We start from the raw sequence: 242,632 nt of genomic DNA, 5'->3' as shown, positions 1-242,632 counted from the left end.
CTCCCTATTTGTAGTAAAAATTATAAATGAAAATTATCAATGTCAATAAAAACAAGAGAAACTTGGTGAATTCAATGGAAACCACCACTGACGAGCCTTAGCTCAAAACTCTGAGAGGGATCTCTTTTGAGAAGGCAGACGGCACCTCCAGGCAGGACCTCTATGACAGAATGGCATTCCAACAGTGCATCGGAGGAAGCAGGACTCTTAATCTGGCCATTTGAAACAGTTCTCAATATCAAAATAGACAGTTGGCAGTTTTACAATAAACTCTTCTAAAAAATAGCTTTGAGTTAGTAAGAGGATATTCATTTCCTTAGATAATGTGATATTTTGCTAAAACTGATATCCATTCACTTGCAAATTTTTTTTATTGAAAAGGCACAATTAGCTTATTTAATCTTACCTAAAAGAAGCTAACAAAATTCTATTCCCAACACTATCACATGCATCATTTACGTCTCAGGATCCAGGAAAAAGTTGAAATTCAGAAGTACAGATACAAAGCCTAGGAAGGAAACATAACTAAGGTGCAAAGAATGTACCTCCAAAAGGATTCTGTCTGACCACATTTATCACAAGGTCCCCAAAGCTTCCAAATATTTACTTAAGTCAAGTGTATTTATTTGTTCAAAAGCTAAAACAAGATCCCCTTGGTAATGCTTGGATTAAGTGTTTCATTCAAAATACTTGGAAATGATAAGATGTGTGCTGCCTCTCTCATATGGCAAAGGTAATCAGTTTATACAGACAAATTCGCTGTCTACCAGCAATTACCAAGACGAGATGGCCCACAGGTGATTTCTCCAGCTTCAGCCATGAATACTGCAGAAGCTGATATTACCTCTTGGATTTTCCAAACTCTGGAGTGCTCTAGCCAAAGCAAACTAAGGATAGGACATTTTAGTCTCAGCTTCTTGGCTTCTCTACTGGCCGCACATGCCCCTGCTATGGCTCTGCAATTCTGGATGTTGATCATAACCAGAAACGCTACCCTTTTCATAGAAATATCCACCAACAGGAAATTAGTGTCTTGAGGAATCCTTACTGCCATTGTAGAAGCATCAACATTCTTGCCTAGATTCTCAACATCATTATTTTCTTATAGGCCATGTTGTTTGGCATAGGGGAAGGGATGGAAACAAACATGAACCTTTATCAGTGCCTTGGTCTGACTACTATATTTTCGCTGGTGTGAGATGCTTCAGGAGTCATAGTCACAGAATACAGCACCCAGATTATCTTTAAGACCACTGCCATTAGGACCATAGGGCCTTAAGTGACAAGTCAATCAAAGGGTCTAACTTTGGGACAACCAGCCAAGAGACAGTTGCATTTAATTATAAATAATTTCAACCCATAGTCACGTTTTTCACTGAGACCAAAATACTAAAACTGCAGGAAGGTATGTACATTACTAACTGTTCAAAATTAAGCAAAACCAAATACCAAAAGCTTAGTGTGTTACAGTGTGTGGCAAATATTCAAGCTCTTATCATGTAATGCCGTGACATTTCTTAAAAGAGTCAGCAAATGGATCAAGTTCAATTAACTCAACCAACCTTATTGTGTCCTAGGCACTTGGGCTCCAAACATAAGAACCACTGAGGCTGAGGTTTTAGGATTATGAAAAGCGGACTGAGGGTGAATTGGAAGTGCATCCTGTATCAACAAGAGACCTTTTCAAATAACATTGAATAGCAGCATATGCTTTTCAAAAGAATTTTAAGAACTCAGAAATTATTAAAATTAAACATATCAATCTTTGAAAGCATCTCTTGACTCAAATATGTGATGATTCGAGACTCTAGGCACGTGTTCAAAGTAAGATCAATTTTCTGGAGTTGTTCCTGTCATACATTTAATACAATTTTAATAATTTATTTATTCAACTCACTTTGTATTACCTATAAGCTTGTAGTAAGTGAGAACTCCATTAAAATCTGCACTTGGAGTTGCACTTAAACTTTACAAAGTTAGGAAATTAGGAGAGTTATTTCTTCCTCTGCATTTTGAGAGAGATTCAGGTTTGCATTTCACAGCCAACCCACCTGGAAACTAATGCTTAGAGCTCAAATATCCCCATGTCCCAGACCCCAAATCTAGAAAAAAACAGTCCCATGATCTCTTCTGATACGAGAGGTGAGCTCCTTCCTTCTCCCCCAAGTTCCAGAAACTTAGTAAATCTCTGATCCATTCATGTCCACGAGTTCCTCATACGCCTGAAGACAACATAAAACTCTATGGCAATAGATTAAAATATTCCTAGAGTGTATTACTAGGTCTGAGATAATGCAAAAGGTTTATTATTTACCTGGAAAAAGTAAGTTAAGAGTCAAATGGAACCAATATGAAGTAAGGAAGGTAGAAGAGAGCTTACTCATTTTTATCATTCTACCATTTGAATTATTTGGCACCACACTTTGCTGACACTCAGAGGAAATGGTTGGCATTACTGTGCTTTATACAAAGAGATTATCTCTAAAAAGTGCTCGGATGTTTTGTAGAGCAGATAGTAATCTATTCAAACTTGCAAAGGTTCTATATACTATCAGACTACAAACAGGACCTACCAAAACCACAGTTGAGTGCAAGCAGCCACACTAGATAGTTTTCCAGCTGTTTCAGGTAAACCTCTGCAATTGTGGAAACAACACAGAACAGTCCTATGTTAATATAAAAATTGTCTAATACTAATCATAACAGCCCGCAACATTTCAATGTAAGCACAGATATGTTTATATTTTTCAGATGGTGTTGTCTTCAGTTTTGGTTTTGAAAGAACGGCAATATTAAGTATATCTCATGAGAGGGGAAGCTCACAATTTTTGCAGTAACTGAATTTACCTCTGTCTGAACACCTCAATGGTTGCACTTCTCAACGATTTGTTGTCATTCAAAGCTACTTATGAATCAAATATAGTTTTCTTCTCATGCCACAATCACATGCATGAAATCTAAATCAGTATAGTTGAAATAAAAAGGTTTATTACTTCACTTCCAACTAATAGCATCGCATTCTTAGTGATATATACATTGCCTATAAAGAAAAATGTGTATTTGTTTTATGATTTCAGAAAAGGAGCACAGAGTTTCTTTTGGAAACTGAGGAAAATTCATCTTAGTATTGTAACATGCCCAGTACTAAGAAGGCTTAGCAACAAAAATCTTCCAGGAAAAGATGATTTTAACCATTGCCTACAACCTCCTTCTTCTTACCTTGCAATTTGACTTTTGAAAGAACCTAAGTCTTGATAACAGGCTACCATATTTGCTTTCAAGTCTCTTAAAAGAAATTTCTGTGGCTTTGCTTCAAATACATAAATGTTTTACTTAATTAGCATTTACCCACTGATGTCATAAAATGTTCAGTGAATACGCAGGATTAAAAAGTACCAAATGAAAATGAGAAGAGAAGTGGTACAAACTGAGGGAGACACAAGAAGATAAAGGGAAGAAATAAAGGAAACAACTATTTTCCTAAGAGTCTGGGTAAAACTGAACATAGTCACGTCTAAGATGCAGAGATACTTTTCACATGCCGTGTCCGGTTATGGACATAATGTCACCACCCCACACTGCTATGACACCAAAACAACCAAGCCTAGAGACCAGTCGGTGCCTCTTTTGGTCTGCAAGTGACTGGACAGACTTGGCTTCCCCAGATGTCCCCAGTTCTGAGATAAGAAGGCCCAGGTACAGTTGTAGACAGGCACATGGACCCCTCAAAGGAGCTCCCATCAGAGGTATACCTGTGGATCCCACTGGTTTTTGAGTGACATTTTAGAGCTCTGACTCTCTCAAAATAAGAAAATGCAATTTGCATGAAGTTCCCATTATACAGCATAGTATTGAGATGCAGTATTAATTTCTATCGTTTTCCTAGCAGAATAGTACATACGACTTTCTCTTGCTATGGTCAAGACAGCAGGCTTTGAAATCAGTGGACACTATAGTCCAAGGAGTCTGACTACCAGAGACTTCCAAAGGAGAAGAGTTCCCGTTTATAAGCTGAATTTGGATGAAATGCTCAGTCTGGTGTTTCAGAATGCCTATTCCTTATCTGCCGACACTTTGAGGTGTTTTTGTTGGTTGGTTGGTTGGTTACTTGGTTAGTTTGGGGATTTTTGTGGTTGTTGTTGGCTTATTTGTTGTTGCTGTTCAAAATTTTTTACTTTTCCATGGGATATTTGTCATCACACAGGTGCATGTTCCTCTGTTTTCTCTCCGGAATGGATTTCTCCTTGTAATGTCCAGTGTAGGAGGTTGTCATCTCCAGAATAAAGTGGAAAATTGAGACATATCTTTGTTCATAGCTTGACATCATGATGGGCCACCTACCTTCCCCATTTCTCCGAAAAATAGTCCCCTTCTCTGCATCATTTTGACTTTAGAACCAGTCAGAATCCAATCTCCAGTGTCCTGACTAGCACAAGAAACCTATCAGCTGATTCTTGTTCAGCTCTGCAGGTGGTAAACCTGATTCCTATTGCCTGCTCCTGCCTCCTCAGGGGTTCATTCAGAAAACAGAAAAATAACAAGGCCCTCCAGTTACTCTCTTTGGCTGTGAGACAATTTGTTCCCATCTGCCCCCAGGCTCACCCTGCGCTCTGACACAGGGGGAAGCTGCTACTGATCATTGCTGTATTAACTCAAAACTCATTAGGTTTATGGAAATTCATGGCCCTTATTTCTCAAGGGAACGGAGAAAACCAATAGGCCTCCTACCCAGCCAAGCACTTTCCATGCAAGCTGCTGCATCTATATAAATTAGGTCCAAATCACATCAGGCTATTTTCAGGGTTTGTAAACTCAATATTGCAAATAGTAGAACCTGGCAAGTGTTCAGCAAGTGGTCCCCTTGCTGCCTGTGAATCAATCACATAACTTCTCCATGGATTGGGGAAAAATAAGGACAGTAAGAAAAGCTTGCGTTTACAGGAACAACTGCCCAATGATTTTTGTTTGTTTGTTTTAATAAACTTCGACCATTTACTAGGGAGAGAGTGGGGGTGGAGTCAATCCTGATTACGTGATTCTTTTTTCACTTTTATTATTAAATCCTTCCTTCTTTAAGAATGAACGAAATCTTATCATAACCAAATTCATGAACCAAATTGTACAATACAATTCCTAATAATGGTTCTGATCCATTTATTTTTAAGTAATGTTCACTACAATAAAATTCCAGTGAAATCTAAGAATTGGGACAGTCCACTGAAGTTACTTGCACCAGGAGGTAGCTTGGCCGGTATGTATGGATATGCACATAAAAATATGAGGATCTCTTTTAAAGTATCATTTTCTCATAACAAGTCTGAAGCTTCCAGTAGGAAATTGGGAGATCAATTTGATTAGTTCTCTTATTGATCCTGAAGCAATCATGTTGATTGTTCTCTGACTGGCTGGTTTCTCACTTAGAGACAGCTGGCAACTGAGCGACTAAAGACACCATGAGGAAAAAGGCTGCCTTGTACTTCACGCAGAGCTCAGGGAGATGAGAGGGGAATCAGTAAATGGTGACTGCCTGGTAACAGCCCTGCTATTTCTGACATAAATTTAAAACTACGAGTGCTTCCTCTAACTCTGTTTTTGCATAGTGCACAGATATCTTTGTAAATAATAGGAAATTAATATTAGGTTGGATCTATAAACAAAGTCAATTCGACTCCATTATGTTAAAGAGAATAGTTTTGACCTACATCTGTATTTTACAATATTTTGAAGTCTAAGAAGCTCACATCAACATTACATAATATAAGAGACTCTCACATACAAAATAATTTGTATTTATACAAGTATAATTTGAGAAAATCCATAATGGAAAATCTAAAATGTCAATAATACTTTTAGGTGTGTATTTTATTTCTCATAAGAACATATATATTCATTTGAAAAATGGTTCTGTACATAGTCTCAAACATATTTATTTAGTTCATGGCCTGATAAACACGTGACTTCCCAAAGTACTGAAAGTAGCTGTATAGCCTCTCAAGGATCTGGGGACCCTGTAATTCTTAAAATGACCAGTTTGGCTGAAGTTTCTGTTATCGATCAGGTGCTTTGTCTTATATAGTATACTTTAAAATAGCTACCACCAACACACACACACACACACACACCCCATAGCAAAATGGAACCATGGATATTACATGGTAATTGTAATCAAAATAGAAAGCAACCTATAAAATAAAATTTCTCAAGAATTTAGCTCCTCATTTGAAAGTCTAGAATCAATAAATTACTTGCAAACTTTTTTATATTTATACTCTGGAAATAAACTTAAAGTAAAAATTAGAAACTGCTTCCAACTATACATTCTCTGGTTAAATCTTAATTTGAACTTCAAATTATAGTATTGTCTCCAACCAAATCATCAGTTTCACTGAGAAGTTGGAATGGTCATAAATCCTGAATCTGTAAAATTCAGTGCTACAATCTACGATTTAATACTCCCACCATAAAAATTTCTGCTATGAATATCAGAACATAAATTCCCATTAATGAAAGTTAAATTAGAAACATTAGCATATATATTCCCACTATATGGGATTCCCACTATATTGGAATATATATCAATAAAAATGAAATATATAAAGGAAATGTATATACTGATATAAGCTTACTTATATATTTATATTGATATATAAATTCCCATTAATTTAATGGGAATTAAAGAAGAATTGCCAGTTTGCACTAATTCATTCTTCCCTTGGCAATACATTTTTTGAACTTTTCATCTACTTAATAATTCAGGAAACTTAAAATGACAAGTGATTTTGTTGTTTGCATTTTGTTCTGGTAAATGAAAAAAGAAGCCATTTTGCAAGTGGGCTTTTAAAAAAAGGAAATTGAAAAATCTGCTCTATCAAATGTAGCAAGTAGGTAAGTTTTTTAAAAAAGTGTGAATCTAAACATCAGGTTCTCTGTCACTTGTCATTAAATTTTTTGTAACATTAATGACACATTTTCGCTTTTCAAAGATAATTTCCATTAGAAAGGAGAAGATATGCTCCGTGTTTTTAATTACATTTGAAATTCACTAAAAACACTTAGTCTAAAAAAATGCCCATAATGTTTCTGTGGGAAAAATCAAAATATTATAAAGAATATGTTTCATTAAATGAGATTCTCTGTGGTTGACTTAGTTCAAATATTTTTAAACAGATTCTTGCCCCAAAACTACTTTTCTCCCCAGCAACAGAAATGGCAGCAGAATTGTTACTTGTTTTTTCTGTATCTTGAAGTCAAACTTCACATAAGCAATCAGCTCCCTACGCGTTGCTCTCATTCTAGTGGTTCCGATTCAGGGGTCTAAAAGAAGAGCTGAACTCATCATTTTCTTGAAAGTGTTGGAGTTGAAAGGAAAGAAACAAATCTGCTGCTCTGTATAAGGCTTCAGCTACTATGCAGCAGGCAAGCATCTAAAGAGCACATAGAAATACCAACCGGTATCATAAAAAGAAAGTCTAGAATAGTTTATGTTTTACAGATTTTTGTATCCAAGTAAATGAAAACATAACTACCATCTTTTGAAATATACTGTGAATTTTTAAGACCGTCCCTCATACCTTCCTTTACCACAATAAGTCAAAAATATTTGCCTGATATCTGCATTTCACCTATGTGCCCCCGGAAGGGAAATAGAAACAAATGAATATATTGTTGGTTATGGTAATTCACAAAGAAGAGCGTTTAAAAATATACAACATCCTTTTCACTTTGATGATCTGATTATTTTTCTTTAGTTTTTTGGTTCTAATTAGTGTATTATTGCCATCATACTGTCTTTTTCTCTTTTGAAAAATAAATATTTTCACTTGCAGTAAAGACTAAGCTATCATTTCATACTTTATGCACATTTCCAGGTAAGACAGGATGTTCAGCCGTGGCTTTCAAAAGAATGAGCTGCCGAATCACTATGGCCTCGTGCAGATCAAAATGTTGACTCATACATTCAACAGTGGAGCGTATCACTAAATTATTTTTACGTTATTCTTATTTTACTGTTTAAGGTAGTTGTATGTAAAAATATAAACTTTTGCATTGTATTATTCTTGTTGTGTCAGAATATATAAACATTTTGGGCTATATTGTGATTTTCTTGCATGTAATGTACAATGATATATATGACTAATAAAGAAAACCTGAAGTGATACAAATGTAGATTTTGCTCTTCTCTTTCTCATTCACACATGATAACCGATCTGTTTAAAAAGAATATTCTTCAAGTAAATTTTGCAATGTAGATAAGAAGGCTAAGAATCAGTACTAAATTCAACACTTTGAAGTACTGAGTAAGTACTTCAAAATGAATGAAAAAAGTGGGTTTTTTCTCTTCATGACTTATTTCTATTTTTAGAACCAAAGTGACCTAAACCTGACTTCACAACTCCTTCAGCTAGAGCTGCCAGCCAAACTACACAGAGAAAAGAATCCTCGGCTGTAAAGTCTGTAGCTGAAAATAAACGTAGCTAGACTCACTTCCAGTCTGCTACTTAAAAGTGAACTTGGTATCTTAAGCAGTGAAATTCTTTGAAAGAAACAAGAAGTTCAATAGGGTGAAATTTAGAGCACACTTTAACTCGTTAGGTATGATTTTTTGAATATGGAAGCGGTCTTGATACCAGAACACTTTGTGAGAAGAAACGGTTATTGCAAAATAACGTTAGCTAACTCTAGATTGCATATTAAAAAGACATAAATATGAACCTTTTGAAAGGAAAAACCTACGCCCAAATTCCAATACATGCAAATATTTTCTCTGCATAACATGACTAGGAGCAACTTCCTGAAGCACAGCTTTGTTCTTCCGCTGTTCTAAACCTTTGATTGGTGTTCCATTACTTAACAATTAAAGTCCAATTCCTTCACAGGACATCCAAGGACCTTAATACTTGGTGTGAATATACCACAATTTAATCATCCATCCTGCTACTGCTGGACGGTTGGGTTGTTTCTAGTCTTAGGCTACTGGAAACAATGCTAGCATATACATATCTTCTGGTGCTCAAATACATGCATTTCTCTCCAGTAAATACCTGGGGATGGAATTACTTGGTAAATAAATACCAAATGGTTTTCTAAAGTGACTTTACAAATTTATTCTCCTGCCAGCAGTGTGTAAGAGAGTTCCAATGCTACAAATCCTTGCCAACATTTCATGGTCAGTTTTTAACAATTTTAGCCATCTTAGTGGTATACAGTGGGTATCTTATTATGGGTTTAATTGCACTTCTCTGATAGTTATTATGTTGAGCATCTTAGCATATCCTCATCAGCATTTGGAAATTCTCTTGTGAAATGATTGCATAGCTTTTTGCCTGTTCTTTATTGAGTTGTATGTCATTTTCTGTTGACTCACAACTCTTGGCTACAAGTCCTTTGTTGGATATGTATTGAAAATATCTTTTTCCACTCTATGGTTTGACTTTTTACTCGTTCACAGGCACATTTGGATCAATGAAAGTTCTAGATTTTAATGTACGATCATGCACTGCAGAACAACGTTTCAGTCAACAACGGGCCATATATATACAATGGTGGTCCCATAAGATTAGTACCATACAGCCTAGGTGTGTAGTAGGCTATACCACCTGTGTTTGCATAAGTACACTCTGTGATGTTCGCGCAACAACAAAATTGCCAAATGATGCATTTCTCAGAATGTATCTCAGTTGTTAAGCAACACACAACTGTAGTCTAATTTATCAATGACAGTGGTTTTTATGTCCTGTTTAAGACATCTTTGCCTACTACAAAGTGAAGAAGATATCCTCTCATGTTTTCTTCTAGAAGCTTTTACCTTTCGTAGTCTACAATCCATCTGAAAATTATTTATGTGTATGATATAGAGTAGGTGAAATACTCACTGCTGTCTCCCTATGGACATTCAATTGACCCACAATACTTATTGAAGACTCTCTCCCCTCTGCATTGCAGTATACCTATGCTATTATTCAGGTACCCTTACATGCAAGGGTCTGTTTCTATTCAATATGTTCCATTGGTCTAGAGACACTGCTTTGGACAATATAACCTTACAATTAGTCTTCCCTATCTAGGAGCATAAGGTCTCCATCTTCCTTCTTTGTCTTCAAGGTTGACTTTGCTATTTTTGGCCCTTTATGTTTCCATATAAATTTTAGAATCAGCTTGTTGACTTCTACAGAAAAGGCCAAAGGGATTTTGATTAATATACAGTGTTGCCTGCTGGGAATGGCCTATGACCAGGGCATAGGGTTTGAGAGTTGAATGACAGAAGAAGCTTTATGTCTGGCCAAAGCCAAAGTTTAAGGACCTTGAATGTTATTTAGGGAATGTATACTTTATTCAATGACCAATGGGGAACGTCAGAGATCTTTAAGTAGGGAAGTCAGATGACTTGATTTGTATTTTTGAAAGGTCACAAGGAAACAGCATCCATGCCCAACTCCAACCACCTAAATTCCTAGATACCTACCTTAAAAGTAGGGTTATGTTCTTACCCATGTACTGGGAAATAAGTTATTCCTTCAGGAACCTGAAAGAAGAGTTGTTTCATGCCTTGGGTGGTGGGAGAGAGGCCCCTCCATGTATTAGAGTAAACGCAGCCAGCAATGTGCTCCTTTCTGATACACCAGCATTCAATCCAAGCCTTGGTTTGAGAGGCAGTTTATGTCTGCAGGGAAGACACGGAGCTCTCTGGGATGCTGAGATGATGAGAGCAGATACAATGGCTCTGGTACTGGAGTTGTGCCCAAATTACCCATCCTCTCGCCAACATCATCCTTTCCTCTTCCTCTAACCCCCAGGCTGAGGTAGGGAACACACTCAGCACCAAAAGTGTTGCAGACATAATACATCCAGAAGACACATTATGTACAATAAAACACACAAAATAGCAACTTGTTAAAAGATATTCAAACCATGACTCAGACTTCTTCCCCTCCATTTTCTGACCCAGACAGCAGGAGCAATCAGCAGTTCAACAAAAGTACAGACAGTTCTCTTCCAGAAGCTGGCTGGCTGAGCAGCTTATTTAAAAATTCATATGCATTTTTGGGACAAGAGTCAAAGAAAAACACTCCCCAGAAGAGGAAATTGGAATAGTAATTAACCCACTTATCAAATCACGCATTTCCCATGGGGTCATGAGCCTTCCAGGGGTAGTCTGATGGCCACCTGAGCCTTGGACCATTTCCGTAGGTCAAATCTGTAGTCCACATCCTGACAAAGCTTTGTTCACTGTATGTAACATGGAATTAATTGGAGATGTCCTTTACAAAATTAAAATATACCAGAATAACCAGAAGTCTATGAGGATAGATATCTTCCACTATTAAGTCTGTATACCTATCCTAAGGAATATTGATAGACTTAATCTCTGTGCAGATCCAGGGGGAACTTTAGCTATTTTTTAAATTCTATCTTCTCCTTAGTGACAGGCTCCATGACCAGCATATGAAAGACTTGGATCAGCCGCAATAGCCAACCTCTCTGAGCTACCTAGGCCTCATATCCAGGCCTCCAGAGCCTCTCGGCCTTGGCAGGGAGACATGGAGGCTCCCAAGGAATGAAAGCAATAGTGTGGGCTCCATTCAAAATTTTCCTAGCACAGCCTGATACCGGCAGCCGTGCCCAAGATTTCCCACTGATACTAGACGTGTGTTTCCTTAGAGGAAGATCAAAGCCGACATACTGAAAACACCAAGATAGAAAATGGAAAGATTTTGATATTTAATATTCCTAGAGAAGCACCAAGATAGTCATCACAGAAAAACTCAACACCTTGCTGAACTTTCTGTAATGCTGAATAGTTTCACTATTTTGATTTGCATATGGAGGATGGGGAACCATTAGCTTTTGAGTGTTTAGGACCTATAAAGACATAATTCAGCTCTGCCCAACCAGAATGCCCTAGACATCATATCCCAGAGAGAACTGGTTGGTCACATGGAAATGGCTGAATAAATTTGTTGAGTCCTGTCTATCATAAAAGAAGGAGAAAGGATGTCAAAGGGATCACATGTACAATCCTATTTGTGTCACAACCTGTACCTAGGGCTGATTTCCTAGGCTGCCCTTTCTCCATCTCTCCCACCTCTCTCATTCCTGACTACACCAGGGCTCCATTCTGAGGATATTTAATACAAAAAATACTACACCTGGGGCTGGCCTGTGGAGTAGTGGTTAAGTTCAGCACACTCTGATCCCGGTTTGGATCCCAGACGCAGATCTACACCACTTGTCAGCCTTGCTGCGGCAGTGACCCACATATAAAGTGGAGGAAGATTGGCAAACATGTTAGCTCAAGGCTAATCTTCCTCAAGCAAAAAAAGAAGAAGATTGGCAACAGATGTTGGCTCAGAGCTAATCTTCCTCAGCAGAAAAATACTATGCCCAAGGTAGAAATAATGTAGAGATGTTAGATATAGCCAAGTGATTCTGCAGGCCGAGCTCATCTAGATCTCTCATGCCCACTTTATACTCCCTCTCTAGAATGGCTAGGGGACCTCATGGCCCACCTAAACCTTTAGACCCTCAGCCCCCTTCCTGAGCTCTCATCCCCCACTGGCCCAGCATCCCCGTAGACAGTGGCCAAGTCACATTCTGAAATGCAGGTACAACAAATATTCATAGCTCTTTAAGTTCAAATACACGGGAAGCGCAATGAAAACCAGTAGCTACTTCCCGTAATCCACCCATAAGATGTGGATGGAGCTGGGCTTTGAAGGGATTCCAACCTGTTTGCTTGCAATGGGAAGGCAAAAGAGCGAGGCAAGCTGAGTAGTAGGCAGCTGCCCACACCTACTTGCCCAGAAAAATCTCCAGCACTCATTGGGAATATAAAGTGCCTTTGAAAGACACTCACATTATAACCCTTTTAACGATAATAAAGACGTTAAGAAGGATATTGTGAATGTGCATCAAGTGCAAACTATTTGTAGATGTCCCACTAAGTGCTTTACAATTATTATCTCACTTAATCTTCACAACAACCTTGTCAGGCGGTGCTAGTGCTGTCCCATTTTACAGATGAGCAAATCAAGACAGAGAGATGACATTCCTCATAGTAAGCCAGGTACTAAGTTATTTCAAAACCATGCTCTTAATTTCCACATGATACTATGTCTTTCAAAAATTATTTCCCAAGCGTATAGGCGACGTAAAATACAAAGAAAAGTCCATGGTTGGAAAAATGAAGCTAGAGTTGGGCTTCTGATAAAGAGAAGATCACAGCTACCTACAATAATGATAAGAAAGGATAAGATAAGAGCGTAATTACAATTTAAAACATATCTGAATATGCTTTTTTCGTGTGGCGTGCCTTGTACAAGATTAACAAATTATTTTATGGGTAAACAAAGAGATAAATCTTTATATACTCAGTTCTTTATGCTGTGATTTATTTTCTAATGTTAGAAATACTTTTTCTACAATTTGGACAGAAGTTAAACAGAAATTAGTTAGCAAGTTCTCTATACGTGGAATGTTGGGGGTTATTGGAAATTTAAAGTAGAAGATTCCGGTCTGTTTAAAATCTTACTCCAATTATCTTACAGATCCAAATGGAAGTATATGGTCTTGATACACAAAAACCAGTAAATGAAACAGATTCAATCATAAGCCAAATAATATAATACATGTTTTATGTGCTGTGTGAGTTCAGAGAAAGAAAAACAATTTCTACCAAAGTTAGCTTGGAAAAGTAAGAAAGATAAAGTAAGTAAGATAAAGGAAAGAAGTATGGAATGCAGATCAGAGGATACGATAATGAAGGACATTGGAGGCAGAGGGATTTGCTGGAGCCAGGCATGAGAGAGGAATGATTCTTGTTAAAAACAAGGCAACAGGCCTAAAATGAGTCACTTATGCTAAGCCCCACATCACCAAACTGAGACTTAATTACAGTTTCTGCTCTTCTAGAAATGGAACCATCAATGCCTGATCAGCATTACTAGGTAATCTGCCTGATAAACTCCTGCCATCTCCTATAAGAAAAGTAACCTTCCAATAACCAACTCACTTTTCTGCCTAGCACAACTTCCTTGTTCCTGCTCCCTTCCACCCACAAAATCTCTCACCTAGGGGCCAGCCCCATGGTGGCCAAGTGGTTAAGTCTGTGCACTCTCCTTCAGTGGCCTAGGGTTTGCCAGTTCAGATCCAGGGTGTGGACCTACACACAGCTCATCGAGCCATGCTATGGCAGCATCCCAAAATAGTCTCTTGCCTGGTATAGCTCTTCAGAGCCTCTTTCTGTTAGACTGGATACTGCCTGATTCACAAATCACTGAATAAAGCCAATAAGATCTTTAAAATTTACTCAGTTGAATTTTATTTTTTAACACTCTGAAAACCCAGAGATCAGTGCCAAGAACCATCTCTCTGCTGAAGGGCCCTGGAGTTCACTAACAGCATTTAGTATTCATCCCTTTCCAACTAGCATCAGGCGTAATGCTAAGCACTAGAGAGAGAGAGATAAAAAGACTTAGTCTTCTCCTTCAAGGAGCTCAGAGCCCAGTGTAAAATAAAGAAAATTAAGACGGCATTTGTAATAGTGCAGTAATTAAAATTCTGAGCTTTAGAGCCACACTGACCAGGGTTAACCCCTCACCTCTTCTACTCACTAGCATATTCTTAACCTCTCTGAGCCTGTTTTTGCCACTGCAAAATCGCTAATAACTGACATGAGGATTAAATTAGACAATATACAGACAGTTTTCAGTTAAAAAAATGACTGTTATGTGGTTGACAATGTTAATAGTTTAGAATGCCTTCATATAGAAGTGATTCTCATCTCAGTTATTCATTTAAATCATCTCATTGGTTTAAAATGAAAAATGCAATGTCTGGGCCCTGCTCCAGATGAATTTTCTCAGTTGAGTTTCTGGAGGTGAGGCTTGGTCATCAAGACTTTTTAAAAGCTCCCCTGACGTTCTCTTATGCGTGCCTTCTGGTTTGAGCACACAGAAGGGATAAAGGAGCTCCACCTGTATGTTCAGAGGGAGGGGAGACAGCCAAGGTGGACATCCTGGAATTGATGATTCCTGACTTATGCAACGGGTATCAGAATCCAACGGAAAAATGGGAAGAGAATCAGACGTGCACTAGACATTGGAGATGTCAGGAGCAGGGTTATATTTCTCTCTTTGGGGACTTACAAATGCTTCCTCTTTATGGTGCGTCTCAAACTTGTTGAGTTCTCCCCTTACAACCTCTTGCCTTTAAATTTTCTTTCAACCTGAAGCAAACTTCAAACCAGAAAGGAAACACAGAGTTGAACAGCTGCAATGGAAAAGAACAGAGCAATCAATAGCAGTGGCCCTTTGAGCGGTCCCATGTCTGCATCCACTCTGTCCATGTTCACTCACTCTGATCTGGTCACTGGCATGTCAGAAAGAGCCCCTAATGTGGTGGGGGGGGGGGGGACAGACTGGGGACACTTTCTTTAGTCTAGAACTGTCCCTAAGGAAAGGAAGGTATCACTATGGTGCAGCTGGGTCTAACACAGCCGTAAATCTGTGGTAGGCTAATAGATTTTCAGAGAAACAATCAGAATATAAAACATTTAAGGACACTGGCAAGTGTGGGTAGCCACTTATATCAGCCCCTAACGCCTAGCTTCCTAGAAATTTAATCAAATGCTTTTCATCTTCTCCACTGTATATGAAACAAAGGACATGATCTACAGACCAAAATGGCCAGAAACAAGGAGCATGATCCCACTGCCCACATTTTAAATTTCCCGGTAATGCTATCTTTTGGCAAAAGTCATACTTCAACAGCCTACTCTGTAGGAAGATGAGGAAGCAAGCGTGCAGGCTCCAGTAACACATTCTAGCGTTCAACAGAAAACCAGCACAGAGGGCCTGAAACATTGATATGCAAGTCACTCTCAGGCTATGAGTCAGTTTTCTTCTCAAAGCAATTAGCAATTACCAGCATTTATTCCGTGAGCAGGACTCAGGCAGACAGATACTGACAATCTGTCATTACCACAACAAAAGAACCACAGCTTTTATCCTCCCCAGAGGAAGTAAGATTTTAAGAACTCCAACTTTCAAATTCATACTCTTCCCAGACCTATGATTTATTTCATCACCAACCTTAAAAATACTATAATGTTCAGCCATTTATTTATAAGAAGCTGCTTGCAGATGGTCCTCCCAAGAATCACATGCGGTCCTAGAAAGCTGTGAGAGACTTTGGAACATAGATTTAATAGCTCAACCCACAGGGGATGGCACCTCTGCACTCACTACCCTATTGCTTACCTTCTGGGAGAGGGCACCCTTTCTGCAAACTTCCTGCAGACCGCTTCCCCTTTTCCACACTCTAACCACTCAGCTCCTGTTTTGACTTGATTAAATCACTCATTATTTGCTATCTTCCAATTATAGGCTAATACTAGGCACTACAGAAGCAAGAATGAGCAAATGACCCATGTGTGGTCCCAGCTCTTGAGTTCTAGCCCTTGTATAGTTCTCTTGGTCAGAGCTTCAGTAACAGAGCCAAAGTCAAACTGGAATCAAATCTAACCCAACTAGCTAATCTAGCTTTCACTGGATGCACAATTTTGGACAAAACATTTACCCCTCTGAGGTTTAGTTTAGTTTCCTTTTTTACCAAAGGGGAAAACTTACCTCACATAAAAGAGATAATGTATATAAAGCACACTGCCTTACATACAATCCATGGGCAATATATATTGATATCATAAGTCAGCAGTTTGTCCCAGACTTTATCAGCTGGTAAGTATAAGTATTCTAATGGTCAGCCCTGACTGCTAATTCTCAGTGCCATATGTCCCTGGTCCATCACGTCTGAAAGTCCATTCCTTTCCGTTAAGTTCCACCTCTTAGACCCTTTGATGGGGTTAGGGATGGTAGAATTCCAGGCAGCCCTGGGACAGGGAACTTCAGACAACAGGCTGCCTGGAATTCCAGCCCTATTGTCTGAAGTTCCATATGCCAGGGCTGCAGCACTGTGAAGCTTTCCCAGTCTACAAGCCTCTGTTCCTGCTTTTCTTGGGCCTCTTGTGACCAAGTTTTACGCAAGAGTTCCCACATAGACCTACGGCACATGTAGCACCATGGATTTCTCTTTCCCAGGGTGCTTGGGCACTTGAATTGCAGAGAAGATGCAAATAGCCCAATCTTCACTCACTCTGAACCTGGAATCTGTCCCCTCCAACCCTTGGCCCTCTCTGCCACATTTCTAGCCAGACAGTCCCTTGCAGGCCCCGTTATTCCTCTCACTCTCTAGTCCCGCCTCACCTGAGTTCCCCCAATCCATCAGCTAGGTGTGACCTTACCTCAACCACAATTGTGGGCCAGTTCTTTTTCATAAGTCTCCTGTGGCTTTGAATTCCTTGAACATTCTCTCAGAGTAGAGGACGTCCAGTCAGACTAACAGAGTCTCATCTGTAGTATAGAAAACACCTGGCCACAAATATATATATATATATACATATGCACATAAATGCACAGGTATAATACGTGTTCAATAAAAAGAGTTAATGTTATTTTGATTACTTTTCTACAGGAAGCCAAACTGTTTATGTTTCACTAATACATCTCATATTCTCCTGACTTCACGCTGTCCCTTTGTGCCTCAGACTGGCATACCTAGTCCCTCTCTCACTCTTACTCCATCTATATCAATATGTCAAAATCCAGCTCAAACTTCACCTCCTCCATGAAGCCCTCTTTGACCACTCCAGTACACAGTCCTCTATTCTTCGTCTCATTGTCTGTGGTATACATTTGACAATAAACCTGTTCTTCTCCAGGATAGGAGGTAAAGAATAACAAGAACACAGAGCAATGTCTAAGAGCACAAACTACCTTAATTTGTATAAACTACTGGAAAGGGCAGTTTCAATAAACCACAGGCAGCTTCTTTTGCAGAGATAAATGAATTGCACTTGAATGGGGGGGGGGGTTGATGACCTACTAGTATGCGCTCATCAGCTGTTTCCACTTCCAGGAAGATGGACTAGATGCACTTTTTCCTATTCCTCCCACAAAATACAGCTAAAAATTGAAAACAGAAAAACTATAGAGTTAATAAAATAAAACATTCCAAGACCAAGTAAATAAAAATAAAAAGGTGTCTCTGCAAAGATCAATAAAATTGACAAATATCTAGCAAGACTGACAAAGAAAAAAGAAGAAAAGACGTGAATTACCAACATAAGGAATGAAACAGTAAGGTTATCAGTACAGACCCTGCAGACATCAAAAGGATAATATAGAGATATGATGAACAATTCAACAAAAATAAATTTGGTAACTTAGATGAAATGGACGAATTCCTCAAAGATCACCAACTACCACAACTCACCCAATATGAAATAGATAATTTGTATACTCTGTAGTATTGAGGAAATAGAATTTGTTATTTATAAACTCCCAAAAAAGATATCTCCAAGACCAAGCAGTTTCACTGGAGAATTCTACCAAACTTTTAAAAAAAGAATTAATACAATCCCTTCCAGAAAATAGAAGACAAGAGAATCCTTCCTAATTTGCCTTCTGAAACTTCTATTATAGTGAAACCAACCCAAATACAGAAAAACATAGACCAATATCTCTCATAAATATAGATCTGAAAATTCTTAATAAAATATTAATAAAGTTCAGCAGTATCTAAAAAGAAGTGTACACCATGACCAAGTGGACTTTATTCCAGGGATTCAAGGGTCATTCAACATTCAAAATCAACAAAAAAAATCTACCATATCAACAAGCCAAAGAAGAAAAATCACGGGATTATATCAATTGTTATAGAAAATTCACTTGATGAAATTCAATACCTATACTTGATAAAACTCTCAGAAAAACAAGAATAGATGGAACTTATTCACTTGATAAGGAAGATCTACCAAAACCTATAGCTAACATCATACTTAATGGTGAAAAGCTGAATGCTTTCCCCCTAAGATTGGGAAAAAGTAAAAAATTTCTACTCTCACTACTCTTATTTAACATAATGCTGGAAGTTCTAGCCAGTTCAATAAGACAAGAGAAGGAAATAAAGTCATACAAACCAGAAAGGAAAAAATTAAATTTCCCGTTTGTGAATGATATGACTGTCTGTGTAGAAAATCCCAAGGAATCTTAAAAAAAAAAAAAAAACTCCTAGAACTAACAAGGGAGTTCAGCAAGAATCACAGGATTTAGGATAAACATAACCACACACACAAAAAGCCTTTTGTATTTCTGTATACTTGCAATGGACATATGGACGCCAAAATTAAAAATACAATGCCATCTACAATCACTCAAAACAATGAAATACTTAGGTGTTAATCTAACAAAAGTGCATAAAAATTATAGGCTTAAAACTACAAAACATTGATGAAAGAAATCTAAATAACTGGAGAGACATACCTTGTTCAAAGGTTAGAAGTCTCAACCTAGTAAAGATATCAATTCTCCCCAAATTGATATACAGGTTTAAAAAGCTCCTATGAAAATCCCAGCAAGGGTGGTGACATCAGCAAGATAGTGGAATGGTGCTTCTTGCACTCATCCCCTCCAAGAAATGTTAATTTATACAATTATCCTCACTCAAAAATACCTTCATTTGAGATAAGGAATCCAGGTGAGGGATTACAGCACTTGAGTGGACCACAGAAATAAGAAATGATACTTTGAAGAAGGTAGAAAGGACAGTTTCACATTACTTGCATCACCCTTCCCCCAAACCTGGGTGGTGCAGCACAGAGAGAGCTATCCTACACATGGGGAAGGAAAGCAAAGTGAGCACCTGACCTGACTGCAGACCCAAGCATCAGGCCCGGTGAACCTTGGTACCAGGCTGGGCCCTTCTGCCCCAGGGTCCATGCCCAGAATTTCTGGACAAGGTGACTAGTGAAGGGCTCTGCCAGCTAAAGCCAGTCTGTAAAGAGGTACCTAGTTCTTCAAATGCACAAAAACTAATGCAAAGCTAAAATGATCACAAATAGGGAAACATGACATCACCACAGGAACAAATTAAGCACCAGTAATTAACCATAAAGAAAAGGAGATCTATAAGCTACTTGACAAAGAATTCAAAATAATCATCTTAAAGGGGCTCCATGAGCTACAAGGGGACACAGATAGACAATAAAATGAAATCAAGATAACAATACATGAACAAAACTAGAAGTTCAACAAAGAGAGAGAAATCATAAAAAAAAAAAAAAGAACCAAACAGAAATTCTGGAACTGAAGAACATAATGACTGAACTATAAAATTCCATAGAAAGCTTCAACAAGAGAGACAATCATTCGAAAAAAGAATCAATGAGCTCCACTTTTAACTCTGGTATAAAAGTTAAAAGACAAAAGTATTAAAAATAACTATAGTTACATTAATTTGTTAATGGATGCAAAATATACTAAAAATGTAAATTGTGACATCAATAACAAAATGTGGGAGGAGTAGAAGTTAAAGTGTACAGTTTTTGTATGTGGTCAAATTTAGGGTGTTGTCAACTTAGACTGTTTTAACTATAAGATGTTTCATGTATGCCTCATGGTAACCACACACACACAAAAAACTGTAGTAGATACACAAAAGATAAAGAGAAAGGAATCAAAGCATACTGCTACAAAAAAATCATCAATCATAAAGGAAGACAACAAGAGAGGAACAAAGGAACTACAGAAGAGTCAGAAAACAATTAACAAAATGGCAGTAATAAGCCTTTACCTAACAATAATTATGATAAATGTAAATGGACTATATTTTCCAATCACAAGACATAGAGTAGCTAATGGGGAAAAAAAAAGGTTCAACTATCCAGCGATATGCAACCAACAAGAGATTCACTTTAGTTTAAGGACACACATAGGTTGAAAGTGAAAGGATGGAAAAAGATATTCTATGCAAATGGTAGCCAATAGTGAGCATGAATGGCTATAATTATATCAGACAAAATAGACTTTAAGCCAAAAACTGTCATAAAAGACAAAGAAGGTCATTTATAATAATAAAGGTGTAAATCCATAAGAGTTTATAAAAATTATAAATATACCCAAAATTGGAGTACCTCAATTATAAAGCAAATATGAACAAAACTGAAGGGAAAAATAGACAGCAATACAATATATTATATTGCAACAAATTGAATAACCTAGAAAAAATAGATAAATTTCTAGAAACATACAACTTAACAAGACTGAATCACAAAGAAATAGAAAATCTGAACAGACCAATCACTAGTAAGGAGATTGAATTAGCAATCAAAAACCTCCCAACAAAGAAAAGCCCAGGATCGATGTCTTCACTGGTGAATTCTGCCAAACATTTAAAGAAGAATTAATGCTACTCCTTCTCAAATTCTCCCAAAATAAAGAAGAGGAGGGAAAATGTTCAAACATATTTTACAAGGCCAGCATTACTCTGATATCAAAGCTAAACAAAGACACTACAAGAAATTAGATGATGTCAGCATCATGGTAGAGTGAGTTGTTTCCTCAGTCTCTCCTCTTTAAGTTAGAACTAAATAGACATTCATTAACCAGAAGAGGACTGCCTGCAAAGCACAACAGGACTTCTGAGAGATCCACGCAGCTATACACCTGCAGGTGAGTGGACTGGATCTCCAGGAGTCAGTGGAACTAAGTAAGGTGCACCCATTCTCCTCCCCAGTGTCAGGGAGCTAGTTCATGAATCCTCACACAGGAGCCATGTGACTGTAAGAGGAGGCAGGGACAGCCTGGCCTGAGCAAATACTTTCAGAGTTGCAGCCTGGCCCATGAGAGTTCCCAACGTGCTGCAGTGGTCCCCCTGTGGGAATGCTGTACACTGAGTGGTGGTAGCTTAGCAACCACACAGGCAAGCCTCCTCCCTACAACAGCACAGGCGAAAAGGTGTCCCACCTACACAGAAGGCACCCTCTCCCAGGAGAACAACAGCCCAAGAGATCCACTGAGTGGCAGCTCAGCCCCCACGTGGGTGCCCTAACTCAGCACAGGTGGGAAGGTGCCCTACTAACTCAGAAGGCACCCCATCCACAGAGCACAGCAGGCCACAGGACCCATGGAGTGGTAGCCGAGCTCCTACCTAGGTGAACCTCCCACCCAGAATGCGTCAGATCAGTTGGTCCCCTGCCAAGTACAGAGGCCCTGCCTACAGTGCCAAACCAGCCCACCCACCTCAGAGGCCCTGCCCAAGTGAGCACAATCTGCAGAGCCGCTTTGGCCAGCCCAGGTGAACACAGAGTAGCCCCTACCCACACAACTACCAGCAGATGGAGCACAATCAGAAAACTCAGCTCCTGTCTGCCGCCCAGTGGAGGCAAGTGGAATCTGTGACTTGACACTATAAAAATTGCACCAGCAAAGGATCACTTCATCAAACACTGTGAAGAACTACATTAACACTTCAGAGCAGAAGGAAAATGACAAGTATCCAAAAATAATCCTGAAGTCAGAAATTTACAATCTAAATGACAGCAAATTCAAAATAGTTTTCATAAAGAAACTCAAGAAGTTACAAGAAAACTCAGAAAGAGAGATCAATGAACTCAAAAATAAAACTAACAAGCAGAAGGAATACTTCACCAAAGAGACTGAAACTCTAAAAAGATCCAAACAGAAATTCTGATAAAAAGAGCACAATTAATAAGATAGAAAATAATCTAGAATCCATAAAAAATAGAGCTGATATTGTGGAGGACAGAATTAGTGATCTAGAGGACAGAAAAATAGAAATGCTTCAGGTGGAAGAGAAGAGAAAACTAAGACTTTTTAAAAATGAAGAAATTCTTCAAGAAATATCTGACTCAATTAAGAAAAACATAAGGATTATGGATATTCCAGAGGGAGAAGAGAGGAAGAAAGGAACAGAGAGCTTGTTCAAAGAGTAATAGCTGAGAACTTCCCAAATCTGGGAAAAGAACTGGACTTACAAATACATGAAGCCAATAGACGTCCTAATTACATCAATGCCAAAAGACCTTCTCCAGGCATTTAAGGTAGTAAAACTGGCAAAAGTCAATGACAAAGAAAAAATATTTAGAGCAGCAAGGCAGAAGAAAATAACCTATGAAGGAACCCCTATCAGGCTTTCAGTGGATTTCTCAGCAGAAAACTTACAGGCTAGGAGAAATTGAAATGATATATTCAAAATACAGAAAGACAAAAATTTGCCGCCATGAATACTCTAACCAGTGAAACTATCCTTCACATATGATGGAGAAATAAACTCTCCTGTATAAACAAAAGCTGAAGGAGTTCATTGCCACTAGACCACCCTTGCAAGAAATGATGAAGGAAGTCATCCTACCTGTAACAGAAAGGCAAAAGTTTACAAAACATTGAGCAAAAGATCAATAGATGGATAGAACCAGCAAATTTCAGCTCTATACCAGAATAGGTCAGTAAACAAATAAACACTTAATTATAACATGAAAGACAAAGGAAAGGAAAGCATCTAGAATAACTATAAACACTTCAATTTAGTCACAAACTCGTGACTCAGAAAAGAACAATTTGTGACAATAGCTCAGATGGGGAACAGAAAAGGGATGGAACCTGCTTAGGCTAATGAAGATAAGAGGCTATAGGAAAATGGACTATCTCATCTATGAGATCTTCTATGCAAAATTCATTGTAACCACTAAACAAAAAATCAGAGCAGAGCCATAAATCATAAATAAAGAGAAAATCATCACAAAAAAAAAACATGAAATTGAAATTGCAATCAGAAATACAAGGGACGAGAAAAAATAGAAATATAGAACAACCAGAAAACAAGAGATAAAATGAGAGTACTAAGCCTTCATATATCAATAATCACTCCAAATGGAAATGGACTGAATTCTCCAATCAAAAGACACAGAGTGGCTGGCTGGACTAAAAAACAAGACCCAACAATATGCTACCTCCAGGAAATACATCTCAACTCTAAAGACATAGGCTCAGAGCGAAGGGATGGAAGAAAATACTCCAAGCAAATGGCGAGCAAAAGAAAGTAGGTGTTGCCATACTTGTATCATACAAAGCAGACTTCAAGACAAGATAGACAATGAGAGACAATGGGGGGCAGTATATAATGACAAAAGGCACATTCCACCAAGAGGATATAACACTTATGAATACATATGCACCTAACACAGGAGCACCAAGGTATATAAAGCAACCATTAACAAACCTAAAGGGAGAAATTGGCAGCAACACAATAATAGTAGGGGACCTCAACACTCCACCTACATCAATGGATAGATCACCCAGACAAAAAGTCAACCGGGAAACAGTGGCCTTAAATAAAATACTAGACCACTTGGACTTACTAGATATATATAGACCATTCCATCCAAAAACAGGAGAATACACATTCTTCTCAAGTGTACATGGAACATTCTCAAAGATAGACCATATGTTGGGAAACAAGGTAGCCCTCAATAAATTCAAGAAGATTGAAATAACATCAAGCAGCTTTTCCCACCATAATGCTATGAAACTAGAAATCAATGGCAAGAAAAAAGCCAGGAAAGCCACAAATATGTGGAGACTAAACAACATACTACTGAACAACCATTGGATCAATGAAGAAATCAAAAGAGAAATCAAAAAAACCTGAAGACAAGTGAAAATGAAAACACAACATACCAACTCTTCTTGGATGCGGTGAAAGTGGTGCTAAGAGTGAAATTTATAGCAATACAGGTCTACCTCAACAAAGAAGAAAAATCTCAAATATGTAATCTTAAATTACACCTAACAGATTTAGAAAGAGAAGAACAAACAAAGCCCAAAGTCAGCAGAAGGAGGGAAATAATAAAAATTAGAGCAGAAATGAATGAAATAAAGACTTAAAAAAAAATAGAAAGTATCAATGAAACTAAGAGCTGGTTCTTTGAGAAGATAAACAAAGTTGACACACCCTTAGGCAGACTTACTAAGAAAAACATAGAGAAGTTTCAAAGAAATAAAATTAGAAGTGAAAGAGGAGAAATTACAATGGATACCACAGAAATACAAAAGATTATAAGAGAATATTCTGAAAAACTACATGCCAACACATTGGACAACCCAGAAGAAACAGATAAATTCTTAGACTCATACAACCTCCCAAACTGAATCAAGAAGAAATAGAGAGTCTGAATAGACCAATAACAAGTAAACAGATTGAAAGAGTAATCAAAAACCTCCTATAAAATAAAAGTCCAGGATCAGGTGGCTTCTCTGGAGAATTCTACCAAACATTCAAAGAAGATTTAATACCTATCCTTCTCAAACTATTCCAAAAAACTGAAGAAGACAGAATGCTTCCTAAATCCTTCTATGAGGCCAAAATTACCCTGATACCAAAACCAGACAAAGACAACACAAAGAAGAATAATTGCAGGCCAATGTCACTGATGAACATAAATGCAAAAATCCTCAAAAAAGATATTGGCAAATCAAATACAGCAATAGTTTGAAAGAATCATACACTAAAATCAAGTGAGATTTATACAAGGGATGCAGGGATGGCTCAACATCTTCAAATCAATCAATGTGATACACATTAACAAAATGAGGGAAGAAAATCACATGATCATCTCAATAGATGCAGAGAAAGCATCTAACAAGCTCTAACTTCCATTTATGATTAAAAACTCTAAATAAAATGGGTATAGAAGGAAAGCATCTCAACATAACAAAGGCCATATGTGACAAACCCACAGCCAACATCATACTTAATGGTGAAAAATTGAAGGCCATCCTTTTGAGAACAGGAACAAGACAAGGGTGCCCACTATCATCACTCCTATTCAACATAGTATTGGAGGTTTTGGCTAGAACAAATAGTCAAGAAAAAGAAATAAAAGATATCCAAATTGAACAGGAAGAAGTGAAACTCTCATTGTTTGCAGATGACATGATTCTCTACATACAAAATCCTAAACAATCCACCAGAAAGCTATTAAAAATAAGCAACAACTACCACAATGTAGCAGGGTACAAAATTAACTTACAAAAATAAGTTGCATTTCTATATGCTAATAATGAAGTAGCAGAAAGAGAAGTCAAGAATGCAATCCCATTTACAATTCCAACATAAAGAATAAAATATCTAGGAATAAATTTAATCATGAAAGTAAAAGACCTATACACTGAAAACTGTAAGACATTATTGAAAGAAATTGAAGAATACATAAAGAAATGGAAAGATATTCCATGCACATGGATTATAAGAATAACCATAGTTAAAATGTCCATAATATATAAAGCAATCTACGAATTCAATGCAATCCCAATCAGAATCCCAATGACATTCTTCACAGAAATAGAACAAAGACTCTCAAAATGTATATGGAACAACAAAACACCCTGAATAGCTGAGCAATCCAGAGAAAAAAAAACAAAGCTAGAGACATCACAATCCTTGACTTCAAAATATACTACAAAGCTATAGTAATCAAAGGAGCATTATATTGGTACAAAAACAGACACACAGGTCAATGGAACAGAATTGAAAGCCCAGAAATAAAACCACACATCTATGGACAGCTAATCTTCAACAAAGGAGTGAAGAACATACAATGGAGAAAGGAAAGTCTCTTCAATAAATAGTATTTGGAAAACTGGATAGCCACATGCAAACAAATGAAAGTAGACCATTATCTTACACTATACACAAAAATTAATTCAAAATGGATTAAAGACTTGAATATAAGACCTGAAACCATAAAACTTCTGGAAAACATAGGCAGTACACTCTTTGACACTGGTCTTAGCAGCATCTTTTTTAATACCATGTCTACTTAGGCAAAAGAAATAAAAGAAAAAGTAAACACATGAGATTACAACACTGAAAAGCTTCAGCAAGTTAAAGCTTGAAATCATGAAAAAAATGAAAAGACAACCCAGCAACTGGGATAAATTATTTATAAATCATATATCTGATAAGGGGTTCATTTCCAAAATATATAAAGAACTCATACAACTCAACAACAAAAAGACAAACAACCCAATCAAAAAATGGGCAGAACATATGAACAGATATTTTCCCAAAGAAGATATACAGATGGCCGATAGGAACATGAAAAGATGTTCAATGTCACTAATTATCAGGGAAATGCAAATCAAAACTACAATGAGGTATCTCCTCACACCCATCAGAATGGCTATAATTATGAAGATGAGAAGTAATATGTGTTGGAGAAGATGAGAAGAAAAGGTAACTCTCATACACTGCTTGTAGGAATGCAAACTGGTGCAGCCACTATGGAAAACAGTATGGAGATTTCTCAAAAAATTAAAAATAGAAATACTATATGATCTATCTACCCCACTACTGGGTATTTATCCAAAGAACATGAAATCAACAATACAAAGAGATCTATGCACCCCTATGTTCATTGCAGCATTATTCACAATAGCCAAGATGTGGAAGCAGCCCAATTGCCCATTAACTGATGAATAGATAAAGAAGATGTGGTACATATATACAATAGAATACTACTCAGCCATGAGAAAAAGACAAAATTGCCCCATTTGCAACAACATGGATGGACCTTGAGAGTATTATGATAAGCCAAATAAACGAGACAAACACCATATGATTTCACTCGTATGTGGAAGATCAACAAACACATGGGCAAAAAGTGGTTACCAGAGGGGATGGGAGTAGGGGATGGGTGAAAGGGGTAAAGGGTCATATATGTATGGTGAAAGACAAAAAGTAGACTATTGGTGGTAAGCACTATGCAGTCTATACAGAAACTGATACATGATAATGTACATTTGAAATTACATAATTTTATAAACCAATACAAGCTCAACAAAATTTTTAAAAATTAAGGAATTTTAAAAAATAAAATAAAAGTATAGGCTAATATTCCTGATTAATATAGATGGAAATATGCTCGATATAATATGAGCAAAACAAATACAACAGCAAGTTAAAAGGGTCATACATGATAATTAAGTGTGATTTATCCCTGGGATGCAAGTTTGGTTCAATATACACAAATCAAAAATGTGATACACCACTTTAACAGAATGAAAGTTAAAAAGCATATGATCATCTCAACAGATGCAGAGAAAGGATCTGACAAAATACAAAATCCTTTTATGATAAAAGCTCTTGGAGCCAGCTCCATGGCCAAGTGATCAAGTTTGCATGCTCTGCTTCAGCAGCCCAGGGTTTCACTGTTTCAGATCCTGGGCGTGGACATGGTACCGCTCATCAGGCCATGTTGAGGCGGCGTCCTATATGTGACAACTAGAAGGGCCCACAACTAAAATATACAACTATGTACTGGGGGGATTTGGGGAGAAAAGGCAGAAAAAACAAACAACAAATTAGATACAGAAGGAATGTACCTCAACATAATAAAGGCAATATATGGCAAATCCACAGCTAACATCATACCCGATGGTGGAAAACTGGAAGCTTTTCTTCTAAGATCAAGAACAAGACAAGGATGCTCAGTTCTGGTCACTTCTATTCAAATGGTACTGGAAGTCCTAGCCAGAGAAATTAGGCAAGAAAAAGAAATAAAAAGCATTCAGATGAGAAAGAAAGAAGTAAGATTGTCTCTGTTTGCAGGTTACATGATTTATATTCAGAAAATACTAAAGACTCCACCAAAACACTGTTAGAACTAACAAATGAATTCAGTAAAATTGCAGGATAAAAAATCAACATAGAAAAATCAGTCGCATTTCCATACACACTATCTGAAAAAGAAATTAAAGAAACAGTCCTATTTACAATAGCATCAAAAACAATAAAACACTTAGGAATGAATTTAACCAAGGATGTGAAAAACCTGTATGTTGAAAACTATAAAACATTGATGACATTGAAGAAGGTACAAATAAATAGAAGATATCCCATGTTCATGGATTGGAAGAATTGCTTTACTAAAATGTCCAGACTACCTAAAACAATCTACAGATTCATAGCACTCCCTATCAAGATTCCAGTGAGATTTTTCACAGGAATAGGAAAAATAATCATAAAATTCATATGGAACCAAAAAAGATCCTAAATAGCAAAAGCAATCTTGAGCAAAAAAGAACAAAACTGGAGGCATCACACTACTCGATTTCAAAATATACTACAAAGCTGTAGTGATCAAACCAGCAAGGTACTGGCATAAGAATAGACATATAGACCAATGGAACAAAGGAAAGATCCCAGAAATAAATCCATGCATTTATAGTCAATTGATCTTTGAGAAAGGTGCCGTGAATACACAATAGGAAGAGGACCATCTTTTCAACAATGGTATTAGGAAATCTACATGAGGAAGAATGACCATTATCTAATCCCACACACAAAAATCAACTCAAAATGGATTAAATATTTCACATAAGAGTGAAACTATAAAATTATTAGAAAAAAACATAGGGAAAAAGCCTCTTGACATTAGTCTGGGCAATGATTTTCTGAATACGACACCAAAAGCACAGGCAACAAAAGCAAAAGTAGACAAATGGAATTGTATAAAAATAAAAAGCTTCTGTACAGCAAAGGAATCAACCAATATAGTGAAAAGACAACATATGGAATGGGAGAAAATATTTGCAAATCATACATCTGATAAGAGGTTAATATCTGAAATATATCTGGAATTCAAACAACTCAATAGCAAGAAAACAAATAACCCTGATTTTAAAATGGGCAAGAACCCCAACAGAGATTTCTCAAAAGACAACCTAGAAATGACCAGTAAGTATATGAAAATATGGTCAATATCACTAATCATCAGAGAAATGCAAATCAAAACCACAGTAAAATATCACCTCACACCTGTTAGAATGGCTATTATCAAAAAGACAAAAGATAACAAGCGCTAGTGAGCATGTAGATCAAAGGGAACCTTTGTACACTGTTGGTGGGAATGTAAATTGGTACAGCCATCATGGAAAACAGCATGGATGTTCCTCAAAAAATTAAAAATAGGGGCCGGCCAGGTGGCTTATTGGTTAAATTCATGTGCTCGGCTTTAGCAGCCTGGGGTTCACGGGTTTGGATCCCATGCGTGGACCTAGCACCACTCATCAGGCCATGCTGTAGTGGCATCCCACATAAAATAAAGGAAGATTGCCACAGATGTTAGCTAGTGACAATCTTCCTCAAGCAAAAAGGAGGAAGATTGGCAACAGATGTTAGCACAGGGTCAATCTTCCTCACACCCACGCACAAAAATTAAAAATAGAATTACTACGTGATCCAGTAATCTCACTTCTGGGAATATACGCAAAAGAAATGAATTCATCTCAAAAAAAGTATCTCGAAAAAATGTCTGCATTCCCATGTTCATTGCAGCCTTATTCACAATAGCCAAGATATGGAATCAACCTAAGAGTCCACTGATGGATGAATGGATAAAAAAATGTGATTATATGTATAATATATATTATGATTATATATTGTATGTAGTATATATTAAAATATATGAATATGGTTAAACATATGATGGAATAATATTCAGTCTTAAAAAAGAAGGAAATCCTGTCATTTGTGACGACATGGATGAATCTGGAGGGCATTATGCTAAGTGAAATAAGGCAGGCACAGAAGGACAAATACTGCATGATTTCACTCATATTTAGAATCTAAAAAAATTGAACACATAGAAGCAGAGATTATAACGGTGGTTTCTAGGGGCTGGGGGTGGGCAAATGAGGAGGTATTAGTCAAAGGGCACAAACTTTTAGTTATAAGATGAGTAAGCTCTAGCGATCTAATGTACAGCATGGTAACTATAGTTAACAAAACTGTATTGCATGCTTAAAATTTGCTAAGAGAGTAGATCTTAAATGTTCTTACCACCATAAAATAACTGTGTGAGATGATGGATACGTTAATTACTTGATTGTGGTAATCATTTCACAATGTATACTTATGTCAAAATACCACACTGTGCACCATTAAGATACACAATTTTTGTCAATTATACTTTAATAAAGCTGGGAAAAAATCCCAGCAAGGCTTTTTGTAGATATGTACAAGATTATTCTAAAGTTTACATGAAAGGGCAAGGAACTAGAGTAGCTAATACAATTTTGAAAAAGAAGAATAAAGTGGGAGGAAGCAATCTGTCCAATTTCAATACTTATTTATATAGCTACAGTAATCAAGACTGTGTGATACTGGCAGAGGGATGGACACAGATCAAACGAACAGATTAGAAAACCCAGAAATGGACCCACACAAAAATGCCAAACTGATTTTTGACAAAGGTGCAACAGCAATTCAATGGAGGAAAGATAGCATTTTCAACAAATGGTTCTGGAGTAATTAGCCATCCACAGGCAAGAAATAAACCTGAATTCACAAGGTTCATGGGCATCACATCTTATACAAAAAGTATCACGTTGTCCTTGATAAAATGGCCTCATAATAAGACAGTATTGGGCTGAGTCATCTCCTCAAGGCAATGCATTTTTGGAGACACATTTGCTTAACTTGGATGTTTAGGTAAAGGAAGAAAGTGGGAGAGAAAAATCTCATACAATCTACTCTGATCAATAATTCGTAATGGCGGGTGATTACGAGAGTAAACACTTAAATTCCAACCAAAGTTTTGGAGATGTGAAATGGAGCATTTTGTGCATAATGTATAAAATCATGATGTGTTTTGTGACTGCTAATGAATGATTCTGACATTCACTCATAGATTGGATGATACTTACATTAAGATGATGGGTTAGGAGTCTGAAGAAAAGAGTATTTGCATTCTGGGCTCATTCTCAGGGCTGACAAACTATTGAGCAAGGAGAATAAAATGTCATCCCTAATATGCTATGCTTTCTAGGATGTCCTTATGGAGCACAAAACAAAAAGATCTCCCTACATGGAAGAGCCATGCAGAGAGGCGGATAACTGTCTTAGATCAGGTTCCATAGACGCATTGCCAAAGATGGAGATTTTTGTTGAAGCGATGTATTGAGGAGTACCCTCAGGAGAGGGGGCATGGATGAGCAGAGGAAGAAAGCTAATTAACAGAGTGGTCTGGATAGAAACTAGTTTTAGTCTGATCTCAAGGGCCGCTCTGAAGTACACATGGCACCACAGAGTTGGTCCTATCTTAAGACAAGAGAAATGGACTTTTGTACCCTGTGTAAATCATTTATTGGTCACTGGCTGTTGGGGAAGAATGGGGAAAGGGAGCAGGAAGACAGCCCCTCTAGGGAGGCAGCTGCTTTCAGCCAAATGCCAATCTCTAGAGAAGGAGGTAGTTGTGAGCTGTTGGCAGCCAACGTTCATTGGGTTTTGTCCATCTGTCTGAATAAGAAATCTGAACAGGGTACTATCAGCATCCAAGGGAGTCCACCTCTTGTGCTATTCAGATCCTCTAGATTTTCACATTAAGTTCACTATATATAGGCATGGTCACAACTTCTGAGCAAACTTCCAAGAGGCAAGTTAGGGTGATGAACTATAGCCCCACCATGCAATAGCTCTTAAGGCCAATGACACATTATTTCCCTCCTCCACCACACATTCTAGATCCTCCTTGCCTCACACTTCTGTTATCTGATATCCCAGGCCCCCATCTCTGAGCCGTCTGAGCTCCCGGTTAGTGTACAATTATCAGGCCTGTTACCGTACCTGCTCTTTTACTGGGCAAGTTATAACTGGGCATGGGAGAATCAAGAGACAGCCCATTGGATTGTCTGAGTTCCAAACATATTCTTCTCTCTTGCATGATGTAGCAGTGATCCTACCTTTTCATGATTATCATAGTCAATAATCCCAGTATGATAGATCCTTTCAGTGCCTGCTGGGCTCCTAGCATAAGGAACCCAAAGTAACTAGGTAGCAGCCACAGTTTTGGATTTATTGGGATTCTTATGGTGTCCCCTGGTAGAAACATGTCCTCTAGACCCACAGCATCTAATTTGGAGGAATGGGAAACACAAATTCCCCAAGTGGGTCATTTGCAATGATGGTGAGATGGGCCAGTCATATTTCTGCCCCTTGATTCTCTGACATGTATAATTAAGTCTATTTTGGACAGGGTATAATATGACATCCACTGGTCTTTTAAAAGTATACTACCCCTCACAGGGTGTCTTCTACCAGGAGCTGCCTCAACTGCACCTCCAAGAGACCTTCCCAAAGCTCTTTCAGGCCAGCAGCTGCTGAAAGTACAACATGTGATAGAACCACTGGATCCCATGGCCATGTGCCCATTGCCTAACTTCCTTGGCCATACAGCCGGCCGCTGAAAATCTGAGATCAGGTGCCAGCAAGCTTGTGTTTGGGTGAGAGCCCTTTTCTGGATTGCAGACTCCTGACTTCTCATTGTGTTGTCACGTGGTGGAAAGAGAATGAGCTAGCTATCTGGCCTCTTCTCAGAAAAGCACTAATCTCATACATCAGGGCTCGACAATCATGGCTTAATTACCTCTCAAACATACCACCTCAAAATATCATCACATTGGAGATTAGATTTCAACATATGAATTTGGGAGGGACACAAACAGTCTGTAATAGTGATATTATGTGGGATTCCATGCATGGATCAGACACTCGATAATCCCTTGAATGGTACTGTTGGCTGAGGCACTATAGAAAGGCAAGTCCATATGTGGATCCTTGTCAATCCTAGTCAGGTGACACATTGCCTTTTCCCCGATGGAAGGAGTCTAACCGAATCAACTTGCCAACAAGCATCTGCTTGGGTTTCCTCAAATCATGATACCTTCTTGAGACTCAGCATTGGTCTTTGTTATTAGCAGGGCAAGACATTCAGCAGCAGCAGTAGCTTTCGGCCTTGGTGAGGAAGCACATGTTTTTGGGCCCATGGTTAGCCACCATGGTTTCTCTGTTCATGAGCCCATGGCATGAGCCATGGGGTGGTCAATGACAGAGGCTGATGGACATCAGTTGGCTGACCCATTCTGTCCACTGGTTGCTTAGTGCTTCTTCTGAAATTAAGGCTCTCTCATGGGTATTAACACTCAATACAAGTATCAGATCCTGACATATTGTGGCCACTCCCACAGGTACTTTCTCAAGCCTTTCCCCCAGACCTCCTTGTCTTCGACGTTCCTTGGACCCCACCTCTCTCTCCACACAAAGTGGATAACCAGATGCATTGCCTGAAGCTCTGACTCCTGGGGGTTTTTCCATTCACCACTGGCTTCAGAGTCCCCCACAGGTGAGGCTATAGGGCAGTCACAACTCATTTTTGACTTGAACTCACATATCAAGTCAACCCCTTACTGAACTAAGTTCAGGCATTTTCCTCCTTGGTCTGACAATGAGAACTCCCTCATGAGGTCAAATGTGTGAACTGAGGGAGAGACGGCTACCCAATAGTGGAAAGTGGTATAGGTGTCTGAGCCTCCTGTTCATGCAATTTTCTTATGCCCTCTGGAACAGCTTAAGCCCAGTCTTGGATGTGCCACTTCCATTTTACAATGAATTGCTTCTGGACTGCCCTAAACTTATGTCTTGGTTTAGTTCACAAGAATTCAGTATAATTTGCCATGATCCCTCTTGGTGTTTCAGGAGCCAAACTGGTAAATTGAATAGGTATGAGTGGGGACCACTACCCTTCTACCTTAAAGTCTTTTAGGGTGGTACTAATCTCTGCCGTTCCCCTTGGATACAATATTGGCTTTTATTTATTATCTTTCCTGAAGGGGGGACCTTCAGGAACTTTCATCCGGCCTCTCTTACTGCCATAGGTATTACTGGTCAAAGAATCCACATGAGAGTTCTTCCAGCTAAGTATGGCCACTCCAATTATACATTTAGAAACCAGAGGACATGTGCCATTTGTTACTTGACCCATATATGCTCCTATCCTACCCTAACACAGTGGCCATAATATTTGGGGGTAGTTCTTGGGAATCAGCAACATTAGACCCCGTATCCAATTTCCCTTGGAAAAACGTATATATTATTGGCTTCCAACATATCTGTCTCTAGGAAAACCATTTTCTATTAGCATTCTCTAAAGAACCATGCGGTCAGCACCAGCCCCAGGCTGTCATTCCAACCTTGCTGCCCATTACAGTAATTCTGACTGCTTTGCTCATGACTGTTAAGTGCTGCCATCTGGCCTCAGGCACTCATTGGCTGCAGCCACCCTGGTTGGGAATGGGGAGCATAACCTCCTGGCCTAAGGGGCTCTGGTTTAGTTGAGGACAATTTGCTGGAAAAAGGGGATGCTGTTAGCTGTAAAACCTCATAGGAATAGGGGAATGAAAACTCTGGCCAGATGAAGGATATGGTCAGGCATTCACAGCATTCATAGCATCCAAAACAATAACCTTGGCACTAGGATAACAGCTGGATAAATATCCAGGCATCCCATCTGCCTGGGAATTTTATCCCTTCCCTATACCTCTCCCTCCGGACAGAACTGTCAAGACATGCTCAGCAGACTTCAGTGTTAGTAGAGTGTTTATGACTTCCTAAAACATGTGACTGGAAAAGCCAACAGACCAGCATCAGGGAATTACATACAAATACAGGTTTGTTTGGTTTTTTAAAGAGAAAAGACAAATCAGATTGTGATTTACGAGGGCCAGCACCTATGGAAATTCTGTGCTTATCGGTACATTTGAAATCAACACACAGTCACAAGAGTCCCCTCTCTTTTTGTGGTAGAGGAAGCTGTGACTTGGCCAAAACCCTCAGTCATTCTGACGTGGTTCAGAGCAGCTCATAAACCTAAGATTTTGAGGTCCAAATTATCCTCTATTTTACAACACTTGATTCTCAAAATTGACCTTCTAATACTTTGTCTTTAAATGTAGGTATTGTTAAAACCTGATCTGATTGTTTAAATGCCCTACCTGTTACACCTGTGTATATGTGATTTTAAAAGCTGGGAATTTTTTCACTTTTCTTATCAAGATGGAATTACTTTCTTCTGGTGATCCATATTTTGATGAAATCAAATTCAAGTCACATGGTACGACAAGGGACTTTCATGCTTGTAGTCAAAACTTGGAAATGCTGGAATTTCTGGGAGAAATTGGTGGTTCTGAGGCACTAAGCAGAATATTTGAAATGGAGGTTCGCAGTAGGCAGAACAGTGGCCGTGTCCAAATCACTGGAACCTGTGTATATGTGCCAGAGAGGAATTAAGGTTGCAGATTGAGTACAGGTTGCTAACCAGCTGCCCTTAAAACAGAATGTCTCCTGATTACCCAGGTGGGCTCAATGTAATCACAAGGGTCTTTAAAAGTCAGTCTGAGGAAGGTGAGACTAGAGAAGAAAGATGTGGAGAGATACAATGTTGCTAAATTTGAAGATGGAAGAAGGGAGCCAAACTAAAGAATGTGGGTGCCCTGGAGAGGACTAGGAAAGTATTCTCTCCTGGAGCTTCCAGGAGAAACACCACCCAAGGAAATTTTAGCCCAAGTAAACTGTGTCAAACTTCTGACCTCCAGAACCGTAAGAAAACACTTTTTTTAAGCTGCTAAATTTATAGTAATTTGTTATAGCAGCAAGAGGAAACTGATACAAGGTTGTTCTAGAAATCGGGAATACACTGTACCTATGCCTTTTGTTAATTCCTTTGGTCTAGAATAATTTTTTATTGCTTCCATGGGGGAGCCTAGATGTATTTGGTGGTGGCCAGATGAAGAAATAAAGAGGATGGAGCTCAGCGTGTAAGTTAGAATGGAGAGAGAGAGGAAAAAAACGAAAACACTTTGTGTAGACAGCAAAATGGAGGTATGAATCAGGTTCAAATGCAGGCTAACTTCCTCTGATCTGTGGATCCAAAATAAAAGTAACTTCCACTATTTCAACATATTCCTTGTTCATTTTTCACAGAAATATCTTATGTGTTTTAAGGAACTTATGTGCCACGGGTTGTAACTTTTATAATCTGCAACGTCAGAAAATTCTCGAAACAAATTGTGGGGGCCTGGTCATGACAAGGGGACTATAACACGCAAGTTGAATTTTGTGGACCAACGACAATTTTGAAAAATATAAATATCTTTCTACTAATTAACATGTAAAGTGAGGGCCATTTGAGAAGAATGCATCATTTTTTGTGAAACTAGATTTCCCAACATAATTAGATCTTTTATTTAAAAATAGAAATAGCTATAGTCTAGAATTGCTTATTTTTGTGAATGCCACCAGAGGGCACCATAACCTTTGCAGAAGATAAAAGCTCAGCCGTCAAACACTTCCCAGGGAGTTTTTTCTTTGAGGAAGAAAAATTGCAGGGCAGAAAATGAACACCACCAGCACATTTCCAGTATTTTCCATGTCACTTTACTAGATATATTCTCTCTTGTTTTTAATTTTTTTCTTACAAGTCAATCTTGAAAACATACAGCAAAAAAAATGAGCCTCTTTTTTCAGTTTAGTCAAAGAAGATAGGTGACAGATAATGAAAGAACGATGAAATTGAAGGTATCATTTCCACATTAACATCTTGCCCCAAACACCATGCAGTGCTAAAAGTCACATCCCCATCATGCAAGGACATTAAAATGTGCGGTGATTTAAAATCTGGTTTTTATTATGGGATGCTAAACATCTCCATCGGGCATGCTTCCCCTTTAGACTAAAGGTAAAAAAATATCAATACAGAGCAAGTTAAGTCTCCTCATAAAGAGAAATGGAAGAAGTATTTTTTTTAATGTAGAATCCATTTTAATGTTTTCTGTGTGATCTGTGGTGTATGGGAAAGAGTAAAGATGTGCAGAAGAGGCAAGGAAATTGCTTCCTGCTCACAACATAACCATGTAGCAGTTCAATATCTTGTTCGCTGAGATGGGTGCTTTTCCCTCCCCAAGCCATTTCATAGGGGTTGTTAAAATCTAGTTTCAGGGGCTTTTCTTTTTAATTGAAAATTACAAAACCCTAGGCTGGGAAGGCACCTCATGTTTCTAGGACTCGATTTTTCTTGCAAGATAAGCATACAAAAAATTAGAAGGGAGATAAATTGGAAAATCCCAATCAGATATCATATTCTGTTAAACTGAAGAAGAGATGCACCCTAAAACTTCATTTGAATATGGTGGCTCTTCAATGAGTAGTGACTGTTGGATGGTCATCGTCTGTACCTAAATTACTAAATCTTCTGTGTGACTATATCAAAATACCACCTTTCAATGTCACTTCTCTTCAAAAGACTTAAAAGTATATTTCTCTTTATGTTTCATCTCTATGATATCGTCTGTGATTTAAAGGCTATCTGAGGAAATTATTATAATTACATGAGAAGAAATTGAATGGAAGTTAAAAGCCTAACCCCTAGTCACTAAGCTCTGTCTGACATCTCCTGACACATTTTGAAAGGAAAACAAAATAAAGGCACTCCATTTCTTTAAATATCTCTCTTTCGTCCAAGGATCTCACAGCGCCTAACAAGCAGTGTGCTTTACAGAAGGAAGGAAAGAAAACATAGAACTGATTAGGTTAGACTCCAACTCACAGTCAGCCCAGCCGCAGGTCACTGCAGGAGGGACCGTAACCTCTCAGGCCATGAGGAAGACCGTGCTCAAGGAAAAGAGGCCCCTCAGGTTTCCAATGGATGACTTCACAAAAGCCACATGGCATGTGCCCATTTCAGTGCAAAGGCATGCACACACCAAGTCAAACTGCTGGGTCCCAACAGCCACTGTGCAAGGTAAAGGGAGAGGGAAGAGCAAGACTTGGATTCAAGTCCTGGCTGCACCACTTAGGGCTCTCCCCAGGCACCTTGCTTCTCAGAGCTTGTTTCTTCCCTGCTCAAAAGGAGTAAGGATAATCCGCAATCATCCCACACAGACCACTGGGGAGTTGGAGGTGGGAGCCTGAAGCACACCGATTTACAAACTGGAAAGTGCTATGTAAATATAAGGCATTGGTTTCACATTGAAATCTGATTCCCAAAACAATCTCTTTCTTAGGCTTCCTGGAGTCTTTGTAATAGTATGCGTTAGATTCTTTCTAGGCCTTTGATGCAATGCTGGGATTCAGGCGGAGCTAGGAATTCTTAAAGGCAACAGATACTCTTCACGTGCTGGACACAATTCAGCATGTACTGCAACGTACCAGCCGGTGAGGGTATGATACCACGCACCAGTCTGGGTCTACAGGCTAGCAATAGGGAGAAGCAGGCCTCCCCAAAACCCCAAAGAAGAGTCCAATCGGGATCTGAATCCATAGCAGGTTTGGACCTGGCTGTGCTCAGAGATTCTCCACTTCCTTCCTGAGTGGCCGCGGTTCTGCGTCATTCCACAGCCACCAGATCCTGTGCTTACAGCAGCGGGCATGGAAGACTAAGAAACCACCCCAAGACTATTTCAGAGATGGCCCAATCCCCAGGAATAAATTAGAACTAATCCAGTTTTCTCAATCTCCTTTGGGGCAGAAAAATGGCGTGAGGCCAAGAGAGACTGAGCATCACGGAAACTGTCTCCCAGTCTTCCCTCACCCACCTCTTACAGTGAAGGTGGGAAAACATCATAGAGAGCGAAAGCGTTTCCAGAGGGGAAACACTAACGAGCCGGCAAGTGTGCTCTAGAACAGCAGGGCACAAAATCACACGCAGTTCAGTTTAACTTTCATTTCTGGAGCTTCGGCAAAGTAACTGCTTTAGCTAACAAAGCAAAAACTTCTAGACTAACTTCTCCGAACAATAACTGAAAGGCTTGAGTAAATAATCTCATGGACCCATTTTGCCTTTACATTTGAGTGGTACTAAAGGATTTTACTGTAAAAGCTCAGTGAAATAGGGACTAATGAAAAGCCAAAGTAAAGCACTAAAATGTATTTGCAAGCCCTGGTCAAAAGCTTTTGGAGTGCTTCAATTTAGGAAAAGCTGCTTCGGAGTTTGTAGGTTGGTGTTGCAAACCAAAGAGGAAGGTGGAAGAATGTTTTACGTCGTGCTATTATTTGTTCCACTGTTACTCCTCCTTCCGTCAACACTTTGTTTACATTCGAATCCCAAACAGTCAACGCTCTGATAGAGGCCAATTTCAGAAAGAATCAATGATAATTTCCAGAGTAAAGAGATTAAAGCATTGGCCTCTCAAACCAGAAGCTTCAGGGTCCATGCTGAGGACCTGAGTGGTTCCTTCTCTCTGGTGCAGAGTCAACAGGAAACTCACCAAGGTTCAGGTCCCCTTTGCTTCACGCTCTGTGGCCTCACCCGGCACATTCCACTTAGTGCGGGAACACACAACTGTTTCCTGGGCCACACTGGCTGACACGGCCTCTTATGTTACAGAAGCTTCTAGTACTACAACTTGCTTCCTGTTTTTCTTTTTCTCAATGCTGAGGTTGTTTTTTGTTGACAACGTTTTAGGACTTCTTAATAAAGGTTGGGAAAATACTCAACAACTATTTCCATTTAGTTTGCAGATAAAATTCAGGGGGTTCTTTCCATTTGAATGTCAAGCCACACACTTTGATGCTATAAAGCAAACTGTGTCAATTTGCTAGAGGTCAAGCCAAAATGGGTTTTTGATGGGTTGTGGTTATTCTCGTGGTGAGAAATATTCACAGTGATAAGCAAGTGAAGTCTTTCATATTGTTTCTCTAATAAAATTAGTTCTTTTTAACAACAAACCCTTGAATTTCTATTAGTCTTTAGTCAAAAGACTACATTAGTTGTGCTTCATTTGGTTTGAGTTTGTGGGCATAAATGGTATAGAGCTTAAAGTGTATTTACTAGAAGGGATAACCTGAAAAAGTCTTTTTCTGGTTAAGAGAGTGACTTACGACAGACAGAGAAGTCTACACACTCTGGGTTGAGAGAAGAAAGAGAGAAGAGGGAGAAAGAGAGAGAAGCCAGAAAATGAAAGATTGTCAATGCATGCCCCACATTCATCCCACAAGATTTCCTGAGCATTCCTCATACATCATAGTGCAACAGAACTCCAACGAATCAATAGTATTCCTATTATTCTCAAGCAAAAAGTATATACTTTGAAATGTACACTGAGAAAAACATATAATAGTATATCATCTTTTAAAACACTAGCAATTTGAACCTCTATAAATAGACTTAAATACCAAACATTTTATATACAGCTATTCACGTAGGACGCAAAATAACACATAGACATACAAAAAGAAAACAGTCATGCTTTAACTCTTTTGTCATTTTTGTTGGGGGTTTTTTTGGAGTAAAGATATTTAAACAATTCAGACACCAGAATCATCTTGTCAATCATCTTGATCCCAGGAAACCTGGATATAAATTTATACTGTGCATAGGCACCACACCCAAATCCAAAGGCAGCAAACCTTCTTTGCTGGACTCATTACTATCTCCTACAGAAAAGCTAGGAGGAAGTAGAGGTTCCCAAGTGTAATGAGATAATTTTCTTTAGCTGTTCTACGGAAAGAAATTAATCAGACCTTTCCCCCAACCTGGGTAAAGCGTGACAATATCAAGCTGTCCTTTGAGTGAGTGGAACATAGAACACGTCTCCTCCTTGGGCTCTCCCACATGCTCCTCGCTATGAAGTATTTCTCAACATGGGGAAAAGGCACCACCATTCTGGACCAAAGGCAAGGGATTTGGGTCCCATAATACCACATTTGTCCTGCTCCAGTTGATGCTACAGAAACCATTCCTCCACCCAAAACATGATTTGGAGAACTCAGCTACCCAACCAGGTGGAATTGGACATTCTTCTTTAGGAAAACAGACTATTTCTATGTAGAGATGTCCCTGGTCAAAAGTGATCTTTTGTCCATGGAATATTCTATTTCTCTTGAGAGCAAGAAACAGAAGATGCCTTTCTCACATGCCACCTAGAGCCTAGCATAACCAAGAGCTCCCAGCAGGCACACAAAAACTGTTCAACTGGTCTCAACCACTCCAATCTCAGCGGCAGGTCTACAACTGAAACAAGAAGTTCTGCCGCTGTGGAAGTTGGTCCTCACCTAAGATGCATCTTTAGAGGGGGAACTGATGCTTGAGGAGGAACTGGGTTTCAGTTTTCCTTTACAAGGAAAAATAGAAGTTCTTGCAACATCTTGAAGAGTTGCTTGGTGTACGATATAAGAGGAGAGAATCCTGGCTTGTCAAATAGAATGTTCAACACGGGCAGAGGCAGGTGGCTTCTCAAGTCCCTCGGGGGTGCCTTCAGGGGCAGACAGAGGTGTCCGCTGCTGATAGATGTCCTGGATCAGTAGGGTGTTCATGACCTTCCATTCCCTGTATTTTCTGGCTGTCAGCTTCGGATCATCCAGCAACTGGTTAATCATGGCCAGGTCATGTTCTTTACACTGTCCAAGTAGAAAAAACAATGAGAGAATTGGATATAGTGAGTATCTTAATTTTGATAAACCATCTTCAGCCCTTTTAAAAATAAATGCACATATACATTGATCATAAAATTATCAACGTGTTTTTACATATTAATATTCTAATTCCTACACCAGTCCTAAGAGATACGCAGGACATCTGTTTCTAGGTTCTAGCCAAACAGAAGTTAAGTATCCTACCCAAGAGTTAGTGGAAGAACTAGACAGCCAAGGTCTCCTATGTTGCTCTTCCCTGATCAATCCTTTATTCTACACCATGGTACTATTTCCATCTCAGTGTGGGAATTATTCCTCTTATAACTGTGTAATTACAATTGGACCATCCAAACTTGACTAAGTAAAATTGGGACATAGTACTTTACCTAAGACATAAGGTAATACAAAAATATTTTTTTATGTTTTATTCATTAAATTATCTTAATTTTCAAATAAATCACACCTGTTTATTCAATGAATGTATGCACAATAAATATACAGGCTATCTTTTTGTTCAAAGAAGAGATTACTGACCTTCCATCAAAACAGTATGTATTCCAAAGATATGTATTCCAAAGATGCTAATAGATCAACAATCTACTCATATTATTGACTCTGCCTCCTCTATAACCACTGATACGCATTTCTGAAATGTCTGGCTCAGGTTGGGGAAATTTTCTGTAGTCGAGGAATGAGATGCATCAGCGTTCAAAAAAATCACTCAGCCCAGACAATTTTATCTCAGATCTACTCCTGTTTCCTCCATACCTATGACCATAATCCTAATTTTGGATATAAAGTCCAATATATCACATCTGCTTTTACAGCTTCCTAAGTGAGGTCCCTGACTCTAATCGCCACTGTAAACCCACCCTCCACATGGCCGTGCAGGAGATCCACCTGAAATGCTGAGTTCTCTTAATGGTTCCCCTTCACGTCCAGGGTTCCATGGACTCGAGCTCCATTTATTGATCCTCCACTTCCTTTTTACTTTCCACTGTAATAGTGTTGACGTGAATTTTCTCCCCCACTCAATGCTGGCTCACAGCGCCATGATGTTGTGCCACATGGAGAACATTTCTTATCTTTCTTCACCTGATGAACACTAATTCCTAGAATTGCTTTCACCTGGAACAATTTCCAATTTTTCTTTACCGGATTTTACTATAACTTATGAATCTATACTCAATTCAGGCATGATATTCTCCAGAAAGTCTTTTCTGAACCCCTAAATAGGACTGATAAGCTGTTTTTTATGTTCTCATGCATTCTAATACTTAGAGCCTTCTTAGAACCTACCATATTATACTGAGATGTTTGTGGATCTGTCATGCCACCTATTCTAAAGCTTCTTAAGGAAGGAGACAGGAAACATGTTATTCATCCCTGTATTCCCTGTATATAACACAATGCCAAGGGCCAGGCAGACACTCAATACATGTTCATTATTGAACCAATCTCTCTGCCTACCCCAGGACAGCCTGGGCATAGCTAGGAATTCACAACCATGCTCACTGGTTGCAGTTCAACGTCATGAGCACTGCCATTAATGGACTTTCACTACTATCCAGTAATCATATTTTCTTGACCCTTTTCTCTCCCACTCTCCCAAATGACTATTGCAAAACTTCCCATCTCTCCTCAAACCTCCTCCCCTATCCTCATTTACAGCTGATGAGAAATTTTTGAGAAAATGGTAACAATCAGAAAAGTATTTCTCCCAGGTTCCTACTGCCCACTACCTATATCAGCACAAATATTTGCTGCCTTCCTTGATGTGCATTTGGATGAAATATCCGTGCTTCCAGCAAAGGCCAATCTCTCCACTTGTGCACTATTGCCCCCTCTCTCAAACTCAAGGAACTCGCTCCAGCAATCCTTCCCCCTTTCCTGTGACTCATCGATTTCCCCTCTCTGTGTAATCATTCTCACTGGCATCCATGCATGTTCTTATTTTAAAAGCTCTCTCGACCCCACATCCCTGTTCCAGCTAATGCTCCACTTTTCTCCTTGTCTCCAATGTCCCTGTGCCCATTCTTTCACACACCCACTCTCATCAGGCTTCTTCCCCACTGTCCCACCAAAACTCTTCTTGTTAAGGCCATCAACGACCTCCATGTTGCTAACTCCAATAATCAGTTAGTCCTCTTTAACTTCTTTATGAAAAGCATCTAATTTTGACTACTCTTTCTTCAAATACTTTCATCATGTTGCTTTTGTGACACATTCTCCCCATTTTTCTCGTCCCACAATGGCTGCTTATTCTCAGTCTCCTTTGCTGGTTCACCTTGTCTCCCAATCTTTGAACATTGGAGCACCCCGGGGATTCAGCTTTTAGCCTCTCCGCTGTTCTGTCTACATTCATGCTCTTGGTAATCTCATGCAATCTCTCCCATTCTCCCTGTATACTGAGGGTCCCAAATTTATCTTGCCAGACTTACCTCTCCCCTGAACTCCATTCTTGTCTGTCTAAACTTCCTCTTCAGCAGCTCCACCTGGACACCTCATAGGCATCTCAAATGCAACATGTCCAAAACTAAGTTCCCGTTATTCTCAACACCCACACACCCCACCAACTCTCAATACACCCTGAAACCTGCTCTTACCATAGCCTTCTGCAAAGCACTTGTTGGCAACTCCATCTTTCCAGTTGTTCAAGCCAAACATTGGAGTTATCCTTGACTCCTCCTCTCACTCCCAATCCACCAGCAAACCCTGATGGTTCTCCCTTCAAAATGCATCAAACTATGGCACACCACTGTTCAGAACTGTCCAAAGTCTTCCTGACTCACTCTGAGTAGAATCTGAGGGATTTGCAATGGCAATAAGGCACTACAGGATATGATCCCCCAGTGTCCCTCTCACCCACTGCTGCTGGCCCTGTCCCCCACCCACTACTACACTCCAGCCACACACTGACCTCCTTGCTCTTCCTTAAACTTGCTAGGCATACTCCCACCCCAAGGGATTTGCATTTTTGTTCCTTTTGCCTGGAACTTTCTGTCTTAGATAGCCTCCCTTTTTCAGATTTTACTCAAATTCCATCTTTCAAAGAGGCTTTTCATGTCTATCCTAGTTAAAAATCAATCCCTCAACATTCTTTAGTCCCCTTCTCTTCTATTCCCTATCAAATCTATCATCATTTGGCATACTATAAAATTTATTTATCTTGTTTATTTCTTCCTCTACCTTAAAGGTAAGCTTCATGAGGGCAGGCATTTTTGTCTGGTATGTCCACTGCTATAACCCTAAGTGCCTGAAAGAATGGCTGACACACAGTGAACATTCACTAAATACTTGTTGAAAAACGAATATATGAAATAAGAAATGAATGAATGAATCAATTTGCTTTTTAATCTTTTTTGCATCATGAACCCCATGTAGAATCTGAGGAAATCCTCTCCATAAACAAACACACAAGAATGTTATATGTATATACATGCACAGCCATGTGCCGCATAATGATGTTTTGATCAACAACAGATCGCATATACGACAGTGGTCCCATAAGATTAGTACCATATAGCCTAGGTGCGTAGTAGGCTACCCCAACTAGGTTTATGTAAGTACACTCTATGTTGTTCAAACAACACTGAAATTGCCTAATGATACATTGCTCAGAATTGTCCCTGTTGTTAGGCAACACACGACTGTATATGTTTTATCCAAATGAGGTATCTGGTCATAGATGATTACAAACATTAGTGGCACACAAATGTGCTATTTGTTCTCTACAATTAGCTTTAACTTATGTTTTGTTTGGGTTGTGTTATTGCATTTTCGTTTTTCTTCTTTCCCTGTTTCTAAATTGGTCAGGATAATATGGATTTCAGGGGAAATGTACCACACATATAGTAGTCTGAGTGGTGAGATTTATAATTATGAATCAAGAGAGCAAGGATGTGGTGATAGATGGAAGTCACAAGGTATGTTTGCATTTCAGGAAGGGGAGAAAAATTGTGCAGTAGGAAAGTAACCAAAAAGCAATAAGAAGCAGTTGACCAGGATCCAGAAGCAGAGGAAAGGAAGGTTAAGTAAGTGGGTCACTAGCAAGGATTGCTGGTAGAAAGCCTAGCACAGCCAAGAGAGTTTTCTTTCTTCTCTCCGAGTTCTCAACATCAACACTTCAGAAAACAATCTTTCCCCAAAACACAATATGCTTTCATCCTCTGATATCACCACAGTGCCATTCATAGGAAGTTATTTAAGGAGTTCTACTTTGTTCTTAAGAAATGTTGACATCAGCTTCAGAGGGAGATCCTAATATTTTTTGAAAATATAAAATAAGATCTTTGCAGATTAATAAAATTTAGAGAACTGATTTTTGTAAAGGCAACAATGAATTAGCCACCCTCTAAATCTGATAAAATCTTTTAGGAAAGGGTCTCTTCCACTCTGCACTAACACTTCACATATGGTTTTTAGCTCTAAACAACTCAAATTTATTACTCTTTGGCTCAAGTCTCTGCTAGCTCTTTTACAGATAAAAAAAAAAAAAACCTGTAGACAAGAATAAAGAGGAAGGAAATTAACGAATCAACAGAACTTTCTGAGCTCCTTCCTAAACCCGGCACCCCAGGGGTCAGCAGCATCCCACAATGGCCCCGCTTCTCCCCACTGGAGCCTCCTAAAAGGCTCACCAAATGCTTTGAACTACTTTTACAAGATTCTCCTTGTTTTCTGGCAAGCAGGCAGGATTTGGTAGGGTTTCCAAAAATACCGTGAAACAGTGAATGGTGTACTTTCATTTTTCACTCCAAATATTCAGTACATGGTTTGACTCAAGACTTAAGCACTGGAAACACGTTCTGTCAGAGCACTTAAGGGGAAAGAGGGGTTTGTTCCTCTTTTGACACAGGCCAGAATAACCCTGGGAGAAAATTGCAGTTGGACCCAGTAATCATTCATTTAATGAAGAAAAGCTTAGCCAAAACTCAGGGGATGTTGAGCTATCAGAAATTCCTAAAAATCTACATTTAGTGAATGACATGATAGTCTGCTCCACCTCCCAGAAGGATTTCTGTAAAGAGCACTCATTCCAATACAATCCCAGTGCAAGGATTCTTCTTTATTTATGGATTGTGCCTATCACAAATATAAACATTGTTACAACAGTTTCCTTATTTCTGCATGAAACTCTATTGTCTTTGCTTGTCCACACTCCAGCTTTGAAGTATTTTTAAAATAAAAATTTATATTGCAATATACTATACATAGAGAAAAGCCCACATATAATCAGGTTTGTGCTTGATGAGTTATCACAAGATGGATACATCTGTGTAACCATCACAGAGGTCAAAAAAGAACCCTTACTTGGCTCCTCAGAAGCTGTACTATGGTCTCTCCCAGTCGTATCCTCCCCTCCTCCTTAAAGGCAACCACTAGGCTGACTGCTTTGAATTTTAAAGATAGCTAAAATAAAATTAAAGATAGTTAAAATAGGGGCCAGCTCCATGGCCAAGTGGTTAAGTTTGCGCGCTCCGCTGTGGCAGCCCAGGGTTCGGATCCTGGGCGCGGACATGGCACCACTCATCAGGCCACGTTGAGGCAGCGTCCCACATCCCATAACTAGCAGGACCAGCAACTAAGGTATACAACTGTGTACAAGGGGGGGTTGGGGAGATAAAGTAGAAAAGAAAAAAAAAAAGATTGGAAACAGTTGTTAACCCAGGTGCCAATCTTTAAAAAAAAAAGAAAAAAAAGAAAAGATAGTTAAAATAAAATAACTCTTACAGCATTTTGACTGAATAAACATACATGAGCCAAATCATCTGTCTCCAATGGGTAGGTTGATGTGATTTTTTTCTTTTTTTTTAAGAAGGCCAATTTCCACATCATCATGGCATCCTACCTCCTGATGAGGTTCATGGGACCACATAACATAGGTTACATTTCATCCACCCCAGCATTACACTTTTGTGAGACCTGAGGAATGTGTGGAAAGCGCTTCCTTCTGGGAATATACAGAAAGAGCAGTTCTTCAGCTGGGTGTGGCAGACAGCCCTGAGGTGGCCCCAATGTTTCTGCTCCCTGGTACTCATGCCCTTGTGCAATTCCCTTCCTTGAATGTAGGCTGACCTAGTGACTTGCTTCTAATGGGTAGAATACTATAAATGTAACATGGTATCACTGCTGAGATTAGGGCATGATCCACCTTGCTCACTCACTCTTGATGTCTTACTTGCCAGCTTACATTTTGGGAGCTGCCCTATGAAGAGGCTCACAGGGCAAAGAACTGGGGGTGGCCTCCAGCCAACAGACAGTGAACAACTGAGGCCCTCAGTCCAACGACCTGTGAGGACCTGAATCCTGCCAACAACCAGATGAGCAAGCTTGGAAGCATCCTCCTCCAGTGGAGGGATGAAATGCAGCCCCAGCTGACGCCTGGGTTGCAGCCCTGTGAGAGACCTGGAGGCAGAAGTATCTAACCAAGCCATGCCCAGATTCCTGACCCACAGAAACTGTGAAATAATAAGTTTTTACTGTTTGTAGTTGCTAAATTTGGGGGGGTATTTTGTTGCCTACCAATAGATAACTAACACAAGGGAGAAAAGAAAAAGAGGCTGAATTCATCAATTCCATGGCCATAGCTCACGGATAAAGCGGTCATGGAGAACCATATGGGCTGATAAAACCTTCGAATTCTTTGTACAAACCTGGCCTTCCAGTGGCCAGGTCAGGGCGTGGTCCTGTGGAGGTGTAGAGGTCTAAGATTGCTGCTCTGTGGAAATCTGAAACCACAGTCCTTCACTTTCTAGAAATGGCCTGAACTGCCCATCCCCTCCCCAGCCTCTATTTGCTGTTTCTCCCAACAGGGACTGCAACATCTCATCCACTGATATACATTTGCCTAGGCCAGTTCCTCCTCCTTGAATGCTCTTCCCTTCTGTTCCTAATATTCTTTATCTCTTACCCATGACAACTTACAGTTGTCAGCACCTCCATGACATTGTCCCTAATGGCCTCAGATAAGCAGCCACTCCCCCCTCTGGGTTACCAAAGCACTCCAAGCTTGTATCAACTACAGTACTAACTGTTCCTCTCTGTTTCCATTGTCCGGTGGGGTCCACTCAATGGTCCCAGTGCCCTAGAACAGTGCCTGGCACACAGCAAGGTTCGGGAAATAATTGTTCAATGAAAAATGTATTCACTTGGATCAGTTATAAGACAGCAAAATTCCAACATACTATGGCATATTGCATTCGATGACCAAACATATTTACCAACCCTATACATACTGTGGAATGTAACATATTTGCCTTTGAAATGAATGCTAGTGATATCTTTCATCATTAAATATTAGGGAATTTCTCTTCCTTTTATTTTCTTTGTATAATTAAAACACACCTTTGTCTGTTATTTTTCGGCCTCATTTTTGCGGCCTTTTGGGGTGCTTGGGTCTTCTATTGACTAACGGGGACACCTGATGAAGAGTCACCCAGCCATCTCTTTGTAGCTTTGTCCTTTGATTGCTGATATTTTTTTCCTGGAAAGGGACTCAAATTCTTGATGCAAAAGGACATGTACAAAACAGAATTAAATTGCAGGATCTATCAAGGCTTTTCAGAATCTATAAATCTAATTCAAGGCTAATTGTAATTCAGGCTAAGTCAGGACAATTTTACAATGTATCCTGGTATCCTCCTGTTCATACTATTATCTAAATGTGAAAGCAAGATGCTTTTGTTAGGAAGAACCATTTTAGTTACAGGAGGCCCTGAAAATAATTTCAGTATGTCCTGTACACTGTCCCTCATTTCCATTGTGAAATCATCGCTGGTCTATTATGATGAAGTGTATATTTCCCACTGCCTTGTTTTCACGGTGTTTCTTGGCTCCAGAGCATACAGCTCAGAGTCACTAAGTCTTTGCTGTATCTGAAATCTAGAAATGTTCTTCTGGATGTAATACAGAAGAAGCCACCCTTAATAAGGCAGGAGAAATCTCAAGATCTTATTAATATTACTGTCTATTCTCACGAGTTGACCATCTTAAGCTCTCATTGACGTTTACTGTGCTAGGTAAAAAGATTAAAAAGTCAAATTACACACAGTCTTTCTAGGAGCTTAACATCTGAAATTTTATCCCAGAGTGAATGTAAAAATCAAGGCCTACTGTAGAAAACTGTGTTGGATGCTATCGCTTGAATGTGCCAGTGCTTTAAGAATGCAGGGGTCATCTCATCCCATAGAGATTATATTTGCTGTTTCTGCCCTCCCCTCCACCCACCTGTGCTTAACATGAATCTCTCTGCAGAACCAGCCATTCCTCGCCATGCATCCACAGAGTTCATCCACAAGCTGAAATAATTTACCTTTAATGTGCTATTCAAGGTTCGGATTTTGTGGAGTTTCTCATTTATGGATGGATTTTTGCACCGCTTGACAAAGGACTTTCTCAACTCTTTTTTGGTGGAAGGTCGACGGTCCCCAAGAGGAGAGAGACTAGCTTGCTCTAGTGATTTGTAGAGCTTCTCCATTTCATCATCCTCAGACACTTTTGTTTCTTCTGCCAAAATGAAAAAAAAGCAATAACAATAAATCCAGTTAAAATCAAGAAGAGAACATTGAACCCTGTGGTGCTAAAAGAAGGCCCTGCTGACACCTTGATCTCAGACTTCCAGCCTCCAGAATTGTGAGACAATCAATATTTGTTGTCTAAGCCACTGAGTTGATGATGCTTTGTTGTGACAGAGCCACGTTCCCTTCGAAGACCCTAGGGAAGGGTCTGTTTCAGCCCTCTCTCCTGGCTTCTGGTGGTTCCTTGGCTTGTGGCAGCATAATTCCCATCTTCACATACTGTTTTCCCTGTGTACATGTCTCTGTATCCAAATGTCTCTCTTTATAAGGACACCAGTTACATATTGGATTAGGGCTCACCTTACTGTCCTCATCTTAACTAATTACATCTGCAACAACCCCCTTTCTAATAAGGCCACATTCTAAGGTACTGGTGGTTAGGATCTCAGCATAGGAATTTTGGAGGGACACAACTGAACCCATAATAGTCTAGCATCTAGGACCCCAAAATTCATGTCCTTCTTACATGCAGAATACATTCAGCCCATCCCAACATCTCCAAAACTCTTAACGCATTCCAACACCAATTCTAAGTCCAAAATCTAGTCCAAATATTCATCTAAATCTGTTATTGGTAAGACTCAGGGAATGAGTCATCCTGTGGCAAAATTCCTCTCCATCTGTGAACCTGTGAAACCAAACAAGTTATCTGCTTCTAAAATACAATGGTGAGAAAGGCAATCCCTAGCAAACTAATACACACCCTAAAGATCAAAAAAGTTGCTCCAGATGGCTTTCTAATGTCCTTCCTAGAACTGCCCTTTGAGAGAAGGACTCTGCCTGTGGTCTGTGGCTTTGAGCAGATAATGATCACTATTCACGCTGTCACACACCTCCACTCCCCTTCTTAATCGTGCCTTGCCAGCTTCAGCCCCAGTGCTCCTAGTGAAGCACTCCACCCAGGATTCAAGGGGGACCATATGTGCTAGGCTAAGCCAATGGCCAGTCCATTGTGCTGCCCACAGTCATTGACTCAGGGAGGAGCATGTGTTTCAGGTCAGGCCAATCTGGATCAGAGAAACTCAGTTCCAAGGCTCTGGTTTGGGGATCAGGGAAGCAATCTCTTTTTATTCCTAAACTGAGCAGTGTGATGATGTGAGCTGGAAGCTTCTTGGAATCATCCTAAGAATTATGAGAATGGAGCCAACCCACAGTACACTGAACTGAGACGTGGAAGACCATTGGAGGCCTCTCAGCTTATGGGAGCTTATACATTGCCTTTGTTAGGATACTGTGGGTATGGTTTTCAGTCATATGCAACTGAAAGGATCTCAAATGAAACAGAAAGTTACTCAAAGACAATCCACATCTCTTGAGGTTGCTTTAATTTCTTACTAAGAACTTCAGTCCTTTATTCCTTCATTCTCTGAAAATGATCTTGCAAAAGATACACAATGAGATTTCTTTTCCACCATGTACTCCTTAGCGTCTACACATTTCATTTTTTGTCCTGAGAATGAGCTTGATGGAGGACCATATAAGAAGTATGGCATTCAGAGGAACTGGAAAAAGAGGCCTCTCCAAAGAGGAGAACAAAGCACACCATAGCTATCTATGAGCATCAAAATCTAGCAAACTTCACTTACTTTGCAGTTTACTTTCGTAAAATGAGAAATCTTTAAGCAACAATTAGTTTTCCTCCATTTATGGCCAGAAAGTCACCACAGGTGTTGCCAATACTGTTTCATTAAACAGAAAGCAATGATGTTGGACTGACTTTACTACGGACTAATTACAGCATTGGTCAGTAAACCTCTTTGTTCTCTACCGAAACAGTCTCAAAAAAGGGGGAAATATTCAAAATTACATTTGAACACAATTAGACTTTTTGGTTCAAGCCATGTGCAAACATCAACAATGGGTTTCTGTCAATAAGCACATGAAAAGGTCCACAACAACATCCGTCATTAGAGAAACGCAAATCAAAACTACAGTGAGATACTACTTCTCACCGACCAGGATGGTGCAAATGAAAAAGACAGACAATAATTAAGTGTGGGGAAGAATGCGGAGAAACTGGGTCCTGTATGCATTACAGGTGGGAATGTAAAATGGAGCCGCCACTTTAGAAAACACTTTGGCGGTTCCTCGAAATGCTAAATGTAGAGTTATATGACTCAGCCATTCCATGCCTAGGTATATACTCTAAGGAATTAAAAACATACATTAACACAAAACTTGTACGTGAATGTTCATAGCAGCACTATTCATAGAGACAAAAGGTTGGAACAACCTAAAAGTTCATCAACTGAAGAATGGATAGCAATGAAAAGAAATGAAGTACTGATACATGCTACAACATGGATGAACCTTGAAAACATTCTGCCAAGTAAAATAAGCCAGCACAAAAGACCACATACTGTATGAGTCCATTTACATGAAATGTCTGGAATAGGCAAATCCATAGAGACAGAAAGTAGATTAGTGGTTGCCTGGGGACAGGAAAGGAGAATCAGAGCTAATGTGGATGAGCTTCTTTCCGTGATGTTGAAAGTGTTCTCAGATTGTGGAGAGAGCTGCACAACTGTGAGTATAGTAACCACTGAACTGTGCATTTTTATGTGTGAGTTTTATGTTGTGTGAAATATATCTCAATAAAGCTGTAAAAAACGTAGGCTTTTATGAGATTATCATGATAACTGATGATACTTGCACAGGAGAAATACTAAGCATGGTAACAGCCCAAGAGTTAAGCTGGAGACATTAGGAAATCTTAAGAAACTTAAATGAAAAGACATCTGACTCTTAGAGAGAACATCAGAATTGAGGACTCTGGAAGTGTTCAGATATACAAGAAGACGATAATTTTGTATGTCTTTTTTTAAAGGTAGGCAGGTAGGAATCAACTTTCAAGAAAGCCTAAATACACAGCATTTGGTATCACGGTGTTTTTTAAGTGATATATATTTAACAAACTTCAAGAAGCAAACCAAACAAGTATATAACAAGATAAATAGAATGGATCCTTTAAATTTCTCTGTGTTCCACAAGCAGTTCAGTTGTGCTACTAAAGGTTGTGATAGAAAATAAAATTACTTTTGACTAATATATTAATTTGTAATTATGTTAGAGTAAAATGATTATATTAAGACCACACATCTAATTCAACAGATATTAAATTGGTAAAGAGGAAAATATCTTTAGAATTTTAGAACAACATGGCATAAAATACATTCCCTAAATGAAAAATAAATAGGACTCCCATTTGGGATAATTTTATTACTATTTAATATATTTATATAGGTAGATATTATCTTTATGTTAAAGACATCAGAGGTTGTCTTCCACACACACACAAATTCCTCACCCTAGCTTAAACTTTGGTGTATTAGCCATGAGGACATGGTTATGCCTGTGTGTGTGGAGTGTGAATGCCTGTATAGTGTGTGTGTGTGTGTGTGTGTGTGCGCGTGTGTATAACTTGATCTTCCAAGAAAAAGTGGAACTTTAAAATTAACACACTTTAACAAGATAAAGTGGACTTGTTGAGACTACTGAAAGTTAGTACAGAATTCACCTAAAATATGACCAAATAACATCCAAAAAATGAACACTTTGTTTGGATTCACTTAGAAATTGGAGATAATAATAAGGAGTGAGTACGTTCAGATAAGGGTAAAGCTGTTGGAGAAATGGAGGAAAAAATGAAAGGCAAATTACCACTATGTTCTTGCCTCTCAGCCATCTATCTCTTCTCAGAGGAATCCTGAAACTGAAAGACTATAGGTCTGACCTCTAATAACCTGATTCTGGAATCGCCTGCAACCATAAGGACAATAAAATAATAAATGATGATGGTAGGAGTCAAGAAAATACCCTTATTGGCTTTTTTTGTGTCATAATCTGAGAGATGTACAACATACCACTAGATACTCAGGGGACACACCTGTGATCCAACCATGTCCACTAGCCAGGGACGTCATATTGTTTTTACGGCTGCTCATGGCTGATGCTTACGTCTTCACAGGCCTGTAAAATGAGCATCCAATAATAATGGAAGCAGATGATAAACAGAATCATAGGACAAAAGAGAACCCAAAGTGTCTAAGTGCACAATAAAACACAGCTTGCACCTGACCCCAAAGCAGAGGTGAGAGTCCTTTGCAATCACTATAGGGAAGACTAGCGCTGGCTTGTTAACTCAGCAGGGCTATCCCTGTACCTTTAAGAGGCTTCTCCATAAAGTAATATTTTTTAAATCTCCCTCTCATCTTTTTATCTAAATATTTTTCTAAATTATAATTTCATATTAGAAAGCACTAGATTATTTCTCGCATCTTACCAGATTGTAAAAAGAGCCAGAAAAAAAAGATTGGCAGGAAAGACCACTGGTCTCTCTTCCATTGGAAACAGAAGCCAAGTTAATTATTTCCACCTCCCTTGTCTTCTGGAGCAACGTAAACGAATCTTGTCTGACAGTCAAGTGTTTCTAATGCAATTGCTATCCTTCCTCTCAAGAGGATATTTTACTCTTCTAACATAAAATAGCAGGACTTTAATTCCCTTCACCACATGAGGCACTTTATAGTCTATCTCATCTAGCCTCCCTGTGTTTGCCAAGGAAGATAAAAACTATTTTTATTTTATGGATGAGAAAAAAGTGGGGATTCTTGAAAACCAGTAAGTGACCTTTCCAAGATGCAAATCAGTGATGGAAGTAAGAGTAAAAGCTCAGTTCCACACTGTGCAGGCCCGTGGGCTTCTAAGCCAGTCTTCTCAAACTCTAACAGGCAAACAATCATCTAGAGATCTTGTTAAAATGCAGATTCTGACTCAGTCCATCTGGGATAGTGCTGACATTCTAAACTTTTAACAAGCTCCTAGGTGATGCCAGAACTGCTGAGTCGCAAGGCTAGCAAACTTTCCCCAAACTTAAGTCAACAATCCAATGATTTAGACTCAAGAGAGGAATGGTGTTGTTGATTTTTTAATAAGATCTTTCTTGGTGACAATAGCAAACGAGACAAAACAAGATTTAACTAATGGTTAGAAGTTCACTCCTTTCCAAGATTATGTCAAATGAATGTGCTACTCCCTTCTCATCCTCCTACGTATCCCAGCCTATTGTCTGCTTCTGACAGGACAGGCATGCTCCAGTAGGTCCAGAATTTGGCTGTTGAGAACACTGTATGCAGATTATCTCTTTAAATGCTGTATTTTCAACTTTGCCTCCCCCGCTATCTTATTTTTGGTGTTTCCTTGTGCTTTCTAGAATGTGGTTTTTATTTTCTCTTCAGAACATAAATGCTGGCTTCAGGAGACCGGAGGGGAACTCATATACTATATTTCATATCAGAATTTGAAAGGAAACCTTTTTGAGATTGGAAAAGTCTAAATGATGTCCCAAGGAAGGTAATGTTAGTTCCCAAACATGAAACACTTGGAATAGCTTAGGTGGAAAACAGTATTCCCTGTTTCATGTACGATGTTTTAAGTGTTTGCAAAAGGAAGACGATGGAAGGCACTTGTTACAGAGAGAAGAAATAACTGCATAGTCATTTGGACATTACCTATAGCCTTTAAGACTTTACGAATGTTATTTATTATAGCACCTGATGCCAAGAGATCAAAAGTATTTTACAGGCTTCCTTTAATTAGTGATTCTGATAACTCTACATTATATTGTAGCAAAAAACAGGATCGTAATGACAAATTTAAATTATATAACAAGGATAAATCTGGACGACTCGTTTTAACAGTAAGGATAGTACTAAGCAAGAACATTAGCATAGTATAACTTTGAGGCAGAGATCACCTATTTCTGCCTCTGCTGCAGAAAGATAGCTATCAGGTACTGAGTTTTTACTATGTGACAAACACTGTGTTAACTGCTACACCAACATTATCTCATTATCTTTGTAACAACCCTATGAGGAAAGTATTATTAACCCTGATATAAAGGACAGAAGGTCAAGACATAGAAAGATAGAAACCCTTACCAAAGTCACAAGGAGAGAAACCTAGGTTATGACCAAAGCTCATAGCCTTGCACACTATGCTATACTATAATTATACTTGATGTGCTTTCTTTTGAATAATGCTCAATGAAGAAGATTTCAAATCAGGCAATACACAGATGGTAGCTGGTTAGACTGGACAGGCCAAGGCTCAGATCCCTGCTCCCACTACTCTGTCTTCCAAAGGAAAAATCTCCACTCAGAGCCTCTGCTTCTAAGGCACCCAGGTTTTATACCTCAAACTCAGTTTTCACAGGGCCACAGGGACCAGAACCTAGGACAGGAAATTTACAAGCTGGCCAGCAACCTAAGACACAGGCTGGATAATCAGATTTTCTGCTTGGGCATTTGAACTGAGCACCTGGGGATAACGAACCAGTTCCAATCAGGATCAGAAGGTAAGAGTCACAGTCATGGTAAGCTGGCCCTGTGTAAAACAAAGGTCTAAGTGCCTAGAAATAGAGAACACAAAGTTGGGAGAATGGTAGTTGGAAGAGAGGTGATTAAAACAAAACAAGATGGCAGACAAAAGAAATGGTACCAGTGAGAAATCAGATTGAGAGAGAGCATCCAACTATAAAGCTAGTATTTTTACTTGTGCTCTTTCAAGTCTGAGAGAAGAGCAGTTGTTTCATTTTTATTCCCCTCATTTTTCTATATTAACTTTACCTTCTCTGCCAGAGTCATGTACCTATTTTCTTTTGGGTGTTTGATGTTTCTGTTAAGTAAGCCAACTCAATGCTCTTCTACTGTATTACTCCTTTTACTGATAAGAACAGTTTACTGGACGATCTTTAATGTTGTTCTTTTGTTTTGTTAATATTGCATTGTTTGGCAGTGATTTTTGGAAAGACTCTTAGGTTGAGTCCACTGCCCAAGCATCTCATAAATAGCTTTACATTTGCTTTTTTTTTTTAAAGAGGTGAAAGATCTGTACACCGAAAACTATAAAACATTGTTGAAAGAAATTGAAGAAGACACAAAGAAATGGAAAGATGTTCTGTGCTCTTGGATTGGAAGAATTAACATCATTAAAATGTCCATGCTTCCTAAAGCAATCTATAGATTCAACACAATCCCTATCAAAGTTCCAACAACACTTTTCACAGAAATAGAACAAAGAATCCTAAAATTTACATGGAATGACGAAAGACCCCGAATAGCCAAAGGATTCCTGAGAAAAAAGAACAAAGCTGGAGGTAGCACACTTCCTGATTTCAAAATATACTACAAAGCCGTAGTAACCAAAACAGCATGGTACTGGCACAAAAACAGACACACAGATCAATGGAACAAAATTGAGAGCCCAGAAGTAAACCCACACGTTTATGGACAGCTAATATTCTACAAGGGATCCAGGAGCATACGATGGAGAAAGGAGAGTCTCTTCAATAAATGGTGTTGGGAAAACTGGACAGCCACATGCAAAAGAATGAAAGTAGACCATTCCCTTACACCATGCACAAAAATCAACTCAACATGGATTAAAGACTTGGATGTAAGACCTGAAACCATGAAACTTCTAGAAGAAAACATAGGCAGTTCACTCTGACATCAGTCTTAGCAGCATATTTTCAAGTCCCATGTCTGACCGGGCAAGGGAAACAAAAGAAAAAATGAACAAATGGGACTACATCAAGCTTTACATTCTTTAAACAAAGATTCCATTTCTTCGTAAAATGAATTCTTACAATCCTATGAGCACCCAGGATTAGGCGAAATATTTAAAGTAGACATAAAATTTCTATATCTGAACACATCCTAAAAAAACAAAAAATATTGGCATGCACACAAAAAAGGCATTTGGCCAGGTTTTTCTTTCTTTTTAAAATATATTTGTGAGGTGGAGTTTCAACGGGAAAAAAAAAGTCAGAAAATTGCCTAAAACCAGGGATAAAAATCCAATGCACTGTAGATAAATATGTCGACCTTGACTCCACAAACTGCTGGATCCATCAGTCATGTGGATCCGTGATGGAGAAAAGTGAGTGCAAAATATAAAAATGGAAGATTCAGAAGGAGCGGAGGAATGGACGGGGGCCACTTCAGGACAGGAACAATGAAGCGAGAGGAAGGAAGAAGTTACCTATGTCAATTTCACTAAGCAGAAAATGAAGGTTTGGAGCAGATAAATGCTCTTACCTTTTAAGACAGAGCTCTATTTGCCTTATCTCTATGACTACAGTTTAGTGTGATCTATAATTACTTGCATAACACCCTTATTTTTGCCTTATAGAAAACCCTCAGTGTACATATTTAGAGTTGCATATTTAAATACAACCATTACATTCCTACCTGCAAACCTTTCTCCAGGAACAATCCTACATAGTTGCAATTATATTTAATAATACAGGAGACTGGATGTGCTGGAAAACTTATGACTCATCCTTGATGCCTTTCTTTCCCCTACACATTTGATCCATACATTTATTCAATTCATCCATCAAATATTCTTTGAATGTCCACTGTGTGCTAGGGCAGTGCATTTTAGAAACTAGAGATAGACTAAAATAGGCAAGAATTTCATGAATCTTACATTCTTACGTATTATGTTTACAATATCCCAAATATGTGTATTTTTTTCCTGCTCCTTCCCCCATTGCTACTACCTTAGTCCAGGCCACCATCATTTCACTGTTAGCCTGTTTCAACAACTACATAACTGGTCTACTTCAGCTTCCTAAGATCCATTTTCCATGTAGGGCAGTGATTTTTTAAAAATATAAACCACACCATAACACTCCCCAGCTTCAATTCCTCCAAAAACATCCCCTTGCACTTAGAACAAAACCCAAACACCTTACAGGATCTGCTAATTGCCACATAAGCCAGCTGTGACCAAGTTCTCCAATCTCTTCCTGTGCTTCCCCTGCCCACTGTATTCCAGCCACACTGGATTTCCTTCTGTTTCTGGACCTCAAAATTTGTTTCAGTGCTCAAGCCCTTATACTTTATTTTCTCTCTGTCTAGGTACTTTGCCAGCTGTGGTTCACATGTGTAGGTTCTTTTTTGCCATTCAGTTCTCAGATCAAATGTCACCTAACAAAAGGTGGGAGGTCATTACCTATTGTACATCTCCAAGCCCTCCCCTGATCTCCAGACACATATATCAACCGCTTACTTGACATCTTCACATGGATTTCTGTGCAGTGTTTCAAATTTAATGTGTTCAAAGCCAAATTCTTGATTCATACCTCCAACAGTAGGTCTTTCCCATCTCATGAAATGACAACTCCTTTCTTTTAGTCCTTTGGGCCAAAATCCTTGGAATCATCTTTGACTCCTCTCTCTCTCTGTCAAACCTCACAACAGCAAATCCCACCAGCTCTCTGAAAAATACACAGCATCTGAGCATCTTCCACCCGTACCACTGCCCTAGGACAAGCCACCGTCATCTCTCACCTGAACCACCAGTTGCAACAGCTTGTTTGCTGACCAGCCTGCTTTCACCAATGCTCCCTACTGTCTGTCCTTCACAAAAGAGTCAGAGCAATCCTTTTAAAACATAAGTCGGAAAGCGTCGTGTGTGTGTGTATGCATGTGTGTGTAACTTGACTAGGTAATTCTAAAATTTGTATGGAAGATAAAATGGCTAAGAGTGTCTGAAACACTCTTTAAACAAAACAAGGTAGAAAAACCTGTCCTATCAGGTATTAAGACTCACTTTTAAAAAGAGTGGTATGAGCCAAGGTAGAAAAAATAGCCCAATGGATAGACAGAAGTCTTAGAAGCAACAGCACTGGATTTATAACCAAGATGGCACTGAGGACCCATGTGGATGTCCAGGAGAAGGATGGATTTTACATCAACAATACTAGGAAAACTACACATGCATGTGGAATAAGATGATGTTGTATCCTATTCATGGCACTCATAAAAATTATTCCAAGTGGATTAAAGTTTATAGAATATGGCAGTTATCTTCGTCATAGTATCAGTCTAGGGAGAAATTACTTGATGAAGACAAAAAAGCATTAACTATAAAGAAAAACATTGATAAATTTGACCACATTCAAATTGACTTCTATTCATTAAGATACACCATTAAAAAATGAAGAGAAGTCAAAAAGTGAAGATATTGGCAATACATACAACTGCCAATGAAAGAGTATCCAGAATATATAAACTCCTCTGAATCCGTTGGGAAAACAAAAGCAATCCAAGAAGTACAGGTAAAAGAGTGAAAACAAACATCTGAAAATATGCTAACTGATAATCAAGATTGCCAATTTTGCAAAATTTAGAAGTCCGACATTACTCGTAAGGATGTGGGGCTTTGAAAGCTAGCACTCAGGCTGGAGAGAGATGACTTGGTGCAAGCAATTCAGGAGACAATTGTCATTGTCTAGAAAAGGTAAAGATAGGCATATACACAGCCAGCACTTCCATTCCAAGGTATACACCCCTAGAGAAATTCAGGCATATGTGGATCATGATACATGCATAAGAATTTTCATGAAGAGAATGAAAAAAACAAGCCACAGACTGGGAGAAAACATTTACAACACATATATGATAAAGGACTTCTCTCCAAAACATACAAAGAACCCAACAATGAGATAACAAATATCTAAATAAAAAGTGGGCAAAATATTTCAACAAACACCTCACCAAATAAGACAAATAAGCATATGAAAAGACACTCAACATTATATATCATTAGGGAATTCCAAATTAACACAACAGTGAGATACCACTGCTCACCTACTAGCATGCCAGAAATCCAAAACACTGACAAGACCAAATGCTGGTGAGGATGTGAAGCTATAGAAATTCTCATTCATTGCTGATGGAAATGCAAATGGTATAGCTACTTTGGAAGACAATTTGGTATTTCTTACAAAGCTAAACATAGTCTTACCACACAATCCGGCAATTACACCCCTAGGTATTTACCCAAATGAGTTGAAAATTTTGTATCTACACAAAAATCTGCACACACATATTTATAGCAGCTTTATTCATAATTTCAAAAACTTAGAACCAACTAAGATGTCTTTCAATAGGTGAGTGGATAACAAGCAGTGATACATCCAGACAATGGAATATTATTCAGCCATAAAAAGCAATGCACTATCAAGCCACAGAAAGGCATGGAGGAAACTTTAATGAATATTACTGAGTGAAAGAAGCCAGTCTGAAAAGGCTACATACTATATGATTCCAACTATATGATATTCTGAAAAAGATAAAACTAAAGAGAGAGCAAAAAGATAAGTGGTTGTCAGGGGCTTGGGGAAAGAGTGGAAGAGATGAATAGATGGAGCACAAGAGATTTTTAGGGCAGTGAAACTATCATATATGACATTGTAATGGTGGATACATGACATCACTCATTTGTCAAAACCCATAGAACTATACAGAACAAAGAGTGAACCCTAACGTAAACTATGGACTTTAGTTAATAAAAATGTTTCAATATTGGTTGTCAGTTGTAACAAGTAAATCACACTAATGCAAGATATTAATAATAGAGGAAAATGTGCAGAGGAAGAGAGAATATACGGAAATTCTCTGTACTTTCTGCTCAATTTTTGTGTACAACTAAAGCTGCTCTAAAAAGTTGTCTATTAATTTTTTTAAAAAAGAATGTTCATAGAAGCATTTTACATAAGAGCCCAAAACTGGAAAAACAAATGTTCATCCTTAGTAGATATATTTTTTTGTGGTATATTAAAACAAGTGAATACTATAAAGCAATGAAAATGAACCAATTCCGGTTACACAGGAAGGATTTCACAAGCACTTCTAGAATTCTGGCTAATCTCTATTTCTTGGCCAGAGTGGTGGCTACATGGGATCTATCTATCTATATATATGTACACTTTTTGATATATACCATATATTTCACCATAACAAAAAATCTCTATGAAACAAAAGAAACGCTGAAGTATGTAAATATGAAAAGAGTCATGAAAAGAACAAGAAAATCAAACATTTAATCAAAAACAGGAAGAAGATATAAGAAAGGAAAAGAACTGAAGACCATTTGACAACTTTCAAAACCATTTTCGTCCACCTGACCACATAATGTAATAAGAACTTCTGCATCACTGCCAGACCGACAGCGAGGATAAACCTTCGCACCTCAATTTGGCTCAAGTTAGGTTGACTTAGAAATCATTCTACCATCAAATATGAAAATGTTCTGTACTTTTTCTCCCAGTGCTGTTTTCCATACTCTGTATAAACAAAAAGTTATTGTTAAAACACAGCTCTGGTAGCATAGCATTAAAAGGGATGTCAAACACGGCTAATTTCAAAGGCTTCACCTATAAAAGCTTCACCTGTAAATTTACTTCTCTCTGGGTAAAAGTATCCTCTTTTTCCTATTCACACTCTCTCTCTTCTGAATTTATATATCTTTCATCTTTGGTTATGACCTCCAATTCCTTACTTCTCCTACTTCTTGCAAACTGTCACTGCCCCTCTAAGATTACATACCTCCAAAATCTAGATTATCCTCGTCATCATCTTCAAAACCTTTGCCCCATCATCTTCCACTCATAGCTCCTAGCCTCAGAAAAAGATATACGAAGTAATTTTAAAAAAAAAGATGAGATAAAGTTCTGAGACCTACAAATGACCTACTTATATTGCACAAATTTTCAGGTAACGTAATCAGCATTATTTCATAACATCTTCTAGGGATATTCAGCCACTGGGCATGGATCAGAGAAAGCAGGTAGTGGATCATCCATGCCTGAGGTCAATGCCACTGAGGTCAACAATTATAGATTTAAGATTTTCCTAATAGCAAATATTTATTCCTGTTTTCAGATCACTTCTCAAATTATAGTTCAAAAAATACAATCACTAGGAAATTTTCTAGGGACTAAATTAAGTAACAGAGATACAAAGACCAAGATGAGTCTCTATCTTGATAGGCATGCTATGGAACCCCTCAAGTCTGTCTTTTGTTTCCTATTTCTACTGCCACCCCAGGATTACAAAATTTTCCTGACTCTTCTGATTTCCAATTACCACTATACTCTTCTACCCCAAATTCTAAAGCTAACATAACCTTTCCAAAGTATAGCTCCAATTATAGGATTACCCTGATTAGAAATGGCCATCCGTTATCTACTGAAATAAACTAATGACTAGCCCAATATTTGACATCATCCGAACTTCTTTTCCATCCCTCTTTCCCATGGCTCCCCTCTCTATGCACAGATGCTCCCACTTACATCACGTCTTAGATCACTTAGATGTGAATCTTCTGTACTTTAAGTCCCTGCTCTCTTTTAAATCCCTCAGGTACTTTGTGTCTCTCTGTGGCACTTACTTGACTCCGCTTTCTTTTGTTAAATGAGTCTTATTCCTCCCACTCTCTCCATTAGATGTTATAATTTTTTAGACCAGAAATTGTATCTTGCTCATCTTTGTATTCCTGTTAGCACAAAGTATATGAGTACATGTTAGGAACTCCAAAGAATAATAAAAATAATACTAAATTTAATAGAGTTCAGCATTCAACTTTTTCTTTTTATTATCTTCTGGCTTCATAAAAAGACATGCCACATGACTCCTACAGCAACATCTGAAGTAGCTAGCTAAAATAATATAGCATCTGTACTCTTCACACTCAGATTGTATAAAATTTTTGGTAATGTTTGCTAAATCCTAAAATCTGGCTCATTTATGTCACTTTCCTGAGATGTCATGCACGCTCTAGCATGTTTGTCTCTTCATTAAAAGTGTTTTTTGTTCAACATGATTCCCAGATGCATTCTGGCTGCATTCGTACTTGACAATTTATTTGCATAAATTAGGTATTAATCTTATTAGTGGTTATTCAGCTTTTCTGCATCTGGGGTATAGTCACTCCATTCGTGGAGTAACTATAGGTAAAATTGTCTCCCCATTGTCAGCATAATGTAAGTAGAGACATACAATGTGGGTCATCATCACAGAGGCATACGTCATGCGCCAAATAAATTCTCACAAAAGAAAGAAACAGTATAGAGCAAAACTGAGCTGACATGAACATTCCATTAACCCCATCACCTCTTTTCCCACTTTGTTTGTGGAAAGACTCAGTGAAGAATCTGAGAGCTCTGGAACTCTGGAAGTCCCAATGTAGAATGGCAATAGGATGCAATTAACACCCTGCATTTTGTTAATAGCTTACACTGCAGGGGAGAAATGTCTAAAAGAGTATTTAAATTCAGTATAAAATTCTAGCAACCACAATTTTAATTGCATACCAACTGCAAAATATTTCTCTCGCTGTCTAAATAGAAAAAAGGCTAAAATACATACTGCCTGCTTGTTTCAGGACTCAGTTATTAACCTTTCAGAATACTTTCTAGGATAAATCCTCTTTCTCCAGCAGACACATCTTGAGACTGGGACTTAGTTTAAAATCCTAACTCCTGTCTTGGACCATGTCAAAACTTAAATCCCTGTCATAAAACACCCTGAACAATATTTCAGACACAGGAATTTCAGGGCTTTTCTTTTTTCCAATTGACGGCTAAAAAATAATAATTTTTAGAAGTCGCAAAAATGAAAATCTACCTTCTTCTCCAACACAGAAACACACACACATAAAAAAAAAAAAAGCACAATACACAATCTGATCAACTCAAGAGCAAGCCATCGCAAACACAGGCAAAGACTGGGGTGCTGTTTCCATAGCAATGACTTTATGCGGTTTAACTCTTCTGGGAATTTAACCAAATCCCCATCAGCAAGAGAAAATCATCAGCAAAAATCTTGTAACATATGGCAACTGCCGACAAATCAGTGAGGGAAAAATACTTTTATTTTTTCTTCTTGTCTACCAAGAAGAATACCTTCATGTCAAGCTGTTTGAAGAAGTATACAGATTTCGTTGGCTATTCTACACTTAACTCAAAATTTTAAAAAACCAGGTTCCTTTCTTCTTAGATTAAAAGAGCTATTGAGACTCAGCCAGGCTCTACAGCACATGCATTCCCAGAATGACACTTAGAAATGGACCAGAATTGCGTCTTCCCATGACTCTCAGGTTATTTGTCCTAAAGGAAAATTCAATCTGCAGGGTTATCTCTTAGGAAAAAAATGCAAATGTAATTTTATACTCTACTTTGCCTTTGAAGCCATCCTTATCCTGGGGTGCTATGTGTGTGTCTGTGTGTGTGTATCCATGCATGAAACTTTTTAGTTCTATTTATGGCCCAAGGATTAAAGTAAGAGTTTTTATCAGGAAAAGAATAGATGTGATACTTTTCATCATTTTCTTTAGCTCCATCAGTCCTATATCTGGAAGGATCTTCTAAGTATCAAGTTAGAGGCCACCTAGTTCAAGATATTTAAATTCTCTCTTCAGCATATCCGCATAAGAACAAAAACTATGATCAATATGCAACATGCAATTAATTCCCAATGAAAATGGTTATCTCAGAACGAGTAAACACCTCTAATGACATGGAATGCATTACTTTCCAAGGAGCCTATTCATTTTGAACAGTTCTCAACATTAAAAAGAAGTTTCTTGTGCTGAACCTAAAACTACTTCCTTTTACCTGCACCACTGACCTCAAAATTTGCATCAGTTTTGTACTTCCCAGAAGATACAAATTAAGCCTACTACTTCTACATGACAGCACTGCATAAGCCTGAGGCCAGCTTGAGTCTCTGTTTTCCATTTCTCGCAGTCCAATCTTGATCCCCACTTGATTCCTCAACGGTATTTCCATTCTCCTCCCATCCCACATCATTGACCTCTAGAAATAGGTTATTTGCCAATGACTTCATTTACTTCACTTTTTCTAATGTAAAGTAAACCGTTGGCCTAAATTAGGGGTATCAAATGAAAATGGCATCAGAGGACAGGCAGGTAACTCAACTGTGCGAAGCATCTTCGGGTAAGGCAACAGATAATGGTGACAATTGGGGTGACTTCCAGAATAGTTTCTAGGCTGAGCATTCAAATTCACATATTTTAAAATACTGTACATACACACAAAACTGGGTCTGCAACTATAATCCTTGGCCTCAATTACTCTGTTATTAAATATTAAAGTAATAGGTTTATCTGAAAATTTGGGAACTTCACGGAAATTTCCCTGATTAGGCCAAGGCAAAGGAGAGAGTAGTCATCTATGTCATTGGGCCACTCTGGCTAGGTATCATGGAAATTTAGCTGGTCCACTTTCTCTTAATAGTATGCTAGAAAAATGTAAACCAAACTCATCATTCTCTCACTGCTCAGTATCTTCTATTAGATAAGCTTGTTTTACACCAGAATGAATAAGGCACAGACCATCAGAAAAGAAACATCTTGACTGAAAACTAATAATGAAAGAAATTAGTCTGAATAAAACATAAGGATCAATCATCAAAGACTATTAAGAAAGCTCACGTTATTAATTTCCGCACTCCATTAACTTTTTCCTTTGCTATGACTTAAAAAGTTTTTTTCAAAGGCACAAGCTGTGCTCCCCTTTGTGTTTAAAAGTTCTAATGTTTCCTTCTAAAGTGTATGCAAATTGTCTGTGTTCCTGTTAACCACAGGGGCATCTTCAGGAGCCGACTAGCTAGGACCCAGACCTCCTCTGCTGTCATGGTCAAGGGAAGGTCATTGCTCCATGTTTGTTAGGAACCATGGAGGTGATGTTATAAATATCAGTCTTCAGAACCCTGATCTAAGTGCCACAAGCTCCAAAACATAGTACATAGGGCCAAAAAAAGAGCCCAGCTTTCCCTCAGATTGGTGGAAAAGTACCAGTATTTTGTGACCACATAGTCATAAGCATTTTGGTTAATGACACTTACAGCGGGTAATGAACGGCCTTGAAGCTGGAGGTTTCCACATGCAAACTCCTCTACAGAAGCAGCTCTTGGGCCTAGCCCCACTTGACTGTTTACTTGTTGAATCATCATTCATGACTTTAAACATTCTTTTTACAAATATACATATTAGAGTTCCACATCCACACACGAATATTCATTCTCCAAAGAAAAATAAACAATTTCTTGGTTTACCTCTGTCCATCATCTTTGATCCAGTAGGCTTATCCGGGACAGTAAGATGATCCAGGTTGCTACTCAGTGAAGAAGTGTCGTCACTAGATAAAGAGTTCAAAAATTCACTTTCTGATGTGGCAAAGCTGTTTTCCAGGGCCTTGCAACTGTTTGCCTCACAGGGTGCCAGTGAATGAACCTGCACAGCAAATGCTATAGATTGTCCCACATCTTCAGCAGCAGATGAACTATTAACCAGGTCGATCCAAGACTGTCTTTCTTTAGGTAAAGAGGAAGACAGACTGCTGGGTGTCTTTATTGTATTTTCCCGGGAAGAGAAAGAAGATGATGTTCCACTCAATTTGGGTGAAGATGAAGATGACTGCTGTGCAGACTGTTTTTCACAAATAAAACCAAAAAAGAATAAAATGAATCATGTTTAAGCCAACATTCTCTACTTTTCATTTTCAATGAAGGTATCCCAGCGTTTCAAAAAGTGGCCAATGATATGAGTCAAAAGGAAAATGTACGATATTTATATCTGTATGGCAGGCATTAGGTTGCCATTTTCCAAAACCCATTTGTATAACTATGTATTCACTGTTCCAGGACCTGAAAAGTCTCCATGTCATGATTTACCCTATTCTTTAATGCTCTCCAGAAACTTAAAAGACCCCTTGGGGGAATTTTTTGAAATACCGAAGGATACTTTGAAAAAAAGTAGATTGCAATCTGTCACTGAATTCTCACTGACTGAGCAAAAACTCTTGAGAAAGGTGATCCAGAGAAAGGAAGCAAAAGCTGAAGCCAGACAGGAAGCAAAATTATATTAACTGAGTGGAGACCAGTGATACGGGCAGAGCACAAACATTTAAACCCTCAAATATCTTTCACACATTCTTTAGCACGTGATTAGTATCAGCTCATAACTACATAGTCAGTGAAACAATGTTAACTTACTCACTCTTCAATAATGAAAATTTTAATAAACTTTCACCAAAGAAGACAAGAATACATTTGCAGGCTCTTAACTCATTAAAGAGAAAGCAAAAACTGCACCACAGACTATGAGAAGTGGGTTGATGATGTAGGATCTTCTGAAAGCAGTTTCCAACATAAAATTCAAGGATGAATGACAATCCTTAGCAAAATTTTCACCAGTCAGTGGAGAAAATATCAATGTAATAATCACCAATCATCCTCTCTTGGGAAGGACTTCATTTATTCAGAGATTTTATTCTTGTTACATTTTGATGTTAAAACATATGCTTTCTTTTGGAAAATATTGATGGTTTTTGTCTTTGGGGCATTTTTTTTAATGTCTTGCATAGCAAAACAGAGATTTGGTAACTATATGTTGTTCCTCCATTTTTAATTTTATTGGTCAATAAAATCCAAAAATCTAGACACCAGTGCCCTATGGGTCACCCTATATCTCCAATGGCAGATAAGACAGAGAAGGCATTTTGTGGTCAGTTTCGCCACGTCATCCTAGGGGATACTCCTATCAATTTCAAACATTCAAAACTCCAAGACAGTGAATTGTTAGAGAGAGGCAGCCAAACAGCAAACTAGGATCCTCTCCATTAAACCTCAGAATCATTGCAAACTAACTCAGGAGGGTTGCCTTGGATCCAAACCAACATGTTCTCAAGAATTGTCCCAAGAATTCTAAGCTTTGAGTTCTGATGAGAAAAGCCAATATTTACCCAAAGTGTGTTGGCTGCATATGAGAAATGAATTTTCAAATAATCAATAAATCCACTTTTTAGTAGCATGACATTAAAATATCTAGTTAAGATGCTAATTCATCACACACATCTTCCTAATAATCACATATTTGCAAACATGAGAACTTTCCATTCAGGAATGTGCTGACAAGCTTGGCAACTCAGACCATTTAACAACAAAGAGATCGAAGATCTGCAATTCACTAAATAAAATTCTAGGTATCTGGAGAAGGTAATGCACACCCCCAAACTGTCCAAATAAATGCCAAGAACTTGTTTACACGTTAGCAGGATCTACAAAGTAAATACTAACAAAAATACCCACTCAGGCCCAGTCTTGACATGTTCCCCTATTGTGAGCTATTTTAGTAAAACTTGGCTTCAGTGGGATCAGCTTCCTTTTCTGAAAAGAGACCAAGCACAAGCTTTTCCTGTTGCTCCTGCTCATACTACTGTTATTTGATGTAGCAAAACAGGCTCTTTGAGCAAAAACTGTGCACGCGGTTGCTGTAGCCCTTTCCATAAGCCTTTTTGAACCTCAAAACTCTGCTTAAACAAGTAAGCAAAGACATGTTCAATGAGCATCAGAAATTTCTGTGCAGTGTTTCCTTTTGGTGGGACTGCTCAAACACAGTGCAAATGCATTGAATCCATTTGTTTAGCACCACATAACATCTATAAATTTGATTTTTAAATGGAAAAACGAAGAGTAAGCAAAAAATAAAAGGGACTGAAGAGAAGAACTAGAGAGAAAGAAAAGGAAAATGAGAAAAAGATGATGCTTGTCAGGTCAGAGGGAGTTTTCATAAGAAGAGAGATTGACTAGACACAAATGGAAGTGAACCTGGAGTGCCATTGCAGAGGATTCAGTGTGGAAACGTGCTTTATAGATACTGTGGTGCTAAATCAAAGCCCATTATTTCTACCATTCTGTAGCTACCAACAGCCACAAGTCACACAGGACTTTTAGCTCAGTGCATTGCATGAACCATCCATGTCATATATTCATAAAACTTCCCACTGCAAGTCAAACGAAGGTAGAAAGGATTGACAGTCTCTCCTCTCTGAAACCCCTGCTTGGCTAACACAAGCCTGTCCTCTGAGTGTCAGTTCAAGGGCCAGCTCCTCCAGGAAGCCTTCTCCAGTGTCCTCAGGGTGAGGTACCTTTGCCTGGTGCTCCCAGGCTTGGTTCTACTATACCAGATGGAATAGCATTTTATTTGTTAACTAATATGTACAGTAATTGCTGATGGACTGGTTTATTACTTTGGGTGAGTTACTTGAGAACAGGCTGTTTTTAATCATCTTTATACTTCCATTTTTGGTATTTGTGCCTGACACATAGTTGGTAATAAATTAATGCCAACAAAGAGTGGTCTAGAGAGCCAGCTATGTGAAGAAAAACAGCCCAGAGTGGTTCAGTCTCTTATTGAAAAGAAGATTCTCTGTAAAATTCTCCTGAAATTCTCTGTAAAGTTGCTATGGATGGTTTAACCTAATTCCAGGATCTAGCGCTGACTTACTGATTGTGATGCGAATACTCCTACAAAACTTTCTCATAATCTCAAACAAAATTACTATTTTATTTATCAGAGAGTAACAATTGCATGTCGTTTCATTCATTCCAGAACATTTGTGTTTTAAATATTTTATTTTTTAATGATAAAATTAAAGACATTTTAAAGACTTAGTTTTAATGAAGAGACTATGTATATGGTTAAATTAAAAACACAATATTGCTTTTTCTCATTTTCTGTATAAGACATTTTTACTCATCGAAGAAGCTTAGTTCAAACGCTGATTAGCTCTAAAATACTTTTCCTTGAATTGTTTTAAAAACACAAGTTTGACATGGGGAAAAATAATTTAAAATGGCCACCAAAAACCTGTAATTAGGAAGAAATGAGTCAGCATATAAATCTTAAGTAACATTAGTCAAAGTATATGAGAAAAAAAAATGCAGGAATAACTTAAGACTAAGCATAACAAAACCAAATTAGAAAAAAAGGAAAATATGCAACTTTTCTTTCCTTTTATTGGCCATATCAATAAAAGCAAATTAGTCAATTGCTATTAAGCCTTGGGAAGTACTGTGTTTGTATTTCTACCATATGCTAATAGAAGCATTACTCTAAAAACCTGAAGACCTTGTATAGTACACTCACCCCATCTGTCACTGACCTTCTGCATGATCTTGGGCACACTTCTCATCCCCATCCTTAGCAGCCAAGTGACCTTGCAGATGCCACTTTACCTCCAAGTCCTATTGTATTGACTGCTGCCTCCACTATTGCTCACCCCCTCCTCACCCAAGTCCATCCTCTGAACATCAGCTGGAGTATTTATCAAACATAAAACAGATCACAATATTTTCCTGTTGAAAATCGTCTAATAACTTCCCATCACAGGTAGGAAAGTAGCCATAGTGTTTATTATTGCTAAGAAGGCCTACACGGACCCCTACCTTCCCCTCCAGTGACATCTCCTTCCACTCCCCGCCCCCACCTCCTTTCCAGCCTCTTTGGCCTTCTTTCCTTCCCTTGAGCATATCTCTGGTTCCTTCTGCCTAAAAGGCTCCCTCTGTGGGTTTTTGGTTAACTGCCTCCTTCCCACCATTTTGGTCTCAATTCAAATATCACATCCTCAGTAGGCTTCCCAGATGGTCATAGACAAAGCAATATCCTCTCTACTGTCAACGCCAGCAACTTCCAAGCACATCACCCTATTTCATCTTATTCATAGCATTCATCAGTACTTGAGACTGTTTTAATTCCAAATTAACTGTGTCTCTTCCTCAACTTAGAACTTAAGATGCTCCAGGGAAGAGACACTGTCTATTTCAGTTCCGCATCCCGTAAGGGGATAAGCAGTAACAGTACCTGGCACATGGTTGATACACAAAAAACTGTATTGGCTTCCTGCTTGACTGACTCAGATTTATATAGAGGAGCAAATGAGATAACATAAAAAATATTCTTATAAAAGGTAAACTTGAGCCAGCAAATGTTACTTATGACAGTTGTATTTACTTCTCTGGAAACAGACTTCTTTGTAAAACTAATACATAGGACTTTAGTGAGAGTCAAATGAAATTATCCTTCTCAAAGCCATATGAAAGCACCGGACACATGTAGAGTAGTAACTTTCTAGTTCACATGGGAAAACTAGTTCTAGAGTGACAAATCTGTGGAGGGCATGGATAAAGTCACAATCATCACCTACTTGCCCATTTATTAGTTCATTAACTAAGTATTTATTGAGCTTTAAATATTAGGCATAGCTATAAATGTTTTGGGTAAAAAAAAAGATTTCCAATGCTGCCTCTGACTTTAAGAATTTAGTAATCAGAGAAATAAACCAGACACACAACATCTACAAGGCAGATGATAACTTAAAAACAGTGCCAAAAACAGTGCACCGTATGCACTATAGGAATATAAGAATTCAGAAGGGGGCAGGGTTATCCTGATTTAAAGGACTAGGAATGCTTTAATGAAGGAAGTCACATTTGAATCAGCCTTGAAAAATATTTAGAAGGCAGAATTGGGGTGGGAGCGAATGGTTCCTGCAATTGGAGAAACTTTACAAATACAGGTGCCAGAGCAGGAAAGTCTGGACAGCTTTTGGGAAATAGCAGGCAGTTTATTGGGCTGGTGACAAAGGAGGAATCAGCAAGAAGACTGTCATGGCAGTTGGAAGTAAACCCTGAGGCCTTGTATACCAAGCAAACTAGTTGAGAATTAATTAGGAGGTCTCATGCAGGTGAATCAATATTATCAGAAGTGCACTTTAGGAAGACCAAGTCAGAAGCAATTTTTAAGAGGAGAGAGAGATTAGACACAGAGAGGGAAAAAGAGCCTGCTCTTTCAACAACGTGGGCAAGAGCTGATGCAGGTCCCAACTAGGCAGTGGCAGTGGGAATGGAAAGCGTGAGAGAGGATGAGAGATAGCTCTGCATCTTGTGATGGACTGCCAGAGCAGTAGGCTGAAAAGATGAACTGCTAAAGCAAGAGGCAAAGATGTAAAAATTAATTTCAGAAAAGTCTTAAAATTAGTTAAATGTTCAACCATAGAGTTTATGAGGACAGAGGATGAATTTTTCTATCTTCTCCTTGTACACGTAGTCACCAGTAATTTTGCATGCAGCTATCTCACTTGCAATTGTTTCTATTGTTTTGTATAGTACATATTGAAAGGTCAAGTGACTTTTAGTAAACAACTGGGCAAGATCCATGCTGCTGAGATTAAATTTGGATTTCTAAAATTGGTTCTACCCTTTCTGTTTAATCTTTGACTTCCTCCTCTGCCGCAGGCCACTGGGCCACAGTTCGCAGGGTTTGTTTTATTTACTGCTTCTTTGGTTTGCTTTAGCTGATGTTTTTTATCCTTTGTATATAAATGAATTGTACTTCTGAAAAGCATCAAAATAGGAGGACTGCCATGTAAAAATAATCTGCATGAGCAGCTTGAAACTGGGATTATAAATATTTATCTTCTCAGTTTCTCTCATATCTGATCCGCCTATTGGCTGGTCTCCCTTCCAGCTATGCTCAGAATCTGACCATCCCGTTTCTTGGCTGTGCCCTGATCTGAATCACCACCAGTTCTCCCCCTAGCTTATTGCACAGCCTCCCTTAGGTGTCTTTGCTTCTCTGCTTACCCCCTCCTTCCCAGGGTCTCTTCCACACAGCAGCCTGAGCAGTCCTTTTAAAAGTGGAAATTGATCACGTCACTTCTCTTCTCAAAACTCCCCAAATCTCCCTAAGTAACTCAAAACATCAAAGTCCTTAACTGGCCCATAGGTCCTACATAGCACAGTCACCACCACACTCCAAGCTCATTTCCTGCTAAGCTCATCTTGTTCACCCTGCTCCAGCCAAACTGGCCTTCCTGCATTGCTACTCATGTGTCAAGGAGATCTTGACTCTAAGTGTTCCCTTTGCTTGGAAAACTGCTTCCCTGAATATCCAACTGGCTGACTCTCATGTGACTTTTCAATAGTTTTGCTCAGATCTCAGCTCTTACTCAGGCCTGTCCTGGCTACCGTATTCATTGCCATAACCTGATCACCAGCATTCCTGATCCCTCCTTACTCACCCAGCCCTACTGCTTCTACTGACACAGCAGATAATTTACTCACTATGTTGACTATTTATTATCGGTCTCCTTCAACCAGAAGTTTGGCTCCATGAAGAAATGAATCATTGTCTTTTTTATTTACTAATGTGCCCCAAGTATTTACAACAGTGACTCTCAAATATTTGTCAAATGAATGAATAAGCACATGAGCGTAGATCAAGTTATCAGACAATGCTTTTTAAAAATTAAACTTAGAGGGAAAATATATGTTACAGATTTTTAATGATCCTTATGCTCTGAAATCACTTTGTAACTTATGAAATCATTGAGTTTGAAATGTGAATGAAGTCAGTTCCTTTTTTGCTCTTTTGTGAGTTTCAAGGAATCATGGTTAGAGATTTCTGCAAAACTTCTTCCAAATTGGAAACTATGGAGTCCCACCTATTATGAGCCTTTTCAAAAAAGTGGTCAAAAAGTTCCCCATTTCTAATTTCTCTGTGAATAAATGGATGTCCTTTTCACTATCCATTCTGTGAAGACTTCTCAAGAAGAAGGAACAGAAACAGAAACCTCTTGCTCACTCAGGAAAGACTCTGAAATGTTCCTAATTCTCTTATGGAATGTGATCCCGCCCATTACAAGCAGAGGTCCAAATGGGCCCAGTGCTGAAGTCTTACTGCTTATCTTTAAAGCAATTAGAATGATTAGACATTGAGTTAAAATTTTTAATTCAAGATTCTAAAATTTTTGAGATACTTTTTCAGAATAATATTATTTTTATACTTTTGAGTTCATCATTCCAAAATGAAAGCTCACTACCCAAGATATTTTTTAAAAAAGCAAGAACTTGGAAAAAATTTGTTTTGCTTAAGCTTACACAGCTCAGTCATATGGTTGGCCTATGCCAGATTGAGCCAAAACAATGAGTTGATTCATGCTCTGGATAGAAGTTACCACGGTTTTTTGAATTTCATCTGTTTAAATAAAAAGTATAAATGTTATTTTAATCAAGTGTCTGGCATGTCTGATTTTCAGAAACAAGAGAAAACAAAAACAAAATCTGCCTGGGAAATACGTGAGCAGGAGGAACACATTCTGTTTCTAAGGAAAATAAAGTCTAATTGTTCAACATTTATCTATTCCCAATGTATTCCTTCAGAAAAAAAATGTTTGCCTTAGTGGCCTTCCAAAAAATGCTCAACCTAGAACTTTAAGAAATAATATTTGATTGATGACTCAGATAATTCTAAAGACTCCTCCCACTGCAATGACCTAACTTACTGGTCTCATATGCATCCTTTCATTTCTTTGTTTTGAAACGAACATCTCCTGAGCTTCTACTGTAACATCAGGTAAGACTGTCATTGTACAAATGCAGATGAGCTGTGATCCTTCATCTAGGAAGACAATGTGCTCGCTTTTACTTTCATCAAGTAGAGTTCTAGATGCCAGACAACGCTCTGAGTCAGGAACCTGCGATACTAGCTTGCCACTATAAAACTGAAAATCACAGTACTTCAGAACTAAAATAAATCATAAAAGAATCATACTGGGGGAGGGGACAGTGGGAGGGAGAGGGAATTTCAGGAAGAGAAGGAGGGAGGACCACCGAATCCTTCTGTGTTGTGGGATAAAATAGGAGGGACAGACAGAGAAAGAGAGAGAGACACAGAGACACAGAGACAGAGAGAGGGAGAAACAGATAGACAGAGAAAAACAGAGACAGAGACAGAAATTAAACAAAAATATATGCTTCTCTATTAAATCAACAAGGCACATCTATTGAAGACATACTCAGTATAAAGTTGATGACTTCTTTAGGAGCAATAAAGAGTAATCCAATAAGAAAGTTGTTATAAGCTGGGAGACACTTTGAGGTCTGGAGATATCATGAAGTTTGAGTGATATAGAGAAAATAAAAGGCTTTTTTAAATCCATAAACTGATTTTTTTTCAAACGAGAAAGACTACATTAAGGAAAGCTATGAATATATTGAGAAAGGATGTCGTGTAAGTCTAGTTCAAAAATGTCTAAATTTTACCATATTCAAAGTTTGACTTTATTTATATCTTTTCTTAAGTTTGGCTTAAGAATAGAGATTCTAATAAATATATTCCTATTCTACAAATATTTATTTCTGGTCTTGACTGATAAATTATAAAAGTGACCATAATTCTCCACTGGCAGTGTGTGAGAACAGTAGAGGTCATTATTTAAATGATTAATTTAACACTTGAAATCCAGGAACTGGCAAAACACAAGTAAAGATGAAGGCTTCATCACACAAAATAGAAAATTCTGGCAGAAGAGGTCTGGTGAGTAAAGGGTCTGCTGTAACCTACCAGAACCCATAGTTATTTGGGGTGATGGGTAAATCCGACACATTAAAATCAAGAATATGTGTCCAGAAAAAGAAATAATGATACAGAGTTTAAAAAAATGAAAGCCAGGAAGTGGGAAAGGAGATTCGCCTCATTTTTAACTGACAAAGTAGTAATAGGTAGAATAATAAAGAAATCCTATAAATCCAAAATAATAATAACACATGTACAAAAGACTTAACAGTCACTTCACAAAACAGAAAGTCCAAATGATAAACAAACATGAAAAGATACTTGGCCTCATTAGTAATCAGTGAAATGCAGGCTAAATGATACTGCTTCTCAGGGCTGTTTGTGGGTTAAACGGTTTTATATTTAATTCCCCTACATAAATCCTCGTATATGGTAGGTACAAAAACCGTAAATCAGCTTTCCCAAAGATTCTCACTTGACTTTTTCTAGGAGCCATCACTATAATGCCAATGAGCACATAAATGTAAAGACACTCTCCATAGTCTTAACATCCATTAATAACCTCAACTTATACCGGATGTTTCCAAAGCTTAGAATTAAACTTGGACTTCTCGTAGTGAATATACAGCATCATCTCATGTGCAGATTTAGCCACTAACCCACTCCTGGCTTCCCGCACTCTTTCCGACTCTCATTTTCTCTTCATGCCATTGTCCTCATCCCTTTTACATTTATTTTGAATTGTTATTGTGCATGCACCTAAGAAGGCACTTTCAATTCTTTCTGAGAACAAGTAGGGTATAAATAGACACTATAAAACAAATCTGTGCAAAGTTTGGCCTATTACCTAGAAGCCCTTTGCAGTACCATGATCCTCAGGGCATGATACATCTGTGGGTCATGCACAAATACACTGAGTTTGCCATACCAGTGGGTTGCTTTGGAGAAGGCTCAAAATCAGCACCCTGAGAACTGCACTTGCTCTCTGGCAGTCACCTTAAATTAGCCTGCTCTAAGAATTTATTGGTCAAGGTAGTTTCTACCCAATTGGAAGGAATGACATCCACACAAGTGATCGATGACCAACAGACTAACTACATCGGCACATACCAAAGAAGACAGAGTCTCCGAAGAGTAAGGAGGGGGTGGTGTCTCCATAGCTATTTCGGGATCTTCCTGCTCACTCTCACTGTAGCACTCTATAAGAAAAATGAAAATGCCTCAGTTTTGAATGCTGTTATCACTTATTCCATAATGCATGAGCAGAGGTTTTTCTCCATCTGGCTATTGCAATTCCAGTCCAATTCAGAAAATACTTATCTAGTGAGCTACCTGGTGCAAGGAGATTACATAAGAGGGAAAAATGACTGGCCATGTTAGGGTTTCTGCTTTTCTGTTCAATATGCGGGAAGAGGACTAACCGTAGCTCAGGGAAAATAAAATAATTCCTCAAAAGAGGTGTGAGTCATATACTTAGGGAGCATAAAATCAGTAGTGATTAATTTTAATCATAGGAATTATAATGAGCTGAAAACAGCAGGCTAAGTAAACCATCAATGGTGCACACAGAGGAATGGGAGAACCAGACCCCGGACGCAGGCTGAGCCAAGTGTATGGAGTCCCCTAAAGGATATGGTGGAAAATGAAGCTGAAAGGTTGCTTCAGGCCATATCATGGAAGGCCTTACATACCAGGAGAAGAAGGATTTTCTGCATTTTTTCCTTCACAATCTATAAATGTGCTTCAAATATACAACGAGTATTCATTTTATGGAAAAGAGGATCAAAGAGATGGTTAGGAGACTGGTTTCACCGTATTGCACTGTACTTCTTTATTTTTTAAAATCAAATTGCAACTTTCCCACTTCTGAACTCAAGATTTTATGATTTTATTATCCAAAGACCTAACTCCCTACTTCCAATTCTCGAGTTTTATGTGGTCTGAGCTTTTCAGAAATAGTATCTCAGCTCTATGACTCCTGACATGAAAAGACTCCTTCTTCTCAATACTGAGGAGTAATTGCATCAGTAAGAAGAATTAGACTCTTGTAGCTTTTGAACCCTAAAAGCTACAGACTGAGATAAAAATATGGCCTGTGTCCCAATCTGACATTCAGGTTTCTAGTACAAACTTAGAGTAATTAGTCTCAGTGCACACCTGGTGGAAATATTAAAATACCAGAGAGGAAATAGTGGGATGAAAGTTATCTGTCTAGATCATGACAAGATCATGTCTATGAGTAAGAATTTGGTAAATGGAACAAGAAAACATTTGCATTGGCAATTGTTTGAGATGTCAGTGAAGCCTACAGCTGCTAATGTGTGGGTGAAGTGTGAAAAGCATTCTTAGCTAGCATGGGAAGCTCTATTCCGTGTTGGTGAGTCTGTGTGAATACGTCTGTCTCTACATATTTTCAGATAATTTTAAATGCCAAAGTATGTTTCATTATGACCATACTATACATAGAGGTTGATGTTGTATTTTCATCCTATTGTAATACTCTTGCTAAATTTTCATAAATTTAAAATAGAACCCACCTTCATCCTTTGTAGTGGATTCCTGGTGGATTACAGCTAATCCAAGCTTGCTTAACCACCTAAAATTCAAATAGAAAATAAATGACCAAAGAGATTGTTCCTCAACTTATTCACCTTCCCCCTAGACCCTGAAGGAAGGTCTTGTGCCAGATTTTATAATGAGAAAAGTCAGAGGCCAGCCCAGTGGTATAGTGATTAAATTAGCGCACTCCGCTTTGGTGACCTGGGGTTCATGGGTTTGGATTCTGGGCACAGACCTACACACTGCTCATCAAGCCATGCTGTGGTGGCATCCCACATACAAAATAGAGGGAGATTGGCACAGATGTTAGCTCAGGGACAATGTTCCTCAAGCAAAAAGAGTAAGATTAGCGACAGATAGCTCATGGACAATCTTCCTCACACACACGCACAAGTCATAATTCCATAGTCAGTGGAATTATGAAACTCCACTGCATAAATTTGTGCTATTGAAATACAGGACCTCTGGTTTCACATTCAGGGCATTCTTTGTAAGATAAGAAATGAAGTGGCCCATTATCCAGTTGATTAATGTGGGCAGCTTCACTAGATACTTTAAATACATGAACAAATCTATGTTTTGTTATTGCACATATGAAAATTTTAGAAACCATCAAAATTTTTATCATTGGATTTAGTAACATAACCATTAAAGTTCTGTCTATATAATTCTTAGAATGCAAGTTTATTTCACAAAAAATAAAGAAAACATGATCCATTTTTAAGCTGAAATTTTTGTATCAGTCAGTACAAGATCTGGCTAGAGCTTTACAGGTTTCCCTAAGATGGGGAAAATTTTAATTCCTTGAAGAGTTTTATTTAAGGTAGAAATTGACAACGTCCTGTCTTCTATTGATTTATCATTTTACTAGCAAGGAATTGCAACTAAACATCAATAACAAAAATAGAACCAGGCAAACCTTAAGGAACTCAAACTTCAGGCCACTGTAATTCCTTCTCAAGGGTTTAGTTAGGAACATATTTTATGAAACAAGTTTTTAGAAGACACAAAATGTGTCTATTTCATATGCTTCTAGATACATAATGTTCTATTTAAAGGGGAAACATTTCAGAGCACTGGTAATCTAAGTGACTTATTTCCTACTTCTTTCCAGTTTTCTGTATTTTTAAAAAATATTCCATATTGTGTATTCATCTTCTTTTTTTTTTTTTTTTTGAGAAACCAGAGCACTCCATAGTGGCCTGAGTCAACCAATACCAACAAAATAATAATAATAGCACTATGCACTTATTGATTCACTTATACTTTTCATTGCTTCTAGTTCTGCAACGCCCCATGAACCACACTGCATGCTATACTCCCACCATGTCATAAATATCGCACATTCCCAAATCTACAACTGTCAACAAATTAGGAATCACTACCCAACTCTCACCTGCCATGGTCTTGCTTTATCTATTATTTTTTAACAGGAAATAAATGATAAATTTTATTTTTGAAAATAAGTAGAATAGGACTTTCTACAAGAAGGACGATGAGCTCCAGCCTCATTTAAGAAGTCTCTTTCAGCACCGTGATAAACATAAGCTCTCTGAGGCCACTTAAAACTAGACAATTACCTGAACTCAGGTCATGTCATAGGAACCAGAAAATGATCATCAAGACCCAATAGAATAATAAACAAATCAAAGAAACAGTAACTCACAGAAAAAATACAAATGGCTAATAAATGTATTGAAAAAATTCTCAGCCTCAAGAGTGTTTTTGGAAATGCATATCCAAACACAAGAAAATATTTTTCACCATTAGATTGGCAAAAATTTAAAATATCACTGATTTCTAGACTTTTGGAAGAAATATTCTCATCCTTTGTTGGTTGATGAAAATTGATACGGCCAATTTTAAGCAGGCAATTTGTTGACACTATTCAAAATATAAATATCTATTCCCACTACCCAACAATTCTAATTATAAATATCTACCTTACAAAAACACACCTTCATGTACACAAATAAATGTGGAAAGTGTTAATTCAACAAGGCTTGCAATGGCAAAAAGAAAATAACACTGAAACAATAGAATTTCCCGTTAATAGAAAAATGGATAAAGTATGGTACTGATTCATCAGAACCATGTTATAATGAAGCCAATAAAAGGACTGAGATGGGGGGGGGTCTTGTAATGACCTGGAAAAACTCTCACGTACTGTTAAGTGAAAAAAAGCAAGTACAAAAACTTATGTTTAGCCTGGTTCAACATACTTTAAAACTATATATTTGTATACGTGCACGAATTGGTATGAAAAGAAAAGTGTCAGGAAGGATATGCAGTCATGTGCTGCACAATGATGTTTCAGTCAACGATGGACCACATATCCACATAATCTTATGGTGGTCCCATAAGATTAGCACCATAGAGCCTAGGTGTGTAGTAGGCTATACCATCTAGGACTGTGTAAGTACACTCTCTGATGTTCACACAACAATGCAATTGCCTAATGACACATTTCTCAGAATGCAACCCTGTTGTTAAGCAATGCGTGACTGTACATCATACTGTTAAAAGTGGTGAATCCTAGGGAGAGAAGTTGATCTGGAAGGTGAAGTTAGGGGTCTGGGAAGGTTTTCACTTTACATACTTCTGTATTACATGATTTTTTTACAAGAATACATTTTATGTATTACTTAACCAAAAGAAACATTTAAAAAAATTAAAAAATCAATCAGGCAAAGCATAATGAATTTAATGATCACTTTTGTGTATGTGTGAGTGAGGAAGATTGGCCCTGAGCTAACATCTGTGCCAATCTTCCTCTATTTTGCTTGCAGGAAGCTGCCACAGCATGGCTTAATGAGCGGTGTGTAGGTCCATGCCCAGGATCCGAATCCAAAAACCCCAGGGTGCCAAAGCAGAGTGCGCAAACTTCACCATTATGCCACAGGGCCAGCCCCAACAATTTTTTTTTTTTAATAAATCAAGACAAAAAATAGTTTTGAATTGAAAATACCTGAAACAAGAAAAGGCATTTCTAAGTTCCTTTCCAGAACATGTAAACACAGAAATAAAGCAAACAAGAAGAATATTGGCAATAAAGAAATGATTCCTCTTGCTACCATTAGACACTTGTCTGAAAAACTGGTGATTGTTTATAATCTTGTTTGACTGTTTTCTTTCTAGAACCCGCCGGCTTAGAGTACCTCCTTTGCTAAGAATTTTTTTAAAACATCAAGGCAGTAAAAATATTTCTATTTGTGGCTAAATAGGTGGATGCACAAAAAGACTTATATTTACATAAAAGAGATGACAGATGTTTCCTGGGAGTTTGTTGTATATTCAGTCCACGAGAATGTGTGTGTTGGAGAAGCACAAGTGGTAAGAAATTGATGTACCGAACAAGAACCCTCTTCCCACAGCGAGAAGGCAGCTACCTCCAGTCTTTGTTTAGAAACCGTCTCTTGCATTACCCTTAATTACTTACCCCTGTACTTTTAAACTGAGGGTCCCTACAGAACACACTGCATTTCTATTAAACTTAATTACCTTTCCCTTCATCGTCTCTGAGAGAAATGTCACCACCCAAAAATGCAGTTCCCCAAGGAGGCGAACTTCTAAAACGGGACTCGCCACTCCAAATGCCACCCCCTCCGTCCCCAGCAATGCTGCATCTCGCTAAGAAATACCCAGCTACGTCATTTGCTGGCTTAAAGAGGCCACATCAGTAAGAAAGGAAGCTCTTCAGGTGCTACTGGAGAACAAATCTCTAAATATCATCTTCATAATCTTGTGGGAGAAAGCAGAAGTTAAGCTGGGGCCCAAAGAGATTCTGCATTATTGGCTATCCGAAAAATCACCTTCAGAATAATAAAACTTAACAACAATATTATAAACAAAAGAAATTATGATACATGCAGGCACAGGCAATGTGGGCCATTTACCTATGAGTGGCCAGATGGACGATTTTTAAGCGTATCAAGGACACTGAGAGGTTCAAAACTATAGGGTCAAGATTACTTAGGCTCAAATTTCAATTTACATCTTGTTTTTAAGCTGGAAAGGTAAACAAGATACTAACATAATTTCAAGTAAAATTACTAGATCTTCACAGCATAATTGGGCAATGAGATCTTCACTTTCATAACTAGGAAATGCTCTAACAGCCAACTGGGCAGTGTATGTATCATATATATAGCTATCCTTATGCCGCTGTACTTGCCATTAGATCTCTGCAAAGGGAGAAGATGACAACTGAAGATAAATGGACAAAACCAAAAAACTGGAGAAGTGGGTATGCAGGGAGCTAAATAACTCAGATATGCAATTTAGAGAGCAGATCTGCCTGAAGTGTAACAGATTCAGATAACCTTGTAAGTGTCTCACACTTGTACTGGTTTAAAAATGCATTTTACTGTGTAGGTGGAGAAAAAACTTCATTGGGTAACAAAACACTTAGCAGTAATTGTTTCTCTGGTAAATTGGGTCTCACTCTCCCCTTATAGGAGGGGACAGAACTGCTTTGAAAGAAGCAGCCACAGGACAGGTAGGAAGGATGTATGCAGACAGGAAGGACGCTGGAGATACAAGACATTATTTGAGAGAAGCCAGGGACAGCAGGGGGTCAGAGGGGACAGAAGCCACATTGTTTCACTGCCAGTAAAGACCAGAAAGGAGGGGCCAGCCCAGTGGTGCAGCGGTAAGTGAGCACGTTCCACTTCAGCGGCCCTGAGTTTGCCAATTCGGCTCCCGGGTGCAGACATGGCACCGCTTGGCACGCCATGCTGTGGTAGGTGTCCCACATATAAAGTAGAGGAAGATGGGCATGAATGTTAGCTCAGGGCCAGTCTTCCTCAGCAAAAAAGAGGAGGATTGGCAGCAGTTAGCTCAGGGCTAATCTTCCTCAAAAAACAAAACGAAACAAACAAAAAAAACCCAAAAGACCAGAAAGGACCCTCACTATCCTCACTATGGTAGAACTTCAAGTACTGCTGGGCAGGACATTAAGCCTTGCACATTCCTCTTATATACCTAGGGCTTCCTAATTGATAGGATTTAGAGTTACCAATGCAAATAAAAAGAGAAATAAAGAGCTTTGTCTGTGAAGTTTAATATCCTCTCCAGATGCTTGAGAAAGACGGGGGGCAAAGCTAAAATCAGAAAGAGGGTAGACTCAACTTCTCTTTGTCCAAGTAAATAAAAGACTTGTTTGGAAGGCTCAATTGTTGATTCCTTGCCTTGGTATTTCTAACACAGGGTTTCCCAACTTTCTGGGGAAAGAGTCATTCCGCCCTCATCTGAAGGATTGCAGTAGAGAGATCATGTAGGGAACAGATGAGGATGCCTCTACCTCAATGGGGCTGCTGATGGAATGTCCTGTAAGAAGTTGCGTGTGTGTGTGGGCACTCATGCTCACGCATGTTTGGTGAAAAGCAGCTTCTTTTTTCTTTAAGTTTCTACAGCGAGAGGGCAAAGAGAAATTATACAGGGCAGATAGATGAGGAAAAAATAGATAAAATAATTTAATAAAATAAATAAAATAATAAAATAGATTAAGCTTAGACAAACTCTGTGATTGGGGGAATTATGTCTAAATTCTTTAATTCTTTATTTCTATTGCCCAGGATCCGCTACAATGGGGCACATAGCAGGTGTTCCATAGACATATTTTTAATTAGTTAATGTAAGGCTATAAGAGACTGAGAATTCTAAGCATCAGGCTTAAATTAAATAGAAGGCCCTTTGATGCCTCAAGCACCTCAGTACATAGCCTCATTCAAATAACAGCCATTGATATCATCCCATAATCTAAACCAGTATGGATGGAGTAGGGTGGGTAGTACTCTACACATATATTCCACTCATTTAAACAGGGTAAGAGGGAAAGGGAGGCAGGGAGGTAAAATTTTCTGTTAGAGGTGCTCTGAGCTAAGACATTTTGCAAAATGTTTGGGATAGAACATGGAGAGGCGACAAGCACACGAATCATAATGATAATCACAGCACGCAAGCGCCACAGATATACTTTTCATATAGAATTCTGAAACCCGTGAGATCGGTTACATAATACTTTCAAGCCCTTCTTCCTGTGATGCTGATCCTCATTTTAACATTTTCCTATAATGACTTCTGTCTATTCCTTTCTCAACTTAGTGATTCCCTCAGAAGAATCTTACTACTTCTTCCTAAAATAGCCATTTTGATATGTGTGGTTCTCCAAAACACTTCCAAATCCTGGAGAAGAAAGCAAGAAGACTTTATAACTGCCAAAGAGATTAACCCTTAAAGCAGCAAAAATAAATAAGCAATAATTGATACAAACATATGTTTAAAATTTGAACGCCTGACCAAAGTAAGCGCATGCCCATAAAGATTGAAATTAGCGATTTTTCTCTACTTACATACTCATTTCCTGGGTATTCTCAGCTGCAAAATAAAAGGTCTTGATCTGTGGATGGCTGATCTTAAAAGCGCTTGAAGGGGGGAAAAGCATAGACACATAAGAAATTAGTGTTTGAAATCATCGGTGGTTTGAAAGTAAATCAGTCAAATATAAGTATGGTAAGTTCATCTGCTTTCTTTGTAAATTAAAAAATAATAATTTAGTTACATTAAATACCTGTTATTGAATCTCTATTTCATGTAGAGAGCGAAAGGTTAGTTTATCCCATTGGGACATCCAGAACAAGACTGAGTCATGGCTGATCAATGGTTTCTTTTTAAAACATGTGGGCATATTCTTTTATTTTCATTTGCTAACTGATTTACTATAAAAAGACAAATGAAAATTTAGCCTGATAGAGGTGTCATTTCAAAATACTGAGATCAACTCCGTTAAGCAAAGTATTTATTCAAATTCAATCAAATATACGGTCATGTGCCACATAATGATGTTTCCTTCAATGACAGACTGCATATAAGATGGTGATCTCATTAGATTAGTACCATACAGCCTAGATGTGTAGTAGGCTATACCATCAAGGTTTGTGTGAGTGCACTCTATGACATTTGCACAATGATGAAATCACCTAACAACACATTTCTCAGAACCTGTTCCCATCACTAAGCGACTTGTGACTGTACACAAAAATTTTATTTACAGGAAAATAACCAAGTATAGAATTTTTACACTGTGATAACACACCAAAACCTTATCAAAGCCTCCCTCTATTAGTAAAAATATATTGTGTAATATATATTTTTAGTATAAGGATATAATACATTGAAGATAATGAAGTGTTTCCCCTTTACCATTTAGATCAGAAGTCCCGCAGCACAGGACAGGGTTTTTGTAAATAACCAGTTTGGTCAAAACCACAAGAATCTACACAACCTCATGTATTATTGGATATGTGCAGCTACACCAGCATGGCAAAGACTTAAAAGATAACACGAGTTTATTCATCTTTTTAAGAGGAAGCTAACCAATTGCTGCTTCCAGTAACATAGGTCAATAGGGAAATACACCTTTCTGATAAAACAAGAAAAGATGTCAGACGTAGAGGAAAGAAAAAGGTCAAGGTGACGAGGACACGTATGCAAAATGCAGCTGGATGCTATGACGGGAAGACTTCTTGACTGGGAGTCTGGATAGCCAGTCTGGAGCCAGCTCTCCTGCGAGTTCGAGACAAGTCTAGACTCTCCAGGCTACTCCTTTCTCAATAAAATGAGGACCATGGGCTGGTGACTTTTTCGGTTCCTGTCAGTTCTCAAATCCTTTGGACTTAAATTATATTGAGACATAATCCCCAAGTCTAAGACATCTCAGAGGATCCAATTTCAAAGGTGCTACTGACAATTCTATGAACTAAGAAAAAGAAACTGGGCTTGCTGGCATATCTGCATCTCTGGCGAATCCTATTTAACTAGTCATCCTCTTTAAAGGACAAACTCCTGACATTTGACCTCCCTGCCAATCCTGGATGGGAACTTGTTTTTCTTTCTATTGCAGACACAGTTGTAAACAACACGCCATGCCAAGGCTCCATGGGGTTTTTAAGTCCATCTGCTCCATAAACTGAAATCCCAGAAAAAAAAAGGTTAAAAGCTTCTATTACTGTTTAGGGTGCCAACCCATAATGCCCAAAATTCTCAGACATTTGAGTGTCATCTTCACTAACTTTCAGATCTCCACATCACTCAAGGAACATTATGAAGGAATATTATCCTAGCTCAGAGTTTTGTGGAAAATGCTAGACAACTTACTGCTTTTTCTTGCATTCAGATGCTCTCTCCACAGTGAAATCAGGCAGGTTGACAAATCCATCAGCCTTCTCTGCCTGAAACAAATACATACCACAAATATGAATAAATGCATCAATCCTAGCAGTTAGTTTATTCAGATCATATACATTGAATAGAAATAGTACAGATAAAATGAAAGAGAATCAAGATACCTCTCTGAATCAGCATTGGACTTCCCATCCATCTTTCCATGAAAAGTAACATGACTACACTGTAGGGATGGCCAACATATGGCATGCTTGGGACCTGCCCCCCCACCCCCCATCTCCAGCTTTCTGGAAAACATCAAAGCTAACCCATCGGAGCTCAACTTCCTCCTGAGTCCACAGGCATTTTCAGCATCCTTCTCACCCTAATACTGCAATAAGCCACAAGCACATAAGACGCAACCTACTTAACATTTTAATATATGGTGGACAGAGACCTGATTTTGGAGTTAGCAAACTGACTTTGGAGTTAGCAAATCAAGACTGATATCATGGATCCACCACTTATTGGTTGTTATAAGACTTAAGCGAGCTCAGATAAATAAAACACTTAGACACTCAACAAACATTATTTCCTCTGCCAAGTCTGTAGACAGTTCCTTGGGATTAAATCACAGAATCATATCTTGGAAAATCTCAGTGCCATAATCAGTTTCTAGGAGTTCTTTCTACAAAGGAAAGAATGCAGAAGAAAATGACATATGTTTTGAGGAGAAAACATGAATGCCAATTTAAACACGAAATATTTCATAGGAAACATAGTCATTGTTCCACCTCTCTAAGAATTTGTTAATCTTTATTTTATGGATAAAATTTAATTGAACCACAAAAAGGCTAGATTGCTTATCACAGATGGAACTCAAATCTTCTTCCGTCTACAGGGGTGTCTCTGAGAGGAGAAATACAATCCACAATATTAAACACAAATGAGTCAGTGGTTATTGGAAGATGAGTAAAAGTTGATTTTGAAAATACAATCTTAATTTTAAAAGTCAGCTAGCTATTAAATTAGCGCCAGGGGTGCTCTCAGTTCACTTCATTATTCTGTGTCTCTTTTCTTTATCACCAACTAGAGTACAACTTGCACTCTTCTTTTCAGAAAAATTAAACTATGAAACACCCAACCCTCTGCCTATCCCATCTTCTCTTCCTACATGGGTCAATTTATCCAAACTCCTAACTTGAAATGCTTTCTTCTTATAAAGACTCAAAACTCAATTCTAAAGGGCACTTTCTTCTTTAAAAAATTATATGTCTATTATTTTTTTATTCAATTTATCTATCTCTTGATAGGCTATTTAATTACTGGACGGTAGTTTCACAAATCCTATCTCAAAGAGAATGTGAAGTATATAAAGAACATAGACTACGTAAGTCAACTTTTTCTGTAATACCAATGATTCCTGTGGATTCTCAGTTATCATTATATTAAAGTATAGTTTTGAAAAACTATGTTAAGCTCCAGCAATTCCAGTCCTAGATATACATCCAAAAGAAGTGAAAACAGGTACTCAAATAAATACAAGTACATGCATGTTCACAGCAGCATTATTCACAAAGCCCAAAAGATGGAAACAGTCCAAATGCCCATCAACAGAGGAACAGAAAAATAATTGTCGTCTATCCATACAATGGAATATTATTCAGCCATAAAAATGAATGAAGTACTGATATATGCCACAATGTGGATGAACCTCAAGAATACTATGCAGAGTGAAAGAAACCAGACACAAAATGTCACATAGTGTATGATTCCATTTATATGAAATATCCGGAATAGGTAAAGCCAAAGAGACAGAACAGAAGGTAGTGGTTGCCGGGGTAAGGGGGAAAGGAGAACAGGCAGCAACTGCTTAATGGGTATGGATTTTCCTTTTGGTGTGATGAAAATGCTTTGCAACTAGATACAGGTGGTGGGTTGCCAATGTGAGTGGACTAGATAGGGGTGGTAGTGCAATTGTGAGTGTACTAAACACCACTGCATTGCTCACTTTAAAATAGGTAATCTCATGTGAATTGCACCTGAATAAAAAAAAAACCTATGTTAGGCTAAGATATTTTATGTAAATTCCTGTAATTGTTTTAGAAAGAAAATGACATTTGTTTCTACTTCCTCGTCTCATTCATTTCTAGGCCCAGTGTTCCACAGAAACTGTAGTTACCATGAACCCCAATGACCATCATGTGGCTAAATCTCATCTCTCCTTTTTAGCCCTCACTTAATTGACTTCTAGTAACTGATACTATAGCCTGCTCCCTCCCTCTTGAATGCCTCATATCTTGCTTTTCTGACAACGTGTTCCTGCTGTTTCCCTTCTCCTCTAACTGCTCCCTGCTTTCTTCCATGGGATCCTCTTCTCCTGCCTGCTTCTTAAATGTCAGTGTTCTCAAGATTTCTGACTACAGACTTTTTTTCTTCTCACCCCAGTGCTCTCTATGGGGGGTCATACACACTCCCATGGCTGCACGGTTATATACACATATCCTAAATTTATATCTGAAACTGGGATTCAATCCTGGAGCTTCTCTCTCAGAGACCTAATTACCCAGTGTACCTATTCACATGGGAGATTCCATGGATTTCCTGTCTGTGTCCCCCCACCCCAAATTCATATGCTGAAGCCCTAAACCCCAATGTCATCACATTTGGATGTGGGGCCTTTGGGAAGTAATTAGATGTGGATGAAGTCATGAGGGTGAAGTCCCCATGATGGGATTAGTGCCCTCATAAGAAAAGAAAGAGACAAGAGCCCCTTGACCACTTCCCTCCATGTAAGGATACAGCAAGAAAACAGCTGTCTGCAAGCCAGAAAAAAGACCCTCGCCAGACATGGAATCTTCCAGCACCTTGATCTTAGACTTCTTAGCCTCCAGAACTGTGAGGAATAATGTTTGTTGTTTAAGCCACCTGGTCTATGGTATTTTGTTATAACAGCACAAACTGACTAAGACACTCCTCAAGAGTGACAAATCCAAAACCAAGCTCATCACCTTACTCCGTAAAATGCCTGCTCCTCTTTCTTCTGTGTTCTCTACTTCCATGAATGAGATCACTTTCTGTCCAGTTCTCAAAAACAGAAATGTGGGAGACATCTTTGACTCTTCAATTTCTTTCTCAGCATCCACGCAAGTAATTGACTAAGTTGTATCGTTCCTGCCTCTATCCCAGCTCTTCAATCCATGCATTACCTACCTCTCCTACAGACCACCACTAACTCACCTGAATTACTGCAAAAGTCTCCTAAACCATTCTCCCTCCTCTAATTATGTCCTTTCCTCCAATTTAGCATCCAAATCACATCATAGCAAATCTTTACTCCATGAATATTCTTCCCGTCACCTCTTTCATTAAAATCTTGTATGGTTCCCAATTGCTCTTGGATAAGTTTAAGCGTCTTAGCAGAGCATAAAATGCCCTTCACAATCAAGCCCTGCTTAATTAGTTTCATCTCCTCCAACGTCCCTACCCCTTACTTAACCAAAAATAAACAAATAAAGAAAAAACAATACTTTCATTAATCTAAATCAGAATTGACACTCAATTTATAGCATTATTAGTCTCTAGACAATCTATTTTCAGTACAAAGAGCTTATCTTAAATGATAACAACATAGAAGTCAATCAACAAAAAATGAAACATAAATATATGTAAGAGAGAAGTTGTAAATCTTCATTTGGGTTGATTCCTTTTCTGCATAATGAAATGGCTGAGTTTCCTTCCACTAAGAGCCTAAATAAATTTGAGTAAAAGCTATGTTAGTGTTTGCCCCAGTAAATCTTTCCTTTACAGCAAGGGCATTTTTTCTCTGTACTGAAGACATTCACACTGTATTCAAAATCACAGATAACTGTGTCAAAAACTGTCTTTGCTTATTTGACTTGCAAAAATGCCTCAAAAATGACAATCACGGTGGGAAATCCTAAGGGATTGACAGTTTCCTCCTCTTCCTCTTTTTCCTCCTCCTCCTCCCTCAGATCCCTTGTTCCTTATTACATTAACTAAAATAACTTTCTCAAATAATATCCTTCCTCTTCAATAATTCCTAACTTTCTGAAGAGTTACTTGAAAGTTCTGCATTGGTGCCTGCAATTTTCCCTCTGTATCCTAATGTAATAAAAGTCCTGTTTTCTTGCCAAAAATATCAAACCATCCTTTGGCCATTGTGCCAAAGTTGTCTTCCCAAGTCTAGCCTTAAATCTGAAGACAGGCAATGTTTGTCCCTTTGTGATATGAAGTTCAAAAGGAGTCAATGACTCCTCACATATCAGTGCATCCACTTGTCCCGGAAACTCTGATTTTGTTCATCTCAATGGAGCCTCCTCTGCAGTTGCTTTATTAGGCAGCATTAAGTACACATTTTTATCCAAGCTGTCAGTGTTACACATTCATTTATTCAATGCATATTTATTGAGAACCCGCTTTGTGTCAGGCACTGTGTCAGATATTTGGGATATATCAGTGGACAAAACAGACAGAGAGCTCTTCTCTCATGCGGAAAAGAGACCATAGCTCAATATAGGAACCCATAAATTACATTGCATATTGTGGGCAATAATTCCTATGGAAACAAGTAAAGTTGATCAGGGTAAAGAGGTTCAGACTGCAAGCAGGGCAGGTTGCCTTCTGCTCCTAGGCTTACAATGCCCTTCCTACCTCACTTCCCTAGACACATCTCCAGGAATCAACTTAGGTGTGACCTTCTCCAAAACTTCTCCCCTGCTCCTGTGAGCCTGAAATAGCTGCCGTCCTCTTCATGCCCAAGCACCAGCGGTGGGCTTCACTTACACACTTCTCTTACTGTATTTAGTTCTCTGGTTATTTCTCTGTTTCTCCAATAGACTGTGAGGACCCGGAAGGAAATAATTTTGTGATTTATAGTTATATCATTAATACTTGGAACAAAGTAGTTGTTCAGTACATGTGAAATAAAGAAATGAGTTTTATGGATGAATGAATGACAGGAACATTGTATTTCTCCTCTGACAATAAAGAAAGTGCTAAAATGAAATGCAGGAGCCACTTTGGAAAACAGTTTGGCAGTTTCTAAAAAAGATAAACATATGATTACCATAGAATCCAGCAATTCCACTCCTCTTGGGTATTTACCCAAGAGAAATGAAAGCATATGTGCGTGCCAAGATTTGCATGCAAATATTTATAGCAGCATTATTCATAATAGCCAAAAATTGGATAAAATCTAAATATCCATCAACAAAAAATAATTAGTGTGGTGTAGTGATACAATGGAATATTTTTAGTGAACTATTGACACATGCTAAAACATGGATAAACTTTGAAAACATTATGCTCAGTGAAAGCCAGACACAGGAAACCACATATTACTATATGTTTCCTTTATATGAAATGTAGAGAAAAGGAAAATCTACGGAGACAGAAAATAGAATAGTGGTTTCCTGGAGTTAGGAGTGGGAGTGGAGATTAACTGCACATGAACATAATGTTATTGATTTGATGAAAAAGATTTAAAACTAATTTATTATGATGGCTTCATCACTCAGTAAATTTACCAAAAATCGCAGAATTGTAAATTTAAATAAGATGAATTTTATAATACATAAAATTGAATTTTATGATACATAAAATATATTTCAATAAAGCTCTTTTTAAAAACACGAGATGCAGGAAAAGTTTGGGGAATAAAAAACCAAATGAAATTCCTCCTGTCTGGCTATCAGCAGGACTTGAAAGAAGCTAAAATGTGACGACTCCGGTGACCCAGTTGATGGCTCTATCTGATTTGTTCAAACTTTAGATGCAAAATTGGTTTAACATTTCTCATATTCTTTGGTTTAAGCTTAACTATGGCTTCAATTTTGGACTACAGGAATTTTAGAGACAAAAATATCTTATATAGAATTTGCCATATCATACATATTTTTAAAAATTAATTCAAATAAGACATCAAATTTTAATATTTAAATGCAAAAATAAGTGTTCATTGCCATCAGTAAAGTTTGGCTTATTTCTACTATAAACACCTTGCAAAACAGACAAAATTACTTGAGTGTCTATATATGTCAGAAAGGCAGATGGGCAGACCTAGAAAAATAAGAGCGATAGATACATTCCAGATGCTAATAGATCAAAGAAGACCAAACCAAAATCAAAGGAAGCAGAACATAGGAAATTACTATGTATTTTACAGTTAGAAATAAAAAGTATAATTATCTCTCTATTCTCAGTGGAACCATGTTTCCTTGATTCTAAGAAACTTGATTTTTTATACTTCAATAATTCTGAAATCAAGAGGCACCTTAGAATTGCTAAGAATTGGGTAAGTGACTTATATTAAAAAAAAAACAAAAGAAAGAAGCAATTCCTAAAATTAAAAACAAATAGAAACAAATGAACCTGTCTATAAACAGGGTGACACAACCCCACATGAATAATAATTACTCTAAGAGATCTGAGAACACAGAATTTTGATTATACATGGTTAGCAGAATATAGGCTAAGGACTTTTACTAGTGACATTGCTACTATTATTTTTAGATAGTTTTAGTAGCTTTTCTCCACTCTTTCCCCTCAAAAAATTGCACGGAATCTAAAGGTTCCCTCCTTTTCTCCACTTATCGGAGTCCATGACATTCTTTTGTTCTAATAAAAACTCTTCTCTCTCTTCCTTCCAGAAAAGGAAATTTGAAGATCACATGCTAAGGTGATGTACATTCTGCAAATATTACCTAGCCTGCAGGCAGAGAGCTGAGCACTGGGCTGTGACAGCATCGCAAGGGAAGCAAGAAAAAATGTTTTTTGTTTTGTTTTGATTTTTCTTCTAGATATCAGAAGCAGGCCTGGCAGTGAGAATGCCTGAAATTTTTTTTTTAATGTTATATTTAATGTTTTGTAAATTATGATTGAGAAACAAGTTTTTTTTTTCTTTGTGAGGAAGATTTGCCCTGAGCTAGCATGTGTTGACAATTCTCCTCTTTATTTTTATTTTTTTTTTTTGCTTGAGGAAGATTAGCCATGAGCTAACATCTGTGCCAGTCTTCCTCTGCTTTGTATGTGGGATGCCTTCACAGCATGGCTGAGGAGTGGAACAGGTCCGCACCCAGGATCTGAACCTGCAAACCCAGACTGCAAAAGTGGAGCACGTGGAACCTTTTTAACCACTCAGCCATGGGGCCAGCCCCCTGAAATCTTTTTAAGAAATATAATGATCTTGAGTAACATCTAACAATAGCCAACATTTATTGAGTGCTAAGCATAGACCATGGAGGTATACCATCTTAGCCTTTAGAGGAAAATTAATCATATCCAAGTGCCAGAATTTACGAAACTGATGGGTTTTTAACCTAGACACTGAACTGGATGGGCGTTATAAAGTAGGAAAGTTATATGGTATTATTAAAGTGCCAGAACTCAGACCAGAACTTGGAAGTCAGTTAAATAATAATAAAAAAGTAATAACTTCTTCAGTCTCAAGCAGGAGCTAAAAAGGAGAAGAGAATCTGCAGTTGGTAGATGGCACAGGAGAAAGAATGCTGGATTTGGAATCAGAAGATTTGACGCAAGCTTCTTACTGTGTAATCTTAAACAGAGCACTTAACCTCTCGAGTCAGTGTTCACACAGCGAAAAAGCAGATGCATCCAGAGTTAACGCAGATGTATGTCACACCGTAAAATTGTCAAAGCTATACAAAATTTAAGATTTTACTATTATTAATTTCTAGGAATTAATGATAAGAATCGGGAAAAGGAATGGACAGAAAACCAAAGAGAAAAAATGACCCAGAAAGACGGAGGTGAAGCAAAATAAGTTTTTCACTCTGTCCGTTGTCAGCTGAGCCCTCCGAACAGCTGGTTCTCTGTCTCAGCTCTCCCTGTCTTCTTTGCGTCAGATTAATCACTGTAAGAAATATTTTAAATTCTTTGGAGAACAACAATGCTAGCAGGCTCGCTATATCCATCATACATTATCTAGTGTATGTTTTTATTAAAACATTGTTGCATTGTGTTTATCTAACATGACCCTACGAATATAATGAGAATTTGATCCAAAGAGACTTCCTTCCTATTAATACCTAGAAAAAGATACTCTCTACATAGAAAACATTTAGCAAATGTTTTTGACTATTAAACAGAAAAGCCCAATTTCCTACATAATCCACAGATTCCTGTCATTAATTAGAAAAATGGACTGAAGGTGTTGATCGTGATAATCATGATGGTTCTGAGGTTGCTGAGGCTCCAAGAGGAAGAGAAAAACGACTCTGAAAGAACCAGACCACTTGTAGAAGATGCTGTTGATGACCCAGCCACATCCTCTCGTCCTAACCACCCAGGACATGCTGGCCAGACTTCTCACTGACAGCTCCTGCATCTCTTTGTGGGAGGGATTTTCTGACTGCTAGATTCTACTTCTCCACCTGTGCAGGGGTGCTCAGGAAGCAGTGGTCCCAAGATGAGCCCTCAAGCAATGACCAATGGGACTTGGTGGATAAATATCCCAGCTCCTCTGCCCCTTGGGAGGAAAACTCAGAGGTACATGTTTTTCACAGGCTGTCAGAATTCCCCAGCAGAATCAAGCTTCAGTTACCCACAGTAACTCACTTGCTAACGAGAGCTTTGTTAGCAAATTCTCCATCCTTTCTCACTTCCCCATTCCCTTTCTAGTATTTATGGTGTCACTTTCCGAACAAACTACTTGCAACCAAATCCTCTTCTCAGGGTCCGTTTCTGGGCAACCTAAACCAAGATGCTATTTCTCTCACAGAAAATGTTCCTGTTTACAGTTCCTACTCATGAATAGCCCAACTACGTGGCACCATAATTCCTCTGCATTATTTCCTCCTAAAAATCTCCAAGGAAATGACTACCTCACTATCATATTAGTTCTTATTGAAGTGGTGACCAAGAAGTGACTGGCATCCTATTCTATGATTTGTAAATCAGCTCTCCAAGCTAGTCATTCTTACATTCTTCCATTCTCTCTCTATGGAATCATATTTTAAATGAAATGAAATTTCTAGGGAATTTCTGGTAGTCTGACATACAAAGATAGTCATTGCCTCCTAAAATATCATTTTTTAAAAAAATGAAGATGGAAAAGTCACAATGTAAAAGAATCTTGTGTTTCTTTTGTCCGTAATATAAAATCCTCAGCACACGAGGCCATTCATAATGTGACCCTGTGCGGCTTCCTCTCCCACCTGCTCTTTTGCAACCTTAAAACCCTAGAGACAATTTTCACCTACGTAAGGTTGGTCTCTTCAGCAGCGTGGTGGGAAAAAAATGAAGAAAGCACCAATGGGGGAAAATTTTTAAATGAATAGGAAGAAATGTGATTAAATCTCACTATTACAGAATAAATTACATCCCTTGCTATCTAATAAATTTTATCTACCATCCACGGTTAGAGCAGGAGCAGAGGGAAGAGTAAATAAAGGAACAGCATTTAAGAAAATTAAAAATCTGGCGCATTTGCTTTTAATATTAGAAATTTAGGAGAAATAAAAAAATAAGGTTAGTTTTTTTTAAATCACAGTCAGTATAACACATAATCATGCCTTTGTACAATATATATGAAATCTTCCTATACTTCAGGAACTTTCAAATCTCTTCAAATTGTTTTCATGAGTTTCCTGAGTACCATTAGATGCTACTCAACCACGCGATAAAACAAATAACCTGATTCAAAATGGAAAAAGACATTTCTCCAAAAAAGATATACAAATGGCCAAAAAGTACATTAAAAGATGCTCAAGGTCAATAATCATTAGGGAAATGCAAATCAAAACCACAATGAACAGCTAAAGTATACAACTATGTACTGGGGGGATTTGGAGAGAAAAAGTAGAAAAAAAAAAATGATTGGCAACAGTGGTTAGCTCAGATGCCAATCTTTAAGGAAAAAGAAAAACAAAAAGACCCCACAATGAGTTACCACCTCACACCCATTAGAATGGCTACTACCAAAAAAAGCAAAAATAAAACAGAAAATAAAAATGATGATCAAAATGTGGAGAAATTGGAACCTTTAGGCACTGTTGGTGGAAGGCAAAATGGTGCAGCCACTATGGAAAACAGTATGGCAGCTCGTTAAAGAATTACAAATAGAATTAGCATGTGACTTGGCAATTCCAGTTCTTAGCACATAACCAAAATAATTGAAAGCAGGGTCTCAAAGACATATTTGTACACCTATGTTCATAGCAACCTTATTCACAATAGCCAAAACGTAGACCCAACTCAAGTGTCCATCAACACATGTGAACGGATAAACAAAATATGGCATATACATACAATGGAGTATTATTCAGCCTTAAAAAGAAAGAAAATTCTGACACATGCTACAACATGAATGAATCTTGAAGACGTTACGCTAAGTGAAATAAGCCCATTGCAGAAGACAAATATTGTGCGATTCCACTTACATGAGGCACCTAGAGTAGTCAAATTCATAGAGCAAGAAAGTAGAAAGGTAGTTGCCAGGGACTGAGGACAGGAAGAATAGAGAGTTACTGTTTAACGAGTACAGAGTTTCAGTTTTGTAAGCTGAAGAGTACTGGAGATGGTTGCGCAATAATGTGAATATACTGAATATCGCTGAACTGTGACCTTAAAAATGATTAAGATGGGAAATTTTGTGTTATGTGTATTTCACCACAATTAAAAAAATAAATTAAAAAAAATTAAGGATACTCCTCTGAAAATCATTATTTGTCAGTAAAAGATGCCAACGCATTTGCCATAATACGTTTCATAAAATTTGAAATATGAAAGTATCAGTGGTTAATGTGCTGTTAATGAGCACCATCTCTTTCACAGATAACAGCTATCTATTCACATTTGTGTTTAACAGATAAGGAGGAAGGCCCAGAGAGGATGTGTGGTTTGCCTAAGGTGTCAAGTAGCTGAAGCTTCAAGTTAGAACTTCTCCTCCTGCTTCTGAACCCAGGGATATCTTCAACTAGAGCATGTCATTTCCTTGTGTCTTTTTTGAAGACATTGTTTCAAATACATTCTCCTGAATCCTGACTCCTTTAAAAAATATTCAATATTTAAAAAAAAAAATTTGCACTGCATAGCTTCCTTTTGAAATGTTCTTGAAACGTGCTCTATGGGAGGGAAACACAGTGGCACAAGGACGGATAAGTTCATCAGTTAGCTTGGCTGTAGAAGCAGCTGGGGCCTAGGCCTTAAAAGAACTTGCTCCAGAGAGATGATAAATCGTCACATAACAACTTCTTGGGAAAATCCTCAAATCTAACCAAAAGTTCAGCTCATTCCATGGGCCACTTCTCATTCCACTGCTTGGGAAATGTGCACACATGACGATATCATGTATTACCTGAACTCTTCCTCCAGGTTAGGAACTACTGTGGTGAAGAATCCCACAGAGCCTTCTAGTTCACTCCCCTGTTTTATGGTTTTAGATCATCCTTTACACAGGGGCAGTAGGCCTGTGTAATCGCCAGCAGAGGATAGGCCATTATTGCCAAAAGAAACCATTTCTGGTACCTGAACATTCTAAGCCCAATTCTTCTGCATCCTAAAATCACAATACTATGCAAGCACATTTCATCTAAAGGATATAGAAAATTGCCTTTCTTTGTATGTAGTCCTTTGATTTTTTTTTATATTGCTTTAAGATGCATTCGATCTTCTCAAAGTCGCTCTGAATTATGTAGAGATAGTGCTTTTGGTCAAAGTATACTCATAAGAAAATGATGCACAGGGAGTGAAGAGGTTCAGAACAGACCTCCCGAGGATGTGCCACTTTGGCATGTGGAATATTTTGAGCTAAAGGCAATCAAGACTCTGCAGGCTCAAGAGAGACTTTTCCCTCTCCCGTAAAGAATTTAAATTGGGGGCCTTGCCTGTAATAAGAGTTACTACCAGAAGTAAATTTTTATAACCTATCTGTTTGGCAAGGCAAATATCTGAATATTGAAAATTTGTTCTTCTTATCATCCTGTGAGTTAGCCTCCTCCCCTGTGAAGCCCCAGGCCCATATCCTGTTCCTTGTCTCAAGATGGCTCAAATATTTCAATTCACCTTTCTGCCTCTGAATCTCTCATGTATGTAGGGTCACTGTACTTACAAAATTAAAGTTTATTTTCTCTTGTTAATCTTTCTCATGTCAATTTAATTCTTAAACCAGCCAGAAGAACCTACAAGGGCAGAGGAAAATTTCTTCCTCCCCTACAAGAGTTACATCACTGATCTAAAGGCATACAACTTCATAAGAGAGCTCAGGACTAGAATGCAAGTGCCATTTCTCCCTTACGTTATGCTGGTGAAATTCACCTTCCTCCTGCTTGCTTAAAAGAATGGGTAAGTTGTATACACACACATGTATCAATATATTTATATACATATATTAATAATTATACAAACACACATATATTATATTTATACATATACAAAAATTAAATATATATCACTTTATACTTAAGTTAGTGTATGTGGGCTTGTGTATTCTATCTCCTGTTAGGTATTTTAAAAGATTTTAGAATAAAGGCATTTCTGATTTTATATTCCATGAATTGATAAACTATGATGTACCTATATATAACAGTTACAGCCTTTAGAAATGACATTGTGGATACATATGCTTTGGCACGGAAATATGTTGATAATGCATCACTTAGTGAAAAAATCAAGTTACAACATCATGCATAGTATCATTTTATTCTTGAAAACGTAGAAAAAAAATGTTTGGAAACATATACACCAAAAGATGTACAGTGATCACATCAAAGTGGAGGGACCTCCATTTATTTCAAAAATTAATTTTAATTCATTACTTTCTGTCTGTTTGCCTCCCCGTCTTCTTTTTTTATTTTGCTTACTTATATTTTCCACTTTTTCTGTAATGAACACGTGTTATGATATACTATTTTAAGGAATTTTTAAAATGACTTTAATTTTTCAAGAAGCAAGAACGTGGATATGACCAAAACAAAAGACGAAGTAAAACAGAGAGAAGCTGTGGAAACACCAGCAGAAAGCACCGCGCACCGTTTGCCAGAGGAGCGTGGGCAGTGCTGCCTCCTCTGAATGGGCACTGCAGGCACCGCTGTGAGCTAAGAGGACTGGCCTCAGACGCAGCCCAACCTACATCATTACCTCCGCCTCCTCTTTTGAATCAGCAGTACCTGAGCATATCACTGCCTCCTGAGAACAAGACGAAAGAAACGGAGGATTTCATAGTCTTGGCGTTTCACAATAGAAAACATTTAAAAAGTCTGGAAATAATTTAAAGGAAAACAATATTGGCAATATAAGCAAATGTTTCCACATTCTATAGATTTAGTAACAAGAAGTTATTAAAAACTGCCTGCTCCAGCTACAGACTGACCTGATCCTAACGCTATGGTTGGGAATCATTATTTTGGAAATGCATTCTGGGACCCACCAAGAAAAATAAATGTTAGGAACATGGTGATAGCATCACAGACTATAAATAAATTAAACCACATGTGCATTTTAAAGGTCTTTTCCACATGCCTGAAATTATAATGGGGGAAGCAATAGAGTTCCACAAGCCCTCAATGGTCCCTGTATGCAGGGTTTCAAGTGGTACCTAAACAATCAGCTTTACCCCTTTAATCCATCTTTCATCATCTTGAGGTAAGCTGCTTACTCCTACCTGCAGAAACATCATATTTTGCCCTGTGTGGACCCGTCACTGTTTCACCTTCTCTTTCTCCTTTACAACACAAACTCTAGGAACATGTGTTGGCAAAGAGGCCACCGATTCTACATAATTGATTTGAATCGTCTTCTCTGAAGAAACATTTTAAAATATTGGAATTTTGTTTGGGACAACACTCAGAAGTTGGTTGTTGGCTAAAACAATGAATATGGAGCTCAAATAAATTAGAAGCCCAGAATTCATAAAGCATCTCATTTTGGTGGAATTCTGGGAATATATCAACTGCTCAATAGTGCTTTGATTAATTGATTTATATAACGAATTGATAAGTAGGTAACATAATAATTAAGTAATTCACTCAAAAAATACTGATGCCTACTCTGTGCCTACCAGTTCTAGGCTTTAGAGACACAGTTTAAAGCAGAGGTAAAGAATACGCTGTCGGGTGTTTACATTGTGGGTAAAAAAAAAAAAAAAAGAACACAATAAGCTCTGATTGAAGTGTTCATAAATTCCTACAGAAATTTTTTTCCAGTCCATGGTAAACTCTCTCAAACTTGCTCAGACATTTTTCCAAAATCTATGCTAATAAGAGATTACTAATGGAAGGTATAGACAACTTAAATGTCTCTTTTTCAAGGGAGAATTAACCCATTCTTTTTTTTTCTTATGCTGAAACAAAGGCACTCTATATTTACTGAAACTTTCAGAAGAGTTGTCTCGTGAAAAGAGAAATTTTGGCTTTCAGGTATCATTTTCTGCAAAGGTAAATTCTGCCTATTCTCAGAATTGATCAGATCTTTGCTATAGAGAGTTTCATAAAACTGATTCTAAGAAAAATCTCTCCCAGATCTAAGATCCTCCAAAATTCACACGAAGTACGTATGCAGCTCAAGACCAAAACATATGTTAGAGACACAGTTACTTGAACAGGCAGACGCGTGGAACCACTCAGACGATGAGGGAGAAAGACAGCCACATTTGGGCAGGCAGATTGGATTCTCAAAGAACTGAAAAGTCTGCATAATATGTATTAACCTACAAACCTCAGCAGTTTACCAAACGTTTTTATGAAATAAAGAGTTGAATGATGCACCTTTTCTATACAAGGCCCAGGTTGTACACAACATGAACGGGTGATACAACAGCACGAATGGTATCAATAAATGGTTACTTAACTACTAAAGAACACGAGATTCTCATAAATTTCATATGAAGAATTTCATATAATTTCATATAAAGAAAGAATGTATACAATTAAAATAAGCCAAAAAAGTAAATGACAATGAGTCCAAATGAAATTCTACATTTTTAACCACAACCTCTCCATCCTTCAGTTTTCATATTACTTTCTCAGTCTCCCAAACTTGGAATTATTCTGATTTTAGCCTCAAATGTTCCATGTCCCGTATCCAAGCACTCAGCACACCTCGCCCTTTTTTATTGTGTAGCATGTCTCGAATTTTCAGTTTCCACTGTAGTCCAGAAGTTCATGTCTCAACGCCTGTGTTTGGTCTCCACCTTCTAACCGGCCTTCTGAAAACTCCGTCATGCTCCAATGCATCCCATTTATCACTGTTAGATTAATATTTTCACACGTCAATTTCATCACGTCGTCTTCTGACTAGAGAATATGCAGTGGTTCCCTACTGACTACTGGATCCAATTCACCTTCCTGGACTCTGTGTTGGAGATCCCCATTTACTGCCCCGACTCGCCTCTGAATGGGGGCACCATGCAGCCTAGAGAAAAGAGCCTTCCTTTGGTATTGGTAGATCTTGTTTTTAATCTGAGCTCTGCCATTTACTCCGTATGCGACTTTGAGGAAGTTACTTAAATTCCCTGAGCTTCAGTAAGCTCCCTTGAAAAATGGAAATAATAAAATCTGTCTTGCTAGGTTATCATGAAAATTCAATATAATACCTAACACAGTGGCTTGGCACAGCTCATTTTTATTTTCATTCCTTTGCTCACGATAGTCGCCAGACTAAAACGTCCATCTCCCTACCTTCTACCCCTGGAAAAACTGCCTTTCAAGGCTGATCTTAAGAGAATTTTCTCCCTGAAGCCTTTCTGTATTCACTCCAACACACAGGAATAGTGTTTTTTTCATGGTGAAAACTGTTTATCCAGTAAAGAAGGCTGCCCTCAAGGATATCATGTAGCTTTGGGAAATGATGTTTAAAAAAGGAAAAATATAAGTTCCTAGGTAGAAAGGAAAGAAAATTTTCCATGGATAAAAGTCACTGTGGCAAAACACCCTCACAATGGCCCCAAATATTTTTCTTATCCCAAGAATTACAGAATTCATCTGCATTGCTCAATCTCAGAGCCATTTTTTTCACTAATTTTTCTTTGATTATGTCATTTACATAGGTCTTTTCTCCTCCACCCATCTATGAGCTCTTAATGGAGAAAAGAAATGTAGTCTTTTATTTTTTTAATCCTATAATAGCAGTTACAACAGTTAGCCCAAATTAGTTTTAAGTCCTCAATAAACACTGGTTGGAAGCATTTGTTGGGGGGTGGATAAGTGGATAAATGGATGGATAATAAACTTTTCACATTGGGCTCACTTAAAGAGATTTTTAAAAATCTATTATCTGTAAATAATATTAAGCTACGTTTTGTCATGAAAACCCAAATTGTTTAGACAACGCCTCCAAGTTATACATACCAGTACACTATATATGTTCCCTTGATGTATTTTAATACACTCTTGGATAATGTAACAAATACACCAGTAAGAGGAGTAAAAATTCTCCAAATAGAAACATTTCAGAACCACACTAATTTTAAGTGGGTTATATAATATACATTCACTTTACGATCTGTCTTGGCTATAAATAAAATCCATAATATATTTTCCAAGGAACTCAGTGAGATCTTAATTAAGAATGCTTAGAAAAGAAAAATAAGTTCTAGCAAACGGGAGAAATCTAAAAACTTAAAAATATAAAATAGTTTTAAAGAATAAGCAATAACATCTTAAGGGCTTTTCTTGTCACTCTTTCATAGTGACATGCCTGAGGGAAAATAATAATTCTTCTCCTTCACCAGAAAGAAGATATTGATCCCAAACTTCCGTCTCCGGCTGTGCCTGGTAAGCCGGTGAAATTCCAGGGTGGAGAGAATTTCCCCGGGAAACCCTCTATCTCTCTTTCAACATCTCTGTCCCCACCCTGGTGATCTTGATCAATAGGCCCTTGTTTTCAGCCAGAGGTCATGATTAGAAAGAATCTATTAAAATAACCCCCAATAAGGTGTTAGCAAAGTCGGAGCAGCTGTATGGGACCTATGTGGGACCATGAAGCCCTTCTGGTAAATTTCAAATTGCACCTTTTCCTATATCTATTTTTAAGAATAGAAGTGGAAAACTCTTTACTGGAAAATTATTTTCTGTCAAAAGTAGCCCTTATTCACCATCTCATGTCTCAAAATTCCCATGGGTAATATAAATGTTGATGATTCATAAATCTCATTTATTTATGAAATCAACAAATAGGAATTGAGCACCTAGTAAGTGTCAGACATGTGCAAGGTACTAAAGACGTACTTGTGGTCCTGCTCTACAGAGACTATTATCAATTACGGAAAACAGCAAGTCTAACAAACATGTACCAAAGAGGAAGATGAGCATAAGAAGAAGAAAAGTACAGGCTCCTATGGGAGCAGAGAGGTCAAAGGATAGATTAGACCACCTCAACGGGATCGGGTGGGAAAGACTTTAGGGCATAGGGACAAAGATTTTTGTGGGCAGAGAAATAACATACACAAAGGCTTAAAGAGAGCCAGCATATTTGATGTTAAAAAGGAATTAAAAGAAGTTCTGTAGCTGAAGCTTGAGTGGAGGTGGGGAGGGTGGGAAAGTAAGAGAGATATAAGTTAGGAGACTCATGAGCAAGGAAATGAATTTGTACTTTATCCTAGGGGCAAGGGCAAACAATTGCATGGATTTCAAATCCAGGATTTGAAACAGCCTGGATTTCTTATGGCTGTTAAACTTCAATATGGTTTCGTAAGACTTGGCGTGCAGTCTTCGGTGCTGTAACACATTCTAAGCACATAATATGGGGTGTGAAAAGTGGGGGCTGAGTGTCTGCACATGACCTTTCTCAAGGAAATCCGGGTAGTACTGTTTGAAGCAGCAAAGAGTCATGAAAGAAGAAGGTACACCAGGCATCAATTCCTGGATAATAATAATAACAGCAAAAGAATGCTGAGAGAGGTGAGGGCGACGTGGTCTCCTCAGGTGGTGTCAGGGATCAACAGAGACAGGCAAAGGGACCTCATGACATCACTCATACTTTCACGTGAGAATTGCCCGAGATTTCATTTCCAGAGTTGTTCTCTCGGAACGCTATCGAAGGCATGAAACAAGGTGATCTAATCATGCCATTTATCCTCGTCCCTGTGTGGGGTCAGGTTGACATATGGCAACAATCCTGGGCTGAGGAGTCAAAGGGACTGAAGGTGATCTATTTTCAGCCAGTTAGTACTTGCGTCACTTGGGGAAAGGTACACCATCTCTCTGAATCTCAGACTTCCCAACTTTCAAAACATGATGACAATTACTACATTGGAGGGTGTTTTGGAGGAGTATAAAAGAGCATATGTAAAAGGTAGCTAGAAGATGCCCTGGCAGGCAGTAGGCATTCAACATGCCTTTGCTGGTGGCTCTTGCTGGGATGCTGTTGGCTCCGTTCTCTCTCAGCATCAGGCCACATAAGAATGAATAAGGATTACGGAAGGTAGAATAAGAAGACATTTGCTCATTAGGCGCAGGTGCCTTGGGACCTACTTGTCGACTGAATTCCTTAAGTGGCAGAGAGTAAATAGATGTTCTTAGCTTGAGGATATGTGTTTGGCTCTTATTTCACAGCTGACATTCACACAGATAGCAGGAATATGACTGTTAATTAAGTGATCATTGAATAGCCTTTTTTCCCCATAACAAACATATAATTAGGATGTCAGGGCATGCATGTGCATGTGCACATAGAGAGAATCACTCTACAACACAGTCATAGAATTGGGGAGTTGAACATGTTGTTCTATTACGTACTACTAAGTCAATAGGATAATTCTGTGGCCAGATAACAGCAAACATGTTCTCCATTCGATGTTGCTAATCCAAGTGTGTTCAAGTACATGATTTGCTACCTGAATATCACTTTAAGTAAATGCTTGAAAGCGAGTCAGGACAGGGCTGCTGGAGTGTGTCTGATGCTCTCTCTTCTTCCTCTTTCTAATCTGGTCTCAGTCAACACTGCTGCTCCCTGTGGAAGCATGAGATTCCGAATGCCTAAAATAGTTAATTCATTGCTCCTCTAAGAAGCATAAGCCAAATAAGCTGATGAAGCCAAATAAGCCCAATCTGTGGCATGTGTGGCTCAGAGGAGCTTCCTTCAAATTCTGTGAAGACAGGGACAGCACCAGGAACATATTTGCTGAATAATTTGATTGAAGGAGAAAATCAGTGCCTTGCTTACAGCTGAGCTTTGTTACTTCCCACAGATGTGCCATGCTCCATCAGCACCCAACAGCCTCTGGAAATTTCTGGAGAGCTATTAAAAGGTAAATGAGTAAGTCCTCTCATTTTACAAAGGATGCAGATTATCACTTGCCACAATTACCCAAAGGCAAGAGCCTAAAATAATATGAAACAAGCAGGAGAAATTTATATTAATCTTAATTCTTCTTAAGAAGGAAGCTGTATTTGTTTAGGAAGAATCCTTTATGATAGAAGGTGAGACCACAGGCCCAGGTTACCTTAATTTGGATAAAAGTATTCCATGCTAGACAAGACGATAAATAAATCCAGGAGGGGAAAAGAAAGAGATGAAAGGGAGATAGTGGAAGACTGCGCCTCTGCAAGGTGATTCTTTCTTGTGAACCTTCCAAATCCTTGATAAAGTTGATAAAACTCACCAAAGGCTGAAGAAATATATTTTTATGCAACTCGATGAAAAATTTTGTTTTGCATGGGGTGAAACCAAAGCAATAAGCTTGGGAACAGGGAGGCAAGGAGGAAGGGGGGAGAGAGAGAAGCACAGGGGGCAACGCTTCTTCCAGGGCACTGAAGCTGAATATGGGTCCAGTTTAACCAAATCTTTAAAGGACAGGTGCCTAGAGGCATGTGGGTAACACAAATTTTTGATTAGTGGCCAGTGAATGTAAATATATCAACTAAAAATTTTGCCCACAAACTATACGCAGCACCTATTTCACATTTATAAAGTTACATGCTCTAAAGCTCTGTCGCTTGAGTGATGGGCATACATAAGCCATTTTAAAAGAATGGTATCACATAAAAAGAATGTTCTGGCTTACAGGCAATTTCTAAATAAATTCCCCCTAACTGATGAAAGGACATCCACTGTTGATCTTCACTATACCTCAAAGAGAAACGCAAGCTCTCTTGAGATCAGCAATTGGCTACCCCGGGGTTAGTGGAGAGAGGCCTATGTGAAAAGTCTCTATTCATTCAATATTCAACAATATCATCATTTTCAAAACATTTCAAGCCATGAAAGATCAGCACATCTTCTAACAATAACTTTATTTCAAGCCCTTTTCAACAGAAAACTAGCTGTGAAGCAGACCATAAAAGGGTACTCTTCTAAAGAATAAATTAGACATCTCTCTTATCAAGTGTGGTCCAAACAGCAGTAGTTTAATACCATCACCAAACATGCCAAGGAACAAGGGACGACGGTCGCCAACATGATGCTGGCACACAGGTTAGAGATTCCAAAACCAACCCACCTAATAAAGACAGTCAGAGGAGAAGATAGGAAAGGAGGAGAAATGGAAATAGCTTCTGCCAACTGAATTGATTTACATCCCTAATAGGTCATAAAGCTGAATCCCTTTCTAGTAAAGACCTAACAATATAAAGTTCCCATATCAAGGGCTATCCACATAAATCCTGAAACGATTAGACTCTCTCATGGAAAAGTAACATTAATAGACCCTGAGAGCTTCTCTTAGTAAGTATATACGTTTGGACACCCCTCCCCAACCAAAGACTTGTCAAGCAGGATGGTTTTCTCTTCCATAAAATACAATAGAATAGCCTACATATTTACTAGACCAGAAATAGTTTCCAGAACTTATTTATTTGCTCTGTTCCAAGCCCCAGATATCAAAATTAACTTTTCCATGGAGATAACCTGCTCCATGATGATCTTTAATCCACTCTTTGTTAAAGAGACTGGGAAAAGGGGGAAGACAGTGGACTCACCATTTGATTGCTGTACCAGTACAGTGAAGATCCCTTCAGCACCACCCAGAACTTTTTCCATTTGTTGCTGAGGAAAGTTCCCTTTTCCTTTTTCTTATATAGCCACCCTTGGCAGTCAGCATGTCCCAGGTCTTTACATGATATCCTCCTCCGACTCATCATGAACAAACCTGCAACAATTACGTGAAAAGGTAGGTAACGTATTGCCCTGATGTATGCGACAGAGTGAAAAGTAACTGTTAATTGTCTACCTCCCGGGATTTGGATTTTTTACCGAGATTTACGCAAAGTGAATGCAAAAAAAAATAATTTATCTACTTTATTTTTAAGCATTCATTTGGTGCTTAGACAGTACAAGATACAGCCAAAGAAATACTGAGACTTATATAAAAGTATTAGTCTAAGTATATTATTCAACAAGAATAAGTTGCAAAAATTAAAATCCTATGGCTGGCAGGCACACCATTGCACTAACACAGCTCCTTTGAACAATAATAGCAGTAGTTATACAATAGATGGAGAGGGGTTAATGCCCACCTGAAAACACAGCCACCTCCCGACTCGGTGCCAGTTTTTCTAAGCTCTATTGACACACCACGAGGGATTAATCCAAATGAACAGCATGTCGTCATTTCTTAAAATCGATCCAAAAATCACCCAAAATGTATCTGCCTGATAATAACGCGAAGACAGACCAAAATCCGATCCCAAAGAAGGCATCCAAGAGAAAATTCACACCCACGCACACAAAAGGGGAATAAAGAAACAAAAGAGATTTAATTACCTTGAGTTTTCTTTCTCGGCTTCTGACGCAAGGGAACCTGCTGAAAATGCAGGAACGGAAGAAAAGAGGAAATTTCTGATTGTGTTGTAACATTTGTAAAGAGAGAAGGAGGGAGGAGGTGGCAGTGTTTATGAGCAGGATGGAAGCTAAAAAAAACTCTCCAGGCAGAGCTAAAGGGGAGCTACTCGGCGAGGCACGAAACGTGCTAATCAGAATCGGTATACATTGAGCTGAACCTGAAAAAAATATGTCACACAGCATTTATCACTAATGTTTCCTGTTTCCACCCACAGGCAGCTCCCGCACTACCACTTTAGTTATGACAGGACCGGTTCACCGAAGTTCTTAAAAATAATACTATGTTTCCCCTTTTATTTTTTGTGAGAGAGGAAAAAATATAGCCTGCTTCTTTTCTTGCGATTTCTAAATAACACGATTATTTAAATAAACCTGGAAGATAATTGTCACCATCTCAAAATATGACAAGTTCACATTGGACTATGAACTTCATGGTCCTGCTGCCACACAAGGTTACACCTGAACCACAAGAATTAAATATCCCAGAAAAAGAAATTCCACAACTTCTCTCAGTGAGCTCTAAGTAACTATCAATCCTCCTTATCAGGAAATTCTTATTTAAAGCCAAATTTAAGTTTCTTATTCTGCCTTTAATTATCTCTGAATATTTCTCACATGTTTTATGGACGGTATATTAATAACCAACTTTTATTTTATACTAGCTCTTCAGATACTCAAATCAGACATAAGAAAATGTATCTGAAATACACATTTTTCACAATACAGTTTAAACAGTTTGTGTAAAATTAGACCATCAGCAAAAACAGAAAACAAAAATACTTTCAAGTGCCTGCCTATGTGTGTTTGTGTGTGTGTGTGTGTGTGTGGAGAGAGAAAGAGAGCGAGGTTTTAGACCAAAGAAATTCCATTTTTCCTCTACAATATCTAAGCTGAATTTGTTCAGGTTTAAATGACTTAAGCTTTTATGTTAACAGGTTGAGAATTCGAAAAATTGCATATAATTGAAAAGCAATTCTGAAAATAGGTATGCGATCTTGTTACAGCATTTTATAATGTTATTCTAGATACAACTGGCTAGTATTCTACACATCTGACTATTGATGGAATGGCTATTGCTTATGGCTCTATATGTTTGAAGAAGGAATATGATATAGTGGAAATAGGATGGGGTTTTCAACTCCAGAGGCCTGAAATCAACTCATAGCTGTCATAATTAGTAGCTGTGTTACCCAGGAAAAAGTCACCTTACCAATCAAATCTGCTTTTTCGTTTGTAAAATCATGATATTTATAATAATTCCTGTCCTATAGATCTCATAAATATTTAACAAGACTGTATACTCTGAAAACTAAAAAACATTGCTTGATATGATTTTATGTAACATGATATTGTACGATTATAAATATAAACACATACTTCACATCTAATAAAAATTTCATACTGATATTTTTAGGATAAGTAGGACTTGTATTTCCTTCAGTAATGAGGATGAAGTTAAAGTGCTTAAATTATATTTCCTGGGAAATCCCCGTATTGACTTTTATTTTATGAATGTTAGAATAAAATTTTATCCTCAAAGAAATTAATCATCCATGTGGAAAAAGGACATACCAAAGGTAATAATGGCCCTAAATTTTAGGAAAGCGTAGACACATTATAGTCACATGACACGTGACTAAAATTCAGGTGTGTTATCATGACCAGGACCTAGTCTCAGTCCCACTTCACAAAATATCCCCCACCGTGACCATCCTCTTGGTCTAAAATCCCCACCATGCCCTCAGAGGGTCTCCTGGGGTCTTTTTAGATACGCCAATTATCTGAGATCAGTAAAACCCGATTAGTACCTATAAACAAAGTATTTTAGCCCAAATATGTATGTTATTTGGATAGCTAAAATTTAGCCAAGAGTTAGGTCTAAAGGCAAAGAAGAGAGCGAGTGAATTTAGATAGTAGGAATGATTTGGGAAAATCTAGCATCCACAAATACGCAGAGAGCAGTGAAGACAAGCTAAGAACTGGATGAATAAGATGAAAAGGGAGTCGTAGACAGGGGCATTGCTAGAGGGTTCTGGCCCCAGAGGAACAAGGTGAAATCACGCTAGTTTGTACAAAAAGAGCAGCTTTTAAAAGAAGGAGAAAGAGGAGAGTCACGAGAGGGCAGGCGTAGGATGTGGGAAGGGAGGCAGCATTCATCTGTCTGTCCTGCCTGGGAACCAGCGAATCTCCTCCACCCATCCCTTATGAGCTACCAGTGGGACTGGTGGCTCTCCAGCTCCACCATCCACCCTTAAGTCTGACTCTAGAGAAAGCCCCAAATCTAACTGTAGGCTTTGTCTCAATTTTTCCCAAGACCAGCCTTCGGTCTACTAGATTCTTGTGCCTACGCTGGATGGGAAGAGGGAGTTCTAAGCAGAAGGACTAGACCTCAAACAAAGTAAGCACCCAACACCAAGAAAGGACTTTATTCAGACTTTTTTATGGGGGGGCGGGGGGGGGGGGGGCAGGGGAGTTTAGTCATTGAGTCAACCGTCCTCTGAGAGTACTTCTCCTAAGGCAAATTATTGTAAAATCTATATAACGGCTCAAACTGTTTCCCCTGACCAGAAACAGACTACATATTATAGAAATAACAAATTACAGGGAGTCTCAGTTTCATTTAATATACATGAATATGAAACCTAAATTGGTTTACATGAGACAATGAAAACAATCTTGAGAACTTTAGTGAGTTTAAGTACATTTTACTCCTCACAACAGGAAGTGGAACCCACGAACTAGTCAGTTTCGCAAAGGTCTTATATGTGGTTTTTTTCTCTAGGTGAGCATTTGATGAGACTGTTTTTCAAAGGGGAATTATAACTTATCTTAACAACTATCCAGTTTTACCAGTTGTAAGTAAAACTGAAGAATTACTCTAAATTCTGAATTTGCCTTAACTTGGTTCTAAAATTTGGGTGGAAATTTTTCTTTTGAATGTATATTTTCTTTTTATTGAACAAGAGTACTTTTCTTTTACTTTTTAAGATGGTTTAAAAATTCATTTGGTCCCTAATCACTCAAAAACACATATAAACATACAAAGGAACCAGTGCAAAATATACATAGAGGCCTCCTTTGATGTTCAATGATGGACTGACACCCAGGTTACAGGGTAATTATTATATTGTCTTCTAATCTATACAGTAATTTTTAAATCTTGCAGGCACAATTTATCCCCATGATACATTAAAAATTACAGTAAGATAGTTTGTCATTGTGTCAAACTTCATAATAATCCTGGTCTTTAGCAAAATTACACAGTGATATGCTAATAAATGGACCCTGATTTGTATCATTTACCCAGTTTCCTTGGTGTAAAGCCTCATACCATTATCAATGTCAAGCCACCAATAATTTAACCAAGGTACAAAAATTCCTAAATGTTTTAAAGCCAAGCCAACTCCAGGGGACAGAGCTGTTAGGAATGTTTCTCCACAAATATCTTTCCTCCTTCCTGGAAAATTAAATTCAATTTTATAAAGGGAATTTTAAAGCTTTTAATTATTAAAATTTTACTTGTGAAAGGGCATAAAAAACTTGCTTAATTTTTTTGGAAGACTAACCACCTTAAATATTACTCGAAAAATTAATAGGAAATGAAAATCTCTAGTAATGAACATGGAGACAGATAATAGATATTCTAGTAATACTAGACAGTAATAGAAAACAATGACAGCTAAGAAATACACATACAAAGCTTATACTTATATAATGTTTGCCATGTGCTGGGCACTGCTCTGAGTCTTTTCACGAGTACCTGTATTGAATTCTCACAATTGTGCTACTATCCCCATTTTACAGAAGAGGAAATTGAAGCAAATGGAGGTTCAGTATTTTGCCTGAATTCTCAAAAGTAAATTATAAATTCAAATATTTATTTCAAGAATAAAACCCACAAAGTAGTAGCCTGTTAAGGTATTTGCTTTTGTGGTTGGTATCATATAAAGGAGTAGGACAGGGAAGCAAGGACTAGAGTTTGAGGGGAAGCTGAAACGCAATGGCACTGTCTACATAGAAGAGACATAGAAGAAGAAATAAAAGAAGGAGAATGAGGAAGAAGGGGAAGAAGAAAGAGAGAGGAGAGAAGGAGCTGGAGGAGAGGAGCAAAGGAGGGAGGAGGGGCAGGGAGAGACAGGTGAGGAGGAGGAAGAGAGATGTAGAAAGAGAGGAAGAGCCAAGAGCCAGGAAATATCCTGGAGGTTCCAGCTTAAAGAGTTGAATAAATGACAGCAATACGGGGAGCACAGTTTTAAATATATCTACGCTCAGTAGTAAACATACTGAGCTTGACGTGCATATGAGGCATCCAAATGGAAATACTCAGAATATATGGTATTCAAGGGTTTAGGGATTGGGAGAAAATCTGGAATGAAGATATAAAATTGGGAATCATCAGTGTTTAGAGAGTAGAGGACTTCAGTTTGGATAAGATTACCCAGATGTGTGCAATGACAAAGGGTTGAAGTTGGAGTCAAAAGAAGACCACCATGTTACAGAGAAGCAATGGAGGAGGAGCCTGTCAAGGAGACTGAGCCGAACAGCCAATGGAAAAATAAAGGAAATAAGGCGAGAGGTTCTCATGGAAATGAGGGCGAGGATTAAGGGCAAGGTGGATCCAAACCATCACATACTGCCAGCATGAAAGAGAAAGAAAAAGTGTATTAGAGATCTTGACAAAAACAGTATCATTGTCCTGTTGCGCTAGAAGATAAATTCCAGTCAGTTGGGATGAAGGGAAATTGAAGAAATAAAGCCGGGCTTGAAGACCACTCTTTTCAAGAATCTTTACTGAAAAGAGGAGACATGGCAGTAGTAGGACACATAGTGCCAAAGGACAGAGATGGTCACATGCTTCCTTCAAAGCCACTCTCCTACACTTGTAATCTCTACTGCAGTAAGACCATATACACACTTATTCACTGATAGTTGAAATTGGAAAGCAATTTAACACAATATCAAAACTTTCAACTATATCCATATTCTGACTCAATGAGTACACATTTCTTTCTTACTTTTTTATTTTTATTTATTTATTTTTTTGGTGATAAAAATTGTCACCGAACTAACATCTGTGCCATTCTTCCTCTACTTTACATGTGGGACGCTGCCACAGCATGGCTTGAAGAGTGGTGTGCAGAATCCCAGGCCACCAAAACAGAGCATGTAAACTTAACCAGTACGCCACCAGGCCAGCCCCTGATGTTATTTTTAAGGGAATAAAATATAAATACAGTTGTGTCCCTGTATGCACACCTTCCCTTTTCTGTGTCCCTGTCATCTTCCCCAGGTTACACTAAACTGAATGTGATGTTTATCATTCCCATGCAAATTTTAATATGTACAAGCAACATTTAACAAAACAAAAGGATTAATATAGATATTTAATTTTCAATATTTGTGTTTTTGAGGATTTTTTTCCATATTGATATGCGTAGCCCTAGTTCACCTCTCAGTGCTCTGCTGCAGTGGATGAAAATGCCACAATTTAATTATCCACTCACTACTGATGTACATAAGCCCCTTACTGTTGCACACTAGCACAACAATGTTGCAGTCAACAATGTTGTATAACTTCCATTGTGCCTATGGGCATGTATTTCTCTGGGCCAGAGTATTTATCTCACAGCGGATTGCACAATCATAGGATTTGTGCTTTTTTAACTTTTTAGATATTCCCAAATTGCTTTCAAAATGTCCCACTTATAACCCCTCCAGCAATACATAAAACTTTTAGTTCTCCGCAAACTGAAATGTGTTTTAACGTACTATTTTAGAATTTCAGAAATATTCCTACCTGTTTCTTTATTTTTTGTAACTATTCCACTAATTTCTGCTCTTAGTTTATTATTCTTATTTCTTTGAATTGACTCTGTTATTCTTTTTCTAATTAGTGAAGATAATGTTCTCCTCATTCATTTTTCTTTGTTTTTAATAATACATTTAGAGCTATAAGTTTACCTCTAAATTCTACTTTAGACATTATATCTCCTGTTTTTCAATTCTAAGTCATTTCTTTCTACCCAATGAGATTGTAGGTTTCCTAAGATATGAGAACATTTTACTAATTTTTTCTTTTTGAGGTCTAAATTCATTGATTTTGTTCTGAAAACATAATCTTTATAATATCATTTTCTTGTAATTGGTTAGTATTTATTTGTGACATACTACATAGAAAAATTTTGTAAACATTCTACGTAAATCTCAAAATTGCCAATTTTGTTGTCCAAATATTTTATATCTCTATTTAAGTTTTGTTGCTAAAGCTATATCCTTTTTAGTATTTCCATTCTTTTATTTTTTACCTTTATGTGTAGTTTTTTTGCTCATTTGCTTTCGCTGTTTCTTTTATAAACAGCATAAAACTAGATTCTGATTTTTTTAAAATATAATGTGATTATCTGTGACTTTTCATGCGTGAGTTTAATCTATTGACAGTTATTGTAATTTTTATTTTTTGTTTTCAGTTTACATTCATTTTAATTTTTTATTTTTCCCTTTCTTCCTTTTCCTTACACGTTATTCCTCTGATACTCAAGTATTTAAAAATTCATCATGAGTATAACATGTAATTCAGCACATTTTAACTCATGCTTGAATGCCTTCTCTCTTGTCATCGTAGTTTATATTTTTATTTTCCCATTAAAAATGTTATGATTATTATCATTATTCACCAATAGGTAATTACATTTAGTGACATGACATATTTTATCGATTTCTTTCTTTCTTTCTTTTTTTAGAGATTGGCCCTGAGCTAACAGCTCTTGCCAATAGTTTTTCTTCTTCTTTCCCAAAGCCCCCCAGTACATAGTTGTGTATTCCAGCTGTAGGTCCTTCTGGTTCTGCTATGTGGGACTCCACCTCAGCATGGCTTAATGAGCAGCGCTAGGTCCATGGCCAGGATCCAAACCAGTGGAACCCCAGGCTGCCGAAGTGGAGCGTGGGAGCTTAACCACTCAGCCACAGGGCCAGCTCCTAGTTTATCAGTTTCTGTGATTGCTTTTGTTTACTTTATCACATATCTTCTCATTGGATTCACTTTTCTTCTTACTAGAGTACCTCCTTTAACAACTCTTCTAGTGGGGGTTTGTAAGTAGTAAATTCTCTTAGTTTTTATGTGCATCGTAATATCTTTAGTCCTCAAAATTGAATATTAGTCTAGCTGAGTATAAAATTGTTTCCACCTGGCACTTTGAACACTTCAATCATTTGTCTTCCAGCATCTGTTATATTGATGAGATCTCTGCCAGCAGTCTGTCATCTACCTTTTCATTCTTATAAGACATATTTATCACTCTGAGTATTCTGCAGCTTTATTACAGTGTATCTAGTTGTAAGTTTATTTTTATTTATACTGCTCAATCCTCAGAACGAACTTTTGATTGGATAATTTGTATCCTTTTTCAAGCATGGAAAATTGGCAGATATTCAAATAGTGCTTTCCTGCAATTTTCCTCATTCTCTTCTTTTGGGAGTACTGTTAGATATATATGAGTTTCTTTTTCTTAATTTTTAATCTTTTTATCTCTCTGTGCCATGTGTGTCCTATATAAATTTTTCTCTGTGTGTGGTGGGGAAGATTGTCCCTGAGCTAACATCTGTGCCAATCTTCCTCTATTTTATGTGAGATGCCACCACAGCATGGCTTGATGAGTGGTGCTAGGTCTGTGCCTGGAATCCAAACCTGCGAACCCCCAGCCGCCAAAGCAGAGCATGCGAATGTTATCTACTCTGCCATCAGGCCAGCCTCTAAATTTTTCGGTTTACTAATATTCTTTTTGAAAGTGTCCAATGTTAAACTTATGCCATTTATTGAGCTTTCTCTTTCAAAGAATAAATCTTCTTTTCTAATACTTCCAAATTTTTTCAAAACCCACTTATATTTTTTACTTTTTCATTTGTGCTTAATTTTCCTTCAAAGTTTTTTAAAAGATTCTTTGAGCTTCACATTTAAATTTTTCTATCAGGCTTTTAAAAATTGATTTCACATAAAATAGAGATATCATCCAATTTTTTATTCTATAGTCTTCCTTTCTTAGCATTTTTCAATCTATTTTAGAATTTAAGTTTACAGAATCTCTTTCTCTCTCCCCATCTCCTCTGTTGTGCTCATGACTCCCTCTTTAGTAGTTTGGAGGTTGCCTCCACTTGGTGTGGAATCAGTCCTGCAATCACGTCCTGAGGCAGTTATGGAGAATTTGATATCCAGTGGCTAATTCAGCTGGTGACTAGGTTCATTTCCTGGTTTTGACACTGTGTCCCTATTGCCTCCTTTCCTAGGCCCTCGACTAACTGTGTAACCCCAGACAGTGGTTTGGCAACTGTTTTTCCTTTTATCTTTAGCCCCTTTCACAAGTGGGGAAGCCCCCATTATCATCAAGAAGCGAACAATTCAGCAATTCCACTTCTGAATATTTATTCAAAGAAAACAAAAACATTGATTCAAAGAGATAGGTGTACCTCTCTGTTCATTGCAGCATTATTTACAATAGCCAAGATATGGAAACAATCTAAGTGTCCATCAATAGATGAATGGATAAAGAAGATATGGTGTGTATATATGCAATGGAATATTACTCAGCCATAAAAAAGAATGAAATCTTGCCATTTGCAACAACATGAACAGACCTAGAGAGCATTATGTTAAGTGACATAAGTCAGATAGAGAAAGACAAATACCATATGATTTCACTTATTTATAGAATCTAAAAAGCAAAACAAATGAAAAAACAAAACCAAACAGAAACAGACTCATAGATACAGGAAACAAACGAGTGGACACTAGAGTAGGGATGGATTGAGGGGGCAAGTGAAAGAGTTGAAGGGGATGAAGAAGCACAAACTTCTAGTTACAAAATACATAAGTCATGGGGATATAATGTGCAGCATAAGGAATATAGTCAATAATATTGTAATAACTTTGCACGGTGACAGATGGTATCTAGATTTATCATGGTGATCATTTTGTAATGTATATAAATATCAAATCACTATGATGTGCACTTGAAACTAATAGGATATTGTATTTCAATTGTTCTCCAATTAAAAGAAAAAGCCAGGGGTGGGGGGTTGGCACTATGGCCTAGTGTTAAGTTTGGCACACTCCACTTCAGCAGCCTGGGCTTCATGGGTTCTGATCCCAGGCATGGACCTACACCATTCATCAGCCATGCCATGCCAGTGACCCACCTATAAAGTGGAGGAAGATTGGCAACAGATGTTAGCTCAGGGTGAATCTTCCTCACCAAAAAAAGAACAAAGAGAGAGAGAGAGACTATGTCTGGGGGAAAAAAGTGAATGTAGCTCTCCTCACATTTAGTGGAGAATTGTTACCCCTTTAAACTGGGGCAGAAGGCAATCTGCTTCCTGCCTCCAGACAAGGTGCCCATCAGGCCCAGAGCTTCAGGTATGCTCGCTGCTTTTCATTTCTGACTCACAGAGATGATTATTGTATTTTTGAGCCTAGCTGTGCTTTTTTGGTGTTCTATGTTTCTCTTTGTCTTTCATTGCTCTATGTTTTCAGCAGAGCAGTGTCAAAGTGTGAACTCCCAGGACCATTACTGAATGGAAGGCAGTCATCTCCTTTCTAAGATTCCATCTTAAGGTCGTAATCCAAATGACAAGCGAGTCTCTTCCCATAGTAACCTCAATATACCACCAAGACATCTGTCTGTTTCCTCTCCTGGCACCTTAAATTCTTTTTTATTCTGAAGAAATGTCAGGCACTTTAACACATTCACACTTTTGAATACTTTACTCCTTTCCCTCATTTTCCATCTGGTTAAATCTGACTCATCCTTTCAGACCCAGGTCACAAGCCATCTCCATCATGAAGCTGTCTCTAACTTTACAAGGCACTTAGCTCTTATAAGAATCCTATATTCACTCAGTGTTATTTATTTGTAGTCACTGTAATAATTGATTTATATTATCTCCCAAAGATCTTCATGAGAGGTACTATTTTCATCTTCCTTTTCACAAATGAGGAACTTCATCTTGGTCTGGTTAAGTAACTTCCCCTCAGATCACACATAAATAGTAGCAGAGGCAAGAATGGGACCCAGGCCAGTCCGACTGGGATTCTGGAGCATATCGTTTAACTCTGCTATTCTGCTTCTTCTGTCTTCTGTATTCCCACAATGTTTCTCTGATGCGTCTTAAATGGACATTATAATTTATCTGTCTATATATCTGTGTGGTACATACATGGTGGTAACACTATCCACCCGATGGTCCAGCCCATAACCTGTGAGTAATCTCAAAGAGGCCTTTTCCCATTTCCCACACATCTACTCAATCATTCCTCTGTTCATGTCACTTTTTACTTCATCACATTTCTTTTATTAGCTCTGTAGTTGAATGACGACAACTCTGTTTAGAGTCAATGACTGGCCAAGACTTCAAGACAGAACTGATGGTCTTGAACACGTCATGACTTCAAAACCTAGCCCAGCGCCTGATACACAGAGAGCACTTAATACATATTTACCAAAAGATTAACTGTGTCGTATCAATTTTTACTTCCTATGATGTCCTACTGGTAGTGACCGGCCGAAGTGGAGACTTACCAAATATCTGGAAAGCCATCCACCGCTTGATTACTCAGAGCTGAACACCAATAACATCGGCGGAATTAAGCAGCATGAAAGTCACTCCAACACCTTTCTTACCTCCACAGAGGCAGATACACAGAGAAAAGCCCCTGGGATTGGCTGACACTAAATTTGAACCCACTTGGAGAGTTGACCTTTGGTATTTCCTTAAAGGTAAAATGGACTCGTTCTAAATAAACATCTGCTTCTGTCTAAAGTACTATTTCCTCAAAAACCACAGTAACTTTCTCCAGCGTCCTGTTTTAACCATATCCTCCAAATACTAAGAATCTGGAACCCAAGAAATAGGAATGCATTAAGAGGAGGACGGGGGCTGGGAGAAGGGACAGAATTTTTCCACTGGTAGCCAACAAGTCCCTACCCAGCAATCTATTCCTCAGACAGTTGGCAGTGCCAGAAGCAAGTGTCCATTCATACTCACTGAGCTGGTCCTCATCAGTATGAAAACAGGGCAAAGTCAGCCTGACTTAGATGCCGAGACTTTTGTTTCAGGAAAATAGTTTTCACTAGACATTTTATTTTCAGGCAATATGCAATGAAAGAATTTTATTTAAAAGAATTCTTGAGAAAACACTGTCATAAAGTTTTGAGCTAAGATAATTCTGACATTTCTTTCCCACCAGAACCATCCCTGAAAGTAATAAATCTCAGAAGTCTTAGGTAAAAAAACTATGCACAACGGGAAAAGATACGATATGTCACATTCTCTCTGAGCCTTGTCATCTTTAAATTAAGGCTGTTTTCTCTCCTTAGTTAAAACATTGTTACTAAAATCTGGGACCAGAGAAATTTTTTATCAAGTCTTTAAAATTCACATATGCTAGTCATTATTTATTTATTTATTTATCTACTTATTTATCTTTCTATTTATTTATTCAGTGAGAAACTAATCATCAAAGAAAACTAAGCCACACTGATTCAGTGTATAATACTTTGTTATGACCTCAGCAATGTTCCACAAGCCTTATAAATATCGAGGACTACACAAATGGATTCTTAGAGATGTTTAGGGATTTTTACCAAATCTAATCATTATGTTGAAGATTTCCCAGCAAGCTATCACCCAGATCCTAAAGGTGATATGCTAATTCTTTCTTTCAAGCCACAATTTGGCAAATTATGGCTTTTGTTTATTCAACCACCAGTTATGGCACAAATACTCGGTGCCAAGGACCAGAGATTCAACAGTAAGCAGGCTCTCACACAGTTTCCAATCAAATACAGAAGATAGAGGATTGGATGAAGACAATGGAGTCTGCACATATGTGCTATAATGTACCCCATTATGCCACTTACCCAGAAGTGGGGAGTCAGGGAAGGCACCCCATGAGTTGATAAAAACAAAGACCTGAAAGATAAAGACCTGAGCACAAGAGACTCTGATACAGGATGCGAGTGCAGTCCAGCAGGCATCGACAACAGAGTGTGGGGAGAGATCCACATTTGGAGTGTCACAGTCACCTCATGCAGGGCCTTGTAAGTTATGTCTGAAAGTATGAAGTTTATCTGAAAGCCGATCGGAACTCATTACACAGATGCCAGCTGGTGAGCGGCACAATCAGATTTGCATTTAAGAAAATTCGCTCTGGCCATTGTGTGGCAAATGGATTGGAGGCGGGCAGGGGCAGAGGCAAAGAGCCCAGAGAGCGGAGGGAAGGGCAAGTGTTGGGTCTGTGACGGGGGAGAAATATATAAGAGGTAAAACCAACACAGCTTGATGAGTTAATATTTTTGCTTCTCTGTGAAGCTTTAGCTTTGAAAATTCTGCTGCTTCCCTTCAGAAAAGAAAAAAGAATACTATCAGATAACAAACAACTCAGCTTAACAAAAGAGAGCAATGCTATTCTACCATATACATAAGACTTCAAATGCTCAGAATCTACTTTCTTGGAGAGTTTTATTAGCATCATTTACCAAGCCAACCTCAATGACAACTATCAGGTCAGGATCAATGAAGTGCCTTAAAAGTGTGACTCTTCCCCCGACATGGTAAGCTCCTCATCTTCGTACCTCAGTGCCAAGCAGAGTGCTCAGCGCACACAGCTCAATAAACGTTAGTTTACTGGAAATGAAGTGTAATTCGGGATGTGATTAGGTCAAATGTGCCAAGCCTACTGAAGCTACCTAGCATAAAAATAGGTCTCCTGTGCTACATTTTATTTAGAGAACAAATGACAGCAGAAAATTGAACTAATTCTCTGAACGGAAAGATAAAGTAGGGTAACCACTGAAAAGCAGCTGAAGAAATGCTTAAGAGAGGCATTAAGCAGTACAGCTGATCGCTGTGAGACAAAAGGAACAGGTAAATAAACACACAAGGAGAGCTGGGCTGACTGAGTGTTGGAGGGGAGGATGGCTCATGAAATGAGAAAGACCATAAATAGCCAGAGGTCCCACCAGTGAGAACAGAATCCACTTGTGCCCAGCTCCAAGGGGACGCAGGCTACATATTACGGTGCTAACAGCTCCAGATTGGGAATTATATGGATATGGCTTTGTATGGATGATAGTCTTTTGAGAATCACATCTGAAATCTTTGTTCTAATATCCAGGATTATACCCTTTTTAAAATGCGGAGATTTTAACTTCTTTCGAGTCACGATTAAATCTCCAGTTCTTATCTTGTACAGTGGCTGATGCACGATTGAGTCAGAAGCAATTAGGGAACATCAAATGAATGTTTCAATGAATGAATGAATTTACTAATGTAAAGTGCTTAGGTACTCTCTAATTATCTTAATTTCCATTTCTTCTTAAGCATATAAGATGAACTGCTTCCAGTTGGAAGACTACATTCTTTCAGTGGAAAAGGTGAAGCAATGTAAGAAATAAAAACGGCATTACCATCCTCAAGGGTAAAAAAATTCTACTTCTTCCTTTTCATTTCTTTGTTCCATATAACACATACACATGTGCTTATAATCACACGAACTTTTTCTTTTTACAATTTTTCATAAACTTTGGAACCTCTGAACCTGTCTTCCTGGCTCTATTTTTACAGATCTACAATATCCATTTGTTTTTGCCCTTGACTACAGGACCCTCCTTTAACGTCCTATACATATGTCTTTATATCTAATCCTAGCAAAAGTCTTTCATTGAGGCCACATTTATTCTTAGTTGTTTCTCTTCTTTATCTTCATTGTGATTATTCACATTTCTATCATCAAACACCACCCACCCATTCATGCCAAGGGATAACGCTTGCCTTTTCCGCAAGTTTTAGATGGTGAATTTCTAGGGTATATAACTGACTGTAATTTGTGTTTTCATTTTCAGTTTGCTGCAGTCCTGTTTCCCAAAGTTCCCACCACTTTTCATCACTAGCAAGCTTTTCCTCATTTAGAATTAGCATCAGAATTAAAGTGCTCACATTGCCTTCTCTATTTCCGGGACATGAAAGTGTTAAAAAAGCTAGCAGAGAATTAACCAGCTGCCCTGCTTTTCAGTAAGGTGTCCCTTCCAGAAGCTGTCTAGTTCACTCAATTTCTCCATTACTGTTACTACAACCTGCCTTGACGTGAGAGGTTGCACTAGTACCATAGTTAATGTAAAACACAGATAATTTATATACAGTACATTAAAATCAGAGTTATGTTTCTTGATTTTTAAAAGTAAATAGCTAGGAGTCTTACACTAATGCTTGGTGGTCATTAGAATGATCTAGTAAAAAGATCACTTAATTCCACTGTGGCTAATGAAATGGAGGACAATAAATAGCTGGCCAAACTTAAAATCCACTTGTCTACTTTTTCACTCATTCATCAAACTGATAATTAATATCTAAAGTCTGAGGTGTTCCAAAGGGTACTTACAAGAACATTGCCATCAGTAGCCATGTATGATGTCAAATGGGCAAAAACAAAAGCTAGAAGAGAAAAAAGATTTTCAGTTAAATGTGAGATGCAAATGTTCATAACAGTGTATATCTCTCTGACAGAGGAAAAGGCATTTCTATTTTGACTGATGAATTTCACAATAAAAGCAATTCATTAAATGGCCTTTTAATGCAGAACTCAGTAAGCCAACTGTTTAAAACTGAGTTCATAAAGTAAGCCAGAATTTCTTCTGCACATTTATCAGTATTCTTTCAAGTCTATAGCAAAACATGTATATTATTTACATACTTAAATTGTATTATATATAAACATACATCTTTGAAAAGTGAAAATATTTTCCTCCTCATGATGAACAATGCAATGTAAGGTATGGAAATATTTGATCTGTTACTATTATTCTGATGGAATTTAAACAATTTCAAAAATGTAACTAATCCCTCTGCCCCAGAAGTCCCAACTTTAATATGAAGCTGAGCCCTTTTTGATGTATTGCACTTTGTAGTGGATTACCTGAAAAACAAGACGTTCTGTGGTTTCAAGAAAAGCAGATGAAAACAAAAAGGAAAAAATCTCATATTTTCAGATGTTGACAAGCAAGAAACTTGTTAAACATCCACAAGCCACTGAAACTCTCCCCAAAGCAGAGAGCCTTTCAATTTACCAGTGGTACCACAAACACAGATCCATACTCCATATGACTTTTTATTTCTTATACCAATGGTTCCCAAATTTTGAAGAATAGGTACCCCTTATTAATGTCAAAAATGCCATAGTTATATTACATAGATATGAATAAAATAGTTATTTGTAAAATGCCCAAGAGAAAAGCTACAATAAAAAAGACTGATGCATTTAATTATTTAGTTTTTAACTTATTTATTTATTTTAAAAAATACACTAAAACCTAAATAAAAAATCAAATCACAACCTAGTGAAAATATTTGAAATATACGCTTCATATATAAGAATCATAATATAGGGGGTGGGCCCCGTGGCCAAGTGGTTGGGTTCGCACGCTCTGCTGCAGGCGGCCCAGTGTTTCATTGGTTCGAATCCTGGGCGCGGACATGGCACTGCTCATCAAACCACGCTGGGGTGGCGTCCCACATGCCACAACTAGAAGGACCCACAACGAAGAATATACAACTATGTACCAGGGGGTTTTGGGGAGAAAAAGGAAAAAATAAAATCAAGAAAAAAAAAAAGAATCATAATATAAAAGAGTTCTTACACACCAATAAGAAAATAATAAGCAAACTAACAGAATAACAAGTGAAGGAAAATTCAAAAAATAAAAGTGACTAATGTTTAACCTCATTAGTAATAAAATTAGTTCAAAATAAAACAACATGATTCCGTTTTTAATCTTCAAGACTGGCACACACAAAAATTAAGTGATAGACACCAAGTTTGGTGGAGGTGTGTTGAAAAGAATAATTTGTTGTTGTTGGGATGTCAAATTATTACAGCATTTCTAGAGGGCAATTTATCAAGATGATGATGTTGATGACAATCACAATCACAATGGCCACTGGCATTTGCTGAGTCTTTCCCAAGTGCCATCAACTACACTAAGCATGACCGTACCAAACAGGTAAAGAGTTTTACAATACATCCTTAATGAAAAAGTAGTAAAACCATGAGCAGTGTGACCCCATTCATTTTTATCATTAAAATATAGGTTTATATACATCCAACTTATATATCAATACATTGGGGGAAAATGTCTGAAGATATTTACAGCAAAATATGTACAATAATTATGTATGAGAGTTGAAGAAACCAGTAATTTATATTTTACTCCTTTATGTATTTATTTTCTATAATAAGTATTTATTTGTAAAATAAAAATGTTCAGATAAAACACTGTAAATATCTTATTGACTGCTTATAGCAATGTATTTTTGGTATCCATCTGACTGAGTGAATACCTAATAAGGAAAAGCTAGCTTGAAGTCAGAAGCACTTTAGGTAGAGAATCCTGTAGAACAAGTAGGAGTCAAGAACAAAGCTTTGGTTGGTCTGGACTGGATTTAAAGTCCCAGCTTGGCGATTTACTGTGTCATCTTGGGCAAGTAACTAATGTTTTGGGGCCTCAGGACTCTCATCTATGAAATGGACCTAATAATAGTATTTCCTTTAGGGTCAGATAAGAATTAAGTAAGAAAATATCTTCATAATGCTCATAGCAGAGCCTAATATGGAATAAATGCTCAATAAATTATCTTATTGTCATAAAACATATTCATTCTTTAAGCATGCATTTCTTAAAGGTCAACTATATACACCCTTTAAATGTGATATAAAGCATCACTGTGTAACCTTTTCTGACTCTACCCAGATGGCTAACTGGCTCTTCCCCTGTAATAATATAATTGCTAAATTTATTGCATTTATTAAGCAGTTACTACGTGCCTGGCCAATTGATGATTTTCACATGTCATGCAATACGATTATTAGAACCACCTATGAATAACCTACTATTATTAGTCCCATGTCTTAGATGAGGCAATTTAGGCAATTTAGATGAGGAAGTTAGTAAATGGATATTTCCACATTCAAACCCAGACTCCAGAATCTGCTCTCTTAACCACCACAGCACCATCCTGGCTCCCCCAAAGTCTCCCACAGGGGTTGTTCATAACTAACTCCTTCCTGGCTGTGATATTGTACCATGATGCTGCAGATAGATCTCCCTGGTTGGACAATGAGAATGTCAAAAGTACAGGCCGAGACACTGTGTTCTTCATGCCCTAGGGCCCAGCCCAGTAAAGCACACAGCTTAGCAAGAGTTGTCAAAATGATTTTTGAAACTAATAGATCGCATCATCAGACAACTTTATCATTTCAGTGGAATTCCGAACCCCTTTACTCAGTCAGCTTTCTAATAGTAGAACAAGCATGGAATTGACAGGAGGTGATGGAAGACAAAGGGAAAAAATATACTGCTCTAGTCACTGTTATCAAGCCTTCCTTGGATCTTGAGGAATATTTCTCATGTATGTATTGTACCGTTTTACCTCCTAAAGACCTCTCAGGTGTGTCCACTCTGTCTATATCTCTTGCTAACACCCTAGTCCAAGGCAATAGCACCTCTCTCTTGGACAACTGCAGGAACTCCTAGCTTTATGTCTCAGCTTTTTTTTCAATGTACATCTGACTATTCATCTCTTTCCTTAAATCTCTACAGTGGCCATTGGTGTTGAGATAAAGACCAAAATCATGAAAATCTTCTACAAGGAAGGCTTTGTACTACCTGGCTTCTGCCTCCTCTCCAGCGCCATCTTGAATCATTTCCATGTCTCCTCCTTTCCATCTTCCTGACTCACTGGCTTTCTTTAAAATTCCTTCAACAGGTTCCTACCAATCTTAGAACTTTCGTGCATACTGTTCTTCAACAGCCCCCACTCAGGACGGCTTATACCGTCTAATCTTTCAGCCTTCAGACCAAATGTCATTTAGTCAAGAAAGCTGTCCCTTTCTTATTCTTATCCTTATGAGAGATCAATCCCCTTTCATGTGGTCTCATAGCACCTTATCTTTTACTCATAGAAGTTCTCATAATTGTACTGAATTATTAATTTTGTAATTTGTTCTTTAACATCTGCCTCCCCACTATAGTATAACCTACCTGAGGGCAGGCCCTGTGTCTTATCTTGTTCACTTGTTTACTGCTGTATCCTCAGTCTCTGTATACAGGTGATTAAGTAGACATTTCTTGAGTAAATGAATTAAAAATACAAACAATATAAGCACTAAACACTACGTAAGGTTCTATGAAGACAACATATGAATTCCAAATTTGTTTGTTCCGTGCAATATTGCCATCATGAATATCCCATTAGAAATCTCCCTCTTCATCTGCAAGATAAGGAAATGAAACTGTTGATGTCAGACTTCCCGAATCAAAGAGCAAATGGGAGCCAGCCCTGATAGACTAGTGGCTAAAGTTTGACACACTGCATTTCAGCAGCCTGGGCACAGAACTACACCACTTGTCTGTCAGTAGCCATGCTGTGGTGGTGGCCCACATAGAAGAACTAGAAGGAGTTACCACTAGAATATACAATGAGGTACTGGGGCTTTGGAGAGGAAAAAAAGGGAGAAGAAGATTGGCAACAGATGTTAGCTCAGGGTGAATCTTTCCCAGCAAAAAAAAAGAAAAAAGGATAGAAATAATATGGAATCAGTGGTTCAAGCAGGGGTGAATAAGAAAGGGGACCTCTGGATGGTGTACCTTTGTGGAGGCTATATGTGTGTATTCACTTAATGATTTTGGAGTTTCGATACTTTATTTCTTGAAGTAGTTGACATATATGAAATCTAAAATTTCACCAAAATGATTCAAATAACTTGGGGCAGAAGAATCATCAAAATAATCTCAGCTCAACTCTTGTTTCTCCTCTTCCATACAAAGCACATAGCCATAATCCAGAGGAATTAGGAATTGAAACGGTGGTCATGGAGAGCCATGGAAATACATTTGCTTTTTGTTTGGACAATGAGAACCAGCTCAGCTAACCATGTTATACATCATATGGCATCTATATACTGAAAAGCTAAATATGTAGCTCCAAGATGTTGACAAAAATATGTGTAAAGCACACAATAAAAGCAGCTTATGGAAAATAATAATGATGCTGACAAGGGTGTCTTAAAAGTAATAATTTTTCCATATTCCCAACCCTTTCTGAGAATATCAGTTTAAGACTATAAGTGAGAGAGTTGAAGGAAGAAGTAGTAGTTATTTGATACATCTTGATAAAGGATTTTTGCATAATTCCTGGGAATTAAAAGTGTATGAGACCCTAATGGCAGGATAACAAATAACTTTCACAAATCAAGAGATTTCCTATTCTCTGCTTTCAAGAAAATTAAAGAAAAATCTATTTTAATTGGCTGTTAATGATTAAAAGAAGTTGTGATAGACCACTGTCTGGTATTTGGCATATTCTTGGAAAAAGTTCAAAAAATGCTCCACTCTCATCTATTTATTTATGTGAAAAATAGTTTTCAGTGCTTGCATATATACAAGCCAAAATAAAAGCCAAAAATAGGATTAAAATTGGTTCTGAACTCTCTCTCATTCTAGCAATAAATAATATTCATCCATGGGTATGTTCCATAACTAGGGGAATGCCTTGTCTATCTCATTAAACAAGGCATTGTCGATAAAAATATTTACCTCTTGTATTAACCATTATTTGTCAAAACATGTAACATAGTCATGTTATATGTTAAATTATGTACCAATAGTATTTGTAATGATAACCCACTCCAAATGAAATCTTTTATGGCTTAAAGAATTATGTCACCCAAAAAATTTAACACGAATTTTGACTTCAATACATAATTTTTTGCTGAAACATATGATAGAATTATCAATAAAAGCTTTTCAAGCATAAAAATATTAGATAATTGTATAAAAATCCATGGAATAATGGAATGAAAATAAGAGTTCCAGGAAAAAAACAGAACAATGTAAAATTTAAAACTCAAAAGATTACTTTAAAAAAAATGAGAGGTGTGTTGCATAGGTTATAGTTAAAGAGAAATGTAATCTTTTATTTTTTTTGGAAGATTAGCCCTGAGCTAACTACTACCTATCCTCCCCCTTTCGCTGAGGAAGACTGGCCCTGAGCTAACATCCATGCCCATCTGCCTCTACTTTATACATGGGACTCCTACCACAGCATGGCTTTTGCCAAGCGGTGCCATGTCCACACCCGGGATCCGATCCGGCAAACCCCAGGCCACTGAGAAGCGGAACGTGCGAACTTAACCGGGGCACCACCGGGCCGGTCCCGAAATATAGCATTTTTACTATTAAGATTTATAATATGCCAGAAGTTGCATCAATTGCACCTATTTAAACATACGATAAAATCTCTAGGTGACAATTTAAAGTGTAATAGAGTACATAGGGTTTGCAAATTATTTTATGGGTACAAAACTGAAAAAAAAGTTTTAAAACTACTGCACACATATGGATTAGAGTAAAACAGCTTTCACTCTGCCACTCATTAAATGTGGAAACTTATGAAAATCACTTATTTTCCCTGAATAGCAGATACCTCATCTTTTAGACAGAAATAATAAAAACCAACTCATAGGGTTTGGGGGAGAATTAAATGAAATATCATACGGGAAACATGTAGGCACAGTGCATGCTCAATAAGTGGTAGCAATTACCTAGAATGGGAGCAATTACCTGGAAATAGCTTTGTTATAGAAAACTATCCTTCCTAATGGAATTAGCACACAAAGAAAGAGTTTGAGCAAGTGTGATAACAGGTTCCATCAGATGAAATGGCTTTCATCCCTCAAGGCTGATGAAACTCCCTAACCCGCTCTCCTAGAGACATTTTTGGTACCTTGTTTCAGAGCTGAAAGGAACAGTTTTCCCAGTATATTTGACACAGTTATCTCCTTTAAAGAACCATTCCTTAACATACCACAACATGACATCTAGCCAAAATGATGAGATCATTAATAATTTTTTGTTTGTGAAGTGGAGTAAAATATATTTCTGATGAAGTCTGTAACTGAAAAGTGGAAAACACATTTCATTACCGAGTGAATCATAAAGTTAACTTCAAAAGAGGTTTTCCTTAATATATACTGGCTGTTATGAACTGAAGTTTTGTGTCCCCCAAAATTCATATGCTGAAATCTAATTCCCAGTGTGATGGTATCTGAAGGCGGGGCTTTGAGGAGTTAACTAGGTCGTGAGGGTAGAGCCTTCATAAATGGGATTAGTGCCTTATAAGAAGTGAGAGCCCAGCTCAGTCTCTTTCCACCATGTGAAGATACAAGGAGAAATCAGCCATCTGCCACCCAGAAGAGGCCTCCCACCAGAACGCAGCTATGCTGGCACCGTGATTTCGGACTTCCAGCCTCCAGAAGTGTGAGAAATAAATTTCTGTTGTTGCTAAGCCACGCAGTTTATGGTATTTTCTTACAGCAGCACAAGCTGACTAAGACACTGGTGAGGAATCAGCCCATTTTGATTTAGGCACAAACAAAATGCAATTTTATTCTACCAGTTTATTTTAGAAACTGTTTAGTAAGTTAGTTAAGTTCAGAAATACGGACTCTGGTCCTGTATCATTTTAAATCCAGAAAACAAATGAAGAATATCAATATGTAAGAGAGAAGGCAGTTTCTAGTATAATTGGCATTTTTTTAAGAACTAAGAAAAAAATTCACTAAAGAGAGTTATGGGTTCAACTGATCCAAAAGTAAATGTTGATTATTCATCAATAAACGTTATAATCTTTGGAATGAGGCAGGAAAATAAGCACCAGCCTAACATTCTAAAGGTTTTTCAAAAGAAGACAATTTATTGTGACTTAGAGATGATTTCCCAGTTGAAACAAACCACAGGCTAAGTTTATTCTTTTTCACAGAATCATAAGTGAAAACAACATAACTATGAATGCAAATTTTAAAAACCCATAGATGCATGTGTAATATGCTTATCTTTAAAATTACAGCGCTAGCATTTGACAAGACATTCTCAGAGCAACAAATGGATTTATGGAAACTCCGTGACCATAGGCAAGCAACCTGCCTTATTCTTAATCCAGAAACTAGAGCTAAAGAGGAAACAGAAAACGCTGGTCATTCTAAAGGCAGGAGTCTCCATCATCAAAAATCCTGTAATACATGTAGCAACAAAGTACAAGCTTAGCTCGCAATGAGAACTGTCTGGAAGCGAGCACCTTCTGTCAATGACAGTCCAACACAGCAATGCCACGGGAAGCAGGAGAGAAAATTCATCTCTGCTCACACCATACAGAAGCAAAGGACAGGAAATAATCCATTGGTTCTGCCAATTAGCAGGAGATCTCGTTAAGGCAGAGGAGAGAGGAAGCAAAATGGAAGAGAACCTTCCCATAAGCATGTGCACAGGGATGTGTGGGATGGGCGTGGTCTGGGGGTGTTACTTTGTCCAGGAAATTTACGAAAAGGAAAAATGGTTTTATCCAAATTCTTTCAAACTTTTTTCTTTCTAATTTAACCTCTATTGTCATTCTGATTCCAATCCATTTCCCACATGCTTTAAAGAATCCTCATTCCTTCTCTTTGATCTATTTTCTCTCTTCTCGCTCTCTTTTTTTTTTGGTGAGGAAGATTAGCCCTGAGCTAACATCTGCTGCCAATCCTCCTTGTTTTGTTGAGGAAGACTGGCCCTGAGCTAACATCTGTGCCTATCTTCCTCTACTTTATATGTGGGACACCCGCCATAGCATGGCTTGATAAGTGGTACATAGGTCCGCACCCAGGATCCAAACCAGCAAACCCCAGGCCACGAAGCAGGATGTGTGAACTTAACTGCTGCACCACTGGGCTGGTCCCCTATTTTCTCTTTTTTATGGTTAATTTTTCCACTCATTTTGCTGCATTTCTTTTCTGCTGTCTCTCCACTTTGAGAATGAACTGACAGATGGTTTTAAGAGACACAGCTTTTTTTAAACAGAAACTCTGATGATTAAAATCATTTTCAACACCACTAAAGTACTGTGATACATCAGCTGAGGAGACTGGCTCTTCCTTACACTTCCTTCTTGCATTCCCACATAAGCTGCCAGTCTTGATGATCAAGGCTTAGGCATAAAAATCCACAAATTTAAGGGGGGAGAAAACCCTTCTTTAAGCTAATAGTGTCAATTTCTACTCCCAAACAACCATTTTACCATAGTAACAAGCAGGTGACAAACTGTAAGAGATCCAGAACAATCTGGAAAAAGCTGCATCAAATGCAAATGGCCATTGGCCATGCCCCTTATGGAGGATCAAAGCTCCCTTCGGTCTCCAGACTGTTGGAGTCTCCTGCCCTTCTGTGGGCCTCCAGAACCTGAAACTTCAAAGATTATGGTCTGCACCCCAGTGCGCCCTTAGGGCTCAGGCAAGCAGGCAGGGTTCTGTCCATCACCCTCTGGGACCATAGCAGGCCACCACCCACATGTGCCCTGTGCTTCTTGCTCCCAACTGAAGCGCTTTCCCTTCACAGCATGTGGGTTTGACCAGATGCTAGAAGAGCTCCAGGACTCATCTCTAATGAGATTAATTCAGTTCCCACAATTGTCTTAGATTCCAGGATGCCAGCCCCCGTGAGTGATTTCTCCCACCAAACCTCCAGAATCCAGTCGAGCTAGCACGCTGACTTGTGGCTATTCAAATTATTTGTTCAGGCAGGGACCCCACAAAACATATTTGCACACACACCCCCCAAACACACACAGATGCACACACACAAACACACCCTAGCAGCAGCTTTGTGACCAACGCAGATAAAACCTTCATGGCAGCTGCCTCCTCTCCAAAGCCAGTGACAGATCCAAAGAACTTCTAGGAGCCAGTCATTGTAACATCCCAACTAGCTGTGTGCTTAGGTCCAACTTAAGAAATTTGTGATCTAAACCCAAGGAGCCTCCTCAAAGGTTTGTATTAGCCCCAAGATGCTACATCATGTAGACAAAAGGCTCCAGGCCTACGATGAGGCCACAGGAAGCTTTGATAGCTACTAGGCAAAGTAGCAAATATTAGGTCCACTACAGGCTGCCCCACAAGCACACCCTGGTTCCCTACAATGGCAGCTACCACATAACAACCCTCGATTCCTAAGTTCACTTCACCCCAGCCTGTGGGGGTGAGAGCGGATGCAGTGATCTAAACTGGGCCAGACAAGAGTGGCAGATGACAGCTCTTACCTTTCTGCAATCTGCATCCCTAAATTTCTCCACATGGGTAATAATCTTTCTTCTCTTTATGGAAGATAGTCTATTTTTCTGCTTGTGAAATCTGGACCAAGTGCACGCTGCTCTGAGGCCGTCAATCACCTTAACTCAGCTTTGCCAAGTGACCTTCCATTGAGCACTCTTTCCACACAAGTGAATAGGAATACCCCATGTGGCAGTGGTCTCTGCCACAGGGCCATTGCTGGCTGGAATGAAGCCAGGAAAAGAAAAACTGCTATAAAAGCTGCCTGCTGTTTGTACTCGTTGCTCTGGAGTTGGAACCAAAATTCCTCTTTGTCTGGTTTCTTTCACTGGGAAATATCACTGTCATGGGCTTATGATTCTGAGTGGTAGATCCACGGCCCCATCAGGCAGGAGAAGTGGAGACCATCAGGAGCTGGACTGTCCCGCATAATAAGGGGAAAGGCTGTCTTCATCGAGAATAGAGTGACTTCTCTTGGAGGCTCCTAGAACGCTATTCAGCAGAATTATTGTAAACTGTTTTCAGTTTTCACAGCAGCTCTGTAAGGTGGTATTACCTATATTTTTACAAATGAAGAAACTGACGTACCGAGTAGGTAGCTCTACTCGTTTACACAGCTAGCAAGTGACAAAGCTAGAACTGAACTCATGTCTTTAGACTCCAAGCTCAGGGCCCTTTGCACATTAGCAGTGCTGTCTTTTATAACAATCTTTTCAAATTCTCCTTAGCAGCATGCTTAATTTTTCTGAAAACAGTAAATCTCATTATATGCTTACAGGATGAATGAGTCCAATAATTCTTGTAGACACTCTGGACCAGGCAAACATTAGGCATCTAATAAATATCTGTTGACTTATATTGACCCTGCCTCTACTTTAGGACAAGTTGGAGTGGGTAAACTACTCCAAATTTGGATAATTCAGAAGGGGTCTTATGTGACTCATATAACTGGCACCTTGTACCCAAAGGGCTACATGTGGGACTACAGATCAGCTGCCACCGGGTAATTTGATCAGCAAGAATATAGCTCCTAGAAAGAGACATTGGAGAGCCAAATGCAGCTTGTTTTGGAACTGAGCGTCCTTGCCAAGGCTTCATTCAGAAATAATGTGGGCTGACTTCCTGGTCAGAATCCTAAATGGGCAGGCTATTGAATCTAAGGCTTCTGTTCGTATCAGTCGGCCAACAACCCTGGTGCTAGTACCCGAGTTTTGCATCTGCATACAATTCTGAATTAATGTCTCTGAAATTTCTAAAGCAAGAGTGAGAGATGTAGCCCAGACATATATATTTATTCTTTAGTAAGAACTATTAAATTACAGCCATCCTTAAACATTCCCAAACTGAGACATTGTTGACAGAACCCGTGTAAACTACCACCTTCAGGAATAGATTAGCTTTCTCTGAAATCATATTATGTATGCAAAGAGACACCTAGTGGACAAACATGTAAGTACACTATTTGGCTTGAAACCAAAGACTAAAATATCCTTTGGTCTCCCTAATTTGACATTCTTTTGATTTCAATAGAGCATTTTTTAATTGCAAACCCAGAAATCTAAGTTTTACAAAAGAATATTTTCTGTTTATTTCAAAAGGAAATTTTTGCTCTTTTATTTGTTTTTTAATTAGACTATCTTATTGCATGAAGTCCTGAGAAATAATATAAAAATTACAGACTAGATTGTAATTAGCCAATCATATCGGTTCACCTTTCTCTGAACACATATGTGCTTATTTTTTGTTGTTTCCATCCTTTTATAGACTTTGCGTGTGAGATTTTCCATTTGTCTTTGGGTTGTTTTATTCTTGCTTTTAATTAAGTAAAGCCAAAGACATTTTTTTTTTTTTCCAGACAGCTTCCTGTGGTCCGCCCAGCTTCCTGTGGTCCGCCCAGCTTCCGGTGGCCCACCCACTGTCTTCATTTCGCGCTCTCTTTCTCTCTGACACCTCACCTACTCACTGTTTTGCACCTATCTCCTCACATTCAACTTCCGTAAGCACCTGCTATCTTCCCATTGCCCTAGATAACTTCATCTAACCTCAAAAGTAAAAGTCTGTCATCACAAAAAATAAGAAATCATCTATTTTTTTATTTCCTCTATAGTACTGAAATTTGAGTATGCCATAAGTTTAGATTAAGTGATTTTTAATTAATTAGATATGTCTAATTGCAACTTATGTGACCCCATGGACTCAAATTCATAGAATTTTAGATCTGAAAGAACGCTTGATCTAGGGCAAGATACATGACATTCACAAAGTCTAGTTACTCTGAGACTGCCATGCTTTAAAAAGCCGAGCCATGTGGATAGGCCCAGGAGAATGAAGCTCCATGTGGAGAAAGAGAAACCAAGGCTCCAGACATGTGGATGAAAAACAGACCATGGAAGCAGATCTCTGTCCCAAACACTCCAGCTGAAACCATGTGGATCAGAGATGAATTGCCCATCCAAGCCCTTCCCAAACTTCTGCCATGGGCAAAACAAAGAAGCCCTTATCTGCCATTTTCAGTAAACAAGGTGGTCCTTAATTCCTCCATAATATGCCCCATGGTGAAATTTTGAAACCTCTTCCTTCAACATTAGCAATAAACGAAAGCACTCATTGTCTTTCAACAATATTGTATCAGAAGTGCTGGTAAAAAGAATAGTGACAGTTAAAATGATCCAAAAATAAGAAATTGACTCAATATTTCTAGATGACGTGATTTTACATTTGAAAAAATATCTACGTGAATTGTTAAAACCAGAAAGTGGACATAGAAGGATTGCTAGATACAAGGACGATATGTAAAAATCAGTAACATTTCCACATGCCAGCAACAAAGAGCATGAAAATATAATTTTTAAGAAGACACATATATGGCAACATTATAAAATTCCTCATGTTAGAATGAATCCAAGAAAAGACATGCAATACTTTTATGAAGAAATAGATACAACATTATTGAAAGAAACTAAGATCTAAATAAATGAAAGGATATACCATGTTTATTAATTGGAAGAGGAGATTGTAAAGATGAATATGGTTAGTGCTTTGATTCTTTTGCTATTAATTTTTTTATTCTGTAGTCATGAAGATATTATCCTATCTTTTCTTCTAGAACTTCTTTTGTTCCTCCTTTCATATTATATCTGCAATCTACTTGAAATTGAATTCTGATTATGGTTTCAAATAAAGATCAAGTTTCATTTTTTAAATTCATAACCAATTGTCTTGGTATCATTTACTGAAAATACTGTCATTTCCTTATTGGTTCTAATCATAAAAGAAAAGCTTGATAAGTTGGAACACACTAAAATTAAAAATGTCCATTCAGCCACAACTAAAAGGATTTGCAACTAAGATATACAACTATGTACCGGGGGGATTTGGGGAGATAAAGCAGCAAAAAAAAAAAAGATTGGCCACAGTTGTTAGCCCAGACGCCAATCTTTAAAAAAAAAAAAAAGAAAGCTTTAAAAAAAAATGTCCATTCACCAAATGACAACATTAGAGAGTATAAAACCAAGCAACTGATTGAGAAAAAATATGTACAACACATATAACCTAGACAAGGCTTTATTAAGAATAAGATAAGAATGTGTTAAGACAAGAATGTATTAAGAACTCCTGTAAATCAATAAGAAACAGGCAGAAAACTTAAGAGATAAATGAGAAAAGACTCAACAGCCATTTCACAAAGGAGGACAACTAGCCAATATATGTGTGAAAAGGTGCTTAACCTCATTAACAGTTAGGGAAATGCAAGTCAAAACTGCAAAGAGACACCATTAAACACTCACCAAAATCGTGAAATTTTAAGACTGACAATACCAAATGTCAATCACATTGTCGAGCCAGTGAAGACTCTCAGACACTGCTGCTAGGAGTGTGAATTAGGGCAGCCAGTTTGGCAAAAAAGAGCCAGTTTGACAGCGCCAGTTAAAGCTCATCACACGCATAGTCTATGTCCCATCAATTTCACTCTTAGGTGTCGGTTCATCAGATATGCACGCTCACGTACGCTGAAAACACAGATAAGAATGTTTCTAGCAGCTTTATTAATAATAGCCAAAATGTTAAAAACAACCCAAATGTCCATCAACAGGAAAGTGGATAAATAAATTGTGGTATGTCACACAAAGCAATACGACTTGGCAATAAAAAGGGAAAAACTACTTGTCCCCACAGTCACATAACATGGAGAGAAAGAAGTCAGACACAAAAGAATATAAGCTTTATGATTCTGTTTATATAAAAAAATACAACTGGCAAAACTAGACCATAGTGTTCAGTGAAGTACACTTGGGTCATAAAATTATAAAGGATTGCAAGGAAATAACGACCTCAGATGACAGGAAAGTGGGTGCCTTTGAGGCGAAAGCAGGGATTGTTTATTGGAAGAGGCACAAGAAGGGATTTTGGGGTCTCCACAGTATTCTATTTCTTGACTCAAGTAGTAGCTACAAGAATTGATGCTTTGCAATAAATCATGAAGCTATTCAAATTTGTTTCGTGCACTAATTCATAATGTATGTTATATTTGAGATAATGTATGCTATATTTCAAAATAAAAGTTATTCTAAAAAGCAAGATTTAGGGGCCAGCCCAGTGGCTCAGCAGTTAAGTGCACACGTTTCACTTCGGCAGCCTGGGGTTCGCCAGTTCGGATCCCAGGTGCAGACATGGCACCACTTGGTAAGCCATGCTGCTGCAGGCGTCCCACATATAAAAGTAGAGGGAGATGGGCATGGATGTTAGCTCAGGGCCAGTCTTCCTCAGAAAAAAGAGGAGGATTGGCAGCAGTTATCTCAGGACTAATCTTCCTCAAAAAAAAAAAAAAAGCAAGATTTAGCAATATGTTATCTAAAAGAAGAAAACCAGAAAAAAAAGAGATGGAAACAGATATCCAGGCAAACATAAACCAAAAGAAAGCTGCGTTGACAATTTTAATATCTGAAAATATAAAATTCATAGTAAATATATATAATGGAGAAAAAGATTATAAATTGATAACAAAACAATACAGTCAGAAAATATAACCTTCATAACTGTATAAATATATTGCCTCAAATACATCAAGCAACAAGAATTCATAAAACTAGAAAGAGAAATAAATAATTCAGCAATTGAAGATTGTAACACGCATCTCATAAATAAACAGCTTAAGACTACAATAGGTAAACAGATGCGGGTGACTCAAATGACACAACTTAGTAAATTCAGATACTCAGAACTGTATAGCTGAGAAACAGAGAACATACACTCGTTTACAGCACACACGGTATATTGTCAAAATTGAAAGAGTACTATATTACAGAGGACGCCGTGATAAATTTCACAGAATCAGTTCACCACAGATTATGTTCTCTGACTATAATGCATTAATTATAGAGTTTAATGATGAAAACATAGCTTTAAAAGTCTGTATGTCTAGAAACTAAATCTCACACTACTAAAAAAGTTTTGAATCCAGAAGGAAATCAAATGAGAAACATTTAGAATTTATCACAATTGAAAACACTACACGTCTGAATCTTTAGAGTACACAACTACAGCATCTTTAAAAGAAAAGGTATACTTTAAATACATTTATCAAAAAACAAGAAGGAATGAAAACAAATAAGCAAAGGGCTCAACACATGAAATTAGAAAAACGGCCAAATAGCAAACCCAAGGAAGAAATAGTAAAAAATAAGGCAGATTCTCGCACTATTCTCCTCTAACACGGACCCTCATCTCTCGACGCTCACCAGAAGCATCTTTCACTGGAGATTTACGAACTTTTGTCTGACGAGTTCCTTTACTTCACGGAATTGCTTCTTCCCCTGTGTGGCCTGTCAGTCATACAGTCCCACCTCCCCGACACAGGAGCCAGCGTATGGCTTAGGTTGCCAATCATTCATACATTCATCAAACGTGTATTGACTGACCATGTGCCAGGCACAGTTTTAAAGCCTGAAGATTCAGTATGGAACACAATAGTTAAAAATCCTGCCCTCATGGGATTTACATTTCATGGGGGAAGACAAACAATTAACAAGATAAATAAGTAAAATATATAGTATATTAGATGGAAATAAATGGAGAAAAATAAAACAGAGGAGAGTGTTATAGAGGTTCATAATTTTAAATGGGTGGTTAGGAATGGTCTCACTAAATAACTGACATTTGAGTAAAGACCTGAAAGAGGTGAGAAAAAGGCCTGTGGCTATCCAAGGATGGAACAATCAGGCTTAGAGAACAGCCCACGCAAAGGACTGAATTGGAACTGGGAGTGTGTCTGGCATGTGAAAGGCATAGCAAGGAGGGCAGCATGGCTGAGGCTGAGTGAGAAGTGGGGGGAGAGTGGTGGGAGATGAGTTCAGAGGTGTTACAGGAGGCCAGATTACACAGCTCACGGGTGGTCTTTTAAGCTATTCTTGAAGACTAGCTTTCCTTGATGTGAAACAGGCCAGCTTCATAGGGTTTGATCTGACAAACATGTTAATAGCTCTGTCTCCAGCATTGAGAAGAGACTGAAGGGATCAAGGACGTGAACTGAGAAAGGAGTTAAGAGGCTACTGCAGGAATCCAGAGACGTGAGAGTGTCTTGGACCAGAGTGGTAGCAGTAGAGGTGACAAGAAGTCAATGGACCAAAGTACTTATCACCTTTGCCTCAATGGCCCATTCAGAAAAGAGTAAAAGAACTAAGTCAGGCTAATCAGGAAATTCTGCCTGAAGTATGGAGAAAGAGACTTGTCCTTATTCTGGGATTTCAGCCACGAATGCAATGCAAACCTGGAGTTGGCAGCAGCCATCTTGGTCACCTGGTAGAGAGAACAGAGAATGAAACCAAAACAGCAGGAAGCAGAGCCCAGAGAGAGAGGAAAAGAGAAATTTTCCTATGCCACAAAATGCTGAACTAGACATATTTAAAAGGATGTACACCTGACTATGTCTTGTGAAATTTCAGAATTTCAATGGTATACAGAGAATTCTAAAAGTTTACAGATCAGATAAAACAGTATTATCCACAAAGAACAAGAATAAGAATGACATCAGGTTTCTCATTCGCGACATGGGATTTTAAAGGATATTGGAGCAACGCCTTAAAAGTTCTGAGTGAAGATAAATTTGTACATAAAATGCTATACCCAGTGAAAAATTGAAATGGCAAGCAATAGGATGTATTGGAGTATATGAGGAAGCCATTTGGTATAAACCTAATTCGGCCTGACTGTTTTTTCCAAAAGGGCCTGACTGAGGTCATTGAGCATGCATTGTATATCTGCTTAGACATTTAGAGATAAAGGTGCAACTTCCCTCCCCCTCCCAACATTGGCATCTCCTTAAAGATTAAGCATCTTTCCTTAGGCTGGGAACTGATTGCAGGGCTCATCTGTGACTGCCCAGCTCCAGGTAACAGACCTGCCACTCTGCAGGGTTCACTGAGACAGCAGACCTATCTGCCGTTTCCATCGAGGGCTGTGCCGACAGAGCAGCCTCGTGACTATTGTAAAAGGGACATTTCAATCATATGTGAAACATCCTCTTTGAGGGTATATAACCACCCTGTACACCCCCACTTCTTTGGAGTGCTCTGTTCCTTTGTGGAAAGACTCTCCCGGGTTATAATCCTCACATTTTAGCTCAGAATAAACTCACCCAAATTTTCATTTATAGATTGGTTATGGATTATTTTCGTCAACACCAGTCAAACACACATCAATTAGGAGAGCAAAATAAGGACATTTTCAGACACGTTTATTCCTCATGTACACTATATGAAAATATAGTTTGATAACATACTTCAATAAACTGACAAAGAAATTTAAGGAGAAAAACATGAGATACAAGAAGGAAAAGAAACAAGAGATTAAGATTGAGGGAAAGTTGAGCATATAATGGTAAAAAAAAAAGAATGTATGAAATATATTTAAAACAATCTATTAAAGTTGTTCTAAGTATTAAAAAAAAATTGTTCTAAGTATAGTTTCGTGTTGCTACTTCAATATCCCATGAATTGATTTTGCAATCAATCGTCACTGTATTAGGAGTTACATTTAATTTCAAGTTATGGTTTTATAGAAAAGAAAAATACATAATAAAATACTATTAATAATACAAATAAAATCTATAGATATATAGACATGTGGACATATGAGGGCCATTTTTTCCGTTGTTGATTATATCTATACCTTCACTAATTCCTTCTCAATAATCCTTGTTTTACTTATTCCTACCCAAAGTCAGCAAGCAAAACATGTGAAATTAATTTAAAAAGATTAAAATAACTTACCTACCTAGGAAAACATAAGGAATTATAAATGCGACTAATTTAGGGAGGAAAGTTATTTTGTAGAGATGCCTAATGCAAGAATTTCCAATAAAATTTATCAAAGAAGAAATTGCTGGTGCTCACTAAGTCTAGTTTTTCTCTCTTCTCCAGGCCGTCTGGTAAACCTCCAGCCCCATGTCATTAGGAGAAGCCGTGTGACTAGTTCTGGTCAATGGGCTCTGGCTGGAGGTAACGTGCATCACTTCCAGTCTAGAGAAGAGTACGGGTGCTCCACACTCTCTCTTCCCCTCTAATGGCAAACCCTGAAGCTCCCTGTTGCCATGGTGATGCCATAAGGTGATGGAGCTTCCATCATCTGTACCTGATTGACTGAGTGCCCTGAGTGACCATGTGGAGTAGAGGCACCCTCCCCTTCTCATGTCAAGCAGCACAGAACATATAGTGTGAATAAGAAATGAAAGTGTGCTGTGTTAAGCCACTGAGATTTCAGGGTTAATTAGCTAGCAAAGTGTAGCCTAGCATAGCCTGATAAGAGCTCCTTGTGCCTCACTAATTATTATCACTACTGTTTTGTTTTTTTTTTGGTGAGGAAGATTTGCCCTGAGCTAACATTTGTTGCCAATTTTCCTCTTTTTGCTTGAGGAAGATTGGTGCTGAGTTAACATCTGTGCCAATCTTCCTCTACTTTGTGTGGGATACTGCCACAGCATGCCTTGATGAGCGGTGTTAGGTCCATGCCCAGGATCTGAACCTGCGAACCCCAGGCCTCCAAAACAGAAGATATGAACTTAATCCCTACGCCACCAGGCCGGTCTATCCTTGTGTCTCACTAATTATTAACAAAAGTTTTTTCTAAATTTCTTTAAATTATGTTTAAGTTATTCCTGTGTAAAGTAAACTGACATAGACCTAAAGTAGTCTATCTTCTTTTTGAATACTTTAGGTAGAAGGTGATTTTATTAGGAAAGACATTGCCATTTTTACTGAGAATAAGAAACTAAGGGGGAATGAAATGTCTGGCAACAAAACATTTTGTTCCCTGAGTAAGAGTATTCCTTTTTCCCCTTCTCCTCACTCTCTACAAATAATAAATAAAAAAATTGAGGTGGGGGGAAGTGCTCCATTAATTTGTGGAAATCAACTCAAAAGATTTTGAGATTTTTGGTTAATACCTATCAGTTCTGGAATTGGAGTCTGTCCCTTAGAAAGCTATATCCATATTTTTGAACCAAAATTTAAGAAAACGCAAATATTATTAACCAGAAAAAATAATAGCTCAAATGTTAACTTGCCTTCCTAATAATTTGAAAAGCTTGAAGACTCTGTTTCAAAGAATAACCTCTGTATAAGTATTTCTTCAGCTAACCAAATCTCTCTTTGTAATCCAATTGTTCCCATTCCTGTTCACACTGATATATTTTGTGCAGAAAAATTATGAGACTTCAAGAAGAAAACATATGTGATCATTTATTCCTTCACTGCCAGCACTGCCAGGATTTTAACATAGAGTTTATTCTAAAATAAGCTAAGAAATCTTTTGAGTCCAAGTTGTTTTTCCATTAGAGATATAAGACTTGGCCCCACATGTTTCTGTTCTGGAAAATTCTACTGACATTCTGAATCACCTGGTAACATAAATTAGCATTAAGTAAGTCTTAGGACATAACTCTTACAGGCACAGCAATAAAAACAATAGGAAAAATATAACCTAGTGTTCAAAAAGTAGTCACATAAAACTTCACAATATTTACTGCCCAGTAGGAATATGTCAAAATAATTAGACAAGCATTCTGTACTTAAGAATTTTGTGAAGACTCTTGGTAGGAATGTAAAGTGGTACAGCCAATGTCTAAAATAGTATGGTGCTTCCTCAAAAAATTAAAAATAGAATTACCATACAATCCATCAATTCTGCTTCTGGGTATATACCCAAAAGTATTGAAAGCTGGGTCTTGAAAAGATATTTGTACATCTATGTTCATAGCAGCATTATTTACAATAGGTAAAGTGCGGAAGCAATCCAAGTGTCCATTGATGGATTAATTGATAAGCAAACTGTGGTGTGTGTATCCACCATGGAATATTATTCAGCCTTAAAAAGGAAAGAAATTCTGCAATATGATACCACGTGGGTGAACCTTGAGGACATTATGCTAAGAGAAATAAGCCAGTCACAAAAAGATAAACATTGTGTGATCTCACTCATAAAGTACTTAGAATAGTCAAAATCATAAAAACAGAAAGTATAATGGTGATTGCCTGGGGCTGCAGGGGAGGGGAGGATGGAGAGTTATTTTTCAAAGGGTATAAAGTTTCACTTATACAAGATGAAAAGAGTTAGGCGGATGGACGGTGCTGATGCTTGTACACCAATATGAATGTATTTAATACTATGGAACTTTACACTTAAAGTTCAGATGTTTCAGATGGTAAGTTTTATGGCATGTGTATTTTATCACAATAAAAAAAGTGAAAAGAAAATTCTGTGAAGGACTCAAAATAATCACGGGGTCAGAAGTTTAGGCACGCGTGAATGAGAACTAAATATGAACTCTTTGCTCCTGCTGCACACACTTGGACTAAGAACTATGCCTATATCAGAGTGACTATATAAGCAAAGGTCCTTTACTATTACTTAATGACATTGGTAAAGATGAAAATTACTAATATGCTTTGACACCAAGTTGGAGGACATTTTATTATCCTAGTAGCAAGTTCCAGACTTTCTCTTGGGTAAACATCTAGCTTTGCTATAAAAATACCATAACAAGCCTCTTTGTTGTAAAGCCTGAGATCCAGAAGTGTTGGCATGTATGCAGAAAGACCTGCGTGAGACAAGGAGAGGAAGATGAAGATGGAGCCTGGAAAATGGAGGAGAGCAATATGATAGAAGAAGCGGCACTCACAATGTTGGTATAAGTAGAAAGTAGTAGAGAGTCTAAACTTTGCCTTCAAGTTGGCTTCACATGGAACCAAGACGGTACATAGGATACCTGAAGAAGTAAGTTGGGAATTCATAGAAATCATTGCCAGATGCACTCCACTCTTTAAGAGTGGCCATAAATTTGAGGGATTGGTAAAAATGCATAAAAATCTCCAAGAGTCACAGATGCCCCAGCTGATGACAATATCATTCATTCAACACCATTCATAACTAACATTTATGGAGTGCCAAACTATATACTAGATATTGTTCTAAGAGCTATATTCATATTAACTCATTAAACCTTTGCACCAGCTTTATAAGGTACTATTACTATCACTATTCAACAAGTGAGGAAAGTGAGGCACATAAGGGTTAAGTAATGAGTCTAAGGTCAAATAGCTAGTAAGTGTCAGAGACAAGATTCAAATCCAGGCCATCTGAGTTCAGAGCATGCCCTCTTCCCCACTATGCTCTGTCTCTGATTTTGTTCAGGGCAAGAATTTCTATAATGCTTAACAAGACTCAAATTATCAAATTCAGTCATTGGTGACACAGCTAGTATCATTTTCCATAAGAAGTATCAAGTTTTATATTACAAGAGACTATAGAGTTCATCTATCTAACCCAGTCTTTCAATCAATGAAAAATTCTCTCATAACACACCTTTTTTTAATAACAATCCAGGATCTTTCTAGACACCTTTTATGATGGGGAGGTCCCTAATCGCAGGATCAGAAGTGTTTTACTAGAAAAGGTACTTGTCAACTTTTGAAGATGGTAAAAATCCACCCATTTTTGTCAACACCGTAGGGACACCAGTTTTGTAAACCATCAATTAAAAGTTTGAGCATGAAAAATGTCACTTAAAATTGTCAGTGACACATCAAATGTTGTGGTCAATAAAGTATTCTTTACCATGGAAGGCAATGTAGGAGTCTTATTACCTGTCATACAGTCTGTCTCATCAATAAATGCATGCCTTTAGTCCATATATGTTGAGACAATAGGAATTTATGTATGAAGACATCTAAATGGGTACGGTATGCACCAAAACTAATTTTTTTGTCGGTAAATTAGACAATTAGGACAATGGATTTTCACAACTACAGAAGGAAAGAGAGAAGGGCAATGGTCAACAAAAAGGACGATGGTGACTAATGGGTCATGAGTAATGTTTCAGACAGTGGCAAGATCATTGGAAGGAGCAGAAAGTACATACTGGGGAGAATAGTGATTATTATTATTATTGTTTGGCTCATAGAAAAATAATAGCATTTAAATTAATACGCTAATATTTTCTGAAAATTTACCAGAATTTCAGTTATATCCATAGAGTCACAAAAGATGTGTCCTTGATAGATGGCTGTGAAAAAAACATGTCCCTTGCATTCTCCAGCAAGTTTAGAATTGTATTTCATCTTAAAAAAGAGTTAAACCAAAAAAGAGGTGGATGTCCTAGTCAGGAGCTAAAACATAAGTCTTTTTAAATCATTTTATATTAATAGAAACTCAAAGGAATTTGGGAAGAATTACATGCATATTCAAAGAACTCCAATCTGGTCTAGATCATTTAGTGATGAAATTTAAAGGTGGAAATATCTTAAAATTGCTTTACTTTTATATTATAATTATTAAATATAAATATTTTATTTTAATTATTAGTAAATTTAGATCAGTAAGTGTCCCATTTCTAGAGAATTCCATTTACATCTGGGCTTCTAAATACACAATTACTTACAAAATAGATTCTTCACATATTTATAGTTCTACGGTACTTTCATAGTTATGGTATGCTCCTCATCACCGAGGAGCTCAACAAAGATAATTCCGTAAGTAAACTTCTTTACTAAACAACTCTACCACTGAAAAGTTATTACTACCAAGAATCCATTTTCAAGGGAAATCCAGAGGGCCAAATATAGTTGCTTATTTATCAATACTATTAGCTTCCCTCTGCACTAATCCTAGCCTAGGGCTAAACATACCTAGGCTATTATAATTTGATTCACAAATTGCGATAACAAAGTAGAGTGCTGGCCCTCCAGGTCATAAATATCACTAAAAGGGAGAATTTTGAGGAATATCAATTACTTACCAAAAAGCTGTGTGCTTCCTCCTTCCAGTGCTGTTGTTTCCGATCTGTACAAAAAAAAGACAAGACAAGGGGTCAGGAGACTTCTGCCTGGACTCAACTGCCCAGGAGGAAGTCAGAATCCTACCATATCAACCTCAAGAAGAGGCAACAAAACAATAACGTGGTCCTTGTGGCAACTGCCCTGTGTCTTGCCTGGAGATGAGACAGGAAGTTCTATCTCATAGGAAAGAAGATGAACTGGGTAGTAAATGAGCAGGAAATCATTAAACTGAGATCCCCTGGAATTGAATGTTTTCTAAAAGATACAGCGAAAAAAATGTTCTAACCTCATTGAACACTCCTCAAGATACATTTTTACTTTGCTTTTAAATACTTTGAAAGATGTGTACATGAATTTAGAACTTCCATCTGTTTTCTTAGAATTTTGCCAGTTGGAAAACGCCGCAAGTTAGTAACAATAACCTCACTTATTGCCCAAGTTGTAAGTCAAAAACATCAGATTTTTTAAAGACAATATTTTTAGAGAAGTTTTAGGTTTACAGTAAAATTGAGAGGAAGGTACAGAGATTTCCCAAATACATCCTGCCCCCACAAATGCATAGCCTCCGCCATTATCAACATCACTCACCAGAATGGTACATTTTTTTTTTATCAAAGATGAACTTACATTGATACATCATAATTACCCAAAGTCCATAGTTTACCTTAGGGTTCACTCTTGATGTTGCACAATCTATGTGTATGTACAAATGTATAATGGCATATATCCATCATTATAATATCATACATACTATTCTCACCACCCTAAAAATCCTCTGTGCTCTGCCTATACATGTCTTTCACCCTCACCCCCAGCCCAGCAATCACTGATCTTTTTATCTTCTCTGTAATTTTGCCTGTCTCAGGATATCTGATAGTTGGACTCATACAGTATGTAGCCTTCTCAGATTGATTTCTTTCACTTAGTAATATGCATTAAAGTTTCCTTCACATCTTGTCATGGAATGATAGCTAATTTCATTTTAGCACTAAATAATATTGCATTGTCTGAATGTACCACAGTTTATATATCCATTCATCTACAGAAGGATATCTTGGTTCCTTCCAAGTTTTGATAATTATGAATAAAGCTGCTATAAACACCCATGTGCAGATTTTTGTGTGGACATAAGTTTTCAACTCCTTTGGGTAAATACCAAGGAGCATGATTGCTGAACTGCATGGTAGGATCATGTTTAGTTTTTTAAGAAACCACCAAACTGTCTTCCAATGTGGCTGTACCATTTTGCATTCCCACCAGCAATGAGTGAGAGCTCCTATTGCTCCAAATGCTCACCAGCATTTGGTGTTGTCAGTGTTCCAGATTTTGGCCATTCTAATAGTTTAGTGGTATCACATTTTGTTTTAATTTGCCCTTCTCTGATGGCATATGATGTGTAGCATATTTTCATATGCTTATTTCCCATCTGTATACTTTCTTTGGTGAAGTATCTGTTAAACTCTTTGGCCCGTTTTTTAATCAGGTTGTTTTTCTTATTGTTGAGTTCTAAGAATTCATTGTATATTTTGGATAACAGTCCTTTATCAGATGTATGTGTCTTTTTTTTTTAAAGATTTGCATCTGAGCTAACAACTGTTGCCAATCTTCTTTTTTTCCCCCTGTTTTTTCTCCCCCAATCCTCACAGTACATAGTTGTATATTTTTAGTTGTGGCTCCTCCTAGTTGTGGCATGTGGGACGCCACCTCAACATGGCCTGATGAGCGGTGCCATGTCTTCACCCAAAATCTGAACCAGTGAAACCTCGGGCTGCAGAAGGCAGAGTGCACAAACTTAACCACTCAGCCATGGGGCCGACCACCCAGATGTATCTTTGGAAAATACTTTCTCCCAGTCTGTGGCTTATCTTATCATTGTCTTGATATTGTCTTCTGCAGAGCAGAAGTTTTTAATTTTAACAAAGTCCAGCTTATCAGTTATTTCTTTCATGGATCATGTCTCCAATGTTGTATCTAAAAAGGTTTTCTTGATCTCATGTCAAGATGGCAGTGTAGATGGACTCTGAACTCACTTCCTCCCATGGACACAACAAATTTGCAATTACTCTTGGAATAATTATCCCTGAGAGAGAACTGAAAACTGGATAAAAAGAACCCCCACAAGAAGGGACAGTACTGACTGAGGTGGAAGAGGCAGAAACTCCTTTCTGGAGAGAAAAAAATCACCTTTGACCCACAGCACTTCACAGCCAGCCAAGAGCATTCTTAAGGTATGAAGCCTTCCCTGGAGAAGCAGGGGAGCTGAGCAGGAGAGCTTTACCACAGTAAGTTGCTTTTGGACTCAACATGATCGAGACAAGTGTCATAATAACTGGGTTTGCTGGCTATTAACAACAATGGAGGAATACTCCCAGAAAACCTATTGGACATAGAGGGAGAAAGCCTGCTCTTAAAGGGCCCATGCACAAATTCACCCATTTCGGAAAGCAACCTAAAATCAGCAGGAAGAAAAGCGCACAATCCTTTGGTGAAAGAGACTCATTTGATAAGCTGTGGGCATATCTCTGTGAGTGGGGAGACCTCCCCAGGCTGGGATGACCTCCACAGGGACTGAGACATTGGCAGCAGCCATTATTGTGACCTTGTACAGGCCTGCTGACACAGACACTGGCAGATGTCACTGAGTTATTCCCCTGGCCTGTTACCACAGGAGTCTGCCCCAGCCACTACAGCACTGATTTAATTCAGCTCAGCTAGGGCAGGCAGCCCACCCTAGGGACTGGGCCCACCCAACAGCAAGCCCTTGGGCAAGTTGTGGACCCACATAGGTGAGGTGCCTGGAACCTCTGCAGCCAGGCAAGTGGGTCCACCTCTGCAGGGAAGGACATGTGCAAGGTGTGGGCCTGTGTTGGTGGAGTGTGTGGGGCCTCTGCAGCAAGGTGACTGAGTCAGCTTCAGTAGGTTGGGGCATGCACATGGGGTAGGACTGTGCTGACAGGGCGTGTGGCCCTGTGGGTTGTGGGGCTTATCAGCTGCAGGAGACTTCTGCTTCTCAAACAGTCAGATAGGGGATTGGCCCCACCTTCAAAAGACTGAAACAATTGGGTTCTCCCATGCCTGGGGCTGGCCCCACTCAGCTGCCCTCCTGAGAGAGCTAAGAACAGCATTGCAGGCTGGAGGCCTATAGCAATTGTAAGCCCCTGAGCCTAGCAAGCAGCCTCAGTGGGGGTCTACTCACTTAACAGAAAAACTGCAAGAGGAATGTGTTATTAGACCTTGCAGCCAACTACACTGGGGCTCTTCATGCATGATAAAGTGACTGAAGGGACCAGAGCAGCCATAGGCATCTGAGCATTACAATAAGCCAGCCAGGGGGACAGTCTAGCCTCCCTGGGCACCTTCAGCAAGAGCAACCCTGCCACAACAGAAGGACACACATAGCCCACACAGGGGACACTCCTAGAACATTTGGAACTGGTGACAAGAGGGAAGCACACTGCTGGGCCTCATAAGGCATCTCTTACATAAGGCCACATCTCCAAGAACGGGAGACCTAGCTGACCTACCTAATACATAGATATAAGCACACAGAAAGAGCAAAAATGAGGAGACAAAGGAATACATTCCAAATAACGGAATAGGACAAAACCTCAGAAAAAGAACTAAACAAAACAGAGATAAACAATCTACCTGACAAAGAGGACAAATTAACAGTCATAAGGATGCTCACTGATCTTGGGAGAAGAATGAATGAACTCAGTGAGAACTTCAACAAAGAATTGGAAAATATAAAAGAGAACCAATCAGAAATGTAGAATACAAAACTGGAAATGAAAAATTCACTAGAGGGACTCAATAACAGAGCAGATGATACAGAAGAATGTATCAGCAATCTGGAAAAAAGACTAGAGGAAATCACCCAACATGAACAAATAAAAGAAAAAAGAATTAAGGAAAACAAGGACAGTCTAAGGGACCCTGGGACTGGGACAACATCAAGTGCACTAGCATCAGTATTATAGTTGTCTCAGAAGGAGAAGAGAGAGACAAGGGGCAGAGAATCTATTTGAAGAAATAATAGCTGGAAACTTTCCTAACCTAAGGAAGGAAACAGACATCCAGGTACAGGAAGTTCAGAGAGCACCAAACAAGATAAACCCAAAGAGGTCAACACCAAGACACGTTATAATTAAAATGTTACGAGTTAAAGATAAAGAGAGAACCCTAAAAGCTACAAGAGAAAGGCAACAAGTTACATATGAAGTAAACCCCATAATGCTATCGGCTGTCTTCTTAGCAGAAACCTTACGGACTAGAAAGGAGTGGCATGACATATTTAAAATGCTGAAAGGAAAAAACCTATAGCCAAGAATACGCTACCTGGCAAGGTTATCATTCAGAATCGAAGGAGAGATACAGGATTTCCTAGACAAGCAAAAACTAAAGGAAGTTATCACCAAGAAACCAGTCTTACAAGAAATGCTAAAGGGAATTATTTAAGTGGAAAAGAAAAGACCACAAATAGTAATAAGAAAATTATTTTTTTAAAAAAAGCAATAAAATCACTGGTAAAGGCAAGTATACAGCAAATGTAGCAAAGCGACCACCTATGAAGCTAAGATGAAAGTCAAAAGACAAAAGTACTAAAATTATGTATTTCCATGACAAGAGGTAAAGGATACAAATGCACAAAAAAGAGGTAACATACGATATCAAAAATATAAAATGTGGGAGGAGAGGAGTAAAAGAGTAGAGCTTTTAGCAAGAGGTCAAACTTAAGAGACTGTCAACTTAATATAGATTGCTATATCTGTAGGTTATTATATATGAACCTCATGGTAATCACAAACCAGAAACCTATAAAAAAAACAAAAAACAAAAAAAATTAAGAGAAAGGAACCCAAACATAATACTAAAGAAAACCATCAAACCACAAGGGAAGACAGCAAGAGAAGAAGAAAGGAACAGAGAACTAAAAGACCCAGAAAGAAAGTAACAAAGTGCCAATAAATGCATTCTTATCAATAGCTGCTTTAGATGTCAATGGACTAAATACTCCAATCAAAAGGCATAGAGTATCTGATTAGATAAAAAATCAAGGACTATATATATGCTGAGTACAAGAGACACACATCAGACCTAAAGACACTCGCAAACTGAAAGTGAAGGGATGGAAAAAGATACTCCATGCAATTGGCAAAGAAAAGAAAGCTGGGGTAGCAATACTCATATCAGACAAAATAGACTTTAAAACAAAAACTGTAACAAGAGACAAAGAAGGGCACTACATAATGATAAAGGGAAGGATCCAACAAGAAAATATAACACTTGTAAATATCTATGCATCCAACACAGGAGCACCTAAATTTATAAAGCAATTATTAACAGACGTAAAAGGAGAAATAGACAGCAACACAATAATACTAGGGGATTTCAACACTCTATTTACACCAACGGATAGATCATCCAAACAGAAGATCAATAAGGAAACATTGGCTTTTAAATGGCACATTAGACCAGATGGACTTAGTAGATATTCACAGAACATTTCATCCAAAAACCACAGAATATACATTCTTTTCAAACGCCCATGGAACATTCTCCAGGATTGATCACATATTAGGCCACAAAACAAGTCTCAATAAATTTAAGAAGACTGAAATAATACTAAGCATCTTTTCTGACTACAATGGTATGAAACTAGAAATCAACTGTAGGAAGAAAATCGGAAAAGTCACAAAAATGTGGAGATTAAACAAAATGCTACTGAACAACAATTGGGTCAATGAAGAAATCAAAGGAGAAATCAAAAAATACATGGAGACAAATGAAAATGAAAATACGACATGTCAAAATTTATGAGATACAGAAAAAGCAGTTCTAAGAGGGAAGTTTATATCAATACAGGCCTACCTCAACAAACAAGAAAAACCTCAAACTATCTAACAGTGCACCTAAAGGAATTGGAAAAAGAAGAGCAAGCAAAGCCCAAAATCAGTAGAAGTAAGGAAATAATAAAAATCAGAGCAGCAATAAATGAAATAGAGACTAAACAAAAAATAGAGAAAAATAAATGAAACAAAGAGCTGGTTCTTTGAAAAGATCAACAAAATTGACAAGCCTTTAGCTAGACTCACCAAGAAAAAAACAGAGAAGGCTCAAATAAATAAAATTAGAAATGAAAGAGAAGAAATTATAACAGATATCTCAGAAATACAAAAGATTACAAGAGAATACCACAAAAAGCTACATGACAACAAACTGGATAATCTAGAGGAAATGGATAAATTCTCAGAATCATACAACCTACCAAAAGTGAATCAAGAAAAAATAGAGAACTTGGATGGACAAATCACCAGCAAGGAGACCACAGTAATCAAAAACCTCTCCAAAAATAAATGTCCAGGACCAGATGGCTTCCTTGGTAAATTCTACCAAACATTCAAAGAAGACTTATTACCTATCCTTCTCAAACTCTTACAAAAAATTGGAGAGGAAAAGAAGCTTCCTAACTCATTCTGCAAAGCCAACATTACCCTCATGCCAAAACCACACAAGGACAACACAAAAAAAGAAAATTATAGGCCAATATCACTGATGAACATCAATGCAAAAATCCTCAACAAAATACTAGCAAATCAAGTAAAATACATTAAAAAGATCACACACCGTCATCAAGTGGGATTTATTCCAGGGATACAGAGATGGTTTGACATCCACAAATCAATCACTGTGATACACCACGTTAATAAAATGAAGAATAAAAAACTCATGATCATCTCAATAGATGCAAAGAAAGCATTTGATAAGACACAGGATCAATTTGTCATTAAAAAAAAATCTCTCAATAAAATGGCTGAAGGAGGAAACATAATAAAGGCTATATTTGACAAACCCACAGCCAACATCATACTTAACAGTGAAAAAATGAAAGCCATCCCTCTGAGAACAGGAACAAGATAAGGGTGCTCACTCTCACCACTCTTATTCAACACAGTACTGGAGATTTTGACCAGAGAAATCAGGCAAGTAAAAGAAATAAAAGGGATCCAAATTGGAAAGGAAGAAATGACACTGCCACTATTTGTAGATGACATGATTTTATATATAGAAAACCATAAAGAATGCACCAAAAAACTTTTAGAAATAATACACGAATGCAGTAAAGTTGCAGGATACAAAATCAACATACGAAAGTCAGTTGTGTTTCTATCTATTAATAATTAAGTAGCAGAAAGAGAAATTAAGAATACAATCCCATTTATAATTGCAACAAAAAGAATAAAATACCTAGGAATAAACTTAAGCAAAGGGGTGAAAGATCTGTACACTGAAAACTATAAAACATTATTGAAAGAAACTGAAGAAGACAAAAAGAAATGGAAAAATATTCCGTGCTCCTGGATTGGAAGAATTAACATAGTGAAAATGTCTGTACTTCCTATAGCTATCTACAGATTCAATGCAATCCATAACAAAGTTCTAACAATGTTTTTCACAGAAATAGAACAAAGAATCCTAAAATTTCTATGGAACAACAAAAGACTCTGAATAGCCAAAGGAATCTTGAGGAGAAAAGAACAAAGCTGGAGGTATCACACTCTCTGATTTCAAGATATACTATAAAGCTATAGTACTCAAAACAGCATGGTACTGGCACAAAAACAGACACACAGATCAACAGAAAAGAATCGAGAGCCCAGAAATAAACCCACACACCTATGGACAGCTAATTTTCAACAAGGGAGCCAAGAACACACAGTGAAGAAAGGGAAGTCTCTTCAATAAACGGTTTTGAAATTTGTGACCCATGGATGGATCTTGACAGCATTTTGTTAAGCGAAATACGTCAGAGGAAGAAAGTCAAATATCATATGATCTCACTCATAAATAGAAGATAAAAACAATGACAAACAAACACATAGAGACAGAGATTGGATTGGTGGTTACCAGAGGGAAAGAGGGCGGGAGGAGGGGAAAGGGGTGACTAGGCGCACGTGTGTGGTGATGGAGTGTAATTAGCTATTGCGAGGTAATCTACACAGAAATTGAAATATAATTATGTACACCTGAAACTTATATAATATTACAAATCAATGTTACTGCAATAAAATAATTAATTAATTAATTAATTAATTAGAAAGGTTTTCTCCTATGTTATCTTCTAGGAGTTTTATAGTTTTGTGTTTTACATTTAGGTCTATGATCCATTTTGAGTTCATTTTTGTGAAAGGTGTAAGGTCTGTGTCTAGATTCATTTTTTTGCACATGGATCTCCAGTTGTTCCAGTACAATTTGTTGAAGAAACTATCTTTGCTCCATTATATTGCCTTTGCTCCTCTATAAAGATCAATTGACTATATTTATAGGGATCTATTTCTGGGCTCTATTATGTTACATTGATCTATTTATCTATTCTTTTACCAATACCACACTGTCTTGATTACCGGAGCTTTATTCTATCTTGAAATTGGGTAGCATTAGTCTTCCAACTTTGTTCTTCTCCTTCAATATTGTGTTGTCTATCCTGAGTCTCTTGTCTGTCCATATAAACTTTATAATCAGTTTGCTGTTACTCATAAATAACTTGCTGAGATTTTGGTTGGGATTGTAGTGAATGTACAGGTAAAGTTGACAATATTGAATCTTCCTATCCGTGACCAGGAAATATCTCTTCATTTATTTAGTGCTTCTTTGATTTCATTCAAAAGAATTTTGTAGTTTGCTTCATTATAGACCTTGTATATATTTTGTTAGATTTATAACTAAATATTTCATTTTGAAGGGTACTAATGTAAATGGTAATTTTTTTATTTCAAATTCCACGTTCATCATTGGGATGCAGAAAAGCAATTGACTTTTGTATATTAGCTGTATCCTGCAAACTTGTTATAATCACTATTAATGCCCAGAGCTTTTTTGTTGATCTTTTGGATTTTCAACATAGATGATCATGTCATCCACGAACAAAGACAATTTGGTGTCTTCCTTCCCAATCCATATTATTTCCTTTTCTTGCCTTACTGCATTAGCTAGAACTCCTAGTATGATGTTGAAAAGGAGTAGTGAAAGAAGACATCCTTGCCTTGTTCCTTATCTTAGTGGGAAAGCTTTGAGTTTCTCACCATTAAGTACGACGTCAGGTGTAGGTTTTTTGTAGATAGTCTTTACCAATTTGAGAAAGTTCCCCTCTCTTCCTAGTTTACTGAGAGTTTTTATCATGAATGGATATTGGATTTTGTCAAAGGCTTCTTCTGCATCTATTGATATGATCATGTGATTTTTCTTTATTAGTCTGTTGATGTGATAGATTACATTACTTGATTTCCAAATGTTGAACCAGCCTTGGATACCTGAGATACATCTACTTCATCGCGGTGTATAATTCTTTTTATACTTTTTGGATTCAATTTGCTAATATTTTGTTGAGGATTTTTGGATCTACATTCATAAGAGATATTGGTCTATAGTTTTCTGTTCTTTTAGTGTCTTTGTCTGGTTTTGATGTTAGGGTAATACTGGCTTCATAGAATGAGTTAAGAAGTAGTCCCTCTGCTTCTATCCTCTGAAAAAGATTGCAAAGAATTGGTATAATTTCTTTCTTCACTGTTTGGTAGAATTCACCAGTGAACCTATCTGGACCTGGTGCTTTCTGTTTTCAAAGGTTATTCATTATTGATTCAATTTATTTAATAAATATAGACCTATTTAGATCATCTATTTTTTCTTGTGGGAGTTTTAGCAGATTGTGTCTTTCAAGGAATTGGTCCATTTCACCTAGGTTATCAAATTTGTGGGCATAGAGCTGTTCATAGTATTCCTTTACTATCCTTTTAATTTGCATGGGATCTGTAGTGATGTCCCCTCTCTCGTTTCTAATATTAGTAATTTGTGACCTCTCTCTTTTATTTCTTAGTTACCCTGACCAGAGGCTTATTGATTTTATTGACCTTCTTAAAGAATCAGCTTTTAGTTTTGTTGTTTTTTCTCTGTTTCTTCCCTGTTTTGAATTTGATTGATTTCTGCTCTAATTCTTCCTTTCCTTCTATTTACTGTGGATTTAACTTCCTCTTCTTTTTCTAGTTTCCTAAAATGGAAACTTAGATTATTAATATTAGATCTTTCTTCTTTTCTAATATGTTCCTTCAGTGCTATAAATTTCCCTGAAGCATTGCTTTTACTGCAAGGTTCTTTTTTAAACCCATATGTTTCTATCTGACAGTAAAATGAGATGGTAGAAAAACATGATCTGCTAAGGGCACATTTCAAGTAGGTCTGTTTTTCAATAACTCAACTATTTTGAGTATTTGGGTTTTCTTAATTTTTTGAATTTTTCTCCAACTTTTTATTTTTAATTTTTATTTATTTATTTATTTATTTTAAAGATTTTATTTTTTTTCCTTTTTCTCCCCAAAGCCCCCTGGTACGTAGTTGTATATTCTTTGTTGTGGGTCCTTCTAGTTGTGGCATGTGGGATGCTGCCTCAGCGTGGTTTGATGAGCAGTGCCATGTCTGCACCCAGGACTCGAACCAACGAAACACTGGGCTGCCTGCAGCGGAGCATGCGAACTTAACCACTCGGCCATGGGGCCAGCCCCCATCAACTTTTTATTTTTGAAATGTTCAAAACTATGGAAAGCTGCAAAAAAATAGTTAACAATGAATATCTGGATAGCATTAATCTATATTCCCAAATTATTACCATTTCGCCACATTTACTTACTCTCTCTGTCTCTACAGATTTTTTGCCTAGCCATTTGAGAACTAGTTGTAGACATAAAGATGTCTCATTCCTAAATACTTTAGCATGCACCTCCTAAAAACAAATATCCTACCATAATTACATAAGAATGATCACACTTAGGAAATTTTAAGTGATACAATACAATTACGTAATATACAATTCAAATTTCCCCAATTGTCTCGATAATATCCTTTTCAGTCTGTGGAATTTATATTTTATTTTAAATCCAGGGTCCAGTCAAGGTTCACCATTGCATATATTGTCATGTTTATATAGTTCCTTTTGTCTTTGATGATTAATGTTTTTGTAGAGCCCAGGCCAGTTGCTTTGCATAATGTCCCTCAAATTGGATTTGTTTAATTGTTCCCTCACAATTAGACTTGAGTTAAACATTTTTGGCAGAGGTACACAACTGAGGTTGGAATGCTTTCCTTCTTATTACACATTAGAAAAAGCTCAAAATATGCCGGATTAGTGTTTTCTTTCAATCACTTAATGACACTGAGTGATTGCCTCCTATAAAGTAAATTTAGTGCCACAGTTTGCAGTTTACAAAATGCTTTCGCATGGATTAATTTATTCGATTTGCACAAGAACCCCATGAGGTATGCATTTTTAATCAACTTTTCTTTTTGAATGGAAATTCATCAAAATTTATATAAACAGTAAGACTGCTTCTGCGGCCAAAATTTGAGTATTTAAAGCTGTAAGTATCACACCAGAGTAAAAAGCCCTCTATTTTCATGTCAACTAAATCTAGGCTTTTTTTCTCTTCTACAAACTGCACTCCTTGTTGTCCAAACTTTGTGCCTTTTGGTTCTAGTTTTGTTAATATGTTAAATTACAGGGTAATGTGATATTATGCTTTATCTGAACATTTTCCAACTATAATGATTTGAAATTGTAATAGTAAAATCATAAATAATGCAAAAGTAGGTGAATGTTAGCTGTATTGAATGCCAAGTAATTAGCTTTTGTTCACGTTTATATCTTTGCATTTGGTGCACGTAGTTGTATAGCAGCTTTTCCTTTCTCCCTAGGACAAAATTTTATGTCACTTCCTTCTACTTCCCAAAAGAATGAAAACAGCATTGTTTCATGATGTAGTAATCAACATTTTACAGGAACTTCTTACCATATTAAATTAGTTTTTTTTTAAATTTTCTTTTTACCCTTGGACCTCACAATCCTAGTATTGTTTAGTTTAGGGTCAAGACAAGACAAGTTTGGGTATCAGTGTTTGTAACTTGATTCACAACCAATAGCATGAATCTCTAAGTAGACATTCCAGCCAGAAAGAGCACAAATAGGTTTCTCCATCTTACAAGTCAAGGGTGTTGATGGGGGTGAAAGCTAGACAACTTTTATAGCATTACTCACATTTAAAAAGCAACAATGCCTATGTAAGGGCGAATGCAGATGCTTACCTGGGTGGTACTCAGATTCAAATATACTATCTAAATCATTTCGAGTTTGGAAAGATCTTGAAGAAATAGGGTGCTATTTTCCACTGATAAAAACCACATTGCCACCTCTACAAAGCCTCAAGCTAAGAAGACAGATCAAGACCCATTTGCTCCTTCATCCATGTACAATTTTCCTAACACTCAGTGATTTGAATATCTCATTTCAAAGTAAAAGAGTAATTTCAAATGCCTGAATAATGAGTGTGAAATTATTGCCCTTGTCCAGTGTTCAATTTCCTAAGGAAGCAGAGACAGAATCCTGAAAATACCCAAAGATGGAACAAAACTCTCTTTTCAACTATCACAGAGTTCTGCAAGTATAACATCATTTTGTTTTAAATTGGTATATTATGCACCCCCTTAAAAGAAAAATCTGTATTTTAATCCTAGGAAAAGCATTATTCTTATTCTTCATTGGAATTAATTTTCTAGGCCAAATACAGTAAAGGAAACTGCATTTGATGATTATGCCTTGAACATATAAATTGTAGCCAGACAGAAAGACTGATGAAGAATGTTTCAGCTATGAAGTCTTTAATAGAACATGAATCATTCATTTTTTTCCCCAATCCTCAACAGTGTCCTATTATCTTCAAATAACAATAAGAGAGGCTGCCTGCAGTTAATCACTGTAATTTCCTAAGAAATAAAGACTGATGTCTATTGAAAATTATTCCAATTATGTCTTTGAAAATGAGTTCAAAACTGTTAAAATTACTACTTTCAATACTATATTAACCTCCACCAAGTGTTATTAGTTTTTCTCACAATCTTCCTAAAGCAAAAGATGACATTAGTGCCCAATTTTTTTATTTGGTAAAAAATCAACTTTGAGAGGCCACAATTGTTTTTAAAATTTTGCTCAAGTTTGATCCACTTAAGGTTTAATCTAACCCTTTTCTAATACATCCTGAAAAGCAATTTCTCTGCTTAAATAAAAAACATGGCCTAAATCCATTTTATTGCATCACATAAAATCAATCTTTGTAACCACTTGAAAATAAGTAGAAGATAAGTAGAGAGAAGGGATCTCACAAAAACCATGATGAAAAAACATTTATTAAGCTCTGATTATTACTTAATTTGCATAGGCACGTGCTAAATGCTATACACGTGTGAATCATTCAATTTTCACAACAGCCCTATAAAGTTGGTGCTGTCTGTATTCCCATTTTACAGATGAGGACTACTGCCCTGAAATCTGTCACTCTGGCTGGCGACCTCTGCTCTGAGGACAGCTGCCACTCTACTCCTCATAGCTGGCAGCCTATGCTGCCCCCAACCTCATCTAGCCACGCCCCCCCCACACACACACATACCTGTTTCTGATCATTACTTTGATGAGAACTCTACACAGTTACAGTTGCTTTCCTTTGACTATACTCTCTTCTTTCAGAACCCACAGGCGCTCTAGAAGAGGGACTGGGTGGGGAGGAGCAGAGGACAAGGAGGCTCTGTGTCAGAGATCTTTGAACCCACAACCATGCCTCCTCCCACCCTGCCAGACTTCTTCGCTCATCTTGGCTTTTGCCAGGAGCCCCATGGCTCTTGGACCCCATACAATGCACCTGGTCATGTCTCTGAGTCCTTTCTGAAGGGTGCGCCATTTACTGAATGTTCTCTGCCGGCAGGGCAGTGACTGACCCAGCTTTGACACACAGTGCCCATCAGCAATTGGTTGGCTGCAGCCTAACATTGCAGATCAAGTTGGCAGACCCTCCTCCTGACGCGGTTCAAAACACTATGTTCCAAATTATTAGCTATACGAAGGAGGCAAAATTCATGACTCTCAAGCTTTTCTGTTTTGATTCTTGATATGCTGTGAACTCTATATACATTTAATGAGGGTAAAGGGAAGCACAGGGAAAAAGAAAGGAAAGAAGAGGAAAATGAAGGAAAGAGGCTTTGGGGTGCGCAGTTTCGATGATGGTGTGTCATTGTAGGAACTTTGACCAGCCAGAGGGTGGCACAAGGCCAGGCCTGTGGGAGGTAGGGGAAGGGAGCTGCCATAGATGAGGATATAAAGAAGACAGGACAAGACTGAGAACAAAATTCACTTCACAGTTTTGCCACTGCCTACTCTGCTTCTCCCAGAGGCCAATATCACATCTTTTAGCCTCATTAGCCCTCCCTAAAGCTCTGCCACACTCCCTAGAAACTCCCATGAGTAGAGATTCATTTGTGTCAACTTTCTACACCTAGGAAAACTCTCCTTCTGTACTTCTCTGACAAAAATGCATATTCCATGTAAAATGCTCTTTACATGAATATCAGCGTCAATGGTTTTTGGTAAAGGAGAAGGAACATTAAAGTGAAAGAGGCTGACACACCAGCCCCATTCCCAATGTTGGGAGGGAGGAGTGGATTAGATGCAGATGCTAAATGTATATTATATAATGACACTTTCCTCTTCCCTTCCTCACTGTTCTAAAGTCACTGCATTTCCAGTTGTTTGGTCCTTCTTGCACAGAGCAGGCTTCTGAGTCACCACCCCTACCACAGGCATATTTTTAAACCCAAAGTGATATGCATGTCTGACAATGGTGCTGGCTATTGAGCGCTAGAAGGGACAAAGTATATACAGGATCTGTATTCACCATGTCCTTACTCAAAGCAACAATTATAGCATTCATTCCATTTTTTAGAAAATAAAGTTTTTGATATAAAAAATACATATTCACATTGTTGTAAACTTACAAAATGCAAAAGAAAAAAGTTAATAAAACAAAAACTACCCCTCATCCCCAAATCTATAGATACCCACTCTTAACCTGTGTAGTTCCTGCTCCATTTTCTTCTATTCATTTTGAAAACTTGTAACGTAACAAGGGGTATTCTATATATATAGCTTTGTGTCTACAAGGCCTAATCTTAGAGCTCTGCACAGATGGGGATTATAGCTAATATTTGAGCTCCCTGACAAGTCACATTGAGATTCTTTAATCACAGCAGAGGCCCTGGCATTCCACTAACTTTATCAGGCATGTATGAGATTTTGGACAGCACCCTAATGAGCTGCAATGCTCTGAAGAGCATTCTTTTCTTATCTCTGTCATTGAGCAGGAGGTCCTAGGACGCAGAACAATGTGAAAGTCCACATGCACATTTTCAGTGTTTGAAAACCAGTACATAAAGCACAGAAATCCTTTTGAGAACAAGACTAGCAACACTTCTAAGGCTCAGTGATTAGGGCAATCTCAAATATTTCATCATTTAAGATTTTTGTGTACTTTCAGGGAAAGAGCTCTATAAACAGCAGAATGCAGATTGTTTAAGTCAAAACTCACTGTTAATAGGAAAATGTAGGATTCAGAATCATCTGGCTCAGTTTTAGAGAATTACAAAAAGTTTTCTTAAGAAAAATTTTGAAGACGCATGAGAAAACAGATTGTAATGCTATTTCATATACACACTGCTTTGACTGAACAATTTCTCGAATTGTCACCAAAATGTCTTTTTAGAGTTGATTATAGAGAACTTCTCAATAATAACTTAAACTAGGTTTAAGCCAAGAGCTTAACCTTAACTTCTCAAACATTTCATGAGTTATTGTAGTCAATTATATAATCTCAAATCACGTGGACATTTTGAGTTGTTCATATAAGAAACAGACTGTGCCCAGTTAACTCAACTGAAAAATGACGCAAACCCAAAGAAAGCAAAAGAAATGGAGAGCAACGATCCTTTAGAGAATGAAGAACTATTAAAGGCCTCTTCTCCTTTCAATAGAGAATGAGTAATTCCTATTAAGGTTACCAGCATCAGCACCGCATACACACACACATACACGCCTACATGTGATCAGAGAGAGAAAGGATGCCAGTGCTTCTATTTGTCTCAGTGCTTCACCCCAGAATCTCTCAGGAAATCCTACTGTTTCTTTCACAGAAAGGTCATGAATCACTCATGCCTTAAAATATTGTCAGCACTTAGCCTCCTAAAAACTTGAACAGTCATTCCGCCCACAAGTGCTTCATGAGGCTGAGAACCTGCTCTATGCCCAATAATATGCCAGGTTCTAAGCAGTTGGGAGAAAAGACTAGGGGAGGTGTGCTGAGAGCCGGGGTTACTGGTTTCACTTTGGACTCAGGGCACACTTCCATTCAAAGAAAGAATCCTATACTTAAAAAAATTCTTCTGAAAATCGTGAATCTATACTATTCTAATTTATTTTCCCTCAGGAATTCTATGCCTGAATAGTTATTAAAATTCATCATTACTTAAAAATATTAAGTAATAAAATTATTTTTGTTATTTAATAACAAAATTATGTAAAAAATAAAAACCCATTTCTAGAATTGTTTTAAACCAATCGAATGGTCCATCACCTCACCATTCATTTTCTAAGGCCCCATGAAAGAAGGAGGTCATTGCTTCCACTGGTGTGTACAGTGTTTTTTATTCCCTCTCAGAAGGAAAGGACAGCTCCTGTCCGCCTCCAATAAAAATAAAATGCAGGTTTGGCCTGTTTGTGGGTAAAGTCCAAAGTAGACGTAATTTTGGCTTAAGTATAAAGAGAGTATTCCTATTTATTCTAATTCCTCAACTGAGCCTCTGAAAATATTTATTCTTAATTTATTTGAATGTAAGTATTGAGAGAAATGGCATTTTCTTCTTCAACAAACAAACAAAGTAGGCCCCCCCCCACACACACACACACACACAAAATATAGTCAAATAAACTCTGTACTTCCTATGGGCTTTGAAGAGGCAGGCGCTTCCTGTGCCTTCGCAACTTAACTCCTCTCTTGCATGAAGGTGACAGACACTCCCCTTCCATAGGTAATAAAATGAGAATTCTTGTATTTGAAAACAATAGCTTTAATTGTTGCCAGCTAGGTGTGGGTTTAATGGAGAAGCCTTGATACATGACTCCTGAAAAGAAGAGCCACAGACCAACTATTCTAAACCCAAAGTAAGCACCTTTGTTAGACTTAGACCCACATTTGACTGGCTCATAATCAATAAATCTATAAAACATGTTAACTCGGCTACTTACCAAAGCATATATTTTGTAGCCAATTATCTTGGGGCATTTACCAGAAAGTTATATTAATCAGTTAAAATATTCCATGTGTGCTGTACCAAGAGTTTTATAGTCGAAATGAGCATATAGTTCTATCAGGTTTAAATTTTCCAGGTTAAAATCATTCTAGTCATATTCTGTGGTCTATGTGTCTATGGCTTTAAATACCCTTTCATCTGTGAATGGAAATAGATTGCGAACTATTCCAAGTGGCCTTTACTCATGCTGATCTTAGGCTGCTGAGTTCTAAGATATTTGTCTTATTAGGGCCTGTGATAAGATCACATCCCCACGGTTAGGAATGGGATCTTTCCAGAAGAGAGTATACATTGCCAGTGTCAACAAACTTGGAAAGATTTGGACTCTGATATACTTGCTTTGTGATTAATGGGATATACTTATGTGGCTCTCAGCCTCTTCCTTGTGCTGTTAAGTTATTCCTAGCTGTTCTAGTGTCGTAATAACTCCAGTGACACTCTATTTCCCACTGGCTAATTCACCCGGCCTGGTGATATGATGGCTCAGGGCCAGAGGTCATATTACAATACGAACAGGTCATGCATTTCCCTGTGTCTGTGGGTAGTGGAAGGAAAGAAGATTTCTAATGAATAGAAGCAGAAGCAAGACTGGGGGAACTCCTTTCAAATTTTAAAGCTCATAGTTGAAAGAAACGTGAGAGAGACATCCTAAAAATTTACATTGCCAGTAATACATTGTGAAGCCCAAAGACTCTGACTTCTAAACAACGAATAAAAAAGAAAAGCAATTCTGATGAACTTATGCTAGAGGACAGACTGGATTATCTTTCCATGTTCTCTAGAGAAAATGTTGTCACAAAAGCATTATCATATGAGGAGGCAATCACAAATTATGAAGCTAAAAATGTAGGAGAAAAAGTATTTTAGAGGTATGTCAGGCATTTAATTTTAGAATTGTCTTATCTTTCTGGATAATGTGCTACTTCTGGTGTTTCGTCAGCTTTTTAAAACTTGAAATTAATTGTCATTTCTGTCGAGTCTTTTAAATTTTAGGTTTCCCGCAGCTCTTCCTTTGCAATTTTGTATTATTTTTCCTAAAGAATACCCCAAATTGTATAAGCTTCTGGTTTCACAAAATCTGGATTCACCTGGGTTACCCCTGATTTCTTACACTACAGATGGGTTTTAGCTGGGCTATGGCAAATGATCGGGGGTAAGAGATGTGAGCGTTGAGAGATGTGTCCGCATTTGGTTCGTCCTCTCCTGGAACCATGTAGTGGTGGTACCCAAAGATTAGTGATGTCTCCAAGGGGCCTGAGAATCTTGGGCACAAGAGTTGAGGCTGTATGATCCAGGCACCCCTCCAACCTTGAAATGCTAGCATTGTATTTTGTTAAATGTGCCTGTGGGTTCCCAGTTCTCCAGGCTTTTAGAGCATTTATTTAATCTGCAGTGCAGAATAGAGGCATTCCCATGCTCGCCAGGAGCATTAAATCCAACTGGCTGGTTATCAATCCATGTCAAAAGCTCAGTTACAATAAACAACGTTTATAATATATTTAAAGGCCTGTCTGTTACTCTATATCCCAGAGTTATTTACTACTCAAAGCACTGAGATTTCAGGAGATCTGTGATTCCCTGAAATTGTATGCAGAATTTAATGTGTATCTGCATTTATGGCTTTCAGCAGAGTCTCATATTGGCCCATGACATAGATAAATTAATAATTACTAATCCACATTTCAGGAAGAAGTACCTCTAAGGAGGTGGTACCCAAAAAAATAAATATATAAAAATAAATAATAGTACTTTATACCTCCAGAAGGTTAAAAAATTTAGACCAGATATTTGAAAATCCATTTCCATACTAAGCTGGGCCAGCAGAAACATATGTCATTGATTTACATGGAGAAATTATAAGAGAACCCAGGGAGACACGGAAATTTTTAAGAGAACTGTTAATTTCATTACACAGTGTATCATTGCTCTGGACTGAATTGTGGGCTCCCCTCCGAAAATTTATATGTTGAAGCCCAAACCCCCAGTGTGGTGGTATTTGGAGATGGCGTCTTCAGAGGTAATTAGGTCATGAGGTGGAGACCTCATGATGAGATTTAGTGCCCTTAGAGAAGAAGAAACAAGGGAGAAATCTATGAGGACACAGCAAGAAGATGGCCTGTAAGCCAGGAAGAGAGTCCTCACCAGACCCCAACCATGCTGGCACCCCGATCCCAGACTTCCCAGCCTCTAGAACTGTGAGAAAGAAATGTCTATTGTTTGAGCCACTCAGTCTATAATATTTTGCTACAGCAGCCCAGACTAAGACAGTTATGAGACAAGGCCTACAGAAGGAATTTCTCTTTAGTTTCGGTAGAGAAAGAGTTGGGCATCTCCTCACTTTCTTTTAAAGGGGATGTGGTCATGAGCCTATAACTAATTGTGACTTGCCCTTTGCATTAAAAGTCACAAAACTTAGAATCAAATTTGTCATCATACTCTAATAAAGGTCTAGAACTTTCCATCGTACACTTTGTATATTAATTTCACTCCAAGACACCTCTTACTTTTCCTATAATCTTTTCTATTGTTCCTTTTTCCTCATCCACTTATTTGTAATTTTATTATATTTTGCTGTCTGCATTTATGCAAATTGCTTCAAATCGTTTCAAAAACAGGCAGGTTAGAAGTAAGAAAATAAATAAATGAGTGAATGACATTTCTAATTAAGAATTAAAAATATGAATGTTCATAACTGCACTTGGATTTATATACAAATGTTTATTTGAAGAAACTTATCTCAATGATGCTCATAATCATATGGCAATGATTTACCTATTCCAGGGGCCCTTAACTTGGGGCTCATGGACCCTCAAAGGGGCCTGTAGACAGGATTCAGGGAGTCTGCACCCTTACTTGGGGAAAATATATCTTCGTTTTCACGGATCTCTAACTGAAATTTAACATTTTCTTCCAATAAAAATATTGGTCACAAACCACAGAAGTATTAGCAATATCTGTGATTTTGTTTCCCATAAGAATCACAGGTATTCTCATCTCCCATTATAATTGCTGTGTCTATCTCCGAATATTCACGCTCATCGTTGCCACTCCGATGTCATGAGACTCGCCGCTAGATCGTCATCTAATGCGTTAATAAAGAAGCACCTATATTACTACACTACCGGTTTTTTGATTATTATATTTTTTCTATGTGGTTTCTTTGTAATCTTTTATATTTCGTTTTATATATTTAAAAACATTATTCTGAAAAGGGGTCCATAGGCTTTCTCAGCCAAGGGTGTCTTGGGCATAAAAGAAGTTAAAACTCTGACAAACACAAACTGTTGAGGTAGCATTTTACAGAGTGTTTGCAAACGTCTGACTGAGACCTATGCTGTGACTAAGAACAGTGGCATCCTCTTTTAAACAAAAAGCCATATTAGAAGTTCCATGAGTCTTCTAGTCCTTTTGACAACCTAAGGTCATCATCAGCCCACACGCAATAAGTCTATTTCTTAAGTCACATTTGCAATTTCTGAAAAGGCATTTAACAGCTTTGTGAAGCTTCCGGTCAGCATTTCTCCTACCGAGAGAGAAAAATCAAGTGACTTAACATTTAAAATATCTTTTAAGAAGCAGTATATTTGACTCAATCATGTAACAACTCATTATCTATTTTGCAAATTACCCAAGCCCCTTCTTTTTATTTTTTTTCCCCTTGTGCATCAGGCTTCTTTTGAATTTATGTCAGACGCTTGGGTACTTTTAGCACAATTGGAACAGTGCAAGAATAAGGAAGTAAAACAAAAGGCTGTCAGTACGATTACTTAACACATGCCTAAGGAATATTTTTAGTTACTGTTGTGACATTTGCAATAAGACCTGGTACAAGTGAGTGTGCGTGTTGTGTGTGCCCAGTGGGGCGCTGAGACCACCCTAAGAAGGCCATGGGCCAGGGCCTTTGTCCCTACTTCCCAACTTCGTTGATCTAAGACCAGGAGAGGGAGCAAGGATTGAATGGGGAGATTTTCTCTCACCAGCACCACCCCCACCGCAGCTACAGTGGGAAGTGGAGGGTGCAGATGTATGGTGGACCCCTTGGATGGTGGAATTTCTCCTCTCTCCACTTCCGGCCAACAGGAGGCCATTCCCCTGGGCCCCCTGCCTCACTCCAGTGAAAGTTGTGGTTGGAAATTGGAGTTCATAGCTAAACAATAAGGCACCAGATTATCTAAGATCCTTTGAGGATACACCATTTCGTGTACTGATAAATCATCCGGATGGCTGAGTTCCCATCCTCTTAAGCAATGAGACTTTCTTCATGCTAGTTATCTCAGACAACTGGATGTACTGCGAATGTACTATATGCCTCCTATGTACTTAGAAAAGTAGCCTGAAACTAGTTTAATCTTATATTGATGATTCTCGGTCGATATTGAAAATATCTACTATCTCACATGGGTTTATTACAAGGGTAATTCCCACAATCCATTCAGGGCCCTTGACCATAAATCTGAATTGATGTTGAGATCTTTGAGTTCTTGCAGCTGCTTTTTCTATTTTTTGTCTAACCCCTTCTTGTCAGACATTACTTCTCATTGTTTTCAGTGATCCTTGTGAGAGTTTCTTTTATCTTCTGAGATATTTGGAAACCAGATATGCAATAATGAATAGATTGAGGGCTCAAGGACTTTAAACGGAATAAGAAGTACAGTGCATGAGATCCATTATTTGTTATTTATGACATCTATTTGAGCATTCACAAAGTTTTACTTATTTGTTGATTTGCTGTGCGCTAGATGTGTGAGTTTATAGAATAGATAACTTTCAAGTAAATGAGACTCAGCTGTACTTGGTTTTCTGTGGAAATCATCCAGAGCTGCCTCATTGCTCTCATAAGTCTGTCTATATACCAACTCAAAGAAATGTTTATCCCACTTTTTGGCTGACAGTGAGTTTCTGTTGTTGAGTTAAAATCTCCTGAATCTAGTAACTGAGATATTTGCAGACCTTGACTACACAAAACACCAGGTCTTGTTGTCAGAAATCTCTGAGTCACACATTCTGTTTCACGGAGGCAGCAAAACCAACTTCTCCCACTTCCTCTTTCACCACGACTTTATTCGTCTCATTTAGTTGTAACCACACAGTGTGGTGGAAGGACTGCGGACGCATTGAAATCCTGCTTCTGCCTCCAGCTAGCTGTTGGACTTTGGGAAACTACAGTCCTCTCAAGTCTCAGCTTTTTCATCTGTAAACTGAATATAACATAATTTAGGACCCAAGGTGTTTGTGAGGATTCAGTGACATAATTTCCATGAATCTTCCCAGTTAGTGTCAGGCGCTTGGTAGATGCTTCATAAATTATTTGTTTCTTATCCTTTCTCGTGTTCCTTCATTTTCCTGTTTATTGACTCCACAGCACTCAAATATACAGATCATCTTCAACTATGCAACTGTCATCTTTGGTGAGGCATTGTTGATCAGCAGCCAGCAGCTTCAGTTACTCTCTCTAAGTCCCCATCAGATGAATGCAGCTGTGTGATAGCACTTTTCACATTGCCTCTTGAACATGTACATGTACAAATCTGTCAGCCCTCAGACCAGGACTTTCTTGAGGAGTGGCATGGCATCTCATTCATCTTTGCATTCCTGACTCTTACACATTTAATAAATGAATAAAAGAACGAATCACTATTTAGATATCTTGAATGAAAGTTTGCTTATATTAGGAGATTTCTAATCTGGTATAGTAAAAATTTGGATCAGAAGCCAGAGATCCTGAAAAACAAGAGGCCAGGATGACCAAATTCATAGACAGCTACTCACCGATGGTTCTCTGCAGACCTCCCAGCACCACATTCAGTTCATCATGTTAACCTGGGAAATTTCCCACTGTAGCTTTAAATCGGAAAAGAAAAAGTCCTCACCTGCATTTCTAGACAGAGTCATTCTGTCTGTGACTAAAATAGTCTATTTTAAGTCATAAGAAAATAAGTGAGAAGGCTGGTGCCTCCTGGCTGTCCACTGAAGCCTCTCCATCTCAATGATCACCGGGTCAGGTGTCTTTCTTAGAATGAAAAACAGCTGCAGCTAAACAGCCTGGTCCACCACACTTGCTTTTCAGTTACTCGGGCCCGCTTCTTTGATACCTGCTATACTCACCCTCTTCATAATTTCTACAGTGCATTCTTCACCACCCATTTTCCCATTTCCACGACAATCACCAGGTCCGCCTTATGCTTCTCCCTATATTTCTGCCTCCTGCCTCTTTCTGCATCCATCTGTCCTGCACATACTTATCAGAATAATCTTCCATAAAAATTACATCTCACAGGTTAAGAAAGAATCAGTGATTGTTTTTCCCTCTCTAGCTTTCCTTTCCAACCAACGAAACAGCGCCCAACTTCCTTCTTCTTGACGCCCAGCCCACTCCCAGCTATCTAATTCTAGGAAGCTCTCCACGGCAGTCAAATTAACCTCATCGGTGCTTGTTTTCTCATTATTTAATAATATTTTAGTATATACTGTGCCTTTTATCCAGCATCCCCTTCCTCATCTTCTCATCCAAACTTGCTTCCTTAAATTCCTTAAAAACATAACATTTTAGAGTAAAAAAAAATTACCTTGGGTTAGAGTCTAATAATGCAATGTAGTCCCCTCATTTCTCTCCAGTCAAGAAACTAAGACCCAGAGATGGCTTGTGACAGCCTTCTGACAGGAAGGTGTCAGGATCAACACACCTAACTCCATCAACTCCTCTCGAGAAAGCACTTCTATGACCAGGGAAGAGGGCCGGAGGGCGGATGCCATGGAACACTCGCCGATGGCAGGCCTCGATTTTAGATGCTTTCACGTGTGCTCATGTGATTCTCACAAGGAATCCATTTTAGGAAGACAAACCTGACACTCAGAAAGATCAAGTAAATTATTTGCTCAAAATCCTACATCTAGTCAACGCCAGACTCAGTTCTAAGACCTAGGTTTGTTCAGCCCCCTCGAATCTCTTTATTTCTATATTGCACTGTTCCTTCCACCTGCAGACGCTATATAAAATTCACGTCTCTATTTATGTACCTCTGTGTATTGGTCGGCTAGGGCTGCCATAACAAAATAGCATAGACTGGGCAGCTTAAACGACGGAAATTTATTTTCTCACAGTTCTGGAGGGTAAGTCTGAGATCAAAGCATTGGGGGTTTGGTTTAGGGCCCACCCTAACAGCCCCAGTTTAACTTAATCACCTCTTTACAGGCTCTGTCTCCAAATACAGCCACATTCTGAGGTACTAGGGGTTAGGTCTTCAACATGTGAATTTTGGGAAGGACACAATTCAGCCTGTAAGAGTGTCCAGAGCTGTATCTTCTACTTCTATTATCCTCAATCTCACCCCATTCCCAAGTAGAGTACCTCTTTCACCAAATTACAACAAAAATCACACAAATTAATATTTAATAAGGTTTAGACTCTTCTGCAGATTTACATTTAATGTGAGCAGGCTCTAGATATGCATTCACCATGTCTTTATTGCTATCTATACCCTGCTTTTTGCTTCCAACAAGCATCAAAAATAGTGAGTAAAAATGAATGTCTGCTAACAGCATTAAGCTCCCCTACACGCTGAGTAAATACTACACATTAGACTATTAGATATCCAGGCTCCCTCCCCAACTCACCACACTCACACCCACCCACCGACAAACATGAACAACAAGCAAGTGAACAAAGGATTTCTCGTAAGGATCTCACCAGTGAAAAGAAGAAAGGCATGAGGGCCACTTCTTAAGTATAAAGAGCTCTGCAGAAACCTTAGCAATTCTTAGGGGGGAAAGATGAAAATAAAGGGCAGTGATTACGAAAAGAAATAAGAACAGAGTGAAAAGGCGTCAAAAGGTGTGGTGCATGTGCTTATTTTCCTTTCCAAAATATTTTAATTCAATTTAAAATTTTACCATTTAATTCATCTTTTTTGCAAAACTTATCCAGAAGCCAACCTTCCTTCCCAAACCAGTAGTTTTTATACACAACAAAGAACAAAGCATACTTTACATTAATTTCAGACTTCCTGAGAAAAGATCTTGGTAAAAGAGTCATAACTATACCACCCCCTATTGCAATAGGATGGGAAGGTAATATACATTCGTAATTTCTAGATTATTTATAAGATGGTAATAATTTAGAATGTTCTAATTTCTTGTCAGGTTTATAGAAGGAGAATAATTTTCAATTTAAGGTTGGTGGTGATATCTGAAACTCAGGAACACAGGGACAGTCCATTAAAAATGGGTTACACGGGCCAGTCCAGTGGCCTAGCAGTTAAGTGCGTGGGCTCCACTTCAGCAGCCCGGAGGTCACCAGTTTGGATCCCGGGCACAGACCTGTGCACCGATCATCAAGCCATGCTGTGGCAGATGTCCCACACATAAAGTTGAGGAACATGGACACAGATGTTAGCTCAGGGAGAATCCTTCTCAGCAAAGAGAGGAGGACTAGCGGCGAACGTTAGCTCAGGGATAATTTTCCTCAAAAAAAACCAATGGGTTACATAGTCTTTTCTGGTTATCATTTTAAAACTGTAAACATGTACCTTTATTTTTTTAAAAACAAGGAACTTCCTTACAAGTATGTCAAGTCATCTTAGATGAGGAAAGTTTCGTAAAGGGACATATGGGGAAGAAGGTTAACATACGCTAAAACACACTGTCTCTTCCAAATTATGTGACTTCCAAAAAAAAAGGAAAATCTAACATTTATTAAACATTATGTATCTAGTTTTCTCTCCCTCCAATTCCCAAAAGATCTCTCTCAAGTAACCTTCCCCTATCTCTCAAAATACCCAGAACCCCAAAAACCTCTTATTCACAGTCTTTATCAATGTCACAAATTTGTATTTATTTGTATGATTAAGATTCATGCTGTTCTATGGGAAACAGTATGGAGGTTCCTCAAAAAACTAAAAATAGAGCTACTATATGATCCAGCAATTCCACTTCTGGGTGTTTATCCAAAGAACTAAATGCAAAAAGATATATGCACCCCCATGTTCACTGCAGCATTATTTACAGTGACCGAGACATGGCAACAACCTAAGTGTCCATCAGTGGATGAATGGATAAAGAAAGTGTGGTATATATACACAATAGAATATTATTCAGCCATTAAAAAAAAGGAATTTACAACAACACAGACAGAACTTGAGGGCATTATACTAAGTGAAATAAGTCAGACAAAGAAAGACAAATATCCTATGATCTCACTTATATGCGGAATCTAAAAAAAAACCAAGCTCATAGATGCAGAGAATAGATTGGTGGTTGACAGAGGCAGGGGCCAGGGGTGGGTAAAATGGGTAAAGGGAGTCAAAGAGTACAAATTTCCACTTATAAGGTAAATAAGTCCTGGGGGTGTTATGTATAGTATGATAACTATAGCTAATAAGACTGTATTGCATATTTGAAAGATGCTAAGAGAATAAATCTTAGAAGTTCTCATCACAAGAAAAAACATTTGTAACTATGTGTGGTGATGGATATTAACCCAACTTATTGTGGTGATCATTTGACAATATATACATATATCGAATCCTTATGTTGTACACTGGAAACTAATATAATGTTATAAGTCAATTATATCTGAATTTTTTAAAAATGAGACTGTACAAAAAAAGGAATAGATTAGACCATCTTTAGAATTTTAATCTTCTGCTACTCAGTTTGTGGGTCCTGAATGCCTTTCGAAAATATGATGAGGCTACAGACCCTCTCCCAGAAAAATGCAAAAGAAAAAAGTTTAATGTCTGTCCCGCCGCTCTAGGGTGGCAGGGACCACTTCTGTTTTGCTTCATCAGTTAATCCCCAGCACAGCGCCTAAAACATCATGGGAGCTCAGGACTTGTGGTTTAATCACTGCCTGACTGACGCAAGAAACCAACAGTTATTTCTAACTTCACATCCAAGGCGTCCTTCCTCCTTCCACCTCTCATCCAACCAGCTCACCTCCTACGTCCGAGAGGAGTTAGAGACCATTCATATATGCTCATTGTCCTTTTCTTCTTATTGAAGACCAAATCCTCCACCATGTTTGAGAGCCACCCTCTCCCAATTCTTCAGAGAAAGCACATTTATCATCCCTTCTTTCTCCTACCTTCTGACAATCCCTTTCTATTCTCTTTCTTGTCAATGCACAGCCATTTTTAAATCCCACCTACCTCTAAACAAATCCTTTTGTTTTTTAACCTTCCCTTCAGTCAAGCTTCTTGAAAGAAATTTGCTCTTACTCCTCCAATTCTCACTATACACTTGGTTCTCAAAGATCTGAAGATCGACTTCAGGCTCTCAGCTGTATCAGGATGCTCATGTCAAAAATGACAGGCATTTTCTTGCCGCTGAATTCAGTGGGCACTTCTCAATCCCCTTCTTACTGACCTCCCCACAGCATGAAATCCCGTCTCAATATTCCCTTTCCCCTGCCTTTCAGGATTCTACTTTCTCCCAGTCTTCTTTCTACTTTCTTCATCTCTCCTAAGACTCTGCTCCCCCTTGTCTCCTTTACTCCCTTAAATATTGATGTTTCCTGGGGTCCTGTTTGTGTTCTTGCTTTCTCCTACTACATTTTATTTAACTATCACCAATGCCAATGGGTCCCAAATCTGTATTTCAAGCCAAAATTACATTCAGAACTCCAGAGATATCCATCTGATTGCCCACTGGCCACCCCCCTGTATTATAGTTACCGAAATATGTAAAAAAATGAACTCATCATCTCTCGTTAAAAACGTGTCCTTCATTCTCATCTTGACAAATGGCACCACCCATCTACCTTGTCCCTTAATTCAATATCTTCTTATTTTCTCTATTTTCACATTATCAAAATATTGATAGATTAATTTCTAAATATAAAAATAACATCATTCAGTTAAATTGTGAAAATCTTATTTAACTTACTTTCAAGTGTATATTTTTATTTCCTTATGACAACAAATCTATGCCACACAAATGTCTTAGAGAATCTAAGGAATAGATAGAAGGTATTTTAAACTAATACTCTAAAAATTCTGCCTCCAAGATGTTTTAAGGGTCTAGAAAATTCTGTTCTATTGGATATTTGAAATATTTTCCCTTCATTATTTGTCTATACTATTGTATCTATTACAGAAAGATATTTTGAGTGAAATCCAGTCCCTGTTAAGCCAATCCTTATTCCAGTTAGTTAGGCTTTCCTATACTATTCTGTACGCAAATAAATTACAAAATGATGTGTAATTATATGTATGCACATATAAAAGAGACAGAAAGCCCTCAGGAGCCGAAACTTCATCTTCAGTTCCTGTTTCTGCCTCTGCTCCACAAGATAGTCTTTGCCACGTCAACTTGACATTTCCTCTGACATTAACAAGGGAGTTACCCTGCTTCTTAGCTAATAATCATATCATCTACATTTGTATACTCTTTACAAAGTTATTCTGATTTCATTTTGACCATAAAAACAAATTCTTGGGTTACTATCAGCTTGTTTTAGTGATGGAGAAACTGAGCAGAGTCAGGGGAAGTTGCCCACAGTAAATGACAGCAGAAAAATCAAATCAGACATTATGACCCTGTGCCCAAGAGTTCTTCGAAAAGAATGCCCAGCATATTGGGAAGATGAATAAGATAGTAATCTATATAAAGTTTGATCCAACCAGGAGAACTACAAAAGAATATATAAATATACATATGTACATGTTACCGACAGAGACCCTAAGGATAAACTAATCAAAGATCAGATCTATCTACCTGGAAAAGATTTCAACATCTTCTCACTTTTTTAAACCTCTCCTTTTTCTTGTGTTTCTTTCTCCAGGCTTAGTATCCTAAGAATTCTTTTGCCTCTTTCAATATTAAAGGAAAGCTCAGAAATGTATTCATTGCTGTGGTTCTAACTGAATTCTCGTAGGCGTTGATCATCTCACAGCTGATCCATCTCAACTCTTTACATGAAAAACACAACATTCTGAAAAGTTCTGTTTTGTAAAAGACAAAACGAGATAAGATCGAAACCACAAAAGAAGTCCTTGAAAATACCTTTTATCTCTAATGGTCTCAGGGATAAGTTCTCACAGAAGTGGGTTCTTTTCCCTTCAGGGCCCCATCTACTTTGTAATGATGCCCTTATTACTGTGGTTATTTGATTAACATCTGTGTCTACATCAGACTGAATGGACAGTGAATGCTTTTGCTTACCCTTGTACCCTAAGCATTTAATAGTCTTGCTGTTCAGTAACTGTTTGTAGGACGTTTTTGTGGGACATAGGACAAAGCATTCCTGTGCATCTGACATTTCTATAGGGAAAGAGAGGGCCCATGAAAAGCGCAGAGATAAAGCAATAGGAGTAGGAGTCCTTAGAAATATGAAGATCTTCTAAATACTGCAAAGCCAAGGGTTTTCTCCCATGATAGCTGTTTATTAATGTGAATAAACTGAATTACAAGCAGCCCAGATCCCCAGCGTGAAGAGCAGTGGTAAGATCTTTACCTTAAACACAGTTATAATACAAAGCAGAAGGTAGAGTGAAGAACAAGCAACCAAGGCTTCATCCAGTTTTCTTTGTGGCACAGATCACAGGTGGGATGGGCCAGTGTCCACCACAGATGGCGGCAGTGTCCTAAGTCCCGGATTTACCTGTCTCAGTCCTATTGATCCTCTGGAGCTGGTGGTCCAGACCCACTAGTGACCCTGCGTTTGGCCACGGGATATTGATCCCCCTATCTGCCTTCAGATAGGGAAAACAGTCAATTTAAGTTTTTAAAATAAATATTTGTTGGGGAGTTAATGAAAATCAAAATACAGAAACATAGACTCAAGATTAAAATGTGTAAATTCTTAACCTTTACTTTAGGTAGCACTCACTAAAAGATTGGTTGTGTTGCCCCACGCTGGCCCTCTCCTGCACTTAAAGGGAAGTATCACCTGTTTGCTCTTTGGCGGGCCTCTTCCTTCGCCTTCTGGTGCCTCCACCTTTGGACAAGAATTGTGACCTTAGTCAGGTGAGAAAACAGATTATTAACTGACTCACAGATGTCTCTAGGTAGAGAAAGAAATAATTTCAGATTAATAAACATATATTTGCATTTCAGATACCTAGGTACAAACACAAGCCTCTACTCTCCTCACTTACCCCCTGTGAAAATTACTCCACAATCTCTAAGAAAATTATTTTTATTTTATTGAAATGAGAGTGGGTTGCATGTCAAAATCGATAGGTATATTGGCTTTCAAATAAAGTTCTACTTTAAGCATCATCTTTTTGAAAGAATGAGCATGATCCCAGAATATTTTCAGAAGATATGTATATAATCAAATATATATATTCTAACCATACAACTAGGATGAACTGTAATTTCCAACAAGATCAAGGCAGGGGGGTAGTATGAGGGAGTATGATAATGTGTTGGTAGGTAATCGCCATAAATTCTCCCAAACATGGACCACCAATCTGGAGAATTAGAGCACATTTAAAGATTAATACCAAACCACATTAGAGATGTATTTGATTTTCCATAATAAACTTTGGATTTCATAATGTGTCTACCCATAATTATGAAGAAGCCTTATAAAGAGACCATATCTGATTTAATTTTTTGTTATCCTGAAGCCAAATATGCTGTCTTCCAATTAAGTATGTCAAATAAATAAATAAATGATGTTGCCACAGCTTAGGAATGTCAGAACATAGAATTTCACTTAACAGAATGTTTATGTGGTATACTAATATTTTATTAACAAAAATGACAAAATAACATTTTATTTGTGTATAGTATATCATATATATGTTTTAAAGACTTTAATATATATCATTCAATTGATTCTCAAAATAACCCTGTGATATAGACTGGGTTACTAAATCTATTTTCCACAAAAGGGTAGAGGAAACACTTCTAAACTATTTTTATGAGGCTAGCAAACCCTGTTACCAAAATAGAGAAGTTACAAGAAGAGAATGCCATATGCAAATGTCCCACCTGAACACAAACACAAAAGTCTCTTCAAAATATTGGCAAATAAAATCCAGCAATATATAAAAGTATAATATATCCCAAGAATGAAAGTTTGTTTTCACTTTGAAAACTAATCAATATAATTCTGCACATTGACAAAATAAAAGAGAATAACCATATGATTACCTTAGCAGATTCAGAAAAAGCATTTGAAGAAACTCAACACCCATTCATGATAACATAAAAAAATACTGTTAGCAAATTATTAGTAGAGGAAATTTCTTCAATCTGAAAATAACATGTACAAAAAGCTATAGTCCATATCATACTTATCGGTGAAATAGACCACTCACCAGTTAAGATCGGAAACACCACCAGGATATTCACCCTTACCATTTTTATTCAAAATTGTTCTGGTAGGTTTAGCCAGTGTAATAATGTAAGAAGAATAAAGAGAAAGTATAAATCTTAAAAAAAGAAGAAATAAAACTATCTTTATTCACAGACAGCATGGTTATGTACACAGAAAAACCCAAAGAAATATACAAAACAGCTACTCAACTAATAAGTGAATTTAGCAAGACATCAGGAAACAAAGCCAATAAACAAAAACAATAGTATTTCTATATAATAGTAACAAACAAATGGAAAATTATATTTAAAAAATAATACATTTACAATAGCATCCAAAAGCAAAAAATATTTATGGATAAATCTCGCAAAGGATCTCTAAAACCTCTACATTAAAAACTATAAAACATGGCTAAGAAAAATTAAAAGAGATCTACAATAAAGCTATAGCAATCAAGACAGTGTGATATGAGTATAAGGGTACACAAACTGACAATAGAACAGAAGAGAGTTAAGAATAGATACACACTTTTATAATCAACTGATTTTTGACAAAAGCACCAAAGCAAATCAATGCATAAAGACTTTTCAATAATACTGCTATAAAGTGGATACCCATACAAAAAAAAATAACTTCAATTCCTACCTCATAGACCTAAATACAAAAGTTAAAAATATAAAGCTTCCAGAAGAAAATATAAAGAAATATTTTTGAAATCTTGAGGTACGCAAAGATTTCCTACCCAGGATACAGAAATCACTAAGTATAAGAGAAAAAATTTAAAATCTGTGCTCGTTAAAAATGACCTTAACAAAATAAGCAAACCACAGACTGGGAGAAAATAGTCACAAAACATACACCAGGCAAGGGACCTATATCCACAATATATAAGAATTCTTCCAACTCAATAATATAATGACAAATACGCCAATTAAAAATGGCCAAATGACCATAATATATGCTTCACAAAAGATCTACAAATGGCCAATAAGCACATGAAATAGTGCTCAACATAGCGAATCATTAGGAAAATGCAACAAAACCACAATGAGATACTACTGTAATGGCAAAAAACGAAAAGATGTTGGCGAGATGCAGAACAACCAGAACTCTCCGTCATTACTGACGGGAGTCTAAAAAAAGCACAACCATTGTTTTTTAAGGTTTGGCAGTTTCTTATCAAGTTAAGCAAAACATGCCCTATTACCATCAGTTCCACTCTTTTGTATTTACTCAACAGAAAAAATAAACAAAATGTACATCCACACAAAGACTTGTACCATGAATTTTCATAGTGACTTTATAACAGCCTCAAGCTAGAAACAACCCAAATGTCCAAAAACAGGAAAAGAGGTAAACAAATTGTGATATATTCATATGATTGAATAGACAGCAAGAAACACAAATGATCTATTACTGATACTCGCAGCAGCATAAATGAATCTGATACATATTGTGCTGAACCAAAGAAGCCAGATCACTAAGAGTACAAACCATGTGATGCCAATGATAGAAAGTTCTGAATCAGATAAAAGCTAATCTATGGAGAAAGAACTCAGAACTGTGGTTGCCTCTGGGGAGAGGAGAGAGTGGCAGGATTGACTGTAACAGGGCACAAATAGAAATATTCCGTATCTTGGTAACAGTGTGGGTTACATGAATATATGCATTCGTTAAAACTCATGGAACTGTAACACGTACGAGCTGTGCCTTTTGCCATATGGAGACTATACTTCAATAAAATAATTTAAAGCACGGAAGGTAATTAGACAATATTATTTTGATGAAAGGAAAACTAAACTTGAAAACAAATAAACCAAGGAGTATAAGACCCAGATTGTGGGCGAGATGGAAGGCAAAATCTGTTTTCATTTCCACTTGATTAGAATCACAGTGTGCTTCTAGTTTTAAAGACGTATTTTCCATACATCATGCTGCTGATGTCAATAATTGCATTTTTTTTTGCCTTTTGGCCCATAAACTAAAGTTAAGCTCATCATCCAGAACCTATAAAAGATATGGGGATGTTTTCCGACACCAGCTGTGTTAGTAGAACAATGCAGATCTGTCTCCAACAGGATGCCTTCCAGGTCTGAATATATGTAATTTTTGCCTTATGTGCTGACTTTAGAACCTAATTGAGGATAAGCTATGATTCCACAGTAATTTTTCCTATGTAAGTTGATAACTAATATAGTCTAGATTCAAATGCATAACTGAATTCCTATCATATGATTCTTAGCGCTCTGATTATAATTAAATGTACTGATCATACTTCAAGTACATTAAAATGCTCTTTAATCCTCTCTCTTCCCTCCCCCATCAAAAAAACATGAACTATTTATAAAACTTTCCAATCCTTTTCATTTGGTTTTACTTATCTGGACTCAGAAGCCACTCGTGGTAAATTTCAGACCTATAATTTGTGGCTTCCTGCTTCCAAGATTAGTCCAGAGTAGTTTTCATGTGACTGTTTTTCGAGTTAAATATTTACACACATACATAAGGTACAAGACTTAACATTATCTACATCTGTTTCTCATCGTAACATGACTGGAAAATATGCCTACTAAACATTTTTTGAATATATTTGTGCAAGAATATTGTTTCTACTCTCATGTTGAGACATTTCTATGTAAAGAAAACAGAAGATAAGGTGGCCCCTCTCAGGCCCTGTTTCCTTCTCTGGCTTCAGTTTCCTCTCCTGCTATCAACCATGACTTCCCAAGCCTAACCCAAGCAAGGGTCATGTCTTATTTTTACTAGTGTGTGAGAAGCACACACTAAAATTGAGATACGAAGGGGAAAATACTCTGTTTAAATAAAAAGCCTCCAGAAGCAACAATTGGCTTCATGTGCGGTACTCCAAGGTTAGCAAGGCTGCATCTGAATAAAGTCTCTGCTGATGGAAACATGCCTGAATTCTTCATGTTCCACATGCACAACTTCAAGCACGGGCTTTCCAAATACAAAAATAAAAGGAAATTCTTGGCTTTCAAGAGGTAATCCTTCCTAGGTCTTCAAAATTTCAAATCACAACACAAGTACCATTCTAGTTCTTCCCTGTCTGTTTGACAAAATCAATCATATTCTAAATTCATACATTTTCCAGTAATATAAAGCATAGTTAAATCATGAGAGTATTCGTTTCAGAACACTGATTTAGAATAAATTGAGCTGGTCTGAATTTCATTCTCTTGTTTTAGATTTTAATCCACAAATCTGTTTTCTCATTTTTATTCACATGTTGTTATCATAAGCAATAACAAAGGAAAGTGAAAAAGAATGAAAACAGAAACTCCTCACTGAATTATAAATCCTAGAAGGTGACCATAGTTCATACATACCAAAGAAGCAAAAGTAAAAGGAATGATTATTTTCAACTATTTTGAAACTTATTTTCCCAATTTGTATCTAATTCAAGACCTTGATTGTTTTCTTTTCTCTTCCCTGTTTATCTTTTGGCCACTTCACAGCTCATTACGCTCTGGAGAGAAAGTGATTGGATGAAATGAAAAGAGATGAGACTGAAATGAGTCAAATTGGCCTCAACAGCCTGAGGAAAAGCTTTATTTTCAAGAAGCCTAGAAAACCTGGCTCTAATAAAGCTTTTGGTGCATCTGAGAATTTAAAGAATCCTTAATGTTTTTAATTCTTGTCACACTGATTAAAAAGGAAAACCGTAGATTTTTAGATGTACTATTTTGAGAGACTCTATTTTATGAAATAATATAAGTTGCTTAAACCTAGCTGTCACACTGTATACTCAGAGAATCATTTCCTAGGATACTATATATTTTCTCAAACAAATAAAAAAATACATATACATGAATGAGTATCAGTTTTGGTTCGCTGTTCCGATATTTCCAATGTCTGTGCTAGTTTTAGGAGAAGGTAAGTAACATGTGGATAAATAAAATCTACAGTTGATGCCAAAATTTTTTAGGCATGAACTTTTATTACATGGTTGATGGACATTTCAGGAAAGAGGATAATATGCATATTTAAATTTCTCTCTCAACTTCTGGAGAAGTAAAGCATAATGAGCATCCAAAAGAGCCAAGGAACCTTATAAAACCATTCAGAAGGTAGAGGAGGGAATAGTTCCCAACTCTTTTTATGAGGACTGCAGACCCTGATAATAAAACCTGACATAGACATTGTAAGGAGAGATTTGTAGACCCATATCCTCATGGACATAGATGCAAAAGTTCTTAAAAAAATAGCGGCAAATTAAATCCAGCAGTATATAAAAAGGATCCTATATCATGACTGTGGGGAGTTTATTCCAGGCTTAACATTTGAAAACCAATCAATATAAATCACTATATTAACAGAAGAAAAGGAGAAAACCATATGATCATCTCAAAAGATGCAGAAAGTGCATTTGCCAAAATTCAAGACCCATTCATGGCTAAAAACCAACAAGAAACTTCAAGGCTTACAGGTAATAGAAGGGAACTTTATCTAATAAAAGGCCATCTACAAAAGAACTTACAAATAACATCATATTTATGGTAAAATATTAAACACTTCCCTATAGTTGGGAACAATGCTAAGGTTTCCTTATCTCTCTACTTCTATTTATCCTTGTACTAGCCAGTACTAGCAATAAGGTAAGAGGAAAAAAATTAAAAGATTTTCAGACTTGGAAAGGAAGAAGTAAAACTATATCCTAAAGAAAATCTTAAGGATTATCTTTTTAAAAAACAAAAGATAACCTGGGAAATCCTAAGAATCCATATAGAAAATCCTAACAAATCTTCTTTAAAAAACCCTTAGGAGTAATCATGGAATTTAGCATAGTCACAAGATAAAAGATTAATATAAAATTCAATTATATTTCTATGCAGTAGCAAAACTTAATTCAAAAAAATAAAATTTAAAAATTCCCCTTTACAATACCATCAAACAATACTTAGGGATAACTTTAACAAATACATGCAAGATCTCTACAATGAAAACTGCTAAATATTGCTGAGAGAAGATCTACAGGAGATCGAAATTAATGGAGAGGTACCATGGCCATGGATCAGAAGGTTTATTATTGTTCAGATGTCAGTTTTCTGCAAATTGGCCAGTATGCTCAATTCATTTCCAATCAAAATCAATTCATGAAAAGACAAATAGATTACCGATATGGAAGAGAATTCCGAAATAAACTCATATATCAGTCAACAACTTTAAAACAATAACAACAACAATGGACCCACATACTTGACTCAGGATTCATTATAAAGCTACAGTAATCAAGACAGTGTGGTTTGACATGAATATAGATAAATACATAATGAAGCAGAGTCCAGAAATAAACCTATACATGTATGGTCAACTGATTTTTGGCAAAGATATAAAAGCAGTTGAGTAGTGAAAGGATCATCTTTTCAATGAAGAGTGATGGAACAATTAGATATCTATATGCAAAAAAAAAAAAAACTGATCCATGTCTTGCTCTGTATACAAAATTAACTCAAAATGGATAATAGAGTTAAACGTAAAATCTGCAACTATGAAACTTCTAGACGGAAATATAGGAGATTTTATCAGAATTAAGAACTTCTCCTCGAAATTCACTTCTAAGAGAATGAAATATCAAGCTACTCTCTGGAAGAGAACATTTGAAAATCATATTTATATGACAAAGTGCTCATATCCAGAATATCTAAAGATCTCTCAATACTCAATAAAAAGAAAACAAACAACCCAATAAAAAATGGGCAAGGGGCCAGCCCCATGGCTGAGTGGTTAAGTTCGCAAGCTTCACTTCGGGGGCCCAGGGTTTCACTGGGTCATAACCTGGGCACGGACATGGCACCGCTCATCAGGCCATGTTGAGGTGGAGTCTCACATAGCAGAACCAGAAGGACCTACAACTAGAATATACAACCATGTACTGGGGGGGTTATGGGGAGCAGAAGAAGAAAAAGGGCAAAAAATGTGATAATGCTTCACAAAAGAAGACAGATGTCAAATAAACATATGAAACGATGTTCAGTATCATTAGTCATTAGAGAAGTGAAAATTTAAAGTACAATGTTATCCCTACATACTTCTTAGAATGGTGAAAATTAAAAACATTGATCATATCAAGCATTAATGAAGACATGAAGCAAATGGAACTCTCACACATACTGGTAGGAATACAAAATGGTTCAATTACTTTGGAAAACAGTTTGACAGTTGCTTAAAAAGTGAAATATACATCTACTACAACTCAGACATTCTACTCCTGAATATTAATCCAATAAAAATGAAAGGAGGTATATATGTTCAAAGATCTGTACCTAAATGTACGTAGCAGCTTTATTTGAAATAGCCAGGAAACAGCCTAAATAGCCACCAGTGAGTGAATGGATAAACAAATTATGGTATACCCATACAATCGATTATTGCTCATTGTATAAATAAAGCAAATAAAATAAATTATCAATAAATGTAACAACGTGGATGAATCTCAAAATAATTATGGTGAGTGAAATAAGTCAAAGAACAGTACATAAAATCTTAGAAAATGAAAAATAATCTATGGTAATATAAAGGAGATCAATGGTTGCCTGAGGATGTGGAAAACAGGGAACGGTTGGAGAGAGGGGCTACATTTTCTTGATTGTGGTTATGGTTTCATGAGTGTAGATGTATGTCAAAACTTATCAAACTGTACATTTTAAAATGTAAATGTGCCCTTCTCTTTTCTTTTCTTTTGCTGAGGAAGATTCGCCCTGAGCTAATATCTGTGCCAATATTCCACTATCTTGTGTGTGGGTCACTGCCACAGCATGGCCGCCAATGAGTGGTTTAGGTCCACACCCAGGAACTGAACCTGGGCTGCCAAAGGGGAGCATGCTGACCTTAACCAACATGCAAGTGGGCTGGCCCCAAAATGTGCCATTTATTAAACCTCAATTATACCTCAGGAAAACTGGGATTTTTTTCTAACATCCTTGTATGAGATTAGCCTCCCTAAATTTGAGAAACAGAAGGAAGGCCAGTGTGGCTAGAACAGAGTGAATGAGAGGGATAGTGTAAAACATGAAGTCAGAGGCAGGCTGGGGCCGGACCACATGCATCCTTGTAGGCTCAGGTCAGGTGTTTGCAATTTATTTAAGTGGAGGATTATAAACAGCACAGTAACAGGATTTCATTTCTCTGAAACACCCCTTGAGCAGGTAAAACAGACAAGTCAAACCTCTAGCCAGAAGACGATTTCCAGTGCTCTTAATAATGCTTACTAATCCTGGGTTTATGTGAACCCCTTGTGGCAGTTTATTTCAGAAAACAAGTTCTCCAATTCCACACAGAATTTTGTGAAGAGCTGATTCGATGTCTGATATAATCTATCATGAAACACATCATACAGCAATCTTTTACTGAGTACCTACTATGTGCCAGGCACCAAATTTCCTGACTTTTCATAAAAATAAGTTTGCCAATAATATAACCTCAGTGTCAAAACTTAAGCAAATCTCAATGGCTATATTTTTTAATAGACTTTATTTTTTAGAGCAATTTCAGGTTCACAGCAAAATTGAGGAGAAAGTGCTCCCATATACTCCCCGTATACTCCCCACCTCTACATATGCACAGCCTCCCCCACCATGGACATCCCACGTCAGAGTGGCACATTTGTTACAATATCGGAACCTACACTGACACATCTTTATCATCCAAAGTCCATAGTTTCCATTGGTATTGTACATTCTGTGGGTTTTCATAAACCTATAATGACATGCGTCCACCTAAATTATAGTATCACACAGAATAGGTTCACTGCCCTAAAAATCCTATGAGCTTCACCTATTCACCCTTCCCTCCCCACAACCCCTGGCAGCCACCGATCTTTTTTTAGCACTGAACAATATTCCATTGTCTGGATATACCACTTTATTTATCCATTCACCTGCTAAAGGACATCTTGGTTGCTTCCAAGTTTGGGCAACGGAGAATAAAGTTGCTGTAAGCATCTGTGTGCAGGTTTTTTTGTGAACATAAGTTTTCAACTCCTTTGGGTAAATACCAAGGAGCATGATTACTGGATAGTATGGAAAGAGTATGTTTAGTTTTGTGAGAAACCACCAAACTATTTTCCAAAAATGGCCATACTGTTTTGCATTTCCACCAGCAAAGTTTGAGAGTTCCTGTTGCTCCACATCCTCACTGGCATTTGGTGTTGTCAGTGTTTCAGATTTTGGCCATTCTAATAGATGTGTAGCGGTATCTCGTTGTTTTAATTTGCGTTTCTCTAATATAACATGTTAAGCATCTTTCACGTGCTTATGTGTCATCCGGATCTTTGATGAGGTGTGTGTTCGGACCTTTTTGCCACTTTTTAAATTGTGTTGTTCATTTTCTTTTTGTTGAGTTTTAAGAGTTCCTTGTATATTTTGAATAATAGTATTTTATCAGATATGTCTTTTGTAAATATTTTCCCCAAGACTGTGGCTTGCCTTCTCATTCTCTGTCAATAATTATATTTTAATGCAGCATATGTTGACACTGCCTATTCCTTCAGTTCACCAAATCTAGCTATGTGTATATTGAAAAATGATTAAGATAAAAATAAAAATATTGCCAGAACTGCAAAATAACAAAGTATGCTCATGTATACGTACTTTCACCCAAGCAGTAGCTTCTATTCATAAATATACTGAAAAAATTTAGGAATCCATTTAGCTCTTAGGAAATTGACTAAATGATTTCTGTTGACGCTGTTCTTTAGGGAGTCACATTCTTCCAAATGATTGCAGTCGTCCCCAAGATGCAGAGCACTGAGTAACAGAAAGACAGCAAGGATGGAACAAGAATTAAATTGTTTGATATTTTTCCCTCTGCCGTCATCACTGTTTTGGCATTTAAAAACTATGGGAACTTTTAAGTCTCCCTTTGTGGAGATGGTTAGTTGTTTTATTTTGTTGGGAGCAGCGTGAGGGCTCAGTTTTAAACAAAATATTCTTGCTATTTCCAAGTTATACAGCTGAAGTTGTTAGACTGAAAGAAGTGAAAATTTCTAGTCTTAGATAAGGCCAAAAATGTTAAAATCTTGCCTATTGACTCATCTTCCTTACTACTCACTATCTACTTTTATAAGTTTGAAATTTTCCATAATAACAGTTATTTTTTTTTAAAGATTTTATTTTTCTCCCTTTTCTCCCCAAAGCCCTCCAGCACATAGTTGTATATTCTTGTGGGTCCCTCCAGTTGTGGCATGTGGGATGCTGCCTCAGCGTGGTTTGATGAGCAGTGCCATGTCCGCGGCCAGGACTCAAACCAACAAAACACTGGGCCACCTGCAGCGTAGCGCGCGAACCTAACCACTCGACCATGGGGCCAGCCCCAACAGTTATTTTTTGAATGAATGTTTAAATACATTGAAATTTAGAATATGAAACTGTTGGCATTTCAAATCAAGAGGAGCGATATGTCTGATGCAATTGACTAGCCATGTGAAAAACATCTAATAAAGCTACCTTTCATTAAAATAAATTTCAGGTGAATCAAAGATTTGAATACATAAAATAAAATAATAAAACTATTAGAAGTAAATATAGGAAAATGTATTTCCTTTTCAAGATAAGAAGGCTTTTCTAAGCAATACACAAAACCCAAATTCCAAAAAGATTAGTGAATGTGACTCCATAAAAAGTTTTTTTCTGCTCAGAAAAAATACCATACAAAGTCAAAAGACAAATGATCAACTGGGAAAAATAGTTCAACACATATGACAATGAGCTCATTTCCTTAATACATAAAGGCATCTTACAAATCAGTTATAAAAGACCATTAAACCAATAGAAAAATTGACAAAGAACTTACAGGCAGTTCACAGAAAAGAAACACAAGTGGTTTATAACATATGAAAAGACAGTCAATCTCAATCTTAAAAGATGAAAAATAAAATGTCAATGAGATATAACTTTTCATTTATCAGAAGACAATTCTTAAAATATATGCTGTTAAGATAGATATTTAAGCAGAAAAAAATCGAGGTAGAACAATCTACATAGTATGCCTTTACCTGTGTAAAAATAATTATGCATGTGTATATATATATATATATATATACCCACATACACACATATATGTATGTGTAAATATGCATAGAACATTCTAGAAGAACATTGTACAAAGTGGTTACAGTGGTTGCTTCGCTGGTGGGAGCCTGAAAGGCTTGAGTGAGGAGTAAAAATAACTTTCCATTGTGTGTTCTTTTATGATATTTAAATTATTAAATGTATGTCCGCATTACCTTTTCAATAAAAAATAACTAGTTGATAAAATAAACTAAATTATTTCATCCAGCAAATATTTACTGAGTATCTACTTTCCGCCAATCACTATTTTAAGTGCTGGGAATACAAGTCAGGGCCACTGATATAAATGTCTGTCCTCACAGCTCTAACATGCCCCTGGGGGACGGATAATAAAAGTTTCAAATGAATTCTGTTCAATCTAGTAATTTTGACTATAACTTCACGATGTTTTCTTTGGATGTGACTTTTTTTAACACAAGTGAATCTATTTAGTTTTACATAAAATGGTAACTATAGGAACACATTCTTTGGAACTGACACAATTCTCATCATTATTTGGATAGGCCTTGTTGAATGAGAAGTGAGAAGAAGTTCATGTTCATACCTTCAGTTATATCCATATCATTTAAGAATTTTGCTCTCCTTACAACAAAACATTTCTAATCACTCTGCCAACATTTTATGGTTTATCTATTGAGAGTTAAGAAGCCTTTCACTTCCTTACCAGTTAATTCATTATTTTAGGATTTAAATCTAAGTTATATCCTGAAGATTCAGGACAAAAACAATCCCAAATCTCAAAGGCTTTTACTGTCACCCATATACATACAGTTCCCATCGGTGTCCTGAGTTCTCATTTCCTTTGCATCTCTCTGTCTTTTTCTCCAGGTATAGAACAACTATGCTAACAAAATGTAAAATTACCACTGTTAAGACTTTGTTTCACTTACAAAGAATACATATTTTAGTTAAAAGATGGGATAAGCTAAAGAACAATATTTCTGAAGTATGGCTGATGAACACTAGGCTTACTCAATGCTCTGTCAAAAAGGGGTCCCTTGGTCAATAACTGGGAAATGCTGCTTATTAAATTTCCTCACAATTAAAAATTTTCCCCACGTTGGAGATTTATAATGCACGTGAGCATATTAGCAGCCCTAAGAAATACTTCCATGAAGAAGTTTACTTAACTTTTGAGCCTCTCTTTCTTTCTCCCTTCTCTCGGCCATGAGTTGGCCCTGCGACTTCATTTAAGACTCAGATTCTCTTCAGCTTTAGTGTTCCCATGTCTAAAATCTTAGTTGAGACCAGATGATGTTCAAGGTTCCCGTTTTACTTTATCATTCTAGATTCTTGATCTCACTTCAGGAAAATTGAGAAATTTAAACATTCTATGCCATTGAATTATCTGAAACACAGCCAAATAAATAATAATCAGCTATTATTGAATTCCAATGTAAGCTTTATGATTGTTTAACGTGATATGGAGTTATACGCAACATAAAAGGCTGACTGCTGCATTGTAAATAGCAAGAAAAACTATTTTAAATCTTTTTTCAAGGCATAAGCATAAGTCTCAGAAGATGACAGAAAGAAATAATCTTAGACACCAGACCAAACAAAAAAGTGTTAGTTTAGGTTCTAATTTTTCTAGGAAATAGGAAAAAAGTTTAAAAATTAACTTCTTTAAAAAACAACTAAGAGTAATATTTTTAAGTAACTATTCACATGAACAACTTGGTCATGACTTCCTAGATCAGTCATGCAAAAAAGGAAATAAATTATTTCTCACAGGTTCCCTACCCATTCGATTGCCAAACAGTGTGAACCAGCCTGTGTTAAGAAAGTTTAAACGCCTCCAAAGACTGAGGAAGCAACTGACAAAAAGATTTCCTGACAATTCTTCTCTGCTAATTAAGAGATCTCCTGACGTCAGAGGAAAGTATAATCTGAGCTCAAGTCAGGACAAGTCTCAGTCCTGAATCTTTGTTTTCCTCTCAGCAAACTCCACAGTACTTCCTGGTCCCACTCTGGAATCCATGCTGTGAAAATTTCTTATTTTTCTTGCTAACCTGAAGCTTCCCTCTGTAAGAATTATAGCACAACATACCTCTGTTGCAAGGAGCGTGCTCTTGTCCCCTGGCAAGAAGAAAGTGAAGAAACTAAGTCTGTGCGGGCTTAGAAAAATTGAAATTCAGTATTACCAACCAGACTACTTCCTCATAAGGATAATCCTCTCTGATAGAACGCAGCAAAACCAGTAACAACAAGTGCCGAATCCAGTTTTTTTTTTTTAAGGACAGGACAAAGGAGATTCAATCCAAATCATTCTTCCAAAACAAACTGTGATGGGAAACAGCCTCCTTTTTAACAGAATACCAACAGGACTTTTAAAATGATAGCCTCTATTTCAACTAGCACTCTGCCCAAGAAAGTGTTTTGGATGCAACTCTAAACCAGTCCAAGCATTTTCTCTTACAGTGCCCTCACCAGTATGTTCAGCTACGGAGCCAGGTCTTCCTAAGGTCTGATTATCTCTTCACTTTTATCACTACACCTTACTTCCAAGGCTTTCAGGGGCAAAAATAGCCTTGCTTAGTCCCAAAGTTTGACACAGCATCTCCTACAGTCTACTAGCTAAAGGTGAACCTTAAAGGATTCCTTTGTTTCTATATTTAAAAGATGCGGTTCCCAACAAGAAAACCCTGCTGCAATTTCATTAATTCATATGTAGAACAAATACCACAAAATTATCAGGAACCACGACTTTTCATACTTCACACCCTGTGAGCCATTTGACCTATTGGTAACTTTTTATGAGGCAAATTCATGTTCTGGTAAAAGCCCATGAATGACAAACACTTATCTGAGAGTCTAAGCTTAATACATTAAGAAAGTAAAATTGGCCATTGAATGTGAGTGCGTGTTTAAAAACTTTTTGATTAAAATATCTTGGAAAATTTTGAAGAGATTCCCTCCTTCAGCAAATGGAACTGGAGACTCAAGCATTTTGTGGAGGTTCTGCTTCAATTCCCACATCTTCTATGCCAATTAAGACTGCCCTCCTCTACCCCTGTAACTACGAGCCCCTTAGGACAGGTTCAACGGGCCCCACCTTATCAACCGAGAAATTCAGAGTGGTTTTTCAGGAACTGAGACCCACTGTCCAGTTCAGGCAGATTGAGATCACCAACCCTTCAACTTGGCCTGGGAAAATGCCCAAGGATTGACCCTTTTGACGTCAAGGGCTGAAAACTCCATCTTCAGATCATACTAACACCATCATTTTGTGAACACACATCCTATGAAGAGCCATGAAGCTTGACCATGCTTGAGCAGATCATCAATTACCTCAATTCTCCTTACCTCCAATCATCAATGTCCATACTTCAGACCACCCTGCACTTCATCTCATAAATTTTGCCCCAAGCCCTGGATCCGGAGGACAGATCTGAGAGCATATGCCTCCTGTCTCCCTGCAGATCAATCTTGCAATAAAGCTGTTTTCTTTGCCAAAAAGCTAATGCCATAATGATTGGCATTTTTATGCACCTTGAGTAGGGCAACCTCAATTTTGTGTGGTAACACCCCCATCTTGTAAAGACTTCTAAGTCATTGGAGAAACCACCATGCAGAAAGTCAGCGCAAATACCCTCAGAGCCTAAGAGAAGTTGTCACTTTGTGAGGGAGGCTCAAGAGAGAGAGGGAAACTGGATATGGGTTCTGTTATAAAATAGGTGCGTTACAGGGTCAGGAAAAGCTATCAGTAAAGATATTCATAATCAAGATGTCTCCAAAATGCCTTATCACATCTTGATGCTCAGCTGATCTTGAAGCAGGCCTCATGGGGACCCTGGAGGGGATTGTGATTAGAGAGACTTGAAAGAAATCTGATATAATGGAAAAGCTAGCATTAACTCCTGCCTGTGGAAATACAGGCCTGTCTCTTATCCACAGTCCCCAAAGGTAGGTCAACTTCATTTCCTGATGGTCTTCAGAGTGTTACCAAAACTAAAGTCATGAGTTGGATCTTTAAACAAGTCAATTCATTTAGATTTTTCCTCAGTCACAGACTGCTCCCTCAACCCTGACATCCTGTACATGCAAAGCCTTGACAGACAAGAGTATTAGAAGAGAAGAAGGAAGAAATAAAGTAAATCCACTATCTTCATTCACAAAGGACAATGTCTCATTATCTAGAATGACATTTTAAATGAAAAAAACCTGAAAGAATCTTCAGAAATAAATGATGCAGTCCTTGTTGTTGGGCAGTTAACATTTAGAGGGTCTAGATTAGGCATGTATCAGCTCCAAACTGGGGGACAGGTGGGCCAGAGGGTTGGGCAATCTGAATTAGGTCTCAGTTGGAAGGATCTGATTGGCTAATTCACACACTGGCATTAGTAACTCATAACAACTTAATGACCTTTCTCTTCCAAGAATGTGTTCATTTTGACCTAGATTTAACAGTGGAAAGAGTGTAGGAGTCAGGAAATGTAGGCTGTGAACTGCATTACCTCTAACAAGCTGTATACATTCGGGAAATCACAAAATCTCTTTGGACCTCAGTTCCCTATCCATAAAGGGTTAGAGTAAAGGCAGTCTAAAGAACCTTCTAGCTAAAATGGGTTTGGTATCTGATTCTATGGATTAAGCAGTAACATCAGGCATCCAAGACAGGTGGGTAGGCACCTCTCAACCCACCCAAGCATAAGGCTAAGAATACATGCCCAGTGGAATGACCCAGGCTGGGAGACACTCAGGAGCAGAAGGTGATTAGACTTGACTTCAAACTACCCAGATGATAAATCAGTAGAGACAACTTACTGATAAAGGTCAGGCAATAGAATACTCCAGAGCAGGAAGACCTCCTGTAAGAGACAGACAGTACGCTAGAGTCAAGCCTCAGCTCAGCCATTCACTAGTAGTATGGCCTTGGACAAGCCACTTAACCATTCTGAGCCTCAGTTTCCTCAACGGGTGTATTTCTATCTGCCCCACATACAGACAGCACAAAGTCTTTGCATCAGGATAAGAAAATGTGTACAAATGGACTCAGTAGATTATAAAGCAGTCACAGCTTGGAGGTTCCACATGAACAGACATTTAAGATTTAGACGGAGGTCTCCTTCTCAAAGAATAGAACAAAAACAAAAATGAATAAAAGTCTAGAAAAAGCCTGCTGAGAAAATAGCTTTCTGCTTGCCCAGTCGTAAGATATAGACACTGAAACGTCAATACATGAAACTTCTCTAGGCTCCCCAAGAGAATGGAGAGCAGACTTCCAATGGAAATGTCTGCATAATTAAATGATTGCTAAACCTGAATTTTTGTCATATTTACTCAAAGCCCCAGATCATGCAAGGACATTCAAGTGAGCAAAAGAATCACAGAATCCCTCCTATACACCAGGACACAGGACACAGGCTGAGAGGCCAGGCAAAGGATAGGATTCCGAAGAGGGGTTAGTCTAATGTGCCCAGGTGATCGTGAAGAACAGGTAGAGAAACCTGGGGGTAGGGAGAGAGAAAAGAGATCTGGCCACAGTCAAGATTCTCTGGGAGCTATTGATTGGGGTGAACAGGGAGTGGAAAAGAAGAAAGATTTTCTTACCTGAATGACCAGGTTGGCTAGGAAGAAAAGTGTTAGGCAGCCAAGCTGCCTTGACCCAGGGCCAAGTATATGATATCAATGCATAGTGTGATTGGATAAAGCAATGCTAATGCTAAGTGAGAGAGAAAGAGAGCGTAATGATTTTTTTTAATTATACCTAACCAAGTTCATTTGTTTGGATCAACTCTCCACAAATTCTCGAAAGAGTACAAGGAGAACATCCAGAGAATATTAGGCAATAATTCCATTTTAAACATGTTCGAATTGCAACAATGTCAGCACATATCAGGGGAAAACCCTGCTAGCAAGCGGAAACTGAGTTGGGAACCAGAGTTAAATCAAAACTGGAAAGATGAGCGTTCAAATCATATTGTAGAATAACAGTTGAAGAGAATTGAGGTCAGGGAACTTCCCGTGGAAGAATCTCTAGAGACAGCAAGACAGAGAACCAAAAAGTAAACCAAATAAGATGCTACAGTTGAAAGGCTTAAGGAGAAATTTGAGAGAGATGGAGTACAGATCATTAAGGTACACAGGTAGAAAGCCCTGAGTCTTGAACTCTACGGAAGTGATAATTTGGGGATGGGTTCAGTACAGAGAAGGATGCTGAATTCAGGAAGATGAGCACTGATTTGGCCAAAGTGGTGCCTTTGAGAGCAGCATGAATAGAAAGTAATGAACAAAAACAGGCAGAAGTTTGCCGGGCTTCATCAATTCAGAAGCCTTTTATAGAGTGTGTGAATTCTCCAAGCTCTCTGCTTTTTCTTCTCCTTCCTGCTACATGCCTTTGGTTTTTTCTTTGTGTTCACCAGAAAGTTCAATGCACAAGGGAAGATGAAACTAATTGTTAAAATCTATTAAATGTTCAGGGGAAAAAGTGATACAAACACAGTTTAAATGTAATTTTATAGATTGTGTGGATCCGTTCATGCTTTAGATTGTGTGGATCCATTCATGCTTTGTCTGATACTGATTATGATAACTCATTATGAGTTGATTATATTAAGCCTTAATAATTTATAATACCTCTATGCTTTGATCTAAGAAGAAAAATGTGAACTGGAAGCCCAGGACCACTGCCCAAGCTCTAGTTTATACCCAATTGGAGTGACAATATTTTCTCAAAATTAATTCACATGTTTGTTGAGCATCATGCCATATGCTTCTAGGGAAACAAAATTAAAATAAGTAAAATGAGGAGAAAAGAAGACATTTCCTTTTCCTCTCTTTCAGTTAGTGGGAAGAACATGTTAAAGGATTTGACATGATGCTTTGCCCATAAGACTCAAGAAAGTACCATTTTATTAGGATAAATATGAATGCATGAAAACTCACCCCTACATCAAACTTTCTCCAGAGCATTCCGTTTCCCTGGCCAGCCTTTTCCTCCTCAATGCCCTTCGTTTCTCCATGTCCATCAGACAAAGAAGCATCGATGCCCTCACCTATCAACCCTACGCCCACCCCTTTTCCTCTTGCCACATTTAACCCAGTTGTTCACTCTCTGTCTTTAAAATACTCACATTGGCTCAAAGTGTGCTGTGACTACTTTATGTCCTTTTGTGCTCTGATTTTGTGCTTTTCTTCTGTCTGTACATCCGGTAAGTCATCATCACAAGTGACATTTGAGGCCCACTTTTCAGTTTTCAAATCATCTCACTGGAGACCCAATAACTCCTTGAGGCATGTCAAGATATGATGCGATCCATTTCACAAATGGAGAAACTGAGACACGAAGAAGTGACAACCCCAAATTCACCTACTTAGCAACTGGCAGAAAAAAGTTAGTGGTTTATGGTCCAAGGTTCTTCCCCATATACAGCTGCTTAATACACAGAAGCATGGGTGCCATCTTGTTTTGTCTCCGGGGGGAGAGTTCTGTTTGTATTTTTCATCCTGACTCGGTGATCATTTCTCTTCTCTCCATCCACCTGAAACACAGCCCTCCTTTTCACATTCTGTTCAACTTCCTCCTCCACCAATAAATTCTCCAGGATCATGCTCTCTCTAACTGTTACAGTACTTACTCTCCACACTGCTCATTATGACAATCGTGTATCACTTTGGGTCCTTTTGCCTAATGTTTCATGTGTAGGGTTTTTGCCCCTGTAAATTAGTATGATATTCTAGGGACTATCATTTTTTAATATTTAGTTTATGTTTTCCATAATGTTTGATACAGAAAAAAATCCTCAAAATCTTTTTTAACTGAATTGGGTTCAATTTCTCAGGGAACATAAGAGAATTTCTACATTTAAGAAATTATCTTTCAATATCACTTACAGTCAAATAACTCAAAAACTCATATGAGTGATGATGCTGATAGACTTAAAAGACAGGTGGAGTTCAGGTCCCAACACTAGTCTGCAGGGCCTCCAGACACCAAAACAAAGTTGCAAAAGAGCAGGTCAATTGAGGAAAACTCTCTTTTCAAAAGATAGCTGCCGCCAGCTGCTATGAAACCCCCAAAACTTGCCTCTTCAAATTCACGCTGGGGCCCCTCATCTCCTACTTCTTGCTCTTTCATTATCTCCTGCTTTATTTTGCTTCACATGACTACTACTCACTTTTTTGTTTGAAAATCTGTTAGACTTGTCAATTCTTTCCAATATTTGCTAATTCTGCATGTCTGAGCCTTCCTATGCTCGATTATGAAAAAAGAGCTCTTTTCACTGAACCGTCATTATCCATTCAGAAAGTTTGGCTACTGCCCTCCTAAATGATCGATTATTACATCTAAAATATATAATGTGTTAGGATCATGACTTTAATATATCAAAGTACACTTTCATCTCTTTTTTTTTTTCCCACCGCCAATCTTCCTCTTTTTGCTGAGGAAGACTCACCCTGAGCTAACATCTGTGCCCATCTTCCTCTCTTGTATATGTGGGATGTGTGCCACAGCATGGTTTGACAAGCAGTGCATAGGTCCGCACCCAGGATCTGAACCAGCGAACCCTGGGCCAACAAAGTGGAATGTGCAAACTGCACCACTGGGCCGGCCCCATTTTTATCTCGTTTTTGTTAAATTCACACATATATAAAGAAAAAAGGAAAAAGTGTTCAAGATTTACACCAACATGTTCACTATGATTATTTCAATATGGTAGGATCATGGGAAATATTTTTCTTCTTGCTTATATGCCTTATGGGCAATAAACATGCATTATATGTGTATAAAGAAAAAGAATTATTTTAAAAAACTTAAGCAGTAAACAGCAAGATAGTTGATAACATAAATTTAATATGAGGTTGAATTCAATGTGTTTGCCTAAAGAGATTCTTTGTTCCCTCTCTTTATCTAATTTGATATCTACTAACCTTTTCTTTTTCTCGACAACTTTTTCTGGTCTTATAAAAATAGAAGCATGAATGGAGACCAATCAAACACCTCCTCTCAAAATTGTGCCTTCTTATCTTTTAATCTTTTGTTTCTTCCTCTTTCAGTCTGACTTCCTAGAAGGAAAGGTCCCCTCTCTCTGCCCCAACCCTCCTCAGCTTGGCCCTGGAAGTGTCTTTAGGAATGAGATTTTCCTTAGTGCTCGGGAGATCTGTCCAAGCACTCCTCACATTATATTCCCCACCCATACAAGCTCCCTCTGGCCTAAATGGGGCTCGATTACATACACCCTCAGCTCCAAGAATGGGGGAAAACGTGAACAAGCACAAAACACCCTCAACTAAAAAGAAGAAATCATGCAGCATCCTTTTCTTCATGCCCTCAAGGCAGCCCTATGTTACTGAACTCTCAGGTCAAACAGATCCAGGTTCAAATTCTGACCCCAAAAGCAAATTGTTGGGGTTGGAATCCTGACTATACCACTTACTGTGTCAACTTGAGCCAGGTTCTTAAACTCTCTGAGTCCATTTCTTCATCAGTAAAAGAGGATCTAGTTAATAGCAGCACCTCCTAGAGTTATTTGATTAAGAAATTAGCCAATGAATGCACAGCCTTTAACACCTTCCCTGGCAGATAGTAAGTTAACTCTTAGTAATAACAGTTGTACTAGCTACATGTAACACACAGCCACGAGGGATGTGGAACCTACAATCAGAAACAAGGAGACCCCCTGAACCTTGTTTTCTGCCTTCACTTGAAGGCTCACCTCAGTGGCTCCCACTGCCCAGAAAGTCCCAAGCATTATTGAGGAAACCTCACTGGCCAGGGGTCTATATCCATTGGTAAAAGGCCCATGTCCACACAGTAAGAAACAGCTGTGGGGAGTAGACATGAGTGCTCAATGCCTGAACTTGGTCCAGGATGGAGAGGGGAATCTCTTGCGAATTTGCTCCCAAAGCAAAGCACACAGGAGTAAATATTTAACGCAAAGTGGAAATAACCATACCCCATGTCTAGGACTTAGCAACTGCCAGGAACACCAAAACCTGAAAGCAAGGTCACTCCGGAGGGAATGCCTTATTCGCTCCACTCACTTATTCTCTTTGATGAATGCTCTCGTGTTTCTCTCTTCATGCTGGCTTCTTGGCTCAGAAGAGCTGGGGGTCTGGCATTCCTCTCAAGGCAACCGATTTGCACATAACTTTGGAATGTTTGTGAGTGTTCACAAAAGAAAACTAAATAGTACTCTAGTGCCTAGCTCAAACCTTGCTTGACGATTGCCTCTTAAGCGCCCGTTACCTATGCAGAAGCAGCTCTAGTTGACTATCAAGTTGAAAATGCAAGTGCAGGTTCTCATCAAGATGGCGCTGTGAGCAGACATTGCACTCACCTCCTCCCACGAACACAACCAGGTTACGACAATTTTGGGAAGAATCACCCTGGATTGAAAACTGAAAACTGGATAAAAAGAACCCCCACGACAAGGGACAGTCCTGACGAAAGCAGAAGAGGCAGTAACTCCAGCCAGATAGGAAAAAAGCCACCTTTGGGAGCAGTGAAGCTTCTCAGCTGGCCAGGCGGGAGCCAACCTAAGGTACGCAGACCTCCCTGGAGGAGTGAGGTCCAGAGCGGGGGCAATACTGCTATAACCATCCTTTGGACTCAGCCTATTAACTGCAGCGAGGACACCCCCAGAAAAGCTATCGGCCGAAAGCCGAAAAGATCCGGGTCTTAAAGGGCCCACGCACAAACTCACTCATTGCAGCTACCTAAAATCACCAGAGAGAAGGCTGACTGTCCTTTGGTGAAACGAGACTCACGTGGTGGGTTCTGGGGGCATCTTGGTGAGAGGAGGGACCTCTCTGGAGACTGATACATTGGTGGGGGCCATTGTTCTGAGCTGGTCCAGGCGTGCTGATACGGCCACAGGTGGGGGCCATTGAGGTGCGCCCCTTGGGCTGTTAGCCCAGGGGTCTGCCACACCCACTAGAGCACAGATTTAATCCAGTTCAGCCAGGGCAGGCAACCTGCCCTAGGGACTGGCCCCACCTAACAGCAAGCCCTCTGGCTACGTTTCAGCCTGCATTGACTGAGTGCCTTGATCCTCTACAGGCAGGCAAGGGTGTCTGCCTCTGTGGGGCAGGGCTTGTATGAGGACCAGGGGAACTGTGAGGGGCATTGGGGCAGAGGTGGGGCCTCTGCAGTGTGGCAGTGGGGTATGCTCCAGGGGGTTGAGAAGTGTGCACGGACCAGGACTGTGCTGACTGTGTATGTGGTCCAGAGTGGGGTGAGGCTTATCAGCGGCAGAAGACTTGTGTTTCACAAATAGCCATAAAAAGGATCAGCCCCACCTTCCAAAGCCTGAAACACCTGAGTGCCTCCATGCCAAAACTGGACCAAGAAGATGCAGAAAATTTGAATAGACCCATCACCAGTAAGGAGATCGAAACAGCAATCAAAAACCTCCCAAAAAATAAAAGTCCAGGACCAGATGGCTTCCCTGGTGAATTCTACCAAACATTCAAAGAAATAAAAGGGATCCACACTGGAAAAGAAGAAGTGAAACTGTCACTCTTTGCAGCAAAGTAGCAGAAAGAGAAATTAAGAATACAATCCCATTTACAATTGCAACAAAAAGAATAAAATACCTAGGAATAAACTTAACGAAAGAGGTGAAAGATCTGTACACTGAAAACTATAAAACATTGTTGAAAGAAATCGAAGAAGACGCAAAGAAATGGAAAGATATTCCGTGCTCTCAGATTGGAAGAATTAACATTGTTAAAATGTCCATACTTCCTAAAGCAATCTATAGATTCAATGCAATCCCTATCAAAGTTCCAACAACATTTTTTACAGAAATAGAACAAAGAATCCTAAAATTTATATGGAACAACAGAAGACCCCGAATAGCCAAAGGATTCCTGAGAAAAAAGAACAAAGCTGGAGGCATCACACTCCCCGATTTCAAATTATACTACAAAGCCGTAGTAACCAAAACAGCATGGTACTGGCACAAAAACAGACACACAGATCAATGGAACAAAATTGAGAGCCCAGAAGTAAACCCATACATTTATGGACAGCTAATATGCGACAAGGGAGCCAAGATCATGCAATGGAGAAAGGAGAGTCTCTTCAATAAATGGTGTTGGGAAAACTGGACAGCCACATGCAAAAGAATGAAAGTAGACCATTCCCTTACACCATGCACAAAAATCAACTCAAAATGGATTAAAGACTTGAATGTAAGACCCGAAACCATGAGACTTCTAGAAGAAAACATAGGCAGTACGCTCTATGACATTGGTCTGAGCTGCATATTTTCAAGTCCCATGTCTGACCGGGCAAGGGAAACAAAAGAAAAAATGAACAAATGGGACTACATCAAACTAAAAAGCTTCTGCACAGCAAAGGAAACCACCAACAAAACGAAAAGACAACCTAACAATTGGGAGAAGATATTTGCAAACCATGTATCAGATAAGGGGTTAATACCCAAAATATACAAAGAACTCATACAGCTCAACAACAAAAAAACCAACAATCCAATTAGAAAACGGGCAAAAGATCTGAACAGAGATTTCTCGAAAGAAGACATACAGATGGCCAACAGGCATATGAAAAGATGCTCAACATCATTAGCTATCAGGGAAATGCAAATCAAAACTACAATGAGGTATCACCTCACTCCGGTCAGAATGGCTATAATTAACAAGACAGGAAACAACAAATGTTGGAGAGGGTGTGGAGAGAAGGGAACCCTTGTTCACTGCTGGTGGCAGTGCAAACTGGTGCAGCTACTATGGAAAGCAGTTTGGAGTATCCTCAGAAAATTCAGGATAGATCTACCATATGATCCAGCTATTCCACTGCTGGGTATTCATCCAAAGAACTTGAAAACACAAAGGCATAAAGATACTTGCACCCCTATGTTCATTGAGGCATTATACACAATAGCCAAGACTTGGAAGCAACCTAGGTGCCCATCAAGGGACGAATGGATAAAGAAGATGTGGTATTTATACACGATGGACTACTACTCAGCCATAAGAAATGACGAAATCCGGCCATTTGTGACAACATGGATGGACCTTGAGGGTATTATGCTGAGTGAAATAAGTCAGAGGGAGAAAGTCAAATACCATATGATCTCACTGATAAGTAGAAGATAAAAATGACAAAAAAAAAAAAACAACACATAGCATTGGAGATTGGACTGGTGGTTACCATTGGGGAAGCGGGGACGGGGGAGGGCAAAAGGGGTGATTAGGGTCTCATGTGAGGGGATGCACTATAATTAGTGTTCGGGTGGTGAACATGAGGTAATGTATACAGAATTCGAATTATGATGTACATCCGAAAAAAATAAAAATTGAAAAAACAAAATAAATAAAATAAGAGGATAAACTTGGTAGAATTTAAAAATTTTTACCCATTTGCTTAACAAGGCCTGGCCATTTCAGCTTGATGCTGGATATGTCTGATGGACCAATTTAATTCCAGAATTCTTTCTCCATGGGATTGGCAGAGGTCATCGGGCCTGCACTGCAGCTTGACTTCTCCCTCTGTTCAATCCTGCTTCTGTCCCCTCCCTTTCACAGGTGGGGTTACCAACAGTCCCAGTTTTCCATGGACCGAAGGAGTTCCCAGGATGCTGGATTTTCAGTGCTAAAAACAAAAATGTCCCAGGAAAACCAGAATGAATTGGTTACTCTATCCACATATGTTGACCCAAGGACACGACCTAATAAACATCCTGTACAGTAAAAAAAAAAAAAAAAAGGAAAATGCAAGTGCAGGAAATCTTGGTACCTTGTGTTCCAGGGTGAGATCCAGCTGTAGCTGGAAACCTGGGCCATATTTGACCAAGAGAGTTCAAGTTCATATCCTTCTCTTTCAGAGAATGGCTGTAAATGAATCTAACCAAGAAAAGGTAGTTTTAATTCACATGATTATCAGAGAACTTAAAAGGTGATCTTGTTTGTTCTCTTGCAATGAAATACCTGGAAGATATTAGGTATTCAATAGGCATTTGGTGAATGTTAAATACTCAAACATGGGCACTCATCATATATGATTATATGATTAACATTCACGCTCATGAGTGAGAACAACTCTTTACCTATTTTGTCGGGATAGTAAGAGTGGTTGGGATTTATATTCTCAGAAGGAAACAGAAAATACGGCTTTTAGCATAATTTGCTTGAGACTTTTAAAAGGTAGAAAGAATAAGTTTTGTTATAACTCACCTGCACCTTAAAGGAATTGAGAAAATGTTCCTGTTGCAATCATTAATTTATTAGAATAGCAGAATCTTCAAACATGTTCAAGAAATTAATGAGACTACCTATGGTCATCAAACCAATAAAACTATCGCAAGCTTCTGCAATATTGTGCTGTGCTCTGAACTATCCAAAGAGCAATCATAAACAAGGAGGCTAAAAAGGATGTTTTTCAGGTTCATGGCCATTTGCTCAGTTTTTGGAAAGAATTGTAGGTTTTCTCCTCAAAACGTGGCTTAGCATAAGTGCAGCCAAGTGTCTTTTGGGCGCGTCGTGACACCTAACACTAAGCTCTATTCTGTAGGAGGAAATAATGTTAAATTACGCTTCTGGGAAGCATTTTGAGTCAGTTCCATTTCTTTTCTTTCTGAGAAGTCTGTATTTTATTTTAAACCAAAATTTCGTATCAATATATAAATTTGCCTACAAATGGTTAAATGTTCTATTCCTCTCTGACATTAGAGATCTGTGCACAAGGCTCCTAAGAAAGCCTTTTTTTCATGAGAGTCGGGAAAAAAAGAACTTCTACACTGTTTAACTTGAAAGAATCTATCCAGTCACAAATTTCTGTTGGGCATTTTGAAAGAGATTATATAAAATTAATAACGTCTAAGGAAAAATGAACACGGCTCAATTAGAAGGGGGAGCAAAATGTTTTTAGTTGCTCAGATTAAATGAATTAGCCTCCAACAATGCTGCTTGCCTGGTAAAAGAATGTTGTTTTCCTAGGGATAATTATGGTAATAGGAATTAAGGTAATTTAAACTCTACTAAAAAGGAGATTTAAGAGACTCTTACATTGCAGAGAAACCCAAGAACGTGCTTAAAATCCTGGCTATTTATGCTGTCATTAAAATAGCTATGCAGGTACCAGACTAACTTTATGCATCAAAAGAATCAACAATTATAGACGAAACTGCTAAAATGACCTGACATCCCGTTAACTGGGGAGTTTCCATTTGCTATATGCTTAGATTGGAGGCTTTGATTTTATATTTGGACCAAAGCACCATCACATTGTGTCATTTTCTAATTCAAAATATTTGAACTTTTCATTCAGTATAGAACTTGGGGAAGTAAATATCCTCCCAAATAGACACTAATGTTCCACATCCAGCAAATGACCCCATGGGTGTAATAATCTGGAATCCCAAGCTAGACTCAATCTATGAAAGGATGCTCTTTTATAGATTTCACAATAGCTGATTTTCATTTTGTAAGTGTGTTTCATTGTTTAGAGTCTTTATTCATTCCCATTCAATGAAGAAGTGACACCACTGTTTGAGGACCAATGCCACAGGTTAGTCAGAGAAATGAGTCATGTTGGGTTTGGTCCCTGGAAGTGATTGCCAGCAATACAGATGAATTTATTACTAGCACGTAAAATGACTTTTATTCTTTACCCCTTGTATTAGTTTCCTAGAGCTGTCATAACACAATACCACAAACTGAGTGGCTTCAAACAACAGAAACTTATTCTTGCACAGTTCTGGAGACTAGAGATCTGAAATCAAGGTGTTGGCAGGGCCATGATCTCTCTCAAACTGTAGAGGAGGACCCTTCCTCGCCTCTTCTAGCTCCTGCCTGTGGTCGGCAGCTCCTTGGCATTCTTTGGCATGCAGCTACATAACTCCAATCTCTGTCTTCATCATCACATGGCGTTCTTCCTGTGTGTCTCTGTTTTCTCAGGACTGTCTTCTTATAAGGACATCAGTCATATGGGATTAGGGCCATTATGACCTCATCTTCATTTAACTAACTACACCCACAACTACTCTAATTCCAAATAAGGTCACCGTCTGAAGTACTGGGGGTTAGGACTTCAGCATATCTTTTTTAGGGGGGAGGCACAATTCAACCAATAACACCCCCTACTATCTTTATTCTAATCCTCTTCTGCCAGTAAAGTTCTTGTATGCCAATCGAGTCTCTACATGGTAAGAAAATGGAATACGAGCAAAGGCAGAAGGTTCCATTGGTTTATAATGCTTTTGCTTTCTTCAAAGCATTTCCACTTAATCGCATTTGGTCCACACAACAAAGCGTACTGCTTAGATATTTTTATCTCAGCTCCTATACATGAGACAAGTTAAGCGTGGAGAAGTTAAATGCCTTGGTTGGTAACACACAACTGTTTTATTCCACAGGCAGAACACTCAAGTCTCCTAACCTTTAGATCTATGCTACTCCCACTAATAAAATCTGTTGTAAATTCTCATCAATACAGGTCCGTTGACATGCAACGTAGAAATTGAATGTTTTCAAATTAGATCCTGTATTGCTATAAAACGGCAAGAGAAGGAATCCTGTGGTGATAAAACTGTTATGTATCTTGACCGCAGCTGTGGACTACCCAAGATGGTTCTGATAGCTGTGAACCCCACTGCCCCACCACACCTTGTTCCTGCTGGTTGGGAAGCACTCCTTACATAACATTACTGGGCTGCCCAAGAATTAGGCTACACTGACAACCACTTATGTGCAGTCATGTCAGAGCACGGGTAGTTCCCCGGAAAAAGAGAAAAATTCCTTTCCACTATCTTGTCAATAACAAAATGGAACGGAATTTCACTCAAGGAGATTTCAAAGTAAAAGTGAATCTGCTCATACTCATCCTTTGTGTCCCAATTCTTGGCGTCAAATCACTATTGTATATAAGAAAATCTTTTTTACTTATATTTTTTCTGACCACCATCCCAATAAACATAGATTCTCTGTAGTTGGATTTACACTATGTCTGAATTATAATTTACCATTTATCACTCCAATTGATGGTATCTTTTAAATGGGTGCAGATAAAGAAGAAAATCCTTAATGCAAATGGAAACAATGTAATGTTGTGCAGCATGGTAATTAGGAGACAGCCTTGGAGACACACCAAGATCTGGGTTTGAATCCCGTCTCCGCCCCTGCCTAGCAGGGTGGTTTCAGACTGGGTACTTTACCTCTAGAAGCTTCAGTTTCATGGAGATAACAACAGTGCTGTTTCCCAGAATTGTTTTTGAGAGGTGACTGAAATTGTTCATGTAAATAACGAAAGTGCTAATTACAGTGCTTTTGGGACACAGCAAGTGTTTGACAATATGGGTTTTTATTCAGTGCTCTACCATGAAATATTCAGAAAATGTTACGGACTTTCTATTCAAAAGCCTACTGGGCTGCTATTTCTAGTTCAGTTCACATTCCATGCTGGGTAATATTTGGTTTTTCCTCCTGGGAATGAGGTTTGTCATCTGTCTGATTAGTTCCTTCATTTCTAACCTTAACCAGCTTTCGCTGACTATCTGGCCATTGTTCATTCAGACTTTTTTGAAAGTGCTCATCCACATTCTAGTAACTTGGGGGTGAGTTTAAGCAGGCTAACTTTTCGCCTTTCTACTGTTATTTCAACACCGGTGTCGGTTGGGGAGGCCTGCCTTTGCTCATATTCGTTCATCTTTTTGCCTCTTCGTCTGCCAACTCTCTCTCATCTGATCGTTCCTAAGACAAAGACAAGAGATTCGTCCCAATACCTACAAGCCAAAATACTCGATTTCTGTTGTCTCTGATAAGGGACTCCTCCACCCCGACAAGCTGGCTTTGTGAGATGGGAGGATCAAGATCCAAGAACAGGAATTATTTCTTGACTTCACAAAAATGTTTTTTTGACCTCTCCTCACTTACATCAAGATGATAAAGATATGTCAACCTTCCCTAAAAAAATTAATTACTGTTATTCTGGGAAATCTAAATTTAATTTAGAACTATTAACTATTAAATTGAGAGTTGAACTTGCTAGACAGTCATCCAATTCAGGTTCGGAGGCAATTACAAATCATCCACAGAAAACAACCCATTTTTATGTGATTCTAGGAACTAATTAGACCAACTAGTCCCAGAGGGGATCTCGTTTGCTTGTTCTCATCCTACAGCTGTTACATGATTTTGTACCAGTCCTCATCTCAAAGGGGATACCCCTACAAAGATTAAATAACATAAATTGTGTCATTTCTTAGATTGCAATGAACCACAAACCTTAGCACACTAAAGCTAAAAAATACTTTTATTTTGATGTGAAATTAAAAGAGGGTTAAGTTTTTGTTAATTTATTTTCATTCAATATTTATTTTGTTTTCAGATTACTAAATTAGTCCAAATATTCTCCAATAATGAAAAATTGCGGAAAAAAATGAAACATACAAAGACAAATATAACCATCAGCTATAAACCCACAATTCATAATTTACCTCGATTTTGCTTCCCTGCAGTATTTTTACATAGTTGAAAAAGTTGTCTTTGTGCTTTTTTGACGGTATTAAATCATGACAATATTTCCATAAACATAATTTTATTGATGGTATTTCTTTACATAGATATATCACCATGTGCTTAACCATCCTGATAACTAGGCTTATAATGCTTATTTTTAATAAAGTATACTTTAAAAGAATCTTGCTTATTTTATGAAATTTAGAAAATAGAAAAAAGCATAAAGAAGAAAAGATTAATTGGTGGGTAAATTTATGAGTGGCTGTGGTGATTCGAAAGCTGAAGAAAATATATCGATAACTACCATTTATTGAAAATCCATGATGTGTCAGGCACTGTGAAATCATATTTCTAAACCTCACACAACAACCCAAAAAGTTCAATCTATTATAATCACCACTTTACAGTTTCAGAGACCAAAAGAGATAGTAAGTGTTTGATACAAATTTTTAATAGATGCGTCCGATCCCAAAACTATTTTTCCTCCTGGCTATATCACACTGCCCTCCGCATCATCACTTGCAACGCCACCACCACCACCATTATCACCATCTCCTCTGCCACCACCTCCACCACCACCACTTCCAATGCTACTTCCACCATCACCTCCACCATCACCGTCACCGTCGAGTCCAACACCCCCTCAACCACCTCCACCATCACCACTTCCAGTGCCACCTCCACCATCACCTCCACTACCACCTCCACCATCACCTCCACCACCACCAATGCCACTACCTCCACCACCGCCTTCACCACCAGCTCCACCTGTACACTACCACCTCTACCTCTACCACCTACGCAACGTCCTCCCCCCCACCTTCACACCATATCCCACTCCTAGGGCTTCTTATCATCTCTTTTCTACATACCATTTCTTCTCTTCACACTTTCATATTCTCTTCCTCTCCTGCTTCACTCTGACCTCCTCCAACCTGCATTTCCTTAAGTACGTTGGTAACAGAGAGAAAGGAAAGACGACCCTACCCATAAACACTCAGTTTATGAACAACATTGAGCATTCGTTACTCAAGAAATGATTGCCAAGCACATAGTATGGAGCAGGCACTGCTCTGAGTGCTGGGAGTACAGTAATTCCCCCAACTGCAGCAATTTCCTCAACGCCATAAAGCTTATTGTGTAGGATTTTCTTCACTCACACACACCATTTGCTATGTCCAACTTTCTTGCAAATGGTCAACATGTGCTTTGGTTATAAGATCACACTGCCTAGCCTCCCAACAGGATGGAAAGCAGAAGTGAGCTGTTCAAGAAGGAGATGCAAGTCAAAAGGAAAGTCTCAAGCAATAGTCATGAAGTAATTTCTTATCTCTTACTGCAACAGCAAACTACCGCAGGAAAGAACTTCCTATTTCCATACTTAGATGATGTGTATTTGCTTAACGCAGCTTGCCTGCAATAATTCATACGTGGACCCTCTCCAGAAAAGACCTTTGATATATAAAGAAAGAGAGGAAAGAAAGGAAACTACAAAATAAAGAATGAATACGTCAACAAACACACAAACTGAAGTCCTTTTCCTCTTTATTTGCATGATGCGAGCAGAAAGAAACTCATGTTCTTTTGATTTTCTGCGTAAAATAAATAATTGTAGAGGAATCAGATTCTGTCTATGACTCTACAATGCCAAGGACAGTACTGGAAACACACAGGCGCCTACAGACTAATAAAGTCCACTGCTGTAGTCAAAGATGCCTTGGTGAGCTTTAACTCTGACTCCTACAATTAAATTTCTTTCACAATATACACAAGCAAAGAAAACACAATGCCCCAAATGCCCTTGGTAAAAACCTCTGAACCAAGATCACCAAAGTTCTCATTTTCATGCAGGGATATTTTGTCAAGCCTGTGACTATTGGCTAAAAGTAAAATCCCCTCCAGCTGCCTACGTACAAAAGGGGATTCTCCACAAAGAACACACTTTCTCCCCAGGGGATGGCCACAGAGTGTTTCTCCAAGTGAGCTCCTCAGGACCCAAACAGGCGGAATTGTGCTTTTCTAAATCAAACCCATGGTCTGCAGTCCAAGCATCTATCAATACATCAATTTAAGAAACAGAAAAGCAGATGAGAACAACACAACTCTCTCCTTCGAAGCTCTAACAGAATTAAAGAGCTCCATTAGCCCTGGATTTCACAGCAGCAGGTTTGTGAAGAGCTGAGCCAATATGATGTCCCAAGAGTCACATTTTAGGGCTCACTGTTCTGAGGATGGTGCCAGAGAATCTATTTCTTTTCCATCTTGATATGCCAACCAATGACTTCTCATACAGCAGCCAAGGAGTGATTTTACTTACATTCAATGAAATGAGAGTAAATCCAAGAGCTGGCTCTTTATCCCTGAATTCAGAAGACTCATGTTATTCTGAGGCAAAGGTTGAGGATTCCACTCTAAGCAGCCACTGCCCTGGAGGCTCAGTCTACACAGGACTTCCATGAGAAGCTGAGCAGAGAGTAAAGCTCTTTCGAAAGAAGAGGAAGTGTCATCTGTACTTCCCCAATCTTATTGTTCTTCCTTCTTATTGCTCTTGAACCCTTCTTTGATTCCAAAATCCAGGACACAATTCATGCAAAACAGGCACATGCCATCTGTCTGACTTCATTGATCATTAACCACGACCCACTGTGTTCATTTCCAGGACACGTGTACAAAACATCGCATGGTTTTGCTTTCCTGTTTGGGAGGCAAAGATGTTTATTTACAGGCACGGAGGGTGAAATCATCTGAAGAGCTGTTCTCAGTGTGTTTAGTTGAGATGCCACTCTTTTATCATCCACCTCTTTTAGGTTCAATCTTCTTTCAAATTTCCCTTTTTTTTCCTCCTTTCCTACTAGTTCATAATACTAATACTAGTTCATAATAAGTAGAGGGTGCAGATAAATTTGTGAAAAGTCTTTTAGGATAAAAATAAGTCTTAGCCTGCCATTCTTTTGCAACACACATAATAGATTCTCTAACTTCAAAACTTTTCTTTCACATACCAGAAAAGGAAAATGACAGGCTGATAGTTAGAGATATTTGAACTCATCACCTATAAATTCCTGCCCTCCCACCTCTCCTTTTCCAGACCAGCATCTTGTTTCTTTATGCCTTCTTGGGAAAAGAACACAATTTCATCATTCTTATATCCTACTTTCAAGAAAAGGAAAGAAATCATTAGAAATGGGCCCATGATCAATGCAGTTTTCCAAAATGTGGTCACTAGATCATTAGCATGTGTATTAGTTATTTATGGCTACATGGCAGATTACACCCAACACTTAGAGTCTTAAAACAACAAACACCTATTACCTCATAGTTTCTGTGTGTCGGGAATCTGGGCCCAGCTTAGCTGGGTTCTCTGGCCAAGAGGCCTCCCACAGGGTTACAGTCAGGGGTCAGCCAGGAATGTGGCCATCTCAAGGCTCTGTTGGAAAAGGAAATTCTTCCAAGTTCATGCACATAGTTGTTGGTAGGATTCACTTTCTCAAGGGCTATGGGACTGAGGGCCTCAGTTCAATGCTAGCTGTTGACCTGTAGCCACTCTTTGTTCCTTACCACATGGGTCTCTCCTTAGGGCAGCTCACAGCATGGCAGCTGGAACATAAGAGGGAAAAAGCAAGAGTGAAAGAGAATGAGAGTGAGGAGTCTGGCTCCTGGTTAAATCCTCTGTGTGAACGTTCAGGCCTACCCATGCATAATTACAAAGGCTTTCCCCCAGCAAAGCGTTTCCCTGTGGAAAGGCACCCTTCCCACACCAGACTTGGTGACAGCCAGTGCATGGCAGCCTCTGAGGGGAGCTATAGTCAAGGTCTCAAGGCCCCCTGGTCAGCCATGCTCTTTTGTATATTTACATTCCTCAGCTCCAGTGTCTTCGTTCCCAGGTCTATTTATCTGAGACCGCAGGCCAAGGTCCCCTTCAGGTACGTCTACTGAGATGTCCTTATGAAGGGACAAGAGAGAAACCTTGAAGACACTTTTCCCCACTACTCAGTCAGTACTGTTTTATTCTATTCTCCTACACACATACACACAACTCAGGGTCCATAAAACTGCCAGAGCCTTTTGTTAGAGGTTCCCTCAACATTGAGATGACCCCCCACATCCATCAAGTGCTGATCCACCTGACCCTCAACAAGTGCAACATTCCATGGGGAAAAGGAAACAGGGGAAGTCGGCGCTTCCTCCGGCTGTAGACTCTTGCTTATGCCCTCACAGTAAGTGACCAAAGGCTTAGCTCTTTCACTTTTGGCTTGTCGCTTTTATCAGCTGTGCTCAGTTGAGCTCCTGACATAAAGAGAGTGTGAGCAAGAAAGAAGTCACAATCACTTGAAACCTATTCTCAGAAGTGGTATCACATCCTTTTTGCCACATTCTGTTTGTTAGAAGCAAGTCATTTGGTCCAGCCTATACTCAAAAGGAGCAGAAGACACAAAGTATGCATTCCAAGAGGTGGTGATCATAGAGGACTGGCTCACAGGTTTAGACACAGTATATAATATTTTATCCAAACTCAAGTTGCCCCTGTCCAGTCAAATATTCACAAAAGGAAAGATTCATCTAAGAATAAAATCATAAATATAGTCATACCACTAAAAGAAAATCTGAGACTTTCATCCAGGCATTATACCAGCCTGCAGCCCACTCTAGTCATACCCGAGATCACATTGCTCAGACCTGAAAACCTGATGACCTCATCATTTCATCTCCAAGAAACAGACAAATTAACACACAAGTAAAAACCTAAACTACCCTGAAAATCTAGCCTAGAATCTGGAAGATGGCTGAAGCCATTTCAAAAAAAAGAATAACTTTTCCCCTAACCACAAGCCCGGGCGAGCCTCACAGCAAGTCCAGAGTTGGACTTTTCTCAGTGGGTTTATATGGCCACCTCAAGCGTTCATCCCATTAGGATCAGAACTCCTGACACCTGGGCTTTCTCCTCTTGACACTCAATGAATCTGCTCCCTCCTAAGAATGACCAGGCAGGGCTTTACTGCCTGGAGCCCCCAACAGCCCCGCACACTACAAAAGCAGATCACTCTTTCCATCTTCCTTTGTAAGCATGAACTGCTTAAACCAGAACAAATAGAAGATCTGTTTCCTGAACTGCAACAACTGGGGATAAGAAGAAAGGGGCCATTCTTCCTAGAGAAGTAAATCATTCAGTTGACTTTAGATCTTCCTAATGTGAAGGTACGCTGATAACAGCTGACAGAAGCCAGTGTCACTTGACTGGCAATAGCTTAAGGGCAACATTTTCGAAAGCAAAGTGGAAATCCTCTGGGTGGCATGTTTTGTGTCTCTTGCTTTTTCAGAAATTTTTTAATTTACAGATTAAACATAGCCTCCATCCCAACATACCCCACACCGCCCAATCCAAATAAAAACTGTGTTAAAAATAAATAACCATGTTGGGGTAGCAGAGAAAGAGAGACTATATAACAAAGTTACTATCTGGTAAAAGATTTGCCTTTTGGGAACAGATAATAGTTTGAAAACTACTTCAGTTTCTGGTCTCAGACTTCCTCTCATTTTCCTTATATTCATTTCATGAAAAGATAAAAATTTCATTAAATCTGTGGAGGAATGAAAGGATTAAAAGAAGATGCTGTACATTTTGACCAGGAATAAAACGAAAATTCTCTCAGTGCCTTCTTGTTTGCGCAAACTTGTGTTTCTCAAAAGTGCTGCCTCATCTTATCCCCACATTGAGCTGTTCTCTAGTTCTCTGTGTTAGGTAGCATCTGAAAGTACTAGATGATATTAAAAAGTATTTAATGACATCAACGGCAGAGGCTTCTCATCAGGCTTTTAGATGCCATCATCAAAGATATCCCCAAAGGGCATGTAATTTATAGTTATGGGGCCCGGATTGGAGCCACTTAAATTCTCTGAGCATAGATCACCTGATTTAGTGAAGTGGAATAGTCCTCCAGGTGGCTGGACTTCCAGTTCAAGATGGACTGGTACAGATTCTTTTCGCCCCTTTCCCTCCCTCCCAAGACCCCATTAAAATGATAGGAAAATCATAGAAAATACATAAACCAACAATAACAAACGAAAAATTGGAGGAAGAGCATTAGAGCTTGAGAGATTTTGAGAAATCTCAAATTTTGTTCTTGAGAGAAACCTCAATAGATTTCTGAAATAAGGGATGGTGGAGGATGGGATGAAGGAAGACGGGGGAACCACAGCTTTCCATTAGTAAGAAGGACACTACAGTGGAGAAACTGGCCATTTGTGACGCAGAATCCCTGAGAGGATCAGGACTCAAAAAGCCAAGAGAAGTTAGAAAATCCACTTAAGTGAAAGAGTTGAAAATAGGAAGATTAATTGAAAGTCTGTAAGAACATAGCCCTTCTCCCATACCCCTCTTTCAAATATCTCCATCAGCCCAGCCTTTACACAGCAAACACATAAAATGGCCAGCAGCCATTTCACCCCACCCTGAGCAATATTATGGAGGATTCTTCTCTAAACAAATGGAAATGGTGCAGAGAATACAGCTATTATATGTGCATGTTGGCACTCCACAGTGACCACATTCTGGTATGAGAGCATCATCCAGCATGTGCTGGAGCACAACATCATCTCCCTGTTGGGTAACCATGAAATGTAGAAAAGCGGGCAAAATGGCTTTCTAATAAGTATTTTTACAGGCATTCCTGAAGATACTGTATCCATAAAAAAGAACAGGATACTAAGGAAGATAAATAATCTGAGAACAAGAAAGAACCTTGGATAGTATGAATATGTTTGCCAAATAAAGATTTTCATGCAAGGCTTGAGTGATTAATTCAAGTAAATCTTTCAGGAAATATTCAATGACTTCATCAAAGAAATGACATAAAAGATTTCCCTTAAGTGAAGTCGATGAGTATTTAGATTAAAACTTCTCACTGAGTGCCCAGAATAAAGAATTTCAAGTTATTGTAAAATTCCCAAACACCAAAGACAACGAAAAAATCCTAAAATCTTCCAAATAGAGAAAACAAGTCACTTCCACAGGAACAAGGAACTGAAAGTTTCCAGATTTCTCTGGAAGTAGCATTGAGGGTTAGAAGACAAGTGAGCAAAACCTCCAAAGTTCTGCAGAACCTTAATTTCACGCTAGAGTTCCATATTCACTCATTCAGCAAATATTTTGGAGCACCGTTCTCCGCACTGCAGACACAGCGGGGAGTGAACAGCAAGGACGTGGGTCTGGCCCGAGCAGAGGAGAAGGGGTCAGAATGTTAAAGGAGAGCCATGCATAACTATGGTTAGGTCACATGGGGTCACAGTGAGAACTTGGGGTTTTGTCTCTGACCATCTAAACCAGGAGTCGGCAAACGTTTTCTGTAAAGGGTTACATAGTAAGTATTTAAATAGTAAATAGTCACAGTTCAACTATTCAACTGTGCCATCGTAGTGTGAAAGCAGCCCTAGACAATGAGAAAATGAATGAACAAGACTGTATTCCAATCAAACTTTATTTGTGGGCACTAGAATTTGAATTGCTTATCATTTTCATGTGTCACGACAAATTCTTTTTCTTTTGATTTTTTTTCATCCGTTTAAAAATGTAAGAAACTGTCCTAACCTATGAGCTATACAGAAAACGGCAGCAACTAGATTTTGCCTGTGGGGAGTCTCTTGCTGATCCTGAATTAAACTATCGATTAAGTATGAAGGTAGAATATGCCTATTTTCAGACACACAAGAGCTGAATCAGAAAGATGACCTCCCATACATCCTTTCTTAGGAAGTTGCTGGATGATGCACCCAAGCAAAAAAAGGGAATAAACCAGAAAATGGAAGAGAGAGAATCCAGGAAACAGAAGACTCATTCCAGGAGTACAGTGAATGGGTGAAATAAAGCAGCTGGCCTAGATGGCAAAGCATCAGACTAGAGCATGAGAGGAGAAGCTCGAAAGCAAAATATCTGGGAAAAATGGAGTAGGAGTGTCTGTACCTTGCTTGCACATATGGAGTAACCTAAGTGGACAGTAAAGGCAAAGCAAAAAAAAAACAAAACTGAAAGTAATTAAGAACCACCAAAAATAAAAATAAAACAGTAGGAGAACTGAAATGTATTACTCTATATTATTTGCCTGTAAAATAAGTAGTAATTATATAGTCACACCAATGCAACTCTCAAGTGATTTTCAACTTTGATAATCAAGGTATGACGAAAACATGTAAAATTAGAAAAGACTGTGTAAATAAGCCTTGATCATATGAAAGTTAAAGTAGGCTTGGCTGTGTAATACAGTAGCCACTGACTATTGAAATTTAAATTTTAGTTCACTAAAATGAAATGAAATTTAAAAATTCACTTCCTCGGTCACACTAGCCACATTTCCAGTGCTCAATACCACTTGTGTCCAGTAGCTACCATATTGGACAGTGCAGATATGGAACATCCACTAACGCAGAAAGTTCCATTGGAGAGCACTGGAGAATTTGGGAAGTGGAAAGAGAGGTTTGAGATACTAAGGTGACTGTGTGAGGAGTCAGGAGATGCTGTATAGGTAGGCAAGAATCCAAAGTGCAAGCATATGGTCTGAAAAAGTCACCCTAGTAACTGACAGAAGCACTAAAAATAGAGATGTAATTATGATGGGAGGAAGACGGAGGTGAGAGTTGTCAAGTGAGCCAAACCCTCGTCTCTTGTTCCCTGAGGCCAATAGATAATGTCTGAAATTGACAAAAAAGAAGCCATGCACACGATGCATAGAAATCACAAGAAGGATTAAAAACAGAATTGCTGAGTGAGAAGCCTGTGATCTGGTTGAGAGGAGAGGGTTGCTGCAGCAGAAGCTGCTTTTCCTTTAGCATCCCTTGCCCAGATCACCCTAGCTCCCCGCCCTGAGCTGTCCATGCTTCAAGGTTTAGCCCACGAGTCACTTCCACAGGGGAGCATTCCCATCCTGCAGACTGAGTTACTCTCGCCTCTTTGCTCTTACAGTATTCTGTACACATCTCTAAACAAACTTTATCATATTTTTTATAATTATCTTTATAAGCACATGCCACACGTGCCTTCTCAAGTCCCTGTCCTTGGAACGGCCCCATGCTTGGTTTAATGCTCTGACATAACCCTTTCAAAATTCTTAGTCATCTGTGAACAAGGGGCCCATGTTTTCATTTTGAACTGAGCCTTGCAAATTATGCAGCTGTCCTGTTCATAAGTTTGGCTCCTACCTGGGCTGCCAGGTCTTTAAAAGCAGGGATGGTTTATTTTTGAAATTTGTATCCCCATGAACGAGCATAGGGCCCTCAGTAGACGACCATTTGCCTAATGGATACTCATGTATATTTTACTTGTGAGGGCTATAATTTTATATGCAAGATCCAAGAACATAATCCACCTTTCAGAAAAGCTATGGTTTGTAGTATGCCAGGCGTCACTCTAACACCATCCCTATAACATCTCTGACTCTTTCTCTGATGCCTGAAATGCTGTAATTACAGTTTTATTCCTTTCTGTGTAAGGTATTTCCTTCTCTTGCACAGTCAGTTCCTTTGGGAGAGGTAGCCTGTAGACCTCATTAGTGAGCCTTAACCAATAGAAATTTGTCAGATCCCTTCAGTTCAGACAGAAGCCCCCTATCCTCAAGGCAGGTGAATCCTTTTAAGTTCACACTTTGAACTCGTAACACCCAGCTGTGTTACTCACTTGGGAGGATGTCAGTAAAACATGTATACAAATAACTCAAATAGCTTCCTGAGCCTCAGCCCTTGCAAACGGTGAAGTGAAAATTTTACTGTTGCACATGAAAATATATTAATACATAAGATCTTTTTGAAAAGTATACACTGTCTCTAACACATAGAGCATCATCTCTAATTTATGCCTGAAACATTTTCTTATCTTTTCCATTAATCAATATAAAAACCCTTACTTGCTTATTTACTATTCAATATATTAATGGAACATGTTTCCTGAGTTCAAGATACTGCGTAGAACCTGAGGGCTACGTAGCTGGGACAGGAGGAGAGCTCAGAGACCTAAGTAGACAAGGAGAACAGGAGGCAGGGTGGGATAGACGCCATGGGACTAGGAGAGGGCAGAGATAGAAGAAAATCTGACTGGATCTACTTGGGCCAGCTTCACAGAGGAGATGCCATATGCACTGATCCTTGAAGCACAGATGAAACATTGATGGGGAGACGGGGCAGCGGAAGACAATCTGTATAGTGAGAGAAGGTTCAGGAGATCAGCCAGTTGATCAGCTCGGTGGTGCTCACCAAGCCGGTCTAGCTCCCTAAGAGACAATTTGGAGACTTGTAGGGGCACTTTTTGTTAGCAGGGTTGAGAGTTGCTCCTGGCATTTAGTTTGGCGGGGGAGTGGGTTTCATGGCAAGAGGAGTTGGATGCACCTCAAACCAAAGGGCAACCCTGACAAAGAAGCGTGATCCTATGTCCCACCCAACTTCAACAGTCATAAATATGTATGGTAGATACGTTTTAGCTGCCCGAATCTAGAAACAAAGTATGTTTTGCATGAGTTTAATACACGTTGAAACATCATTACTTCCAAGTTCATCTTGTAAATTTATTTTTGGGGGGAATTGATGAAGAATTGCTCACCATTTCAGTAAACCACAGTGGCCTAGGAGCCTCGCTTGTGGAGTCAGTCTCGTACCCGCCCGTGTTAGCCGCGGTCACATTCGCGGTCATCTGACGGATGTGAACAGAGTTAGTTAGGTGCTGCTTCAAAAGCCAATTTGTTTTTTGATCGGCACGTGAGCTAACATCTGTTGCCAATATTTCTTTTCCTTCTTTTTCTCCCCAAAGCCCCCCAGTACCTAGTTGTATATTCTAGCTGTAGGTCCTTCTAGTTCTGCTATATGGGGCGCCACCTCAGCGTGGCCTGATGAGCAGTGCCATGTCTGCACCCAGGATCTGAACCGACGAAACCCTGGGCTGCCGCAGCGGAGCGCGCAAACTCAACCACTCGGCCACAGTGCTGGCCCCCAAATGTTTGTTTAAAGCACCAACAACATTTAGTTGGATATTATCTACTTAGCTTAAATCAAAACTTACTGCTTATAGATTGGAGCAAAGTTCTGACAATTTCATTTGTTTTTCTAGTATGGTCATGCCTGAGCATTTCTATATTAAAATATGTATTATTTTATTGTAAACTACTTTTATTTCTCCTTAATATTTTATTTGGGACATTAAGAGTTTATAACAGAGAGCTCGTCGTGTGCCAGACATATTCTAAGAAGCATTCGATGCTCACAATAACTCCCTAAGGCAGGTATTATTGCTCCCATTTCAGAGATGAGGAAACCCAGACACAGAGAGGTCAAGGAACTTGCCCAAGGTCCCACGGCTAGCAAATGGCAGAGCCTGGATTCAAAGCTGGGCAAGCTGGCTCCAGGCCTCATGCCCTTAGTCAGATTACTGTACTGTGTTATATATATTTTAAATTTATATGTAGGCAAGCTATATTGTTTATGAATCTCATTTCAAGATAGTAAAAAGGATATTTCAACATCTATTTTTTAAAGAAAAGGGAAGCATTGAGTCTGATCAAGATGAGAATTATTAGAATAGCTGAAAATTGAAGCTAATGTGAAGGAGTAAGAAATGAGAAATAAGACTTAAAGGATGGCTGAGGGTTAGACCGAGGCACACCTTGACTGTCAAGCTGAGTGTGGAAGGAGTCATTTGGAAAGATCCAACCTCCTTGAATAAAAAGCATTCTGAATTAATTTACCGTCCTAACATTCCATCATTTTTCCATGCAGAAATCTTCTCCTTGTTAAAAGAAGCAAGATTCTCAAAGGCAGGGGTCTTTTTGTTTTTTTTTTACCTCTAAACCCCAAGATACACTGTCTGGCACATTGTGGTCAAGTAATGTTGCTTGAATTAATTATATTTTCCAGCATTAAAGGCTAGAATGCAAAAGTTTGTTTTTTCTGCCTCTCTTTCCACGCTCCAGCCCTGAGGCACTTAATTAGAAAAACCAACAGCTCCATTCTCATACCTTTGTGGTCTTCCTCTTAAAAAGCAAAGATCCCCATATTAGTCTCACCTAATGGGTTATTTTGTCACCTTAAGATACCCCTATGCCTAAGAATTCCAAAGTTTACAATAGTCACTCCCTGTTCCAGTAAGAGATCGCAACGGGGAAATTTCAGCCTGGATTGCTTCTTAATAGCGACATGCTGACAGATCCCACGGAGTCCGCAATGTTGTTTGTTAAGAACCCTCTTTTACTACGTCTGAACCAAGTTTTAACCAATAATGACAGGAAGACCACCCCCACATCATGACACAACATCTTGACCATTTTTCCCTTCCTTGGTCTTGAGGACAGGACGGCCAAGATTTCATAGGTGAGGCCAGGACCCAACGAAGGCATACAAGCCCCAAGTCAGGCTGTAACTTGTTAGGGAAGCAGATCTTTGGCAAGTAGGGGTCTCATCTCTCACCCACAAAGGCTTTTCCCAAAGGATCCCTTCCAGCCACATGTAGCAGAGCTCTGCTAAGTACTTTCCCTACTTCCTACATTTCCAGATACGATTATGTCCATTATCCTGGCCCAGACAGAGGCTCAGCTTCACTGGATCTTCTAGATTATGAGTGCCATCAATCAGCAGACACCTGGGGAAACCATAAAGATGAATCATGGTGGAGACGAGATAAGACACTCTCACAAAGTGGATGATCAAAGAATTGGAAACACAAGCAATGGAGCAGGTGCTGGAAATATTTTTTAAAACATATCTGCAATAAGGTTTCCAGTATAAAATATTTTATGCTGACTGAATTATCAAGATATTACTAGAAACTAGGGTTGGTATAGCATGAAGTCAGAAGTGTCGTAGAACAAGATTCATCTAAAGGTAAGCAGTTATTGAAAGTGACTTCAACATCTACAGGTCCAGAAACTTACTGCATTATAAATTGAAATTCTTCTATGATTACAATTCTCTCTCCACTGAAAATTCTTAGAAGCCCGGGTCAGTATCTTGTACATTGATATATTTCACAATGCTTAGCACATAGTAGGCACTCCACAAATATTTGTTTAAAAAGTGAAAGATGAAAGAAGTGAAGAAATAACCTAAATGGGTGTTTAGTTTCCTATTGCTCTTATAACAAATTACCACAAACTTGGTGGCTTAAAGAGTCACAGATTTATTATCTTACAGTTCTGGAAGTCAAAAGTCCAAAATGGGTTGCCAAGGCTGTGTTCCTTCTGGAGCCCATGCCCTTCTACCAACTCTGCCACCTCACTCTACCTTCAGGCCATGTCCTTGCCCTTACCAGCCGATCTCCTCACCTCCAGGTGGGTCTCTCCTAGCCATCCTCGATGATTCTGAGCGATCTTGCCAACATGCAAACCTGTCACTCCCCAGGAGCTACACATAGTGCCTCAGGAAATATTGCTGAAATATCTGTTGAACAGAACTAGTGATAGTAGATATTGATTTGGAAAAAAAAAGTTATTCAAAACATGGCTCCTATAACCTGGGATCTGCTACTTGAGTCCTTACTTGTGAGGGATTACTCTGACTGGATCTCACCTGTTTCTACGATGTGTTCGGTTTTGTAAGAAAGCCCATGAGTCTGGGCGATTAGGTCATGTATAATCCACAGGAGGCCCGTTTGTAACATCAGATTTCTAAGATTCAGAGGGTAAATCACAGGGGTTTGTGACTGACTCCTCAGCTTGGACCAAACATCACTGCCACCCAGTGGCAGATGTTGTCATTGGAATGACAAGCACAGGGACACAGCAGCCTCCTTCATTTTCTGTTACAGCCTTAGATATATAAAGAAGACCATGAAATGTATCTCAAACTTTCATTGGCCCAGTGAGAGCTGAGATTCAGAACAGCAATTGTCAGGATTTTTATGTCAAAGCAGGAAAAAAGAAATAAAAATACGTGTGAACATCACCATAGAAATCAGTTATTTTTACTTGTAGTTTCTGTTCCATGTTCAACATTACAAAACACAATAACATCTTATTTACTTGATATTAAAGGGACTATGACAATGTGGATGGTTATTTTCAAGGTAACTCAAGCTTATGTCCTTAAGAATTAAAATTTATTTTTACAATTTAACCATATGGAAGGGGCATGCATAGATGCCTCCTTGCAGTAGAAATTAGAACCAAATGATGTACCTGTTTGTCTTGGTGCAGCCGTGGAAGGCCAGTAGCCGCTGAAAGAGCTGGCTCCTGCTGTGTCACAATGTAAATTCACCACTGTCCAGGGTCAGCCCATCCTTGCAGGAACAGACACTCCATTTTGTCCCAGTCTTGGGGTTTCTTGACCACAGGGATTCCACCTTCTCCTAACCAAGTCACACACAAAAGCCTGAAAGTAGATGTATTCATTTGATATAAGAAATGTAACACATTATATGTTGATAGTAGCCTGACGACTTTTTTCTATACCTGTATCAGGAGTTGGGGGCAGGAGCAGGAGGAAAGAGGAGGGGAACACACAGATGCCTCCTAACAGAGAGAAGCGGACCTGGGTTCTGATGGCATTTTTGCTCCTGGTCTAGTTCGTATAGCTTAGCAATATGCCTCTTTTTTTCTGAGGTACATTACGTGACTCTCTGCTCCTTGAGAACAAATAAAGGTGTTTTGATTTTTTTTTTTATTTCTGTTTTTAAGTTTGGTGCATTTGAGCAATTTTTTTGTTATTGTTTAAAGTTTGGTAATCATTTCTAGTTTTATTAGAAAACAGTAAGAGAATGTCAACTGAATAATTTATGCTTTGCAAAATAGATTTACATATTCTTATTGTCCATGTACATGATTAATTATTGTAAATGTTCAATGAGCACCTTAAAAAAGGTGAATTCTCTGTGTTGTAAGTAATTTGTATCTATTAATTCAACTTTCAAATTATGTCACTGCTCTTAACTAAATCCTTATTGACGTGGTCTACTTGATCTGTCAGAGACTGACAGAGGGAGCTGTGTTAACTCCTATGGCATTTGGGTATCTGTCAACATCGCTTTGATCTTCCAATAGAAGCTGCATTGCATGTTTTAACTCCATGTACTTGGGCTCATGCAGGTTTTGATTATTGCATCTTCCTTGTAGATTGTACATTTTTTCTAAAATGACACTCTATCTCATCTAATGCTTTTGCCTTGAAATTCATCTTATCTGAAACTAATCTTGCTGCTTATTTTCTTTTGTTTTCATGACTAATCTTTGCCCATCTTTTTTTTAATACTTCTACAGAATTATATTTTTGACCTTTTTTCCTTGTTTGTAGTATATAGTTCAGTACTTTATAAAAACATACTTTACCAGCCCTGGTGGTCTAGTGGTTAAGATTCCACGCTCTCACCACTGGGTCCCAGGTTCATTTCCAGTCAGGGAACCGCATCACTGTCTGTCAGTTGTCATACTGTGGCAGTTGCATGTTACTGTGATGCTGAAAGCTCTGCCACCAGGATTTTAAATACCAGCAGGGTCACTCATGGGGGACAGGTTTCAGTGGAACTTCCAGACTAAGACAGACCAGGAAGAAGGACCTGGCCACCCACCTCGAAAGAAGTAGCCATGAAAGCCCTATGAATAGCAGCAGAGCATTGTCTGATACAGCACTGAAAGGTGAGAGGATGGTGCATACAGACCGGGCAGGATTCCTCTCTGCTGTACACAGGGACACTAGCAGTTGGAATCCATTCAACAACAAAAAAACATACTTTAAGGCTTTGTACCTACTTGTGTTTGTTAAAACTGCTGTATTTGCTCTTCTCTCAGCTTCTTCTATGCTGTCTGCTTATTTGTGCTCCATTGGCATTCCAGACTGCAGAGCAAGAGCATGTGGCTAGTCCTAAGCCAATCAGAGAAGTCCATGTGATCTGAGCTAGTCCAATCACTGTGATCCCAGCATGTGTCCAGGAGCTCTGGGGAAGAGAATCTCTTTCATGACGAACTTAAACTTGTCAAGATGTGTGATTAGAGCTGCTATGGCCACCTTGCTGGACTAAGAATGAAATTAACACAATAGAAAAAGTAGTTGAGAGGTAGAAAGAAACAAGAGTCCCAGAGGCTTTGTTCAAACCCTTGAATTCAGCTGTACTTGAAGATAAGTCTACCTATAGGCCCAGCACAGTCCAACAGAACTTCCTGTAATGATGGAGATGTTTTATGATTTGCACAGTCCAATATGGCAGGCTCTAGCCATATTGTGACTACTGAAATGTGCCTATGCAAAAAAGGAATTGTATTATTGACAGATAAGGAAAGGCAAACAAAGATTAAACATCTTGACTAAATTCACAGAATTAGAGGAGAGCAACATGTACGAACAGCAACATGGCTCATTTTCCCTCTTAAACAGGCACTGTCCATTGTCTTTTGCCTTTTGCATTTCTCTTGTGTGAGCCTATTTAGAAATTTTTAAAATATTTATAATAACATTGCACATATTTGGATTATAATTCTTGGTAAACTGGCAGCTCTCGATTTTGTTTGAAACATAGCTATTAACTCAGGAAATTCCTGAAGCCCAAGATATTCACCTACGACCTCTCAATGATTATGCTGTTACCGCCTCGAATGGGTCCTAATGGGTTGCCAAGAAGTCAGGAAATCCAGGTGGCAACAAAAATTCAAATGAGCTAAAATGTAGCTGAATCTTTTTTTTTTATCATGAAATTTCTGGCTTAAATTTTTGTAGACCCAAATGAAGTAGAGATTTTTACATGTTAATAATAATTAGGAAAACAACTGAGAATCAGACAACCAGTCAGGTTTAGGACCCATGCTGCATCAGCCAGAGAGCAGAGAAGCACAGGAAACATACCTGAAAGAGTCTGGAAGGCTGAAAGGACTGTACCCCTGTGTAGGTTGGGCAAAAACCAGCCAGGACTTACAGCCATTCAATTCTCAAGTTAACTGTCAGCAATTTGTGTAATGAAATCTCCCTTAGAAAATTTCCTCCTTTTATCGTCAGTGTCCTACTATGGAACAGTCTAACCCTGTTTTCCCACAGATCTGACTGTTGCTCTAAGTTCTGCATTTCAAGGAGAAAAAAACACCAGAGCATCTTCTTGGAGGCTCCCTGCTCTCAGCCTGTGCTGCTCTCACGTCCTTCCAGACAGCAAGAAGGGAGGCAGAGGGAACTAGACACGTGGCTAAACTCACAAAACCCACCCCAAGCATCCCCACCGAGTGAGAAGCTGAACTTCTCCTCCCACCGAAGGTTGCACAGCTTCCCAGATCTGTGCTGCCAACAGCAGATGGCCCTCCTGCAGGGTGGTCCAAGCATCTTCCTCTGGAATCTGCGCATCCTACTCCTGACAGCAGTTTACAAAGAGACCCTCACAGGCACTGGGAGAAGGAAAGCAAACGCTGAAAACCCTGGCTCTGTTTGACAAACTGAGTCCAAACTAAGATTATAAATAAAAGGCCATGAGTGGCAGCAAAGTGCATTTAGGGACAAATTACCGTAAAGTTGGATGTGGAATTCGAGAGCACATCTGTAAGTTTCACCTCAGTCTTTGAAATTAAGAGTGCAGGAAGAAAAATGCTTTGGGGGTCATTTTTGACCCAGAGAAAGAAAAAGTTTGGGGAGAAATTGTGTCAGAGATTAATTAATCCAATAAAACTTTATCAATAATGATAGCTTTTTGCCAATAAACTTTAAAAAATTATATTAGGATGATAATATGTAGGTGGCTTTTTGGTCTGATTGTCATTATCAAAAATTAGGAAATAAAACCCATCCAGATACTGCAATCTTATATAGAGGTAATCCACATTTCGCGTGGTTCCCATATGCATGAATTTCAGTTACCACAGTTTAAATGACACCAGTTCCACGACAGGGTATAAACTGCAGTTACCAAAGATCAACTATAAGCAATTGTATAAAGTACAAATTTCGCTGCTGGCTCTTTGGTTCCCAAATCGCTACGTAAATAGCAGATGCAAATCATGATCAGTGACCAGATACCCTACTTCTTCCGTAGTTTATCAGCGATGGGTCTCTGCACAGCGGGATGTGCAGCCCGACGCATAGTGAAGGTGAGGTCAGCCACGTAAGCGAGGAATGTGGCTGTGACACAAAACAAGATGTCCCAAGAGAATAAATTAGTGGTTACCAGGGGAAAGGGGGTGGAGGGTGGGCACAAGGGGTGAAGGGGCATACTTACATGGTGTATGACAAACAATAATGTACAACTGAAATCTCACTATGTTATAAGCTATTATGACCACAATTAAAAAAAAAAGAAGAAGAAGAAGATGTCCCAAAGGAAGTGATGTGGGCAAAAAAAAAAATGCGTTAGAGAACTCTGAGAGATACTCCTCATTAAACCACAAAGGATAAAATGTTGGGAGCTGATTCAAACTTAGAAAGGAGTACGACAATTCTCCAAGACACAAAAGACGCGAAGAAGGCAAGCACTTCACAAATTACTCTTGATGAGTTTTTTACAGAGAAGTAAAAGAGTTTAATTCTCAGTGTTTCTAACAGTTTAAATTACACGGCACTAAGTGTATATCAGTTATACTATTTTCTGCATTTCCCTATGCATTTATAACTGACAGAAAGAGCGCGTTTGAGGTTTTGAGAAAATTTTTTTAAGTTCACAGAAGAATAGGAGCTTTTTCCATTAATTATTAAGATCACTTTGCAAAGTGCCGGCTTGCCTCATGGTCCTGCGCCGCCCTCTCCTTCCTTTCCCCTAACAGCCTCTTTCGAAGAGCAGGTATGTTTGCATTTGCTGAGAGTTAGGTGACTCGTTGGGCAATTTTTGCCTCCTTGGGTCCTAATGGGTGAGACTTTGTGTTGTATGAGCAAGGCTTGGGCTCCACACCCCAGGGCTGATGTAAGAATTTGCCCCCAGGACCACTTTCCTGTCCATTTTCGACTCATCACTCTCTGCTCACTGTTAGAGGTCCCATATATTCTTACAAACCAGTGATGCCTGATAAAATACCTTCACTGTGATTAATGCAAGACTTAGTTGTAGGGTAGCAGGAAGGTGTTTCAAAGTTCGTAGTAACCCAGACTGCTGTGCGTGGAAGTCGTGGTTTCGTAATTCTTGCCTCTGGTCTTGCGATAATATCTCCCTTCATTGCTATATTCTAAGGAAGGATTGCAACAAATCTGGTTCCAGTGCTAATACCCTTTAAAAATTTTATTATCTATGACAGTTTCAAAATTCTGCCTTGAAGAAGTTGAGATTTGTTTTCTAAATTCTTCAGGCATGCATGCTCAATTTCTACCGTGAATATCCATATGATGACTGACAGCCTAAGAAGAATGTAGCCTGGACAGTCTAAGTCCCAACCTCTGTATTTTTCAGATGAATATATACTGCTTGGTATTTTACTCTTCAAAGATTAGCCCTTGATTACCTAAATCTACTTTCTGAGCCCTAGTCATTAATAAGGTTGTAAGAATTTAAAAACACAAACATCCTCTCTCCCTCTATTTCTTATCTTATCCTTCATTCATTCATGCCCTGCTGTAATTCATGCACTGCTTACAAATCAGCCTCCCCAACTCAAGCTCTTTGCATCATCTTGGTTTCCTAAACCCTAGCGAAAATTATGCAGTGAAGAAATACTTTATTAACTGAACTTGTGCCTCACCTTAGATCCTATTCTGATCATTCTTAATAACTAATTCTGATTCCTAGTTGATCACCATCACTTGGTATATTAGCTATCGATTGCTGGGTAACAAATCCTCTAAAATTTAACAGCTTGGAGAAGCAATAAACATTTACTTTTTCACCCAGTCTCTGCTAGTAGGAAATTTGGGGATAGCCAGTTGGGTGGCTAGGGATCTCATAGGAGGCTGGTGTCAGGATATCAGCCGGGGCTGTTGTCATCTGAAGACTTGATTGGGTTGAGGATCTGCTTCCAAGTTGGCTCACTCACATGGTTGGCAAGTCAGAGCTGAGTGCTGCAGGAAAGCTCAGTTTCTCGGCAGATGGTCCTCTCTGTAGGACTGCTTGAGTGTCCTCACGACATGGCAGCTGGTGTCCCTAAATTCAGCGACCCAAGAGAGAGCAAGACGGAAGACTCAGTGTCTTCTATGACCTACCTCAAAAGTCACATGCTGTCGTTTCCACGTATCACAGGTCCTCTTTATTCAACGTGGGAGGAAATTACGCAAGAGGATGAACACTTCGTGATGGAGATCGTTGGAGGTCTTCCTGTAGGCTGACCACTGTGCCTGACAAATATTTGTCCTTTGAAAGGGGTATAAAGCCAAAGATCCCCAAAGACTGAAGCATAATGGTTGGTAACTATTCCATCATGCAGAGAAAAAACAGAAAGTAAACTTTTACATTTCCTCTGCAGAAGAAGATGATTTTGCATTTTTGCAAGAAATCTCATAGCTTCGGGGTTTATCACCTTACATCTTTTTTGAGATTCCAAAAATGAAATTACATTTCATAACTAAAGAGCGAGAAGCAGCAGAGTGAATAGAAACAATGGGGTTGTAGCAGAAAGTTGCTATTCAAAGGTTTCTAGGTATTCATCTTGGGAGTCTTTTGGTTTAGTTATTTTCCACAGAATAATAACCTCCATTCAATGAACAATTTTCTTGCCCTTCTACTTCTGACAGTAACTGTCATCATAGAATAGTGGTAGACTACATTTTGTTTTGCTTTGCCTTCTGGAATGCTTGATATGATGGCACCCACAGAGTTTCTGGAATTTCCTTACAATCTTCTGAGGTAGAAAGCCATAAAGTCTAATTATAAAACAATGTTAGCCTTGTAACTGCTAGGCTTAGCAAGCCAGAAATCTGGCAAAGTTCAACAAAGCAGTAGTTTAAAAATATTTGTCTAAGACTTTGTTTAGCTGCCAAACCATTGAAGAACCGGTAGATTTTTTCACAAGGTGCATCAACATCACCAAGCAATCTTCTCCACGCCCTCTCCTCTCCCTGAATGATGAAATTCAAGACATTGGTGAGAGACTCTACCACCAGAATGTCCCAGACATTTTCCTAGACTTCCAGCAGATAGCAAGAAAGCTGTGATCCTGCCCTCCCAGCTAGCAGATCTCTGTTCAGTGTGGGAAACCTCTTAGGCCTCGTGGTGGTTTTCATATCTGCTCCCCTTTGTCAGCTAGCAATAAGGTGTAAAATCCAGTGATGCAGGAATTCAACTAGGAGGCCTCTTCCTTACTCCACCCCTTCTTCCTCCCCTCACCCCTTCTTTCCTTGGAACAGCACGCCTGGGGAGGGCAAGTGCTGGCTCTAGGAATGTTTCTCCTTTCAAATCTTATATGTTCGGAGTCTCATTCTGTCTAAATCCCCAAATCCCCAAATCCACTCAACATTTCAACATTTCAGATTTTCGACCCTTCATCCTGCTGGTGCTGCAGCTGTGCGATACAATAGCAACCGAAAGCGAATCTCAGCCCCCGGTAATTTACACAGAAGAGGCGTGTCCGGGACTCCACCACAGCCTGGAGAGCTGGGAACAACTGTCCTGGTGCCAGAGAATGACAGCCTTCCAAGGAAAGGAGAGTAGGAGTGGCAGAAACAATGGCTTTTTCAAATGGGCTCTCTGAGCTTACACACATTCTAGGGACTTCTTCTCCTGAGGAAGAAAAAAGTAGTCCTACTCCATCCAAACTCCAGACTTGCTCAATTTGTTATCTTACTCATATGCATCAATTTCTCTCCTCCTCTTATCTATCCCTCAAATCACTCTGAATTCTTTGAAAAGAACAAGGCACAATGCAAAAGCAGCTAGGGTTATGAAGTGGAGCAGTTAGTCTATTTCATCTTAAAATAAATAAATTTCCTAAAGAAATCTTTTTTTAATTGAGATATACTTGACATAGAACATTATGTTAGTTTCAGGTATACAACCTAATGATTTGATATTTGTATATATTGTGACATCGTCATCACAATAAGTCTAGTTAACATCCATCACCATACATAGTTAGAAAATTTTTTTTCATGTGATGACAAATTTTAGGATCTACTCTCTCAGTAACTTTCAAATATGCAATACAGTATTATTAACTATAGTTACCATGCTGTACATTACATCCCCAGGACTTAATTATTTTGTAACTGAAAGTTTATACTTTTTAAGATTTTATTTTTCCTTTTTCCTCCCCAAAGCCCCCCGGTACATAGTTGTATATTTTTAGTTGTGGGTCCTTCTAGTTGTGGCATGTGGGATGCCGCCTCAGCATGGCCTGATGAGCAGGGCCATGTCCGCACCCAGGATCCAAACCAGCAAAACCCTGGGCCGCCGATGCAGAGCATGCAAACTCAACCACTCAGCCACGGGGCCAGCCCCAGAAGTTTATACTTTTTGTCCTGCTTCACCCATTTCACTCACTCCACATTCCCCACCTGTGGCAGCCACCAATCTGCTCTCTGTATCTATGAGGTCTTTTTTTTTTAAGGTTCCTCATGTTAAGTGAGATCATATGGTGTTTGCTAAAGATATCTTTCTACATCACAAATTAACAATCCTAAAACCTTCCATGTAAAAGCAATGTTAAAGCACTTATGGGTTACATAAATACAAAGATTCACACAAAATTATTAGCATTTTGCACTCCTTTGTCCTTCTTCCCTAACAAGGAGCACACGTTTCCTACTGCATCCTTCCACCTGTCAGTACCTAGGATCAAAAAGGACAACAGACATTCCTCAAAGTCCAAAGGCAAGTTTCCCTTTCCCCTTCAGAGCTCTTCACTTTTGAAATGGGACTCAGTTAGCAAAACCTAAATTTTTTTTTTTTTGAGGAAGATTAGCCCTGAGCTAACATCTGCTGCCAATCCTCTTCTTTTTTGCTGAGGAAGACTGGCCCTGAGCTAATGTCTGTGCCCATCTTCCTCTACTTTATATGTGGGACGCCTGTCACAGCATGGCTTGACAAGCAGTGTGAGGTCCCCACCTGGGATCCGAACCGGCAAACCCCAGGCTGCCAAAGCGGAATGTGCGAACTTAATCACCGCACCACTGGGCCAGTCCATCAAAACTTAAAATTTTAAAGGAAAAAAGAAAAAGTCTCTGAACAAATATGGCAATTATCAGAACATGGGGGGTCAGGTAGTTTTTTCTATTTGAATAAGAATTATTAAAAACCTGTTTACCACTCTAGCAACTGCCCTGTGCGCGTGACAGATTGTCTTCTGTTTGTTCCTTCAAATACACTCTTCTTGAACAGCCTGAACCTCCCCTCTACCCAGACCCCTGCCTTGGGCCAGGAAGCTGCCCTCCATGGACCACTCCATCAATGGGGCTCTCCTACCCTCTGGCTTCTGGCTGTGCCCTGCCAATGGGGGGCTACTGACCCAAGGAGAGAAAGATGAGGACACATATGACCCTCTCTGTCTCTCTCTACCTCTCTTCCTCCTCTGAACTGTCAGTGATCTTCCACCAAAGATCATGGTTCCTAATGGGCATCCTTCCCTCTCCTACTGCCACCTTCTCTCTGGGTTCCAGGGACCTCTCCCTCTCCTAATCTTTAGTCTTTCTTGCTGGTCCTGAAATGCTTCACGGTCCTTGTGGTATCTCTGCATCTGCCAACACTTTTGTAAATAACCCATTCATGAGACTCTCATCAATGACCCCTTTTGAGAGCGTCATCTGTTTCCTGCAGTGACCATGACCAGTACTGTGCATGATTGGCTTTTTTAGCTTTCATATCAATGCATCAAGCATATCATTCTTTTCCAAATGAAAAATAAATTACAAAGGAAAAGAATAAGCCAAACATAGGGTGCACAACTCTTCATAACTAATAAAATAATTTAGGCATTACCTCAAAGAAAATTAAAGAAAGATGTTTTCTTGTGTACATTATTTCATTGAGGCAATAGGAAAGGAATGTTAAGAAAAGCAAGAATGTTTGTCAAGTTCAGGGTATATGATAAACAGATTGCTGAATGTTGAAGTCACGTGAGTAATTCACAATGGATATGAACATGCATTTATAACAATTCTACTTTTAATGAAACACAAGAAACTGACAAGCTATGGAAATTAAAAACATACGTGTTCAATTATTTTATTCAGCCTTATTTAAAGAGAAAGGTTTCCTATAATCAAATGTATTGTACATTATTTTTTTAACATCTAAAATAATGTCTTCTGAATAAAAGTGGCCAGAGACATAATGGCTGAATTTTTAGGGGATTGGACTCTTTCTCTCTCCCAAATACGTTTAATTAGCTTTTCAAAATAAGCAGCTAATTGCCTGGATGTATGAAAGAGTAAGGGGTTCTCTGAATTAAAAAGCAACTGCTATTCTCTGGTGTACAGAAAAATAAACAGAACACAGGATCGAAGGACTCATAATTTAATCTTTGATTCTTTATATATCATCATCAACATCGGTCCATGTGTGTCCCTTTTTTTACTTTTTAAATTTCATTTTAAAAATAATAAAATGAATACCTATGTGCCCACTTTCCTAACCAAGAACAAGAATTTTACTGACCCGTCATGAATCATGCACACCTCCTCAACACGCCCCAGGTCTCAGGCCCTCTTCACCTGCTCTGCCTCAGTTTCTGCCCATGCCTGACCAAGTTACCCAGGCTACTCGGGTTCCCCTGTCTAGGGCTGATGAGCTCAGGATGTCCCCTTGACGGTCAACCATGCAGCCAGGCCGTCCACCTGCGCATCCAGGTTCCTAGCTCCTCCTGCCCTTTTTGGACTCAGACGGAAGGCCACACTGCATGGCATGGGCTCTGGCATCTCAAGCAGCCACCAAAGAGGCTAGGTGACACAATGTGAAAGTACAGGGACCTTAACTTCCCATGGGCAAACCTTGACCAATGGGAGACAGGAGATGGGAAGCACCCGGAAGATAATTTCCCCTTTCATCCTCTCTCTTTAATGCTTTCCAGAGAAGCCCCACTGAGTGGGACACAGTTTCCTAGAGACCCCTCGTGTCTCCTCATGGCTCATCTTGAAGTGGTGGACAATAAGGCTGGTCATCACTTTGTGTATTAGTTTGCTCAGGCTTCCCTAACAAAGTACCACAGATGAGGTGACTTACACAGCAGAAATTTATTTTCTCAAAGTTCTGGAGACCAAAAGTCTGAGCTCAAGGTATCAGCAGGGTTGGTTTTACTGAGATCTCTCTCCTGGGCTTGTAGATGGGCCATCTTCTCCCCACGCCTTCACACGGTCCTCCCTTGGTACACACACGCACACCTATGTCCAAATTTCCTCTTATAAGGGCACCAGTCATATTGAATTAGGGCCCATCCTAAAGTCCTCATTACTTCTTTAAGGATCCTATCTCCAAATATGGTTACATTCTGAGGTACTGGGGGTTAGGACTTCAATACACGAATCTGGGGGGGACATAATTCAGCCCATAACACTTTCTAGTGTCTCACAGCTTCTTTTGCCTCACTTCCCTTTTTTCTCACTCTAGTTGGGCTGGGTTTTTACCTTCCAAATAAAGCAGCAATAAATTTAACCTTGACTCCGGCAGGAATTAGGCTAACACAACAATCCATTCCGTACACCCTCCTGTGGGTATGCTCTCCCAGCCCCACCAGAGGTAGCCAACATCCTAAACTCAGGGTTTATCATTCCCTTTCTTTGCACTTTTCAATTATATGCTGTGTTTGAATAATATTTTCTCCAGTTTTACCCGTGTTAGAGTGTTATAGGGTGTTAACTAAATGTTGAAGTCTGGCACTTACTTTTTCCACTCAACATTACATTAAGAAAATTCATCTCTCTGATGTGAACAACTGTAATTCATTCATTTCCACTTGCTGCAGATTATTCCATTGTAAGAATAAACCACCATGTAAACATTGTTTTGTTGATGGACACTAGGTTGTGTTGTGCAAACAAAGGCAGATGGCCTAGCAGCACATATAACAGGCCTGCTGGGGACACTCAGAAAAAGCAGCAGCTGAACATTCAATGTTGTAGATTTCATGGAGGGCACTGGACAGAAATCTAACAAAGCCCAACCCCAGACTCCAGGAGAAGGTACCTAACCCTAGTGAGGCTTTTAAGCTCCATGTTTAAGGAAACACCAGACCCTCTGCTGGTGTCATCAGAAGTTGTGTTTGCGGCTGAGTGACACTACCAGCTAGCAACAGGACTTGCTTTGTTAGCATCCATGGCGGGGGGGCAACTAGCTCTGCCCCCGCTGGTTGCAGTGGAAAATGGGATTCGATCAGACTTTATTGACCTAAATAATAGATCATTGCCAATTTCCATGCAGCCCTGCAGGAGCCCAATTCCTTTTCTGGGATTCCAGCTTGTAGATCAGTCTTTGACACATTAGCATTTACCTCTCAGGTGGTTATCATTTTATTCTCTAGAATATATACCCAGGAGTGAAATTGCTGGGTCATCTGGAATACGAGTATTCAATGCTAATTTAACCTCACAACAGCAATGCATGAGGTCTCACCTATCCTCCTATCACATCCCCCTAGTATTTTCTAGTTACTTCATTTTGGCCAATCAATTAGGTATAGAAGAATATCTCCCTGTGGTTTTGATTTGGATTTCCCTGATGACTAATGAGTATCCTTCCATATGCATATGGACCATTTGCATTTCCTTTTGTGAAATGCCTTTTGCCCATTTTTGCACTGGTTTGTCTTTCTCTAATCAATTTGTAAGAATTATTTATATATTCTTGATGCTAACCCTTAGGATTTGTTATCTTGTCTCAATTTGTAGCCTTTTTAATATTTTCTTTACCGTGTCTTTTGATGAACAGAAGTTCTTAAGTTTAATGTAGTTGAATTTATCAATTTTTTCTTTCATAGTTGGCCTTTTTATTGTCTTGTGTAAGAAATCCTTCCTAATTCCAATGTCACAAAAATACATAAACTTCAAAATGATGCATGGACCAAAGAATAAATCATAATGGAAATTAAAAATTAGTTGGAACTGAATGAGAATGAAAATTCTACATTCCAAATCTTGTGAAATATAGCAAAAGTAATGTTTTGAGAGAAATTTATACTTTTAAGTGTTGATATTAGAAAAGAAAAGTTGTATGCTGATGAGCTAAGTATCCAACTTAAGAAACATGGCAGAGCCCATTAGTCCTCACCAATAACCCTTTCCCAATCTCCCTGGCAGTTAAAGTGGCCATGATTGTCATTTCTAGGCCAAGTTGTTCAACTATGAAGATTTACTTCCCCATGTCCCACACCCCAACCTACCCCATGAATAATGCAGAGTAAGCTTGAAACCCCAGGTTGGAGAAACTACAAGATGGTCTGAGTCCCTGAGTCACCAGTTGGAGGAGGGCCATCAACGAGTGTTGCCCAACCTGGAACATCCACAGTAGACTTTGCATGAGGAAAATGCACGCTCGTAGTGTAAGTCACTGCGATATTGGGAGTGTTACGTCATAAGCCTAAAACAAGAAGTGAAACAAACAGAATAAATCCAAAGGAAATAGAAGCAAGGAGAAAATAACAGAGCAAAAATTAATGAAATGGAAAACAAAGCAGCAGCAGAAAGTCTCCACAAAGGGACAGCTAGCTGTTCTTTCCCGAACCTTAGAAAAGCCATCTGCTAACTGCCCAACTCTGTTCATAGTCTCCTCACCAAATGTATTTCCACCAGCACATGCTGCTCAAAAGAAGAACACACTGAAAGCCTATGTATATGAAGCTGCATGGGCTGGATTATTTGTTGCTTATTCCTCCAACTGCCAAATAAATGTACTGGATTTTCTCCCACTGCAGGAACCAAAGGGTGGGAAATGCACAGAGCATAGACAGCAAATCAGTAACTGTGGTTTGAAGGGCATCAAGAAAACACAAATGCAAAAGAGCAGAGCAAGAGGTCAAAAGTCAGAGAGCAAAGGTGAAAAAGGGCAAGAGGAAGAAGGCAGGCGGGGCAGGGGAGCAGGGTTTCCTATGGTGCTGAGGATGAGTGCTCCTCACACAAGGAGAAAAGACAAAAGCAGAGTATGGTCATTTGGGTGCACCAACTGTTTTCCACTGCCAGGAACAGAATTCAATCCCATCTTTCATGTAATAAGGGTGGCCCACATTTTCAGTTAATTCTACAAGAGTGCTTTTGATAAAAGCACCCAGATGTATTCGGGGAAAGCAGCTATAAGAAGGTCCAGTCATCATTAATGCAATTTGCAAAGGAGTTTCTTTATTTAATTATTTGATATTTCTTCCTTTTAATCTGTTTTTCTTTATTGAAGTGCATCATAGTTGAACATCTCCTGCTACTTGTCATCCTTTTGGAGTGCAGGGTTCCTAGGGGAGCAGAATGTCTGCTGGTTTTCGTACATCAACAAAATAGCCTCCCACAGACTCGAGTGAGCCGAATGTAGCAAGGAGCAAAGGACAACATTATTTTAGAACTAGACTTTCATGTCTCAGATGGCATCAGCAGCGCAGCCCGTTGTCTCTAAAACACAGCAACAATATTCTCAGTAGTTCCATCACCCGACCCCCTGGGATGAAGGTTCTTAGCAATATTTCATGGTCTAGTCAACAGCCTTAGTATTTATACACTTGGTTTTCTCAGGTCCAAATCTCCTTCAACCAAACGTCATACAACTGGAATGGTTTTCCCTCTTGCCTAAATTTATAGGAACATTCTTTTGCCCCTATTCCCTACTACTAATTTTTCTATGCCTCATTTGAAACTGCCTGCATGAGTCTTAAATGAGTCCTCTGTAGACTTCTAAAGGGCTTACCTTCCCAGCAGTTACTGTAATCCTGGAACCAAAGCAGCTGTTGTCGATGGCCAAAGTTTATTCTTCCTATAAATATGATTGAGTTCTGACACCTGGTATAATGTTTTCTTTAGAATGAGAGCCAATGTAATGAAATTCTATACATAGTAGTCTGCAAAAAAAACCTTAATATAAAATCTTTTTTTCACACAAAACTTTAATAATTTTTTCTAATTGTTTTCTGACTACACAGTCATTAATTTTACCATCCAGTTAGTTCAATAATATTTTCTCTACCTACCATGTGAGTTATATATTCCCTGCTTTAGAAAGGCTCATATTCTAAGCTACAGAGCCAAACATCTAACTAACAGGATGAGTCAAGACCATAGAAAAACAGGAGAGACCAATTAATTCTGTCCAGAAGAGGGTCAAGGAGAGCCTGGATGACCTTGGGACTCACTTCGGTGACCAGACCTGGAAGGATGGGTCCATCCTCAGGATTTAAGAATCCAGAACTAAGAGCTAAGTCAGGATTTAAGGAAGAGCGTGAGCTAAAATTAACTAGGTGCTAATTAAAACTAATACACAAACCAAATCTTACACCCTCACATTTGTATTTTATGTTGTCTATAGAGTATAATTCAATTAATATCACTGAATATCCTCTCTGGGGGCCTTGGTGGCATTCCTTCATTGAGAGAAATCTGAAAAAAATCAGCACTTCCAAGTAAAATACAAACAAGATTAGCTTAAACGTTCCTCCATTTATTTAAATGCCCTAAGAGCAAAAGGAGAAGCAAACCTTGAAAGGTTTGGTTTAATTCTTTTCTTCTCCAAAAATCAGGTTCTAGGTTTTTTTGTTTGCTTTGGTTTTTGTAATTGCTCATCTGGTCTCAATGCCCATGGTCTACCCTTGGCATTGCCACAAGCACAAACAGGACAAAATGCCAAGTTAGTCAATCCACTGTGACGGTCTTCCCTTTTTCCTAAGAATTGAACAAATTATTTCCTAGGAAATGAACAGATGAGTAGACCAAATTTGAGGGTCATCATTACATGTTCAGCGTAGTCAGGGGTGAGAGATCCAGGGAGGCAGACAATTAGTACAAAATGCAACCATGACACAGGGCACAGAACAGAACTGAGTTTTGCCAGAAGGAGAAATGAAGGAAAAAATATGACTCTGTCCTTGGGGCATCTGCAATGTACTACGCTGAATTTTATGGACTGCTGATGATGTAGGTTTTTATTTTAATATGGCCGACTAACCACACATTCATATAGTTCTGCCTATACAGGAAGAAGGTAAACACAGGAGCTCAAGCAGTGATGGGTCCAGGAAGTTCACTGTAAAAAGTGTAGCCACAGTCCCACCACCATCGGACGGCACAGATAAATAAATCTCAACTCACGGGCAATCAGAAACGGACTCTATTCACCAAAGTCTTTCCAGAAACAACATTCATGACTACTGTGTCTGTATTAGCCAAGCATCTGTTGGTCTGTGCTCAGGCTGGCTGATATGCTGCACGTGCGCAGATGGTTGGAAGTCACGCACAACGCAATAAACCAAGTGAAAGCCAAGACTAACAATCATTTTCCAGTTCCCTTTGTCCCTCTCGTAGTTTCTCTTTCCCAATTTCTCCCTGGACCTAGCAAAGCATTAGTTAGGGGAAGCATCTGAGGACAACCTTCTTCAGCTTCCGCAAAGGCAACACAATCTATTAGTTTTACAATTATGGAAGAGTTCCTTTTCATGAGAATTTTCAAAATAGGTACCACTCTCCATGTTTCCTTTTTTCCTAACTATATGACACACAGAAATAAGTTCGGGGGTACCACTTCAAGCCGGGGACAGGAGGCAGAAGTCACTCAGCCAAATAGGAGATGGGGAAGATGCTTAGATTTCCTTTGTCTTCATACATCATTTTGTTGAAGAAAGTTGAGGGGATTAAAGAGAGAAGACATGCTGATGACAAATCAAGCCAATGTTAAAATAATGCTCTATTATTCTGAGTGTGTCCAATCATAGACAGACTTTTATCATTTCTTGAGTTCTGACTCAGCCAGAACTTCTGAGTAATGGAGATGTGTGCCAGTAAAAACCACATTTTCAGGCCACAGACTACACAGCAGTCTTCTGACAGTGTGACAATGGTATTATTTTGCTGGTTATGGACAAAAGAATGAGCAATTCTCTGCTGACTGGCTCCGAAGGTCTTATTTACTAGAGGTTAAGATGGTGTAAACACTACTAGAGTATTTCAAGGAGAGTCAACATCTATGAAGTGCTGTGTGCTAGACCATACTAAGGGCCTTACAAACATTATCTCCTTTAATCCCCATAAGCCTAGGAAGTAGCTTCTATTATTATCCTCATTTCATAGATAACTGGGAAAGAGTGAGATAAGTAACTTGCTTCAAGTCACAGAGCTTAGAAGCAGTAAAGAGGGACAGCTGGATTATGACTTCAAAAGCTGAGCCCCCAACTGGTTCTGAATACTCGATATCAATTTCCAGAAGTCAAAGACTTCTAAATTAGTACTAATTCCTGAAATCTCTCCACTCTTATCTTGGCACAGCCTCAGTTGGAATGACAGACAAGTATCTATGAGAAAGAAAACGACGCAACACCACAACATTAAAAGGACAATTTCTTACTTCAGAGACAATATTCCTTTCTGTTAGATTTCATCTTTAAAGCTCTTTCATATTTCTTTAAAATAATCAAAATGTTCAGACCAAGATATGTCTGAATGGTGAAGGAATAGCTCAAAATACCGTCTCATCACCCTAACAATAAAGTGAAATGGTAAATCTCTTTTAATGGGTCTAGTCAGTGGAAGAACAAAGAAAATGGAGTTTTTTCCTGATGTGTTTCTCTCTTTTTAGTCATTCCTTCACAAGCATTTGAGCACTTACAATACGCCGAGCAAGGGCAAAGAAAACGATGAGAACATCCCTATCTCCGGATCCCTGGATTCCAGAAGCAATGTACCCCTTCTTTTTTAAAAAAATACCTTTGAGGTTTATCTCTTAATTTTCTCCTACAACTTCAGTTTCCAAACTTTTCGAAGAAACAAGAAGCTCGGTAAAGGAGAAGGAATGTAATATTTGGCTGCAAGCGTGACATGCCTGCTCAGACTGTGAACTGTCTTTCTCAGAGCTGTGACTCCAGCATGGTTGGTGGGATCCAGAGAGAAAGTAGGATTAAACCCCACCTCCTTCAGTTGGAGCTCATGTTTTAAATCTGAGGTCCATTGTAAATTGACAGCACATGAACAGCTGATCAACTCAGAAGATAAGCTTCATAAATGTTGCCACAGAATTACAGAATATGCTTAGGGATGATCAGGTTACAACCAGAATCTTGTCCTTAATAACCCACCATCATGCGCATTTCCACGTAAGCAGAGAGGAGTAAGTGCCCCAGAGGTTCTGAAAGGCTGTGTGTGCCAGCCTCTTGGCTGAGTGACATTATTCTGTTGATTATGGACAAAATCTCTCTCCTCTTTCCAAATCAGTAAGCCATAGGCCATTATCCTAGAAAGATTTTTGTAGTAGGAAAAAATTATCTTCTATAAACACACACACACAAACTGGGTTTGGGATAGACCTCACATCCCTAAAACCAGAGAAAAACATGGTCTTCTAGCAAATCTGAATTTGACGTAATCTTTTTTTTTTTTAACTTTTGTCAAACCAGCATACTTCTAGCAATAATTCTGGCCCCAAATAAAACCCCTAAGGCAAAACTTAGCAGTTGAGACATTTCCAGAAAATGATAAGGTAAATTTTACAAGAAGATTCATATTTTTTCTAATCCCATACCCTACAGGTCATAAAATCTACTTTTTAATCCCTTTGGGTATCACCAAACATGTACTATGGTCCTGCTAGGCTTGCTCCATCATGCAAGGCCTTCCACATATTTGAAGAAACATGAGACAGGTCAACTTTTGTGTACTCTTTAAGCTGGTTTTTAATCAACAGACTTTTAAATACTCACCTTCCAGGAGATTAGCATGAATGTATTAAAAAAACACAAAAGCAGAGTAACTCCAAAAATGAGTAAAATCAAATGTCATTGGCCAAGCCAAAAAGCGGCCATACCAAAAGTAGTTTATTCTTTTTCAAGATGTCCACCTTCCAGATAATCTCCAAGGAAGTAGCTTGCCGTGGTCTCATCCCAAAGGAAAGGATGCTGTGATTGCATTCACAAGCTTGGGAGCAAACTGTGAACCACTTGTCTGTAACGACCAATCACAGATACACGGAAACATCCAAATTAGGCCGACATGGCCATCCTATTGATGCCCTTGGTGGCCAAAAAAAAGCAACAGGATGTTTATCCTTTGCTGGTAATATTCAAGTGTCAAACAGAGAGATTTACTTACTCAAACTCTATAGGGGATGAAAAGTGATGTGTAAATAAATACCTCTTAGGGTTTTCTGAGGGTCAACAAACTGAAACTTGAGGATATTCATGGTCTTTGGGCCAGATGGCAACACCAGCTTGGCTCTTAGGGGGAAAAAACAAAAACAAACCCCACAAAACAAATATTAAAACTTCAGGTTTGGGGAGGAGAGAACTAAGGAGAGAGAAGCAGAGACAGAAAATGGACGGATACACAAGATGAAGACTGAAACACCACTCAGGGATGCAACAGGTTTCTTTTAAATCACTTGTTCTCAGAGGGATGGTACTGCCCCCTAGAGGCAGTTTTGGAAATGTGCGGGCTTACGAAGTGCCAGCAATGGGGAGGGTGCATGTAACAGGCGGAGGAGTTTGGATGCTACACAAGCCCTGCGAATTCGACCCCTCTCAGCTAAGAACTGACCCCGCTCAGCACAACTTTCAATTGCCCCACCAAATGTTCATGGAGATGGAAACCCACTTTAGAATTATCTGAGGCTATAATTTTATTTTACATATAAACACACAGGGAATTTTTAGCCCGGTTTTAATATACATTGGCTTTTTCAGGAACGCAGTTATTCTATAAATCGAAGGAAGCCTGTACAGTAAAGTGATTATGAGCAAGGATGCCAGAGCTAGATTGTTTCGATTTTAATCCCAGCTCTGCCAGCATCAGCTGCGAATACTTGGAAACTTCCTCATGTAAAATGGGAATGACAGTGGCATCCACCTCATAAAGTTGTTAGGTGAGTATTTAGAACAATGCCAGGCATCCAGCAAGCATTGTATGTGTGTCGCTGTTGGAGACCTCTGCTTGGTCTGGAACACTGGCCACATTTTAGAAAAGCATATTGCCAACATCAATCCTGCTCCTGGTGTTGAGTTGCCAATATGGCCGGACCGCCCTGGTCTGCACTTGCAGCTGCCACATACCTGGTGATGTTATATACAGACGCAAGTATGTGCCGTGTTATTTCATTGCATCTTGTAATATAATCATCCTAGAGGATTTACATATTAAAACAGTTATTTCATTATGAAATATTTGTATTTGTTTATATTCCACTTAGGACATTATATTGATGTGTACGTATAGAGGTCAGTTATATTACCCGTTAATTTCATTTGGGAACAGTAAATGGGGGTGATGCTTTTATGTGTGAAGGTAGTTTTTATCATCCATGACTTTCATTTAATAATTGTAGTGATGCTATAGAATATTTTTTATAAAAAGTGGTGTGTGTTGAGTTGGGTCTGGTAGGGTTAAAAAAGAACCACTGTTTTAAAGTATCGAATCAAAAAGCGTCATTCTGCATCTTCGTACGTTAACAGATGTCCACCATTAAACCTGGATTGCTCTTGAGACAAGCAGTTTCCATTAATTTCTAAGAAATTAGTATGAAAGTACTGTTTATATATCTCAACAGGAGAAATATATACGAACTTTTTTTAGCAGCAATCTCTCTCTCAAACACAATTCAGGAGAAAACTCCAAATAAAAATAAAAATGAAGGGGCTGGCCCCGTGGCCGAGTGGTTAAGTTCGCACGCTCCGCTGCAGGCGGCCCAGTGTTTCATCGGTTCGAATCCTGGGTGCGGACATGGCACTGCTCGTCAGACCACGCTGAGGCAGCGTCCCACATGCCACAACTAGAGGAACCCACAACGAAGAATACACAACTATGTACCGGGGGGCTTTGGGGAGAAAAAGGAAAAAAAAAAAAAAAAATTAATAAAAAAAAAAATTAAAAAAAAATAAATAAATAAAAATGAAGCTGGGGAGGGGCTGGCCCCGTGGCCGAGTGGTTAAGTTCGCGCGCTCCGCTGCAGGCGGCCCAGTGTTTCGTCGGTTCGAATCCTGGGCGCGGACATGGCACTGCTCGTCAGACCACGCTGAGGCAGCGTCCCACATGCCACAACTAGAGGAACCCACAACGAAGAATACACAACTACGTACCGGGGGGCTTTGGGGAGAAAAAGGAAAAAATAAAATCTTTAAAAAAAAAAAAATGAAGCTGGGGAGGCTGACTGAAGAGAGAGGACTCAGAAATCTCTCTGGTCTTCTTTTAGGGCTTCAGGGAACAGAGTCTAAAAAACACTCATCTAATACAGTAATTTAAGCTGGGCACTGCCTATAGTTAGGACTGGCTGCTGAAAATTCATTTTGAGGATGCTCATTTGATCACAAGTGGCATTTTCTCCATAGAAAAGGGGCTAACCTTCAGCTAAGACCTCCAAAGCTGTTTAACTCATTATTCAGCTGAACTGCAGCCCTCAGAGTCCCCCCGCCCCCCAGCCAGGGAGTGAGAGGAAGTGTTGCCACCCCATTTTCTGGGCATAAAGCCAGCTCACACTAACAGTAAAATGGGCCCGGCTGGCGCGCCTCCTTTTCCATAGCCCCCTCCCAGTCACCAGGACCCTATTACCAGAGCTCCCCGCCCCCACGCTCTGCCCTTATGTTGTGTCCTTCAGCACCCAATGAATCACACTTTCCCACCCTCTCTACCCATTTGCCAAACTCCTTTCCGTCCCCCACGAAACACCCACGTCTTCTCTGCAGTTCCTTAGAGACTGAAAGGAACCCATACACGAGGGTTCCTAGTTCCTTTAAGCCCAGCAGAGGCATCTGAAAGGGCAGATGTGTGCTAACTCTAGGGAATCTCCAATTCATTGAATTTCAAGTCAGTTTAGCAAAGTAAACAATCCCGGGGGGAGGGGGAGGATATTTTTGAGTAGGGGACACCAGCTCTGCCTAGGAATACACCTCAGAAAATTCCCCGAATGTAATTTTACTTTCCACGCACTTCCTCAATGTCCCTGTTTCTAATCCATA

At 38.5% G+C, this 242,632-nt stretch overlaps 1 protein-coding gene across 14 annotated transcripts; it reads right to left on the bottom strand.

The window, feature by feature from the left end:
• Positions 1-40,169: 40,169 nt before the first annotated feature.
• IPCEF1 (interaction protein for cytohesin exchange factors 1) lies at positions 40,170-209,213 on the bottom strand. Of its 14 annotated transcripts, none has more exons than XM_070486586.1 (13): positions 209,062-209,168; positions 176,851-176,918; positions 146,693-146,736; positions 123,655-123,707; positions 109,149-109,188; positions 108,365-108,534; positions 87,465-87,538; positions 85,661-85,732; positions 79,286-79,344; positions 77,859-77,947; positions 67,667-68,039; positions 50,471-50,664; positions 40,170-42,141 (listed from the first exon to the last, which is right to left on the bottom strand). In XM_070486586.1, exons 4-13 carry the CDS (start codon positions 123,676-123,678, stop codon positions 41,938-41,940), a joined length of 1,299 nt encoding a protein of 432 aa, XP_070342687.1. In that variant the 5' UTR covers positions 123,679-123,707; positions 146,693-146,736; positions 176,851-176,918; positions 209,062-209,168; the 3' UTR covers positions 40,170-41,937. The 14 variants fall into 14 exon arrangements, with proteins under 14 accessions (XP_070342687.1, XP_070342464.1, XP_014684349.1 ...); XM_070486363.1 differs by having other exon boundaries at positions 176,851-176,898; positions 209,062-209,154; XM_070486785.1 differs by lacking the exon at positions 176,851-176,918 and adding an exon at positions 201,647-201,882 and having other exon boundaries at positions 40,178-42,141; positions 109,149-109,185; positions 209,062-209,191.
• Between the last annotated feature and the right edge of the window lie 33,419 nt (positions 209,214-242,632).

The sequence above is a fragment of the Equus asinus genome, chromosome 1 (assembly GCF_041296235.1).
Source record: "Equus asinus isolate D_3611 breed Donkey chromosome 1, EquAss-T2T_v2, whole genome shotgun sequence".
Classification (NCBI taxonomy): domain Eukaryota; kingdom Metazoa; phylum Chordata; class Mammalia; order Perissodactyla; family Equidae; genus Equus; species Equus asinus.
The sequence above is the reverse complement of the archived record's forward strand: the minus strand, read 5'-3'. Positions and strand labels throughout refer to the sequence as shown.

Coding starts and splice junctions, on each gene's coding strand:
- IPCEF1 (XM_070486363.1), bottom strand. Junction 79,345..85,660: donor AATACCCAGGAAATGAGTAT/GTAAGTAGAGAA, acceptor TTTGAATTTTAG/GTGGTTAAGCAAGCTTGGAT. Junction 42,142..50,470: donor CCTTGAATAGCACATTAAAG/GTAAATTATTTC, acceptor CTACTTGGACAG/TGTAAAGAACATGACCTGGC.